General features: G+C 45.3%; 11 protein-coding genes and 2 long non-coding RNA genes across 28 annotated transcripts in view; 7 read left to right on the top strand and 6 right to left on the bottom strand.

Annotated features, from left to right (window-relative positions):
• Positions 1-10,349: 10,349 nt before the first annotated feature.
• LOC105005837 (zinc finger protein 16-like) lies at positions 10,350-15,555 on the bottom strand. The gene is made up of 3 exons (XM_010864038.3): positions 15,018-15,555; positions 11,572-13,686; positions 10,350-11,195 (listed from the first exon to the last, which is right to left on the bottom strand). Exons 1-2 carry the CDS (start codon positions 15,175-15,177, stop codon positions 12,497-12,499), a joined length of 1,350 nt encoding a protein of 449 aa, XP_010862340.2. The 5' UTR covers positions 15,178-15,555; the 3' UTR covers positions 10,350-11,195; positions 11,572-12,496.
• LOC105005838 lies at positions 11,107-11,899 on the top strand. Its single transcript, XR_004575481.1, has 2 exons — positions 11,107-11,231; positions 11,415-11,899. It is a non-coding gene; the product is annotated as an uncharacterized LOC105005838 (long non-coding RNA).
• A 707-nt stretch (positions 15,556-16,262) lies between the features above and the next one.
• LOC105005841 (ankyrin-2) lies at positions 16,263-86,123 on the bottom strand. The gene is made up of 54 exons (XM_034291176.1): positions 85,126-86,123; positions 80,528-80,629; positions 71,697-71,795; positions 71,212-71,310; positions 70,957-71,055; positions 70,245-70,331; positions 69,503-69,601; positions 69,147-69,170; positions 67,896-67,904; positions 66,675-66,773; positions 66,255-66,353; positions 65,833-65,931; positions 65,393-65,590; positions 65,072-65,170; positions 64,762-64,860; positions 64,155-64,253; positions 63,697-63,894; positions 63,493-63,591; positions 63,257-63,355; positions 62,910-63,107; positions 62,602-62,700; positions 62,271-62,369; positions 61,980-62,078; positions 61,635-61,733; positions 60,446-60,521; positions 59,969-60,022; positions 59,207-59,333; positions 59,032-59,101; positions 58,282-58,385; positions 57,184-57,219; positions 55,632-55,856; positions 55,417-55,515; positions 54,180-54,379; positions 53,740-53,951; positions 53,430-53,637; positions 53,172-53,268; positions 52,656-52,884; positions 52,387-52,512; positions 52,178-52,300; positions 51,419-51,451; positions 51,294-51,315; positions 39,854-49,402; positions 38,695-38,772; positions 37,873-38,004; positions 37,033-37,173; positions 36,671-36,881; positions 36,052-36,118; positions 23,958-27,416; positions 22,827-22,985; positions 21,666-21,749; positions 21,342-21,503; positions 20,989-21,153; positions 18,943-19,031; positions 16,263-18,542 (listed from the first exon to the last, which is right to left on the bottom strand). Exons 1-54 carry the CDS (start codon positions 85,249-85,251, stop codon positions 18,461-18,463), a joined length of 18,945 nt encoding a protein of 6,314 aa, XP_034147067.1. The 5' UTR covers positions 85,252-86,123; the 3' UTR covers positions 16,263-18,460.
• Positions 86,124-97,104: 10,981 nt separating this feature from the next.
• Positions 97,105-119,780, top strand: ppp2r2ca (protein phosphatase 2, regulatory subunit B, gamma a). 8 transcript variants are annotated; one of them, XM_034291178.1, is made up of 14 exons: positions 97,105-97,185; positions 99,613-99,711; positions 99,803-99,859; positions 100,045-100,169; positions 103,681-103,789; positions 104,343-104,530; positions 105,846-105,943; positions 107,079-107,262; positions 107,947-108,059; positions 112,667-112,844; positions 114,619-114,783; positions 115,097-115,266; positions 116,791-116,882; positions 117,518-119,780. In XM_034291178.1, the coding sequence occupies exons 6-14, from the start codon at positions 104,467-104,469 to the stop codon at positions 117,816-117,818; spliced, it is 1,365 nt and encodes a 454-aa protein (XP_034147069.1). In that variant the 5' UTR covers positions 97,105-97,185; positions 99,613-99,711; positions 99,803-99,859; positions 100,045-100,169; positions 103,681-103,789; positions 104,343-104,466; the 3' UTR covers positions 117,819-119,780. The 8 variants fall into 8 exon arrangements, 6 of the variants coding, with proteins under 6 accessions (XP_034147069.1, XP_034147070.1, XP_034147068.1 ...); XM_034291179.1 differs by lacking the exons at positions 97,105-97,185; positions 100,045-100,169; XM_034291177.1 differs by lacking the exons at positions 97,105-97,185; positions 99,613-99,711; positions 99,803-99,859; positions 100,045-100,169 and adding an exon at positions 103,352-103,455 and having other exon boundaries at positions 103,533-103,789.
• Positions 119,781-120,455: 675 nt separating this feature from the next.
• wfs1a (Wolfram syndrome 1a (wolframin)) lies at positions 120,456-130,335 on the bottom strand. Of its 3 annotated transcripts, none has more exons than XM_034290940.1 (17): positions 130,216-130,335; positions 128,705-128,784; positions 127,971-128,115; positions 127,478-127,651; positions 126,716-126,772; positions 126,412-126,536; positions 126,196-126,294; positions 125,512-125,757; positions 125,092-125,257; positions 124,843-124,955; positions 124,533-124,696; positions 124,103-124,340; positions 123,795-123,980; positions 123,593-123,709; positions 122,702-123,076; positions 122,422-122,508; positions 120,456-122,127 (listed from the first exon to the last, which is right to left on the bottom strand). In XM_034290940.1, the coding sequence occupies exons 1-17, from the start codon at positions 130,268-130,270 to the stop codon at positions 121,882-121,884; spliced, it is 2,673 nt and encodes an 890-aa protein (XP_034146831.1). In that variant the 5' UTR covers positions 130,271-130,335; the 3' UTR covers positions 120,456-121,881. The 3 variants fall into 3 exon arrangements, with proteins under 3 accessions (XP_034146831.1, XP_034146832.1, XP_034146833.1); XM_034290941.1 differs by having other exon boundaries at positions 130,225-130,335; XM_034290942.1 differs by lacking the exon at positions 120,456-122,127 and having other exon boundaries at positions 122,461-122,523.
• Positions 130,336-135,575: 5,240 nt separating this feature from the next.
• Positions 135,576-150,039, top strand: crmp1 (collapsin response mediator protein 1). Of its 2 annotated transcripts, none has more exons than XM_010888120.3 (14): positions 135,576-136,106; positions 137,837-137,922; positions 138,488-138,672; positions 139,649-139,813; positions 140,122-140,183; positions 140,413-140,493; positions 140,762-140,830; positions 141,586-141,706; positions 142,037-142,193; positions 144,053-144,194; positions 144,782-144,952; positions 145,326-145,508; positions 146,222-146,387; positions 148,414-150,039. In XM_010888120.3, exons 1-14 carry the CDS (start codon positions 135,729-135,731, stop codon positions 148,503-148,505), a joined length of 2,058 nt encoding a protein of 685 aa, XP_010886422.1. In that variant the 5' UTR covers positions 135,576-135,728; the 3' UTR covers positions 148,506-150,039. The 2 variants fall into 2 exon arrangements, with proteins under 2 accessions (XP_010886422.1, XP_010886423.1); XM_010888121.4 differs by lacking the exon at positions 135,576-136,106 and adding an exon at positions 136,331-136,602.
• Positions 150,040-151,293: 1,254 nt separating this feature from the next.
• Positions 151,294-155,909, bottom strand: LOC105020828. Its single transcript, XM_034291106.1, has 5 exons — positions 155,852-155,909; positions 154,594-154,770; positions 151,859-152,185; positions 151,667-151,755; positions 151,294-151,455 (listed from the first exon to the last, which is right to left on the bottom strand). Exons 1-5 carry the CDS (start codon positions 155,907-155,909, stop codon positions 151,294-151,296), a joined length of 813 nt encoding a protein of 270 aa, XP_034146997.1.
• A 6,886-nt stretch (positions 155,910-162,795) lies between these two features.
• pi4k2b (phosphatidylinositol 4-kinase type 2 beta) lies at positions 162,796-170,001 on the top strand. Its single transcript, XM_010888122.4, has 11 exons — positions 162,796-163,464; positions 164,777-164,928; positions 165,316-165,396; positions 165,628-165,747; positions 166,776-166,907; positions 167,432-167,585; positions 168,098-168,159; positions 168,958-169,057; positions 169,303-169,436; positions 169,522-169,581; positions 169,742-170,001. The coding sequence occupies exons 1-11, from the start codon at positions 163,122-163,124 to the stop codon at positions 169,913-169,915; spliced, it is 1,512 nt and encodes a 503-aa protein (XP_010886424.1). The 5' UTR covers positions 162,796-163,121; the 3' UTR covers positions 169,916-170,001.
• A 1,991-nt stretch (positions 170,002-171,992) lies between these two features.
• htra3a (HtrA serine peptidase 3a) lies at positions 171,993-181,998 on the top strand. 4 transcript variants are annotated; one of them, XM_020043619.3, is made up of 8 exons: positions 171,993-173,387; positions 174,354-174,459; positions 174,978-175,203; positions 176,059-176,170; positions 176,291-176,373; positions 176,922-176,954; positions 178,298-178,415; positions 181,578-181,998. In XM_020043619.3, the coding sequence occupies exons 1-8, from the start codon at positions 172,940-172,942 to the stop codon at positions 181,619-181,621; spliced, it is 1,170 nt and encodes a 389-aa protein (XP_019899178.2). In that variant the 5' UTR covers positions 171,993-172,939; the 3' UTR covers positions 181,622-181,998. The 4 variants fall into 4 exon arrangements, with proteins under 4 accessions (XP_019899178.2, XP_010886425.2, XP_034147133.1 ...); XM_010888123.4 differs by lacking the exon at positions 181,578-181,998 and adding an exon at positions 178,784-179,627; XM_010888124.4 differs by lacking the exon at positions 181,578-181,998 and adding an exon at positions 178,934-179,627 and having other exon boundaries at positions 171,994-173,387.
• Positions 179,999-180,435, bottom strand: LOC117594146. The gene is made up of 3 exons (XR_004575540.1): positions 180,355-180,435; positions 180,104-180,157; positions 179,999-180,049 (listed from the first exon to the last, which is right to left on the bottom strand). It is a non-coding gene; the product is annotated as an uncharacterized LOC117594146 (long non-coding RNA).
• Positions 181,999-185,908: 3,910 nt separating the features above from the next.
• Positions 185,909-189,141, top strand: gpr78a (G protein-coupled receptor 78a). The gene is made up of 3 exons (XM_010888125.3): positions 185,909-187,340; positions 187,681-187,794; positions 188,060-189,141. Exons 1-3 carry the CDS (start codon positions 186,652-186,654, stop codon positions 188,316-188,318), a joined length of 1,062 nt encoding a protein of 353 aa, XP_010886427.2. The 5' UTR covers positions 185,909-186,651; the 3' UTR covers positions 188,319-189,141.
• Positions 189,142-192,953: 3,812 nt separating this feature from the next.
• On the top strand, positions 192,954-205,132 carry cpz (carboxypeptidase Z). 3 transcript variants are annotated; one of them, XM_029118078.2, is made up of 16 exons: positions 192,954-193,037; positions 194,313-194,345; positions 195,776-195,827; positions 196,708-196,891; positions 197,310-197,457; positions 197,725-197,807; positions 198,172-198,304; positions 198,406-198,650; positions 200,236-200,397; positions 200,845-201,003; positions 201,163-201,230; positions 201,400-201,467; positions 201,830-201,969; positions 203,624-203,723; positions 203,902-204,047; positions 204,720-205,132. In XM_029118078.2, the coding sequence occupies exons 3-16, from the start codon at positions 195,790-195,792 to the stop codon at positions 204,972-204,974; spliced, it is 1,929 nt and encodes a 642-aa protein (XP_028973911.1). In that variant the 5' UTR covers positions 192,954-193,037; positions 194,313-194,345; positions 195,776-195,789; the 3' UTR covers positions 204,975-205,132. The 3 variants fall into 3 exon arrangements, with proteins under 3 accessions (XP_028973911.1, XP_019899186.2, XP_028973910.1); XM_020043627.3 differs by lacking the exon at positions 192,954-193,037 and adding an exon at positions 193,080-193,597 and having other exon boundaries at positions 198,406-198,602; XM_029118077.2 differs by lacking the exon at positions 192,954-193,037 and adding an exon at positions 193,082-193,597.
• Positions 205,133-238,140: 33,008 nt separating this feature from the next.
• Positions 238,141-243,793, bottom strand: part of hmx4 (H6 family homeobox 4) — an 8,190-nt gene continuing 2,537 nt past the window's right edge. The window contains exons 3-4 of the mRNA XM_010888128.3: positions 238,330-238,523; positions 238,141-238,164 (exon numbers count right to left, since the gene is read on the bottom strand). Of these exons, the coding sequence (XP_010886430.2) occupies positions 238,141-238,164; positions 238,330-238,523 (218 nt within the window). The remainder of the gene's footprint in view (positions 238,165-238,329; positions 238,524-243,793) is intronic.

The raw sequence follows: 243,793 nt of genomic DNA, 5'->3' as shown, positions 1-243,793 counted from the left end.
CCACAAAACACATGTGGATTGGTTGGGCAAACTCCCATGAACCCTCCAACACCCCGTAGAGGGTATAGAGCTGGTCCAGTGTTCCACGGCCCGGACGAAAACCACACTGTTCCTCCTGAATCCGAGGTTCTACTATCGGCCGTATTCTCCTCTCCAGAACCCTGGCATAGACTTTCCCGGGCAGGCTGAGAAGTGTGATCCCCCTGTAGTTGGAACACACCCTCCGGTCCCCCTTCTTAAAAAGAGGGACCACCACCCCGGTCTGCCATCCCAGAGGCACTGTCCCCGACCGCCACGCGATGTTGCACAGGCGTGTCAACCAAGACAGCCCCACAACATCCAGAGACTTGAGGTACTCAGGGCGGATCTCATCCACCCCCGGTGCCTTGCCACCGAGGAGTTTCTTGACCACCTCTGTGACTTCAGCCCGGGTGATGGACGAGTTCACCTCTGAGCCCTCATCCTCTGCTTCCTCAATGGAAGACATGTCAGCGGGATTGAGGAGATCCTCGAAGTACTCCTTCCACCGCCCGACGACATCCTCAGTTGAGGTCAACAGCTGCCCACCTCTACTGTAAACAGCGTTGGTAGGGCACTGTTTCCCTCTCCTGAGGCGCCGGATGGTTTGCCAGAATCTCTTCGAGGCCAGCCGAAAGTCCTTCTCCATGGCCTCACCGAACTCCTCCCAGGCCCGAGTTTTTGCCTCCACAACCACCCGGGCTGCAGCCCGCTTGGCCTGTCGGTACCCGTCAGCTGCCTCAGGAGTCCCACAAGCCAACCAGGCCTGATAGGACTCCTTCTTCAGCTTGACGGCATCCCTTACTACCGGTGTCCACCACCGGGTTCGGGGATTGCTGCCTCGACAGGCACCGGAGACCTTACGGCCACAGCTCCGAGCGACCGCTTCGACAATGGCGGTGGAGAACATGGTCCACTCGGACTCAATATCTCCAACCTCCCTCGGGATCCAGTCGAAGCTCTGCCGGAGGTGGGAGTTAAAGATCTCTCTGACAGGAGACTCGGCCAGACGTTCCCAGCAGACCCTTACAGTACGCTTGGGCCTGCCGAGTCTGTCCAGCTTCCTCCCCCGCCATCGGATCCAACTCACCACCAGGTGGTGATCAGTTGACAGCTCCGCCCCTCTCTTCACCCGAGTGTCCAAGACATACGGCCGCAGGTCAGATGAGACGACAACGAAGTCGATCATCGACCTGCGGCCTAGGGTGTCCTGGTGCCACGTGCACTGATGGACACCCTTATGTTTGAACATGGTGTTCGTTATGGACAAACTGTGACTCGCACAGAAGTCCAATAACTGAACACCACTCGGGTTCAGATCAGGGGGGCCGTTCCTCCCAATCACGCCCCTCCAGGTGTCACTGTCGTTGCCCACGTGGGCGTTGAAGTCCCCCAGTAGAACAATAGAGTCCCCAGTCGGAGCACTTTCCAGCACCCCTCCCAGAGACTCCAAGAAGGTCGGGTACTCTGCACTGCCGTTAGGCCCGTAGGCACAAACAACAGTGAGAGACCTATCCCCGACCCGTAGGCGCAGGGAAACGACCCTCTCGTTCACCGGGGTAAACTCCAACACATGGCGGCAGAGCTGGGGAGCTATGAGCAAACCCACACCAGCCCGCCGCCTCTCACCATGGGCAACTCCAGAGTGGTGAAGAGTCCATCCTCTCTCAAGGAGTGTGGTTCCAGAGCCCAAGCCGTGCGTAGAGGTGATCCCGACTACCTCTAATCGGAACCTCTCAACCTCACGCACTAACTCAGGCTCCTTCCCCGCCAGCGAGGTGACATTCCACGTCCCTAGAGCCAGTTTCCGTGTCCAGAGATCGGGTTGTCTAGGCCCCTGCCTTCGACTGCCGCCCGATCCTCTTTGCACCGGCCCCTTATGGTCCCTCCTGTGGGTGGTGAGCCCACGGGAGGGCGGCCCCACGTCACCCGTTCGGGCTGAGCCCGGCCGGGCCATGGGGGAGTGTGCACACCCTTAAACGAATACTTTGTTGAAGCCCCTTTTGATTTTATTACAGCACTGTCTTTTTGGGTAGTCTATTAGCATGGCACATCTTGAAGTGGCAATATTTGCCCACTCTTCTTTTGCAAAAGCGCTCCAAATCTGTCAGAATGCGAGGACATCTCTTGTGCACAGCCCTCTTCAGATCACCCCACAGATGTTCAATTAGATTCAGGTCTGGGCTCTGGGCCATTCCAAAACGTGGATCTTCTGGTGAAGCCACTTATCATAATTCCCTCCACCCTGACTAAGGCCCCGGTTCCAGCTGAAGAAAAACAGCCCCAAAGCATGATGCTGCCACCCCCATGCTTCACTGTGGGCATGGTGTTCTTTAGGTGATGTGTAGTGTTGTTTTTGCGCCAAACATTCCTTTTGGAATTATGGCCAAAAAGTTAAATATTGGTTTCATCAGACCATAACACATTTTCCCACGTGCTTTTGGGAGACTTGATGTTTGTTTTTGCAAACTTCAGCCGGGCTTGGATGTTTTTCTTTGAAAGAAAATGTTTCCGTCTTGCCACCCTACCCCATAGCCCATTCATATGACGAATATGGGAGATTGTTGTCACATGTAGCACACAGCCAGTACTTGCCAGAAATTCCTGCAGTTCCTTTAATGTTGCTGTAGGCCTCTTTGAAGCCTCCCTGACCAGTTTTCTTCTCGTCTTTTCATCGATTTTGCTAATGCTTTGGAAATTTTGTACCCTTCTCCTGACTGATACCTTTCAACAATGAGATCCCTCTGATGCTTTGGAAGTTTTCTGCGGACCATGTCTTTTGTTCTGAGATGCGACTAAGAAAATGTCAGGAAAATCCTAATAGAACATTTTAAATGTATTTGTGATAATCAGAGTCACTTTAAATGATGGCAGGTGTTTAATGACTTCTATTTAACATGAGTTTGAATGTGATTGGTTAGTTCTGAACCCAGCCACATACCCAGTTATAAGAGGGTGTGCACACTTATGCAACCAGGTTATTGTATTGCATTTTTCCCCCTCGAAGATTTCAGTTTGTTTTTCAATTGAATTGTTCACATTATAGGTCACAATAAATGTGGAAAAGGTTCTGACATGATTTATCTTTGTCTCATTCTTTTACATTACAAAAATCTGCCATTTTAACAGGGTGTGTAGATTTGTTTTATATCCACTGTATACTCATCGATTTCATAATGAAAGGTATCTATGCTACCAGTTTATATGAATGCTTTCTAGCTATTAGCAGTTAATTCTACACCACCTGCAAAGGGCAATTTCTAAATGTTAGTCATAAAGAACACCAATTATATCAAAATCAACCTTAAGCAACTGCGTTGTGGGCCTGTATGTAGTAGTAGTAGTAATAATAATAATAATATCAAACAATGAATGGAAAATTAAGTATGTATTCTACATGTAGTTATTTAACTCATTTTGCAGTGACTTATTTAGTTATTTTGCAGGCAGCCTAGCAGAACACGAGGCTAGAAACCCACAGGTGCTGGATCAAATGCTAGAGCCAAAATGATGAAAAAGCCTTCCTTAAGCCTCTGGGCAAAGTAATTTTACCAAATTGTTTCAGGGTCAAAACCCCTAATGACTAATTCTCTGACCCCCATCTCCAAGGATGTCTCTACCACATTTGCAATTCACACCTAATACACATTTTACGTGTGAAATATTACCACCTGCTATCATTATTTTAAAAGCCATTAAAAGAAGACCGTTTCACACAAAGCATTAAATAACTGGCAGGTAAAACAACTCTGTCCGGTCTCCTTTCTGCAGAATTAACTCCCGCTTCAAAAGGACGGCTCTTAGAGAAATCTACAAGCAACGGGCCGGTCACATGGTGACAACGTTACTGAAGTCATCAGATGAATGGATCAACCTGAGCAACCTAGTCTTGGACCGTTACGACTGTGAAGCCTTGCGCTTCGCCTTGCACTACAGCGATGGCGTCAAACTCAACCTGTTGTGGACCATAGTTCCAAAAACAGAAATGAGGAATATCCTGGGTCTTTTGCACAGAGTTTTGACACTCAGGTCTTTGTTTATTAATGTGTATCTTTTATAAACTATTGTATTATGTGGCTTCTTGGTTGGTGGTGAAGATTGTAAGAAATCTGTGGTCTTGTATGTTGATCTTTTAGGATTGACAGGGAACTACTGCTGGAGCTTCTCCATGCTTGCAGAGATTTTGGACTGCAGAAAACGGCAGTCGACCTCCTGAGACTTCTGGACCACAAACTGGACCTCTCCTGCTCCTCTGCGATGGATCTGTCGAGGCAGGAGGAAGGCACTGTCTTAAGCCTCACTACCGGGGACTGCATGGTCATTGCATCAGCCGTCCAGGTAGCCGATTGTAACACAGAGATCAACCTGCACGACTGCCAAGTTGGGAATGCAGGACTGGAAGAGCTTATTCCCGTTTTGCACCGGGTCCATTTGAGGTGAGCAGGCATCCATCCAACATGAGTTCTAGTTAGAGTTTAATACATTTAAGTTCCTTAAATAATTGGACATGGACACATTGTTTTATTTTGGCTGTTTACCAAAATATTCAAGTTAATATGGTCTTAAAGTGCAGTCTCTCAGTTTTAATATGAGGGTATTCACATCCAAATTAGAGGAAGGGTTTAGGTATAAGAGCTCTATGTAGCCCCCTCTTTTTCAAGGGACCAAAAGTAATTTGACAATTGACTCAAAAACTGTTTCATGGACGGGTGTGGGCTATTCCTTCGTTATTTCTTCATCAGTTAAGCAGATAAATGGCTTGGAGTTCATTCCAGGTGTGGCATTTTATTGGAATCTGTTGCTGTGAACCCACAACATGCGGTCAAAGGAGCTTTCAACGCAAGTAAAAAAGGGCCAACCTTAGGCTGCAAAAAACTAAATTCCACCAGGGAGATGGCAGGAACATTAGGAGTGGCCAAATCAACAGTTTGGTTGATCAGTTTGTCACTGATCTAATGAAGCTTAATATTACACAAGCCATTTTAGAAGCATTTGAATCGTAAAATAACCTGTACATTAAAAAAAATTACAAATGTCTTCTTTCTAAAGTTCTCATTTTAAGTTACATTGGTGTGTAGGTCAACCTAGTGTGAAATACTAAGAAGTCATTTAAAAAACATGTAATACAATACAATGTAACACATCTCTCTAGCTCAGTACCCAGAGTCAACTACCCGGCCGACAAAAATACTCTAGTTAACACCCAGTGCCAACCGCCATCTGTGGTCCTGATCTTGTTCACATTTTGAGTGTGTTACTCTTTTGACCGGTTTTGACATTTAAGACATGCATTGTTAATTAACATTTTTCAGTTTAAGTAGACAAGATCCGTACAAGTTCAGAACAAGATGATAAGTTAAGTAATCAGCTATCTGTTGTGTCAAAATAACCAAGAATGTGTTCTGTCCACTTCACTCACATTAGTTGTTTTCAACCTGGAACTTTCTAGAGTGTAATATTTTGAAATAGATCTTTGTCTCTGTAATGACACTGATATTTTTCCCAGTAGCATTGGAAAACAAATTCTGTTACAGTTCCTGCACTTGATTTCTGTGAGAGATGGAGACCGCTCTGGCAGGCTTGCTTTGTTCCTCTCCCGAGCGCTGGGGAAGGAGCTGGATCTCAGTCAGACCCCTTTGGACCTAGTGGCCTGTTCATCGCTGGCCTTGATTCTAGAGTATTCCGAAGGGCTTTCAGAACTGGACCTTCACAACTGCAACCTAACTGACAACCACCTGAACTGTCTGCTCATGCACCTCCACAAAGTACAAGTCCTCAAGTCAGTGGATTACATAACATCTGTGTACAAGGGATGTTATTTGTTTGCTCTTATTTATTTGAATTGAAAAATGTTGTTCTCTCTTTCAGCCTTAGCAACAACGAAGTTACCGACCAAGGTGCCATTTATGTAAAAGACAAATTATCCAGAAATGGCTTCACAGGCACTGTGTGGTGGGTGTTTTAGCAACATTGGTGCTTGTCCATGGTCTTAACGTTCATTGATCAAGGAAAGGTGTGGTTTCTCCACAGGCTTCACAGCAGGAAGGCCACGAAGCCTGACAACGTTTTGCCTGAAGACAAGCGCTACAAAGTTTGTCTAACTTACGGAGAGAGTAAAAGGTTTTCAAAGGTAGTTACTCATCTGTGGAACAACAGTAAAAACTGACATAGGAATTCTAAATTCCAAAAAAAAAATGTTTAAACATTGTTGTATTTATACATACTGTCCACACACAGTATATATTCACTAACTCTCTACTTTTATTTGCAGACCAAGGCCCATTTTAAGGAATTTGACCCTGTGATGAAATTAGTAGAAGGCAGGATTTCTTACAGGTAACTGATGAGGATTTAATCAATTATACATTTCCCATTATTATTTTAATGTTTTAGAATTCGTACAGGGCCTCTTGGAAATTATTTAGGCCCCTTTACTTTCTCCACATATTGTTGTCATGGACTTTTAACTGATTAATATATATTTTTGCCTTCATCTACAGATAATACCACATAATGACAAATCTTGTGTAGATGGGTATTCAGACCCTTTTTCATAATTCTCCAATAGATTTACCACAAATAATATACTTTATCTGATGTATGCGATTACATTCAAAACATTTTCTGTTGACATTTTCTCATTGTGCTGTTATTCATTGTATTCATATTGTACAGTATCATATTGTTTTTTCAGGTGCAATTTTCTGGAACAGAAAAGTAATGGCTCTAGTCAGGGTACATCTCTTAGAATAGGCATTTCCTGTACTCACCTATAGACTCTCATGGTGCTTTCCAGTTTAGAATAGACATTTCCTGTACTCACCTATAGTCCCTCCATGATGCTTTCCAGTTTAGAATAGGCATTTCCTGTACTCACATATAGTCCCCCATGATGCTTTCCAGTTTAGAATAGGCATTTCCTGTACTCATCTATAGACTCTCATGGTGCTTTCCAGTTTAGAATAGACATTTCCTGTACTCACCTATAGTCCCTCCATGATGCTTTCCAGTTTAGAATAGGCATTTCCTGTACTCACCTATAGTCTCTCATGGTGCTTTCCAGTTTAGAATAGGCATTTCCTGTACTCACCTATAGTCCCTCCATGATGCTTTCCAGTTTAGAATAGACATTTCCTGTACTCACCTACAGTCCCTTATGGTGCTTTCCAGTTTCCAGTTTGGGTCTCGAGGGAGGTTCAAATGCACGGCTACAGGACTGATATTTGGAATGAAAGAGCCGGGGACCATGGAGTACAGCGTGGAGGACTGGGACATGGGCATCCTGGCTAATACCAGCTATGAACCAGCTGGGCCCCTGTTTCAACTCAACAGTCCGGAGGGAGATATCTATCAACTACAGCTACCCCACTGTGAGACTGAAGGTGAATGGGCCTTCCCTGGCATTGTCCCATCATGCTTCCAGTCACTGTGCTAGTGCTAAAACGACCTGTAATGTCCTTTGTACTGAATGCAGATACAGTATCTCACAAAAGGGAGTACACCTCTCACATTTTTGCAAATATTCGATTATATCTTTTCATGTGACAACACTGAAGAAATGACACTTTGCTACAATGTGAAGTAGTGAGTGTACAGCTTGTATAACAGTGTAAATTTGCTGTCGCCTCAAAATAACACAACACACAGCCATTAATGTGTAAACTGCTGGTACCTAAAGTGAGTACACCCCTAAGCGAAAATGTCCAAATTGGTCCCAAAGGGTTAGGGTTAACCCTAACCCAATATTTTGCGTGGCCACCATTATTTTCCACCACTGCCTTAACCTTTAAGTTCACCAGAGCTTCATTGGTTGCCACTGGAGTCCTCTTCCACTCCTCCATGACGACATCACGGAGCTGGTGGATGTTAGAGACCTTGTGCTCCTCCACCTTCTGTTTGAGGATGCCCCACATATGCTCAATAGGGTTTAGATCTGGAGAAATGCTTGGCCAGTCGATCACCTTTACCCTCAGCTTCTTTAGCAAGGCAGTGGTCATCTTGGAGGTGTGTTTGAGGTCTTTATCATGTTGGAATACTGCCTTGCGTCCCAGTCTCCGAAGGGAGGTGATCATGCTCTGCTTCAGTATGTCACAGTAAATGTTGGTATTCATGGTTCCCTCAATGAACTGTACCTCCCCAGTGGCGGCAGCGCTCATGCAGCCCCAGACCATGACACTCCCACCACCATGCTTGTATTTGTTGTGTGCAAATATACACTGATATACAAGCTGTACACTCACTACTTCACATTGTTGCTAAGTGTCATTTCTTCAGTGTTGTCACATGAAAAGATATAATCAAATATTTACAAAAATGTGTACTCACTGAGGGGTGTACTCTCAGTGAGTACACATTGTTATATCTGTTTTTATCGAACTGTGGAGAAGTAGATTAAGGACGTTCTGATCACTTTAATAATGTGTTGTACCTCACTATCAAGCTACAATACTAATGCATTTCCTGTCAGACATCCTGCTAGATAAAATTATAGAATATAGAAAGTGTACATGCAAAGTAAACTGTCTTGTATAACATCTCTTAATATTGACATCGTAGTGTAAGCAACGAAACATGAGACTATTGAAGCTGTGTGTGTTTTACCTGTGTATTCATCATTTGTACTTATATTGACATCGTAGTGTTAGCTAAACATGAGACAAGTTGACGCTGTGTGTATTTTACCAGTGTACTCAGCAGAGGATCTTCATGTGGCCCATATGTGCATTAATAACATGGAATTCCTGAGACCCAAGAAGGTGACACAGTCACATGTGATTGTAGCCATCTGCGGGCTCTCGCGGTTTGGTAATGTGCGGAAAAGACCATTCTACCAAAACCGTGTCCAAGTAAAGGTGGGCTTGTTCCTTGAGCCCGATGTAACTCCGACACGGCAAAGGCTCTGGGTGTTCCTCTTACCCCGAAATGTGCCGTTCACAGAGGTACTACTCAACTACCCTTATGAGTTATTTGTTACCACATTTCTTCTCATTTCTTTAGTTGTCGTTCATGAGTAGAATTCACTTAATTTACATCACACTAATACACATCAATGTATTGTGTACCTGTACTTGTATGAGTTGTTTGACTGGCCACCTATGATTTGTCATCCGTACGTCATATAATATAATCTCAGGTAAAGGAGCAACACAAGGAGTTTGTGTTTATTAAGACCAGCCCCTACTGCATTTTAAGACCCAAAGCCAAATACAGTTTGACATCTGACCTCAAACTGGGTTTCAAAGTCCAGCCCAAGGTAAGTATCATAAGTATTCTGAATGAACACTGATTTTTACTTTCTCTGTCTCTCTTTTTGTCTCCCCCCCCCCCCCCTTTCGCTGTCTCTCTTCCTCTCTGAGACACTCTGTCTCTTAAGCAGTACTTTCAATACATGTACACTACCGTTCAAGTTTGGTGTCCCTTAGAAATGTCCTTGTTTTTGAAAATATATTTTTTTGTCCATTAAAATGAAATATCTACATAGGCGCACCAAGGCCCATTTTCAGCAACCATCAGTCCTGTGTTCCAATGGCATATTGTGTTTGATAATCCAAGTTAATCATTTTAACAAGCCAACTGACCATTAGAAAACAATTTTGCAATTGTTAACACGGCTGAAAACTGTTGTGCTGATTAAAGAAGCAATAAATATGGCCGCCTTTAGACTAGTGGAGTATCTGTAGCATCAGCAATTCTGGGTTTGATTACAGGATCAAATTGTCCAGAAACAAAAACCTTCCTTCTGAAACTCATCAGTTTATTCTTGTTCTGAGAAATGAAGGCTATTCCATACGAGAAATTGCCAAGAAACTGAAGATCTTGTACAAGGCCGTGCATTACTCCCTTCACAGAACAGCACAAACTGGCTGTGACCTGAATAGAAAGAGTGAGAGGCCCCAGTGCACAACTAAGCAAACACCAGTCACAATGTCAACAGTAAAGAGGCAACTCAGGGGTGCTGGCCTTCTAGGTGGAATTGTTAAAAACATAAAGCCATATCTCAGACTGGCCTATAAAAAGAATTAAGATGGGCAAAAGAACACAAACAAACAATGGACTGAGGAAGAAAAAGAGTTGTTGTGGGAGCAGCTTGACCGTGTGGTATGTAAGAAGTGCCCATCAAGCCAATCCAATTGTGGGTGGTGCTTCAGGAAGCATGGGGTGAAATCTCTTCAGATTACCTCAACAAACTGACAACTAGAATGCCAAAGGAATGCAAGGCTAAAATTGACCAAAAAAAATTAAGGACACAATCGTTATTTCTGACCTTGTCAATGACTATATTTCCTATATTTCAAACTCATTTTCATGGAAAAATCTAAGTGACCCCAAACTTTTGAATGTGTGTGTGTACACACACTTTATTTTTTTACAGAAATACATTTTGCACTTTGATAGTAGCAACGATCACCATGCCACATTTGAGGTCTTCTTGAACCATGACATCACAGAACTTCATTTGAAGATCCAGGAGAGAACAGGACTGAAGGCACTGATCCGCTGGTCTCGCTTGGTGATTCTCAAAACTAAATCAGGTAACCGCTGTCCACTGATCAGTGAGTCAGATTACACAAATCATCGTCAGCATGTACGGTACCAAAACCTAGACGTTGGCTAGTTTATAAAATGCATTCCTTCAGAAGTGGAATACAAAGAAACTATGGCCCAGATAGTTTACAGCTGATGATCGATAAACAGAGTTAACATTTTTATGGTTGTCTGGTTAGCAATAAAGTGAACTAAATGTTTTGCCTTGAGGTGCAATATTACAACATGGTATCTGACTTAACCCATAGCCATTATTTGCTATTGTGTCTAGGATGTTACACTGGCCACTGTTTATATCTCGTTTCCTCACCTTGCAGCTAAAGTTTCAGTCCAGAAACTCACTGAGAGTCAGTGGATTGAGAGTCTTTGCAGCATATTGGAGCAGCTGACAAACAAACAAATGAAGAAGCTGAAGTCACTGATGATGACCACAAAGGAGAGGTCGCACATTTCAAAAAGTACCCTGGAGGGGCTTGAAGATCACTGCGACGTTGCCCAACAGATGGTGTGGGCCTGGGGCATGAATGGCTCTATCATGGCCACCAGAGAGTTCATGGACAAATTGCAACGCCAAGATGAGTGTGTGATGTCCTTGCTTCAGCCCTTCCTGGACCAGTGTGACCCAATGTGACCTGCAAATTCCTTATTTTTTTTTTTATATTACAATGGTAATAGAAACATATTACATGTGTATGGATTATATTTAGATATGTAATGTAATTAACATTTTCTCAAAATGTCTGATTTCTCATTGTTACCAATCACTACCATTCTTTCCTGAAAAGTCTAGTCTTTAAAGGTTGAACCTGTGCTTGAAATCAATATTTTCCCTCAAACTTTTCTCCTTTTAGGTTTGCCCCTTTTTCCTCCCAGTCCTGCAGAGTTGTAGATCGCCACAGGCCTCTTCCGAAACTGGTCCAATCAGCCGGTCTGCTTCTTAACACCCCCTCCCTTAACCAGGAAGTCAATGTGAGCCAACACAGCGGGGGAAACGCCCATTGACATTACCTTATGAATGACCAGGTTAGAGGCACCCGTCCCACCAGAGATGTTGCTGGAACATGGTGGCACAAGGAAATACTCTATGCCGATTACCTCCCCCGGGCGATGCCAGTCCAGTATGCACCGCCCTGCCGGACCCCCCGCCCACAAACGTCAGTGGCGTGACCGGGGCTCGAACCCTGGACTACAGAAACTTGAAGGAGGCAAATTAAATTGTACTGTTACTTACTAAAACAAGGGACATAAACTCAGGAAAATGTGGATTGAATACATATGAACATTGTTTTGGAATAACATTTTATTGTTTTTAGTAAATTTACCTTGAGTAACATGATTGGTGTTTGACGTGTTTGTTATTCAAGTTAAAAGCTTGGTTTATGTTATAGATCTCTGCATAACATTAATAATCAACAAACTACATTCATTATTGTATCCTGCATACAAATATCACTTATAAACATGTCTTTAAAATGCTGCCACTTGAGATAGTTCTCTGCAAATGTAAACCGCTGTTGGTGAGACTACTGAGCTGGAGGCCTGCGTATTGAAACCATTGATAATGTTGTTGAAATTCGCTGCCAACAGTTCAAATGAACAAATCTTGAGTCAGTGAAAAGAGTTGTTCTTGAGTCAGTGAAAAGAGTTGTTCAAAAAGAATTAATTGCTGACTGCACGTCAGTAGTGCATAACCTCTGTAGCCAAATGTGGCCACTCAGCGTAGAGGTGACATGCCCACATCTTCCAGTTATTTCCTCCAAGCAACAGCTGTGTCAAACTTCAGTGTTTTAAACCATAAATCTATTTATAAACTTCATAGAAGTAATGCATTTATATCTGACAATGTAACTGAAACCAGGACCCAGTCGGGAAAACATCATGAACAAAATATTGTTGCTTTTCTTCACTATTGTCCACATTTTACTCCTGTCTTTCATATTTTGTCCTGGTTGCTATCCTTGTGGCAGTTATTCACATGTCTCAGAAGCTGATCTTTACGAATGAATGTTTTAGCACAGACTGAACAGCCATGTGGTTTCTCTCCTGTGTGAGTCAGTTTGTGGGCAGTGAGGTTCCTCTTGATGTTGAAGCTTTGTCCACAGACACCACAGCTGAATGGTTTCTCTCCTGTGTGAGTCCGTATATGTGTGGTTAGGATCTCCTTGCGATTGAAGCTTTTCCCACAGTCACCACAGCTGAATGGTTTCTCTCCTGTGTGAGTCCGTATGTGTGTGGTTAGGTTCTCCTTGCGATTGAAGCTTTTCCCACAGTCACTACAGCGAAACGGTTTCTCTCCTGTGTGAGTCAGTTTATGCTGCTTTAGGGTCTGTGAGTGATTGAAGCTTTTCCCACAGTCACTGCAGCTAAATGGTTTTTCTCCTGTGTGAATCCTCATGTGCCTGGACAGAACCCCTTTCCATTTGAAGGTCTTGTCACAGAAAGGGCAGGAGCAGAGTTTCTGTATGTGACAGAGTTGGACATGGGCCTTCAGTTTACAGGTGGATTTGAACTTCTGCTTGCAGAAGCTACATTCACTGACTCTAAACCTGGAGAGAGTCACATGCCTCTGCAGGTCAGAGGTCAGAGCGAACGACTCACCACAGTCACGGCAGCAGTGGGTTTTGAAAGGCGAGGTACTGGGTAGGGTATAGTGTTCCCCCATTGGGGGGTTGGGGTGCCAGGGGGTGCTGTAGAGTCCTTCTAGGCCTACGGTTACTGCTGAGCTCTGGCTGGTGGCGTCATTCTGACGATCTGGAGGAGGGTCACCGGAGATGTCCGACCCACTGAGGTGGACCGCAGCGTCAAAATGTTTGAGATCCACCGGTTTAGAGTCCCTCTCTCTGTCCTCCACATTCTGGCTTTGAGCAAAAGTCATGGACCCAAAAGGGTTCTCGTGATCAAAGTCACTTTTCACACAGGAAGGATTGACTTTAAACTGTAGAACATCTGCCTCCAGGCCTTGAAGCTGCTCTTCCTGCTGGCTGGTCCAGAGTTCCTGCTGTTCCTCTTTAATCTGTGGGTGTTCTGGGTTCTCCAGCTCCAGACTGTGGCTCCACTCCTGCTCATAGTTCTGCTGCTCCACTGGAACATCTTCCAAAACAGCAGGAGAGAGTACCAGGGGTTCTGATTGGATGGAAAAGAGCCGAGGTTAGCTACTATTACCTGCCAAATGAATGACACTCAATTAGGAGCAGTACAGGAAAAATCCTTTCAAAATAATGAAAAAAGGCTCCCTGGATATATTAGGCAGCTGAATGGATGTTGGGAGGACCCGTGCACACATGTCTGAATGAATGACATGGGTCACACATACAATGGGGACACTGATGGGCAAACATGGCACTTTCTGAGTCTTTGGGGAAAGAGGCAGGGACTCAAGCCCCCCCACGGGGTCTGTCTGTGGCAGTTGCCTGAAGAGGAGCTCAGATTAGCCACTGTTACCTCCAAAATGAATGACATCCTTGATGAAGAGGAGCAGAAAAGACTGATGATAAAAACAAGTCACACTTCTTACAAAATGACAGTAGTACATGAACTCCCTTGAAATTATTGGCTGGCTTCATGAAGATCAGCAAAACATTAACATAGATGATGTTAAGAGGTCAAGGGTCATGTGGAGAAGCTGCCATTGGCCCAATAAAGAAAGATCTAATCTAACAAAGCATATATTATCAAATCAGCCATGACTAATTCATTTAGTCCCAAATAAATCTCAAAATGGGTTTATTTAATACCGAATTTGATATTGACTCCAAAAGTAATGTTGTATAGTGGCTCTGTCCCAACGCCTTGGATTTGAAATAATAAAATGACTGGTTTTAGTCAACACAACCAAGCAGATTTGCAGAACTTTGTTTCCCACATGCCTTAGGATATATTTGACCAGTGATGACGAAAGGGAAAAAACGGGGGTTGTATTCTATTATATTAAAAGCAAAAAACTATGAATTTGAAGACCACTCTGAAGAACTGAGGTGTACTGAGAAACATATGCAGGTATTTCCTAAACTGATAGGAAAACGCGAGGGCAGGTTTTTCCAGTATTTACATTTTCAAAAGTTTATCGGCTGTGACTCGATGTTGTTGACAAATCACGCCATTATTGGGAACACGAGACAGAACGGAAAGTAGTGTATTAACACAATATTTTTAATTGTGTTAATCTATTTCTCTTTTTGTTGTACCACAGTTTTTCAGAGATAATATTTTGTAATTTTAATTACCGCATATCAGTTGGCCTGTGCCCACAATGACACACGAAATGTTCTGAAAGTTCAAACATCGTCGGAATTAATGCAGCTCTTGCGCTTTTCGTGACATTCAACTTTCATACCATTTTACTTTAAGAGTTAGACTAAACAGGTTCAGGAAATATAACGTTTATATCATTTTACTATAACAGTTAGCCTAAACAACTTCATTAAATATAGCTAGTTACAAGTAGATCTACATACCTTTTATGTGTATCTCCGGTGTGACCTGCAGAAGTCTCTGTAGCCGGTCATTTTCCTTCTGGTACTCTACTACCATTTTCTCCACTGCACCAAAAATCTCCACCGCAGCCGCTGTCAAACGATCATTTAGAAACACACGCAGCAACTGTAATGTCGACATTTCAAGTCGAATTCAATTTAAGAAGCTAAATTGTTTCAGTTAGTCAGGGTCTTTACGCAACGAAGATTGTACTAAATCATAACTAAGTAATTCAGCCGTTTGCTGTTATTCCGATCCTACTTCCGTGTTGTAGTCCAGTCAGATATACTTTAGGAAGTTGGAAACCTGGCAGATAGACCTATAGGTGCACTCCACTTCGTACGAAGCAAGATATAAATAAAAAAATTATAGTATCATTGTGAAATTACTTTACCCTGGCTTTCTCCAGGGGATATCTAGACGATTTACTTAGCTAACTACGCAATTGACGAAATTAACTCGATTAGTCGAACACGCGTAATCCACATTTATTCAGAAAAGGGATTCTTATCTCCTTCCTGAAATACCACTGTCTATTGTCGACAACAAATTACTTAAACACAACAGCGCCGTCAGGCGGATGGAGGTGTACTTCTTGGGTTATGAATTTGCTTGGGCTACATCGCATTTTTTTGTGTCATTCTTAAACGATTACTTCTTGCATCTGGTCTCCTCGCCTTATTATCTAAACACATTGCAGAAGATTAGAGAGGGACCTTTACATTCCATTTTATCTGCCCTGACACTTGTAAACAAGCATGAAATGGGTTGAATTCTGATGCTGTTTTCTAATTACCTGATGTCTCTATGGAGTTAGATGTGTCTCAATATATGTTTACGAGTATTGAGACACATCTAACTCCATATGTATCCTGCTGGTTTGGTCAGATCCTCATCATAAAAATCGACTATGCATGTTGTATAAAAATACCCCTACTTAAGATGATGCATACAGTTAACCATAGGCTGGTTTTACAGACACAGATTAAGCCTAGTTTAGGACTAAATAATCAAGTTCAACAGAACTCCATTGAGTTTGTTTATTTTAGCCCTAGTCCATTCTTAATCTGTGTCTGTGAAACCAGCCCTATGTGTTCAAAATTGGGAAGTTTATGATTGCAGACATTCGCTTTTAATAAATGTAAGAGTACGTGCTTTGGTTTAAAGCCTGGGATGAATGGAATGTGTTATTGTCAACATTACAGCAACAAGAAAAACCACAACGGTCAGTTTTACACTTGTACATTTTATTCTCTATCAGCCAAAGACACACTGCAGCCATTTGTAATTCGGTAAACTCAAACATGCCCTCATAGATATTTATATATGTATAACTTCATATATGTATAGAACTGTCATCACCACGGAAACAGGATGCCGATTTGCTAAATGACAAGCAGACTGACCCATCACAGTGAACGTTCACCAGATTCGCATTTGTATCATAACTTTTTGTTTTGCACTCAGAGGAAACAGTGATGTCAGTGAAGTAGATACATAATCGATGCTACAACAGAGCTGTGAGTAATGCAGTGCCCTTACACGTCCCCCCGTCCCCTCCCACAGACCTTTCCATTGGCTGGACATACAGTACCCAGCCCTATGGGGTTGCACTACTGGCTGCGAATACTGTGTCCCGCCCAGGTGGACCTTCCTGATTGGCTGAGCATACAATTTCCTGTGTCGTGTGTAGACAAGCAAAGAGCAGGAGTGCAATGTGGATGTAGTGAAATAAAGTTCAGTTCCTCTGCTCATGTTACATTTCCTCTTTCTCATACGCACACACACACACACACACACACACACACCTCAAACTTCTCAAACTTTCAAGGGCCGTTTAATAACCAATAATTACATAAATCAAATTAGGGACCCTCTGAGTAACACTGGTACCAGTTTAGCGGTGCGTTCCCAGTGGCATCCTATTCCCTATGTAGTTCATTACTCTCCAAGGCCCCAGGGGTCTTCATGGGGATTAGGGTACTCACAGGGACCCATTGCTCCTCTCTGAGGAGTGTCAACGCGAGACCCCACCATCTTGTTCACAGTGTGTCCACCATCAGAAAAAAACAAAGGAAACACACAAGTCCCCAAGAAATCAACAAACTAAACCATTTGCCCATGTACTGGACTCAAACCAAAACGCACAACAACAAAAGAACTCAGATAAAACACTAAGAAATAGTCAAAGCAACTGCCGCTTTTTGAAACCAGTCACTCCTTTCATAGCAGCAATTTGGGTCTGACTCGCACACACACACCCACACACACACACACACACAAACACACCTGCACTCAGAAACACTCAAACACACATAAAACCTTAACAATCCTGACAAATGGTTTACCACAGAATAAAGTTACGACAGAAATATCACAAATCGATTATAGAGACAGAAATACGGAGGATAGATTATGACACGGATGAAGGACAGTAAGATAGGCAGTAGAGAGAGACAGTAATAAACCCATGAATGGAACCCAAAGTGGGAGAGGCAGAAAAGGGTCAACGCAAAATATTATTAACTGCTATTTTCACCATCCACGAAGATGGTGTCCGTTAACCAGCTACCATGCCTACTCTAGCTCGCAAAGGTTTGCGATTACGAGGGGTTGGAGAAAAAATAGATTTTGATTCTAGCTACTTCTTAGGACAGGTTAAAATACGCACATTTAACAACAACAGCCGGAGAGGAAGTGGATATTAGGTTTGGGGTTGCTACAGGTGACATCTTGACTGACCTTCATTAAAGAAAGGCCAATAGAAGGTCAATATGACGAAGAGGACGTGATGTCGTTCTCATGTAGTGATATACGCAACACCTAACGACCTGTAGGGGTGGTCAGCAGTGCTGTGAAGGTTATATAGCCAGTTAGTCCAAGCACTAGGAGAAGCACAAATATAGGACTCCTGTCTGTGTTCTGTAGGAAGAGATGTATGTGAGTGGTTTAAATGTTTTGTCTTTGTTCCACCAAAGTGTCAAGGACCAAAAAAAAACTCTAATCAGAATTGATTGGTGATATTAAATAAAATCAATATGTCTAAACAAAACAAATAACTCTTTGGTCACAAAAAAGGCCAAAAAACACAATGAAAAATATGGAAATAACAGCATAACTAAACCAAGCAGTTTTGATTGTTGAAACAGGAAGACGGTGGTTGTATTTAAGTGCACTGATGCACTCTGGGATTGCACGTGCCTGATGCATAGGATTGGTAGATCTTTAGGCAAAGGGGCGGGGTCAGAGGCTGGACAGAAAGCTAATGAGGCGATGCAGGAGGCCTGAACTGTTTCTTCTGTTCTCCTCCATTCTCCTCATCCCCCTCTTCTCCCTCCTCTTCCTCAGTAGCGACGGGTCAGGTGATGAAGGAGGCACTGGAGGTCCTGTGGTCACGACCCCTCTGAAGGGTTTTTTAATTGCTCTAGGAAAACCTGCTTCCTGTTTCCACTGGCTCCTCCCACACTCCTGTCCGCCTCTGGGCACGCCCCTTACACATCCGGGCTCTGAAGGTGGAGAGAAGGGAGAGAAAATTACAACAGGAAATGGAGAAGAAGAAGAGGAGGAGGAGGAGAACGTGGTTAGAAACTCCAAACGACTAAACTAAAAGCTGCAGAATAGAGAGTAAATAACAGCAAACGGCTGTCAGGCTGAAACAGGGGGAAGGAAACTGTTAGAAAGAAACAGAGTCATTAACAGTTATCAGTTATCAACTCCACAACATGCATTTTGAACCCAGTCTCTGATGTAATGGAATTTCTGGCTGTGTTTAGCTCCCGCTACTTGACATTATCAGAACAACACAGTCCCCATGGTCCCATCACATTATAATGAAAGGTTGTTGTTAGCTAACATTCACAAGAAACACATGCTAACACACACACACACACACACACACACACAAACCTCCTGACCACAGATCCGTCCTCCTTGACCGTCTCTCTCTCCACTATGGGAAGATTAGCTCTGCTAAAGCCCCCTATGTACTGAAGAGCCTGGAAGATGAGGGATGAAACGGAGGGATGCAACAGAGGGATGAAACGGAGGGATGAAACGGAGGGATGGAGAGATGGAGGATGAGACAGAGAGAAACAGTGAGTCTGACTATGGAGAGATATTAATAATATATCACAACCTCTTAGAGCCACATGGGGACTTAAGGACAGATTTAGGGTTTAGATTGAGGCTCTGTATGGAAGGAGAGATGGAAGGAATAGTTTTAGAGAACAGACTTTCTGACAACAGAGAGAAACAAATACATTTACATTTTTGTCATTTAGTGGATGCTTTGTGTCCTCCATTTTCACTCAGCTGCCCAAAGACCCTTCCTGTCAACTGCCCAAAGACCCTTCCTGTCAGCTGCCCAAAGACCCCTCCTGTCAGCTTCCCTCAGACCCGTCCTGTCAGCTTTCCACAGACCCCTCCTGTCAGTTTCCCACAGACCCTTCCTATCAGTTTCCCACAGACCCTTCCTATCAGCTTCCCACAGACCCTTCCTGTCAGCTGCCCAAAGACACCTCCTGTCAGCTGCCCAAAGACCCGTTCTGTCAGCTGCCCAAAGACCCCTCCTGTCAGCTGCCCAAAGACCCCTCCTGTCAGCTGCCCAAAGACCCCTCCTGTCGGGTCAGGAGTCACTTGTTAAAAACATATAAAACAAATATTTTACACATTTCATTTGAAACGTTCTGATTACGTTATTTTATGTTCAAGTGTTGTTTCCCCAGGACCACAAAGCAGCTTGTCACCCAGAAGCTGCAATCAAATCAAATCAATCAAAATGTATTTATAAAGCCCTTTTTACAACAGCAGTTGTCACAAAGTGCTTTACAGAGACACCCGGCCTTAAACCCCAAGGAGCAAACAACAGTAGTGTTGAATTTCAGTGGCTAGGAAAAACTCCCTAAGAAGGTCGAATTTTAGGAAGAAACCTAGAGAGGACCCAGGCTCAGAGGGGTGACCAGTCCTCTTCTGGCAGTGCCGGGTGAGATATTAAGAGTCCAATTGGAATAATAAATACATTTCTCTGGGCTAAATCCAGAGTCTATTTGATTTTAGACTAGGTCAGAAGTATGACCAGGTGGACAAGGACAGGACAGCAACCAAACCAGGTAATCCGCAGGTGTGGACCAGGACCTCATCTCCTCCTAAAATTTAAAACTGGAGGAGACTGAGAAAAGTTAGTAGTACATCCCTCATATCCCCCAGCACAATAATATAGCAGCATAACACCTTGGAACTGAGACGGGGGGGTCCAGTGACACTGTGGCCCTACCCGGGGGAGGCCCCGGACAGGGCCCAACAGGCAGGAAATCAATCCAACCACATTGCCAGGTATCAACCAAAGGGACACCCACCAACCGCAACCCCCCTGAATGAGGGCCGAGTATTGCTAGCAGCGTACAGCCCAATTGCACAAGTGCGCAATAGAGAGTCAACAACAAGCCAGTGACTCTTCCCCCGAAAGGCATTGGAGGGAGGGCATCCCAGTGGTGACGAGAGCCCACCTGGCAAGACAGCAAGAGTGGACAGTATCAGGCCTACTGGTCACCTTCACGCCCCCGGGCCAGGCTACACCTAATTATAAACCGTGCTGTAGAGATGAGTTTTTAGTAGACACTTGAAAGTTTGCACTGAGTTTGCATTTCTAACCTTAATTGGCAGATCATTCCACAGTAGTGGAGCTCTATGAGAAAAGGCCCTGCCGCCAACTGTTTGTTTAGAAATTCTAGGTACAATGAAAAGGCCTGCATCTTGCGATCTAAGGTTACGTGTAGGTATATATGGCTGGATCATTTCAGCAGGTAAGTAGGAGCAAGTCCATGTATTGATTTATAGGTTAAGAGTAAAACCTTAAAATCAGCCCTAACCCTAACAGGCAGCCAGTGTAACGACGCTAGGACAGGGGTGCAAAGCAAAATAATTTCAGAGACTCAATATTGACTCAAAACTGACATTTGTGAAGTCATCCCGGGCCGTGGGAAGATCCGAGGTCAGGGCGGGGTCACCATGAAGCGTCTCGATCCGCTCTCCCTCCACCACCATGTTCTGCTCCGCGTGGCTGACCTCACGACCTTGGACAGACTCCTCCCCACACGCGGAGTCCGATGCAAACGTCAGCTGCCAGGAGGAGGACTCGTTTAAAGAAGACCAATTCAGCATTGGTCTTGTGCAATAGATTGATCTCTGACCTTTCATCAATTCAATATTATCATTAGGAAAAAGTACTACTCGATTAAACATGTGAACCACTGAAACACACATTTGCCCGCAGTTTTGAGCGTGAACATTCGCACGCGCCCACCAACCTCCTCATGACCCCCGTGGCTCCTCATGACCGTCCGTTTAACCACTCTGGAGTACCCGTCTCCCTCCTCCACCTCCTCCGGGGGGGTGTCCCCCTCGACCGTGACCTGGTCCCCCTGGACCCTCTCCGATGACATCACCTGGTGGATCACCCTACGAGTCACCTGGATGGAGAGGGCGACGGGCACAGGAGAGGTTAGTGTTTTATTAATCAAAGGTTTGATGATGAGTTGACGTGTGACCAGCTTTTAAGACTCTCTGGGTCCCCAGTTTGGGACTTGGGAAAGAATTGATGAATGAAAGAGAAAAAATATCTAGATCATTACCTTTCTGACCACCGTGTGTCCACGGTCATCTGTGTACTGCTCCGTCGTCGTAGTCTGGCGAGGGATGTCTGTCACCTCATCTGCCTGCAGAGGGAGCCAGAGACACGTGCTCAGCACTGGGAGCCTGTCATTATACTGCATCGCCACATGGGGGCACTGTTTTTCACTAGGTCCCAAATGGCATCCTGTCCCCTGCGGTGTAAACGAAGCCAGTGCAGGTACTGTATCACCCAGCCCGTGTTTTCGACTGATCACGTCCTGTGACCTGGATTTTAACTTTTATTTCAAGCCTCTTCTGTTAATGAGACCATGATGAAAAATGTAGGTGGTTGTCTGTGGCTGGTGCTGGATCAACAAACATACAGTAACAATCCCACCCGAAGTACACAAACATCAGGACTCGCAAAAACTCACACCAATCCCTACTCCCGTGTTACAACCACCTCAGCACAGCATTTCAACACTGCAAACCAGACAAAGAGATTGTTAGGAAAGATAAATGAGCACCAGGCCGTACTCTTGGAGTGCTGATTTTAGATCAGCCCCCACGATTCAATTTACAACAAAGTGAAAGGCAAAATGTATTCTAGATCAGCACTCCAAACTCTGACACACTTTACGTGCATTTGGATTCAGACCCAGAGAAAGCCAACCATCTTCTGTACCACTCATGCTTTAGAATGCCCTACGTCAGATCTTTCACAATTACCTCAAACTAGTGTTTTTGACCTGTGAAAACCACACATGACTGGCCAATCCTGATTTAAACCTTACCCCTCCCCCAGTCCCAAGCCATCAACATTTACAGATATGAAAAGTGGAGGCAATATGGTGTAAGCTTTACCAATATTTTGCTTCTAAATATCCAGACATTTCAAATAGCGGTTAAGGGAGTGGATGAGGTTAAGGGAGCGGATGAGGGATTAGGGTGATCTTTTGGACTGACAGACTCACACTACAAACCACACCTTCCGATAATAACATCCTGCACCAAGCACCCAAGCAGAACACAGGTTCCCCAGGAGGTCCGCCTCTGCGGAGATTAGACACCTGGACGACAACCCTTCCCCTGGACCACCATAGCATTCTGGAGCACCAAATCAGATGACCTCTGGAGGTCCAGTGTTCCCCAGGAGGTCCACCTCTCCACGGGGTAGGTACCTGGATGATAACCCTCCTCCGGACTATTCTAGTGGACAGAAACTCCTCCTCGTCTGAACTCATCCCACCCAGCTCCGCAGCTACTTCGAGACGGGAAGCACTGGTGCGTAGCGACACATGACGTGGCAAATGGATTGGTTTGAAATGGCACCTTATTCCCTGTGTAATGCACATATGAAAGCTGTGACAGAAGGTTGTTGGTTCAAATCCGACAAATTAAATGTAAAAGAAAATGAAACTAAATCCTGAAAAACACATGGTTACTGGCTTTAAATAAGACAGCTTAGAAATGGGTTTTGGTCAGAAGTTGTACAGTTAGAAGAAAGCACTGACAATGTTATTTTATGCCTTTGTCAGTTTTGTTATTGGAATTAAGGGCTTGAAGCAAGCTTTTATATCATATCATTCAAACCAATTTTGAGACTATGATTGGCTAGACAGCAACAGAGTACTCTATTCTTATTAATGAAGCGTGCATTCCACAATTGTTATGAAAATCATTTAAAAAAAACTAAATCAAATTAGATACAAAACAGTTTTGCAGCAGTGATAAACATAAATATGCTTAAATATGAAAAAGTATGCTTAAAATATTAATGAAATGGGTGTGTCAAAAGATGTCCCTGTAACCAAGACAGAAAAACTGTCTGGTTAGGGCAACATTGGAGGAACCAGGATTAGAGCAGAACTGGGTTGGGTTAGAACAGTGCTGGGTTAGGTTAGAACAGTGCTAGGTAGGGTTTGAACAGCGTTGGGTTAGGTTAGAACAGTGCTAGGTAGGGTTTGAACAGCGCTGGGTTAGGTTAAAACAGTGCTAGGTAGGGTTTCAACAGCAATGGGTTAGGTTAAAACAGTGCTAGGTAGGGTTTGAACAGCAATGGGTTAGGTTAGAACAGTGCTAGGTAGAGTTTGAACAGCGCTGGGTTAGGTTAGAACAGTGCTAGGTAGAGTTTGAACAGCGCTGGGTTAGGTTAGAACAGTGCTAGGTAGAGTTTGAACAGCGCTGGGTTAGGTTAGAACAGTGCTAGGTAGGGTTTGAACAGCGCTGGGTTAGGTTAGAACAGTGCTAGGTAGAGTTTGAACAGCGCTGGGTAGGGATGCCGCAATATTTTTTCTCCAAATCCGTCTTACCCGGGCCTGGGAGTCATCACATTCTGCATAAGCTCCACAGGAGGGAATCTCCCGAGAGGCAATGTGCAAAGCGGGGTCATCTCTGAGTGTCATGGGACATTGTGCCATTGCATCACCCTCTTCCTTCATGTACTCCTGAGGCAGGTGGACGTACGGAGCGTCTTCATAGTCCTCACTGCCTGAAGACAGCAGGACGTCTCGGTCCGGTCTGCGGTTTGCCAGGTAGTCCGTGAGCGCTGCCGGCTCCTGAGACGTATCTCCCGGAGTTTCAGGATGAGACACGTCTTCTCGTGCGGGGGAGACTCCGGAGCTTTCCCTCCGCTTCGGTTCATCCGGTTCTGTCTCTGAGAAGTCTGAGAAGCCCTGCTTACAGTCAAAATAAGTCTCTGAGTCAGAGTCTTCAAATAAGTGAGTGGTTCTCCCTCTTATGAATTCTACGTTTGTCAGAGGTTTGCATTTGAGGACAGAGGAGGAAACATCATCAGCAGACTCAGGAGGCAGGCTGAACTTCATGCAGAACTCTCTGTCATGGGTGGATGCTACAACCTCTGGAACTGCTGTCACCATCTCTGCCATGGGTTCTGTTGGACTGAGCTGAGCTGTCACCATCTCTGCCATGGGTTCTGTTGGACTGAGCTGAGCTGTCGCCATCTCTGCCATGGGTTCTGTTGGACTGAGCTGAGCTGTCGGCATCTCTGCCATGGGTTCTGTTGGACTGGGCTGAGCTGTCACCATCTCTGCCATGGGTTCTGTTGGACTGAGCTGAGCTGTCGCCATCTCTGCCATGAGTTGTGTTGGACTGAGCTGAGCTGTCGGCATCTCTGCCATGGGTTCTGTTGGACTAAACTGAGCTGTCACCATCTCTGCCATGGGTTCTGTTGGACTAAACTGGGCAGTAGACTTAGGAGGGATGCTGAACTCCATGCAGAACTCTTCATCATGGGTGTATGCTACAACCTCTAGACATGCTGACAACATCTCTGCCATCGATTCTGCTGGACTGGACTGAGGTGACACCATCTCTGATATGGGTTCTGTTGGACTGGACTGAGCTGACACCATCTCTGCCATCGATTCTGCTGGACTGGACTGAGCTAACACTATCTCTGCCATGGGTTCTGTTGGACTGAGCTGAGCTGTCACCATCTCTGCCATGGATTCTGTTGGACTGAGCTGAGCTGTCACCATCTCTACCATAGGTTCTGTTGGACTCAGCTGAGCTGTCACCATCTCTGCCATAGGTTCTGTTGGACTCAGCTGAGCTGTCACCATCTCTGCCATGGATTCTGTTGGACTGAGCTGAGCTGTCACCATCTCTACCATAGGTTCTGTTGGACTCAGCTGAGCTGTCACCATCTCTGCCATAGGTTCTGTTGGACTCAGCTGAGCTGTCACCATCTCTGCCATAGGTTCTTTTAGACTGGGCTGAGCTGTCACCATCTCGGATATGGGTTCTGTTGGACTGGACTGAGGTGACACCATCTCTGACATGGGTTCTGTTGGATTGGGCTGAGCTGTCACCATCTCAGTCCATGGTTCTGTGGGACTAAACTGTGCTGACACCATCTCAGACCTTGGTTCTGTTGGACTGGACTGGGCTGACCTCATCTCAGTCCTTGGTTCTGTGGGAATAAACTGTGCTGACACCATCTCAGTCCTGAGTTCTATTGGACTGGACTGGGCTGACCTCATCTCAGTCCATGGTTCTGTTGGACTAAACTGTGCTGACACCATCTCAGTCCTGAGTTCTGTTGGACTGGACTGGGCTGACCTCATCTCAGTCCATAGTTCTGTGGGAATAAACTGTGCTGACACCATCTCAGTCCTTGGTTCTATGGGACTAAACTGGGCTGACACCATCTCAGGCCTGAGTTCTGTTGGACTGGACTGGGCTGACCTCATCTCAGTCTTTGGTTCTGTGGGACTAAACTGTGCTGACTCCATCTCAGTCCTTGGTTCTGTGGGACTAAACTGTGCTGACACCATCTCAGTCTTTGGTTCTGTGGGAATAAACTGTGCTGACACCATCTCAGTCCTGAGTTCTGTTGGACTGGACTGGGCTGACCTCATCTCAGTCATTGGTTCTATGGGACTAAACTGTGCTGACACCATCTCAGTTCTGGGTTCTGTTGAACTTGGCTCTGAGACAGGGGACTCTCCTGGGCTGACTAGATTATCAGATGCTTTCTCACTAATCTGTGAAATTACCTCTTTTTTGGGGGGGGAAGTGTCCAGGTTCCCAGGACTCCGAAGTGGGATTAACTCCTCGAAGCAAAAATGTCTGGTGGCCATGACGGTTTCTGGCATCTGTTGAGTAACATCTGAAAGGGACCAGGGCAACTGTTCTTCATACACATGGGCAGTGCTTTCCCTGAATTGTGACACTAATTCTGGTGTTTTGTCCATACATGTTTTATCTAACTGGTCAGGTTTAGTGGTTGGTCCATGAGGTTCAGATTGGCTTTGCTCAATAGTTTCCTTTTCTGCTGAGATTTGACTGGTTGGTGTTTCTTTCAGGACTGCATTTTTGTCATCACATGACTCATGGCATTGACTTTTCTCAATGGTTTTCTGTGTTTCTGACACCTGTTTGAGGTATGAATGTTTGTGATCAACAGTATTTTGGTCATTCTCTGGGAGAGATCTCAATTGATGTTTTTCTATAGTTAAAGGTTCTCTAAAAACAAGTGATGATGATGTGTCATCATAATTTTCAAGTGATGGAAACTGTTGAGTTGGAACAATGCATTCTGATGACAGTTCTACCACATCTTGGCACGGTTCTGAAGATTCTGGCGTATCGACTGACACTCTGGCATCAACAATGGTTACCAAAGGTACAGAACAATTAATGTCTGATTCGTTTGCTCTGACTTTTCCTAGGCATTCAACAAAAGCGCTTTGGACAAAATTTACTGGATCAGATTCAACTTGGCTAGGTTCTGGGATGATTTTGATTAGATCAGGTGTCAGTCTAAATCCCTCAGCTTCCCCTTCATAGGATAGGGCAAGATTGCTTGGAACAGAGGCTGCTACACTTACTTCAGCCGACTCTTCTTTTATCTGATTGGAAGATGAACAATAAAGACTAGAGATTTCCTCCAGAACCTTAGTGGGATTTCTGTACAAGTCAGGCAAAAGGTCCGCAAACTGAACAAAAGGTTGAAGATCTCCGGGACTCTCTTTGATGGATTCTGAAAGCGTCGAGTCCAGTTCTTCTGCAGTTTCTGCTTGGAATTCTGGTTTTAGTTCAAATTTTGGCAGCATATCAGGCTGGCCAGGTCTGCCTGATTCCAAGGGTGCTTGAAGATCACTTGGTGAAGATCCTGGTTTATCAACTTGGATTCCTTCGGAGGTGTTGCTTAGAAGGTCTGGTATCACTGGACTGTGTTCAGAAGGAGTTGACTTCTGGATCAGGTTCAATGGTGTTTCGGTACTCTCTGGCATTTCCACTGTGGGCTTCATCATGGAGGTGGAAAATACATTGAAATCAAAGACAATTGGACTATTTCTTTCTGAAGTGACAGAGGTCTTAGGAACTAATGTTTTGGTAGAGGTATGTGATCGAGATGGGAACTTCACATCGATGGATGGTTGGTCATGCTCTGTTACATTTTTGATTTCAGGGGGTTCTGACAGACAGATGGAAACCTGGATGGGAATGTTGGAATGAAAAAAATAATACATGAGTTTTTAATAGAGGTAAATTCTGGAAACTTTCAAAGGATTTCTGAGAAACACAGGCCATTTTAGAAAGGTTACCAGAATTTTGTACCCCGGGATGAATAATTGATCTCTTTTCCTCATTGACTGATCAATGAGGAAACTTGATTACGCAAAAATAAGCAATACAATACATGCAATTAAACCTGGGTCTATACATCACGACAATGTATTTCAAATTTAGACCTTGCAAATTCCAACTATTCGAATTGAATATTAAAAGATAATCAGCAAAAACTACAGTCCTACACACATAACGGCATACACTCATTGGTTTTGAACTTCTAATGGCATGGGGAAAATTCAGTGCGTTTAGGACACAATAAGACATTCAATGAAATCCACTCAACCCAACAAAACTCAGAGGCAATCAACAATTAACCTACCAATCTCCAAGGCAAGGAGATTTACTATCCGCTCCATTAAGCTTTAGGTGAATTTCCTTTCCACTCAATTAAGCTTCGAGTCAATCACACAATAGGCTCTGTGGCAATCAACAGTCAACTCAACCAAAGCTCCAAGATAAAAAGCCATCAGCCCGATTAAACCCCAAAGCAATATCAGAGTGTGGGACTAGGATTCTCAGTACCAGTCATTCATTGTCTTTCTCATTCAATCCCTGCTTCACTGGTCCATGTGAGGGGGTTAGGAAAAATCAAAGCTGATTTTAGAAGTTAAGCTACTTGTACTCATAAAGCAAGCATCTAATATCCTAGAACATGCCTTAGCGAGTGACGCTACCGTTATGCCTCCACAACACATTAGTGAAAGCTTGGTTCCTACATGGAGCTTGCCAACTGTGAGCTACCAGCATTTTTGATTTCAAAAGCACCACTCACTGCATTCCTTGCCAATCGAGGGCTTGTCTTACCGACACCACTATCTTCTCTCCTCATGTCTTTCCATTCATTGCTTGCTTGACACTTGCTTTGTTGACCTTGAGTGGCATTTCACTTTCTTTCAATGACATTACTGTTTTGTTTTTCTTTGGACTTTCTTTGCAGAAGGGTTTTCATGGTGTGCCTCCTCCAGTCAGCAAGCAGCAACAGGAGATCCCAGATTTGTTCGTCCAATGGTTGACTGTTCTGATTCACCATCAAGTTCTCTGTTGCTATCCAAAGAGGGGGCCCTGCAAAAATATTGCTTCCACTACTTGGTGGGTTTGGTGAATGTATATGAGGGCAAATGTAAATGACCATGATGAATCAAATTTGTTCCTGCCTGATAAAATAAAAATAATAATGCTGCCTTTAAACATTCATGACCTTCAGCACTCATCACTGTGACTTTTACATTCTGATCCCTTCAACTCTCATCACTGTGACTTTTACATTCTGATCCCTTCAACTCTCATCACTGTGACTTTTACATTCTGATCCCTTCAACTCTCATCACTGTGACTTTTACATTCTGATCCCTTCAACTCTCATCACTGTGACTTTTACATTCTGATCCCTTCAACTCTCATCACTGTGACTTTTACATTCTGATCCCTTCAACTCTCATCACTGTGACTTTTACATTCTGATCCCTTCAACTCTCATCACTGTGACTTTTACATTCTGACCCCTTCAACTCTCATCACTGTGACTTTTACATTCTGATCCCTTCAACTCTCATCACTGTGACTTTTACATTCTGATCCCTTCAACTCTCATCACTGTGACTTTTACATTCTGACCCCTTCAACTCTCATCACTGTGACTTTTACATTCTAACCCCTTCAACAATCATCTCTGAAACCTTTAAACCTGTCTCTCACTTTATGCATACACATTTATAAAGTATCTGGTAACAACTTATTTCCACGTGCGTTTTCATTAAATGTCTGCACCCTAGTGGATATATAAAATTCTGGTCACTACCAAAGCCTATCCTTCCTTTGTTTGCCATTCATTTCTGTTCCCCGCTGCAAATGACTGCAACAAAAACAACACTCCATAGAGTTACATAATCAATGCACTACAACACACTCCATAGAGTCACATAATCAATGCACTACAACACACTCCATAGAGTCACATAATCAATGCACTACAACACACTCCATAGAGTCACATAATCAATGCACTACAACACACTCCATAGAGTCACATAATCAATGCACTACAACACACTCCATAGAGTTACATAATCAATGCACTACAACACACTCCATAGAGTTACATAATCAATGCACTACAACACACTCCATATAGTTACATAATCAATGCACTACAACACACTCCATAGAGTTACATAATCAATGCACTACAACACACTCCATAGAGTTACATAATCAATGCACTACAACACACTCCATAGAGTTACATAATCAATGCACTACAACACACTCCATAGAGTTACATAATCAATACACTACAACACACTCCATAGAGTTACATAATCAATGCACTACAACACACTCCATAGAGTTACATAATCAATGCACTACAACACACTCCATAGAGTTACATAATCACTGCACCTGCTTTTTCTGACAAACCTATGTGTATATTTGTCTCAATATTAACTTCATCCCAAAAATCTTTCTGATCTAGTCAATCGCTGCAACTTAAAGACACACGGGTGACAGGACAAGGTCCACGGTGTTAAGACTAAAAGCTCATCACTATCGTTTTCCATTGCCATCCTGCTTTGCTGATGCAAACGAGATGTGGTTGGGAAAGATCAAATTCCATCTAAGACATTAAACTTCCCACCGTGCACTCACAAGGCAAGCACCTAAATACTATCAAGTGCCTAATCAGGAGAGTCAAGCTTCATCTGTTAAGAGTCAAAATTAAATCAGAGAAAACTTGTGACTAAGGGCCCTACTGGCATTTAGTTTTTTATTGTTGGTTCATTCAGACAGCACGTGACCCGCCCGAGAAGAGGTCTGGTGTGGTCTGTATGACTGTTGTGAATCGTCTCTGAGTTCTCTGCTGATATCCAAAGAGGGGGCCAGGAAAAGAAATGCTTCCACCGCCCGGTGGGTTTGGGGAACCACCGGGAAAGCTGATCTGAAACAGGACCACGACGAATCAGGGGGCTGTTGTGAGAGGGCCTCATCAACTTTAATCTGGGGTTCAGATTCCGTGGAGTCAGGAGGACAAAGCCTGGTCTCACAGGACAGGTCCTTCAGATTCAGCTCCTCCCAGGCTGACGTCACAGAATCAGGTGTCAAACACCTTTCTGAGGCAGACTTGAAAACATCAGCCATAACTGGTCCACATTCAGGGACAGGTGGGTTAGAAGAGAGGTCCCTATACGTACATAGTGACGCAAATTCACCTTTTGATATGAATGATTTGGGTGAATCTGCTCTTTCCACAGCAAACAGTTCCTCAAGGTCTACACCAGAGTACTCAATGTCAGATTTTACTGACTGAGGTGTTGCAGATCTATCACCAGGAATAGCCAAATAATAATCACAACATTGATGTAGGATGTGGGGAATTGGAGAGCCGGAACATAGAGGCCTACACTCAAATGAGGCAAAACATTCAGGTGATGTTGGTCTAGACTCTGCAGAGAAAAGCTCAAGGAAGCTATAGTGATCTTCTGAAATAATTGACTCTGGTGATGTGGGTCTAAGTTTTATTAAAGGCTTTTCAACTGACTCACTGAATTCACTGTTTGCTAAAAAGGAATCTGGTGAATCTGGTCTTTCCTCAGGAATTAACTCATCTACATACAAACAAGAGTTCTTAATGTCTGAAGTTCCTGACTGAAGTGAAGATCTTGCATCAGGAAGTTCTAAACTTTCATCAAAACAGGGGTTAATGGGAGAGTCAGGGAAGATGTTGAACTTAGAGGAAACTGCTTCATAAACCAATCTGTAGTCTTGAGTTGTTGCGTTTCTTTCAGAGAACTCATACATGGGCTGATATTCCAAATCATCCCTTCCAGCAGATGAGCAAGTTCTCAGAGCAACTAATTCATTTACTGACGTCACAGGTTCTGCAGAAGATGACTGAAAATGTGTTAGCCAGTGCTGAATGAAAGAACGAGTGTACTCATCTTCAGATGTTGAAGAGTCAGTTGGTATAGGACTGTGTTTGGATAGTGTCTTATCCGTGAGTTCGGATTCACAGTCTGAAATACACGATTCAGGTGAATCTACTCTTTCCTCAACAAACAATTCCTGAAGACATAACTTAGATGATTGAATGTCTGAGGCGATTGATTCTGGAGAAGACCTAATCACAGCAGTAATGGTATTATCTGGTATTTTAGATACAAACTGAGGAATTATAGAGAGAGAAGAGAGACATTTTCGGTCATTCACAGATGTGACAGATTCTGGAGACAACGGCCTAATATCAGTAAATGAGTGTATTACATCACTGTGTGAACTGGATGACTCAGGAGAAAGTGGTCTATCTGCAGAAAGGGCTGAAAACTGGGTGAACTCCCAGGCAGCTAAAAAGAAGGGAGTTTTTCTTATGTTTCTATCTAATTGCTGTGATATTGGTATAACTGGTTCATTGAATGTCTCTCTGTCTGTCTGGTCAATGACTTTAGAGTGGTTAGGAGAGGAATCATCTTGTGTTGTAGCCTCAACTTCTGTTTTTGATACACTAGGCAAGCCACGGCTGTATATACTGAAATTAGATGGCCTGAAAAGTTCCCTCTGATGGTCCTGACGAGCTTGCTGTCTTTTTCCAGAATGTTGAAAAACACTAGTCTTACTTAAATAGGTATCGCCTTTGTATCCTCTATCATACACTTGGGACATATGTTTGATGGAGACTGCTTTGAAAACTAATCTATATTCTGGGGACACAGACCTCTTTCCAGAGAGTTTGTATTCAGCATTGGAGGAATATTTGTCCTTGTCAGATGATAATCCTGTTTGTACAGCTTTAGACAACATGAACTGAGGAATAATAGCCCGGTGTTCAGTTTGGATCTTTTCTTGAGATCCTACACTATCATCATCCTGGGAATGTTGAGGGAAACGTCCATGATTATCCGTTTCATCCCCACACTCTGAACACATGGAAGAAGACAAATCGGCTTTGTCCTCAGAAAATACTTCCTTGTGGAAATATTCAGAATAATTACGATCTGAAATTGGTGAGTCTGTCAAAGAACATCTACTTTCTGTGCTAGACACATAGTAATTGCAACAATGTGTTCTAAAGTCAGGAATAGGACACTCTGGAGAGAGAGCCTTGAACTCAGCAAATGCTGCTCCAGAGTCTGGAGAGGATGGTTGAGACTCTACAAATAGCAGCTCGGGGAAGGTAGAATCATCTTCAGAAATCATTGATTCTGGTGAAAGGAGTCTGTATTTGATTAGGCCTACTGACTCAGTTTTTTCACTATTTGACAGACAATTTGGAGAATCTGGTCTTACCTCTTTAAAACATTCCTCAAGATAGACACCAGACTCTTCAATATCTGAACTAGGTGAAATAGATGAAGATGATTTGCTAATTAATGAAACAGAGGACTTAATTATTGTGGTTCTAAATTGTGCAATGGGGGAGTCAGGAGATAAAGCATGACATTCATCCACTGAGGCAATAGATTCAGGAGAATGTGATCGTAATTCCAAGAGACAGTTCTCAAGGGAAGTGAGTATGTATTCGTTCTCTGATGACAGGGAATCAGGAGAAAGATGTCTAGGTTCAGTTCCGGCCTCAAAAGTGGGGTCATCTTTACATTTTGATATAACTGATTCAGGAGAATCTGCTCGGTCCTCAGCAGAAAATTCCAGAAGACAGAACTCTGAATAAACCGATTCCGGTGACGAAGACCTACTTCCAGTGAAATGATAACGACCACACCCAGGTCTGAAATCAGGAACAGGCGAGTCTGGGGAAAGAGGTGTAGTTTCATCTAATGATACCACAGATTCAGGAGAAGACGGCCTAGATTGTGAAAACAAGAAGTCAAGGAAGGAATCATCATCCTCCAAGGTAACTGATTGTGGTGAGAGTGGTTTATACTTAGATAGGTCACTTTCAACTGTCCATATTAAATCATTTTCCGAATGGGAATCCGGCCTGTTCACACTACAATATTCAAAGCCTGAAGTTACAGAACCATGTGATAGCGAGCTACTTCTCTTGTATGATAAATAATCATTGAAATATCCCTGTCTTAATTGTGAAACACTGTCTGACAAAACTGACTGAGGAGACAAAGCGTGGACTTCAGACGTAGATCCATCTGGCTCCTGCTCCACTGGCACCTTTACAGAGATTGGTAAGAAAGACCAACATGCATCATTCAAGTCAAGCTGTATAAACGCAGTTTTAGTTGCAACTGGCAATGTTGTTTTAGCATCAACAAAGTCTTCATTTACCATTGGTGTGGGACACACTAATGGGTCTAGTTTGGTTGCTCTGTGCTCATATATTGTCTCAGGGGAATCTGCTGTGTCCTCAGCAAACAATTCCTCATGACAAAGACCTGAGCTTTCAATTCCTGAAACGATTGATTCAGTCGATGAAGATCTGCTTCCTGTAAAAGCCAAATAATAATCCAAACAATGTGTTCTGAAGTCAGGAACAGGAGAGTCACAAGACTGGGACGTGCATTCATCAAACGAAACAAACGATTCTGGTGAAGATGGTCTACACTCAGCCAACCGACACTCAAGGAAAGACAAATCACCCTTTGAACTTGCTGACTGGGGCATATATTTCACTTCACCCATTTTTCCTGTGGCTGTAGCAGAAGGAAAGGATGACAACTGGATCAACTTCCATTCCATTTCTGTTTCACTATCTGGTCTTTCATTTCGACTCTGTTTTTCTAAGCCTCCTTCATGAACTACAGTGTTGCTACATTCCTCTTCTAAAAATATTGAAGCTGATGAATCTAGGCCCCCCCTGAAAAACATGTCCTCAAGACAGGAATCACAATACTCTATGTCTGAGGTAAAAGACCCAAATGAAAAGGTTCCATCTGCAGAATGTGACGTGGAGGACCCAAGCACAGAGGGGGTATACTGAAGGACTAACGAATCAGAAGAAAGATGCCTATTTGCATCCTCTGAAGTCCCAGACTCAAGCAAGGATGCTCTACTGTCATTGAACAACTGCTCTTCTAGCCAGAACTTGACATAGTTGATCTCTGATGTCACAGGAGACCAGGCCATGTGGCCTCCTGGGATGAAGTCACTCTCCGTCCCTGGTAAAGGTGTGTCAAACTCAGGTAGAAGGGAATCAGAGGACGGGGTCCTAATCTCAATGGAAGAATCATCCGATTCACACGAAGGGATGGGGAAGTCATCAGGATAAACGTCAGAGATCACGTCGGACCCAGAGCTTAGAACACAGTCTGAATGAGACAAGGAAGTCTGAATGTTCTCAGTGTGGTATGGACACCCTGCTACGCCTGATTCACAGGAATCATTTATACCCTCATACATTTCTGAAGTTGAATGTGTAGGCTTTCTAAATTCCATAATAAAGCTTGTGACCGCAACAGGTGATCTTGACTCATCCGACCCAGGAGAGTGAGGCCCTCTTTCCCGGAAAACCCTTGCGGACTCCGGAGACATTACCCTGTGCTCGGGTAGGGGGGAGTCAGGTGAAAAAGCCCTGTAGGCGTCAATGGACATTATGGATTCGGGAGAAGATCGTCTAGATAGGGGAATCAAGCCTTCTTCTATGGGCGAGAGCCACCGTAGAGAGTCAGGTGATAGAGCCTCCATCTCTGACTCAGGAGTCAGGGATCTATATTCAGAGGTGTGGGATACTGGCATGGACAGGGTAGAGGTAAAAGCTTTTGGCTCCGTGATGCCGGATGCGTTCGCCCACGCTATGTGATTGGTTCCCTGATAGGCGGTGACAAAGCTAGAAAGCCTGTCAGGTGAGTCATGTGGCTTGGGAGTGGATTCGCCAGCTGCTGGACTACGTAGCTGTTGGACTATGCCTTGCTGGAAGTCGGTTGGCATTAGCATGCTGTAGTGTGCCATGGCACAAGTCAATTCATGCTCGTCTATAAACGGAAGCTCTTCCTCGACCTTTGATTGGTCCTTTCTAAGAGTTGCTACTTCCTGGTGTTCGTACAGCCGGTGTTCTGACTCAGGAACCCTGCCCTGTGACACCTCCCTAAACCCAGCCCAAAGCTCTCTGAGGTCTGTCTTTGACTGCTGAGAATCTGACATACTGTCTCTGACCGCTGTGGGCAATGTTATCCTGAGCTGCTCTGGCAAAAGCCAGCCCTCAGGCTCACTTTGGCCTTGTCTTGGCAGAGGCGTTTGGTCACCGCCATCTGGCATTGGACCAATGGTGCCTCTTTGAGGCGGGACAGCACCAAGTCTGCTGCTATGGCCCTGAGGCGGGTTACTGGTTTGGTACTGAGGGTTGCACGCTTGGGATGGTAGCCTCCATTTTTCTGTGCCAATCGTATTCACAGGTGGACTTACTTGCTCGCTGGCGGCAGAGTCCCTTGTAACGGCATCCTGCGACGTCCACAGGTTGGGGCTCAGTTCCCTGAAACGTGAATGAAAAGGAAAAACAGTTGATAATATATTTGCAATCATTTTTATTATCGATCTCAAGGCGCGGTCAGGTTTTGACGATGTGAAAATCTGAGGTCTGCAATTGGATTGAAATGAATTTGCTCACAACTATTTCAGTGTTATTCAAAACCTGGAAGCGTATATCATGTTAAATGAGAATTATCATGTTTTTTTTACTTTTATCATGTTGATTTCTCCCCCTGAAGGAGGTCTAATGGCCAAGACAAACTGTAAAACATAATTTAATTTCCTTCAAACAGCAATTTCAAACTACAGCTCATTTGAGATGCTACAAGCTAAGAACCATTGGATGCATAAGGGTAAGTCATTTATTTTAATGACAATATTCACCAGAAATCAACTCCAAAAATGTTGTTGATTGATTTGTTTTTATCCTTGATTTCTATTAGCCTGTAGACAACTTATTACAACAGTATTCTCCAGTTTTAATCAAGCCAACTGTAAATTAAATTAAAAATATTCTCTCCTCAAAGCAGATTGGCTCATTCTCTGATTGACATACGCTGTGCTCTCCAGGTCCTCCAATAGGTCACCGTGCATGCTCTCTGAATGGGTGTGGCCGATAGGCTCCGCCCAGGAAGGAATGTCCAGGAGGGAGGCCACTGACAGGTCCTCTTCCGAGACGGCCGGGGGCGGTCTGTGGGAAGACTCCACCCTCCTCACCAGTCTAGGGCTGTCTGCATCTTCCTGCACTAAGGACAGAGCCACAGACACTGACAGAGAGAAACACATACAGAGAAAGACAGGAAAAAGGGTGAGAAAGAAAGAAAAAATAAGATGAAAGGGAAAATAAGACATGATCAAGAGCCAGCCAAGTGAAGCAGAATGTATCAGTTCAACGAGATGGGGTGTCCAGGCCAGTACCTTCGCTTTGGTCCAGAGTCTTTTCTATCTCAGCATAGGTCCTGGAGGTCTGCTCCTGGGCTGCCTTGTTCATCTGGGTCTCTATCAGGTGGACGATATCCATCCGGTTGATCTTGGTCAGCCTCTTTATCAGACTGTCCTCTGGTTTGGAGAAGGTACATAGAAAATACAAATTATTCTACAGATATCCGACTCTGGGACTGAAGGTCCAAATCCTGTTCCTAATAATGAATGGAATCAGACTTGGCCAGTGCAAAAAAAATGGCAGAAATTCATGGCCTGTATACAAGCGTTGTAATATAGAGTTTTTGTGCAGTGTGATTGTTAAAGTTTGATTACTGTTTAATGCTGCAATTAAATTAAATATGATGTTAAGCAAACATTTAGCTAGAGAAGAGCCAGCTCTGAAGGATGGCCAAACCCCCTTCTGGCAGCGCCGACAACTACTGTATGAATATAAAAAATAAATACACTTTTACAGAAATGCGGCCCTCCAATGAACACAGACGTTTCAAAACCAATACATAGAACATACTGATAGTCAAAATGTTTCGTTTCAATAACCTTCTTCACAATTACAGGACAGTTTGACCACAGCAATGCTTTAAAACAAGGATCATCAACTCTTACAACCCTACAAGATCCAGAGCCTGTTGGTTTTCTGTTCTACCTCATTAATGGGACTCACCTGGTGTCCCAGGACTAAATAAGACCCTGATTAGAAGGTTGCAATGAAAAAACAGTGTGGAACTGGCTTCAGGGTCCAGATTTGACTTTGAGGGCTCTAGAATGTTCCATTGAGCAACCCCCCGCCCCCAACCCGACCCCAGCAGGGCATACCAGTGGCGTGCTTGCCCTCCTGTTCAGCCCAGCGCTGCAGCAGGGCATGGCTCTGTTCCTGCAGGGAGTTGGGGTTGTCCGTTCTCACGCCCTGGATCTCATCCTCATTGAACTCCAGCTCCCTCGCCAGCTCTAAGATACATAAAGAGACAACCCTCGTTTCTTACCCCACTGGGATCTGATTAAATGGACTTGACCAGTTACTTAAAGATTCAGCCAGTGATGGTTGGCCATAGGTTGTAAAAGTGGCACGGTTGAGCCAAAAAAGTCCTCGAAATTGTAATTTATGTGCTGATTTCTGCCCCGTGTCATCAAAACCACTTGCTTTCCAACATGGAATTTCATAGCAGTGATTATAGATTACGCACATTCAAACAACATATCCATCCAGGCCAAAATCAGAAGTTTATAAAATGATTTTGTTGATGGCAAAACTCCAAGACTGCATCTTTAAGTATAAATCTACCGGGGAAAAATAAATAAGGATCAACGTAAATAGAACCTGAATGGACCATTGTGGTCCATTCAATTTATTGACAGCTACTCACAAACAATTTTACTTTAATCTTAAGTTGAGACAATTTGAAAAAGTGAATGGAAATGTGAATTGTTTTGTGGAATATAAACAACAAACTGTTTGGGGTAATGCACTTTTCATTACAACAAATCAAGTCTGACATTTTATTGTTGTAAAGCTACAAGTTAAAATTTCCTGCAAAATGCTGGCAGTAAAAAACAACAACGGCATGACTGATTAACACCTGTATACACACCTCTCACAGATACAATGGCAGGTAACCTAGACACCTCCTGATGACTCACCTGTCCAGCTGAACCCCAGCAGGTCCGCAATAATGGCCAACATCTCCTCTTTTCTGTCTGTGTCGTCATGCCAATCCACTACAACACCACCAAAGACAGATATCACAATCTCCTCAGTAGCAACACTGTAGGGTGTGCCCAAAATGGCTCCCTGGCTCCCTAATACTGTACATGTTTTAACCGGGGTCCATAGGTCCCTGTTCAAAAGTAGTACACTATTTCGGGAATAGGGTGCAATTTAGGATGCACACCATACATTTAAATACAACACTCCTAGTGGATCCCAGGCAATCACGGGGCAAACAGGTCAACAGTTGAATACTTTACATTACTGTCTCTGGCCTCTACATGTTCCTGCACTGATGCTTGAATGGATCATGAAGCGGAGGTGGTGTCACCCATTCTGCCGATGATGTCAGCTGCCCTACTTGGACACACTTTAATGTCGGTCTTGATTTTAGACCCATTTAAAGTGTCTGAATAGCGCTGAAGCAATGGGAAGCATGTGGCATTCCAAGCTGAGTGCGATGATTAGTAAAATTATTATTAATGTGGTAGTAGTTCAGACATCCTCAACCAAAAGCCTCTGTGACCCCAAGCCAAGAACTGATTAATTCCAGAAGTAACCCTCCCGATTGTTAACTAAATAATCAAGCCTTTGATCGTATAAATTAGGTAAGATAGTTAAAGAACTGCAGCGTACTCCGTCTTGCCTCGGGGTGACTGCCAACAGGCACCACAAACCACAGTCCATAATGAGCATTCAACAGATCTAGACCAGTCAATCTTGAGATTGTGTGAACACATACATAGACATATAGACATGTATATGGAAAGTAAACCAGACAACAGAAGACAACATAGTACAAGACGATGCAGTACAGCACGAGACGAGACGAGACGGCACAAAACAAAAACAAAAAAACGACAGAAAAGTGATGAATGAACCATTCTGAATAAGTCTCTCAGCAGATTTGTGTTGTGCTTCTACAAAACTAGTATTTTTCTAAAGGTTGTCAATGAATCTGCAACACTTGGTGTTATCTGTCAGACCAGTAATCTATCGCTAGGGTCATGTTGACCCCAGAGGCACATTATGGCTCAGTTCCCAAAAAGTAGAACAGGGAAAGAAAGACACTGGCGTTGGTAAGTTCGGTACCTTGCGGCCGCTCCGAGGTCCCATCATCGGAGATTCGCTGCATCTGAGTCACCACAGAGTCTTCCCAGATTGGCCTTGATTCAAACACCTCCTCTGTGGCGGAGGAACTTCGAAGCACTGGCAAAGCCCTCGTTTCTGGGTCCGAGCTGCAAGGCGTGAGGCCGTCGTACCTGAAGATGACAGAATCTGGGCTGTTGCAATTGTCGCCGCCACTGCTGCTTTCGGCATCCAGAGAGGATCGGGGGGAAGGTTCTCGTATGTCTGAGTGCTGGTCGTTGTCAGGCTGGGAACAGGAGGAGTATGACGAGGAGTGGGCCGTGATGGGAAGCCTGGAGGTGAGAGGTTGGGATTTGGTTGTAGGCTTGTAGCTGTCTGAGTGACTCCTGTTCCTATCCTGCTGTGATTGATAGCCAGTTCCAAAATCTGTCTCAGATCTTGTTCTCCTGTCCTGGTGAAGAGATTCCTCCACTGTTGATATGGGATCAGGGCTTAGCTCTGATTTCTGTGAACCAGCGTTGACAGCTATCTCTGATTTGAAACCTGTTTCCTCCTTAGTCAAAGCATCTGGTGATATGTCAGACTCGTTCAGGACGCTAGTAGATGAATCCACCGTGCCTTGATATGTGGACTGCATCGGAATGACAGAGCTCTTCTCCTTGTCCTCTTCCTCAGGGGATGAGTCAAACAACTGGCGGATCTGCTCTGAGTAAACAGTGGTGGGGAACACCTGGAGGTCAGGAGAACCTATTTGGACTTCCAAGGAGCTTCCCATTTCAGCTTGCAAAAGAGGGACAGTTTCAGCTTTTGGATCCATTTGGATGGAAGTACTAGGTTTCGCCACTGGTTTTCCCCCTTGATTGTCAACTGCTAATGGTATGGTCTGGAAGAATGAGTCAGTACCATCTTTGCTTTGCTCACCTTCCTGCTTGAGTTTCAGGTCAGTAACAGAAAAACTCTGCCCTTTTTCAGGAACATCTGTGCGAACACAATCTTTGGTGTCCTCAAACAAGACTTCATCAACTGGGTGATCTCCTATGTGAAAGAAGGCATAGCCCTCGCCATCCTCTTCAAAGCTCCTTCTTGTCATGTCGATAGCGCCCCCTCTGGTCATCTCAAAGAACTTACCTTCTTGGAACTGAAAAGGGTTGGGCGTGCCCTCCTCTGTCGGTGTGCGACCTGGTGTGGTGTCAGGAGTACGGCGGTCCTCGATGAGATCCATAATCCTCTGTTCCTCTGCCTCCACGCGTGCGTGAAATGCTTCATCGTCGTCATCATCGTTATCGTCACGCAGGGCACTCCAGGGGACCAGGTCTCCCTGAAGAGGCAAGATATCTGCTTCCTCCACCTCCTTCAAGCTTTCATCTTCAATGCACAACACCTCTGGTGTAACCGACTTACCTTCCCCTGCCTGGGATTCAGCCACTGCCTCCATTTGGGTCCCCATAGCTGACATTTCATCCACATTCTGCTCAGTGTGTTCACTGATATGGTCACGGATGTTCTCTGTGTGATATGTTTCCTGTTTTGTGATAAGTAAACAATGGCTGAAGGGCTCGGAAACCTGACTTTCTAATGGAGAATGGCAAGGGCTGCTGTGAGGGAAGTCAGCTTCACTCTGAACTGAACTATCCAACTTAGTTTCTATCCCAGGGGGTGAGGGCAAGATTTCACCAGCAGCTTCAAGTTCAACCGAATGAAGCAAATCAGTGTCCATTTTGGGCTTGGTTGATTTTGCTTCTGTATCAATCAGGCCGACAATCGACTGAAATTCTTCATAATCCTCAAACTGGGATGACACAGAGTCTTCACATGCTTTCCCTCCTCTCTTAGTGTTGGCGTCCATCTCCATCTCCTCAAAGGTTTTGATCTTGGTGGCCATTTTGAACATATCCTCCTCTGGGGTGAACTGTTTTTGGCTGGCTTCACTATCCTCTAGATCCATGTCCTCCACATCATCCATATCATCCTCTTCGTGTAAGCTCAGCTTTAAAGGCATAGAGGGACCTTCAGGGCCTGCTGTTTTTGGATCAAAACTCCCCCCCTGTTCCCCCTTTGGCAAGACGGGACTCTCACCTTCCATTTGATAAGCCTGTTTGGAATAATCTTCATCCTCCATGTTGCTAACATGCTCCTCACCGAGACAGGCTCTAAGCTGAGAATAATAATCTTCATACACGGCTGATTTCCTTGCCGCCTGAACTGCTGTGGCACTTTTCGGCTCCGTGGGGCTGCCGTCCAGTGAATCGGGACAGGGGGAGTCCCTGGTCGGACTAGGTTCTATAGAGTCAGGAGATTTCCTAGACGAATGGTCCTCCATGTTAGGACTGGCCTCCAAAGAGTCTCCATAAGAAAGTTGTCTCTCCGGCTGGTGCAGAGCTTCAGGATGGAAGGCCTCAAAGTCTGCAGGTCTGAGTGTTAATTCCACATTGTCTGAGCTGTGAACCACTCCCTGATTAGCCAAGTCACTTTGAACATCTAGAGAGATCCAATTAGCTTCAGGAGCATCTGTTGAAAGCAAATCCTGCATGTTTAGGTTTGGATATGACAGTTCTGTAGTTTTGCATGGTGATGGTTTTACCTCTGTGGCATACAAGTCCTCTAAGTCAGCCATTGTCCCAGAAGGAACTTGGTCATCTTGCTCAGAGCCCTGTGTGGCAAGTGTTGAATCAAATGATCTCTGCAGGTTATAGGTCAAGTTATCTGCGTCTCCAGAATGTCCTGCTGTAGTGACTGACCTTTCCAATGCTACCCCAGCTAAACAGTCCTGCAATAAGTCATTGTCACCAGAAATATCACCGTCACCCTCGTCTCCCACTTTCTCTCTGTGTTCAGTCACTTTGTCTACTGTGCACACATCTTCCTGGTCAATGGAGAAAGAGTGGGTTTTCAGTTTAACCTCCTGTGTTATCACCACCTGCTCAAATTCCTCCTGGTCAATGTCTTCATCAAACGAATAACTGGACATTACAGGTTTCTGTTCAAGGTACTGACCTCCACTGAGTTTTATTTCTAGTGGTCTCTGTTCTAAGTCCGGGTCTATGTTTTTACTGAGAAGTGCCTCCATTCCCGACATACTTTTAACTTCTACAGCTGGTCTGGATGTGGTCTTCCTTTCCATAATGATTTCTTGTAAGGGCGGTTTCTGCATCATCAGTTCGTGAGCAGGGGATAATATTTCTGATTGGGCTACACTAATGGTAGGATTAACATTGTCTTCCCCTTTCCATCCATCTTCTTCTGCTTTTTTATCCACTCTTAACATGTCTACCTCATTAGTGGAGTAAATGCTTGATTTATGTTCGTCATCACTGGTCATGGGAACCTGTTCAAAGCTTTGCTGTTGGAAGATGTTGTCCTGTGTTAAAACCCTGAGATCACCATGTCCATGTTCAACGTACTGGTCCAAATCTCCACTGAGGATTGCCTCTATGCTAGAAATATCTTGGACTTCGGCAGCTGTGGTTGATGAGGATTTTCTTTCAATCCTGACTTCATGTAACATTGGTTCGTGAACTGTCATCTCTTTGGCATCAAAAACGTCTGGTGGTCTCTGTTCAAGATACTGATTTAAGTCTCCGCTGAGGAGGGACACCATTTCTGTGATATCTCTACCCTTTACAACTGGTCTAGATGAAGTCTTATCTTCTATATTGACTTCTTGCAACAATGGTTCCTGAACTGTAACTATCTCTGCCCCAAGAACGGCATCATCATCCGTGTTTTCCACAGTCCAACCGTATACTTTTTCTGTTTCTGTATCTAATGTTGACATGTCTACCTCCATATTGAGGAAGGCATGTGATTCTAGCTCATCATCCCTGGTTAGAATTCCCTTCTCAAAGGTTTGCTGTATGTCGATGTCATCATGAAGTGACCCACTGAGAACTTCACGTCTCTCTTCTAGGTATTGGTCTAAATCTTCAAAGAGAAGTTCCTCCATGCCTGACCGGTCTCTGACTTCTGCAGATGGTCTGGAAGAGGGTTTTCCTTCAATTCTGATTTCTTGTATAATTGGTTCCTGAATGTTTATGTCTTTGGCATCACAGAGAGGTGCTGATCTTGCTTGTGGGTACTGATCTAAATCTCTACTGAGGAGTTCCTCCATTCCTGACAAATCTCTATCTTCTACAATTGGTCTGGAAGTGTGCTTTCTTTCATGCCTGACTTCACATAACATTGGTTCCTGAACTGTCATTAAATCTCCACCACTAATGACACCATCAACCACGTCTTCCACATTCCATCCACCTTCTTTTTGTGTCTCTTTATATGCTGTGGATATGTCAACTTCTTTAGTGACAGTAAGTGATTCTCGCTTGTCTTCCACAGTCAGGATGACCTGTTCAAAGCACTGCGGTCTGAAAATATTATCCTCTGATGAATATTCTGATCTGACCGAAATAACTTCAGGCATATCCACTGAAAATAAGTCTTTCAAGTTTAGGTTAGGATATGACATTTCTGCCGTTTTGCAGGGTGATGGCTTTATCTCTGCGGCATCCACGCCCTCTAAGTCAAACCTGTCCTCAACAGGTGACTGGTCATCCTCCTCAAAGCCCAGTGTGGGAACTGCTGTATACACTTTTTCCTGTAGATTAAAGGTCACTTTCTTTGAGTCACCTGGATGTGCCGCTGTAGTGACTGTGCATTCCAATTCTTTACCAGTAGAATGGCCCTGTGTGAAGTCTGTGTTACCGTAAATGTTACGGACATCCACATCTCCCGCTCCCCCTACGTCCACTCCATCTTCTTGTTTAGTCACTTTGACTGCGGTGGACACGTCTTCCTGGTCAATGGAGAAAGAGTGGGTTTCCTGTTTGCTCTCCTGTGTACTCACCACCTGTTCAAATACCTCCTGGATGATGTCCTCATCAATTGAACAACCGGACAGTATATGTTTCTGCTCAACGTAATGATCTCCACTAAGAATATATTTAAATTCTACTGGTTTCTCTTCTAGGTCCGGGTCTAAATCTTCACTGAGAAGTGCCTCTGTTCCTGACATATCTTTAACTTCTACAACTGGTTCAGATGAGGTCTTCTTTTCCATCCTGACTTCTTGTAACATCGGTTCATGAACTTTCACTGATTGTGTGCTTAGACCAGCATTATCATCCATATGTTCCACTTTCCATCCGTCTCCTTTTCCTGTCTCTGTATATGCTGTTGACAGGTCTACCTCTTTAGTGGAGACCATATCTGATTCTCGTTTTTCATCCCTGGTCAAGATGATCTGGTCCAGGCTTTTCTTTTGGACAATGTTGTCTTCTAGTAAGTCCTCTGAGGGAACCCAACTAACTTCAGGTGTATCCACTGAAAATGAGTCATTCATGTTTAAGTTGGGAAATGACAGTTCTGTACTTTTCCAGGGGGATTGTTTAATCTCTGAGGCATCCAGATTCTCTAAGTCGGATCTTGTCCCAACAGGGACCTGGTTATCCTCCCCAGAGCTGAGTATGGTGAGTGCTGAGTCAAATGCTCTCACTTTCTCTGAACTGAACGGCCCAGCTGAATGGCCCTGTGTAAAGTCATCGTCACCATAAATGTCACTGTCACCCTTGTCTTCTACTTTCAATCTATCTTCTTGTTCTGTCGTTTGGACTGCTGTGGACATGTCTTGCTGGTCAAAGGAGAAAGAGCGGGTTTCCTGTTTGCTGTCCTGTTTGAATCCCTCCTGGACAATGTGCTCTTCTAATGAATGACTGGATGTTATAGGTTTCCGTTCAAGGAACTGATCTCCAAAGATGATATCTCTAACTTCTGCTGGTCTCTGTTGTAGGTCCTGGTCTAAATCTTCACTGAGATATACTTCCATCCCTGACATATCTTTACTATCTAAATTTGGTCTGGGCATGGTCTTTCTTTTTATCCTGACTTCTTGCAACATTGCTTCCTCAACTTTGATCAGTTTACTGTCACATAGAGGCGGTGGTCTCACTGCGATGTCCTGATGCATATCTCTGCTAAGGAGTTTTTCCATGCCTGACATATCTCTGATTTCAGCAGCCGACCTGGATGAGGTCTTTCTTTCAACCTTGACTTCATGTAATAATGGCTCCTGAACTGTCAACAATTCTGCACCCCTAATGTCACCATCATCAATGTTTTCCGCTTTCCGTCCACTTTCTTTCTCGGTCTCTGTATATGCTGTGGACATGTCTACATCTGTAGCAGAGATAGTAAATGATTCTGGCTTATCTTTACCAGTCTGCATAATCGGTTTGATGCTTTGATGTTGGACAGTGTTGTCATCATGGGAACCCTTTGATATAACAGTAAGTTCAGGAGCCTCTGCTGAAAATGACTCCAGCAGGTTAAGGTTTGGGTACAGCATTTCTTTTGTTTTGCAGGGTGATGGAATTCCCTGTGACGTATCCAGGTTTCCTGTGTCAGTTCTGGGCTCAACAGGGGGCTGGTCATCGTCATCAGAGCCCTCTGTGGGTAGTGTTGAATCAAACGATACCTGTAGGTTAAAGGTCACTTTCTTTGAGTCTCCTGAATGTGCTGCTTTTGTGACTGACTGTTCCAATACTTCCCCAGCTGAATGGTCCTGCAATAAGTAATCTTCAACATTAATATCACAGCCCCTCTCATGTCCCACTTCTTTTAATTTCACTATATCTTCTTGTTCTGTTACTTCGACTACTGTGGAATCATCTTCCTGGTCAACAGAGGAAGAGTGGGTTTCCCATTTCAATCCCTCCTCTAACAAATGACTGGACATCACATGTTTCGGTTCAAGGTACTGATCCCCACTGAAGGTATCTTCAACCTCTAATGGTACCGGTTCTAGGTCCTGTTCCAAATCTCCACATAGAAGTGCCTCCATTCCTGACATGTCTTTAACATCTACAGTTAGAGATCTGGCAGAGGTCTTCCTTTCCTTTTTGACTTCTTGCAACATCAGTTCCTGATCTTTCATGCTTTCAGTGTCAAAAACAGGTTGTGTTCTCTCTTCAAGGTAATGATTCAAGTCTCCACTGAGGAAGGACTCCATTCCTGACATATCTCTATCCTCTCTAACTGTTGTAAATGAGTTCTTATCTTCCATCTTGACTTCTTGCAACATCGGTTTTTGAACTGTCACTAATTCTGCCCCAAGAACGGCATCATCTGTGTTTTCCAATGTCCACCCATCTACTCTTTCTGTTTCAGTATGTGCTGCTGACATGTCTACCTCCTCGGTGGGGAAAGTGTGTGATTCTTGCACATCATTCCTGGTCAGGATGACCTTCTCTATGTTTTGCTGCTGGAATGTTTCCTGTTTAGAACCGGGGTGAACAACAGGTATCTGTTCAAGGTACTGGTCCAAATCTCCACTGAGAAGTGCTTCCATGCCTGACATATTTCTGACTTTTACAGTTGGGCTTAAAATATTTTTCCTTTCAATCTTGACTTCTTGTATCATTGGTTCCAGAACGGTCATCTTTTTGGTGTCACAAACCAGGGATGGTCTCTCTTCTAGGTACTGGTCCAAATCTCCACTGAGGAGTTGCTCCATGCCTGACATATTTCTAACTTCAACAGTTGTCCAAGAAGTCTTCCTTTCTATCCTGACTTCTTGAAGAATAGGTTCCTGAACCTGAGACACAGTATCGGTATCTGAAAAGATTTCTTCATTGTCATGGATTTTATCTTTAAGGTCTTTCAACCCTTCTGTCTTGTCAGTTTCATTATCCACTGTGGACAAATCAAGGTGTTTAGTGGGGAATGTGAGTTCTTCTGGGCTCATTTGTGGAGTGTCTGCCAGTCCTTCAAGTTTCTCACTCTCCCCTGAGCTGGAATGGTGCTTCTTTGTTTCCATGCTGGTACCAGGAAAGTCTGACAAGCCTTTGTGCATCTGAGAAATTTCATCTCCCATCTGGTCCTCACCTTTAGTGACGAATGCACCCCCCTCATCATTATCCACACTGCGGCTTAATATAAATGTTATGTTGGCATTGGGGTGTGGTTCTGGGAATTCGTCTGTGGTTGCTTCAGCCTGGTACTTTTTGCCTGATATGGTCGAGGTCTGTCTGAACAGTTGGTACTCCGGACTGTCCTCCAGCTCCGCCCTAATGTCTGCGCTGAAGTCCTCTGAGGGTCTTCGGTCTGGGCTAATCTGCAGTTCTATGGAATACCTCCTGTCTGCCCCAATCTCTGGTTCCTCCAACTTCATCATCTCTGGGCTGTTCCCAGAATCCTCCGGTTGAGTCTTGTCTGAGAAGGTCACTCCATCCTCGGCTTGTGTTCTGTCAATGATGGCCACTGAGTTTTCAAATTGAACAGTGACTTGAGCTACGTCAGATTGCCCAGTGTAGTTCCCTACTAAGGTCATGTGTGATCCACTGTCTGCATCTCTGTTGCCGTGGGTCACGATACTTTGTGGATAGAGAAATATGGCATTTGGAGATTGTGTCAGCAGATGTCCCACAGGGCTCGGTTCAGACCTGGAGGTGTCTCTGGAGATCCCAACCTCTGAGCTAGATGAGGTGGTTGTCGACCAGGTCATGGCTTTGTGTTCAAAAAGCCCAGTTTTGTTCTTGGAAGGATCCTGGCCTGTCTGGAATGCCTTCATCAACTCCCGTACGGACATGGTCTCCTCCAGCCTCTCCGTTTGAGACCGGGGGGATTTCGGAGATCTGGGAAGTTTGGGGAGATCTGGCATCTGGGATTCACCCATCTTCTTGGTAACTGCACTGGAGGTTCTGGTCGGTGGGACGGGTGCTTGTGCGGGCTGTCGCTTACGATCGTCCTTCCCGTTTTCTTCTTCAACCTTTTTCTGCAGAGCTCTCACCCTGTCCTTTATGGACCCAATAGGTGTTTCTACTATCAGGGGTGAGGCTGGTGGCTCCATGCCTGAAGTCACAACAGCTACACACTCAGGGCCAGACCCGAGCCCAGACTCCTGCAGTATGACATCCTGATTCAGGGCAGACAGTGTTTTTAATTCAGTCTCAGGCTCCACTCTGGGTTCAGACCCAGAAGTCACTTGGCTCTCAGTTCCGGGACACTCTCCAGCCTCAGACTGGGTCCCCAACCCAGGCCCCGCTCCTAGCCCAGGATCCCCGAGAACAGCATCTCCATCTAGGGACTCCTGAGAGCTCATTCTCTCCAGCTCTCCCTCCGAGCTGCTGCATCCAGAACGTTCTCTGTCCCTCAGCTTCTTCCGGATAGGCTTTTTGATCTCTGGAGGATGACGTTTGCCTTCCTGCTTTAGAATGACTTGATCGGATCTCTCATGGATGAGGCTGTCCCGTAGCGGGCTTGTGATTCTAGTATCTGCATGTAAAATCTCTCCAGCGTTCTCAATATCCCCTTTCACCTGTCCTTTGATCTCAAACGGCTCTGTCATTTCATCCTCCATTCCTCTCCTTCCTTGTCCACTTCCTACTCCCTCCCAAGAGCAAGGATATTCTGTTTGTTCTGTTGTCAAGATGGCTGACATTTTCATGAGGTCCTGCCTCATGTCGGAGACCTCTGATAGGAGGTCAGGGCTTGCCAGCATGGCTGGGTCAAGCAGCTGATTGGTTGGCAAGGTGTATGTCTCTGTTGACTCAGTCTCGTCATCTTCCATTTTGCAAAAAGGAGACCAAACCAAAGTGGGTGTAAAAAAAAAGAGGGGAATGAAGTGAAGGGGAAGAGAAGACATTGGAAAAACGGTGGTCAGGGCAGAAAATATCACAGTGTATCTTCTGTTTCACCAGGGAAAAGGGAAAGCAGGGTGACAAAGAAGAAGGAGTCCGAAGAGGGGGGTATATCTAACTCAGATATCCAGAGTAATTGGGAAGGGGAGGAGTGGGGTACAGGGGCAGGCAGCACCAGCAGAAGCCAAGCCAAACAGAAGAGTAACAGGACAAGAGGAAGGAAAAATAGATGGGCGAGAAATAACTTGTCTGAGAGGTACTCTGTACTCATGACAACAAAATAACAGTTGAAACAAAACAAGGATGTAGAGACGGGAAACAAAGCGAGACCTGGATTTCCAAGTTAGGATCAAAGACGTTTCATTTCCAGTCAATTCAGGAAGTACATTAACTTTCAAATTCTTTATAATGATTGCTATTGGTTCCCAATTGGTGGGCAAGCAACCAATTGGCTATATAATGTGAAAGTGTGAAAACCTAAAATTAGGTTTACAATTACATCGTAAAAATTTGCTGATGTTCAATTAGGATTTTTTTTTATGGAAATTTGAATTTTATTTAATTTCCAAATTCACAAACATGTAAACGGAATTGACCCAAACCCTGTTGAACAAGAAACAAATGGAGGGAAGAAAACATACTGGTTCCACACAAACAAAACATCTCAAGATTGTTCTCGAAAGGGTTAATGTCCATTGACAACACCCATCAGAGAAGAAAGAATTGAACCTTGTAAACAAACTGTCAGAAATCCAAATATTAACAAACAAATGGCAAGTTAAACTAGGTATACACATTGTACATGTAGGGAATGTCAGTTAACATTGTAAAAATATTTAAATGTAAATACATTTATTTAACCTGTTGAATAATGTGTTTTGTGTCTAAATAGGCTTTTGTTAGAGGAGGATGTTTAGTGCTATTAGATAAAACACCAGTAATATAACATGCTAATATGCTGAACTGACAACATAAAAGAACAATGAGTGTTAAACAAAGATCAATTGTCATAAAAAAAAAAATATGTATGTATGTGTATATACATGCATAGATATATACATGCATAGATATATACATGCATAGATATATACATGCATAGATATATACATGCATACTTACTAATTGTTAATTAACATTTTATTTTCATGCAAATTTAAGATTATTGCCATGCAGAGTGCTTTGAAACGAATAGTTACTTAAAACGCACATTATTACATTTCGTCATTTAGCAATACATTCATAATTTCTTCAGACTGAACTAAGGCACACAGGAATATGCAAGGACGTTTCTTTGACATAACACTGTCATAGCACAGTGAGGATTTTGAAATTATTTGTTTTCAGCCATCTAAATACATTTAAAAAAATGCTATTAGTAAAATCCATGTCTTACGTATCTCTTTAGCATTTCTCAAGCAATCAATTTAACGTCATAAAACTAAAACAATAATGATCGAGAAAATGATGGCCACGGATGATGACGGATGAGGACGGATGATGATGGATGACTGGGTGAAGGAGGAAATGGGTATTGGTTAGGGAAGGATGCGTGTCAGCCATTGCATAGCAACCAGGGATCCACAGGTAACTGGACGAGGTGTTAATATAACACACACACCAAGGTTAGTCAAACAGCCACCATTGTGTGCTAAGCTATTAAGTTCCTTGCCTGCACACACTGCATTGAAAACTACACTTCCCACAAAACAGTGTGACTACAGATAGTTATAATGGTTAATACAGAGGCCGCATTGGTCACCTTGGATACAAATGCACAGCCAATAAGCAATAATCATTAAGAACAAATGTCTTACATTTCTTGTCACTCTTCTCACTCTGTAAGAATAGAGGATTTGAAACCACATTAATACTCACATCGGACGTGTTTCGCATGAAAATAAAACGACAACAACAAAGGTCCTAAAGAGCGTTTGTTTACCTCGTCATCGCCGTCAAGGTCTGAATCGGACTCCTGAGGAACAGACGGAGGAGGGATAAGGAACAGACGGGGGAGGGATAAGGAACAGACGGGGGAGGGATAAGGAACAGACGGGGGAGAGATAAGGAACAGACGGGGGAGAGATAAGGAACAGACGGGGGAGGGATAAGGAACAGACGGGGGAGGGATAAGGAACAGATGGGGGAAAGATAAGGAACAGACGGGGGAGAGATAAGGAACAGACGGGGGAGGGATAAGGAACAGATGGGGGAGAGATAAGGAACAGATGGGGGAGAGATAAGGAACAGATGGGGGAGAGATAAGGAACAGATGGGGGAGAGATAAGGGACAGATGAGGGAGAGATAAGGGACAGACGGGGGAGAGATAAAGAACAGATGAGGGAGAGATAAGGAAGGAAATGATGAAGTCTGTAGAGGTACTACTCTCTCCCTCCAGACACTACATAAAGCAGTGGTTCTCAACTCCGAGCCTGTGGACTTCTATTCTACCTGGTGATTAATTGCCATCACCTGGTGTCCCAGGTCTAAATCAGTCCTTGTTAAGCGCTACAACCACTAGTACTCTGGTCTCTGATTAGAGGACTAGAAGTAAAACCAGAAGTACTCTTTTCCCTGATTAGGGGGATAGTGACCAGAAGTTAAGAACATCTAACATACAGCACCATTTGGGATCTCATCGACTTCATATTATTGTGATTTCGAGTAGGAAAATGTCAAGGTGTTCAGGCATCATATTACCTTGCAGTAGGTGGGCAGCGTGATGTTCAGGTTGCAGATTGCATTGTGGGTAAGACTGCGGTAGGTCCGGGGCTCCTTTGTGAATGACAGTCTGCCACACGGCTCCTGGGCGCTGTCACGAATCTGTCGATCAACGAGTCCGTCAGTCAATCGATCTGCTAATCAACTTCCAGCGCGTCAGTCCAGTAACGCTGTGACGTGCGCATTACCTTGATAAAGAGTGCAAGACGGTTCTCTTTGAAAGCATAGAAGCTGAAGACGTGGTGTTGCCCACTCTTGGTCAGAGGGACCAGGTTCCCAAAACAGTCTGCGAAGATTGGCTTTCCTTCCAGAACCTGCAGAGCGGAACAGACAGTGGAGATCCAGTTACGAGACCCAACGTCGGGTACGTGGTTCACTGACGTATTTCTTTTTTTTATTGCCGTCTTAAAAACCCTCACCCTAGTCCTCCTCATTCACCTCCTCCCCCCACCCTCACCTCTACGTCTCTGCTCCTGGCCACCTCTGTGAAGTTCTCCTGCTGTTCCAGCGTCTTGTCCATCTTGTCGTCCGTCATGCAGAAGCAGCGGAGCCGCGCCTCGACGGGGTCCAGGGTCTTGGCAAAGATGACGAACTTGGCCATGTAGGGTACGCATATGAGCTCCCGGTACAGCTGGGTGGAGAAACTGACCGACTCCTGGATCTGACGGCAGTCTATCAACCAGAACCTACAGGGAGAACAGGAATCGTTCCACTAGAATACCAAGTAACCTAAGGCTGTTCACACAGGTGAACCAATCCATTTGTTTATAAACTAACTGGTGTATCGACTAACGGGTCTAAACATCTGATTCTAAAATATCTGATGTGGAAAACAGATTTGATTTCAGCTGCGGGTGTAACAGTAGCCTACAATGAAAAACACAACATAGGGCACTGGTCAAAAACTAGCACTGCCATGGGGAATAGGCTGTTATTTAAGATGCACCCAGGTTAACGGTAGAGCAGCTTTCACCTGGCTGACACGTTGGTGGTGAAGGAAACACATTGTTTGACGAAGGTGAGGGGCGTCGACCCAGTGATGTCCTCCCATTGGGCAGGAGTTGTTCCACCTAGAAAACCAGGAAGGAACACCTGTCAGTCTGCCCGGAAACGAGCTTCAGAATACAACCATGTGGTTTCACAAAAACAGGCTTTGCAGTGTGCCAAGCCAAAAAGACCCTACTGAAAATATTTTGATCAATCAACCAATCAAAGGTAACTTTCTATGTACCAGTGATACTGCAGAGCAGACGCAGTGTGGGCGTGTCCCCTCCAAAAACATTTGATGTTCCGTCATTGGTCGAGCTCTTGGGGACAGGGATAGTCATGGTGATTGGCTTATGGAACTTCCGCCGCCTGGGCTCCAGGGTAACAATAGGGCTGAACGTGGCCTTGTTGCCCAGAATCCTTTTCACCAGGTCCACACTGATTGGCTGGGCCTGGGAGGAAGTGGATACAATACAGGAACTTTATTTCTGTGACCAAAATGTGTCTTCCTGTTAGCCATACCATTCTACAAACACACACACACCCACGCCCACCTGCAGTCCAACTCTGATCTTCTTGGTCAGCGCTCCCTCAGGGAACACGGCTTGGACCTGAGGAACCAGGATACTGCTCAACACCCCGCCCTCCGGACCAATCAGGTGGCTGTCCTGCTTAATGCGCGACACCACCGCAAAGTATTGTGGGAAGTCCCGCGTGATAATGCGGCAGATCCTCTTCTTCTCCAGCTCCTCGGGGGAGTCCAGCTCTGCAGGAACCCACCACAGGGAGGACAGGGGAAACAGGTCAGAATCAAAAACTAGTCAGAGGTCATCTAGGGGTCAGAGGTCACACAGAGTGACTGGACGGATTCTATACAGAGGTCGTCTAGGGATCAGAGGTAACATTAGAAGGTTAAGAAATAACTTTGAAAAGCTCCTTTCTTTACTTCCCCCCCAACCCCCTCCGTACTCCCTCGGCTTCCTCCCCCTCTCACCCTCATCCCGCTCCCTCAGTTCCTCCTGCCGCCTCCCCCTCTCACCCTCATCCATGCCGTTGAGGATTTGGTTGAGCTCCTCCTCAGTGTGTTCACAGTGATGTTCTCTCCAGCTCTCCCCCATCTCACTCCTCAGGATGACCAGCTCCCGTTCGGATCCCCGCAGGGCCGCAAAGTGAGGGATCTCCACGATCACGGGCCTGGGGGGCAAAGGTCAGGGGTTAGACATCAGGGTGTCACAGGGGAAAGGTCACGATGAGAAGAGGACCTGTTCCGTCAACACAGAACACCACAGGTCAGGATGAAGGAGATAAGCTTCAAGGTGATTCAAGAAAACATGCGGGTAACGAAACATAAAGATAATTAACTTGAGGATAATGATCAATGATTTCAAAGGTTACAAGGAAAAGTAAAACCCACACTATAATAAAGAAAAAAAAGACTGATCAATTCAATGGAAGTGAAATATAACTAGAACAGATTTAAACAATAATACCTGACAACAACAAAAACAACAACTGTAACTCAGATGTGGAGAGGGAAGAGGTCAGGAGAGGTCAGGGAGAGGTCAGGGAGAGGTCAGGGAGTATGCAGGGGGGGTTTATGATGAAACCAGGGTCCAGGAAGAATTGTTGGCCAGTGGAAGCTTTCCTTTCACAGGTGTGTGGTGTGTGTACTTTGTGGATTGTTTGTAGCGTGTGTGTAACGTGTGTGTAGCATGTGTATTTGTGTAGCAAATGTGTAGTGTGTGTAAATGGTGTATATGTGTGTAGCCTGTGTGTAGCGTGAGTGTGTGTGGGTGTATGTGTGTGTGTACTGTGTGTATAGCATGTGTCTAGCGTGTGTGTAGCATGTGTAAAGCACGTGTGTAGCATGTGTGTGTGTAGCATGTGTATGTGTGTAGCATGTGTATAGCATGTGTCTAGCATGTGTGTAGCATGTGTAAGTGTGTAGCGTGTGTGTGTATAGCATGTGTATAGCATGTGTGTAGCATGTGTTTAGCGTGTGTGTAGCATGTGTGTATGTTTATAGCGTGTGTGTAGCATGTGTGTGAGTATAGCATGTGTATGTGTGTACCGTGTGTGTATGTGTGTAGCGTTTGTGTAACGTGTGTGTAGCATTTGTATAACGTGTGTGTAGCGTGTGTATGTGTATAGCGTGTGTGTAGCGTGTGTATGTGTGTAGCGTGTGTAGCATGTGTATAGCGTGTGTGTAGCGTGTGTGTAGCGTGTGTTACCCTAGGAACTTGGTGCCGGGAGGCCCCAGCTGCAGAATCCTGCTGACCAGACTCTCTCCCTCGTTGAGAGGGGGCGGGGCCGTGGGGAGGTGGAGCTTACTGATCCATTACGCAGCACGGAGGAAGAACAGAACGTCAACACCCACACACGGGCGAGGGACGTACGCGCAAACACACACACACATACGCGCGCGCTCTCCCTCCTTCCTCCTTACCCCAGGAACTGCGCCCCCGTCGGGCCAACCTCGATGATGCGTCCGGCTAGCCCCTCCCCCTCCACCATGGGGGGCATCGACGCCAGACGGTGCCTCTTCACCAGGCGACAGGTCACCCGCGTGGGGGCGGAACACTTCCGGGGCGGAACGATGATGCGCAGGCCATTGTGACGGCAACCACGCATGGCCCCGCCCCTGGCGTCCACCATGAAACTGACCAGGAAGCTGCGGGGGCAGGGGGGGGGGGTCATTAGTCAAAAGATCAGTTACTCCACAGGTTGCAACGAGTTCTTCACCTCAAACGCCCCGTTGTTCTGTCAAATAACACCCTGCTCTCTACCGACCGATCATCTCCTCTCTATGGAACTGTTTTTTCAAACATTTTGGGGACAGGAACTCTTGCCGTGAAGGACAATAACCTGGGACCTCCACATAATCAGAACTCCAGTGAGATGAAAACGGCCCACAAGGAGTGTTACTATGACCTTGGCAGTGCCTGATCGCGACACACCTTAGACCCTGTCATCCCCAGTATGACAGGCATTGGCTGAATCGGCCTAACCAACCGACCAATCATCTTCCACAACAGCTTCCGCCGTGTGACCTGTACACCCAATCACAGGTGTAGATGATGCTCTGGGACACCTGAGGAAACAGCACAGCTGCTGCACCAAATCCAGGCAGAACACATCACTTCCCGGCGATTTCTACTCAGCTGGCTAGCTCGTCTTCGTAATTACGAAGGGGCGGGCCCAGTTTGGAGGCGTATCAAGAGGTGTTGATGGGTGGAGAGAACGCAGGAAGGCTTCTAATTGTATTGCATTGTAAACAGTTTAACTCCGTTCATGTTCCAAAATGTCATTCCATTCTAATCTTATATTCCATTCCCATTCCAAAATCCTATCCCATTCCTGTCATGAGACGCAAGGCAGGAGTGACTTAGGAGAAAAATACAATCATCCGAAACAATTGAATTCATCCAAGAATCCGCTTGTTTTAACCTAGATGTACATAATGTAATATAACTACTTACAGTATCTCACAAAAGTGAGTGCACCCCACACATTTTTGTACATTTGGACATTTTCACTTAAGTGTATACTTTTGTTGCCAGCGGTTTAGACATTAATGGCTGTGTGTTGAGTTATTTTGAGGGGACAGCAAATTTACACTGTTATACAAGCTGTACACTCACTACTTTACATTGTAGAAAAGTGTCATTTCCTCAGTGTTGTCACATGAAAAGATATACTCAAATATTTACAGAAATGTGAGGGGTGTACTCCCTTTTGTGAGATACTGTATATTCAACATAACATTACCGAGACGTTTTACATGCATCCATCTAAAGATATTGATTTAGTCATTAAAACCATGTTAAGAAGGAAAAATCATGCATGTAGTTGTGCATTTAGACAGGTGGCGAACGATAACGAGACCAAAATAAAGAGAGACAGGGAGAGAGAGAGAGAGAGAGAGAGAGGGGGAGAGAGAGAGAGAAATACAGAAAATGGAGAGAGACAAAGAGCAAGAAAGAGATGAAGAGAGTCACCTGCTGTTGTCATGGTCTAGGCACGGGGAAGATCGGCTAGAAGCAGACAGAACACAAAACATCAAAGAGAGAGAGACAGTGAGAAACACAGAGAGACACAGAGAGACAGAGAGAAACAAAGAGAGACAGTGAGAGACACAGAGAAACACAGAGAGACAGTGAGAAACACAGAGAGACAGAAAGACACAGAGAGACAGAGAGAAACACAGAGAAACAGTGAGAAACAAAGAGAGACAGAGAAACACAGAGAGACAGAGAGAAACACAGAGAGACACAGAGAGACAGTGAGAAACACAGAGAGACAGAGAAACACAGAGAGACAGAGAAACACAGAGAGACACAAAGAGACAAAGAAACACAGAGAGACACAGAGAGACAGTGAGAAACACAGAGAGACAGTGAGAAACACAGAGAGACAGTGAGAAACACAGAGAGACAGAGAAACACAAAGACACAGAGAGACAGAGAAACACAGAGACAGAGACACCAAAAAAGGGCGAAAACAGAGACAGAAACAGTGAGAAACACAAAGACACAGCGAAACAGTGAAAGACAAAAAGAGAAACACAGAGAGACACAAAAACAATTGGAGACAGAAACACACAGAAACACACAGAAACACAGAGAGACACAGAGAGACAGTGAGAAACACACAGAGACACAGAGAGACAGAGAGAAACACAGAGAGACAGTGAGAAACACACAGATACACAGAGACACAGAGAGACACAGAGAGAAACACAGAGAGACACAGAGAGACACAGAGAGACACAGAGAGACACAGAGAGACAGTGAGAAACACACAGATACACAGAGACCGAAAGACAAAGAGAAAAACAAAGAGGGACACGGAAAGCAGCCAAACGGAAAAAAGAGAGATAGAAATTAAGATTAAGAGAGAAAAAAATTAAATAAATATAGTAATAAATATAATAATACTAACAACAATAATATAAAGTGAAAAGGTGAATGGAAATTAAAGTGGATTTTTTTTTTAAATCGCCATGTAACTAAGTCAATGCCTCCCAACCAATAACCAGCACTAAGCAGACTGTGTAACTATGCTGACCAGAATGTCTGTTAATGTGTATTACTAACCCAGAGTGTAGCAGACTAGAGGACAAGACCACATTATCCAGGTGTTCTGCTCCCCAGCTAAGTCTGAAGGAATCCTTCTCGTTCTCTCTGGACAGAGACGACACCTGTAGAACAACACTCATGTTAACAACAACAACAACATATAAACAATGGGTCCAGCTTTGCAAAGGTGTGTCCAGGAATGTAACAGTGTGTAAAGGTGTTTAACAGTGTGTAAAGGTGTTTAACAGTGTGTAAAGGTGTTTAACAGTGTGTAAAGGTGTTTAACATTGTGTAAAGGTGTTTAACAGTGTGTAAAGGTGTTTAACAGTGTGTAAAGGTGTTTAACAGTGTGTAAAGGTGTTTAACAGTGTGTAAAGGTGTTTAAAAGTTCAAAGGTGTATAACAGCATGTAGAGTTGTTTAAAGGTTTAAAGGTGTATAACAGCATGTACAGTTGTTTAAAGGTGTAAAGGTGTTTAACATTGTGTAAAGGTGTTTAAAAGTTCAAAGGTGTATAACAGCATGTAAAGTTGTTTAAAGGTTTAAAGGTGTATAACAGCACGTAAAGTTGTTTAAAGGTTTAAAGGGGTAGAACAGCATGTAAAGGTGTTTAAAGGAGTATTGCAGTGAAAATAAGTGTAAATGAGTAAAGGTACATGTGCAAAGGCGTTCAAAATGGGTAATGGTTTAAAACAGTGTAAAGACATGTAAATGAGTAAAGCTGCATAGCAGCGTAAAAGTACATCACAGCGTGTGAAGGTGTAACTACCTGATGGCTGGAGATCATGTCCTCTATCAGGACTCCCTCTCTGTGGTGAAGAGGGCTTTGAAGGGGCCTGCTACAGAGGACAACACACAGCCCACATGAACATTATATTCATGTGCATGTTTGTGTGTGTGTGTGTGTGTGTGTACCCATCAGAGCGTGTGTGTGTCTTTGTCACCTGTCAAGGTTATGACTCAAGTAGTTGAATCCATCCAGGTACTGTCCAGGTAGAGAGTCGTCACCCAGCTCCCTCAGGTCCTCCGCCCTGAGGTACTCACCTCCATCCCCCGTCATCGTGTCCTCCCCTGGACAGAGAGAGAGAGAGAGAGTAGGGAGTAGGGGTGAGAAAGAGAGAGGAGGGTGAGGAGAAAAGGGGGATGGGGGGTAGAGATAAATAGAAAGAATAACAAGTAATAAAACGGTGACATTCCACCGCCATCAATCCCCAAGATGCTAAAAAAAAACGTATGTCCCTTAGAAGATTCAGTTACAACCTCCCAACCCCTAGGGGGCATCAGAGCACAGATGGTTACGCTGAGGAGAATGTATATACACATATTTCTGCACTGTTTTAGAGAAGAGGCCAACTGAAAGGATTAACTCTTGCTAAAATCTGTCCAAAATGCATTTGTATGGGCTAAGCAGGGCCCAAGCATTTTCGCCTGCTGGGTCAAATGGCACTTATTGGTAGGAGTCTTGTCAGTTTATACTGTGCCATAATGCAATATCTGACTACATTTCCGCGGGAGTAATCTGGTGCAACACACATTAAGGGAACTTAGTGAGGAAATGAATTTGTTTTGTTATGTCAACAACATCCAAACTGAATCTAACAATTAGGCAGAAACACAGAGGCTCATGCTATTAGGAAAACAAAGTGTTAATTTTGTTTTTTTTGAGCACCACTGCACACTTGACAAGAAGCCGTAGGTCAGAGCACCTTCTATGTCCTCCAATACCCCAGAACACGCCTCGTCTTCCATTTGCCTCAGAGCTACAGAACATACTGCTGTCAGAACCACATTTCCCACAACACACTGCTGTCAGAACCACATTTCCCACAACACACTGCTGTCAGAACTACATTACCCACATCACACTGCTGTCAGAACTATATTACCCACAACACATTGCTGTCTTAACTACATTACCCGTAACACGTTAAACTTGAGCTACAGAACTACTGTCCCAAGAACACACTGCTGTAAAAGAACTTGAGCACGGAAAACTGCCATGAAATCTGTTCACAATCCCTCTGGACAGTGATAACTTAGTCTACACTGTCAAGTTATACTCAGCTAAACTGTCAGGACTCAATTATGTATGGAGAGATTACATGAATGGACATTGTATACCCCTCCAAAGCTCATTGTCTTTAAGTGATTCCCCTCAGTTTAATAAATGTGAAGGATCTCACCCTCCTCGTCGGACACATCCAGAACCTCTGTCATGGTCTCCGGAACATTCATCTTGTGTTTCTCCGACGTCACAGTCTGTCAGGCGTTTAACCAATCACAGCCAGGAACAAACCAATTAAAACACGGGATTAGCCAAGCAGAAGCAGACCGTTGTGATATAATTTCTGTGTTGTTCTTGTGTAACGTAACAAACTGAAAAACGTCACCATGGAAACAGAGGATGATGTTGATCCAGTTAAACTGATTTGAAGGATATTTCAGTCTTTTTTAACTTTATGTAAGATGGTTCCTCATCCTATAATCATTTAATAAGCCATTCATGCAAAATCAACTCCATATTTAGTTTGATGTTCGACGCTATTGATTTAGCCATAACAAATATAAAAATGCCCATGATTTTACCATAACAAATATATAAAACGCTCATGATTTTACCATAACAAATATATAAACGCTCATGATTTTACCATAACAAATATATAAACGCCAATAATTTTACCATAACATATATATAAACGCTCATGATTTCACCATTACAAATATATAAACGCTCATGATTTCACCATAACAAATATATAAATGCTCATGATTTTACCATAACAAATATATAAACGCCCATGATATTACCATAAGAAATATATAAACAGTCATGATTTTACCATAACAAATATATAAACGCTATTGATTTTACCATAACAAATATATAAACGCTCATGAGTTCATCATAACAAATTTACAAACGCTCATGATTTTACCATAAAATATATAAAACGCTCATGATATTACCATAACAAATATATAAACGCCCATGGTTTTACCATAAAATATATAAAACGCTCATGATTTTACCATAAAATATATAAAACGCTCATGATTTTACCATAACAAATATATAAACGCTCATGATTTTACCATAACAAATATATAAAACGCTCATGATTTTACCATAACAAATATATAAACGCTCATCTGAATTTTATAATACAGTTTGTACCGCCTGTTCAACCAAAAACAGAACTATGGATAAAGTAAAAACAAGTGAAATTCCCCTTTTTCTGCTTTCGTCGCCATCTAACATGAGACCCTATTCCCTAAACAAGGCTCCTAGTGTACTATGTAGAGAACGGGGGGCCATTTGGGATGACACTTCACAGCTTCAGTCCAGGTGCGGTGAGAGTTCACACATACCGTAGTCGTGGTGATGACCTCTTCTGTGACAACCTTCAGAGTGTCAACAACCGATATGTAACCCAGACGACGGGCGATGGACATAGCCGTGTTCCCATTCTGATGGGGAGAGAGGGGAGAGAAGGGAGAGGAGAGGGTGAGGACCGGGGGAAACATAAGAGAAACAGAGAGAAAGAAGGAGCGATACGGGGAGAGAGGAGAGGGAGAAAGGAGGAAAACAGAGCAAGGAACAGATATACTATTACATATCTGTAGCATCACGATGTGTGTGTGTGTTGATGTGTGTGTGTGTGTGTTGATGTGTGTGTGTGTGTGTTGATGTGTGTGTGTGTGTTGAGGTCTCACCACGGTGGTGGCGTTCGGCTGGGCCCCGTGCTGTAGCAGGACGTTGATGATGTGTGTGTTTCCCTGTTGAGCGGCCTGGTGGAGGGGAGTGTACCCGTTCTGCAGACACACACACACATACACGGTCACATCCTACATCCCCCGGCAGGGTAATTGATAAGGGGGATTTAAATTGCACCCTATTCCCATTTCAAGTGCACTACTTTTCACCTGGGCTGCTATAGGGCTCCAGTGGAAAGCAGGGCGCTACCAAATAGGGAAGAGGGTGTGATTTGGGATATATCATGACACCTTGGTTTTGCCGTTGACGCTGGCCCCGTGCTCCAACAGGAAGTTGACCATCTTCATGTTTCCATAGTGACAGGCCACGATGAGTGGGGTGTAGCCGAGCTGAGGAGGAGGAGGAGGAAGACAGAAGATCGGAACGTGACGTACGCAGGTCAGGGTCAGAGGGTCAGGTCAGGGTCAGAGGGTCAGGTCAGGGTCAGAGGGTCAGGTCAGGGTCCGAGGGTCAGCTGAATTGCTTGTGAAATCCAGCAAACTTTCAGTCAGTAGAGTGCCTGTGTGTGTGTTTGTGTGTGTGTGTGTATGTGTGTGTGCACGCGTGTGCGCGTGTGTGTACCTTAGTCGCCTGGTCCAGTTGAGCGTCGTGTTTGGTCAGAACTTCTGCTGCCCCGACCCGGTCCTCCTGTGCGGTGAGGTGCAGTGGAGACAGACCACTCTGAAGGGGAGGGGGAGTGTGGGAGAGAGAGGGAGAGGGAAAGGTAGAGTTCCTGTTCTGCATTTTCAGGAAATGAAATCCACTTCCAAACGTCAGGCAAAATGTCTGGCATCATAACAAACCAAGATGCATTTGGTCTTAAATAGAACAACTGGGGCGACCCGACGGTCCCAAACATCTGCCAGGTGACCCAGGCGTGTCTCTGGTACCTTGGTGGGGCTGTTGACGTGCGCCCCCTTGCCCAGCAGCAGAGAGGTCATCTCGCTGTGCCCCTCCTGCGCGGCGAGGTGTAGCGGGGTGACCCCCTGTTTGGTCAGGACATTGGTCTCCGCCCCGTACTGCAGCAGAGACAACGCAATGGATGTCTGGTTCTTCTTGGCCGCGATGTGAAGCGGGGTGTAGCCGTTCTGGAAGCAGAGAGGATTGTGGGTAGGAGAAGACTTGTTAGATGAAGGGGTATCAGGTCATGAGTTGCTGAACAGCACCCTGGTGGTTATGAACAGGGGGATATTTGGGACACCCTGAGGCTCTGTTTTGTGTGTGTGTGTGGTCTCACCTTGGCGGTAGAGTGTGGCGATGCTCCTTTATCCAGTAGGAGCAGCGCCACCTGCTGGTTGTCATAGTGAGCTGCCACGTGCAGCGGAGTGAGCCCGTTCTGAAAGACGAGAGGAAAACACAGACACATTTACTTTCTAATATTCTGTGTTTGTATCTGCTTTCCCCCTCTGCCTCTCTTGGTATTGTTCCGTAGTAACGCCAGCTGTTGTTTCTATGACAACACCGTGATAATACCTTGCCGGCGTCGTCAGGCAGAGCCCGGAGCTGCAGGAGCAGTTTGGCCACCTCCAGGCTTCCGTACTTGGCGGCTACATGAAGCGGAGTGAACCCTTTCTGTGAGAGGGGGGAGGGGACACAAAGCCGTGTGAGTGTGTGTGAGCCTGTGAATAGTCGCATGGTGTATATCTGCATGTGTGTGTGTGTGTGTGTGTGTGGTACCTTGGTGGCCAGGGAGTGGGAGCCCCCAGCCTCCAGCAGCACGGCGGTGGTCTCCACACGTCCCTCGCGGGCGGCGATGTGGAGGGGGGTGTATCCGTTGGTGGTAGCGGCGTCGGGGTGGGCCATGTGTTGCAGGAGCAGCTGCACGATGTCCGTTTTCCCCAGGCGGGACGCAATGTGGAGGGGTGTCTGGTCCTCCTGGGCATGGGTGGAGGAGAGAGGAGGAGCGTGTGTGTGTGTGTGTGTGTGTGTGTGTGTGTGTGTGTGTGGGTAGGTAGGGAGTGAGGGTGAGACCATAAAAGAAGGAATTCAAATCCCCATGAATCATTTTAATAATTTGAAGTGTAACGGATTATAGCGTGGAACTGAGGATGAGGGTGAGGATGAGGGTCAGGGTGAGGATGAGGGTGAGGATGAAAAGGAGGATGAGGGTGTGGATGAGGCTCAGGATGACTCACTCGGGCCATGGCGTCCACCAGCGCTCCGTTCCTCAGGAGACAGCGGACCACTTCCATCTGGCCGGCACGGGCAGCCATGTGTAACGCCGTCTCACCACGCTGGCAACACACAAACACACACACATTTCAGCACACACACACTATAACACATCAATACACACAGCAATACAACACAATATATAACAGACACACAGACTCTAACACACAGGATAGTGTACTCACAATGTCAGACTCTAACACACAGGATAGTGTACTCACAATGTCAGACTCTAACACACAGGATAGTGTACTCACAATGTCAGACTCTAACACACAGGATAGTGTACTCACAATGTCAGACTCTAACACACAGGATAGTGTACTCACAATGTCAGACTCTAACACACAGGATAGTGTACTCACAATGTCAGACTCTAACACACAGGATAGTGTACCAGGGTAGTGTACCAGGGTAGTGTACCAGGGTAGTGTACCAGGATAGTGTACCAGGATAGTGTACCAGGGTAGTGTACCAGGGTAGTGTACCAGGGTAGAGTACCAGGGTAGTGTACCAGGGTAGTGTACCAGGGTAGTGTACCAGGGTAGTGTACCAGGGTAGTGTACTCACGATGTTGCAGACATCAGGCGAGGCTCCGTTCTGCAGCAACAGCAGGACGATGTTGAGATGACCCATGAAGGCTGACACATGGATGGGTGTCAGCCCCGACTGGAGGGAGGGAGATGGAGGAGAGAGCGGGTGGGGGGGGGGGGGGGGGTGGAGGAGAGAGCGGGGGGGTGGAGGAGAGAGGGATGGAGAAAGAGGGAGGTAGATGAGGGAGAGATATGGAGAGGGGCAAAGAGGAAGAAAGCAGGAGAGAAGGTGAGAGACTGAGAGTCTCCAACCACACCAAGTTCTCTGTTCAGGACGGAGACCTCACCTCGGTGATGGCCTGGATGGAGGCGCCGTACTTCACCAGCAGCTCCATCACCTTCACCCGGTTCTTCTTACAGGCGATGTGCAGCGGAGTGAAGCCGTTCTGACCACACACACACACACACACACACACACACACACAGCGATGTTAAGGGAACATTTTCGCTAGCACGAGAAGCGGTGTAGTGTCACCTGATAAGAACATCAGAGGGGACCAAGGTGATGTTTCCAGAACATTTCTTATTTATTCTTCCAACATATTCTACCATGGTGACATGAACCCACTGATCAGACCAGGTGTGTGTGTGTGTGTGTGTGTGTGTACCAGCGCTCTAACGTTGGGGTTGGCCCTCTTGTCCAGCAGCAGCTTGGTAACCCGATAGTGTCCGCAGTGGGCGGCGACGTGAAGCGCCGTCAGGTAATCCAGTGTGACATCATCAACCGGCGCCTTGTGCTGAAGTAGGTGCTTGACACAGTCCACGTGGTCGCCCTGGGCCGACATGTGGAGCGGGGAGAGGCCGTTCTGGGGGGGGGCAAACAGAACAAACAGAGAGTATGTGTGAGTATGTGCGTGTGTGTGTAAGTAAGTATGTGTTGGTGTATGTGAGCATGTATGTTTGTTCTTGTGTGTAAGTGTGTGTGTGTAAGTATGTGTGTGTGAGTATGTGCGTGTGTGTGTGTAAGTGAGTATGTGTTTGTGTGTGTGTGTGTGTGTGTGAGTATGTGTTTGTGTGTGTGTGTGTGTGTGTGTGTGTGTGTGTGTACCTTGGTTCTGGCCAGTATCGGTGCTCCTCTCTCCAGCAGCAGCTCAACTGCCAGGTTGTGTCCACTCCGCGCTGCACAGTGTAGAGGTGTGAGGCCGTCCTGAGACACACACACACGTAAACACACACACACACACATAAACACACACACACACGTAAACACACACACACGTAAACACACACACACGTAAACACACACAACTCCAAGCACCGAACGAGGAAGAGATGTTCTACATAGTCCCCAACAGCAGGTGGCACCATAGCGACACTGAGATCCGGTGGGACAGGCAGAACCCCGGCTCCAGGAGGACAGATATGCATGAGAACAGGAGGAACACGTTGGGCTGAGGTTCTCCAAGGGTCGGGGAACGTCACCCGCCTCCACTCACCCAGACCCTGTCATGCAAATGGTGTTGTACTCACCCTGGTTTTGGCATCTATCTGAGCTCCCCGGTCCAGCAGCAGCGCCACCATGTTAGTGTTCCCCCTCTTAGACGCTACGTGGAGAGGTGTGATCCCGTTCTACACACACACACACACACACACATGCAGGGTCAAATAGCAGTTACTATTTCCTAGACAGAATAACAACCTGGAGTACAGACTGAGTATGACAACACCCATCTCATCTCAGCATGTACCTGTGCCACAGATTAAAACAAAGAAGAGAAACTCTGACTGGCTGAAAGAGACAGACACCAGCTGCGACTGGATTACAGAGGGAGGCCGAGTCAGCCGGGACTGGCTGGTTGAGACTGACCTCAGCTGTCATTGGCAAAACAAGACAGAGATTGGGCTAAGACTGGCTAAGAGAGACCGGGGGGTGGGGGGGTGGGGGCGTACCCTGGCTGTGAAGTCCACGGCGGCCCCCCGGTTGAGCAGGAGGGTGGAGACGTTCACGTTGCCATAGTGGGCAGCGATGTGTAGTGGGGTGAAGCCACTCTGTTGGGGGCAAGGGGCGGGGCAGGGGGCGGGGACAAGGGGGATGGAGGCGGGGCAAAAAACATGAAGTGGGAGAGAATGACAGAACGAGACAGAAAGAGAGAATGAGACGGACAGGATGAGGACGACATGTGGACGGAGACACAGGATGTGGACAGAGACACAGGATGTGGACAGAGACACAGGATGTGGACAGAGACACAGGATGTGGACAGAGACACAGGATGTGGACAGAGACACAGGATGGGGGAACGAGGAGAGGAGTGGATGTGGAAGAGAGAGAGAGAAAAAGAGACAGGTGAGATTTAGTTCAACCGCAAAAGAGGAAAACTGACTCTGTTCATGCAGCATTCCCATGATGCACCAGTACTGAATAAAAGGAGAGGAATAAAGATCAACAGAAGAGAGAAAGGAAAATATAGATAAGTCTGTTGAGGACGTTACACATGCAAATGATCGTACAGAACATGCACGCCTTCCCACAAAACACCCTATTCCTTATGTAGTACACTACTTTTACCAGAGTCCTATGGAGAGATGACACCCTATTCCCTATATAGTACACTACTTTAACCAGAGTCCTATGGAGAGATGACACCCTATTCCCTATATAGTACACTACTTTAACCAGAGCCCTATGGAGAGATGACACCCTATTCCCTATATAGTACACTACTTTAACCAGAGTCCTATGGAGAGATGACACCCTATTCCCTGTATAGTACACTACTTTAACCAGAGCCCTATGGAGAGATGATACCCTATTCCCTTTATAGAATTACAAGGAACAGAATGCAAATTTGGGAAGCAAGCCTCATAAATGCCAAATACGTGGGAAAGGGACCAAATAATCAATCAGTCAGGGTGGGAACAGAACAAGGGAACTCCAGAAAGAGAACCCAGTAGAACTCCAGAAAGAGAACCCAGCAGAACTCCAGAAAGAGAACCCAGCAGAACTCCAGAAAGAGAACCCTACTGAAATCTAATAATGAAACCCCACATGATGATTTTGTACAAATATAAGAAATTAAAACAGTCCGTAACCCTGAGGGAACTAGTACACTACATAGGGAATAGGAGTCCATTTGGGCCCTCAGGCGACCTGCCTTTGGATGTTCTTACCTTTCCATTCTGGAAGACATGGTGTGATTAGAAAACACAGTTAACACACCATAACCGTATGGAATAACACAACTAACTGCAGGTATAACATTTCATTGACATCATGTCTCGGTCGGTCTTCAAGTGGCACCCGGACACCTTGTTGTAGTGCACTCCGACGGACACAGGCCCATAGGGTTCTGGTCAAAAGAAGTGCACTTCAATAGGGAGCAGTGAGTGCCATTTGTGCCGCCTCTTGTGACTTCACAGGCACTGCAGAGAGAGACGCTGTATAAGGCATGCTGTGGTGGGTTCACCAGGGGAATTCAGATCGTAAGAATTACTTTTGTGTTTTTCCAACATTCAATATGTTGGTTATAGGATATAACACACAAAGCACCATTAAAAGAATTGCAACAGCTCTCGGCTTAATGGGAAATAAATAAATGTTCTTGAGATCAAAGAAGCAAGATAGCGTGTTTTATTGTTGCCATGCAGCAATGTAGCATGTTAACCACTATTGTCCAGAGAGACAGACAGGCAAAAAGTGTGGACCCCAACAAGAGTTTAGCTGCTGCTCTGACAAAGCTGAAGGGGATTAAAATAAAGTTCTAAACAGACAGAAAAATTCAGTTCTAAACAGACAGAAAAAGAAAATTCTAAACAGACAGAAAAATGTAGTTCTAAACAGACAGAAAAATTCAGTTCGAAACAGACAGACAGAAAAAAAGTACTAAACAGACAGAAAAATTTAGTTCTAAACAGACAGAAAAATTAAGTTCTAAACAGACAGAAAAATTAAATTCTAAACAGACAGAAAAATTAAGTTCTAAACAGACAGAAAAATAAAGTTCGAAACAGACAGACAGAAAAAGTTCTAAACAGACAGAGTTTTAAACAGACAGACGTGAAGTACAGAGAGGAGGTAGAGGGAGTTGAAGTACAGAGAGGAGGTAGAGGGAGTTGAAGTACAGAGAGGAGGTAGAGGGAGTTGAAGTACAGAGAGGAGGTAGAGGGAGTTGAAGTACAGAAAGGAGGTAGAGGGAGTTGAAGTACAGAGAGGAGGTAGAGGGAGTTGAAGTACAGAGAGGAGGTAGAGGGAGTTGAAGTACAGAGAGGAGGTAGAGGGAGTTGAAGTACAGAAAGGAGGTAGAGGGAGTTGAAGTACAGAGAGGAGGTAGAGGGAGTTGAAGTACAGAGAGGAGGTAGAGGGAGTTGAAGACGTTGAAGGAATGGGAGGGAGGAGGGGACGGGGAAAATGAAGGTGTGTACCTCTGTAGTCCGGTTAACCATCATCTGGTTACGCCGCAGAGAGAGAAGGGAGAGGGGGAGGAGTCATTTGGGAAGGGATGAGGAGGCGCAGGAGAAGAGGTGGAGGAGAGGGGGAGGAGGAGAGCGAGAAGGGAGGGAAAGGGGTCAGGTTGTTAAACAGGAAACAGGGTTGGCAATGCAATTTTAGGACAAGATGCACAGACACACTCAAACACACTCAACACACTCAAACTCACACACAAGTAAACACAACACACACAGCAATAATAATCTCAACACCGATTACATGACAAGTAAAGGACCCGTAGAACTTAGAGCTTTTAAAGAGTCCCCCCCCCCTTCACCCCCCCCCTCACCTTGCTTTGTATATCAGCGTTGTGGTCGTTCTGTAGCAGCAGGGCAGCTGATTTGGTGTCATCCTTCCGGGCAGCGATGTGCAGAGCAGGGAGACGCACCTGGATTCATTGTGTTTAGCAGGCAGACAGTACGTCCATTTAAAACAACATGTAGGACTTCACCGTCGTCAACTCAAAACACTGCGTTGGATAACTCAACTCAAAACACTGCATTGGATAACTCAACTCAAAACACTGCATTGGATAACTCAACTCAAAACACTGCGTTGGATAACTCAACTCAAAACACTGTGTTGGATAACTCAACTCAAAACACTGCGTTGGATAACTCAACTCAAAACACTGCGTTGGATAACTCAACTCAAAACACTGCGTTGGATAACTCAACTCAAAACACTGCGTTGGATAACTCAACTCAAAACACTGCGTTGGATAACTCAACTCAAAACACTGCGTTGGATAACTCAACTCAAAACACTGCGTTGGATAACTCAACTCAAAACACTGTGTTGGATAACTCAACTCAAACTCATTCCCACTACAGTCCCTTAAAACAGACATTCTCAGAGGCTTGAGTATAATATAAATATAATCCAGTATATTGACCCTGTATAATATAAATATAATCCAGTATATTGACCCTGTATAATACCAATATAATCCAGTATATTGCCCCTATATAATATAAATATAATCCAGTATATTGACCCTGTATAATACCAATATAACCCAGTATATTGACCTTGCCCTTGGTGTCGTGCTCCAGCAGAAGGGAGACGACCTGGTTGTGACCTTGCTGTAGAGCGATGGCCAGAGGGGTGAAGCCGTCCTATAAGAGAAGAGAGGGAAAGTGGACGGACGAAGTGGAGGAGGTGAAGGAGAAGGAGAAAGGGGAAGGAGAAGTGGAGAGGGGAAAGAGAGAGGAAGGAGATGAGCAGCAAAAAGGTAGAGAAAGAGAGGGAGGGAGGGAAATGCAGTTAAAAAATAAGTAGATAAAGCAATATAGTTGTACTTATTAAAACCAACATTCAAAAAGTTACTCAACTCAACTTTCACACAAATACTGAAATCATGTAGTACACACACCTAAACCAACTGTGAACAAGTTACAAACTCAACTTTCACACAAATACTGAAATCATGTATTACACACACCTAAACTAACTGTGAACAAGTTACAAACTCAACTTTCACACAAATACTGAAATCATGTAGTACACACACCTAAACCAACTGTGAAAAAGTTCAAGGGTGTGCAGACTTTCAGTGGGCACTTTAAAGACAGACAGGCTGGCTGTTTTGTAAAAGCACTGTGACAACTGCTGAAATAAAAAGGGCTTTTTATAAATAAATGTGATTGATTGATTGAGACAGAGAGACAAACAGACAGAGACACAGACACAGAGACCGAGACACAGAGACAGAGACACAGAGACAGAGACACAGAGACAGACCTCCGTAGCAGTGCTCTGGTTCCCTCCAGTCTCCAGCAGGAATCTGACCACCTCCAGGTGGTTCTCCTGGGCGGCCATGTAGAGCGGAGTGAAGCCATTCTGGAGAACGCAGACACAGTTACCGACGGAAGCACGTAATCCAGTCACATATCCACATTTACAACCTAGGGTTTCGACATCTGGCAGAGGTTCTTGTCGTTCAGGACAAACACTACAATCAGCGTGAGGTTTGGTAGGCGGGTAGGAGCGTCGGACCTGTGATTGGGCGTTGACGTCTGCCCCCCTCTTCAGCAGCAGTCTGGCTACTTCCTTCTGTCCGGCCAGGGCGGCGATGTGAAGGGCTGTGTTCCCCTTCTGCAGGAAGAGGGGAGTCACCACGGCAACGTTCAGTGTTTGTGCGCGCGTGTGTGTGTGTGTGTGTGGGTGATGGACAGTTTTCCTCTCGTTATTTGACACCTCTTTTAGTCACCTGTTTTGAAGGTGGGCTTTGGGTAAAAAAAAAGCAATTGAAACGAGGGGATGGGGGGGGATAACTGGTGTCAATTAACGAGGTCAATGGTGGTTATTTATGGTGTTTGGTTTCGATGCCAACCCAAGAAGACTCATTCAGCATCTGAATAAACGTTGTTCTTGATTAAAATCCTAAAAAAAGGTGTTTCAATGAAATTAGACTGAATACATCTCTTTGGTTTTAGTGTGACAACCTGAAGTAGCCCAAGAGGGAACGAGACACACAAAACCTTAGTAGCAGCATCGACGACAGAGCCTCTCTCCAGCAGTTCCTCCACCAGGTCCTCATGGCCCTCCTTAGCAGCCAGATGCAGCGCATTCAGACCATTCTAGAACAGAGAAATACAGGCCTGGAATCAGTTTAGACACAGAGGAACTAAGACATTCAGACCATTCTACAACGGAGAAATACAGGCCTGGAATCAGTCTTGACACAGAAGAACTAAGACATTCAGACCATTCTACAACAGAGAAATACAGGCCTGGAATCAGTCTAGACACAGAAGAACTAAGACATTCAGACCATTCTACAACAGAGAAATACAGGCCTGGAATCAGTCTAGACACAGAAGAACTAAGACATTCAGACCATTCTACAACAGAGAAACACAGGCCTGGAATCAGTCTAGACACAGAAGAACTAAGACATACAGACCATTCTACAACAGAGAAATACAGGACTGGAATCAGTCTAGACACAGAAGAACTAAGACATTCAGACCATTCTACAACAGAGATACACAGGCCTGGAATCAGTCTAGACACAGAAGAACTAAGACATTCAGACCATTCTACAACAGAGAAATACAGGACTGGAATCAGTCTAGACACAGAAGAACTAAGACATTCAGACCATTCTACAACAGAGAAACACAGGCCTGGAATCAGTCTAGACACAGAAGAACTAAGACATTCAGACCATTCTACAACAGAGAAACACAGGCCTGGAATCATTATCCAAGACAGTTTAATTTTTTTTTTACTGACTATCTAGTTAGCACTGTATCTGGCCAGCCCACAGACTTTATTGTTGTCAAAAGAAGCTCAAAACAGTTCATACACGTGGGCTAAAAGCTAAAAGCATTAACGAAAAGCTTCAAAAGCAGTTCCCAGAAGCCTTAAATGCAGTACCCAGAAGTTTTAAAAGTGGTAACCAGAAGCTTTAGAATATAGTCCAACAATTACTTCAAGCAAATCTATGACAAACTGTAGATATTTGTTGTTTCCCGCTTTAAAGGGAGTGAGGTTAGCAATAAGCACCAAGCCAGGTAACATTAGCATAGTCTAAGACAACAACAACTGAAAGCTTGTACTCAGTGTTGTGTTATTATTTGATCGTCCCACTTCTCCATTTTAACATGAATGCACAAACTGCTATTTGAGTGTGTGCAAAACTCCAGTTGCTAAAAGACTAGTTGATTGAAATCAATTAAATGGATCCATTTTTGTCTAAAATCTATATTAGTGACACATTTTTGTTAGTGTTAATTTTGGTAGAAACCAAGTTACTGTTCACACTTCGGCTGAAATGCATATTTCAGTTCCTTCTGGTTGCCTGTGCTGAGGCCTGCTGAGTCATTGTGTGGTAAAGTATCAGGGACAATTCCCAGGACCTGGACACAGCCCTCCATTTTAAACAGGAGACAGAATACAGCTGATGTAAAGGATCCCACACACACACACACACACACATCACCTCATCTGATGTAAAGGATCACACACACACACACACACACACATCACCTCATCTTCCTCCATCCTGTCACATGCAGCCAGTGGAGCACAATACATCTCAGGCCTTCTCCTCTTATGGCAGGACGTATCTGGGTCTCTGTCTCATCTCTTTCAATTGTGTTTCTAACTTCATCCTCTATCGTCACTATTCCTCCTCTTCTTCAGTTCTTCTCTTCAGGCTTTAACCCCCCACCTCCCCCACCTCCTCCACCTCCCATTACACCCCTTCCCGGGCTATGGAGGTTAACGGGTCCTGTCTGCCTCCCCTAACACCTCCTGCAGGCTCTGACAGTCAGGCTGAGAGAGAGGCTAATGTCCCTTCAGGCTGGTCCACACGACTGCCAAGGACTACCGTCCCATAAGCCCCCCCACCACCAAACCCAAAGCCCCCCCATCTTGGCCATGTCCACTCACACGTACACACTCACATGCAATAAAACACACACACACACACAAACTGACTCATCCAAATGCCAAAGGCACATGGGGTATTGGCTTTCTACATTGTCAAAGAGACTATCTAGGACATAAGCCACAAACACGCGCTACCACACACACACACATACACGCAAACCCACACACACACACACACACACACACAAAGGTGTCAGCAAAAGGCAAAGAGAAACCAACGTAACACACACCGGCACGCCGACACACACACCGGCACGCCGACACACACAGGCACGCCGACACACACACATGCACGCCGACACACACATGCACGCCGACACACACACAGGCACGCCGACACACACCGGCACGCCGACACACACATGCATGCCGACACACACATGCACGCCGACACACACACAGGCACGCCGAAACACACACCGGCACGCCGACACACACACAGGCACGCAGACACACACAGGCACGCCGACACACACACCGGCACGCCGACACACACATGCATGCCGACACACACATGCACGCCGACACACACACAGGCACGCCGAAACACACACAGGCACGCCGAAACACACCGGCACGCCGAAACACACACAGGCACGCCGACACACACCGGCACGCCCGACACACACCGGCACGCCTCACACACACAGGCACGCCGACACACACCGGCACGCCTCACACACACAGGCACGCCGACACACACCGGCACGCCGACACACACCGGCACGCCGACACACACACCAGCACGCTGACACACACACCGGCACGCCGACACACACACCGGCACGCCGACACACACACCGGCACGCCGACACACACACAGGCACGCCTCACACACACAGGCACGCCGACACACACACCGGCACGCCGACACACACACCGGCACGCCGACACACACACAGGCACGCCTCACACACACAGGCACGCCGACACACACACCGGCACGCCTCACACACCGTGGCCTCTCTGACACGGCATGAATTACATCATTCAACCAATTACTGAGTTTCAATCACATTTCAGATATTACATATTACCATTACATGTCCACACACGGGACTCAATCCTCTTTCCCGGCGTAACCGTGAGTGCCGGGACAAACCGATCCGCGTTCATCTCCCCACCTGGCTCATTCATTTAGCTAATGCATCGGCCTGGAACTCAGATGGCCACGGAGTACTGATCCTTTAAACGACCATGTGTCCCGGCAGGCCAGCTGGGGTCCGTCAGGGGGAACGGACAGTGCCACTAACTAACCACACCGAGATCACAGAGACACCGACGTCTCCCAGCCATGAGGACCCTTTTATTATTTCCACAGAGAAGCGTTTTAGTTCCCGGGACAACATTCTGGTTAGAGGGAGAACCCTGTTTTATTCCAGGCATTAATATCTGCAGAAAGCGTTCTACAAACACTGAAAGAGGGGACATCCACGAAGAATGGACTGAAACCAACTGACCAGATCTGACATATAAAACCCAGGGACCAGGAACCTGGGAAAGACGGTCAAACCAGCCCGATTCCCTATATAGTACACTACTTTAACCAGAGTCCTATGGAGAGATGACACCCTATTCCCTATATAGTACACTACTTTAACCAGAGTCCTATGGAGAGATGACACCCTATTCCCTATATAGTACACTACTTTAACCAGAGCCCTATGGAGAGATGACACCCTATTCCCTATATAGTACACTACTTTAACCAGAGGAAGTAGGAATGAAGGAAGGGCACAAGGGGGGAAGGGCACCATATGAAAGCAGATTAAAGAGTAATATCACTCTATGGGGATTACCAGGGGAGAGATTTACACAGCCAGAAGAGGTGCGCCTTTTATTAAAGAGTTCACACACACACACACACACACACACGCACACAGGGAGGATTATGAGAGAGTCTTGCCGTATTTTAGGGATGGAAGGCTGATCCAAAACTGAGGCTAGGAGCTCAACATAAACACAATGCTGCCCTTTGAAAACTATTCACTATGACTACTATGTCGGTGTGCCTCTGACCCCGCCCCCGGTGACCCTCTGACCCCGCCCCCCGGTGTCCCTCTGACCCCGCCCCCTAGTGTCACCTGACGCAGTGGCGCAAACATAACCACCTGACTGCCCATCGACAGGTATGAAGGGCAGGGCTCTCCCCTTTCACGGGGGGGCATGGTGCGGGGAGGGGTGTGTGTGCATGTGTGTGTGAGGTCATGGGTCTGTCACTCCATCTTGACCTCCTGACACTGCTATAACAGTTACTGGACGTTCGCCAGACGACGGTGACGACCGCGGCAACTTGCCCTGACAACCTTGAAGGGGTCAATCACTGAGGCGTACTGTAGTGTTACACCAGCAGCTGTGTGAAGGGATACCAGCAGCTGTGTGAAGGGATACCAGCAGCTGTGTGAAGGGATACCAGCAGCTGTGTGAAGGGTTACCAGCAGCTGTGTGAAGGGATACCAGCAGCTGTGTGAAGGGATTCCAGCAGCTGTGTGAAGGGATTCCAGCAGCTGTGTGAAGGGTTACCAGCAGCTGTGTGAGGGGATACCAGCAGCTGTGTGAAGAGATACCAGCAGTGCTGTGAAGGGATACCAACAGCTGTGTGAAGGGACACTAACAGTGCTGTGAAGGGATACTAGCAGCTGTGTGTAGGGATATTAGCAGTGCTGTGAAGGGATACCAGCAGTGCTGTGAAGGGATACTAGCAGTGCTGTGAAAGGGATACCAGCAGTGCTGTGAAAGGGATACCAGCAGTGCTGTGAAGGAATACTAGCGGTGCTGTGAAGGCATACCAGCAGCTGTGTGAAGGGATACCAGTAGCTGTGTGAAGGGACACTAGCAGTGCTGTGAAGGGATACTAGCAGTGCTGCAAAGGGATACCAGAAGTGCTGTAAAGGGATACTAGCAGTGCTGCGAAGGGATACCAGCAGTTCTGTGAAGGGATACCAGCAGTGCTATGAAGGGATACCAGCAGTGCTGTGAAGGGATACTCAGCTTCAGCCAATAAGGTGTCATTTACCTTACCATCAGCCAATAGGTTGCCAGACTATAAATACTATAAGTGTTAAGCTGTCAGGGAGTCACAAAAGGCAAGACAACAAGAACATCCAGTTCAGAGTGGAAGTACTGGGGTGTTGTCAGTGCAGGCCTATAGGGCCACCCCTGGTGACTATTGGTTGTCAGGACAGGCCTATAGGGACACGCCTGGTGACTATTGGTTGCACGCCTCAAAGTCCTATATAGAGAGGAAGACATTTGGTTCATTCAATCATCATATTCATGTGATTTGATTCAGGTCAGTCATCGTAATCATGGGATTGGCTTCAGTCAGTCAGCGTAAAAATGTGATTTGGTTCAGTGAGTCAGCATCATCATGTGATTCAGTTCAGTGAGTCAGCGTGATCATGTGATTGGCTTTAGTGAGTCAGCATGATCATGTGATTGGCTTTAGTGAGTCAGCATGATCATGTGATTTGGTTCAGTGAGTCAGCATGATCATGTGATTTGGTTCAGTGAGTCAGCATGATCATGTGATTCGGTTCAGTGAGTCAGCGTGATCATGTGATTGGCTTCAGTGAGTCAGCATGATCATGTGATTTGGTTGAGAATTTGAAACTTGTCTGCCGAGGTTGGGACTTGGTAGGAGAGCATGGACTACCGAATCATTTCATTTGTAAATTAGTTTAAAAAATGTTTGTCAATGTGATGTCACTGACCACCTGGCCTGTGATTGGCTCCCCCCCCCGCGGCAATGTTTCTAGGTGGGAGTGAAGGATGCCCTCGGAGCCAAGGGCAGCGTTGGCCGTGCGATTTCTGCCCACTGAGAGGACGGGACTAAATACAAACCAGATGGTGACCAGGTCGTTTCTCCATCGACCAGCGAAATGAACGCCACTTTGGTTTTATAACGTCCAGCTGGTGCCGTCCTGCCAGCGGATCACTGTGACCCAGGAGGGCCTCGTGGTCAGCTGACTAAACTCACTGTGTCCCTTCAACCCTCAGGGTGGGCGCTGGCATGTCTGCATTGGGGTATCTGGGTGGGGGTCTGGGGGGGGGGGCAGCTGTTTGGAGCCAGTCCGATCCACACACACAGCAGCTGAGGGAACACCGGATTTGTTTTTGTCATAAACAACCCCCCCCCCCCGTAGGAGCCATGGCAACAAGGAGCCCTGTGAACTCATGTTTCTCAGAGAATTTGTCTAAACATATTAAGAAACATAGACACTGAGAATAAAATATTAAAAGTCCTTGTTAGTGAGCAACAGAAAGATTGGTTATAAACCAATAATGACTGAGCAAGTCTGAGTTACGGATTCCATCGACCGTACTAGTGATACTAATGAAGTTGATGATTCTGAACAGCGCTGCGCTTCTTCGTTCATTCAGTTGTATACGGCCTTCGCCACAGTAATACATTAAAGCAGATATTTCCAACATAGGCATTTTACATGAATGGTTGGTTTAATGATCGTCTTTGTGCTTGTTCACCATATGTACAGGTTGACAGACTTCTGACGATCATTCTGTAAATACTGGAGTCCCACAGGCTTTCATTCTGTAAATACTGGAGTCCCACAGGCTTTCATTCTGTAGATACTGGAGTCCCACAGGCTTTCATTCTGTAAATACTGGAGTCCCACAGGCTTTCATTCTGTACATTCTGGAGTCCCACAGGCTTTCATTCTGTAGATACTGGAGTCCCACAGGCTTTCATTCTGTAGATACTGGAGTCACACAGGCTTTCATTCTGTAGATACTGGAGTCCCACAGGCTTTCATTCTGTAGATACTGGAGTCCCACAGGGTTTAATTCTTGGGTCATTAGTGTTCACTATGTGTAGGTATGACTGCTGTGAAGACATTGCTGATTCTCTGGTACATCTACAGTAGAGTACAAAATTAGGTTTTTCTTAAATTGCAGGGAGCATTTCATGATGATTAACATAACCAATTGCAGCCAAGATGCGTCTTAAACGCAGAGAAAACAAAACAAATGGCATTGTTCAGATCAAGAAAGCACCAACTCCACCTGACATCAGGAAACCTGCCAGGAGAGGGGTGTGATCGAAGTAGGGGCTTCACCCTGATGAACCTCTTCTAAACCCCACATTGAACTGATTCAAAAAAAGCTAACTCAAACAGGGCCTATTTTAGGAACACATCTTAATGTAGTTTTGTGTTGTTTTGTCATGTGTTTTCCTAGGTTGTTTTCTAGGCTGGGGTTCACTTGAAATGGAAATTGAAATATAACTGATCTGGTTAAATAAAGGATAAAGGTATACATTTTTAAATAACCCTGTTCCTGAACATTTTCCTTAGGTTTTAAATGTATGTGTATGCGTGTGTGTTTGTCTGTGTGTGAGAGAGAGGAAAAAATAAGACAAAATAGTATCAGAAAGTTCTATACAGCCCTTCTTTTTCCTGTATGTCATAAATTCTATCACCCCTGTGTGTTCTACAATGACCCCAAGGACCCTGGTCTAATTAGGGCCTTATAAAGGGAATAGGGTTCCACAGGACCCTGGTCTAAGTAGGGCACTATAAAGTGAATAGGGTTCCACAGGACCCTGGCCTAATTAGGGCCTTATAAAGGGAATAGGGTTCCACAGGACCCTGGTCTAATTAGGGCCTTATAAAGGGAATAGGGTTCCACAGGGCCCTGTTCTAATTAGGGTCCTATAAATGGAATAGGGTTCCACAGGACCCTGATCTAATTAGGGCCTTATAAAGGTAATTGGGTTCCACAGGACCCTGGTCTTATTAGGGCCCTATAAAGGGAATAGGGTTCCACAGGGCCCTGGGCTAATTTGGGCCCTATAAAGGGAACAGGGTTCCATTTGGGCCTCCTTGTATTATATAAAACAGATGAACGTGTGTCTCTGGACCTGATAATAACTGATCACACAGGCTTGTGTGTGTTACAACACAGGCTTTAAAACCCAAATTATATGAGAGTTAAAATTTCAAGTCTATTATGTAAGACAAGGACTGGGGCTGGATAAAACACACACACTTAACTACACACGCAACCTCCCTCTACTACATAACACGGCTATTCAGGGTGAATCCCAAGAAAAGGACTCTCATGGGAACTACTTTGAGGAAGGAAAGGTGACTGGCGGTCTGGTTTAAGTATATGAGCAGCCCATTCATTTTATATTATCTGTAGCAGAGAACAAAAGTCACAATTTCTAAATGACAGCACTGTGGATACAATCGTATTCAGTTTAAAGCTAGCGAGTTCTAAAAGTTTGGACGTCGGACCACCCTGACGATGATGACCAAAACCCTGACCTACACCACCAGCACCACCCTGACGATGATGACCAAAACCCTGACCTACACCACCAGCACCACCCTGACGATGATGACCAAAACCCTGACCTACACCACCAGCGCCACCCTGACAATGATGACTAAAACCCTGACCTACACCACCAGCGCCACCCTGACAATGATGACTAAAACCCTGACCTACACCACCAGCGCCACCCTGACGATGATGACTAAAACCCTGACCTACACCACCAGCGCCACCCTGACGATGATGACAAAACCCTGACCTACACCACCAGCACCACCCTGACGATGATGACCAAAACCCTGACCTACACCACCAGCACCACCCTGACGATGATGACAAAACCCTGACCTACACCACCAGCACCACCCTGACGATGATGACCAAAACCCTGACCTACACCACCAGCACCACCCTGACGATGATGACTAAAACCCTGACCTACACCACCAGCACCACCCTGACGATGATGACCAAAACCCTGACCTACACCACAAGCACCACCCTGACGATGATGACTAAAACCCTGACCTACACCACCAGCACCACCCTGACGATGATGACCAAAACACATCATCCACCTGGTTCAGCTGCGCGTCAAACACAACAGTCTCACCTGGTTACAGGTACTGATGTCCACTCCGTCTTTCAGGAACCCTAACACCTTGTCCAGGTTTCCGGCCCGGGCCGCACGCAGGAAACTGGTGTTACTGTCCGACTGGAGAGCAGAGGGGAGAAAACAGCACATTAGATCATTGAAACACTGATAACAGACAGAAATAGAGACAGATAGATCAGTAGATAGCGAGATGATAGAGAGCGAGGAGGTGTGGCACAGTACACGGAGGACTTCAATAACAGAACCACATTTGAGAACGTAAACTAAAACCATGACATGAAAACAGACGCCAAACTGGAACAAATTCCAACAACCAACAAGACACATGAGGGAAGAAGGAAGTTTGGCGTCCCAATGAGGGACAGCGACCGAGAACGCAGGTGAGGTCAATAACAACAAACAGGTATCAGCACTCCCAGGAGGGAGGGGACCAGACTCATGAACACATCTGGAATTCTGTGGACTTCTGATTCAACCGGTCGGTGGTTTGTTGGGGTCCCCTTAAGTGTTTTGGTTAAAAATATCAAAATGACAAAACTTTCACAGACATCGGCTGGAACAGACTTTCATTTAGGAAATGCGTTCCAGAGTCCTCCAACCAAATCTATAATGCTTCAAAGTAATCACGGAATAATGTTTTGCTGCAGTTTTTAATCTAATATTTGTGATTAACTAACATTGGACGAATGACCCCGGTCTTCGACCAACCGTCCACGGATATAAGCCTGAGACTCATTATAAATAGTTGGCTGATAAAGATGATGTGTGTCTAAATTTAAACAGCAGTCACACCGACGACAGCAAGCAAACAGCTGAACCTTTCTATAACTCTCACACACACACACACACACACCGTGTAACACTAGCTCCAGAACAACTGGTCCAAGAGGTTCTGAATCCCATAGTGGTATCGTTCGTACCATGACCTGCTCCTCATGGAGTCAAAGCAATTTAATGGTACCACAGTCATCAGGGGAATCTATAGCAGCGTTTCTCAAACCCCGGTCTGCGACCTGATGGGGGTTCATGCCTGTGAGTCTTTCATAACCCCCCCAATAAAGCCCCATCAATTGCATCTGAAACTTCTTCCATTGAATCAGAGCTACGCGAGTATCCACATTTTAGTCACTTTCCATAGGGCTCAGGTTAAAGTAGTGTACTATATAGGGAATAGGGAGATATTTGAGCCACAATGGAGAGCTGAGGACAGGTTGTGTAAAGGTAGCGGCGTCAACACTCCACAGGCCTTCCTCACCGCTGCGTGTTAAAGTCGTAACACCTCCCCCGGGACACCCTGGAACAACCATTACTCCTCCACCTCCCACAGGACACCCTGGAACAACCATTACTCCTCCACCTCCCCTGGGCCCCGTGGAACAACCATTACTCCTCCACCTCCCCTGGGCCCCGTGGAACAACCATTACTCTTCCACCTCCCCTGGGACACCCTGGAACAACCATTACTCCTCCACCTCCCCCAGGACACCCTGGAACAACCATTACTCCTCCACCTCCCCCAGGACACCCTGGAACAACCATTACTCCTCCACCTCCCCCAGGACACCCTGGAACAACCATTACTCCTCCACCTCCCCCAGGACACGCTGGAACAACCATTACTCCTCCACCTCCCCTGGGACTCGCTGGAACAACCATTACTCCTCCACCTCCCCTGGGACACGCTGGAACAACCATTTCTCCTCCACCTCCCCTGGGCCCCACGGAACAACCATTACTCCTCCACCTCCCCTGGGACACGATGGAACAACCATTACTCCTTCACCTCCCCTGGACCCCATGGACCAACCATTACTCCTCCACCTCCCCCAGGACACGCTGGAACAACCATTACTCCTCCACCTCCCCTGGCACACGCTGGAACAACCATTACTCCTCCACCTCCCCTGGGACACGCTGAAACAACCATTACTCCTCCACCTCCCCTGGCACACGCTGGAACAACCATTACTCCTCCACCTCCCCCCTCTTCTCCATTCACACCGACATCTCTCCATTCCTCTCCATCCCTCGTTCCCTCTCCTCCATCTCCTCTTTACCTCTCCGTTACGCCCATCCCTTTCTCCGTCCCTCCTTCCATTCCTCCCTCTCTCCATCCTCACTCTCCCCCTCCTCACTCCCTCACCCCTCTCCCCGTCTCTCTCTTACCAGTGACTCTGGTTGACAGTCGGGATGAGAACCCTGGTCGTAGCCACGTTGCCCGTTGTCATGATGAGGTTCCAGGTCCAATTCGTTCCCAGCGTTCTTTAGGCCACTACTACACAAGGCTGCGTTGCCCATGGCTACACACCAGTACCCCACTACAGTTCCTGGCCAAACAAACCGCTAGCGTACCCTACCTACAGGCCCAACACCCAGGTTGATAACCTCCTTTATCTCTGTCCTCCTTCAAATCCCAGGTCACGGGTTCCTCCTTCACCCTGCCGAACCCCACAGACTCTCTCCTTCTCTCGGTCAAAATGTATTTTTCCTTTTGGATCAGTAGAACCAACCCCTTGCCTGCCCCACCCAAAACCATCTGAATCCATCGCTCTGTCTCTCTCATTCTGTCTCCCTCTCTCTCCCTCTGTGTCTCGGCCTCTCTCCCTCTGTGTCTCCCTCTCTCTCCCTCTGTGTCTCGGCCTCTCTCCCCTGGGAGAGAAGGACAACTGCAGTCATAAAATACAAGCTCTAATCAGATAAGCATGGCTACATTTCCTTCTCCCTCATGTCCCTCTATTCCTCTCTGTCTCTGTTCATTATTAATTAGAAGGTGCTTTATTAGGACAGTTAACATTAAACATTACTTTTCAAAGGAGAAAAACAGATAAAATTTTTAACCTCCCCTGCTTGTTTTTGCATGGCTATTTTTACACCTTCCAGGGCAGACCCCTAGGCCCAGTCTCTCCCTCCACAGAAGGGTGCCAGCCAGCTGGGTACATGTTGGCCAGAGACCCCTGAGCTGTCCAGGAATGCCACAGGTCAGAGGGCAGGGACTCGAGGAAGAATGTACGTCACAAGTAGCACTCTATTCTTTGTCCAGCAGTTTTGTTTTCCAAGTTCTCTTCAATGTGTTTCACTGATCAACTTTAAAGTGCACTTTTGTTGACTTTCTGAATCTAAACGGAATCAGCCCCAACATTGGTGTTTCTAATATAATCTAATATCAGAGTGTCTAGCTCTATACTAGATCTGCTGGTGTCTGGCACTACACTAGATCTATCAGTGCCTAGCTCAATAGAAGATCTATCTGTGCCTAGCTCTATACTATTTAATATACCAGTGCATAACTCTATAGTAGACAGTATATCAGTGCATACCTCTATAGTAGACAGTATATCAGTGCATAACTCTATAGTAGACAGTATATCAGTGCATACCTCTATAGTAGACAGTATATCAGTGCATACCTCTATAGTAGACAGTATACCAGTGCATACCTCTATAGTAGACAGTATATCAGTGCATACTTCTATAGTAGACAGTATACCAGTAAATAGCTCTATAGTAGACAATATATCAGTGCATACCTCTATAGTAGACAATATATCAGTGCATACCTCTATAGTAGGCAGTATATCAGTGCATACCTCTATAGTAGACAGTATATCAGTGCATACCTCTATAGTAGACAGTATACCAGTGCATACTTCTATAGTAGACAGTATGTCAGTGCATACCTCTATAGTAGACAGTATACCAGTGACCCAAGCCAAAAAAGCAGTATACTCATAGTGTATTATTTCAGAACCACCATGTTGTACTTCAGGACACTAAATAGTATTACAATAGTATATAAGTACTGTTTCTATGGTAATAAATGGTATTATAATAGCATTTAAGTACAGTTTTAATAGTAATAAACAGTATTATAATAGTATTTAAGTACTATTTTATAGTAATAAATAGTATTATAATAGTATGCAAGTACTGTTTCAATAGTAATAAAGACAATTATAATAATATTTAAGTACTATTACTATAGTAATAAATAGTATTATAATAGTATTTAAGTACTGTTTCAATAGTAATAAATAGTATTGTAATAGTATTTAAATACTATTTCTATAGTAATAAGGATTCTTCACTGTTTTAAAATGGACCCACTTGTTACCTTCTTTAGTTAACTTGATTACATTATTTGAATTCATGATTGGAAACACTATAGATATACTCCTAATGTATTTCAATATATTATGACCATATACTCAGAGTATACTTCAAGTTAACTTAATGCTATTTCCAATCATTGCACGCTTTACTACTAAATTGAAATCAATATGTTTTAATTAATGCACACAATAAAAACATACTAAATTTCACACACAAATACCCACACACACCCCCAAGCACACACAAACACACACACCATCAACATCCTCAATAAGGTCCACAGCTATCCAGATCCTGGTATGTTCAACCATCACAGCACAGAGGGTTGAGACTGAAAACAGACACACACACTCTCACACAGTATCACAACACTCACAGAGGAATCACAAGCTCAATAATACACACACACACTCTCACACACGGCATCACAACACTCACAGCGATATCACGGACGCACAGTAGGCTCCAGTGTGTGTGTGTGTTACCTGGCGTTTGCGCTCTGCCCTCTCTCTGTGTCGCCTGCGTCTCTCCCTGGCTTTCTGGATGGCCCTTATTTCAGGGGGCTGTTCCAGCTCACGAGCCTTCTTCAGATGGGCAGCCGCGTGGGCCATGATTCACACACACACACACTCACACACTCACTGACACACACACAGGCACGTGGACGTACAGCACACACAGACACTCTTACTCACTTTTTCTTTCCCTGTCTCTACCACACGCACGCACACACACTGACACACACACACACACACACACTCACCCCTCTATAAGATGAATGACACAGTAGAGACAGAGTTCTCCCTGACGTCTAGGGTGTAAATGATGCAACGATGCTGAGATAACTTCAATCAACCAATCAGCCTATAAGCCAATCAACCAATCAACCAATGAATGAAGTGCCCGTTAAGACCTTACAAAATACTAAATATTATTATTATTAAAATAAATAATAATATTTATGTTTCTGAGCTGGTTTTTCCTTTCATGTCCCATCTGGCCTGTCTTGCATGCTGTTCAACAAGAAGAAAGAAAAATCGACCAATCAGGTATCCAGAAGATCAAATAGAGTAAAGGTGATCAACTGGATTCACAATGAAGTGATCAGGGGTCTTGGTCGAGGAAAGGAACAGAGACAACTCTGTCCCAAATGTAGATGAAATCTAAAAAAAAAAAATCCCCAATGTTCTTTTCATCCACCTGCTGGTCCTCTGGATCACTAGAAAACAGACAGAAAATCCCCTTTTAGTTTGGTGGAATAAAGCCCTTCACTGGATTCCCCTGCTTCTCTGGAACAATATCACTGCATAGGTCCTTCCTCTCTTCCTCCCCTCTCCCCCTTTTCCTTCGGTCTCCTCTTCCTCCCTCTTCCCTCCGTCCTTTCCTCCCTTCTCTTCTTTCCCCAGGGACGTGATGGAGAGAACAAAGGATGCCATAGAGCTGTATCTCTCTTTTTTATCCATCCCACTCTCATACACACACACTCTCTCACACACACACATCAGAAAGAAAGGGAGCGGGGGATGACTAAAAAACAGAATGGATTTGTAACTAGGAACACACACCCTGGATGAGCCTGGTCCAGATGTACACTGTGGGTGCCAACTGTGTGTGTGTGTGTGTGTGTGTGTGTGTGTGTGTGTGGGCTTTAGAAAGGCATGGTGCCAGCAACCAACCTACTGCCAGAGCTACACCGACGACCCCCACCCCCCCCGACACTGACCTCGACCCGAGACACATTATACACGAGGGAGGGCTGGGGGAGAGGAGGGAGAGGAGGAGGGAGAGAAGAGAGGAGCAGAGGTCAGAGAGGAGCAGAGGTCAGAGAGGAGCAGGGACATCCATCAGTTTACAAGGTCCAGCAGAAATGTGGCTTCACACAACTCAACTGAACTCAACCTCCTTGTAGGGTCAGTGGGGGAAGGGGGGGGGGTTAGAGGAGAGAGGGACACTCACTGTCTGGAAACAGGGTTGAGTCGGGAGAGACACCCCTCCGTAGCGGTAGTACGGTTCAAATCCCTGCCACTGCACAGACCAAACACAAACACAACCACAACCTCACAGGACTGCTCCGACCGCACGCACGCGTGTTGTTTTAATGCCCTTTGAGACAGATTTAAAATGGGTTTCATTTGCAGAACTTTAAAGAAAACATCTGGGACTCTATTTCAGTTAAGGGATGTTTTTCAGGAAAAGCCAATGACACACGAATCCTCATCCATTGCTGTATGTCCATCGCCCCCTAGTGGCAGGTGGAAGGAAGCACTGCCCGAGACAGTGACATCAGAAAACCCCCTCTGATGCCCAACATGAGGGGACTTCGGGGGTGGTGGGGGGGGGGGGGTACACACTGTAGATACACACAGTGAGGCTAGCAGTTCCTGTCAGTCCTGTGCTCTCATCCTGACCTCATCATCTGTAGTTTAAATCATCCCATTAGAACTACAACCCTTTCTTTCAATAAACATTTTCAGCGGTCGCACAGACGTGTTTCTACGGATAGGGTTACAGATGACCACATCAGGAGAAGGGGAGATGGATGGAAAGCCCGGGAGAGGGAGAGTGGGGGGGGGAGAGGGAGGGGAGAGAGGGAGAGAGAGGCGGGGGGGAGAGGGAGGGAGGGGAGGGAGGGGGGGGATTGACTGAAATACAAGATAGGAGATAATGATTGAAATAGAATCCAAACATGTCTCTGCTGAACACACACACTCAACAACCTACTCCAGATACTATTGATAATGTCTCTCTCCGCCTAATGGCTACAAACTTGCCGTGCTGCTGTGCTCCATCAGGCAATCTATACACGCTTCCTAAATAGCACCCTATTTACTACATAGAGCACTACTTCCCTAAACCTCAGGTTAATCATAGGGGGCGTTACTGTGGGGATAGGGGGCCGTTTGTGCGACCGGGCCGGTCGGGCTCCATTGATCTGCGTGAAAGACGATCTCTGAACATCGTCGGCCGTGACGCGTTCACCCGGGCTCTGGATCCGTTGATGGAGGGCGTGTTCGGCAGTCCGTTGACGGCGGGACGCCCTGTTTAGTCGCTGTTTGCTTCGCCTCGGCCTCCTGCTGACCCTCACCTGTAGGGTACTGTACTTGCCAAATAGTGTACCCAAATCTCCGGTACGACTTGTGCATTTGCCAAATAGTCCACCCTGACTGTTTATTTACGTAAGACACAGAGTAATCCAGTTGTCATTATTAAATAATCATTTAGGAGGTCACTACTACAGAATGACACGGTCACTCCCCAAAGACCAGCCTTAACGAGCTTAACGAGCTTTGTGGACCAGGTGAAACCAGTGTACAGGAAGTGGAATGGTGACAGACATCATCATCACACAGGAAGACCAGCACGAATAAGTCCATTCCTGGTTAAATAGGTATTCCTGGTTAAATAGGTTTTGGCTTGATCAGCTTATTCTATATTCCATATTTGCTCTGTTTAATAGCCTGGGGCTGAGTTTACCCGCCTGAACATAATCTTTAGACCCACCAGAACCGAACCTTAAGAACCACCAGGACCGAACCTTAAGAACCACCAGGACCGAACCTTAAGGCCCACCAGAACCAAGCATTATGACCCAGCAGAACCAAACCTCATGACTCACCAGAACCAAACCTTAAGACCCACCAGGACCAAACCTTAAGACTCACCCGGACATGTTTCTGGCAGCCCTGTGAGACGATCGGGACGTTGGCCAACCTACTGCCCTACATTACGGCCACGCAGTTGTAGCGCGAACCGTCTTCGCCCCACACTGACCCGCCCAACGCTCATCAATGACACACGGCTACCATCATTCCACCAGAGCAAGGAGCTCAGCGTCTTGGAACGAGTGGCGTCATCCACTGAATCGCGGCCAGACTGCTAGCCATTTCACTCCGGTTATGGTTTGAACATCCCTCCTCTGTCAGAAGGCTGGGTACAGGCCTGCAGCTAATAATGAACCTTATCTGGGAGCACATTGTTTTTGATGTTGTTGTTGTTTGGCGTGGAGGTAATTTAGGTCTGAAGATAATGGATCCACTAGGACAGGATAAGACCGCTCTCAATGAGTCATAATGACGGGAAGAAACATGCATCTTTTATGACTACAGTTTGTCAACACTCCTCTTTTCTTTTCCTCTCTCCATCCTCTACCCTCCCTCTCTTTCTCTCTCTGAAAGCTATCAGTCTTTTTTCTCTAATGTGTTTTATTTACGTATAATGCATTATAGCACTTTAGTATCTAAGAGATAGGGAGAGTAAAAAGCAGGGCAGGTGAGAGGGAGTTTAATCCAATAAAATGCCTAAGAATTGTAGATGGAGCGAGGAACAGGAGGGCAGGGAAAGGAACCTTAAGGAAAACAGATACAAAGGGGATCAATAAATAAAGAGTTGGTGGTGAGAGAGATAGAGTGAGAGAGGTAGAGAGAGAGAGGGAGGGAGAGAGGTAGAAAGAGGGAGGGAGAGAGGGAGAGAGAGAGATGGAGAGAGGGAGAGAGGGAGAGAGAGGGAGAGTTGGAGAGAGAGGCAGAGAAAGAGGTGGAGAGAGGGTTGGAGAGAGATGGAGACTGGAGAAGTGGAGGGTGACAGAGGGACATAGAGGGGTGGAGAAACAAAAGAATGAACTGAGAGATGAACTGCACAGTGTTCCATTCAAGCATTAAGGCACGAAGGGCAGCAGAGTACCTGGATACAGCCCTTTGGCACCTCAGAAAGGTGTTCTCCGTCCCACCCGTTGACTTACATCTCAACAACCTGTCAAAGGTGTCAGGACAAAGTACTGAGCCCACCGCCTTTTGTCCCAACCTGTCAAAGGTCTCAGGACAAAGTACTGAGCCCACCACCTTCTGTCCCAACCTGTCAAAGGTCTCAGGACAAAGTACTGAGCCCACCGCCTTCTGTCCCAACCTGTCAAAGGTCTCAGGACAAAGTACTGAGCCCACCACCTTCTGTCCCAACCTGTCAAAGGTCTCAGGACAAAGTACTGAGCCCACCGCCTTCTGTCCCAACCTGTCATAGGTGATGGAACAAAGTACTGAGCCCACCACCTTCTAACTTTAAAAAAATGTCAGAAGATTGACGACTTTCACAAAAACCAGCTGGAATTCATCCAACACTGTATCTTTACCATGTCATCCAGACACGCAATCCTGCAGGCACGCCAGATACCTCGTCCCGGAGACGCCAGGCTGGAAACCGTATTAACCAAACATGATTGAGTTTACATTGGTTTTATTGAAGCAGCTGCACTGCCCGTTTCGTTTCCAGTCTCGGACCCAATATCACAATGGAGAAAAACCTGGGTGAAACCTGCTGATGTCTGACCACATCCCCTCTCACTTTGGAGGCCAGAGGTCTAGGAGTTGATGGCAAGCCATACAGTCAGTGGAGTGCAGGCTGGTTTGACTCGAGAGTATGTGGACATGGGTCCTGGGTTAATTAAACAGCTGCATCCAGGCTATAGTAGTCGGTGGGTGGTGATATCGATGGTTTGGTAACGCAACACCAGGGAAAGTTAGGCGGTTAGGGGAACCACCTCCAGACAGTGAAACAAAATAGAAATGTCAAGACCTCTCTGGCTAGACCATGGCCTGCAGCTTACCACGAGGCCTTCCAGTTCAGACGGGCAAAAAATTAAAGACATCCAGAAGCCGGACATGACAGGACAGGACAGGACAGGACATGACAGGACAGGACAGGACAGGACAGGACAGGACAGGACAGGACAGCGGCTAAAGCCTGACACTTGATGGATGCCGGCTGACCGTTGGTAAATGTCACCATGTTTTACTGCCTCTCCACAGGCTGAAGAAAGGTCACTCAAGCACACACACACACACACTCACACACACAGTTGGAGACAGCCAACTCTATTACAGAGACGGACAGCACAGGCAGGCAGTTAGAAACCAGACCACACCCTGAAATAAGAGTGGGGGATAGAGAGGAGAGAATATGGGATGAGAGGGAGGGAGAGAAGGAGAGACGGAGAGAAGGAGAGAAGGAGAGAAGAAGAGAAGGAGAGACGGGGGGGCAGAGTTTGGCCTTGAAAGTCAGATGAGCTCTCCCCGGAAACAAGAGACCACGCCCTAGAATTTATACAACACACACGCACACACACACACACACAAACACAAGCGCGCACACACACACACACACACACAGGTAAAGCACCAAGTGCACCAGCTACATAAATGTAAACATTCGTCCTTCAGTTGGAGACACGGCCCTTTAGTTTCCCCTGCAAGCCTTCCTGCATTAACTGATTGTGCTCAACACCGCGTCCCAAATACCGCCCTGTGCCCTGCGTAGTGCACCACTTTCACCCATGCATCACAGACAGAGATGGGGGCACTGGTCATAAGTAGTGTGGCATTTGCGACACACCCACTTGCTGTTTTTCTTCTGTGGTGCATTAAGCTGCAGCAGGCGTCCTGTGAGCGATCCGGGAAGGCCAAATGCATTGTGGGCCGGACGATGCAGAGTAAGCATTAATTATGGGGAGGGAGGGAGGGCGAAAGCAAAAATGGAAAATGAGAGAAGGAGAAATGGAAGAGGATAAGAGTGTGGTGAACAGGAGAGATTAAGTTGAATGCATGAAAGCGAGAGACTAGTCTAGATGTAAAAATATAAAATGCTCCAATGTTGATTTTGAAGTCTGGAGTCCCACTGCATCTAATGTTTAATAGGACAACACACTTAATCATCAAGACCCACTCACCACAGGTCTAGACAACTGGTGGCCCGTGGGCCTGATCTGGCCTGAATAACCATTTGGATGGGGCTTGTGATCAACTCTAAACAGTGATAAAACAATCCACAAAACAATCCCTGGAAAAATCTACGTACAAGTTACCAATCAGAGCTCCCGAAAGGGATAGATTCTGTAGCCTGTATGCCTACATTTCACCAGTACCCTTGGGTATTATACACTTCTTTTCAGTGGAGTGGCCTATTGGCTTTATCACAGTAGCAGCCTGATGTTTGAGGTCTGCAGAAAGACACGCCCACTGAGAACCAGGATATACTTTAACATGATGTTCAGTAGCGAGGGGCGGGGCCCTGATGTAATAGCGGGAAATATTGGTAGCGAAAATGATTCAGGAAGATATGAATAACAGGGGAAGTACATAAGAGATAAATATTTAGGGTGTTTAGTAAATTTTTGCTTTTCTGGTAACCGAACACACATCGTGCTGTTGTGACTGCATGTTGCGGTACTTCGCCTAACAGCAACAGTTTATCAATGTTGGATTTCTTTTGGGCCTCTACTGTGGTCCTACTCCCCCCCCCCTTCATTCTCTGACTGGCTGTCTCTTTATCTCTTTCCCCCTTCGTCTCCCAACCCAAATTTCCTCTTGGCTTCAATGGAGGAGGTGGAAACGATATCCACACAGCCTTTGAATAACCAGTCACCCAAACATATTACTTTTCCCTGTTAAGTCATCTCCCCCCCACCTCACCACCTGCCCCCCCACCCCCCACCCCACCTGAGCTGCACTTCTTAAGCACCTGTTAAATGTAAGACCAAATTAGAGAGACACAGTATTGCCCACAAATCACACAGACCACAAAGAAATTACACACAAATAAAAAAATCGACCATATTGTTAAACTCATATACATCAGTTTGGCAAAGTATAACAAACGCACAATCAACGCAGCTAGACATGTAACCCAATATCATCAGAAAGGTACAACCAGAGGAACATAAAGCACATATTAAACATCTAATGGACATTCTGGGGGACTGGGGTTCAGTAAGCCTGTGATAATGTCAATTCTGTCAGAAAGTTGACATCCTGCCACTGACTTAAACACTAGAGCTATAAGAATGACATCCTCTAGAGATGTCCAGATGATATCATGTCAGAAAACCCATCCTCTAGAGATGTCCAGATGATATCATGTCAGAAAACCCATCCTCTAGAGATGTCCAGATGATATCATGTCAGAAAACCCATCCTCTAGAGATGTCCAGATGATATCATGACACAAACTCATCTTTAAGAGATGTCCAGGTGACATCATGACACAAACCCATCCATAAGAGATGTCCAGATGACATCATGACACAAACCCATCCATAAGAGATGTCCAGGTGACATCATGACACAAACCCATCCATAAGAGATGTCCAGGTGACATCATGACACAAACCCATCCATAAGAGATGTCCAGGTGACATCATGACACAAACCCATCCATAAGAGATGTCCAGGTGACATCATGACACAAACCCATCCATAAGAGATGTCCAGATGACATCATGACACCAACCCATCCATAAGAGATGTCCAGATGACATCATGACACCAACCCATCCATAAGAGATGTCCAGATGACATCATGACACAAACCCATCCATAAGAGATGTCCAGGTGACATCATGACACAAACCCATCCATAAGAGATGTCCAGGTGACATCATGACACAAACCCATCCATAAGAGATGTCCAGGTGACATCATGACACAAACCCATCCATAAGAGATGTCCAGGTGACATCATGACACAAACCCATCCATAAGAGATGTCCAGGTGACATCATGTCACAAACTTATACAGTAGAGCTATCAGATTCAGAATCAGGTATGTGTGCACATACAAGGAATCTGACTCACAGAATGACATCACCAACACCAACCTCTTGACAGATACAGATATTGGGAACTTTACAGAAAAGAGAGAAGGATCAATTCATGGGTTCAATACATCAGAACATCAAACATCCTTCAGTAAAAACCCACACTCTATTAGCTCTGTCTATGTGTGTGTGTGTGTGTGTGTGTGTGTGTGTGTGTGTTTGCGATAAGGTGTTTTAGCTGATCTGAGAAGTCCACTGATCGATATCTCTGTCTCACGAACAACCTCCAGCACGCTTCCTTTCTGAGCAGCAATAATGAGGCCTTGAAAGAATAATTAAAATATATCCTAAAGAAAATAACTGGATGCTGCCTTTCTCTGGACCGAGAAGACATACAGCTCACGCCATCGTCCTCTCCTCCTGTCTAATTGTCAAGGGGAGTTTTGACACATTCGAAATGTCAGAGTTTATCCTACAGAACCAACAACAAAATATGTTGTTTAAACTATTGGTTCTACCCAAACTTTCTCTTACCAAGTAAAACCTGAAACAATGACAGAATCTGAAATCCCCATGGATTGGATCATCTCTAACCAATTAAAGCCAATGACATTTTCTAAATTAGGACAGGTCATCGTCTTCTGGGACCAATCAGACGTCTCTGATCCGGACGTTTCTGAACCAACTGCAATGCCACTGGTGAAGGAACCGACCTTGAACCAACTGCTGTGCACAATGAACGGGATGTAGTCTAATGTATAAATTATTACGGACGCGTCTTACCCGTAACGTAAGTTTGTGACGAAGCTGGGTTCCAAAAGTTACCTGAACTGAGGTGTCCTCCCCACGCGTCTGATGCTCTGGAGCCGTAGCACTCGCATGCGTGGATCTGTTTTTACATTTGTTAGCGCAAAAAAATCCAATGCTGCGGTATTTGCGCCTATTATTTCGACACCCTGTAACACAACAACTTCTTGGCATTTTATTTGTTATCTGACCACTTCTAAAAATGCTCACTAGAAGACCGCAAGCAAGAATAGTTGTCTGTGGGACGGACTAGTTTCCCCCAAACGATGGGCGTGACTTTGCGTGTTTTAAGACGATGTTGCGCATGTTGACTATTCCTACATATGAAGTTGGTTAGGGTCAATCCAAATGTTTTTCTTTCACACACAGAGAACGTCAGAGAGGAAGAATGAGAGGGAGAGAAGGGGAACCTCAAAAGGGAGAGAGAATATGAAGGGAGGAAGAGATAGATATATAAATGGGGAATAATGTAGTTCTGCCTTGAAAGTCATATGATCTCTCCCTGGAGAGAGATGGAGGCAGGCAGACAGAGATGCTGGCAGACAGGCAGACCACGCCCTAGTATTGAAGTGAAGTGGGCACTAACACAGACACACGGTTCAGTGCAATGGACCACCATATCAGCATGCCTGGAAAGTGACTGGGCCAAATCGTTTTTGTACCAATGTTGAAAGTCAATTTATTAGCTTAAAACATGTATGAACCAAAGCCTGAGGTGGAGAGAAGATTCCCGGCATCTTTCAACTGCGTGTTTCCTTGTTTTGATCTCAAGATCCACTGACTTGTTCCATTAACTAGTCATGGAACCGTCTAGTTCCTGGTTCGGTCCAGGCCGAGCCACTGGTTTACCAAATGAATGGCAGGTCAGGGTAGTTGTTCTGGTCTGAACTATGGACTGCCCCTTTAGTAGGTTTGGTCCAGGCGTGTGTAGTCAGGGGGTCCTAGAATGTGTGTGTGTGTGTGTGTGTGTGTGTGTAGCCATGGCAGATAGCAGCTGTGAGGTAATGTAATGTTCCATTAGTACTCTCTTCCGGTTATAGGCCATCACAATAGTCCCAGGGGTACACACACACACTTACACACACACACACACACTTACACACACCCACACACTCACACACACCTACACCCACACACACACATCTATTGTGGGAGACACACAGAGAGCAAGGAGGAGAGTTATAGAGGAAATCTAGTTTTTTTGTTGAACTGTCCAGTTTATTTTTACCTTTTGTTAAAAACACAGAACCTCTATTATTATCTCAACCAGTTTGAACGAACAGAGACAGAGTGTCAACTCTATCCCAAACCTTTATCATAATCAGTCTAAATGAACAGACATAGCTAGCTACCTCTATCCCAAACCTTTATCATAATCAGTCTTGACTAGGGAAAGGGGTTTGGGCCATTAGGAGACTTTTCAAAACCAAAGTAAACAAAAGAAAACATCATCTAATTTCTGAATATTACATTTAAATGTTCTTTTCTCAAGTATGTGTGTATGAATGTGTATATGTGTGTCTCCCCAGTCCATTACTGGAATCGAATTAGACTGAGAGACAGAGTGCACAGAGACAGGAAACACACACACACACACACACACACTCTCCCACATTCACAATACACTGTCTCAGACGCCTGCATTCTGAAGGAGGGGGATGAAATGGACAGCTGTCTGGACAGATAGAGGAAGGGACAAGATTGAAGGTATATTGAAGTTGGAGGGAGAGATGGAGGGAGAGTTGGAGAAAGGTTGGGGCACGGGTGGGTAGAGTACAGGACTGTTACCCATTTGTGGAGGGCACACATCTAGGACACACACAAACACACTTAATATTATGTAGCTGTTGCCAGTCCATCGGACTGTCTATCTGTCTTACTGGTCCGTCTAAGTGTCAAGCTTATTCATTACACCAGGACGCCTTTTTTTGAATCTAATGTCAATAAACAGGAAGCAGTTTGATCCCACGGTAGGTCTGTGGGTTTCTTACCACCAAACTGACCAAGCCTATTTTAGAAAGCAACGCTCATCGAACAGTGACGCGCCACGGCAGCGGTCACAGGTCAGACATAACTGAAGATCTCTTCAGGACTCCGGTTTTCTGAGCGGGGACGGCGGGTGCAGACAGGCGTCAGACTAGGCTACTGCTAATTGTCTTATTTATTACAACTTTGGTGTAAACTTACCCAGAAAAGATGTTTAACAACTGTAGCAATTAACCCAAACATACCCTAACCGATTGCTGAGTAGAGAAGGCTGTCCTGATAGGCCTATAAGAGCAGGTGTTACGGGTCAGCACTAAAAACAGGGTCACTAAAAACAACGTTGAACCACTGATAGGCTGCAAATGGCCTCCTATCAATACTGGTCAGTCGGAAACCAGAAAACTACCCGCATGTTTGTTGTTGATGAGCACCAAAACACACCGCTCGTCCTACAACCATTCGGTAACATTATTAGAATCCAGTGAAATTGAAATAATCTATAGCCTATCGTTCGGCTATGTAATCAATTATTGTTTTGCTGTATTTAACTGTCCACTAAAACCGAGCACTGTAAAATATATTCTGTAACCAGGACAACGCCTTTCACCCGGCAATCATCCCTCCGGTAGCATGCAGCACGAGACGGCCGACACAGACTGGATGAGAAAGTGTGCGGCGCGGTAGGCTATAGGGTACAGGACGAGAAGCGTGAGTTGGCGAGAAGGCAGCAGAATTCATTCCGTATGCAGCAGTCAATGCGGCGGATGTCGCCTAGCCCAATGCCGTGTTTTGATAGAAGAGACCCACCTGTCGTATGCGGTTCTGTTGCGGCGGGGACCCTCCTTCGGGTGTCGTGTTACTAGACGAAGCCATTTTCCGTGGGTGCGTCTCGCTGGGTCGGCTCTGGCGCGGGGGGCTTTCTCCGTTCAGCCTCTTCACGGGGATCCTAATTGCCTTCCTTCTCCGCCCGACCACAGGGGCGGGGAGCCGAAGACTTCCTACCCGTTCAATGTGGGACTTTGGTCGACCTCAGAATTCATAGGGGGTTTGCGCGTTCTTCATGGCTGACGCTGCGGCAGTGTGTGTTTGTATCCAATTAGAAGAACATTGTCTAAGATAAGGAGACTTGTGCAGTTATTGAGGCTTGGAAGGAGTGTTCGCCCTTTCTGAAGTACGCATGAGTGTTTGCTTTCCTGTTCTACTACATAATGTGAAAGTGCGTGTTTGAGAGTGAGATAGAGAGAGAGAGAGAGAGCGTCAAATCTCCGCAGGATAGTACGCTCTAGCGTTATGCTGTTTCTCGTCGCAAACCCTCCCTTCTCTGCTCTGCAGTAGTAGCTCTCAGCCGCCAGGCCTGATGCACTCAACAGGGCAGCGTGATGCTGTAGCACATTAGACTATAATAGGAGAGGGCTGCCTATAATGATGAAGATGATGATGATATTGGACTAGGATATGACCAGAGAGGGCTACTTATAGTGATGAAGATGATGGTAATATGAGACTAGGACAGGACCTGAGAGGGCTGCCTATAATGATGAAGGTGATGGTGATATTAGACTAATTCTTGAGTAGATAAATTCTCCCTGAAATATCACAACACCCAATAGAATGTATAGCACTTAATCACCCCTTCTTTCTTCTCCTTCCACCCCTCCTATCTCTGTCCACTCCTTCTTCCCTCCTCTTTCTCGCCTCCCTCTGTCTCCATCCTGAGGTCCTTGTAACCAGTGAGAGTGAACTGGTCTTAGATCAGGACCAATTGTCCTCTCTCGAGTCTGGAACAGATAGTAACATTACATTACAACACTTTACGCTACAACAAACTGACAGTAACATACTATAACACGTTAAAACTACCAGGACGGACCAGAGCCATCCTGATACCCAGTCATCTGTCTGTATTTCTCTCTCTCCCTAACTAAGACATTCGTGTCTCTGATTGTCTCTAATTATTCATTAGCATTTACATTTCATATGTATTTTGAATTAAGTCTGCTTTTTAGAAATACATCACTAATTGTCTGGTAGGATTCTTATTTAAATATCAGAAAATAATTTATATTGCAGTGTTATCTTAGTGATCATCTCTACTGGCACATATGTCCTTTTTAAGCTTGATATCAAGATGTTGTCTCAGTGACTGTAGGTCTACTAGTCATGTTGTCTCAGTGACTGTAGGTCTACTAGTCATGTTGTCTCAGTGACTGTAGGTCCACTAGTCATGTTGTCTCAGTGACTGTAGGTCTACTAGTCATGTTGTCTCAGTGACTGTAGGTCCACTAGTCATGTTGTCTCAGTGACTGTAGGTCTACTAGTCATGTTGTCTCAGTGTCTGTAGGTCCACTAGTCATGTTGTCTCAGTGACTGTAGGTCTACTAGTCATGTTGTCTCAGTGACTGTAGGTCTACTAGTCATGTTGTCTCAGTGACAGTAGGTCCACTAGTCATGTTGTCTCAGTGACTGTAGGTCTACTAGTCATGTTGTCTCAGTGTCTGTAGGTCTACTAGTCATGTTGTCTCAGTGACTGTAGGTCCACTAGTCATGTTGTCTCAGTGTCTGTAGGTCTACTAGTCATGTTGTCTCAGTGACTGTAGGTCCACTAGTCATGTTGTCTCAGTGACTGTAGGTCTACTAGTCATGTTGTCTCAGTGTCTGTAGGTGCTCTAGTCATGTTGTCTCAGTGACTGTAGGTCTACTAGTCATGTTGTCTCAGTGACTGTAGGTCCACTAGTCATGTTGTCTCAGTGACTGTAGGTCTACTAGTCATGTTGTCTCAGTGACTGTAGGTCTACTAGTCATGTTGTCTCAGTGACTGTAGGTCTACTAGTCATGTTGTCTCAGTGACAGTAGGTCCACTAGTCATGTTGTCTCAGTGACTGTAGGTCTACTAGTCATGTTGTCTCAGTGTCTGTAGGTCTACTAGTCATGTTGTCTCAGTGACTGTAGGTCCACTAGTCATGTTGTCTCAGTGTCTGTAGGTCTACTAGTCATGTTGTCTCAGTGACTGTAGGTCCACTAGTCATGTTGTCTCAGTGACTGTAGGTCTACTAGTCATGTTGTCTCAGTGTCTGTAGGTCTACTAGTCATGTTGTCTCAGTGACTGTAGGTCCACTAGTCATGTTGTCTCAGTGACTGTAGGTCTACTAGTCATGTTGTCTCAGTGACTGTAGGTCTACTAGTCATGTTGTCTCAGTGACTGTAGGTCCACTAGTCATGTTGTCTCAGTGACTGTAGGTCTACTAGTCATGTTGTCTCAGTGTCTGTAGGTCCACTAGTCATGTTGTCTCAGTGTCTGTAGGTCTACTAGTCATGTTGTCTCAGTGACTGTAGGTCCAGTAGTCATGTTGTCTCAGTGACTGTAGGTCCACTAGTCATGTTGTCTCAGTGACTGTAGGTCCACTAGTCATGTTGTCTCAGTGACTGTAGGTCTACTAGTCATGTTGTCTCAGTGACTGTAGGTCCACTAGTCATGTTGTCTCAGTGACTGTAGGTCCACTAGTCATGTTGTCTCAGTGACTGTAGGTCTACTAGTCATGTTGTCTCAGTGACTGTAGAGCTGTCAATCACTCAGCTGTCTTCCTCTTCCCTGCTGCAGACGACTCCCACCAAGGGAACTACAGATGTGTTTATCACAATTATGTTTTCTTTCATATCTTCTCATCTGAGGGTCAGCTCCTCTTCCTCACCATCACAGGTAACTGACCCATAACTTTATCATTGACAGGTTCCACACAGATCTATCTGATGATGATCAGTCCCCTCATGAAATGTGTTTCTGTTTCCAGCCTCTCCTCTGCCAGCCTTCATCATCAAACACGTCATCATCACCCTCTACCTACAAGGTGAAGACATTTACTCAGGCACCAGTGAGGTTAAATAAACTTTGTCTCTGAATAAATGTTTACTTTAATTGTTATGGGGGAAGGTGAATAGGTCTGCGTTTGTGACTTTGTATTAACACCCTTATAATATTTGTGTGTCGATTATCTTTGGACAAAGCAGTTAATGTCTGACTGTATCTCTCTAGACCACCAGGAGGCAGAAGAGAGTGAACAAGGAGAGCAGCATGTCTCTCTGTGTCAATGTCTTGGAGATGGTCTCTCTGGACTCCAGAGCTGAATCCGGGCGGGGAGAGGAAACAGAAGACCAGGGGTAGGATGATGTTGACCCTAGATGCAGAAGTCCAGGGGAGGGAGTGGTATTACAAGTTTGACAAGGATTGAAAAATCCATCAAAGCTAAGGAGATTATCAAACCAGAAACACGGCCAATAACATTTTACAGCTGGAATACAGTGACACACCCTAAACATGAAGAATGTACCAGAAACAAAAAGAATGAGTATAGCTGAAGACAACTTCATCCATTAATTAAAATTCAAAGAGAAACCAGACGAACTGGCCACTCCAAAATGGTGATGAGACCCAATGTAGGTCCACATCTCACACTATAACAAACTGATAATATCATAACATATTAAACCACATCCTACAATCAAATTCTTTGTTGCCATGCCAGCAGTTTCCTGTCTTAAAAAATATCAGTTTTCTGTAGGTCACCAAGTTCAACCACTGAGCCCAGATAAGTTACTAAGAAGTTTATCTCAGATCATAGAAGTCAGGATGTAATTATCCAGAGGATATGTAGACTGGCAGTATTGTCCACACTTCATGACAGTAGACCTGCTCTGTGGAGAACCATTTCGAGACAGATATGAAACCTGTCTGTTTAATGATGATGATGTTTTTCTGGATTACAGGTAGGATGCTGTTATAATGACATTCACCAGCATGTTTCTGTGAAATCACGTTGTTTGATCTCACCTGCTCTGAAACCTTGAAGGGGTTGGTTTCTTCTCTCTCAAAGGGAGGACCTTTGCTTTTGTGGAGTGACAGGACACTGTGTTTTGTAGAGTGACTGGACACTGTGTTTTGTAGAGTGACAGGACACTGTGTTTTGTAGAGTAACAGGACACTGTGTTTTGTAGAGTGACTGGACACTGTGTTTTGTAGAGTGACAGGACACTGTGTTTTGTAGAGTCACTGGACACTGTGTTTTGTAGAGTGACAGGACACTGTGTTTTGTAGAGTGACAGGACACTATGTTTTGTAGAGTGACAGGACACTGTGTTTTATAGAGTGACAGGACACTGTGTTTTGTAGAGTGACAGGACACTATGTTTTGTAGAGTGACAGGACACTGTGTTTTATAGAGTGACAGGGCACTGTGTTTTGTAGAGTCACTGGACACTGTGTTTTGTAGAGTCACTGACACTGTGTTTTGTAGAGTGACAGTTGTTAATGCGTTCAGAGAGTCCCTTGGACTCTCTGAACGTTGGGAAGGAGAGGGATGGAAATCATTTGATCATGATTAACAATTTAAATGATGGATTTATTGACTGTTGGCTGATTGATTGACTGGCTGGCTGGTTGACTGATGGACTTCTCCCTTTAAGAAGTGTTCAAGAGAGTATCCTTCCTGATCTGCTACAGTCTGTCTCTGTTCATGTGCAATCCAAGATAGCGTCACATTTGAAGTCCTATTCCTTGTTTGTCCTTGTGAATAAGTCATTGTTAATTTGTGTTAATAAAGGCCAAACCAGACCTATGTCTGTAGCATGGAAACAGCTTATGACAACAGCTTATGTAAAATTGAGTATTGAAACACATTTCTTTGATTTGACGGACTTTAGAGTTTGCAAATTTCAGTAAATGTGTATGTGTGTTTTTTGTGTCAACCCACCGATTAGTCTGTCTTCTCCATCGCTTCCTGAAATTCATGTTTATATCCACTTTCTCCTCGCTGTCGTCCTCCTCAGATCTCCTCAGATGTTATAATCTGTCCTTAATACTGTTTTCCTCTCTGATGTTTACAGCTCTGGGCCTGTGAACTTCATTCCCTCTCAGTATCTCTTTGTTTCTTTCCTTCTTTTGCCTTTCCATCTCCTTTTTCTCTCGTCCTGTACCACAAGGTACAGACATTAAAAATAATCTTCATCTCAAAGCAAATGTACACTTCAATTCCTATGGCTGGGGGAAGGTGAATAGGTCTGAATTTGTCACTACACTTTATGTATTAACATACAGTTGTGTGTCTATTGTGTTGGGAGAGTCAGAATGGAAAGAGACCCGTTCATGTCTGACTGTTGGCGCTGTATCTCTCTAAACCACCAAGAGGCAGAAGAGAGTGAACAATGTCAATGTCTTGGAGATGGTCTCTCTGGACTCCAGAGCTGAAGCCGGGCGGGGAGAGGAGACAGAAGACCAGGGGAGGGAGTCGGATGATGTTGACCCTACATGCAGAAAACCAGGGGAGGGAGTAGGATGATGTTGACCCTACATGCCGAAGACCAGGGGAGGGAGTCGGATGATGTTGACCCTACATGCAGAAGACCAAGGGAGGGAGTAGGATGATGTTGACCCTACATGCAGAAGACCAGGGGAGGGAGTAGGATGATGTTGACCCTACATGCAAAAGACCAGGGGAGGGAGTAGGATGATGTTGACCCTACATGCAAAAGACCAGGGGAGGGAGTCGGATGATGTTGACCCTACATGCAGAAGACCAGGGGAGGGAGTAGGATGATGTTGACCCTACATGCAGAAGACCAGGGGAGGGAGTCGGATGATGTTGACCCTACATGCAGAAGACCAGGGGAGGGAGTAGGATGATGTTGACCCTACATGCAGAAGACCAGGGGAGGGAGTAGGATGATGCCGACCCTACATGCAGAAGACCAAGGGAGGGAGTCGGATGATGTTGACCCTACATGCAGAAGACCAGGGGAGGGAGTAGGATGATGTTGACCCTACATGCAGAAGACCAGGGGAGGGAGTAGGATGATGCCGACCCTACATGCAGAAGACCAAGGGAGGGAGTCGGATGATGTTGACCCTACATGCAGAAGACCAGGGGAGGGAGTTGGATGATGTTGACCCTACATGCAGAAGACCAGGGGAGGGAGTAGGATGATGTTGACCCTACATGCAGAAGACCAGGGGAGGGAGTTGGATGATGTTGACCCTACATGCAGAAGACCAGGGGAGGGAGTAGGATGATGTTGACCCTACATGCAGAAGACCAGGGGAGGGAGTGGGATGATGTTGACCCTACATGCAGAAGACCAGGGGAGGGAGTGGGATGATGTTGACCCTACATGCAGAAGACCATGTATAGACATAATCATGTGTTTCCTTATGATCTTAGGGTTACTCTGTATTACTCCTTTTTGTCAACATCATCTGGGTATAACTACTCTTCCTCTCTACTCCTGTTTGTCTACTCCTCTCTACTCCTCTCTACAACCCTCCTCTTCTCTCCTCTCTTTACTCCTCTCCTGGTCTTCATAGCTCCCTCTGCTGGTCATTTCTTTCCACTGTACTGGGTTGAGTCAAGACTGAGAGCAGTGCTGTGATTGGCTGAGCTGGGAGGAGGCTGCAGTAAGGATCACAGCATCCAGTCTCTCTATCTCTTATCCCCCCCCCCCACTCGCTCTCAATGTCTTTATTTCTCACAGCATCATTAAACAGGAAGAAGAAAGAGGCTGGCATCCTCTCTTTCTCCATCCCACTCACTCTCTCCTCCCCTCTCTCTCTCTCTCTCTCCATCCCACTCACTCTCTCCTCCCCTCTCTCATTTCTTCCTCGTTCTCTCCACGGACACAGAGACACGCGTGCGGCTGCCGTTCTACTCCGTGACACTGCAGAGAGCGACGGACAGACAAGACACGCAGCCATCTAGTCAGGTGGACAGACAGACTGGCACAGAAGGAAGGTGAGTCGAGGCCTTCTCCTCTCCTCCTCCTCTCCTCCCTTTCCTCCTCCTTTCCCTGTAACAGAGCTCCTGTACTCCTGTCCTCTCCTTCAAGGACTACGACACCTCCCCACCCAGGGACATCCAGCTGGTAGGTCCACTCTAGTTCCTGTTCCTGTTTGATACCACGGTAATGCTGCTGCAGATATCCTAACACACACAGGCACAGACGAGTGTAGCTCTCTCTCCCTCTCCCTCCCTCCCTCCCTCGCTCCCCCCCTCTCTCTCTATCTGTCTGTCTGTCTGTCTCACTCTGGTGGTCTGTTTCCGGACTTCTCGTCCTGAGCTCTGGGCCAGGTGTGTGTGTTTGTAGCATGGAGTGCAGTGCATCGTGGGTGTTTTTAACAGAGGTCACGCTGTGTAATCCTCGTCCATTCTGGTTCCCTGTCATCCCTGCCGTCCCCCTCTTCATCTCCTTCTCCCTCTCTTCACCTCCAAATCCACCTCTTTCTCCCTCTCTCCTTCTACTCCTCTTTCCTCACCTACCTGGCCCTCCATTCCCGCCACACCTCAGCCCTAAATATCCCATGATGCCTTGCCCCAGACTCCTGCGCTAGGCCCCAGCAGTATGGGCGGAGCCTGGGAGGGGAGAGAGAGCTCTGATTGGACCAGGTCGGGTCACCCCTTCCCTGCTTCCGATGGGGGAGGACGCTGAGAACTCCAAACTCAACCACAGCTTCCTGAGAGACTATGTCACTGAAGGTATATAGATCTGAAACGCCTTACGTGACCTCTGGTGGACGGACACCCTCAAAGGCCCTAGAGAAGGGAAACATCCAGACATCTTCAGACTAGTTCCGTGTCACGTTAATTAGACGTCTAGCAGCTTGATGGCACCTTAAGTAAGTTCACAACGCCACTGTGTCACTAAATATAGGCTGTGAATCTAAACTCAAAAAAGGTGGTTTTACAGTGTTTTTTTTTTATTAATGTGCATTGTGGCAGATGTTGCAGGTGTTTTAAGCTGCTCCTGAACAACAAATCAGGTTAGATAAATAACTAATAATATCTAGTAGTTCTCACAGCAGATCATCTGACAATCATAGTCTGATGGGCATAATCTAATAGTAATTGTCTGACAGTCACAGTATGATGGTCCTAGTCCAGTATAAATAGTCCAATTGTAATAGTCTGATAGTCATAGGCTGATAGATATAGTCCAGCTATAGTAATAGCTTGATTGTCATAGTCCAATATATAGTAGTTTTTTCAGTAGTCCTCCATGATATTTTCCTGAACTGACAAAAACCTTTCTGATGCCACCCACAACTTTTCCATCCACTACACATTAAAAATGTTCAACAAATTATTTATGAAATAGAGATCATGTACCAATCAGATCATGTAACAGTAATGTACTATATAGGGAAAGATGACACCCTATTCCCTATATAGTACACTACTTTAACCAGAGCCCTATGGAGAGATGACACCCTATTCCCTATATAGTACACTACTTTAACCAGAGCCCTATGGAGAGATGACACCCTATTCCCTATATAGTACACTACTTTAACCAGAGCCCTATGGAGAGATGACACCCTATTCCCTATATAGTACACTACTTTAACCAGAGCCCTATGGAGAGATGACACCCTATTCCCTATATAGTACACTACTTTAACCAGAGCCCTATGGAGAGATGACACCCTATTCCCAATATAGTACACTACTTTAACCAGAGCCCTATGGAGAGATGACACCCTATTCCCTATATAGTACACTACTTTAACCAGAGCCCTATGGAGAGATGACACCCTATTCCCTATATAGTACACTACTTATCAAGTCAGCAATCAGCCTCACCACCACCAGTTATTTTTATCTTATAGAAACTGATACTGTATTGATCTCTGTCTCTCTGTCGTCTCTCCCTTCCACCCACAAACTTATTTTTCTACCTTCCTTTCTTCCATCCCTCTCCTCTCTCCCTGTTCCTCCCCATTCCTCCATCCCTCTCCTCTCTCCCTGTTCCTCCCCACTCCTCCATGCCACTCCACTCTCCCTCTCCTCCTAGCTGATGTCATCTCCACGGTGGAGTTTAACCATACCGGAGACCTGTTGGCTACTGGGGACAAGGGAGGCCGTGTGGTCATCTTCCAAAGAGAGACTGAGGTTGGTCATAAGGTGTTCATAGAGAGGTCATAATGGACCCTGAGTGGTCATAAGGGGGTCATAACCTGGTCACTGTGTTCATAGATGCACCAGCTTCTTCAACCAGGCTGGTCTGTCTCAGCGGTTATCAATTTCTAAATAATTGTCCTAATTGTGGCAAGCATTTTTTAGCAGGTTGTTTGTTCCCATTGCCTGATTGATTAAGTTAAACAACAATGCGTGTCTTTTCTTTACATTTTACAAGTATGCCTCACTAAGCCCAGTGAAACTGAACACTTTGGAAGTACATTAAGACTGAGCTGTACTTTACAAAGTACCAACTACAAATATGTACTGTGTACTTTACATATATATATTTTATTATTTAGAAGAATCCTTAGCAATGGCAATCATGTTGATACTTAAAAAAAACAAGAAGTGTTTATGTTACTTATCACGGATGCAGATACACAGTAGAGTCAGTACTGTCTGGAAGGAGGTGTTATATCATGGGGGACTATAGAGTCAATACTGTCTGGAAGGAGGTGCTATATCATGGGGGACTGTAGATTCAATGCTGTCTGGAAGGAGGTGTTATATCATGTGGGACTGTAGATTCAATGCTGTCTGGAAGGAGGTGTTATATCATGGGGGACAGTAGAGTCAATGCTGTCTGGAAGGAGGTGCTATATCATGGGGCACAGTAGAGTCAGTACTGTCTGGAAGGAGGTGCTATATCATGTGGGACTGTAGATTCAATGCTGTCTGGAAGGAGTTGTTATATCATGGGGCACAGTAGAGTCAGTACTGTCTGAAAGGAGGTTCTATATCATGTGGGACTGTAGAGTCAATGCTGTCTGGAAGGAGGTGCTATATCATGTGGGACTGTAGAGTCAATGCTGTCTGGAAGGAGGTGCTATATCATGTGGGACTGTAGAGTCTATACTGTCTGGAAGGAGATGTTATATCATGTGGGACTGTAGATTCAATGCTGTCTGGAAGGAGTTGTTATATCATGGGGGACTGTAGAGTCAGTACTGGCTTGAAGGAGTTGTTATATCATGGGGGACTATAATGCTCTTTTCCTCCGTTCTCTCCTCTCCCTCTTCTCCTCTCCTTTCCTCTCACCTCCTCTCCTTCACCTTCTCTCTGTCAGTCTAAAGGGGAGGTGGAGGAGGTAGGTGAGACGGGGGAGTCAGGGGAGTATAATGTCTATAGCACCTTCCAGAGCCACGAGCCAGACTTTGACTACCTGAAGAGTCTGGAGATCGAGGAGAAGATCAACAAGATAAGATGGCTGCCACGACAGAATGCCGCCCACTTCCTGCTCTCCACCAACGGTAAGTAGACTACACTACCCATAACCCTTTTCTCCAACAACAATGACTAGACTACACTGTCCATAATCCCTCTCTCCACCAACTGTAAGTAGACTACACTACCCATAACCCTTTTCTCCAACAACAATGACTAGACTACACTCCCCATAATCCCTCTCTCCAATAACAGTGAGTAGACTACACTACCCATACTCCCTCTCTCTTCTAATAGTGAGTAGACTACATTACCCATAATCCCCCTCTCCACTATCAGTGAGTAGACTACACTACCCATAATCACTCACAGCAAAATGCTGAGTGTCCATTTTTTTTCTGGTGTTGAAATAGGACGAGTGGAATATTACCAGCTGTTTTCCTCAGATGACAGCATTGCTATGTTGCGACACAGACCACTATGTCTCTCTCAAACAGCACCTGTGTCTGTGTGTTTTCACCTCTACAAGTAGCAAAACAAGGTATAGAAATATCGTAGCAGCCAGTCATGTTTTGCCTGAATGACTCATGGAGCATGAGGTGCTGGTGGTCAGGATGATCATAGGACATTTACACAAATATAACAGCAATGTTGTTTGTGGATTTAAATAACGGATTTCAAATGTGTGTGTCTGTGTGTGTCTGTGTGTGTGTTTGTGTGTCTGTGTGTGTGTTTGTGTGTCTGTGTGTGTGTCTGTGTGTCTGAGACAGACAAGACGATTAAGCTGTGGAAGGTGAGTGAGAGAGACAAGCGTCCGGAAGGTTATAACCTGAAAGATGAGGAGGGCAGGATGAAGGACATGTCTACAGTTACATCACTACAGGTACACACACACACACACACACACACAGACACATTCACACACACATACACATACACGCAGACAAAAAGACACACGTACACACAGACACATACACACACATACACACACACACACACACACACACACACACACAGACACATACACACACATATACACACACATACACACAGACATGTAACCACAAACACACACATATACACACAGACACATACACACACACACACACACATACACGCAGACAAAAAGACACATACATACACACACACACACACGTTTGTACAGCTACCCTCAGGGGGACCAGAAAATTGAAATTGCATGCTCCCTTGCCCTAATCTTAAACCTAAACCTAACCCTTACCCTAACCCTAACCTTAACCTAACCCTAATCTAACCCTAACCCTAACCTCAATAAAGTAACATTTAAGCCTAAACTTTACCTAGATGTAATGCCTAACCTTAACCCTAAACTTAACCAACAACGCCTGGACCTTAAAGAAACCCCAATTCTACTCTAGTAGAGTTTAACCCTAAACCTAAACCCTGACTTTTGCCTCATGGGGACCGGCAAAAGTTCCCAATGAGTTTAGTAAGACCTAAAACACACAAACAGACACATACACGAAGACACACACACACGCACACAAAAAAACACACACAGACACACTCTCCTCCTCCACACTGTCAGGTCCTAACTCCCCCTCTCTCCTCCTCCACACTGTCAGGTCCTAACTCCCCCTCTCTCCTCCTCCACCTGTCAGGTCCTAACTCCCCCTCTCTCCTCCTCCACCTGTCAGGTCCTAACTCCCCCTCTCTCCTCCTCCACCTGTCAGGTCCTAACTCCCCCTCTCCTCCTCCACCTGCCAGGTCCTAACTCCCCCTCTCTCCTCTTCCACACTGCCAGGTCCTAACTCCCCCTCTCTCCTCCTCCACCTGTCAGGTCCTAACTCCCCCTCTCTCCTCCTCCACCTGTCAGGTCCTAACTCCCCCTCTCTCCTCCTCCACCTGTCAGGTCCTAACTCTCCCTCTCCCCCTCCCCCTGTCAGGTCCTAACTCCCCCTCTCTCCTCCTCCACACTGTCAGGTCCTAACTCCCCCTCTCTCCTCCTCCACACTGCCAGGTCCTAACTCCCCCTCTCCTCCTCCACACTGTCAGGTCCTAACTCCCCCTCTCTCCTCCTCCACCTGTCAGGTCCTAACTCCCCCTCTCTCCTCCTCCACCTGTCAGGTCCTAACTCCCCCTCTCTCCTCCTCCACCTGCCAGGTCCTAACTCCCCCTCTCTCCTCCTCCACACTGTCAAGTCCTAACTCCCCCTCTCTCCTCCTCCACCTGTCAGGTCCTAACTCTCCCTCTCCTCCTCCCCCTGTCAGGTCCTAACTCCCCCTCTCTCCTCCTCCACACTGTCAGGTCCTAACTCTCCCTCTCCTCCTCCCCCTGTCAGGTCCTAACTCCCCCTCTCTCCTCCTCCACACTGTCAGGTCCTAACTCTCCCTCTCCTCCTACCCCTGTCAGGTCCTAACTCCCCCTCTCTCCTCTTCCACACTGTCAGGTCCTAACTCCCCCTCTCCTCTTCCACACTGTCAGGTCCTAACTCCCCCTCTCTCCTCCTCCACACTGTCAGGTCCTAACTCCCCCTCTCCTCTTCCACACTGTCAGGTCCTAACTCCCCCTCTCTCCTCCTCCACCTGTCAGGTCCTAACTCCCCCTCTCTCCTCCTCCACCTGTCAGGTCCTAACTCCCCCTCTCTCCTCCTCCACACTGTCAGGTCCTAACTCCCCCTCTCTCCTCCTCCACCTGTCAGGTCCTAACTCCCCCTCTCTCCTCCTCCACACTGTCAGGTCCAAACTCCCCCTCTCTCCTCCACCACCTGTCAGGTCCTAACTCCCCCTCTCTCCTCCTCCACACTGTCAGGTCCTAACTCCCCCTCTCTCCTCCTCCACCTGTCAGGTCCTAACTCCCCCTCTCTCCTCCTCCACCTGTCAGGTCCTAACTCCCCCTCTCTCCTCCTCCACCTGTCAGGTCCTAACTCCCCCTCTCTCCTCCTCCACACTGTCAGGTCCTAACTCCCCCACTCCTCTTCCACACTGTCAGGTCCTAACTCCCCCTCTCTCCTCCTCCACCTGTCAGGTCCTAACTCCCCCTCTCTCCTCCTCCACCTGTCAGGTCCTAACTCCCCCTCTCTCCTCCTCCACACTGTCAGGTCCTAACTCCCCCTCTCTCCTCCTCCACCTGTCAGGTCCTAACTCCCCCTCTCCTCCTCCACACTGTCAGGTCCTAACTCCCCCTCTCTCCTCCTCCACCTGTCAGGTCCTAACTCCCCCTCTCTCCTCCTCCACCTGTCAGGTCCTAACTCCCCCTCTCTCCTCCTCCACACTGTCAGGTCCTAACTCCCCCTCTCTCCTCCTCCACCTGTCAGGTCCTAACTCCCCCTCTCTCCTCCTCCACCTGTCAGGTCCTAACTCCCCCTCTCTCCTCCTCCACCTGCCAGGTCCTAACTCCCCCTCTCTCCTCCTCCACACTGTCAGGTCCTAACTCCCCCTCTCTCCTCCTCCACCTGTCAGGTCCTAACTCTCCCTCTCCCCCTCCCCCTGTCAGGTCCTAACTCCCCCTCTCTCCTCCTCCACACTGTCAGGTCCTAACTCCCCCTCTCTCCTCCTCCACACTGCCAGGTCCTAACTCCCCCTCTCCTCCTCCACACTGTCAGGTCCTAACTCCCCCTCTCTCCTCCTCCACCTGTCAGGTCCTAACTCCCCCTCTCTCCTCCTCCACCTGTCAGGTCCTAACTCCCCCTCTCTCCTCCTCCACCTGCCAGGTCCTAACTCCCCCTCTCTCCTCCTCCACACTGTCAAGTCCTAACTCCCCCTCTCTCCTCCTCCACCTGTCAGGTCCTAACTCTCCCTCTCCTCCTCCCCCTGTCAGGTCCTAACTCCCCCTCTCTCCTCCTCCACACTGTCAGGTCCTAACTCTCCCTCTCCTCCTCCCCCTGTCAGGTCCTAACTCCCCCTCTCTCCTCCTCCACACTGTCAGGTCCTAACTCTCCCTCTCCTCCTACCCCTGTCAGGTCCTAACTCCCCCTCTCTCCTCTTCCACACTGTCAGGTCCTAACTCCCCCTCTCCTCTTCCACACTGTCAGGTCCTAACTCCCCCTCTCTCCTCCTCCACACTGTCAGGTCCTAACTCCCCCTCTCCTCTTCCACACTGTCAGGTCCTAACTCCCCCTCTCTCCTCCTCCACCTGTCAGGTCCTAACTCCCCCTCTCTCCTCCTCCACCTGTCAGGTCCTAACTCCCCCTCTCTCCTCCTCCACACTGTCAGGTCCTAACTCCCCCTCTCTCCTCCTCCACCTGTCAGGTCCTAACTCCCCCTCTCTCCTCCTCCACACTGTCAGGTCCAAACTCCCCCTCTCTCCTCCACCACCTGTCAGGTCCTAACTCCCCCTCTCTCCTCCTCCACACTGTCAGGTCCTAACTCCCCCTCTCTCCTCCTCCACCTGTCAGGTCCTAACTCCCCCTCTCTCCTCCTCCACCTGTCAGGTCCTAACTCCCCCTCTCTCCTCCTCCACCTGTCAGGTCCTAACTCCCCCTCTCTCCTCCTCCACACTGTCAGGTCCTAACTCCCCCTCTCCTCTTCCACACTGTCAGGTCCTAACTCCCCCTCTCTCCTCCTCCACCTGTCAGGTCCTAACTCCCCCTCTCTCCTCCTCCACCTGTCAGGTCCTAACTCCCCCTCTCTCCTCCTCCACACTGTCAGGTCCTAACTCCCCCTCTCTCCTCCTCCACCTGTCAGGTCCTAACTCCCCCTCTCCTCCTCCACACTGTCAGGTCCTAACTCCCCCTCTCTCCTCCTCCACCTGTCAGGTCCTAACTCCCCCTCTCTCCTCCTCCACCTGTCAGGTCCTAACTCCCCCTCTCTCCTCCTCCACACTGTCAGGTCCTAACTCCCCCTCTCTCCTCCTCCACCTGTCAGGTCCTAACTCCCCCTCTCTCCTCCTCCACCTGTCAGGTCCTAACTCCCCCTCTCTCCTCCTCCACCTGCCAGGTCCTAACTCCCCCTCTCTCCTCCTCCACACTGTCAGGTCCTAACTCCCCCTCTCTCCTCCTCCACCTGTCAGGTCCTAACTCTCCCTCTCCCCCTCCCCCTGTCAGGTCCTAACTCCCCCTCTCTCCTCCTCCACACTGTCAGGTCCTAACTCCCCCTCTCTCCTCCTCCACACTGCCAGGTCCTAACTCCCCCTCTCCTCCTCCACACTGTCAGGTCCTAACTCCCCCTCTCTCCTCCTCCACCTGTCAGGTCCTAACTCCCCCTCTCTCCTCCTCCACCTGTCAGGTCCTAACTCCCCCTCTCTCCTCCTCCACCTGCCAGGTCCTAACTCCCCCTCTCTCCTCCTCCACACTGTCAAGTCCTAACTCCCCCTCTCTCCTCCTCCACCTGTCAGGTCCTAACTCTCCCTCTCCTCCTCCCCCTGTCAGGTCCTAACTCCCCCTCTCTCCTCCTCCACACTGTCAGGTCCTAACTCTCCCTCTCCTCCTCCCCCTGTCAGGTCCTAACTCCCCCTCTCTCCTCCTCCCCCTGTCAGGTCCTAACTCCCCCTCTCTCCTCCTCCACCTGTCAGGTCCCGGTGTTGAAGCCCACTGACCTGATGGTGGAGGTGCGCCCTAGGCGTGTGTTCTCCAATGGTCACACCTACCATGTAAACTCCATATCGGTCAACAGTGATGGGGAGACCTACCTGTCAGCCGACGACCTGCGGATCAACATGTGGCACCTGGGGATCACAGACCGGAGCTTCAGTATCCTTCACAGGAGACAGGGGGTTGGGTGGACGGAGGGAAGGATGATGGATTATAATAGATGATGGGTTATGGGTAGGGTGGAGGGAAGGATGGCCAGTAGGATGGCCAGTAGGATGTAGGATGGCCAGTAGGATATAGGATGACCAATAGAATGTAAGATGGCCAATAGGATGGCCAGTGGGATGTAAGATGGTCAGTAGGATGGCCAGTAGGATGGCCTGTAGGATGTAAGATGGCCAGTAGGATGGCCAATAGGATGTAGGTTGGCCAGTAGGATGTAAGATGACCAGTAGGATGTAAGATGGCCAATAGGATGGCCAGTGGGATGTAAGATGGCCAGTAGGATGGCAAGTAGGATGTATGATGGCCAGTACGATGGCCAGTAGGATGTAAGATGGCAAGTAGGATGGCCAGTAGGATGGCATGTAGGATGTAAGATGGCCAGTAGGATGGCCAGTAGGATGTAAGATGGCCAGTAGGATGGCCAGTAGGATGTAGGTTGGCCAGTAGGATGTAAGATGGTCAGTAGGATGGCCGGTAGGATGGCCAGTAGGATGTAGGTTGGCCAGTAGGATGTAAGATGGTCAGTAGGATGGCCGGTAGGATGGCCTGTAGGATGTAAGATGGCCAGTAGGATGGCCAATAGGATGTAGTTTGGCCAGTAGGATGTAAGATGGCCAGTAGGATGGCAAGTAGGATGTATGATGGCCAGTAGGATGGCCAGTAGGATGTAGGATGGACAGTAGGATGGCCAGTAGGATGTAGGATGGTCAGTAGGATGGTCAGTTGGATGTAAGATGGCCAGTAGGATGGCCAGTAGGATGCAGGATGGCCAGTAGGATGGCCAGTAGAATGTAGGATGGCCAGTAGGATGCAGGATGGCCAGTAGGATGTAGGATGGCCAGTAGGATGTAGGATGCAGTAGCAGGCGTTGACATGCTGGGACCAGATCTCTTCTACCAGAAAGATGACCTAGAAAACATCGACAGAGAAGTTTAAATAATTCACCATGTGTGCCCTCACTGCACTTTTTATTTCGACTGATCTGCACCGGGGCTAGACACACACACACACACACACACACACACAGGCACGCACACACACACACACACACACAGGCACGCACACACAGGCACACACACACACACACACAGGTACACACACACACACACACAGGCACACACACACACGTACACAGGTACACACACACACAAACACACACACACACACACAGGCACGCACACACACACACACACAGGCACACACACACACACACAGGCACACACACACACACACACACACACACAGGCACACACACACACGTACACAGGTACACACACACACAAACACACACACACACACAAACACACACACACACACAGGCACACACACACTCACACACAGGCACACACACACACACACAGGCTGTGTCTGTGTGTGTGTGTGTGTGTGTGTGTGTCTGCTACTGGTTCTTGGAGTGACAATGTTATTACATTTGATTCAATGAACAGTTCAGATCAGTGTCTTTGATTCAATGAACAGTTCAGATCAGTGTCTTTGATTCAATGAACAGTTCAGATCAGTGTCTTTGATTCAATGAACAGTTCAGATCAGTCTCTTTGTATCAGAAAGATCCAACCTCACGATTTATCCTTGGAATCAACAAAGGAGTAGTGTGTTCTGCGTCAGGTAAAGCTAGGTGTTCTACCATGCGTACTGGGACCAGTGGGTCAGTTTGTTCCGCCAGAGGTTCTTCCTGACCTCTCCTCAGACATCGTGGACATCAAGCCGGCCAACATGGAGGAGCTGACGGAGGTGATCACAGCTGCAGAGTTCCACCCGCACCACTGCCACCTGCTGGTCTACAGCAGCAGCAAGGGGACACTGCGCCTCTGTGACATGAGGGCCTCCGCTCTCTGTGACCATCACGCCAAACGTGAGGACACACACAGACACACACACACACAGACACACACACACACACACACACACAGAGACACCCACACACAGACACACACACACACACAGAGACTCACATGTTTTGCCTCTCTCCTCTCTCCTCTCTCCTCATTCCTCTCATCTCCACCTCTTCTCCCTCCTCCCCTGTCCCTCCTCCCCTCTCACTCCTACCCTCTCTCTCCTCCACTCTCACTCATACCCTCTCTCTCCTCCACTCTCTCTCCTCTCCTGTCTCTCCTCCCCTCTCCCTCCTCCCCTGTCCCTCCTCCCCTCTCTCTCCTCTCCATCAGTTTTTGAGGAACCAGAGGACCCAGGAAGTCGTTCCTTCTTTTCTGAGATTGTGTCGTCGGTGTCAGATGTGAAGTTCAGCCACAGCGGCCGGTACCTGCTGACCCGGGACTATCTGACAGCCAAGGTGTGGGACCTGCACATGGAGAAAGGCCCAGTAGAAACATACCAGGTCAGCACACACACACGCACAGACACGCACAATGTCTGTGCTGCTATTTCGTCTGTGTCTTATGTGTATCAACGTAATTTATTACCTGTACATTTTATATATTTTGTATACTTTGTTATTTTGACCTGTACAGCACTTTGGTCAATGACAGTTGTTTTAAATGTGCTTTATAAATGATGTTGACATTGGCACACACAAACACACACACACACACATTTATACGCACACACATACACACACACAGACCCACACATAAACACACATATATATATACACACACACACACAAACACACACATACAAACACAGCCCAGGTTTAATACATTTTCTGTATTTTATTCAAAGAACAATGCTCTGAACCTCCAACCCTAAACTTAACCCTGTCATACCCCTAACCCTAACCAATAACCTGACCCTGTCATACCCCTAACCCTAACCAATAACCTAACCCTGTCATACCCCTAACCCTAACCAATAACCTAACCCTGTCATACCCCTAACCAATAACCTGACCCTGTCATACCCCTAACCAATAACCTGACCCTGTCATACCCCTAACCAATAACCTGACCCTGTCATACCCCTAACCCTAACCAATAACCTAACCCTGTCATACCTCCAAACCTAACCAATTACCTGACCCTGTCATACCCCTAACCCTGTCATACCCCTAACCCTAACCAATAACCTGACCCTGTCATACCCCTAACCAATAACCTAACCCTGTCATACCCCTAACCCTAACCAATAACCTGACCCTGTCATACCCCTAACCCTAACCAATAACCTAACCCTGTCATACCCCTAACCCTAACCAATAACCTAACCCTGTCATTCCCCTAACCCTAACCAATAACCTAACCCTGTCATACCCCTAACCAATAACCTGACCCTGTCATACCCCTAACCAATAACCTGACCTAGCCTGTGCAACCCTCCACTGATTCAAAACCTAAACAAATAAGATTATAAAACCATTGAAAATGCTTGTCCTGAAAGTGTGTTGTTAGCGTACACACACCCCACACTGTCCCCTAACCCCAACCCCTAACCTCTAATCCTAACTACTGTTATAGGACACACACCCTACACTGTCCCCTAACCCCAACCTCTAACCTCTAATCCTAACTACTGTTATAGAACACACACCCTACAGTTGACTGTCCCCGTATCCCCTAATCCATGCTTCCCTAACCCTCACACCAACCCCTAAAACCTCAAGACAATATCAGTTGTAACTTATACCCTAATCTTAACCCCTAATGCTGACCCCTAACCCTAACCTCTAATGCTAGTCCTAACCCCTAATCCTAACCTCTAATCCTAACCCTAACCCTTAATCCAAACTGTTGTTTTCCCAATCTCCATTCCCCTCTCTCTCCCTCCCTCTCTCTCTCCCTCCCTCTCTCCCTCCCTCCCTCTCTCCCTCCCTCTCTCCCTTCCTCTCTCCCTTCCTCTCTCCCTCCCCTCTCTCCCTCCCCTCTCTCCTTTCTCCCCTTGCCTCTTCTCTCCCACTCTTTGTTAGGTGCATGAGTACCTGAGGAGCAAACTCTGCTCTCTGTACGAGAATGATTGCATCTTCGACAAGTTTGAATGTGTCTGGAACAGCAGTGACAGGTGAGGTCAGTTTGAATGTGTCTGGAACAGCAGTGACAGGTGAGGTCAGGTGAGGTCAGTTTGAATGTGTCTGGAACAGCAGTGACAGGTGAGGTCAGGTGAGGTCAGTTTGAATGTGTCTGGAACAGCAGTGACAGGTGAGGTCAGTTTGAATGTGTCTGGAACAGCAGTGACAGGTGAGGTCAGGTGAGGTCAGTTTGAATGTGTCTGGAACAGCAGTGACAGGTGAGGTCAGGTGAGGTCAGTTTGAATGTGTCTGGAACAGCAGTGACAGGTGAGGTCAGTTTGAATGTGTCTGGAACAGCAGTGACAGGTGAGGTCAGTTTGAATGTGTCTGGAACAGCAGTGACAGGTGAGGTCAGGTGAGGTCAGGTGAGGTCAGATGAGGTCAGATGAGGTCAGGTGAGGTCAGCTGAGGTCAGATGAGGTCAGGTGAGGTCAGGTGAGGTCAGGTGAGGTCTGTGTCTGAGGCTTCGTCACACAGCTCAGTCAATCCCAGGGAAGTTTTTGGACTAAATCAATCACTTCTCTCCCCCCCCTTCTCCCTCTCTCAACTCCTCTTACTACCCCTCCCCCTCTCAATCCCACCCTTTTCCTCCCCATCCCTCCACCTCCCTCCACCCATCTCTCCTCAGCGTAATCATGACGGGGGCGTACAACAGCTTCTTCAGGATGTTTGACCGGGAGACCGGGCGGGGCGTGACCCTGGAGGCGTGGCGGGAGACCAGTAAGCCGCGGGCGGTTCTGCGCACGCGGAGGGTCTACACCGGGGGCAAGCGTCGCCGTGGCGACGTGGGCGTGGACAGCTTGGACTTCACCAAGAAGATCCTCCACATGGCCTGGCACCCTGAGGAGAACATCATCGCCATCGCCGCCACCAACAACCTCTACATCTTCCAGGATCGGGTCAACACCGAAACCCAGGGACAGGACTGACACAGAACTGTTGAACACACACACCACACACTCACAGGCATGCATGCACACACACAAACATGCACACATTTACACATTGAACTTAACACACTGGATATTAGACACAGATCCTGAAGTGTTGAGCATCGAGCCTAGTTGACTCTGTATCTGTGAAGGAGGTCAGGTTAACTGTATCTGTGAAGGAGGTCAGGTTAACTGTATCTGTGAAGGAGGTCAGGTTAACTGTATCTGTGAAGGAGGTCAGGTTAACTCTGTATCTGTGAAGGAGTTCAGGTTAACAGTATCTGTGAAGGAGGTCAGGTTAACACTGTGAAGGAGAAACGGTTTACCCTGTATCTGTGAAAGAGGTCAGGTTAACTCTGTATCTGTGAGGGGGGTCAGGTTAACCATGTATCTGTGAAGGAGGTCAGGTTAACTCTATCTGTTAAGGAGGAACGGTTAACTCTGCATCTGTGAGGGGGGTCAGGTTAACCATGTATCTGTGAGGGTCAGGTTAACCATGTATCTGTGAGGGGGGTCAGGTTAACCATGTATCTGTGAGGGTCAGGTTAACCATGTATCTGTGAGGGGCGTCAGGTTAACCATGTATCTGTGAGGGGGGTCAGGTTAACCATGTATCTGTGAGGGGGGGTCAGGTTAACCATGTATCTGTGAGGGTCAGGTTAACCATGTATCTGTGAGGGGGGTCAGGTTAAACATGTATCTGTGAGGGGGGTCAGGTTAACCATGTATCTGTGAGGGGGGTCAGGTTAACCATGTATCTGTGAGGGGGGTCAGGTTAACCATGTATCTGTGAGGGGGGTCAGGTTAACCATGTATCTGTGAGGTGGAGTGTTACCGTGGTGCCCTGTGTGTGTGGATTCAGTCACTGTTTTGTCGTTTTTTTAGTTACCATAACAACTGATGTAGATCGGTGAATGGTCAGCAACAAATAGCATATCACTAGACATCCAGTCAACAGTTTTCCTATGTGGTGACAACATGAAAACACACATGCATAAATGGGACACACTTTTATACACACCTGGTGACACCTGGACACACCTGGCCACACCTGGCCATAGCAGTACACACCTGGATGGACATACCTGGTGACACCTGGAGAAGCTGATTCTAGATCCGTGCTCCCTCACCTGACACCTGTACACACCTGGTTACCTGAACACCTGGTTAATCTGGACACCTAGTTATCTGGACACCTGGTTACCTGAACACCTGGTCATCTGGACATCTAGTAGTCTGACACACAAGCGGATTACTGGTGTGACATCTTGAAATCATGGTGAAATCACCAGACTACTGGTGTCTCCCTCCATTCCTCCATCTAGGTTGTGTCCGACCGGCTCTCCGCATAGCGCACAACCTCTCCTCGGGGGCCAGGGGGCTCTAGTCCGTCTGAGCGCCCCACCAAGGGAACGCCGGGCTGTCACGTGACACATCAGGCTCATCGCCTGTACTCACGTCCATGACTATGATCTGTGAAATATTACCACTAACTCACTCTGTCTGTCATTATTTTTAACCCTGAGAACCCATTTACACTGGTCAATCCCCTTTATACAGGGAGCTGTGCAAATAGTCTTTTTATATGTTTTAAGGTGTGTCAAAATCAGTTGTGAGCCCAGGCCTGGAACAAAAGCCTGCACAAGCCAATTGCCCCTCAAAGGGGCAATCGGGAATTCTGCCAAATAATGTGGCTTGAGCTCTCTGATCTCCTCCAATTATAGGCAGTAGTGTAGCGACGTTACCGCGGCAACTCCGCGGCCAACCAATCAGTGGTAGGGTTGTTGTGAATAGCATCACGGCAGCTGTAGCATGTTACCCAGTCAGAATATCGCTGTATATCTAGCGTACCTGTAAACATCCAGAGTTATACCTTAACATACAGAACGGACCCTCAGTCGAGACAATCGATGAAGGAACCTGTGTAAAATAAATAATAAAATAACCTGAATCCGATGAGACATTTGTGGACCCTTTGATGAGCTGTTGTTTTGTGTTGTTTTATCTTTTGTGCCTTGTGTCATTGTCAAACTAACCATTTAACTAACAGGCTACACATGCTTTGATACTACAGAAAGAGTCTACACCTTAATGTTTAAAACAGTCACTGGGATGCAGGATCTGCGTTACGCGGCTGTAGTACAAACGTGTTATAGGCAAGACCTACAATCCAGCCTAATAGTTAAATTAACAAGCCTTAGTGCTAGATAAATGTAAACCAACTGAACTCAGTGCTAACTCATCATACATTTAATCTAACTAGACATAGTGCTAACAATAACTATTACTAACTACCCTTAATTCTAACTAGCCTAATAGTTTAACTAACCTTATTTCCAACTAGCCTTATATTTAATCTAACTACACTTAGTACTAACAAGAACTATTACTAACTGACCTTAATACCAACTAGCCTAATAGTTAAACTACCTAGACTTAGTGCTAACAATAACTATTACTAACTACACTTAGTGTTAACTAGCCTAAAACTAGACTTAGTGCTAACAATAACTATTACTAACTACACTTAGTGTTAACTAGCCTAAAACTAGACTTAGTGCTAGCTAGCCTTGGTGCAATGCAATGCTAATGCGCTGTTCATCACTCGAGAACAACAAACAAAAAAAACACTGCTGTTTTGGGACAGTTTAATGAAAGCCACTGTACAATGACAGTTGTAATACAACAATAGAAACAAATCAATTGGGTGAATAAAGTTAGGCTACATTCAAAATCTCACCCTATTCCCTTTAAAGTGCACTACTTTTGACCAGGGCCCAAAGGTAAACGACTGACATTTGGGAGGCAACCTGGGCAACCTCCAGTGTTTGAGGTCAGTCAGATTAGGCAGTTAAAACGTTTCAGTCAGTACAACACTCTTTTACAGCAACCAATCAATCAAGCCGTTACACTACATTGGCTGTTGTCACAAAGTTAGCAGAGGCTAATGCAGATGCATGTCCTCACTAAGTATGTCCTCACTAAGTATGTCCTCACTAAGTATGTCCTCACTAAGTATGTCCTCACCAAAGGCGCACAGCCTATTTGGCGCAACGGAGGTCAAGCAGTTTGAGCTGTCAGCACCTAGTTCCTGAGAGTTCCCGTTGAGCATTGTATGTTGTTATGTTCTTGTTCCTGAGTGTGAACGGTGCCTGAACTGATTTGACAAACCTAGGCTGTGACACTGCTAGCGCTCTACGTGCCGTGCTTGAATGCGAATCCCAAAATCGTCCCCTGGCAAGCAACTAGGTCCCACTGCAAACGTTAAGATGAGGTGAAGCAAAAGAACGTACAGACCCCACTAAGAGTGACTGCTAAATGTCAAACGTATCCAGTCCAGTGTCCCTTATCAAAGGCAAGAACATTTCAAATATTGCTTCACATTCATTCGGTGTGCTGGGTCTAGATGATCCTGAGGTTTGACTACTTGAATGAAAACCAGTTAGTTAGTTCAACTACTCTGAAGACCGAATACAAAGAAACATCATCACAGGAACAGTTAGGTTTATCAAATACGCATTGGTCGTCTGTGTGTTCATTTAACATTGTACAATTCTGGTTACTTTACTTTTGTGATAGGTTGTCAAGAAATTCGGATTTGAGGATTGCTGTGTTTCCATCTTAAAACCTCGATTACAGGAATCTTACCTTATCGAATGTCTGTACGTTTTTTAGGGAAAACCATAATTGTTCTACCATGTTTCTTGCTGACTGACGTCCATCTCCGAAGACCCGGGGCAATTCCAATCAGTTGTATTTAACAGAGCCGGGGATATTCCGAGTTTTATATAACATATTCCACATATTAGTTGATGGACTTGCAAGTTCATTTCATCTAACCAGATGTTTCAGTAGGATCACTCAGGATATGATACGCCCATACCATCACAAAAGCCGCAAGCCCTTCATTCCCTGATGTTGTCGTGACAGCGAAACAACACTGCTTCCTGAAGGTAACAGACAACACCCTGACCACTCGCAACCATTCCCTTCGGGCGGTCAAACCGGAGTCCCCCCCTTCCTGTCCGATCGCGCTGACCTCCCGGCGCGCACCGTCCCATCACACGTCGATCTGCGCGGAGAGGATGGGCGAGAAAAAGAAGTCGAAAGCGAACTTGACGGAGCTGAGCGTGGTCCGCCTCCAATCCCTCTCGATCTTCACCTGCCTGGAGGCGGTCAGCTGGGAGGAGTCACAGTCCAGGCAGTGGATGGCCTTCAGCTCGAAGGACGGCACCTGACCCCCGAGGCGACCCCTCAACGTGGTGCTGAACTCCACCAGGCTGCCGGCCTCCAGGTGCAGCAACACCTGGACGAAAACCAACCGACCACTAACCATTACTGACCATCACACATTTGACCTGGTGACATAACCTATAATAATATAAGCCACATACTACAATGTGAATATGTTACTATAGGGATTACACAACACAAATAATAGGGTTCAACAAGTATCACGCCACACTGACACCAGGGTTCTGTTAGAATTACACAAGAGGAACACCTCGTCACAAGCGTTTTTATTGGTTCTGCATAATGAACGGTAACATCGGGACTAGGGTTCTGTAAGTATTTCACCATATGGGGGTGTAATACATACTTGTCTGAATTCATGGCTGGCCACCAGCTTGATGTCCCTCGCCGGGTCAACAGGGACCCCCTCCTCCTCTGGCATCCTCACACCCACCTCAAATCAGAGAAACTTAAAACAGTCAAATCCTCACACCCACCTCAAAAGCCACCTGAAAACAAAGTCAAATAAACTTCATTTCACATTTCCAAGGAAGATGTGTGGGGTGTGCTCGGGAAACATTTCTCTGGGAAGTACTGGAATGGTTCTTTGTGTTGTGAGTGGTGGAACCGGTGTATGCCCCTCCCACCTCTAACACATAGCTGTCGAACCGCTTCACGTGACACTTGTGTTTGGCCAGCGACTTGATGACGCAGAGCTCCTCCTCTTCCTGTTGCAGAAGAAGGGCCGCCGTTCCAGCGTTGTCGGCGAGGGTGGGGTTTCTGTTAGTGTTGGGGGTATCTGTGGTGGAGGTGCTGTTGGAGATACTACCAGGAGGGTTGGAGGCATCTGTAGAGGAGGTGCTGTTGGAGGTACTCCCAGGAGGGTCACATTTGGGGTAGGCTTCTCCATAGAGGCAGCGCAACCAGTCCCCCATGAAGATGGGGAGGAGGTTGATGACGGACTGGGCACCGTTCTCCGTTTCCACCACGCGTACCTGCAGGAACCTCCCCCTCCACGTCACCTGGGAATGATTATTATTATCATGAAAAAGAGATGAGAACGCGACCTGATTCAGGGTCTAATGCACTACTTATCAACTGAGAACAGGGTGCTGTTACCGACATCCCATTATGACTATATAAATATAATGTGATGAATACCAAGGGTCTGAATGTTATGTGATGAATACCTGGTGTCTGAATGTTATGTGATGAATACCTGGTGTCTGAATGTTATGTGATGAATACCTGGTGTCTGAATGTTATGTGATGAATACCTGGTGTCAGAATGTTATGTGATGTATACCTGGTGTCTGAATGTTATGTGATGAATACCTGGTGTCTGAATGTTATGTGATGAATACCTGGTGTCAGAATGTTATGTGATGAATACCTGGTGTCTGAATTTTATGTGATGAATACCTGGTATCAGAATGTTATGTGATGAATACCTGGTGTCAGAATGTTATGTGATGAATACCTGGTGTCTGAATGTTATGTGATGAATACCTGGTGTCTGAATGTTATGTGATGAATACCTGGTGTCCGTCCAGGTGGGTGCAGAAGATCTGTGTCTGTGCCATGCCTTTCTCCTTCCAGGCAGGTGGACCACACAAATCACCATACTGTCTCCAGGTCAATGCGGAGTTATACTCCTAGATTACATGACATTTAATAAGCAATTAAATAAGCATCAACATAACAATAAATAAAATATTAATTATGACCCCCCCCCCTCACCTGTAGTCCCTCTGAGTGATACACATATGTACAGAAGAACACCATCACCATGGTAACGCAGCAGAGGATGAGTTTGACAGCGCCTCGCTGAGACATCGAGCGGACAACATCCATGAGCGACAGGCCGAAGCGCGTCCACAGTCGCAGAGTTACTGGCACAGCACACACCGCCAGAGTCACGATCATCTGAGCAGGGAAAAAATTCATAATATATCAAATTCACTGTCCAAGTGTTAAGTTTTGTACTGACAAATAATATCGATCAATCAATCGCTCAACTATCAATCGGTCAGTGTCTCCAAACTGGCCTTGGTCAGTTCCAGCTCCAGGAACCATCTGAACATCTGGATGAGGAGCATGCCGGCCAGCCCCACAGCCAACACCGGCAGGGCAAACAGGAAGAGGAAGTAGGCCACGCAGGTCCGAATGAGCCCCACGGGGGAGGAGTTTTGGAGGAGAACTACGGAGAACTCACACCACATGAAGCACACCAGGTACGGAACCAGGAAACAGTAGGTACCACGGAAACCACGCTGTCTTGCCATGCTGGGGAGAGGAGAAGGGAAGAGGGGAGTTTACCTTATTGTAGGCACGCCGCCTCCTCCTCCAGGCAAGAAACCTGACGCATTTCAGCTTTTTAACTTAAACCGGTCAAATGTTCCCGGTTTTTCCATCCTTAATGAGATTTCAGTCCTACCAGCAAATGTGTACACACACACACACACACACACAGCTGACCTGAAGAAGCGGTAGAACAGGTAGACATAGAGCAGGCAGGGCAAACTGAGTTTCAGCACCACAGCGCCCCCCAGTGGCAGAGTGGTGAATGTGTGACTCAGCATCCTCAGGAACACGGCACTATCCGGCAGGAGGCTGGTGAGGAAGCACGCCGACGACGCCACCTACAGGCAGAACCACACACTGCATCACGGTTTCCTGGTGGCGAAAAGCTTTGCACCGGCAAATGAAGGAGCTTTTGGATAAATCCCAAGGTGAGACAAAATCTGTCGTTCAGTTCTTGAGCAAGGACTTGCCAGCCATGTCTGACCTCAGTGATGAGGGCCCATTTAGCGTAGGTAGCAGCCGAGGGATTCAGGCTCTTGTAGCTGACCGCCGTAAACAAGATGGCCACCGTGGAGAGTTCTGAGCAAGGGATCCACCCTACGCACACAATTCAAACCCTTTAACTGAATCCACCACTCATCGTTAATAGGGCAACACTAAAGAGACGGATACATACAAATAACCATGACAAACCCACGCACAAACCAACACGCACAAACCAACACACACAAACCTTTATCAGCGACAGGAAAGGAGAAGATGACGAAGAACACAGACAACAGGAAGTAAAGGTAGGGTTCGAGATTATTCCAGCCAAAGTTAGACTCTGCCTGCTCCATGTCCAGGCCCGGTTCAAACCTAGTCAGCAGGGCTGTCAGGGTACTGAAGTTCTCCCATGCCTGACGACGGGGAGTTGAATGGAACAAAGAAAACAGAGGAGAAAAGAGGGAGTGAGGAGGTGAAGAGGATGCAGGGAGGAGGTGAAGAAGAGGTGAGTGGGACGTAAGGAGGAGTTGAAGAGGAGGTGAAGAGGAGATGGAGAAGAGGTGACGAAGAGAGGATGAAAAGGTACGGAGGAGGAGGTGAGGAGGACAGGAGGCGAGGAGAAGGAGGAGAGGTGAAGAGGAGAGGAGGAGGTGACGAGGAGTGGGACCTTGCCGCTCTGGACGATGCGTAGTGTACAGATCACCATTGAGATGAAGGAGAGGTAGAAGACGAGGAGGGGGATGACGAAGGCAAACAGGTCGATGGTCAGGTTACTGATGATGAAGAAGAAGATGAGCGTGTTGACGTGCTGCGTTGGTATAATGGCGCTCAGCCACTGGACACCAGCACGGGACACCCAATCTACCAACTGGTCCTTCACCTCTAAGACCGTGCTAAGAGGATACTGTAAAATCTACAGAATGGGAGGACAGAGGAGAAAGTGAGAGAGGGAGGGAGATGAGTTGCTGTGTCTGGAAACAAGGAAGGAGAGGAACTGTATTTATACACACCATGAAGGAGATGGACTGTATGTATAGATACCATGAAGGAGAGGGACTGTATGTATAGATACCATGAAGGAGAGGGACTGTATGTACAGATACCATGAAGGAGAGGGACTGTATGTATAGATACCATGAAGGAGAGGGACTGTATGTACAGATACCATGAAGGAGAGGGACTGTATGTACAGATACCATGAAGGAGAGGGACTGTATGTATAGATACCATGAAGGAGAGGGACTGTATGTACAGATACCATGAAGGAGAGGGACTGTATGTATAGATACCATGAAGGAGAGGGACTGTATGTATAGATACCATGAAGGAGAGGGACTGTATGTACAGATACCATGAAGTGGCGTTTGGTGTCCATCATCATACGACCGCGGCCCATTCCCCAACTACCATGGCTCTTCTTTGGCTTCTTAGGAACCAGGCTTCTGGGCTGCTGTACACACACACACACACACACACACAAAATCTAGTAGTCCACTGCATGTGGAGTGTGTGCACTTATATATTTGTGTGTATATTTGTGTCCTCGTGCATCTGTGTGCAGTTCTACCTTCTCTCCACAGGGAGGCGCCGGGCCCTGGGCTCTGTCCAGCTTGGGCCCAGCTGTTGGGGCGATGCCTTGGGCATACTGCTTAGTGATCTCCACAAAGTCATTCAGGTCCACAAACTGACCCGCTAAACAGACAGCGGTGAGTCAGAGAGAGAGTGGGGCCAGAGAGTAAAGGGTGTGGGGGAGGGGGAGGAGGCAAGACAGGGAGAGCGGGAGAGAGGGGGGAGAGAGGGGAATGGTGAGGGGGGATTAGTCATTCAATCTTACCTAATATTTCTTCTTTATCTTTGAGAATCACACTTACACTTCCCGGTAACCATGCTCTCAAGGACTTTCTGGGCTTGGTCTGCGGTGGCGCCCCCTGTTGGCAGAGATTGAACAGCAGACTCATTTCCATGTTACTTGGTTGTCATCTAGACCAGTGGTGCCCAGACCTCTCCTGGGGCCCCCCAGCCATTCCATCTATTCGAGGTATCCCAGAGCTAGCTCACCTGATTCAACTTATTAACTAATTACCAAGCCCTTACCTGTTGAATCAGGTGAGCTAGCTCTGGGAGGATACATCTAATAGATGGAATGGCTGGGGGGGCCCCAGGAGAGGTCTGGGCACCACTGATCTAGACCAGTGTTTCTCAACCCTGCTCCGGGAATCAGCCCGTCCTGCATGTTTTATATCTCTCCCTGCCCTAACACACCTGATGTAGCTCATCTTGAACGTGATAATGAGCTGATCATTTGAATCAGGTGTAACAGAGCAGGGAGAGATCTAAAACATGCAGGGTGGGGTGTCTCCCGGAGCAGGGTTGAGAAACACTGATCTAGTGTAATACCTGGAGCATATTCTGAGCAAATGTATAGAAAATCAACGCCAAATATTTCCCAAGGTAAACGTGGCGCGTTAACCTCTCCAGGAGAGTGTGTGCGTGTGTAACCGTGCGTGTGCGTGTGTGCGTGTGTAACCGTGCGTGTGCGTGTGTGCGTGTGTAACCGTGCGTGTGTAACCGTGCGTGTGCGTGTGTGCGTGTGTGCGTGTGTAACCGTGCGTGTGTGCGTGTGTGTGTCGTACCCCGGGCAGGATTGACCTGTCCAACGTTCTCCAGCATCTCGGTCACAGCCATCCTCTTCTTCCCATCGGGGTTCAGCTGACAGAACATCATCATGGCGGCCTTCCTCACTGCCTGCTCAAACCTGCTCTCTGACGACAGCCTGCACACCTCCTGCTCGTTGTCATCACTGATGCCTGGGAAGTCCTCGCACACACACACACACACACACACACACACACACAGAGACACACAGACACACACACAGGCACACACACACACAGCGTAGTAACGTAAGGCGGAGACCAAAGTAGTGCTCTTCAAAGTAAATACTAGGGCGGAATTTAAAGTAGCTTACATCACAGTGAATGAAAAGTTGGTATTTAAAGTCATGCACTTCAAAGTGAATAAAAGGGCAGAATTTAAAGTACTGTACTTGAAAGTGAATAATAGGGCAGTATTTGAAGTTGCGCTCCTTCCAGTGAACAGGAAGTGAAATCCGGCGCCTCCCCTTACCTTTCCTTTGGATCCAGCACTGCTGTAAAAGACGGGTTGCACTCCTGTGCCCCTGTCTTGAGGCCTGCATCAGCCAATCAACAGCCAAGCAGTTATTAAGCTCCGCCTCCTTCTCCTCAGCCAACCGCAGGTAGTATCTGCCCAGCTAAAACGCAACAGCATGTTTTTGTGACGGCCTGGAACATTCTTTTGATCAGAAACACCAAGTGAGGAATGGTGCAGAGTCCCCTGGTCTGTTGTCAAGTGTATTTTGTCAAGGCAACAAGAACAACAGCAAAAAGGTGAGCAGGTCAGCGATGTTAGGATTCTGGAAGTCATGTTGTGAAAGACGGTCGTTTGACGTGAGCAGGTCAGCGATGTTAGGATTCTGGAAGTCATGTTGTGAAAGACGGTCGTTTGACGTGAGCAGGTCAGCGATGTTAGGATTCTGGAAGTCATGTTGTGAAAGACGGTCGTTTGACGTGAGCAGGTCAGCGATGTTAGGATTCTGGAAGTCATGTTGTGAAAGACGGTCGTTTGACGTGAGCAGGTCAGCGATGTTAGGATTCTGGAAGTCATGTCAGGACTCAGATCATCTTTCATTGGTGTGTCTGTCTGTATGTATGTGTGTGTCTGTGTGTGTGTATGTATGTGTGTGTCTATGTGTGTGTATGTATGTGTGTGTCTGTGTGTATTTGTGTGTATGTGTGTGTGTGTGTATGTATATGTGTGTCTGTCTGTTCGTGTGCTCTCACACTTGTCTGTGCTCTGGCATCTCCTGACTTGGCCCTCTTCTCCACTTCCTCAATGGACATGTCATCTTCAGGACCTTCATCTGGACAGAGGAACGGGCAAAGAGGAGGGAGAAGATTCAGAAATTGTATAATTGAATGTTGATGGGGTAGGCAGAATCTCCTACACAAAATAATAATAATAGTGACTTTATCTGTTTAGCACTTTTCTAGTAAAATGTGCTTTACACAGAATAAAAATTGAAATACATAATAATACAAATCTATATACAAACATATATATAATTTAAAAAAATAAAGGAAGTAAAAAGAATTTTAAAAAAAATGAAATCACAATGATAAAAAAACCATAAAAGCAATATCATAAAAATGTGTTTTTATGTAAGATTTAAACGAATGCACTGATGTAGCATCTCTGACATTCTGTGGTAGGCTGTTCCAAAGTCTAGGGGCCTGTATATACTAACAACGCAGCTCCACTTTCCTGACCCATCGTTCGTTCAAGGCCAACCTCCTGATGCAATCACACCTGTCAACCCAACACCTGTCAACCCACCACCTGTCAACCCCCCAAACCTTTCAACCCAACACCTTTCAACCCAACACCTGTCAATCCAACACCTGTTAACCCAACACCTGTCAACCCCACACCTGTCAACCCAACACCTGTCAACCCAACACCTGTAAACCCCTCACCTGTCAACCCAACACCTGTCAACCCCACACCTGTCAACCCCACACCTGTCAACTCCACACCTGTCAACCCCTCACCTGTCAACCCAACACCTGTAAACCCCTCACCTGTCAACCCAACACCTGTAAACCCAACACCTGTAAACCCAACACCTGTCAACCCAACACCTGTAAACCCCTCACCTGTCAACCCAACACCTGTCAACCCAACACCTGTCAACCCACCACATGTCAACCCCCCAAACCTTTCAACCCAACACCTTTCAACCCAACACCTGTCAATCCAACACCTGTCAACCCAACACCTGTCAACCCCACACCTGTCAACCCCACACCTGTCAACCCAACACCTGTAAACCCCTCACCTGTCAACCCCACACCTGTCAACCCCACACCTGTCAACCCCTCACCTGTCAACCCAACACCTGTCAACCCCTCACCTGTCAACCCAACACCTGTCAACCCAACACCTGTAAACCCAACACCTGTCAACCCAACACCTGTCAACCCCTCACCTGTCAACCCAACACCTGTCAACCCCACACCTGTCAACCCCACACCTGTCAACCCCTCACCTGTCAACCCAACACCTGTCAACCCCTCACCTGTCAACCCAACACCTGTCAACCCAACACCTGTCAAGCACCTTCCTGACATCTTCGTCAGCCTCAATGAAATACATTTTATAATTTGGAAGAGCAAGGTCTGCCCCTGTCTTGGACAGCATAAAGGCCAACCACCACACTATGTTGCCTTATTCTCAACTGTAAACAATTCTCCCCTCTCCCTTGCTCTCCTGGATTTTCTAAATCCCCCTTCACCTCCTTCACCTTCTTCTCCAGCTTCCAGGACCTCTTTCTTCAGTCTCTCCTGCATCACCACCCGTTTAGCCAGTTCTGCAAAGCCCCGTCGCCTGGGGGGAGTAGTGGAGGGGGCGGGGGTACTGGAGGGGGCGGGGGTAGTGGAGGGGGCGGGGGTACTGGAGGGAGCGGGGGTAGTGGAGGGGGTGTGGGTAGTTGAGGGGGCGGGAGTAGTGGAGGAGATGGGAGTAGTGGAGGGGGCGGGGGTACTGGAGTGGGCGGGATTAGTGGAGGAGATGGGAGTAGTGGAGGAGATGGGAGTAGTGGAGGGGGCAGGGGTAGTGGAAGTTGAGGGTTTGGTGGAGGGAGTGGCTGGTGTGGTGGAGACAGAAGCGGAGGATGATTTTGGAGTGATGGAGGGAGGAGAGGACGAAAGGATGGAGTTAGATGGAGAGGAAGGAGAGAGAGCAGGAGGTGAAATGGCAGATGAAGGGGTGCGTTGGTGGTTTTGGGGACTGGGGGAGGTACAGTCCAGGGTAGAGGAAGACCGTGACTGCATGCTGGGTGAGGAAGAGAGGAGGGGGGAGGGAGGGGGAGTGAGATGGGGGAGCTCCCCATCCATTTTACCTGAAATTACATACTAAGAATTAGAGATGAAAATATGAGGTAACAGTTATTACAGATAAAGGAAACAAACAGTAGCAAAACTGACTCATTTAGCTCAATATTTGTCTGCTGTCAAACATTACATTACAGTAAATATGTTGATGGTAGGTAGATGTTTCACACCATCTCACTTCAACTGATTATGTGATCCAGGCCTTTCTTTTCACCTTTTTAGCACAGCACAAGCTAGTAACCTATAATAAAACAACATAATTGGTCTCCATCTGTCCATGTAAAGAGAAATTGACCCTTTAAAACTACCTAAAAACGATCTACATTTTATCAGCACCTATTATTTTTGTGGGGTAAATCATCCAGAAGCTTGATGCAGTAAACGGGGTGGAACTTTCAACTGCATTGGCTCATCCCTTCTAATGACCTGGGGGTCAGAGGGTGTCGGCAGGGGTCATGTCAAACAGCGTCATCAGCAGGGGTCAGCAAATGGAAGAGGGACGTATTTTCAATCTCTGTGGACATAAATGGCGGTGTCCCCAAAATACAGACACTGGTGCTTCATCTTCCCTCGTCTGTCTGTCTGCTCGTCTTTGAGTCTTTCTCACTGTCTGTCTTCTTGTCTTTCAGCCTGTCTCACTGTCTGACTGGTCTTAAATCTGGAATATTGCCATGGAATCTCCACATGACAGGCTTTCTTATAGCGTTCCCAACATGCAAGCAGCCTTCTCCAGTAACCAAACTCTACTAAAGACAACACTGATTCATGTTCTTCATGCCTTCACACCACCCATATCGTAAATACAACACCATGTAATATAGCCCCCTTGATTCAAGGCTTTATTATGTTGGATTTATGTTTGTTGATGTCGTTGATGGACTGAGTTGTGCCAAGTTAATTAGTGTGAACTGGCCTTTGTGGAAAACTGCTTGGGCTAATTTCGTAATTTGACCTGTTTTTTAAGACTGTCGTGTGTTGACAAGCATTACAGCGGTATGTTTGGATTATGGTTGATTCAGCTTGTTGGCCAATAGACATTCAGTGCTGGAGTACTTGAATGCATGTTAATGCAACTATATGGTAATTAAATCGGCATTTACAAGCAACCTTATCGACCTGTAACTGATGATCAACAGCCAATGACAGCCTTACAACTGCTACGTACAACCTTAAAACAACCAATGACAACCCTTGAACTGATAATTACAACCTGGTAATTACAACCTTAAAACTTGGTTATTATAGTTGTTATAAATTGTTTGGATGTTGCATCGTACCTCATTACTTCGGTGGTGTCACATATCAGCACGAGAGAGAATTCGGAGCTCAAGCTCCATGCCAGCAACTAAAGTGTATCTTGCTATCAGTAGATTTCTTTCCAAATTGTACTTTGGTAAACATCCGCAAACGGCCTGGGTTAAAACTTTCACTCAAGGGCACTTCCAGTAGCCTAGCACAAGCCCACCTGTTTTGTCCGCTATTACCAGCCTGCTGACTCGAGAATTCTGGTGAGCTTGTTCTCAGACTAGGTCTATCACAAAAGAGTGAATTGAGTGGGGGTCCCGCGGATAGCCTTGAGGCTCACTGTCTTAGATATCTGATTTCTAACAAATCCTCGTCAAGTCGCAATCCGAACATAACAACTCCGCCCCAATTATAGGCTATATGTAACATAACCGGCCGGCCACACACACCCTTTCCCGCACACACAGCCACCCGGGCTTAAAATATGACAACCCCCTCCCAAGGGGAACGGGACACCGTGACACATACACAGACAGCCGACCAGAAACTGTACCCCCTTAGTAATTAGTTAGCTTCTTTGAGGTTTTAAAAATAAACCGTTACGACATCAATTATCAGATTATCAAAACGGCTGGTCTGCAGTAATGGGAAGTATAAGGTGGACAATAAAGTTAAAACACTTCTCAATAAAAACATATAGGCAACTAATGACAAAGTACCATAGCCTAAACAAATCCAATCTTTTAATTCGAAGTTTACACGTCTTCTAATTTTGAAAGAAATTGCGTAGCATATTGTCCTATAATTGTTATTTATTACTAGCAAATTGCAACCCCAAGAAAAAAGCCTGTCAACAAGGAAAATGCCAGCGCACGACGGGTCTAGTTTGTCATCTCAAGCAAAGCTTGTCGAAATAACCAGCTTTACTACAAAGTGACTTACTCATTTTCCAAACTTGCAGATTTTCTTAAGTGACGATCCTCTCAAGTCAAAAGTTGGGAAATAAGACGCAGCGGGTCCACGTCACAGCCTGCGTCGCGACTGGCTACACCGGACACGCGCTTCCATAAACAAACAGTAAAGGGCAACGCAAAACCCGCCCTTTTTTGAATACTTCCTATTCTCATAGGTCGACACAAGTGTCTGTCAACTATACCGCTCATCCCTTCTGCCTAGGATGCCAGCAGGTGGAATTTTCTAGCGGAACTCTAAATGCCAAACCGCCTGATCATTTACATGTTAAGAGATCGTGTATTTCGCAAGGTCTGTATAATAGGCTTAAGTTAAATGCACATTAAAAAGATATAATCTATGTTGGGATTTTGCGAGAATTAACGGAACATGGACTGAACCACATAGTTTCCCGTTGCAGTGCTCTGGTATATAGCTTCCACAGGTGTTCGTGTGTTATCCAGGTCTAACTACATAGGCAGCGTGAGTGTCCCACACAGTAAAACAGACAAAAGTGTTTATTGACACTTCCCTATTAAATGCTCTCTCTGACTCGTGGGTCAGGTTTATGAAAAGCCATTTATAATTGGGCATGGTGTTGGACATAGGGTTCGTTTTTGGTAAGGCACTATCGGTTTGGCATTAGGCCTGTAGGTTAAAATGTAGCCCTAAAAGCTAGGTTAAGGTGAGTGTTTTGTTTAAAGTACACTACTTTAACCAGAGTCTTATGGAGAGATGACACCCTATTCCCAATATAGTACACTCCTTTAACCTGAGTCTTATGGAGAGATGACACCCTATTCCCTATATAGTACACTACTTTAACCAGAGCCCTATGGAGAGATGACACCCTATTCCCTATATAGTACACTACTTTAACCAGAGCCCTATGGAGAGATGACACCCTATTCCCTATATAGTACACTACTTTAACCGGAGAGGAAAAGTATTGTTCTACAAAGGGATGTTTAAAAGGGCTACGACACCTTCAAAACAACCCAACAACCCGTCCTGGTTGGATTTGAACATACACAAGTTTTTTTCTATCTTAGCCTGACCCAGAACTCCGTCTCCCAAGTATTAATAGGGAATAGGGTGTCATCTCTCCATAGGGCTCTGGTTAAAGTAATGTACTATATAGGGAATAGGTGTCATCTCTCCATAGGGCTCTGGTTAAAGTAGTGTACTATATAGGGAATAGGGTGTCATCTCTCCATAGGGCTCTGGTTAAAGTAGTGTACTATATAGGGAATAGGTGTCATCTCTCCATAGGGCTCTGGTTAAAGTAGTGTACTATATAGGGAATAGGGTGTTATCTCTCCATAGGGCTCTGGTTAAAGTAGTGTACTATATAGGGTTTAGGGTGTCATCTCTCCATATGACTCTGGTTAAGGTAGTGTACTATATTGGGAATAGGGTGTCATCTCTCCATAGGGCTCTGGTTAAAGTAGTGTACTATATAGGGAATAGGGTGTCATCTCTCCATATGACTCTGGTTAAGGTAGTGTACTATATTGGGAATAGGGTGTCATCTCTCCATAGGGCTCTGGTTAAGGTAGTGTACTATATAGGGAATAGGGTGTCATCTCTCCATAGGGCTCTGGTTAAAGTAGTGTACTATATAGGGAATAGGGTGTCATCTCTCCATAGGACTCTGGTTAAAGTAGTGTATTATATATGGAATAGGGTGTCATCTCTCCATAGGGCTCTGGTTAAAGTAGTGTACTATATAGGGAATAGAGTGTCATCTCTCCATAGGACTCTGGTTAAAGTAGTGTATTATATAGGGAATAGGGTGTCATCTCTCCATAGGACTCTGGTTAAAGTAGTGTATTATATAGGGAATAGAGTGTCATCTCTATTCCCTATATAGTCCAATTTTGGATCCACATGACAATATCAATCATGTTTTTTAAGGCAATTCGCTGTTTGCTTGCACAACAAACTTATGTTTTTGTTCTGATGGAGTGTGACACATTAATTAACCTCCTTGATTAATTATATTCTTCAGGAATGAGGTGTATACTGCATAATTTATATAATAATAATAAAACGGAAGTTACTGCCACTCAGTTGTTCAGGTGCCAGGCGCCTTGTGCAAGAGACTGATAACCGATAAGCGACAGAAAAAGCAACATAGCCTACACACAACCTAACGCACAACATACATACACAATAAGGTAACAGACACACACTAGAGAGACCCACAACATGAGCAAACACACACGCACACAAGAGACATATACACATGCACGCGCAGAGACAGATAGACAACCAAGTAACACAATACAGAGGGTTCAGCAATCTGTTCCGTCCACCCCAGATGTGGGTCACCCGTTAATCCTCTGATGTTTTAATGCGTTTGCTCTATCAACACGACACATCAATCTGTTGGGGGGGGGGGGGGGGGGGGGGGGGGGTTAGAGGGAAAAGAGGTAGATGGGGGGTTTAAATCGTAATCATTCATCTCCAACTGGCTCATTGACACACTTCCCCCCCCCCCATTTCCCCTCTTTTCTATCTACCGCCATGCTTCTAGTCTATCTACCACCCTGAAACTAGAGCACAGCATCACTTAAGTAGAAGTTACATCATCATCATCATCATCCTCTCCTAGGATAGAGTCGCATCGCTATCCACATCACCAGTGCGTGACGGTCCGCGTCGGCATAAAAACACCGATCTCCGTTATTGATCAGTTTGGCTATATATTGACAATATGTCAGATTGCAGGAGGCAGTGGAACCGGGAGGATGAACTGCCGGTGTACTTGGCGGGACCTATTACAACCGGACCGAACCAACGGAAATCCTACGGGATGTTTACCTCTGCAGAGGGCGCGTGCGACAGTACGACCAAAGACTATGATAACTGTGCGGCGGGGAGAAGAGGAACCAGGACTCCCAGGAGCTTCAGCAGGGACAGGCTCCTCGACTACGCTGAGAATCCCGTCCCTGAGGCAGCTAGTGAGGCCAGTGAAGTCCAGGGTTGTGGTTCTCTGGTCAACTCACCCGGGGAGAGTGAAGATGGGAGGCAGGGTGTGGCAACGGCATGCCCGTCTGGAGGGCAGTGCCAGTCTAGTCAGGAGCAAGGAAAGGTATGTATAGTGTTTTCTTAAAACCTTTTTTATTTACTCTCAGGTCAAAAATCTGCTAGGCTAAAGGATTACAATCTGCTGCAATCTGCACTGCAGTGCTGTATGATCCAAAAGCAGGCTGCGCAGATTTCGTACCGATGCGTAGCACCTGATACCCTGACAGCCAGGTGGTGCTGATATCGAACAACGTCGTTTTCACAGCCCTGTCACACCCACACCAGCTCCTGTCACATCCACGCATTCACACACACAATCACCATCACACACACACACACAGACCAACACACACACACAAACAACACATTCACAGTCACTGAACATCGCTAGCCGCGGCTCTCAGACTGCATGGCTCGGTGAAACAAAAGAAGCGCAGCTAGCGCAGGCTGCCGGAGGAACGCCATCATTCAATCCGCCTGTGTGACCTCCGCAAAGAGTGAGAGAGCGGGAGAGCATGGCGGGTACTGGCTGCGGGGGGAACGGGATCCCGGATTTCTCGGTAAGACTACAATGGGCAGGGCTCGCAGTCCGGCTGAGCGGTTAAGTCTACAGAGTCGCTGTCTTTTCAGCACCAAGGACAAATCGTCTAACCTGCGGTCGGTGCTGGTTTCTAAGCTTTCAGCTAAAACCCACAAAATATGTGCAGACAATTATGGAGAGAACAAAGTTCATATTTTTTGGAGTCAGGCTAATACAAATATGGCCTAGCATGTTGTATATCTACTGCATGGCATGCATGAATCCCAGCTCCACATGCCATTGCAGGGGATTAGATTACTAGTGTTAACAGCAAATCTTGTAAGCCCGTGTAGGCCTACTTATATTCCCTGACCCGATACATATACAGCACAGCCTACCAGTCTACCCGTAAACTGACGTTTAGGGCTGGACTACACGCCACGGCCAGTTGGAGAGGTGAAATTGGCTACCGCTTCGTGTCGAGTCGATAGCGTAGACGCTCGGTTGAATTAGCACAGAGTGCTAATGGCTATAGCGAGGGATTAACCCAGCCGTGATGTGTGTGATTTGGAAGTCTGACGGGGTTCGAGTGCTACACTTCAAGGAGAGAGACAAAAGGTTTGCAACATTGGAGAGTGGAAGACCAACCGGAAGACTGATTGAATAACGGCAGTCTTCATTCGGGAAGATTTGTAGGACAGTCTTTTGTTTTTTCCGACAGGTGATAGCATTGAAGGAGTAAAACTATATATAATGCATTGTGCAGACTGTTACATACAAATACATAACAGTCTGAATTATGCAAAACGTGGAATTGCCAGGCTACAGACATTCCTATCTCCATGGTAACGTTTCAGCCAGTAGAAGCCGAGCTATAGCGCCATTGGAGAGGGACGAATCTGTTCCTATGGAGACGTGTTTCGTGTTTTTCCCCGGGCGCAGCGCTGTCAGCATCTGTGTGTCCGTTATGACGGGAGACGGCGCGACGTCAGGTTGGCCTTTCCAAACCAGCCAACGGCGGTAACCCGTCTTTCTGCTGTGTTAGCAGCCTATTCTGACATCATGGCTGAAACTCCCTCTGTTTCTTTCCCTCCCTCTCCGCTCCCACACCCTCTTCTTTCTCACTTTCTCCCTACTCACTCTACTCCCCTCTCTCTAACACGCCATGTCTCCCTCCCCCATACACCTCTCACCACCCCTCCATACCCCTCTTTCCCCCTTCTGTCTCTCCATCTCCCACTCCTCCCCTCTCTCGATACCTCCATCCTGTGTAGAATGGCTTGCTGATAAGAGGAGGTCGTGTGGTGAATGACGATCGGTCAGAGTTTGCTGATGTCTACGTGGAACACGGACTGATCAAGTAAGCAACACATCAGGAGGAGAATGTCAAATGCATACCCTTGTCTCCTCACGACCTCTGGCCTCGTCTCCTTCTCCTAATCCTATTGGATGAGATGATAAGGAGGGACCATTGGAAACAGGGATACATCTTGGGGACCATCCCAAATTAATTCCCTATTCACTTTAAGTCCAGATGGAACGTGGCAAACTACCAGGAAGAAAACTAGCTTTGCTCCGTACACAGGCTGGACATTGATGAACCCTGGAAAAGTATATAAGCCATACAATTGCATCTGGCGAATTCTGGTCTGGATCCAGAATGTGGGTCTCAACTTAAAAAAAATGAACAAATAATGAATAGAAAGTGAATAATTCGGGGACTCTCAGGTGGCAGTGCTCTGGGCTATGTTCAGTTGCAAAATGTTCTTCAACATGAAAGTTGTAATTCCAGGTAAATAACCAGTCCTTGATTGAAATCTCCTGCTCACTTCCTTCCTCACTCCCTTTTCAATCAACTCCGTCCATCTCCTCTCTACCGACCTCCACCTTCATCCCCGTTCCTCCCTGGTCCCTCCCCTCTGCAGGGATGTAGGTGTGAACCTAACTGTCCCAGATGACGTGAGGGTCCTGGAGGCTAACGGAGCCATGGTGATCCCGGGGGGGATAGACGTCAACACCTGTCTGCTGAAGCCGCACCTAGGCTGCCCCCCTGTGGATGACTTCTTCCTGGGCACGAAGGCCGCGCTGGCTGGGGGGACCACCATGATCAGTGAGTGGGGATGATGTGATTGGGAACAAGCACACTATTTCAAATGAATCACATGACAGGTATTTGTACTTGATGGAGACAATTGAAAGGAAGTTCAATCTAGCTTGTTTAAGGTTAATGCATCCACTGTAAGGGTGTAAGGGCTCAAATGGTAAATGTAAAGGTTGTGGATATCTAGACACTGAGGATTAAAATGTAAAGGTTGTGGATATCTAGACACTGATGATTAAAATGTAAAGGTTATGGATGTCTAGACACTGAGGATTCAAATGTAAAGGTTGTGGAGGTCTAGACACTGAGGATTCAAATGTAAAGGTTGTGGAGGTCTAGACATTGAGGATTAAAATGTAAAGGTTGTGGATGTCTAGACACTGAGGATTAAAATGTAATGGTTGTGGATGTCTAGACACTGAGGATTAAAATGTAAAGGTTGTGGATGTCTAGACACTGAGGATTCAAATGTAAAGGTTGTGGATGTCTAGACACTGAGGATTAAAATGTAATGGTTGTGGATGTCTAGACACTGAGGATTAAAATGTAAAGGTTATGGATGTCTAGACACTGAGGATTCAAATGTAAAGGTTGTGGAGGTCTAGACACTGAGGATTCAAATGTAAAGGTTGTGGAGGTCTAGACATTGAGGATTAAAATGTAAAGGTTGTGGATGTCTAGACACTGAGGATTAAAATGTAATGGTTGTGGATGTCTAGACACTGAGGATTAAAATGTAAAGGTTGGGGATGTCTAGACACTGAGGATTAAAATGTAATGGTTGTGGATGTCTAGACACTGAGGATTAAAATGTAAAGGTTGTGGATGTCTAGACACTGAGGATTCACCGCTCATCAAGCATTTGTTGATTTTAACCAGTCGTGATGCTTCTAGGTCAAAACATAGGTGTGTCTCACAGACAAAATATTGTCTGATCCTTCTGGGACCTTTAGCCAACCTTGACCCCTAACCTCTGACCCTCCAGTTGACCATGTAGTGCCCCAGCCCGGAGACAGTCTGCTGGAGGCCTTTGAGCGCTGGCAGGCGTCAGCGGACAGGAAGTGTTGCTGTGACTACTCGCTGCACGTCGATCTGCCAAACTGGAACGCGGGGGTCCAGGACGAGCTGGAGGTTCTGGTGCAGGAGAAAGGTGGGTGTGTCTGCAGTACCTTCTGGACCTAAACCACTAGATGTTGTCCGTCACGGTGCCCCTTTCAACTGAGTCTCTGCTGACAGTTGTATCATGTACAGTATGTTGTCTACAGGAGGTCATTCTCTAAATATGATTGGTTGGTGAGGTTAGTTGTTTGATTGGTTGGTTGGTTCTGTTTGCGGATTGGTTGTTTGGTGGGCAGGTTGGTTCTGGTACAGGAAAAAGCTTGTCATATCGGTCAACCGATTGGATAATAAGTTGACTGTGAAATGTAATGATTGGTCGGTGTTATGTCTCTCTCCCAGGGATCAACTCGTTCCAGGTGTATATGGCTTATAAGGACATGTTTCAGATGACTGACTCTCAGGTTGGTTGGACATAACTCATCTATACATTATTTTACAAAGACGTTTATTTGTTCTCTGTGCTAATATAATAATGTATTTATTTTCATTTGACCCCTTTCGTCTCCCTCCTGTCTCTCCTCTCTCCCTCCTCTCTCTCTCTCTCCTCTCTCTCCTCTCTCTCCTCTCTCTCCTCTCTCTGCTCTCTCTGCTCTCTCTCTGTTTCTTGGCCTCGGCCCCCATCTCTCTCAGTTGTATGAGGCGTTCTCGTTCCTGAAAGACCTGGGGGCTGTGGTGATGGTGCACGCGGAGAATGGGGACCTCATAGCCCAGGTACAAAGTTGTAACATCTTCACGACATGATTGTGACACAGTTGTGACCAATAGTGTAACACATTAATTTAAACTGATTATAACACTGGTGTAACACTGTCATAACACAGTCGTAACACAGTCGTTACACAGTCATAACACAGTGAATCAGCATGTTTCGTCAGCAGTAGTTTGGACAGTCTCCTGCAGTGGGCTGAAGCAAAGGCTCTCTAACAGCAGTGATGAGGACAGTGATGATGATGTGATGAAGATGTTTCTCCGGGTTTAGGAGCAGAGTAAAATCCTCAGCATGGGAATAACTGGACCTGAGGGCCACCCTCTGAGTCGCCCTGAAGAGGTGATCAATATATCTGCTTGTCTGTCTGTCTGCCTGCCTGTCTGTCTGTACGTGTCCTACTGAGATTCTTGGATCAACCATTTATGCAAAGGTAGTGAATCATGGCTAATTGTATTATATGCAAGAATACAGTCAGAATATTGTCAGAATATGGTCAGAATATGGTTAGAAAATGATATGAATACAGTCAGAATACAATCAGAATATGGTCAGAATACGGTCTGAATACAGTCAGAAAATGGTCAGAAAATGATACAAATACAGTCAGAATACAATCAAAATACAGTCAGAATATGGCCGGGTGTTTTGTAAAAGCACTTTGTGACAACTGCTGATGTAAAAAGGGCTTTATAAATAAATTAGATTTGATTGATGGGTCCGAACAAGGCTTCGGAGTGGAGACGGGGGTTAGGCATGGTGTGTTCAGACCAAAGACAGGGTTGAGGTTGGGGGTGGGGGGGGTTATTCAAGGGCGGGAGTCGCCCAATTTAGACTGTGGTAAAGGTTAGGTGTGGGGAGAGGTAGGGGCCTCGGTTTACGCTTACGGTTTTTGGGTTAGGGGTTCAGGGGTTAGGGGTTCAGGGGTTAGGGGTTAAGGGGTTAGAGGTTCAGGGGTTAGGGGTTTAGGGGTTAGGGGTTCAGGGGTTAGGGGTTCAGGGGTTAGGGGTTCAGGGGTTAGGGGTAAACATAACATTGATGTGTGCCCAACCAATTTTGCGTGTGTTTGTTTACGTCTGTTGTGTGTTGTGGCGCAGCTGGAGGCGGAGGCAGTGTTCCGTGCCATCACTCTTGGCAACAGAGTCAACTGTCCAGTCTACATCACCAAGGTGATGAGCAAGACCGCCGCTGACACCATTACTCAGGCCAGGAGGAAAGGTCTGTCAGTCAAGTCTGTCAGTCTGTGTGTCTGAGTGCGTGTCTCTTTCAGTCTGTCAGTCTGTGTTCGTGTCTGTCTGTCTGTGTGTCTGTCTGTAAGTGTGTCCGTGTGACAGTCTGTGTGTAGGTCTGTCAGGCAGTCTGTCTGTGTGTCTGTCTGTAAGTGTGTCTGTGTGACAGTCTGTGTGTAGGTCTGTCTGTGTGTCACTCAAGCCGGGGTGATCTGATCAACATGTGTAACCTAGGCATTGTTAGGTTTGGTAACATAAGTCTTCATAAATTAAGTCCATCTAATTTGTTCACCTCTGTTTCATTGACTCCTCCCACTAGGTTCTGTTGTGTTTGGTGAGCCAATCACAGCCAGCCTAGCCACAGATGGATCACACTACTGGAGCAAGAACTGGGCCAAGGCTGCTGCCTACGTGACCTCTCCACCCCTCAGCCCTGACCCCACGACCCCAGATCACCTACACAGTCTGCTGGCCTGGTAGGACAACACACACACACACACACTCTCACACAAGCCCACTCACACATCTTTACTTAGCTGGTTAAATGGGAACACCAAAGCTGACCGTCTTTAAAATATCATACATTTGCCAATCCCAACCTTAACCCTAAACTTAACCCTAACCTCAATGACCAATCATTCATGACTTGGTGGTTCTCATGGAAACCATCATCTATTTATGCAGACTTTGCAGACTTCCATTAATATCTTCGACCACACACACACACGCACACGCACACACACACACACACACACACACACACACACACACACACACACAAAAGCACCCACTCTGCACCTTTCTCTGTTCCCATTCCAAAAATAGAACAGGAACTGGAAAACAGTTGCCTTGGATACAGACCCCTCCCTCCCTGCTACCCTTCTACCCATGGTTCTAGTCTAGCTGTCACTACGATCCTGTGGTATAATGTAATATATACTGTGATCCTGTGGTATAGTGTAATATATACTGTGATCCTGTGGTATAGTGTAATATATACTGTGATCCTGTGGTAGAGTGTAATATACACTGTGATCCTGTGGTATAGTGTAATATATACTGTGATCCTGTGGTATAGTGTAATATATACTGTGATCCTGTGGTATAGTGTAATATATACTGTGATCCTGTGGTATAGTGTAATATATACTGTGATCCTGTGGTATAGTGTAATATACACTGTGATCCTGTGGTATAGTGTAATATACACTGTGATCCTGTGGTATAGTGTAATATATACTGTGATCCTGTGGTATAGTGTAATATACACTGTGATCCTGTGGTATAGTGTAATATATACTGTGATCCTGTGGTAGAGTGTAATATACACTGTGATCCTGTGGTATAGTGTAATATATACTGTGATCCTGTGGTATAGTGTAATATACACTGTGATCCTGTGGTATAGTGTAATATACACTGTGATCCTGTGGTATAGTGTAATATACACTGTGATCCTGTGGTATAGTATAATATATACTGTGATCCTGTGGTATTGTGTAATATATACTGTGATCCTGTGGTATAGTGTAATATACACTGTGATCCTGTGGTATAGTGTAATATATACTGTGATCCTGTGGTATAATGTAATTTATACTGTGATCCTGTGGTATAGTGTAATATACACTGTGATCCTGTTGTATAATGTAATATATACTGTGATCCTGTGGTATAGTGTAATATACACTGTGATCCTGTGGTATAGTGTAATATATACTGTGATCCTGTGGTATAGTGTAATATACACTGTGATCCTGTGGTATAATGTAATATATACTGTGATCCTGTGGTATAGTGTAATATACACTGTGATCCTGTGGTATAGTGTAATATATACTGTGATCCTGTGGTATAATGTAATATACACTGTGATCCTGTGGTATAGTGTAATATACACTGTGATCCTGTGGTATAGTGTAATATATACTGTGATCCTGTGGTATAATGTAATATACACTGTATTCCTGTGGTATAGTGTAATATATACTGTGATCCTGTGGTATAGTGTAATATACACTGTGATCCTGTGGTATAGTGTAATATATACTGTGATCCTGTGGTATAATGTAATATATGCTGTGATCCTGTGGTATAGTGTAATATACACTGTGATCCTGTGGTATAGTGTAATATATACTTTGATCATGTGGTATAGTGTAATATACACTGTGATCCTGTGGTATAATGTAGTATATACTCTGGGTAATATTTAATTTTGTTCGTATTTTATTGCACGTTCAATCACGTATGTGAATGTTATTTAAGCAAGCATTATATACTGTCAAACATTATTCTATCGTAAATCTCCCGTTCTGTTGATTGTCTCTGATAGTGGGGACTTGCAGGTGGTGGGCAGCGCTCACTGCGCTTACAGCACGTCCCAGAAGGCCATTGGAAAAGACAACTTCACCCTGATCCCAGAAGGAACCAACGGCGTCGAGGAGAGAATGGGCTTCGTCTGGGACAAGGCTGTGGTGAGAAAGAGAGAAGTAGTTTCCCAGGGTGCATTGCTAGCTAACTACAGGACTTTAATTGTCCTAGCCATTTTGTAGTAAAACCGCTCAGCTGGGATTTGCAAAATGCTTTGTGAAGTTGTGCAGGGATCGGGTGGTTTTTGTTAATATTATGAGCCAGCTGGTTTGCCTTGCAGATTTCAGTTACACATCAGCAGTTACATCTGATGTGTAATTGTGGATTTTTTAACGTGTGTCAACGCTAGCGACTTTACCCACTAACCACCGAATTCTGAGGGCTGACATAACTATACGTGAGGGTAGCTCAAGTCATGACTGTAGAGACACAAAGACGCTGGAAATTACTGTAACACCAAAACACGTTGCAATTGAAAAATTGAAAGAGGGATTACATTCCAGCAGCTTTAATAATTAACATGCAACCAAATGGACAGATGAATACATCCCCCATTATCTGGTTGTTATGACCTCTAATTCCCAGGTCAAAAACCTCAACAGAATGTGACGGCGTCAGTTGGCCTCAATAAGATTCCTATCAATCCCTCGTCCTCATCCTCATCCTCCTCTCCTCTGCTTTCCTCTCTAAGGCAATGGGCAAAATGGATGAGAACCAGTTTGTGGCGGTGACCAGCACCAACTCAGCTAAGATCTTCAACCTGTATCCCCGGAAAGGACGCATCGCTGTGGGTTCGGACGCAGACATCGTCATCTGGGACCCAGACAGAACAAAAACCATCACTTCAAAAATACAACAGTCGGTGAGAGGGCAGGGAGAAAAGGAAGAGGAGGAACAAAGGGAAGAGCAGGAACAGAGGGAGGAGCAGGAACAGAGGGAGGAGCAGGAACAGAGGGAGGGCAGGAACAGAGGGAGGAGCAGGAACAGAGGGATGAGCAGGAACAGAGGGAGGGCAGGATCAGAGGGAGGGCAGGAACAGAGGGAGGGCAAGGCAGAAGGGATAGAGAGTTACTGGGAGAAAAACTTTATTAAAGTTTTGCGAAGATGAAAGGAATATTTTATGTTTCAATATTTTATGCAAAAACATTAACAGCGTTTGAGGCTTGGTATTAATTATGAAAGGGATTATCAATTAAATCTCTTTCTCCCCTCTACACCCCCCGCCCGCTCCCAAGGCTGTGGAATATAACATCTTTGAGGGGATGGAGTGTCGGGGGGGTCCGGTTGCCGTGGTGAGTCAGGGAAGGGTAGTCTACGAGGAGGGGGAGGGGCTACAGGTCCAGCAGGGTTCAGGACGATTCATTCCTCGCCAAGCCTTCCCTGACCACGTCTACCAGCGCATCCGGACAAGGAACAAGGTAACTGCAGAACCCACAATGCAACGCAACCAGGAAGTGGTGCTTTAAGGATGTCAACTGAGGGGGTTGCCCCAGAGCAAGTGGTCTCATTGGCTAATATTTTCTGCTCAGGGTGGGTAGGGGCAGATTCAGTACTTCAGCTACTCTTTGTAAAATCAGTCGTATGTTTTTTTGGGGGGTGTCCACTTAACTCTAGTCGAAGACCATCATGACTGAAACAGGAAGAAACATTTCCTGTTTTTACAAGGAATACAAATGGAAGTTAGGATTATGGACATTTCTGTGTAACCAATGATTTATTCACACATTATTTGTCGTTGGTGATCCATGAGGGGGTATAGATCCATGGGGGGTATAGATCTATGGGGGGTATAGATCCATGGGGTGATAGATAGATCCATGAGGGGCTATAGATCCATGGCGGTATAGATCTATGGGAGGGTATAGATCTATGGGGGGTATAGATCCATGGGGTGATAGATAGATCCATGGCAGTATAGATCTATGGGGGGTATAGATCTATGGGGGGTATAGATCCATGGGGGGTATAGATCCATGGGGTGATAGATCCATGAGGGGCTATAGATCCATGGGGGGGTATAGCTTCGATACAATGGGAAATAGACCTAGAGTAGTGGCACTGCAGATCCCATGATGCAACATAAGCAGAAAGCGGTGGATTGCAGGATCAAGAGCGTGTTTGTGTTTCCCAGGTCAAAGGGCGTCAAGGTGTGACTCGTGGGATGTATGATGGTCCAGTGTACGACGTCCCGGCCATGCCCAAATACATTACCCCATCCCCCTCGGCAAAGACCTCACCCACCTCCCATCAGCCCCCACCAATCAGGAACCTCCACCAATCCAACTTCAGCCTGTCAGGTAACAGGACAATGGCCCGAGGGGACAGTGGGGATATGACCCCCCTATCCTGGGAAAAACTATGATTTGATCCCCCCAATATATAAATGTAAACATAACTATGTCATTTCAATAATAGTAGTAAAACACAATGAAAACACTAGCTGAATATGGACACTTAATAGCGGGTTTAAGTTTCAAAATATTGTGACACACCCGCCCCTTTGCCTCACAATGGTTTGATCCACTGCCCCCCAGCACTCAGCAGTGGCACACCGTGCAGGGGGGGCAGTGGATCTTTCCACCTTTAATGTGACCTATAACATGAACAATTCAATTGAAAAACAAACTGAAATCTTTGAGGGGGAAAAATAAAAAACTCACAATAACCTGGTTGCATAAGTGTGCACACCCTTAAACTAATACTTTGATGAAGCACCTTTTGATTTTATTACAGCACTCAGTCTTTTTGGGTAGGAATCTATTAGCATGGCACATCTTGACGTGGCAATATTTGCCCATTCTTCTTTGCAAAAGCGCTCCAAATCTCCTGTGCACAGCCCTCTTCAGATCACCCCACAGATGTTCAACTGGATTCAGGTCTGGGCTCTGGCTGGGTCATTCCAAAACGTTTATCTTCTTCTGGTGAAGCCATGCTTTTGTGGATTTGGATGTGTGCTTTGGGTCGTTGTCGTGCTGAAAGGTGAACTTCTTCTTCATCTTCAGCTTTCTAACAGACGCCTGAAGGTTTTGTGCCAAAATTGCCTGGTCTTTGGAACTATTCATAATTCCCTCCACCCTGACTAAGGCCCCGGTTCCAGCTGAAGCAGCCCCAAAGCATGATGCTGCCACCACCATGCTTTGCTGTGGGTATGGTGTTCTTTGGGTGATGTGCAGTGTTGTTTTTTTACCAAACATACCTTTTGAAATGATGGCCAAAAAGTTCAACCTTGGTTTCATCAGACCATAACACATTTTCCCATGTGCTTTTGGGGGACTTGATGTTTGTTTTTGCAATGTTTCTGTTGTGCCATATTTTGTCCGCTTGATGTCTTCACTGTGTTCCATGGAATATCTAATGCTTTGGAAATTCTTTTGTACCCTTCTCCTGACTGATATCTTTCAACAATGAGATATCTCAGATTTTTTGGAAGCTCTTGGCAGACCATGGCTTTTGGTCTGAGATGCAACTAGAAAATGTCAGGAAAATCCTACTAAAACTGAACTTCATTTGTGATTAATCAGAGTCACTTTAAATGATGGCAGGTGTGTAATGATTAGTTACGCACGTTGGTAATGTCCTCATACAATAGCTGAATTTGCAGAGCTACAGTAGCGAGCAAACCAATGGCGCAAACCCAAACAGTATTACAGTACAGCACTACTTTTGGGGCCCCCCTGAGGAATTGCTCTTGAGAAAATGTAATTGTCCCCTCCAAACCGTATAACAGATTTTCGCCCCTGCGGCCACAGTGTTCCTCAGGTGTGTGTATGTGTGTGTGTGTGTGTGCGCGTGTGCGTGTTTGTGTGTGTGTGTGGGAAATGACCCTAACATCACAACTTCATGGGAGTGACTACGCAGCCAAGTTAGCTAGCAAAGCTGAAGGGAATTGTTAGCATGTCCGGCCACACCAGAAATGAATCGTCACATGCTAACTTTGTATTCTGTAGTGGTTCTTGGGTGCCTCCTGAACTAATCAGACAGGTTTCGACACAATCAGACACGATCAGACACGACTGGGCACAATCGGGCACAATCGAAAAGATTTTGACACAATTAGACAGAAATCACTGTGCAGAAATCCGCTCAGAATACAACAACCAGGGGTAGGCGTAGACACAACCTGAATCTCTCCATCTCTCTTTCTCTCTCTCTCTGACTCTGTCTGTCTCTCTCTGTGACTCTGTCTCTCTCTCTGTGACTCTGTCTCTCTCTCTGTGACTCTGTCTGTCTCTCTCTGTGACTCTGTCTCTCTCTCTGTGACTCTGTCTGTCTCTCTCTCTGTGACTCTGTCTGTCTCTCTCTGTGACTCTGTCTCTCTCTCAGGGGCTCAGTTGGATGACAATGTCCCCCGGCGTTCTGGCCATCGCATCGTAGCCCCCCCTGGTGGTCGGTCCAACATCACCAGCCTGGGATGATCTTCTGGGAACACCACCTTGTCTGTGTGTGTATGTGTGTGTATGTCTCTGTGTGTGTGTGTATGTGTGTGTCTGTGTGTATGTGTGTGTGTGTGTCTGCGTGTATTTGTTCACGTTTTACTTACCTGGATGGTATCAAACACCTGTAAAGGGATAGTAAAACAAGGAGGAATTGACCTTTTTGAATTGACCATAGGGACACGGTCATTCTTAACTTCTCTTTGAGGTTCTCTTTGAGGTTCTCTTTGAGGTTCTCTTTGAGGTTCCTCTGTAGAAAAGGGTGGTTATTTTCCATTCTAAAAGACAGTTTATCTCTCACTCCATGCCAGCTTTTCACTAAAACCCGAGAGGGGTTAGACATTTTGTTTAAACGGGAAATTCCAGTAAATAATGGTGTTGTACAAGTATAGTCCAGCCGTGTTTGACCCTGATTGTGATGTCATGTTTGACCCCGTTGATAGACAGATACGAAACCAGTGTGATGTCATGATGCTTCACTGTTTTTTACCTGTGAGCATGTCTTCTTCTTTGTCTTCTATTTTTCTTCTTCTATCCTGTCTCCTTGGACTTGATGCTCCTCATACCCCCTCTAGTGGTCAGTTGTGGAAACGCTGGATTCTTTCTCACCAAGTTTTGGCAACTTTGTGATGTGTTTTTAGTCAGGATGGCTCCACGTGAGTTCGTAACTCAATGCATGTTTGCACATGTTTTTAGATGTTTCATCCAGTTCCTGGTACCTCCTGAGTTTCTAATGAAAAACATCTTTCTTTCACATTTGGCATATTTTTTACTGCACATCAGTATATTATTTAAATGGTAAATGATTTTGGACATGTCCAAATGAATCCCTGTAGACAATCAGCCACTGAGAGCTTAATGTCAAACCACAGTATTCAGACTGTTAACACACTGGCAATAATATTATCACTGTCAACACGTGACACAATTGATTTGCAAACGTATCAATAAAACATTAACAACTATTATAATTGTGTGATCAGAGAAAGGCAACTGATGACTTGATCAATTAAAGTGGTGTTCTAAAGAACAATAAAAAAAAAATGGTATGTGTGTCTGTTCAACAAAACACTGCAGTGTGAATATCTAGGTCAGAAGAGGAATGCTAGGTGTTACTGGATCTACAGATGACATTATATCTCTGTTGAACTGAATTCACCCAAGAGGAAGATCTTTTTTTGTGATGAGATGTTCATCTCTGCTGTAGAAGGGCTTCAGATCCTACTCTGTTGGTTATAGTATTCCTTTGACTGCTGACCATGTCTCTCGATGTTATTGTTACTGTTTTACTTGGTTATGGTGTTTTTAGTGTTTTAAACACTGATCCAAAATCTGAGTAGCCTGGTTCTACATCGATTCAGGCTATAATCTGAGACCTCCGGGTCAGAGACGTTTATTTCTGTATCGGTTGAATCCTGGACGATCTCTGTCCTGTTGTCTGGTGTCTCTGATGGAATCACTCCTCATCAATAATCACTTGACTGTTGTGAAATAAACAACTGAAATCACACAAGAATGTCAGCCTATGAGTTTATTAAAAGATTCAGTGATAACAGCAACATAGTCTGAGCACACATCACAAAATGTCACTATTTAACAATACTGATACAACATAAAACTAACATTCACTTCATAAATTGAGAGATTGACTTATATTTACTTTCTCTCCAATTCAAATATCCTAAGACTAACAACATTATCTTAATATACCTCTATATTATTATATAATAAAAAACACAGTATGATATCAACCTAATCAAGAAATACAGAAAAGCCAGGAAGACACAAAGATGAAAAAATTCCCATTTTCGAAACTGCAAAAAAACTGATAAAATGAAATTCAAATACTTGACAAACAACAACAAAAATATGAAATACATGAATGAAAGAAAAGCCAATAAAAACAAACAGAAAGGATCTGTTATTACACCCCCACACCCCCCCCCAAAAAAAATAAAACATGCCCCCCTCCTTATTACATGATAACAATAAAATACTCTAGTATGTAAAATAGATGATGAATAATAAAGAAAAACACAAAAATTATTAAATGGTGCATTGTAAAACAGGCCTATTGTTTAATGTAGACTAAGCTAAACTTTACAGTAATCTAAATTCCAAGTTTCCCTTTGGTGATAAAAACAAATCCCCAAAATAAATTAAAGTGGTTGCTGTCACTCATTTGGGTTAATTATATGGTAATAGATAATATAATAATTTATCATGTTAATTTCTGTTATTAAAGATTTACCCAACATTCAATCCACTAGTACAAATCAGCACATAGGGTTGGCATCATCCGACTCCCTCCCCTGGTCTTCTGCATGTAGGGGTCAACATCATCCCACTCCCTCCCCTGGTCTTCTGCATGTAGGGTCAACATCATCCTACTCCCTCCCCTGGTCTTCTGCATGTAGGGGTCAACATCATCCTACTCCCTCCCCTGGTCTTCTGCATGTAGGGTCAACATCATCCGACTCCCTCCCCTGGTCTTCTGCATGTAGGGTCAACATCATCCGACTCCCTCCCCTGGTCTTCTGCATGTAGGGTCAACATCATCCTACTCCCTCCCCTGGTCTTCTGCATGTAGGGTCAACATCATCCTACTCCCTCCCCTGGTCTTCTGCATGTAGGGTCAACATCATCCTACTCCCTCCCCTGGTCTTCTGCATGTAGGGTCAACATCATCCTACTCCCTCCCCTGGTCTTCTGCATGTAGGGTCAACATCATCCTACTCCCTCCCCTGGTCTTCTGCATGTAGGGTCAACATCATCCGACTCCCTCCCCTGGTCTTCGGCATGTAGGGTCAACATCATCCGACTCCCTCCCCTGGTCTTCTGTCTCCTCTCCCCGCTCGGATTCAGCTCTGGAGTCCAGAGAGACCATCTCCAAGACATTGACATTGTTCACTCTCTTCTGCCTCCTGGTGGTCTAGAGAGATACAGCGCCAACAGTCAGACATGAAGGGTCTCTTTCCATTCTGACTCTCCCAAGACAATAGACACACAACTGTATGTTAATACATAAAGTGTAGTGACAAATTCAGACCTATTCACCTTCCCCCAGCCATAGGAATTTAAGTGTTTTCTTTGAGATGAAGATTATTTTTAATGATATGTTGTGTCTGAGTATATGTCTGTACCTTGTGGTACAGGAAGAGGATGATGAGGGCTGTCAATAGAATGAGCAGCCCTAAGATGTGTCTGATGATGAAGGCTGACAGAAGACAGGCTGTAAACAGAAACACATTTCATGAGGGGACTGATCATCATCAGATAGATCTGTGTGGAACCTGTCAATGATAAAGTTATAAGTCCGGTTTATGTTCAGTTACCTGTGATGGTGAGGAAGAGGAGCTGACCCTCAGACGAGAAGTTATGAGAGAAAACATAATTGCTATAAACACATCTGTAGTTTCCTTGGTGGGAGTCGTCTGCAGCAGGGAAGAGGAAGACAGCTGAGTGATTGACAGCTGGCTGGGTCTGGGTCTGGGTTCTGTTGGAGCCGATGAACTTGAGGAGGAAGGAGCCTCCTGGGTACTGTGGCTGAGTGGAGCAGGTGATGGTGAAGCTGTAACCCCTGAACATCTCAGACTCCTGGTGACCCCTGGAGACCCCTCCCATTGAGTCAGTCAGGTAGATATTAGGCTGGACCAGAAGATCTGGAACAATAAAAGACAACAATAAAAAGCTCTTCAACTAGTTTCCTATAGATGTCAATTACATCATCATGTAATAGTGATAACAGCCCCTCATCACAGGACAACATGACTAGTAGACCTACAATCACTGAGACAACATGACTAGTAGACCTACAGTCACTGAGACAACATGACTAGTAGACCTACAGACACTGAGACAACATGACTAGTAGACCTACAGTCACTGAGACAACATGACTAGTGGACCTACAGTCACTGAGACAACATGACTAGTGGACCTACAGTCACTGAGACAACATGACTAGTAGACCTACAGTCACTGAGACAACATGACTAGTGGACCTACAGTCACTGAGACAACATGACTAGTAGACCTACAGTCACTGAGACAACATGACTAGTGGACCTACAGACACTGAGACAACATGACTAGTAGACCTACAGTCACTGAGACAACATGACTAGTAGACCTACAGTCACTGAGACAACATGACTAGTAGACCTACAGTCACTGAGACAACATGACTAGTAGACCTACAGTCACTGAGACAACATGACTAGTAGACCTACAGTCACTGAGACAACATGACTAGTAGACCTACAGTCACTGAGACAACATGACTAGTAGACCTACAGTCACTGAGACAACATGACTAGTAGACCTACAGTAACTGAGACAACATGACTAGTAGACCTACAGTCACTGAGACAACATGACTAGTAGACCTACAGTCACTGAGACAACATGACTAGTAGACCTACAGTCACTGAGACAACATGACTAGTGGACCTACAGTCACTGAGACAACATGACTAGTAGACCTACAGTCACTGAGACAACATGACTAGTGGACCTACAGTCACTGAGACAACATGACTAGTAGACCTACAGACACTGAGACAACATGACTAGTGGACCTACAGTCACTGAGACAACATGACTAGTGGACCTACAGTCACTGAGACAACATGACTAGTAGACCTACAGTCACTGAGACAACATGACTAGTAGACCTACAGTCACTGAGACAACATGACTAGTAGACCTACAGTCACTGAGACAACATGACTAGTAGACCTACAGTCACTGAGACAACATGACTAGTGGACCTACAGTCACTGAGACAACATGACTAGTAGACCTACAGTCACTGAGACAACATGACTAGTAGACCTACAGTCACTGAGACAACATGACTAGTGGACCTACAGTCACTGAGACAACATGACTAGTGGACCTACAGTCACTGAGACAACATGACTAGTAGACCTACAGACACTGAGACAACATGACTAGTAGACCTACAGTCACTGAGACAACATGACTAGTAGACCTACAGTCACTGAAACAACATGACTAGTAGACCTACAGACACTGAGACAACATGACTAGTAGACCTACAGTCACTGAGACAACATGACTAGTGGACCTACAGTCACTGAGACAACATGACTAGTGGACCTACAGTCACTGAGACAACATGACTAGTAGACCTACAGTCACTGAGACAACATGACTAGTAGACCTACAGTCACTGAGACAACATGACTAGTGGACCTACAGTCACTGAGACAACATGACTAGTAGACCTACAGACACTGAGACAACATGACTAGTAGACCTACAGTCACTGAGAAAATGTCAGATTTAAGAAAGACATCTGTACCGACAGGATAGAAAAAGATAGTAGGGACTTGAATCATATCCTTGTAACAGTAAGGAGACATAATTACTATGACAACACTATAATATTATTTTCCAATATCTATGTGTTGCTTGAATCCTACTGGACCTTTAGTGTATTTTGAACAACAGACTTACAAGGTAGATAGACACTGTGAGATTTGGAGAGGAAAAGGTCTGAATGAAGGAAATCGGTTAAATATAATTACAATATCATGTTATTACCTGAGCAGATCACTTTCAATGAATACTCTGGAGTTTCAGTAATCTGTGTCTTACAGTCCCTTAGGCCAGGCTCATCTCCAGCGCAACCAACTTCAATAATTCTGGGTCTGTTTCCAGATAGGACTGAAACAGGGGTGCCACAACCCAACTGTCTACACACAACTGCAGCTACTCCCTGCTTTTTCCTGTCCCGAGTTCCCACAATCCTCCACAGTCCCAGCAAATATAACTCCACTTCACCAGCACAGTGACTGGCTCCTCCCACCAGCCTCACATAATCAAGATCTTAGAAAGTAAAAAGGGAGACAGTTATTGAATATTTCTTTACAAAAAACACGGTTAGATGTTGATTGAGAGACAAACATCTTACCTGAGCAGGTGAGTCCAACAGTGTGACCAGGTAGACAGGGGTTGTTTTTTCTGTCTGAGGTGTCACAGTCCAGAAGACAGGTCTCATTGCCTTTACACTGGAAATCTTTATCCCAGGTCTTAACCTCACCTTCTCCATAGAGCCCCCCCTGTAGAACTACAGGAGCCCCACAGCCAATCTCATTACAGACCACCACGGCATCCTGCTGGTCAAAGTCAGATTCACACACTGAGACCCAGGACTGACTGGACTTCACCTCCAACCTTCCAGAACAGAGACCATCTCCACCCACCAGACGCACAAATTCTGTAGAAGAACAATTGGTTGAACATACCAAGGCCGTAATTATAATATACATTGGGGGACACATCCATTTCAAAATATTTTTTGAAAGAGTAGGATGGGGAGTATGAACAGTATGGTAGAAGTATTTAATATTATAGACAATTACTACAGTAGCAATGATGAGTCATCATTCACGACATTAGATGGCATGCCACTAGATACATTTCCACAAACGATGTATATATTCCTATAGATGTCACAAAGACAACATATATATATAGCCTACTAATAGTAGATACATATGGTACTAATGTATTTTATGCTGCTCCTTAGTGCTCCTGAACTCTCGTTTTCCATCACTCCTCTCATTTTCTGCTGGCAGGTGATCAGAGACGAGTGGATGGTGCCTGCCCTCCATATACGCCTTGTTAACGTTTGATTCGTTTTTGTAAAGGATTCTTTGCTTGTTAATTTTAAACACTGTATTGTTACTGCAATAAGCAGCATTCTCAACCATCAACCTCCTAATGATGGCCCTCTACTGTATCACATGTAACCAAGCAATGGCTACTCAAAGAAAAACTGTGAGTATGACTGTGCATGCGTATGTATGCATGTGTCTGTATTATAACTGCACTCTAAACCACCAGTGTCTCATTCTTGACTGTAACCAAAACATTGCTCAAGTGCTGCGAATAGCCTAGGTAAAATCAATGTGTTTCAGTAATTGCATGCGGACGAAAATGATTTTGGTGAAAATGGGATGATTTGCGAGTGTTAGTCAAGCAACCATTACTAACGTTAGCTATCATAGCTAAATAACCTGGAAAGTTAATTAGCCACACATTCACCCAGCAACAATGCTCACGGATGTATTCAGCTAACGTCCATTTTTATTTATTTTTTAGTTCGTTTTTTGGACAACCTCAGAAAAGTTGAGAGCAGTGAGAAAATGAGTGCCAGTCAGATGACAGAACTATACAGTAGTACAAGAGATGAGTCTATGTTTCTTGATATAATAATCAGTGCCATTCAGATCAGAAATGGTTAGTAATCCATGCCTAACCTTCATGGCAAGAAACATATTTATTTAATGTCTCACTCTGAGAGGGCGATACAGAGCACGAGGATGCCAAGAGGTCAGGGAGAGCAGGCGACATGGAGGTGAGCGAGAAATGGAGGGCGTGAAATATTGATGACTCATCTGATATCGCCACGTTGGTATTGATACTATGACAACATCATCATTAATGTCGGCACAACTGAGGTTAGGTTTAGGTACAAGTGTCCCTGAGGTTAGGTTTAGGCACAAGTGCTACTTAGGTTAGGTTTAGGCACAGGTGTCCCGGAGGTTAGGTTTAGGTCAAAGACTGAGGGGGAAGGGGAATGTTCTGTCTTTGGACTGGGGTAACCAACTAACTACAGGTCAGTTACAATGATGGTCCTGGAGCAACATTAATTATGGTGTCTTAGGAACAACATCAACATGGCGCTATCAGATTGCACAAATATTGATGGTTAAGAGTCCTTTTTCGGGTGGACCCATAGACCCCCTGGAAGATTTCATTCCCCCCAATGTTGACTCCGTGGCTACAGCCTTGGAACAAACAGTCTGTTTTGTTGATGTATTTTGAAAAGCAGACTTACAAGCTAAAAAGACATTGTGAGATGTGAAGAGGAAGTTGTCTGCCCTAGGGAAATCAGTTAAATAGAAATACAATATCGTGTTATTACCTGAGCAGATCACTGTCAATAAAAAGATAACATTTGGAGTGCTCTCAGTCCTACACTCGCTCAGTTCAGACTCAGACCCAACACAGTAAATGCGAGACCCCATAGCGAAGTTTCCACGTAGTTCTAAAACAGGGGAACCACAATTCAACTGTCTACACACGACTGCAGCTACAGTCTCACTCTCCCTGATACCAGGATCAGTTCCCACATTGATCCTCTTATCCTTTTGGAACCAGATAACTTCACCATCACAGTAACTGGCTCCTCCCACCAACCACACATCAATAGGATCTAAGAAAAAAAAAAAAGGAAAAAACTGAGTAAACTTTATATTTATAAACCGGACATACAGTATCTCACAAAAGTGAGTACACCCCTCACTTTTCATGTGACAACACTGAAGAAATGACACTTTGCTACAATGTAAAGTAGTGAGTGTACAGCTTGTATAACAGTGTAAATTTGCTGTCTCTTCAAAATAACTCAACACACAACCATTAATGTCTAAACCGCTGGCAACAAAAGTGAGTACACCCCTAACTGAAAATGTCCAAATTAGGCCCAATTAGCCATTTATCCTCCCCGGTGTCATGTGACTAATTTGTGTTACAAGGTCTCAGGTGTGAATGGGGAGCAGGTGTGTTAAATTTGGTGTCATCGCTCTCACACTCCCTCATACTGGTCACTGGAAGTTCAACATGGCACCTCATGGCAAAGAACTCTCTGAGGATCTGAAAAAAAGTATTTTTACTCTACATAAAGATGGCCTAGGCTATAAGAAAATTGCCAAGACCCTGAAACTGAGCTGCAGCATGGTGGCCAAGACCATACAGCAGTTTAACAGGACAGGTTCCACTCAGAACAGGCCTCGCCATGGTCGACCAAAGAAGTTGAGTGCACATGCTCAGCATCATATCCAGAGGTTGTCCTTGGGAAATAGACGTATGAGTGCTGCCAGCATTGCTGCAGAGGTTGAAGGGGTGGGGGGGTCAGCCTGTCAGTGCTCAGACCATACACTGCACACTGCATCAAAATGGTCTGCATGGCTGTCGTCCCAGAAGGAAGCCTCTTCTAAAGATGATGCACAAGAAATCCTGCAAAACAGTTAGCTAAAGACAAGCAGACTAAGGACATGGATTACTGGAACCATGTCCTGTGATCTGATGAGACCAAAATAAACCTATTTGGTTCAGATGGTGTCAAGCATGTGTGGCGGCAACCAGGTGAGGAGTACAAAGACAAGCGTGTCTTGCCTACAATCAAGCATGGTGGGGGGAGTGTCATGGTCTGGGGCTGCATGAGTGCTGCTGGCACTGAGGAGATGCAGTTCATCGAGGGAACCATGAATGCCAACATGTACTGTGACTTACTGAAGCAGAGCATGATCCCCTCCCTTCGTAGACTGAGCCGCAGGGCAGTATTCCAACATGATAAACAAAAACACACCTCCAAGAAAACCACTGCCTTGCTAAAGAAGCTGAGGGTGAAGGTGATGGACTGGCCAAGCATGTCTCCAGACCTAAACCCTATTGAGCATCTGTGGGGCATCCTCAAACGGAAGGTGGAGGAGCGCAAGGTCTCTAACATCCACCAGCTCCGTGATGTCGTCATGGAGGAGTGGAAAAGGACTCCAGTGGCAACCTGTGAAGCTTTGGTGAACTCCATGCCCAAGAGGGTTAAGGCAGTGCTGGAAAGTAATGGGGGCCACACAAAATATTGACACTTTGGGCCCAATTTGGACATTTTCACTTGTTTATGTTTCAGGAGTATTAAAAGTATATTTTCCAATGGTTTAATATATATGTTGCATGTCAGTGTTGGCTGGGTGGACCTTTAGTGAAAAAGGTTACTGACATCACTGGTTAGAGGTCATGTGATAAAGATCTGGTCTGTTGTGACTTCTGTCAGTCAGCACTCTTCTCTCTCTCCTCCCCTTCCTCTTTTTCTCTCCCTCCCCCCTCTCCCCTTCCTTTTTGTCTCCCCCTCTCTCTCCTTCCTTTTTGTCTCCACTCCTCCCCTCTGTCTCTCCACTTCTCTCCACCACTCGCATTTGCTTCCTTCCTCCTTTTTGTCTCTTTCTGCATCTCGTATGTCTCTCTCGTGAATGTCTGTTTTTCATTCTTGTTCCACTGTCTGTCTCTCACCTGTCTGTCTGAATTTCTCCTTTATCCATGTGTCAAATTATTTGTTGTGTTGTGAGAGACAGACAAACAAATAGGAGATTTATAGGTATACATAAGGATATACAGGTATACACAGGAAAGAGATGGTGAAGACAGAAATGTAGACAGACAAGCAGAAGAGAAAAAGAAAGGAAAAAGAGACAAGGAGTTTACCAATCTAACTGGGTATTGAGCTGTAAACACCAGAAAGGATGACAGATTATGGATCTTCTGTTATTCTACCTTAGTTAGTGTGGAATGAATGGGCCCATTAAAATCTCCATGAGGGATAATAAAGTTGACTAATATTGAACAGCTATTATCACTGTAGATGTATATTTACTAACCTGATTGGTTGGCACTTCGAGCCTGGAGATCTGGAGAGAGAGATAGAAGACAGGACAGGAAGACGACAGAGAAAACGAGACAGGAGAGAGAAAGAGAGAAAGGTTTGGAGAAAAATAAACATGAGAAAGAGACAGAAACATGACATTTAGGGAGTGATCAAAAGACAGCATAATCAGTGGTATTACACAGCAAAACGTTTAAATGTTTATGTTTTATTTTCCATACAACATGTCAGAGTGTGGTCTAGCTGGGGTAATGCCCCCTTACTTTGGTTAAATCAACAAAAAGATTCAACAAACAGATAAAATGAAAGAAAATATTGAAAATAAATTGCATACTAATCAAAATGGATATGAAATGCATTTAGAATATATTATTGGTAAAACAACAATACAGATGGATATCATGACACCATCAAGAACAACCAAGGTCAAAGTTCATTAATTAAAGTAAGGTAGCTTATCGTCCGATCCACACAGACAGTCACTGAAATCAATGGAAGTAGTGGACTAAAACAATGTTAGACATTTTACTGTTCAAAATGTGTTGATAACTGGTTTGTAATTGCAATAGAACAGCCATTCAGTCTTAAATAAAGAATCGGGATCAAAATGTCTGTTGCTTCTATCTAGTCTATGCCCAAACCTAGTCTCAAACCAGGGACCCTCTGAAAACATTAACAATAGTCAATCTAAAACATAGTGTCCTGTCACACTATAAAACACAGTGTCCAGTGACTCTACAAAACACAGTGTCCAGTGACTCTACAAAACACAGTGTCCAGTGACTCTACAAAACACAGTGTCCTGTCACACTATAAAACACAGTGTCCTGTCACTCTACAAAACACAGTGTCCTGTCACACTATAAAACACAGTGTCCTGTCACTCTACAAAACACAGTGTCCAGTGACTCTACAAAACATAGTGTCCTGTCACTCTACAAACCGCTAAACAATGATGTGACATTAGCTACAAAAACCCTTTATGAACTGAAGTGAATGTCATTATAACAGCATCCTACCTGTGATCCAGAAATACATCATCATCGTTAAACAGGCAGGTTTCATATGAGTCTCTAAGTGGGTCTCCACAGAACAGGTCTACTGTCATGAAGATTGGACTGAAGAGTGGGAAATCCTGCTAAGCTACATCACCTCTATCTCATGATTTAACTTCCATGAAGTGAGTTCAAAAGTTAACAACTTATCTGGTATCAGTGTTTGGCCTCAGCTACCAGCAAACAGATGTGTTTTAATAACCCCAAAACAGGAAACTGATTCATATAGTGGATGTTTAATATCTTGATTTTATATCACTACTTGACTTCAGTTCACTGTTTCAATATTTCCTGTCTTAAAAATATTGCAGAGCTCTGGCCTTTTAAATGAGAACCAACAGCTTCCACTGAGCCTGAGAGAAGATGAAGAGGAGAGATGGGCAGGAGAGGACATAGATAAGGAAGAGGAGAGACAGGGAGGAGAGGACATAGATAAGGAAGAGGAGCGACAGGGAGGAGAGGACATAGATAAGGAAGAGGAGCGACAGGGAGGAGAGGACATAGATAAGGAAGAGGAGCGACAGGGAGGAGAGGACATAGATAAGGAAGAGGAGCGACAGGGAGGAGAGGACATAGATAAGGAAGAGGAGCGACAGGGAGGAGAGGACATAGATAAGGAAGAGGAGCGACAGGGAGGAGAGGACATAGATAAGGAAGAGGAGCGACAGGGAGGAGAGGACATAGATAAGGAAGAGGAGCGACAGGGAGGAGAGGACATAGATAAGGAAGAGGAGCGACAGGGAGGAGAGGACATAGATAAGGAAGAGGAGAGACAGGGAGGAGAGGACATAGATAAAGAAGAGGAGCGACAGGGAGGAGAGGACATAGATAAGGAAGAGGAGAGACAGGGAGGAGAGGACATAGATAAGGAAGAGGAGAGACAGGGAGTGGATCAAAAGTAGGGGGAGACGAGAAAGGACAGGAAAGGGGGAGAGGTTGGTGAGCAAAGGTATTTTTTATATTCTTAGTAGTGATTTAGCAATCCATGTAACTAGTAAGCACTTGTTACTCTGGTGAAATAAAGCCAGCCACTACTGAGCATTTGAAAAAGTGGGTCTGGTGTATAGCAGCATTTGATGATTCACGTGACATATAATTCAATGATTCACGTGACATATCGTATGATGATTCACGTGATATATCATTCAATGATTCACATGACATATCGTATGATGATTCACGTGATATATCATTCAATGATTCACATGACATATCGTATGATGATTAACATGGCATATCGTATGATGATTCATGTGAAATATCGTATGATGATTCACATGACATATCATATGATGATTCAGGTGACATATCGTATGATGATTCACATGACATATCGTATGATGATTCACATGACATATCGTATGATGATTCAGGTGACATATCGTATGATGATTCACATGACATATCGTATGATGATTCACATGACATATCGTATGATGATTCACGTGACATATCATATGAAGATTCACATGACATATCGTATGATGATTCACGTGACATACTGTTTGAGCGTACCCACTATTTAAAAAAATGATGTACATGGTAAAAAAATGTAAGTGACACAACGTCATATTTAAGGGATGAGGTCAATATGCCTGTCAGACCCAAACTGTGTCTATAATTTCATTAGCTCGTCCATCCATTAACCAATAGAGTGTCAGGGCCCGGAATGTTACTAGTATATACCGATCAGCCATAACATTATGACCACTGACACTGATAACCACATTGTCATGGCACCTGTCAGTGGTGGGATGTATAAGCAGCAAGTGATCATTCTGTCCTCAAAGTTGATGTGTTAGGAGCAGATAAATGGGCAAGCATAAGGATCTGAGCGACTCTGACAAGGGCCAAATTGTGATGGCTAGACAACTGGGTCAGAGCATCTCCAAAACAGCAGCCCTTGTGGGGTGTTCCCGGTCTGCAGTGGTCAGTACCTATCAAAAGTGGTCCAAGGAAGGAAAAGCAGAGAACCGGTGACAGGGTCATGGGTGGTCAAGGCTCATTGGTGCACGTGGGGAGGCTGGCCCGAGTGGTCCGATCAAACAGACGAGCTTCTGTAGCTAAAGTTAATGCTGGTACTGATAGAAAGGTGTCGAAACACACAGTGCATCACAGTTTGTTGTGTATGGGGCTGCTAACCGCAGTCCAGTCAGGGTGACCATGCTGACCTCTGTCCACTGCTGAAAGCGCCTACAATGGGCACGTGAACATCAGAACTGGACCACGGAGCAATGGAAGAAGGTGGCCTGGTCTGATGAATCACGTTTACTTTTACATCATGTGGATGACCGGGTGTGTGTGTGTCGTTTACCTGGAGAACACATGGTACCAGGATGCACTATGGGAAGAAGGCAAGCCGGCGGAGGCAGTGTGATGTGTTGGGCAATGTTCTGCTGGGAAACCTTGGGTCCTGCCATTCATGTGGATGTTATTTTGACATATACCACCTACCTGAGCATTGTTGCAGACCATGTGCACCCTTTCAATCAATCTAATCGGGCATCTGTGGGATGTGCTGGACAAACAGGTCTGATCAATGGAGGCACCACCTCGCAACCTACAGGATCTGCTGCTAACATCTTGGTACCTGATACCACAGCACACGTTCAGAGGTCTAGAGGAGTCCATGTCTCTATGGGTCAGGGCTGTTTTGGCGGGAAAAGAGGTTCTACACAATATATAGGCAGGTGGTCACAATGTTATGGCTGATAGGTGTATATCCAACTATCTGCGGTAGCTTGGTGGAGCTTCTCCAACCATGATACGCCAAGCATCGCTTGCTTAAACGTTTGTAAAAACAGAAAAATCATCTATTTGCAACACTGTCTCTTTAAATTCTGTTAAGTGGATTCGTGTCGAAGCGCATGCTCTGTTAGAGAGAAAAAGAGGAAGCGATTGTGAGATGATGTGGACATACATAGTATGAAATGGGCTTTTGCTAGCAAACAATTGGTGGCACAGTCTTAAACGACCAGGGAGAAATAACCAATGAATCTGACAATGGAGCGGTAAAGATGTGTCGCTTGAACCGAACCTCTTTGTAATAAGCAAAACAAGTGTGCCAGGATGATGTCAGAATGCGACCCAAACGAGACCGATCCGGTGCTGGCTGACATAGGTCCGGTCGCCGCCGCGGTCAAATTTAATTTGCCTGAGCCACCGACGGCAGTATTGTTTGATCGGAATACAGTCACTTTGGCGTCCGGGACAAACCCAGGTGTCGCGGTTCGGATCTCCGGCTCATGCGAAAGCATCCTAACCGAATTGGAGGCGGACGGTTCTGGAGAAGAGACTCTGTTGTTGCCTTGTTTATCCGGGAGTACGTCGTCAACCCGGGGCGCGAGGCAGAAGAGGACGAGGCGGAACCGACAGAGCTCATCTTCTGATAAAGAGAACCTTTCGTCCCCAGGTAGTTACTGAGAACACATGCATTTGCAGTTGAGCGAGCAATGGCGTTTGCTGCAGTACCACCAATCGAATTTCGATGTTTGTGTTAGGTAGGTAGCTCTCAAAATATATTCCCTTACTTTTGGACCAGGGCCTATTTTTACTCTCACTTTCTATTTCTCTCTAACTTTCTCACTCTCCGCAAGAAATTGATTGAGAAAATGGACGAAGTGAAGTTTAATGTTTCAGTGGCAGTGGGTCTGTCTTTTCTCAGACATGTAGAGATGTTTTTATCGAGTTCCAACACTTCCGGGAACGCTTGTGTGGTTCATAGACATTAATGTTCCTTAAATCCAAACGCAAAACGTAGATTTGACCTGTTGTGTGAGCTGGGTACCGTTGTGTTTAATACAACCGTGTGAACTGACATCTTTTTATTAGCTTTAAACTATTTCGCTGTTCGGTGCGACTCTACAGAAATCACACCGGATGCTTTGTGTTAAATGCATCAAAACCATGCAATATTTTTGTTTTAGTTAACGGCTGTGCCTACCGTGTACGCTGGGTGATTGTCATTAAAATCATAATAATCACCTATGTTCCCTATAGCCATACATCCGTGCTTCAGAATCAGAGAGTTTTATTGCCAAGTAAGTTTCAGAACAAACTAGGAATTTATTCTGGTCCGTTAATGCAACAATTTGTAATAAATAAATAAAAAACAAATAAGAATAGTGGACTGAGCATTAAAACAGTAGACTGAGAATTAATAAATTACTAAACATTTTTACTAAAATGTATGTAAGGTACAAGATTTGTCCAGCAGAGGGTTGTGTGTTAATGTGGGAAGGGGTTATAGATTTGTCTAGTTGGGGGCACATTTAATATTAAGCATTTATTAAATTACTTTCAGTTGGCATTGGGAAGAACATGTTGCATTTGTAAAACCTTTAATTATTCTTCTATTAACGCTCCACTAAAATCTCTACTCTATATGTTATTAATTAGTCAAAAGCACTGTAGGGAGTATTGCGCTGGTCAGAAGTAGTGCTGTTTTTAGGGACTAGGCTGCTGTTTGTGACTGAACCAGCATTAGTAGTCTGGTTATGTTCTTCATGGTGCATCAGGCTTTCATGTTTTTCGTGTTTAGATACAGTTGAACCGGGTCCCAAATGGAATCCTATTCCCTAAATAGTACATTACTTTAGACTTGAGCCCACCATGACAAAATCAGGCCCAAAACATGTTGACTTAAATGTAGACCTGCTAAAACGGAGCACGGCTTTAGCCAGTCACATTTACTCTACTGTGTCGGTCTCTCGCTCCTCCTCCAGGTAACAGTAGTGGCGAGATGAATCATTTCCCAGATGACCCAGTGTTTGGTGACATCATTCAGAGGGCAGAGCAAGCTATTGAGAGTGGAGTCTTCCCCGAGAGGATCTCTCAGGGTTCCAGTGGGAGCTACTTCGTCAAAGATCCCAAAGGGGTAAGGGAAGGTCTGGGCTGGGCAGACAGGAGTCTAGAGGTCAGAGGTCATGCCGAGATCTTGCTACTGGTTCAAATCCCTGTCCAAGCAAAGTTAGAACTTTCTGCAAAGTTCCTGTGGATAGGAGTGCCTGCTAAATGACCAAAATACTATTTAAATGTTGAAAGCAGCAAGATTGGGTGAAGTGGTGCAGGTAAGAGTGAGGAGGAGAGGGGAAAGAATGGTTAGGAGGGGGAATTAATAATCCCCTGTCAAAACTAGGTAGGATTTGTTTAAACACCGGAAAACTTTGATGACTTTGGACATTTTACATTGTTAACAATCTTTATCTGCTGATATGAAGTACATTTGCTTGTTTGATTTGATAATGTGCCTTTTTCTGTCCAGAAAATCATTGGTGTTTTCAAACCAAAGTCAGAGGAGCCTTATGGTCACCTCAACCCTAAATGGACCAAGTACTTTCACAAGGTAGGCATCTGCTTTCTGGCTTACTTTCTTCCTCCTCCCTTTCTCTCTTAGATAGTCCTCTTTCATTCACTGATCTCTTTCTCTAATATTACACTTCTTTTTCTATCACACCTCCCTTTTCTCCTTGTCTGTTTCTCCATTTTTGCCTTCATTATAACAGTTTTCATTTAACTCTTGCCCCTCCCTCCGCCCCTGTCCCGCAACTCCCTCCGCCCCTCCCTCCACTTCCAGCTCTGCTGTCCGTGTTGTTTTGGGCGTGGCTGCCTGATCCCCAATCAAGGTTATCTCTCTGAGGCCGCCGCCTCCCTGGTGGACACCAAGCTGGGGCTGGGGGTGGTGCCCAAAACTAAGGTGTGTGTGTGTGTGTCACAATGTTACCATGCCAATGTCAATGGTTACTAAATGACAGTTTTTTTTTAATCCAGTGGAGTCTTGCAGCTTGTTGATGACCCAGTGTGGCTACATTCCAGACAGCCGGGTCCCTGTTTGTCCACATGTTCACTCCGACGCACGAGAACAATGTAGTTTGTAGAAAGAGCTAAGCGCAGTGGAGCCTGAGTGGTTGAATGTCGAGCGTTCCCCTCCCCTCACCGTCATCCCTGCAGCACCTCATCCGGACACGAGGTTTATGGTTTTAAAATGAGTTTGGTGTGTGATTTATCGATGGCTTGGAGTAGTCTTTCACGGTGAGTCGTTGAAAGAATCTAGAGGCGTAACAGAGTTCCATCTCACAGTGTTTGTTTGTGAATAATCTCCTTAAAAACACAGAAGGCCTTATAGTGAGAGAGAAAAGAGCCAAAATGTAAGCTGGACTATAGGAACAGGAAGTTCCAACAAACCTTATCTCTTCTCTCTCCTGCTTTACTTTACTAATGTTTTTCTAGGCTCCCACCGTGCGTTCCAACCAAGCTGATGGTAGACTGTAATATAACCTCTTACTGTAAATAACCTCTTACTGTAATATAACCTCTTACTGTAATATAACCTTTTACTGTTAATAACCGTAGCTGTAAATGTTATTTTCTCCCATTAAACTTACTGTTTATTATATAGTCAGCCAAGGTTTTTTAACATCCTTGAATTGTGTGAAGAGTAAAACCACCTTCCAGTCACGTGTTCAGTCAGTTGAATGTCAGTCATCTTCATTTTGAGGAGAAAGGCAACAAATGGATTGAACAGAGGTTCACAACCATTTTAAAGCCCTTAAAAACCAACACTGGCTTCTCTTCATACTCACAAAAGACTTGGCCTTCATTTACACCGAGTCTTTTGTGTGGACCGATGTATGTCATTGGTCCATTGTGTTGTGTTGTCCTGACAATGTTCACGTGACCATGATAATGACCTCGGTTGTGTGTTTTTTATTTAATTTTTTTCAGGTGGTGTATTTAGTTAGTGAGACTTTTCACTACAACGCCATCGACAGAGCCAAGTCCAGAGGCAAAAAGTACGCCCTGGAGAAGGTCCCCAAAGTAGGGCGTCACTTCCACAGAGTGGGCCTCCCACCGAAGGTACTCAGACAGTTAACAGAACACGTAACATGTCATGGTAACAGACAGCACTAAATGTGAATCTAGCTAGCCTGGTAAGTTGTTATTACATCTAGTGTTTAGCCTGGTTGGTGCTTGTTGTTGTTAAATCTAGTGTTTAGTGTGGTAGGTGCTTGTTGTTGTTGTATATTGTGTTTAGCCTTGTTATCACTGGAACGTGCTGACCCTGACCTCCTTGGGTACCACATTAACCTGTCTGTCGGTGTGACCATCTGTCACTGGGTAACACCTAAAGGACCCACCTGCCTGGCCAGGCCCAAAAGGCCTAGAAGAATATAACCTGTTTTTTTTTTTTAAGTATTTTGTCCTCTGCTATCTGTGATTGCTTGTTTTGTCTGTTCTCTGTCGGGGGTTTTCTGATTGTTTTTAATCATTAAACATGTGTAAACATGGCAGGCCCCAGCTGTAGAAAATACCTTTGTCACAGTCTGTGTTCCTTGTTGGAATTAAGGTTTAATAATAATTGTCTCTGTCTGTCTCCTCAGGTGGGTTCTTTCCAGCTGTTTGTGGAGGGTTACCATGAAGCAGACTATTGGTTGAGGCGCTTTGAGGCAGAGCCTCTTCCGGAGAACATCAGGAAACAGCTGCAGTCTCAGTTTGAGAGGCTGGTTATTCTGGACTATGTCATAAGGAACACAGGTGTGTGTGTGTGTTGTGGTGTTTGTTCAGTGGTGTAGTATTTACACATTTGAAAGAGAACACTTGACCTGGAACACATGTCAGCAGCTGCACATTCTAACCTTTACATTCTCCTGAATACATTCTCCTGAATACATTCTCCTGAATACATTCTAACCTTTACATTCTCCTGAATACATTCTCCTGAATACATTCTCCTGAATACATTCTCCTGAATACATTCTCCTGAATACATTCTCCTGAATACATTCTAACCTTTACATTCTCCTGAATACATTCTAACCTTTACATTCTCCTGAATACATTCTAACCTTTACATTCTCCTGAATACATTCTAACCTTTACATTCTCCTGAATACATTCTAACCTTTACATTCTCCTGAATACATTCTAACCTTTACATTCTCCTGCATACATTTTACACCGGTCTCCTGCATGCATTCTATTCTAACCTTTACACCGGTCTCCTGGATACAGTCTAACGTTTATGCTGGTCTCACTCTCTCCATCAGACAGAGGGAATGACAACTGGTTGATGAAGTATGAGAAGCCTGGAGGAGAAGAGGGGGAAAAGGTGAGTTATACTTGTGTACTCTAGTCCATTATTCTTAGTTTTTTTTACAAAGAAAAACATCTTATCTGCGTCTTTCCACTTCGCTGACCCGCTCAGTGACATGTCTGTCTCTCTAAGTTGCTACCGTAGCAGTGTTGGTCTCTCTAATTAGCCACCGTAGCAGTGTTGGTCTCTCTAATTAGCCACCGTGGCAGTGTTGGTCTCTCTAATTAGCCACCGTGGCAGTGTTGGTCTCTCTAATTAGCTACCGTGGCAGTGTTGGTCTCTCTAATTAGCCACCGTAGCAGGGTTGGTCTCTCTAATTATCTACCGTAGCAGGGTTGGTCTCTCTGGAACTCAAACATCAGCTAAGGCCACAACTTTGAGCAACAATTTAAGGGAAGCTTATAGAAAGTTGAACCATTTGTAGCCTACAGACGTAGCTGCCTAGTCATGTTAGCCAACGGACGTAGCTGCCTAGTCATGTTAGCACTAGTGATTAAAATCTACTATACATGTCTGTTGATTCAAAATTACTTTTCATTTTTTGACATTTTTGACATTCCTATTTTACATACACAAGTGCACAGTTCTAGAGAGTAGAAGATAATCAAAGCTCAGCAGCTTTAGAAATAAGTCACTCAACCAGTCATTCAATTATCTATTGATTTATGTATCTGTTTGTTCAATCATCCGTGGCTGTGTCAGTCTCTGTCTTTTGGGTGAAAGGTCAAATGGGGGGAGGGGGCGGGGTTGTTCCTCATGCAGTGACCTGATTGCCGTGTCTAGTTAAATGAACAACCTGTGTTTCTCCGTCAGGACCCAGAGAAACCCGAGAGAAGTGATCCAGCCATTCAGATAGCAGCTATAGACAACGGGTTGGCCTTCCCCTTCAAACACCCAGATGAATGGAGAGCCTGTAGGGGACTTTTACATATACTGTTATAATTAAGGGTGTTACTATTTTCCTCATTATTGTTGTTGTTGTTTTTTGTTGTTTTCATAATTATTATTGTTGTTCTTATTATTTTCCTCATTATTGTTGTTTTTGTTGCTATTGTTTTCATAATTGTTGTTGTCATTATTGTAATTTGTTGTTGTTGTTGTTGTTAATACATTTTAATATTGCCATTGTAGTTATTTTTAATGTTGTTCTTCTTCCAGACCCGTTCCATTGGGCGTGGCTTCCCCAGGCCAAGGTGCCTTTCTCCCAGGAGACAAGAGAGCAGGTGCTGTCTCGTCTGTCGGACATGAACTTTGTCCAGGACCTCTGTGAGGACCTCTACGAGATGTTTAAGGTGTCTGGTGTCATCATGGTGTATATTCTACTACTTTCAGGCCACAGACCGACTCTGACAACTGACCGAACTGTTTCTTTTTCAGACAGACAGAGGATTTGACAAGACTATGTTTGAGAAGCAAATGTCAGTCATGAGAGGACAGGTCAGTTGTCTACTTCCTTCTGACCTTTGACATGATGGTTGCATTCCAAACGCAATGATGGGGAGGCACAATCTGTTGTTATTATTGTTATTATTGTTATTATTGTTATTATTATTATTATTATTATTATGTTAATCAACAGTGTCTTTGTCTTCTGTAGATATTGAACCTGAGCCAGGCGCTGAAGGATAATAAGACGCCCATCCAGTTGGTCCAGATGCCCCGGGTCGTAGTGGAGCGGAGCCGCACAGGAGGTCACGGCAGGGTCGTCACCTTGGGGACAGCTTTCACCCAAACCTTCCACTGCAAAAGACCCTTCTTCTCTTCCTGGTAGACGGGTGAAAAGAGGATGGACAGACCTCAAACACTTCTAACCTGTCAATGCAAACCGCTCTCCGTGTTGTCCTGCTGGAGGGAGGGAGGGAGGGAGGGAGGGGGGGTCTCGGTAAGAGGGAGGGGGGGGTCTCGGTAAGAGGGAGGGGGGGGTCTCGGTAAGAGGGAGGGGGGGGGTCTCGGTAAGGGGGGGGGGGGTCTCGGTAAGAGGGAGGAGGAGTCTCGGTAATGGACAGGAAGCTGGGCACTGGCCTTGATTCTTTTGTTTTTATGGAGCAGAGACCGTGGGTTTGGTGACATCACATCACACAAGTTGAAAAATACATCCCAAACACCCCCCCATTCCCTACATAGTGCACAACCAGAGCCAGTTTAGTGTGGGGGTTAGGGCACTACCTAGGGAATAGGGTGGGACTGGGGATGTGTTCATTTGCTACTGCCAAAATCTTTTTTTCAATAAAAGGATAAAAAAGCTTTTAATAAATAAATACATTAAAACTTGAATAAACTGGAAATATGGAAGGTTGGGGGGTAAAAGTTGCTTGAATGTAAGTGCAAGTTTACATTTTTTATTTATATATATTAATAAAAAAAAATGACCCTGAAACATTTCAAATGGAGGCAATACTGCTGACTTGTTATAGCGAATGGCACCACAGTCCCCTTCAGGGGAGTCCCAAACCCTGAGGGGTTTCATTCTGACAACAACAAAAAAGCATTTTAGTTTCTAAGTGTCTAACAGACTGTCTGTTCAGCCCATAGAGACGGTTAGTGGACCCTTATCTACATAGAGATGCCTTCACATGCTGTTGCAGACGATTTAAGGACGTAGGTGACGCAGATGAGACCTACAGTGGGGAGAACAAGTATTTGATCCACTGCCGATTTTGCAGGTTTTCCTACTTACAAACCATGCAGAGGTCTGTAATTTTGATCATAGGTACTCTTCAACTGTGAGAGATGGAATCTAAAACAAAAATCCAGAAAATCACTGTGTGTGATTTCGTCACTCACAGTTGAAGAGCACCTATGATCTAAATGACAGACTTCTACATGCTTTGTAAGTGGGAAACACTGGCGACTTTGCAGGTTATCAAATGCTTGTTCTCCCCACTGCATTTCCATGGTTAAGCACAGTGGAGGCTCTGGTCAGTGTACTGCTCTAAATGTGGAATAGTGTGCCAATTGAGATGTGCAAACTGCTAATTTTCTTGACAGTGAATGTATTTGTTGGTCAACGTGTACGAATGCTGGTGACAATATGCTCTTGGCCGTTACGGTATTGGCGGGGGGAGGGGGCGCTCCGTCATACGGTGTCCTCAGGTAACGTGACAGGAAAACGTCCTGCATAAGAAACAACCTCACGAAACGCAACAACAACCACCAATTGAATCTTTAAAGACTGGTTTCTTGAGACGAGTCTCGCTACTGGCAGAATGTAGTTCTGTTTAAGCTGTTTTAAAAAAAAAGAAAACTACCAACTAACCTCAGAATGAAGCAGTGTTCTTCATTTCACGGCACATGGGCCACAGGGGGCCTGGTGGAGGTCTGTGTGGCCCCTGGTGGAGGTCTGTGTGGCCCCTGTTGGAGGTCTGTGTGTCGGCCCTCACACTGATGTCTAATCAACCAAAGTGGCCCCTGGTGGAACATCTGGGAAGAACACTGGTCTAAAGAGGGACACAAATGTGGACTTTAGCACACCTGCTAAACTTTGTGACACAAATGGCAGACTATTCCCTGCATAGGAAGTGCACTACTTTTTGTCCTTTCTCTAGTCAAAGGTAGTGCAGTTAGTGGGGAATAGGGTGCCATTTGTTGGGAATAGGGTGCCATTTGTCGGGAATAGGGTGCCATTTGTCGGGAATAGGGTGCCAACGCATGCACTGTTTTTGTTTTCCCTTTATGCGCCTCGGAAATGTTCATTCTGGTCAAAAAACGATTGTAAAGGCTGAGTTGTATATTTAAAAGCATTGTAAACCAATAAAAATATTTGGGATTGGGTTAATTATGAGGTTCTTTGTGTTTTTGACATATTATTGTTATTCATATTATTATTGTTATTATAATTGCCTTTTTATGTGTAGTTTATCTACCCACCCACCATTTTACTTGGTTTAGAAGTGCTGTTTGTGTTAAACAATGTCTGTCATATGACGTTGTCATGTGATATGAGGGAAATCCACTGAAGTGGTTTCTCAGCTGCAATGCTTCTTACAAGGCCAGTTCTTGTAGGACTCCTAGTGGTGGATGTGTATTATGGTGCCAGATGACTTTGCCAGACACTGAGCAATCTCACCTGGATCCTCTTCTGTCTTTCAAGGCAGTTACTTTTCATGTCTGTCAATTGTAAGCAGGTTTTTGGGTCTTTCACCAAGTTTTCTGCATTCAACTTCTTGATATGTAAAAATGTATTTGACATAGCTATGTTGGTACTTTTTGCTTTACAGGATACATTGTTCCTGTTGCTGTTCATTGTATGAATGTTTATATTAATTCAGATGTTTTTATATCGTGTTTACAAGCGAATGAACGCTTACTGCGCTGGCCAATGGCTCACTATAAAGGGTTGAGGAGCATCATATCCTTGCCGTCTGCATTTTCATCACTAGTTGGCGCCAGGGGGTCAATTTCAAGTTGATTAATTCACTGGAAACCTGCTGATGCTTTTAGAGATTGTGCTTCATCAGCATCGATTAGGCTCTGTCACAGCGGGACATTTTATTACAACCGTCTGCCAGCCCTACAATCCCATCCGGTCCTGTTCGACGCAGTCATTATTGTAACTTTTTAATGGTGCCTGTTTTATACGAAACATGCGCTAATGGGTCTTTTTCTCTCTCTCTTTTTTTGACATTTCCAAATTTTTCATATACTTTGCAGTTTAGTGTAGTCATATTACTGATGTCGGGCAGAATGTAATATTTTACAGAGAAACTTTGGGCGCCATTTACAGAGCGTCTCCTGCTTTCAAGCTTTTCCATTTTGTTTTCTGTATTTCATTGTCTTAGTTTTTACCCGAGTTGCCATGATGCAGATGTGTCTGTTGTCTCTAACGGTTCTGTTTGCCGACGACCTCGCCGGTTCAGTCTTCAGCGCCGCTGCAGAGCCCCCCTTTAATACGTGTCCTTCGACATGCGACCCGAGGACGTGCGAGATCCTGAGCTGCCCCGGCGGATACGTCCCGGACCGTTGCGACTGTTGCCTGCTGTGCTCCCGGGGTGAGGGCGAACCCTGCGGCCGGGGAAACTACCCTCCGTGCGGGGACGGCTTGGAGTGTCGCTCCCCTAAGGGTCCCGCGGGGAAGCGGAGCTACAAGCGAGTGTGTCAGTGCGAGACGGGTTTTAAGGTGTGTGCCAGCGACGGGAAAACGTACCGGAGTGTGTGTCTTATGGAGGCTGCCGGCCGGAAAGCGCTCCAGATGGGTCAAGTTGCTGTCACCCTGGTTCACAAGGGCCCCTGTGAACCAGGCCGACGTAAGTAGTTCAGTGACTCGGGTCCCAGTTTATTTTTCATGTTTACAGTGGTCGTGAAAGAGACCTGGGCTTCCAGGCTGGCATGGAGTTCTCTTCTAATCCATTATTCCGTTACACCATATTATTTTTTCCAGTAATCGGAAGTGTTTGTTGTCTTTGAGAGCTGTATGAATTAGGCATCCAGAGGTGACTGCTTTGTCACTGAGGAATCACTCTACTATGAATATCGGTTTTGGTGTCCAGTGCCGAATATACACATTTTTTTTCTTTGCCTTGAATCGGAAAAAACAAGCCCTTCGTGCCTTAAATTGCTTGGGAAAAGCAGTGTTTTATTTCCTATGAATAAGAGCATCCAGAATATACCATCTATGCTCGTTTTACTTTAAAACGTAAAAAGTAATACTGTAATTTCAAAACATATTTTTGCATGAATTGTTATTGTGATGGCCATCATAAAACAAGTTCATGTTAGCTTAGTAAAAAAGGTTTAAATCATCTACACTCCCTCAGAGGTTTTAGACTGCTAAGGAGATCTAGTTGAAAGTAGCTTCAATAGATATTATTTTTAAGAACATTTTTATATAGTTTTCTATATTCTAGTGGAATTTAGAACTGTAGTTATAATAAGTAAAGCTACTAATTATGAATAAAATAATCAGCAGTTCTACTGGTCTTTCAGCTGGAAGAGAAATGCCATGACAGTGAATCACCTTTGACGCTTCCTTCACATGCAGACATCAATCCCTCCCTTCTTTTCCTCTGACATTCCAACGCTTACTGGGAACAATATTCCCTTAATAGAACGTTCATAAATCTTACTCTGAACAATATTCCCTTAATAGAACGTTCTAAATCTTACTCGGGAACAATGATTCCGTTGTAAATATCCTATTGGAATCTTGTAACAGTTGTTGGGTTTGTGGTGTTTTGTGTTTTAATATGTTGGGGTATTTTCTGCCAGTACAGATTTGGCCTCATCACACCGCAACAGCCCAAGATACAAGTTCAACTTCATAGCTGATGTGGTGGAGATGATTGCTCCGGCCGTCGTACACATCCAGCTCTTCCTCAGGTCTCTGCCTGTGTGTGTGTGTGTGTGAGTGTGTGTGTTTTTAACAGAACGCATTTTTAGCTCTGAAATCCTTGAATATTGAAATGATACTTCTGTTTGGGATATTGGAAGAGCAATGTTACTGCAAATATCTAACGCAGATTTCTTTCTCTCACTGAGCATCAAAATAGCCACAACAGGAACGTCAGTTTGGGCTGCAGTGACACTGTTTCCATGGCTACAGATTCTGTTTTTAATTGAATTCACTCTCTCATCCCTCCCCTCTCATCCCTCCCATCTCTCCCCTCTCATCCCTCTGCTCTCCTCTCATCCCTCTCATCCATCTCATCCCTCTCCTCTCATCCATCTCATCTCATCTCTCTCCTCTAATACCTCTCATCTCTCTCCTCTCCTCTTTTTCTCCTCCCTTCTCATGTCTCTTCTGGAACCCTGTACGTCCTGTCCTCCACCTCTACTCCCTACACCCTCTCCCCCTTTTACTCTATACCCCCCCCCCACACACATCTCTCCTATCTCAGACATCCCCTCTTTGGTCAGCATGTTCCTCTGTCCAGTGGGTCGGGCTTCATCATCAGCCAGACGGGCCTCATCGTAACCAACGCTCATGTAGTTACCTCCGCTGTCACGGTAACCGGCCGACTGGAGCTCCGCGTGCAGCTCCACAGCGGCGGAGGTACGTTTGACGCCACGCTCCGGGACGTGGACCGCAAGGCCGATATCGCCACCATCAAAGTCAACTCACAGGTGAGGTGGACTGACACCTGCCTGTCAGTTGTACTCAAAAACCTACTGACCTGTCGTGAAAGGAAACATAGAGGCGGGTGAACAGAAATGTGACCGGGATGCAGAGGGGGAGTGCTACCGGGATGCAGAGGGGGAGTGCTACCGGGATGCAGAGGGGGAGTGCTACCGGGATGCAGAGGGGGAGTGCTACCGGGATGCAGAGGGGGAGTGCTACCGGGATGGAGAGGGGGAGTGTGATAGCGGGAGGGAGAGGGGGAGTGTGATAGCGGGAGGGAGAGGGGGAGTGTGATAGCGGGAGGGAGAGGGGGAGTGTGATAGCGGGAGGGAGAGGGGGAGTGTGATAGCGGGAGGGAGAGGGGGAGTGTGATAGCGGGAGGGAGAGGGGGAGTGTGATAGCGGGAAGAGAGAGGGGGAGTGTGATAGCGGGAGGGAGAGGGGGAGGTATGACGTGTGTTTTCACAACTCTCTCTGAAATACCAACCCTCTCAGGAGTTTTCCTTTACTCACTCACTTAACACTTTGTATCTAACGTCCTCTACTCTCTTTCCTCTCTCTGCTATGCACAACTTCCTCTCTTTGAGTGCCTGTCATCATTTCTGGAGGTTGTTGAACTGTCATCTCCTGGAGGATAACGGCTGTTTATCGTCGGACGAACCATAAGACCGTAGGGTTGGAATGGTGGTCCCATTTAGGCATTATGAGCCATGTTCAGGGTCAGGGGTTAGAGGCTTGAAAGTTAGATTAACGGAATTACAGTTGGGCTAAGGTGAGGACAAGCTGTAGGGTTAGGTTTACGGTTAGTGGATAGGCAACATGGCACTTGGGTTTTCTGGAAAAACGTCTGTGTGTTTGTAGAAGATGCTCCCGGTGTTGTCACTGGGTTGGTCAGCTGACCTGAGGCCCGGGGAGTTTGTGGTTGCCATCGGCAGCCCCTTCGCACTCCAAAACACTGTTACCACGGGGATAGGTGAGTTGTGGTGCCGGAGGTGTTTTTTTAAATCTGTCAGTTTGGTTTGAAAACAGGAATTCCTCATTCACTCCACTGATATAGGTGTGTGTGTGTGTGTGTCTGTGTGTGTGTGTGTAGTAAGCACAGCCCAAAGGGGTGGAAAGGAGCTGGGCATTAAGGACTCTGACATGGACTACATCCAGACTGACGCCATTATTAACGTAAGGATACTCACACACACACACACACACACACACACACACACACACACACACACACACACACAGAGATTGAAATGTTCTCTCACCACTCCATCTCCATCTTTCACCCCTCCATCCCCCACTCTCACCCCTCTATCCCCCACTCTCACCCCTCCATCCCCCACTCTCACCCCTCCATCTCTCACCCCTCCATCCCCCACTCTCACCCCTCCATCCCCCACTCTCACCCCTCCATCCCCCACTCTCACCCCTCCATCCCCCACTCTCACCCCTCCATCTCTCACCCCTCCATCCCCCACTCTCACCCCTCCATCTCTCACCCCTCCATCCCCCACTCTCACCCCTCCATCCCCCACTCTCACCCCTCCATCTCTGTCTTCTGTTCTGTCTCCCTCCATCACCCACTCTCACCCCTCCATCTCTCACCCCTCCATCTCTCACCCCTCCATCACCCACTCTCACCCCTCCATCCCCCACTCTCACCCCTCCATCCCCCATTCTCACCCCTCCATCTCTCTGTCTCTCTCTTTTTGTTTTATTTCTGACAGTATGGGAACTCAGGAGGCCCTCTGGTGAACTTGGTGAGTAATTATAATCTGAATCAACAGTGTCTTTATGTTACTGTCATCTGAATCAACAGTGTCTTTATGTTACTGTCATCTGAATCAACAGTGTCTTTATGTTACTGTCATCTGAATCAACAGTGTCTTTATGTTACTGTCATCTGAATCAACAGTGTCTTTATGTTACTGTCATCTGAATCAACAGTGTCTTTATGTTACTGTCATCTGAATCAACAGTGTCTTTATGTTACTGTCATCTGAATCAACAGTGTCTTTATGTTACTGTCATCTGAATCAACAGTGTCTTTATGTTACTGTCATCTGAATCAACAGTGTCTTTATGTTACTGTCATCTGAATCAACAGTGTCTTTATGTTACTGTCATCTGAATCAACAGTGTCTTTATGTTACTGTCATCTGAATCAACAGTGTCTTTATGTTACTGTCATCTGAATCAACAGTGTCTTTATGTTACTGTCATCTGAATCAACAGTGTCTTTATGTTACTGTCATCTGAATCAACAGTGTCTTTATGTTACTGTCATCTGAATCAACAGTGTCTTTATGTTACTGTCATCTGAATCAACAGTGTCTTTATGTTACTGTCATCTGAATCAACAGTGTCTTTATGTTACTGTCATCTGAATCAACAGTGTCTTTATGTTACTGTCATCTGAATCAACAGTGTCTTTATGTTACTGTCATCTGAATGAGGTACTAGATCAGTAAATTGATTTTGTGTTCTTTGTGCAACAAAATCACAGCTCATGTTAGTAAATATGTACGACTTGAGGTACATATTGGGGTTAATGTTATGGTTATGTATTAAGGTTAGTGTTAGGTAAAGGTTAGGGTTATGTATTAAAGTTAGTTAGGTGAGGGTTATGTATTACGGTTAGAATTAGATGGGGGTTATGGTTATGTATTAAAGTTAGTTAGGTGAGGGTTATGTATTAAAGTTAGTTAGGTGAGGGTTATGTATTAAAGTTAGAATTTGGTGGGGGTTAATGTCAGTTTTAAGGTTTTGAAAATCTTAAATCAAACATACAGAGTTGCTGTTGTGCTAGAGTATATTTAATTGCTGTAGCACATTTTCCAAAAAATAAAAAGACAAGGATCCAAACTCACAACCTTTGCAGTTTAAATCAGCAGCCTTAAATTTTCAAGTGAAACAGTTTCCTGACCAGAAAACATACAAGTCAATTGTGTGTGTGTGTGTGTCTGTGTGTGTGTGTCTGTGTGTGTGTGTCTGTGTGTGTGTCTGTGTGTGTGTCTGTGTGTGTGTCTGTGTGTCTGTGTGTCTGTGTGTCTGTGTGTCTGTGTGTGTGCGCGTGTGCGCGTGTGCGTGTGTGCGCGTGTAGGATGGCGAGGTGATAGGCATCAATACCTTGAAGGTAACAGCAGGAATCTCCTTCGCTATTCCTTCAGACCGGATCAGACGCTTCCTCACTGAGTCACAACAGAACCAGCACAATACAGGTCTGCCTGCCTGTCTCTCTGACTGTCTGCCTGTCTCTCTGACTGTCTGACTGTGTGTCTTACTCTGACTGTCTCACTGTCAACGTGTCTGTCTCTGACTGTCTGTCTGTCTGTCTACACGTCTGTCTCTGACCACCTGTCTGTCTGTCTACGCGTCTGTCTCTGACCACCTGTCTGTCTGTCTGTGTGTTTCTGTCTGTCTGTGTGTTTCTGTCTGTCTGTGTGTTTCTGTCTGTCTGTGTGTTTGATTTTTTGTTAGTTAGATTAACTAAGTAATAGATGGTTTATAAACACATTAACCTCCCAGAAATCAAAGTTTTTTTTGGAGATAATCTTTTTCTTTTTTTCATAATAATCTTAATATTCAGGGACCCCCACGAGGCTGAGGGGTCCTCATCATATCTCAGAGGCCCGTCGGAGGAAGGGGGGTCACAGACACACGGACATGCAGTTGCAGATTTAGGAGGCTCTGGTAAACTGCCTCCACACTAAAACCTGTTCTGGTGTTCTCTTGTCAGTCTGAGACTCCCTCCTCTGCTGTTGGTCAGGGGACGTCCAATGACAAGTGTTGTACAAAATAAAGTCATCAGCGATTGAATCATCGCCACCCAATCAGAACGTACACATTTTCGAAACATCGCTAAACCCACTCGTGTTCTGGTTCCGTCCCGACCCTTGGTTTTCTCTGGACCATCAGATGGTTTCGATTGACTTCATGGTCCCTGGGGAGGTGTTCCTTATGGAGAACAAGTGCATATCCGTGGGCGTGGCCTAACCTTAGGTCTGAGAAAGGACACCAAAATGGAAGATTTTTTTTCAGGAATCATGTGGTGAAAGTACTCTGAAAAGGGGCGTGGTCGAGGAGGGTGATGTCATCAGACTGAACAACCTGTAACTCAGGACCAAGGAAGCAAGGCCCATTGCTAGGTAACAAGCCCCTCCTCCTGGTGATTCGCCCTGCCATCGATGGCCTGCTGTTTCACTCCCAACGTATCATCTTGCAGTGAGAAAACTGTGTTTAAAAATAAAAAAATGTATGTGTGTACATGTATGTTTTAGTAAACTTGTCCAACAAACAAGATTTAATTGTTTCTAATTCAATGTTTTAACGTGTTAGTGTTACAACGTGATGTTTGAGGGATTGTAAGATTTTAATATATGCTGTTGTTTTAATGGGATGTTTTAGTGTTATGATTCTTTAGTTAATGTAGGTTCTTGTCTTTGTGACCTGGCTCGACCTCAGTGGCCCAACAAATCAAGTGCCTATCCATAGAGATGCAGATATGTTATGTTCCAAGAGGGAAGTTGAAACAAAGATAGACAAAGGCTTTTATTTTGAAGCATTGCCTGGGTGCTGGGCTGTTTTGGCATTTTTGCTGAAAGTATTATTTTGAATAAACTAATTCATGTGTCGATTGTAACAAGACAAAACTTTTAGAGTTGTTGCTTACATGTTACTTATTACGTATTATGTATGTTACAGTATTGTTACAACCTCCAAAACTACTAGAACATGCGAACACTTGAAACAGTGAAAGTGGGATTCTGCTGTCAATTTATGATGATTTATTGAATCAATCCATTTCACTGATTGTCCAGGGCCTGGATACACCTGTTTGAAGGAACTACTACACCTCCTCTCTCGTTATAGTAATTATTACCCCCTGTACTTCCAGTAACTACTACACCTCCTCTCTCGTTATAGTAATTATTACCCCCTGTACTTCCAGTAACTACTACACCTCCTCTCTTGTTATAGTAATTATTACCCCTCTCTACTTCCAGTAACTAATACACCTCCTCTTCTTCAATATCTACTATACCTCCTCTCTACTTCTAGTAACTACTACATGTCCTCTCCACTTCTTGTAACTACTACATGTCCTCTCCACTTCTTGTAACTAATATACTTCCTCTCTGCGTTTTGTAACTACTACACCTCCTCTCTTGTTATAGTAATTATTACCCCTCTCTACTTCCAGTAACTAATACACCTCCTCTTCTTCAATATCTACTATACCTCCTCTCTACTTCTAGTAACTACTACATGTCCTCTCCACTTCTTGTAACTACTACATGTCCTCTCCACTTCTTGTAACTAATATACTTCCTCTCTGCGTTTTGTAACTACTACACCTCCTCTCTTGTTATAGTAATTATTACCCCTCTCTACTTCCAGTAACTAATACACCTCCTCTTCTTCAATATCTACTATACCTCCTCTCTACTTCTAGTAACTACTACATGTCCTCTCCACTTCTTGTAACTACTACATGTCCTCTCCACTTCTTGTAACTAATATACTTCCTCTCTGCGTTTTGTAACTACTACACCTCCTCTCTTGTTATAGTAATTATTACCCCTCTCTACTTCCAGTAACTAATACACCTCCTCTTCTTCAATATCTACTATACCTCCTCTCTACTTCTAGTAACTACTACATGTCCTCTCCACTTCTTGTAACTACTACATGTCCTCTCCACTTCTTGTAACTAATATACTTCCTCTCTGCGTTTTGTAACTACTACACCTCCTCTCTTGTTATAGTAATTATTACCCCTCTCTACTTCCAGTAACTAATACACCTCCTCTTCTTCAATATCTACTATACCTCCTCTCTACTTCTAGTAACTACTACATGTCCTCTCCACTTCTTGTAACTACTACATGTCCTCTCCACTTCTTGTAACTACTACATGTCCTCTCCACTTCTTGTAACTACTACATGTCCTCTCCACTTCTTGTAACTACTACATGTCCTCTCCACTTCTTGTAACTACTACATGTCCTCTCCACTTCTTGTAACTACTACATGTCCTCTCCACTTCTTGTAACTACTACATGTCCTCTCCACTTCTTGTAACTACTACACCTCCTCTCTTGTCTCCATCAAAATAAACATTAATATTCTGAGCCCATTGCTCTGCTACCTGAACAAAAGGGTAACTGGCATAATGAGTAGGAGGGCCAATGCAACTTATTTCCCAGGAGCCTTTATTAAGTAATTATACCACTGGTTTTACCACTGGAGTTTAGGCAGCTGTTGAACATTTGAGGATGTCTGCTTCTGGGTTTGCTTTTCTATTCCCCTCTTTCACACTTCCTCTCGATTTCTCTCCCTCCCTTTTCCTCCCTTTCTCACACTCCCTCCCTTTTCTGAAGCTGAACGAGTGAAACCCTTAGAGGCATGTGCTCTGTCTCCGTGACTGACCGCTCTGTCCATGCTGAAGGGTTGTGGGTCTGTGTGTGTGTGGAGGGACGGAGCGACAGACGGTTGGTCAACATGGTGCAGACAGCGTCTGTTCCTCCGCCAGAGACCGTGCCTCCACCCTGATTGGGGGATGGAGACATTAATCTGGGTTTGTTTTCTATTTCCCCGGTAATGTTTAAAGGTGTCATTGGGGCTGAGAAACACCACCTCAGAGCACCTTTTTCTCTCTCTCTCTCTTTTTCTGTTGCTTTCCCTGTCTCTCCTCTGTCTGTCTCTCATTCTCTGATTTTCATATAATCAAAATGTCCCTAACATTCTTTGGATTGTGTCATTTTTATTAGATCTGGAATATACTGTTGTGACGGTGTTATTAACTGCGTTATTATTTTATCTAAATCTTTATCTTAAATTGTAACTGAATATGTACATTTTGCTTGAATTAAAAATAAAGCTGTTAAAATAGATTTACTTAAGTTTGTATTTGGCTCTTGAAAGTATCGCCTGAATGCTGTGTATTGTTCTGAAGTTACACAGTTGATTAACAGTAAATCTGCTGAAGTACGGAGAAGACGTGTGTAGTGCCATCTGCTGGCCAAACAGAGAATTGTCGCTGTGGAATTAACCACTGCTTGCCATACCAACACCCTCCACCAGAGGGAAGTGTTTAACATCAATGTGGACCACCCGACGTGGCAGCTGGGTCATAACACTTTTATCCATTATTCGGATGTGAATATTTATACCTATATATTGCAGCAACTGTATTAGCAATGGGACTTTACTTGATATATGTATCTAATATATTTTATGTAATTTATTGGGTTTAATACATTTGAAAAATATATACAGCTATGGATAGTATAGATCTTTGAGGGGTTCGGAGAAAGTAAAATGATCTTGGCGTTCTTTTCTCACTCTCTATTTCGTTCTGTTTACATCCAATCTTCATCTTCTACTCTCTCCTCGTCACTCATCCGCTCCTACCCTCTCTTCTCAATTACCTCTCCCCTTCCTCCTCTACTCACTCTCCCTCCTACTCCTTTTCTCTTCCTCCTCTTCTCCCTCCTCCTCTCGACCGCTAGTCCATCAGCTGTGATGGCCCCAGGAGGCGCTGCCCTCCCACCCTGGTGTTGCTATCTGTTTGGACACTGAGGGGGAGTTAAACCACTGAGTTCCAGGACTGGTAGTTAGAGCATTGTTGGGCCCTGTGTGTTTGTTACTGTAGCCATGGGATCCCGATGGGTATCAATTAAATTACCCAGTACTGTACCGTGTTAAGTGCTACCATGTGTGTGTGTGTGTGTGTGTGTGTGTGTGTGTATGTCCGTCCATAAGGTTCCCCTCCATATCTCGTACGGTTCACTGAGATACATTCCTTGGCAACGTTTCGTTTTTGATTTCATGACAGCGTCAGACAGTGGATCCTTCTGATAATGTGGTGTCCCTCCGGGCTATTCTCATTGGACGCTGCGTTTTGAAATGAAGTGTTACTGAGTGAGTCCAGGTTTTTAATGGTCGTACGTGTAGACAAGGCAAACTGCTAAACCAGTCCGGTCCTGCTAGAGAGAAACCAATAACATGACAAGTAATGAAAATACAGCCCAAAATGTTTTTATAATAATATAAATCATGATAACTTAGTTAACACCAGCATAATGATGAAATAGAGCTCCAATAAATATGAAACGTGTATATGCATAAGTCACCTTTCAACCGTAGAAATTGCAGATGATACCATTTTATTTTCTGAGACAGTACAGAGGTCATGAAAAACCTGGTGTCCCAAATAACACCCTGGTCCCTAGTTTGTCTTCCCTGCTGTTCCTACTCAAGTGCAACACTAGGTAGGTGTGTGGCGTTTGGGATGCAGCTGTAGAGGCAGTCTTTTATTCTGGTTTTCATGTAACATTCCTCTGTCATGCTGACCGCCTCTCTGGGACTAAAAATGCTTCCAAGACAAAGACACACACACCTTTTTGGAACCAGTGCAGTATGTGTTCCCATTACACGTCCAGACTCTAAAATGAACCCGAACTTCAACCCCAAGCCTAAAATAACATTTTTCACAGTCGGCACTTTCCCTGATTTACACTCCAAGGAATACATAATTGCACATGCATAAACACACACACACACACGTACTCACACAAACACACATAAACACATAAACACGCACACACATGCTACGTGCAAACAGTTTATGGTGAGCACTGACATTCTTAAGATAGCAATCCAGTGACTGGCTTTATCTCTGATTCTCCCTGCTCTGTGAAACTTGACTTGACTTCTGAATAATTAACCACTCCTTGAGTTGATGTGTGTGTTTTTGTGCGTGTGTGTATCTGTGTATGTGTGTGTGGATACGGAGGTGTTGTCTGTGTGAATTGGACAACTGGGAGTCATCGCTCTCTGAGTCCTCCAGATTGATTTATTGTGGAGTGGAAAGCAGATAGTCAGACAGTCTGGCTCCTCCAGATATCAGAGTCTGGAAAGTCTCTTCTTAAAGTTGAGACCTCCTGTTCTCGGTGGGGGGAGGGTCACCTCCCGTTCTCGGTGGGGGGGGGTCACCTCCCGTTCTCGGTGGGGGGGGTCACCTCCTGTTCTCGGTGGGGGGGGGGGGTCACCTCCCGTTCTCGGTGGGTGGGGGGGGTCACCTCCCGTTCTCGGTGGGGGGGGGTCACCTCCTGTTCTCGGTGGGGGGGGGTCACCTCCCGTTCTCGGTGGGTGGGGGGGGTCACCTCCCGTTCTCGGTGGGTGGGGGGGGTCACCTCCCGTTCTCGGTGGGTGGGGGGGGGTCACCTCCTGTTCTCGGTGGGTGGGGGGGGTCACCTCCTGTTCTCGGTGGGGGGGGGTCACCTCCCGTTCTCGGTGGGTGGGGGGGGGTCACCTCCTGTTCTCGGTGGGGGGGGGGGGTCACCTCCCGTTCTCGGTGGGGGGGGGGTCACTAAAGTGAGCTGTGAGATCACTGCATCTCTGTCCATCTCCATCCATCCCTGCAACTCCCCCTCTATCATTCCATCCATCACCGTCCATCAATCCATTCATCCCTCTATTTCTCAACCCCATCACCCTCTGCTGGCTGAAAGCCTGGTCAGGTTTTAATTGATTTATCGCTGTTGTATCTGTCACATAATAACAATCAATGTCTCTCAGTCACATTCCCCAAATGAAAATGCAGTCCCTGTTCTGAATCCCAAATGTCCCCCTGTATAGTTCCCTGGATGGGTCCGGGTTCTGGAGGGTTCTGGAGGGCTCCTGTCCAATGAGGCGTTGGAACATCGGATGTGATGAGATAACGTGAACACCAGCAGGTTGTTCCTCAGCTGTGATCGAGCACAGTCTCAAACATGTGATCGTTCGACAGATGAGGGGGGTTGAGGGGGGAGGTGGAGGGGGGAGGGAGGAGGAGGGACAGGGGGGAGGAGCATGGAGGGGGGCCGAGGAGGAAGTGTTCATGTGGTGTATTTGTGAATTTACGTGTGTGTGTATGTGCATTTACGTGTGAGTGTATGTGCATTTACGTGTGTGTGTATGTGCATTTACGTGTGTGTGTATGTGCATTTACGTGTGTGTGTATGTGAATATACGTGTGTGTATGTGAATTTACATGTGTGTGTATGTGCATTTACGTGTGTGTGTATGTGCATTTACGTGTGTGTGTATGTGCATTTACGTGTGTGTGTATGTGCATTTACGTGTGTGTTTGAGTGTGCCTGTATGTTTTTTGTGGCCATGTGACTGTCTTAGCGTGTTAGTGTAGCTGGGATGCTCCTAAGGCTGAGCTATTTATAGCCCACCGCCCACACACACACACACACACACACTGCTGTCTCTGGAACATTTTTATATTTCAGTCCGCAATGACACACTGCGTTCTCTGTGTGATGTAGTGTGTTAGATCAGAGGCCTGGTCTGAAGTAGTGGCCTACCGAGGCTGTAGGATTCCAACTGGGACTCGGATTCAGTAACAACCTGCAGCATGAATCTAAATGAACACGTGTTTCCAGGGACCCAAGAGGACGAAACACAGGCAGAGAACTGATGGATGAGCACTTAAAGACGCCACCTGAAGAGTGTTTTTACAGCAGATGAGTGTGTGTGTGTGCACGTGTGTACACTCACAAATACCCACCCTGACAGACACACACACACACACACTCAGGGGATGGTGATGATGGATTCAGCTGTAGTGATGATATGGATGATATTATTGCTGAATAAATACACAAACCTCAGCCCAAACCTTAACCACAAAGGTGTTAAATAAATATCTAGTCATAAGTAGTAGTAAACCATGTTGCATGTCCAAACGTGTTGTTTAGTTTCGGTAAAAACACCTTTTAATAAACCCCATAACACTCAGACACGTATTCGTGTAAAAACAGACCATTCTGAGTTGAAACGCCTGAGAGTGCAGTGGGTTCATTAAAGTTGAGAGATGGGAAAAACGACATGGATGCTTCTGTCCAGAATCCACATGAGACTCAGTCCTGTGCTGTAGGTCTGGGATGTAACGAGATGCGTCGGAAACGTGCCGAGACGTCCCACGTGGTAAATGCCGACACCAGAGTGCACGTGCTATGGCACGCGCGGGGAGGGGTTTCGTGTCTGCGCACGATCAATGGGAGAAAACATCACCATCGCCGACGAGCCCAGGGACCGGCCAGAGAGAGAGAAACGGGTTCTAATCGCATCCGACGGAGTTGAACGTTGAGATTGTTCCTTCCTGGCGAGACGTGTGTGTTAACAGTCTGACTGGAGAGCGCACGGAAATTCAGCGCACTGGACAGACATTCTGAAGTCATCCCTGATTCAACCAGACAGAGCTTGTTACCGTTAGCAGGAGTGGCACAGACAGCCGGGAGACAGTTGGGAGACAGTTGGGAGACAGCCGGGAGACAGTTGGGAGACAGTTGGGAGACAGTTGGGAGACAGTTGAGAGACAGTTGGGAGTCAGCCGGGAGACAGTTGGGAGACTCCCAACACCAGGGCATTCCCAGAACAGTGGCCGGTGAGCCGTTGGCGATGAACTGGACAGACGTCCTGCTGGAAGCGGTCATCGTCTCCGTGGTCGTGGTCTCGTTGGTGTCCAACCTTCTAGTGCTGCTATGCTTCGTCCAGAGCTCGGAGATCCGCGCTCAGGTGCCCGGAGTCTTCCTCCTGAACCTCTCCATCTCCAACATCCTCACCTCCACGGTCAACATGCCCTCCACTCTGTTCGGGATCGCCCTGAGGGGTCAACCGTTCGGGGACGCCTTCTGCAGGGCCGTGAGTTTCCTGGAGACGTTTCTGACGGCCAACGCGATGCTAAGCATGGCCGCGCTCGGCGTGGACCGCTGGCTAGCCGTGGTCTTTCCATTGAGCTACTCCAGCAGGCTGCAGTACCGGGACGCGTTGGTGGTGTTAGGGTGCTGCTGGCTGCACTCCGTCGCCTTCTCCCTCGCCGCGCTGCTCATGTCGTGGGGAGCCTACAGTGACACGTACGCGTCGTGCAGCGTGTGCCTCGCCGGCGGCGCTAGGAGCGCCGGCGGCGCGGGGGAGTTTGCCGTGTTCGCCGCCTTCACCGTTCTCTTCCACTGCTCGACGTTCGCGCTCTGCCTCGTCGTCATGTGCTTCGCCTACCTGAAGGTGCTGAGGGTGGCGCGCCTCCACTGTCGGAGGATTGACGTGGTCACGGTGCAGACACTGCTGCTGGTTGTGGACATCCACCCAAGGTACTGCAGACCCGTCTGCTGGTTATCCAGCCCCTGCATCAAGGCACTGCAGATTATGGAGTGTTTCCTGTCTTATTGCGAATTCGCAGAATGAGACGTTTCAGTTTATGGAGGCCGGCGTCTGACAGTGAGAGTGTGTGTGTTTGTATCTAACGGGGTGTGTGCGTGTGTTTGGATGTGTGCTTGTATCTAAGGGTGTGTGTGTGTGTTTATGTGGGTGTCTGTGTGTGCTCGTATCTAACGGGGTGTGTGGGTGTGTGTGTGTGTGCTCATATCTAACGGGGTGTGTGTGTGTGTTTGTGTGTGCTCGTATCTAATGGTGTGTGTGTGTGTGTTGTAGTGTGAAGGAGAGGTGTCTGGCAGAACAGAGGAAGAGGAGACAGAGAGCCACTAAGAAGATCTGCATCTTCATCGGCACCTTCATCCTCTGCTTTGGTCCACATGTCATTACCAGGTACACATACACACACAAGCAAACAAACACACCCACACACACACACACACACAAACACACACACAGACACATTTTACATTTTATTATCCTTCTGGGGACATCATTCTCATTCAAAACCTTATTTTACCTCACCTCTATATGGGGGGCTTATATGAACCCAAACCCTAATTATTTCCCCCAAGACCAATAGTACATTTCACACTAAACCCGTCAGCCATTCTAAGCGTTGATTAACGTCATATTCTTCCGTTCTGTGTTCCAATAGATTGTTGGAACTCCTCCCCCAGGTGAGTGTGGGGCGTGACTGGGGTGTGGCCACCAGGTGTCTGTCTTATGCCAAGGCGGCGTGCGACCCCTTTGTCTACTCCCTGTTGAGGCAGCAGTTCCGGAAGGTTCTGGGCGGCTTCGGGAACCGGGTTCTGAGGCAGGATCGCTACCTGATCTCAACGTCTGCCGGAAGACAAAGCTCCAGCAGCTACGACACCTCTGCAACTGATGACTTCCCCATCCGCATGGTCACCTGACTGTGATTCGGCGGCACTGAGGATGACAACGCCATTCTGGCTTGGAGAGGCTACAAGGAGGCAGTTTGGTCTTGAACCACTGAGACTGCTTGGGACAGTCGGAACGGAGTGGGCGGGGCTTGAGCGGGGAGGCTAATTTGAATTAGAATACTGCAGACAGTGGAGAAGTGAAGCTAACGAGGCTAATTAGGGGTCTACTATGTAGAACACTGCTGGTTCTCTATTGGACCTGGCTGGTCGTGGGGGCTAGTCATGGGTACTGGTCATGGGGGCTGGCCTGGGGCTAAATCAGCCCGGAATACAGATGAACAGCAGCAGTCCTCAGTGTCCCCTGGATATCAGAAACCCTAGTCATAGGTCATACCAGGGCAACAGGTTATGGGGTCACCAGGCTATAGAGATTCTGGGGTAATGATATGGTAATGTCTTATTAGCCAAGCACAGGCAGTGAAGACAGAGCATCATTCTGAGACTTCGTTCCAAAGGAAACTCTTTTCCACACACACACACACACACACAACCCTGAACAAAAGAAGTGCACCACCAAATAGTGAATAGAGTGCTGTTCTGGACATTACCCAAGGAGACTAGAGATGGTTGGGGATGGTTGGAGAAAGATGGAGATGGTTGGAGATGGTTGGAGATGGTTGGAGAAGGTTGGAGATGGTTGGAGATGGTAGGAAAAGGTTGGAGATGGTTGGAGAAGGTTGGAGATGGTTGGAGATGGTAGGAAAAGGTTGGAGATGGTTGGAGTAGCCAGAGGCCTGGCTTGGCAATAAGCTGGTTTACTTATTAAATAATAAATGTATTGGCACATGATTATCAACGCAAATTTAAATAAATCAATAAAAAATATGTTTGTGTCCAATGGAAATTATTATTATTATTAACTTAAATTGTGATAATGAACTTATGCTTTTGCTGGAATCATTATTAAGACAATTGCAAGGTTATTTAGGCAAATGATCTTGAACCAAAATGTTTGGGACGGAATGCATTTTGAATGAATCTCTATTGAAAGAAAAAAGGTCCTCTCATGACGATTGCTAGATAGCTAAATGATGCTTTCAAAGACTGTGAGGGGTGGTAAGTCCCATGAGTCATCCAAGCACTGGATGTCAACCATTTGTCTGAGTGTGTCAAAACACCCACGGTTTCTGAATGGATGTATTATGGATGTTCAGTTCATGCACATGAAGACAGCAGTGTGTACTTAAAAACACCTCGCTCACAATCGACATCAGCCTACGAGTACATCTCTCTGATAGATTTACAGACGTTTGCACTTCGCGATGACGACGCCGATGCCCGGGCGAACGCAGCGACACCCTCTCAACTGGAACACAATCGCTCTCTCGGGGTGCAGCTGGCGCACAGTTCGAAAGATAAATGTCATGAAGCGAGACGGACCAGGTCAGCACAGGCATAACGCACGTCGAACCATACAAGCCCAATCTAGCGAAGAATTGTGGGAGGCTATAACTGAAGTTGCATGAGGACGGATATGATCTAGAACGCTAGCCTGGCATGGAAGTCTGGATTCACCACCCATTGTTGGTGACAAATCTGGAAAACAAACACCAGAGGTGTTCTAGAAATGGGCCTGATAGCCAATCAGAGTACTCCTTCCTTACGTGGACAGTTCAGCTGATGCTAAAGCTTAGACTGATCTGGGGGGTTTTATTCTCATTTTAAGGTCTGGTCACTGTTCGAAGGTGAGAAGCTAGTTGTAATTGATCGTGGAGACTTATAGTTTATGCATGCAGCCTCTTCGGTGCTTCGCTACAAATGCCAAGTCACTCGCTCGCTGTTTTTCACAGTAGCAAAACACTGGGTTGCACCTCGCTTTATATGCGCAGACAGTTAAATCGGTAATTTGCAAAGTGCTTATGGGAAAACTCAGTCTGCAAGGCCGTTGTCTACACTCCTCCACCGCCAGCAGTTACCAGACACGGTCAATTAGGTGGTTGGTACTTGAGGCCCTCGGGGCTGAGTTAGGTAACACAGCCTTCACCTGTTTTGCATAGGAGGCATGGACCAGCCTGCAGTCTGTGGTTCGCTTTAACGTATAAGAGCCCCTTAATGAGTTCCAAAGTCTGATTCACGAGGACAAATGTTTACTTTAGGTTTCATCAAGTTGTTGTGTCGACTGTGTTATATGTTGTAGTGTGTTATTGATAGCGCGGTACCTTCTCTGCCAGGTCTCCCTTGACGAAGAGTGTAAATGTCTTGTTCTTATTTGGCCTCTTAAACTTTCTCGTGAGCTTGGCCCTGATTTATTGGATGGCAAAGTGCTACTGTCCGATCAGCTCACCTCTGTCCACCTTATGTACACTCACCTAAAGGATTATTAGGAACACCTGTTAAATTTCTCATTAATGCATTTATCTAATCAACCGATCACATGGCAGTTGCTTCAATGCATTTAGGGGTGTGGTCCTGGTCAAGACAATCTCCTGAACTCCAAACTGAATGTCAGAATGGGAAAGAAAGGTGATTTAAGCAATTTTGAGCGTGGCATGGTTGTTGGTGCCAGACGGGCCGGTCTGAGTATTTCACAATCTGCTCAGTTCCTGGGATTTTCACGCACAACCATTTCTAGGGTTTACAAAGAATGGTGTGAAAAGGGAAAAACATCCAGTATGCGGCAGTCCTGTGGGCGAAAATGCCTTGTTGATGCTAGAGGTCAGAGGAGAATGGGCCGACTGATTCAAGCTGATAGAAGAGCAACTTTGACTGAAATAACAACTCGTTACAACCGAGGTATGCAGCAAAGCATTTGTGAAGCCACAACACGCACAACCTTGAGGCGGATGGGCTACAACAGCAGAAGACCCCACTGGGTACCACTCATCTCCACTACAAATAGGAAAAAGAGGCTACAATTTGCACGAGCTCACCAATATTAGACAGTTGAAGACTGGAAGAATGTTGCCTGGTCTGATGAGTCTCGATTTCTGTTGAGACATTCAGATGGTAGAGTCAGAATTTGGCGTAAACAGAATGAGAACATGGATCCATCATGCCTTGTTACCACTGTGCAGGCTGGTGGTGGTGGTGTAATGGTGTGGGGGATGTTTTCTTGGCACACTTTAGGCCCCTTAGTGCCAATTGGGCATCGTTTAAATGCCACGGCCTACCTGAGCATTGTTTCTGACCATGTCCATCCCTTTATGAGCACCATGTACCCATCCTCTGATGGCTACTTCCAGCAGGATGTCACAAAGCACAGATCATTTCAAATTGGTTTCTTGAACATGACAATGAGTTCACTGTACTGAAATGGCCCCCACAGTCACCAGATCTCAACCCAATAGAGCATCTTTGGGATGTGGTGGAACGGGAGCTTTGTGCCCTGGATTTGCATCCCACAAATCTCCATCAACTGCAAGATGCTATCCTATCAATGTGGGCCAACATTTCTAAAGAATGCTTTCAGCACCTTGTTGAATCAATGCCACTTAGAATTAAGGCAGTTCTGAAGGCGAAAGGGGGTCAAACACAGTATTAGTATGGTGTTCCTAATAATCCTTTAGGTGAGTGTATATAATGAGGACTTGTAGTTGCTGTGATTCCTTATTTTACTGTAACATCCTGCAGGGGGAGACATCGAAATCTCACAACCATCCCTTATGCATGCCTGCTTTACCTGCAGGATCAGGGAATGTCCTGTATATTCATGACCCCTGTTTCTGACCATTACAGAACCATTATATGTGACTCACTGCTGGTTCACCCTAAAATACACATTAATCCTTGTTTATTTATTCTTCGTTATTATTTACAGTTGTTCACATAGGAATGTGTGTATTATGCATGTTAAGATATTTTACTGTATATTCACTGTAATTATAGGAACAGTAAGCATTTCCTTCTTTTGGTTATTTGTCCAAAAGCTTGGATTTGAAATCGAATGATTCATATGACGTAAAGTATTCATCCTCAGCTTTTATTTTTCTTCTATTTGTGTAGGTATTGGTTTTACCATTTAGAAGTGACAAAACGTTTTATACACAGCTCCCCTATTGGCATGCTAATCCCCAATTTCAAATGCCTCACAACTTGCATGCTGCTGGAACAAACCACCGCATATAAACCCGGGTCTGAACTACGCGGACAGCCTATTGTGTAGAGAGTTGTGCTGGTAAAGCGAAAGGGTGCTGGTTCGAATCCTTGAAGCGACAAGGTGTATAATCTCCAGTTACGTTGCTCTGGGGAAGAGTGTTTGTAAAACCTCCTCTCTATGACTAAAGTGCATTAGAAAATATGTATTACGAAGTATCATTGCACACATTTTGAAAGCGCGTTTCAAGGTTGGGTGAACGAAATTTCATTTTTGCTTGATGTCAACAAGCAACTATGTGTCAGCTTCACATAATATACATATTTGTTATCAACTCTTGTCACATTTAGGACATTTGAAAACGTAATTTTATTAGACGTTGGTGGAAAACGTTGGTGACCTTTAGGCTTTAAGTTAAATAAATATCGTTCAGGACTTAGTGGACCCGCAGACACCATTGCCATAACCATTCGGGGAGTTTAATTACGAAAGCAGAACGCAAATTCCACTACTCGGGCTTTTGCATCACTTTCAACCGGAAACCTTTATTTTGAAGGCAAAATTGACTTTCACGAATACTGTCTTCACGCGGTTAGCGACCACCGCGTTTCTCGAAGTTCATTTTCTTTACAAGCAAACTACACGCGCAAAATGGGGTAACCGCGCTTAACTGCACGCACGATTTCCGGAAATCTAGCTGTTGCACCCAGGGTGAACCGACTACAGACTTGGGGCACACACACGGACAGGACGCCGTTTCATGTCCTCCCACCGATTTCTCTGTCTCGCACACAAATATGGTAGCAAGGCTGCCCTTTGTAATATGATCTTCGGGAATAATATTTTCCTAGACTTTTCTGACCGCGGGGATGCGCGCAGAGATTGAGTGAGCGAGAGAGGGAGAAATAGTGAAGAGAAAAAGATTTGCTTAGTGGGGAAAGTGTGTATGGGTGTGTGTGTGTGTGAGAGAGAGAGAGATAGAAAGAAAGAAAGCGAGAAAGAGAGTTAAACTATTTGTCCGTGGGAGGTAGTAGGCTATAGCTAGTGAGACTGCGGAGTGTGTATGAGCCTTGCTCCACTATGCGGTCAGGCTGCCACATCACTATGGATACAACGGAATATAAAATGGTTTTAGCTGTTCTAATCCTGCTAAACGGTCTATCGATAGGCTGCTGCGCGCCGCAAAGTTTCTGCGAGCCCGAAGAGGAGGCTTTGGGTAAAGTAGGCTACTGTATATATTCAAATGGACACTTGCTGACTGTTTGAAGTAACTCCTGAGGCAACTACGAAGTGTGGCAGGCTGCAGTCTTTCATTACGATTAGTTTATTTGGTCCGACTGTGGAGTTGGTTCACCTAGTTTAGGAATTGAGGTAGAGGCAACTGATACACAATGTTCCATAACAATAATCCCCTGCTATATGATATTTTACTCTTTGCAATTTACAGTATCTACATCTTATTGCGTAAATAATAGCCTAATTGTTTAGTTTCTCTACCCACGATCATGATACATCCCTCCACAGTCTTGTCAGGTTATTAGTATTTGGAGTCCATCTAAATTAGTCCGATTTTGTAAATGTTTGAGAGTAAACTTTATCCCGTTAATGGTGATGCTTTTCTCAGCAACTGAGGTTTCTCCGGAGTGGGCGTTTTACCTTTGATTCTGCTGCCCTCTAGTGTCGGCGTACCGACGTGGCGCCAATTTGCTTTGATGTGTTTGGTGTTTGTGATGTGTTGTTTACATGTGATGTGTTTGGTATTTGTGATGTGTTAGTTACATGTGATGTGTTTGGTCTTTGTGATGTGTTTGGCATTTAGGATGTATTGGTTGGTTTGTAAAAGCACTTTGTGACAACTGCTGATGTAAAAAGGGCTTTATAAATACATTTGATTGATTGGTTACGTGATGTGTTCTGTATTTATTTTGCAGGAAAATGCCACAACAGTCCAGCCGCAGAAAAACGTAAGTAGTTCAAATTACTTTTCAATTGTCTAAGAGATTATTTGAAATGTTTCTATGAATGTAAACAACTTTTCTTTAAACAGTAGTTTAAAGAAAAGTTAAATAATTGCTCTTTTGGGAATATAGTGGGATTAAGAATGCAGTCCCATACCTGTTAGTGGAAAGGTTTGGCCTGTTCTCTGTATGTCTGTTTCTGTCAGTCTCTCTGTTTATTTGTCTGTCTCTCTGCCTGTCTGACTAAAGTAGATTAATTACTAGGGTCTTACCCAAGCTCCAGGCTCAAAGGTGTGTAGGTCTGTGTATATCTGAGTGTGTGAGATAAGACAGGGAAAATAACTGTTTTGGAAAAACAACTGTAGCAATCCACACAAGCCCGTTCCCGGCCAAACGCCTGTACGACCCTACTCCGTCTGTAGCACCCTACCTCTGATCAGGACCTGCAGACTCCCTCTCACACTCTGGTCAGTTCTAGGTCCCTATGAAGGGGACAGTGTGTCATTTAGGATGGATATACGGAATCAACGTGATTCTGAAACCAATCAGACGAGGCAGACCAGGCCTTTAAACCTATCATTTACATTACCCAACATTAACATTTGGATGATTTACATTACCCAACATTAACATTTGAATGATACACGTTAACAAATGTTTCCTTTTTAATGATTTACATTATCAAACATTTGCATTACTAAACATCTACATTTTAATCATTTACATTACCAAACATTTACGTTTGGATGATTTACGTTAACAAATGTTTCCTTTTTAATGATTTATATTATCAAACATTTACATTACTAAACCTCTACATTTTAATCATTTACATTACCAAACATTTACATTTGGATGATTTACATTACTGAACATCTATATTGTAATAATTTACATTAATAAACGTTGCTTTTTAAAGATTTACATTATCAAATTTATAATTTACATTACTGAACATTAATATTTTAATAATTTAGCTGATGCTTTTCTCCAGAGCAACATTCTACATCAATCCATGACAATATGTGGTGTTGTAAAGTATATGTAGTTTTACATTTTGATGATCTTTTTCCGAAGCAACTTACATTTTATTTCATTAATTGTGTACCGCTTATTTTATTCTGTTTATTGTATTCCACTTGTTGTATTCTGTTTATTGTATTCCATTTATTGTATTCCATTTATTGTATTCCGCTTATTTTATGTTGTTTATTGTATTCCATTTATTGTATTCCGTTTATTGTAATTCAAGGTGTGATTTCATGTGTGTAATTTATATGTCTTTCTGTTTAAGTTCTGTTTTTATGTAGTTCTATGTCATTTTATGATGCTAAGTTATAAAGTATGAACTGCTCTTTTAACACCCATCCTAAATCCTTCCTATTCTCTCCCCTTCCTTCCTCCTCTTCATCCTCCTCTTCCTCTCTCCACATCAGCGGTCTGCATAGATATGAACCTGGCTTACTGCAATGATCTGGACTACTCCAGGTCAGTGTCCTGTTAAAAACAATTACTAAAGTGAATGTGCTGACATTGTTTTTTTTTTATAGGGAATAGAGTGTTATCTCTCCATAGGGCTCTGGTTAAAGTAGTGTACTATATAGGGAATAGGGTGTCATCTCTCCATAGGACTCTGGTTAAAGTAGTGTACTATATAGGGAATAGGGTGTCATCTCTCCATAGGACTCTGGTTAAAGTAGTGTACTATATAGGGAATAGGGTGTCATCTCTCCATAGGGCTCTGGTTAAAGTAGTGTACTATATAGGGAATAGGGTGTCATCTCTCCATAGGACTTTGGTTAAAGTAGTGTACTATATAGGGAATAGGGTGTCATCTCGCCATAGGGCTCTGGTTAAAGTAGTGTACTATATAGGGAATAGGGTGTCATCTCTCCATAGGGCTCTGGTTAAAGTAGTGTACTATATAGGGAATAGGGTGTCATCTCTCCATAGGGCTCTGGTTAAAGTAGTGTACTATATAGGGAATAGGGTGTCATCTCTCCATAGGACTCTGGTTAAAGTAGTGTACTATATAGGGAATAGGGTGTCATCTCGCCATAGGGCTCTGGTTAAAGTAGTGTACTATATAGGGAATAGGGTGTCATGTCTCCATAGGGCTCTGGTTAAAGTAGTGTACTATATAGGGAATAGGGTGTCATCACTCCATAGGGCTCTGGTTAAAGTAGTGTACTATATAGGGAATAGGGTGTCATCTCTCCATAGGGCTCTGGTTAAAGTAGTGGTTAAGTTGGAGCATTGGAATGGGGGTACATTTTAAGAAACCCCCAAAATAAAGTTTTTTCAATATTGAACCAATCAATTTAGTGATCAGTCTGCCAACACACATCCGTTGATGGTCTCTCCTCAGGACCATCTTCCCCAACATCCTAGGTCACCAGTCCCGTCAGGAGGTGGAGTCTGGGCCAGAGTACCTCCTCCTGTCAGTCATCCATGGTCTCCTCAACGGGGAGTGCTCCCCTGACATCCGTCTGCTGGGCTGCTCTGTACTTGCGCCCCTCTGCAAGAACCAGCCCAGTCCATCGCCTGTCAAGGTGTGGGGTTCAGGTCTATGGGTATCATTTACATGCATTCCCAAAAAAGGGTTAGTGCTGGGGGTTGTGTTTATGGGTTGGGCCTAGTGGTTGGGCCTAGTGGGTGGGCCTAGTGGTTGGGGCTAGGGGTTGGGGCTAGGGGTTGGGGTTAGGTGTTGGGGAAGATTGATTTCTGGGTTTCCAGGTCCCCACGAGGATAGAAAACCAAAGGTGTTTGTGTGTCTGAGTGTTTCAGAGAGATGATCGGGGGGGGAACTTCAACTGTGTTTCCGTGGTCTCTCTCTCCTCACATTCTTTCTCTCAACGTCCTCGTCCAATGAGTTCTCAGAAGGAGGCGAGGGGAGAGAACGTGAGGATTCAAGGAGCACGACGTTTCAATGATTCGATCACCGTTATTCTTCCTCTTCTTCTTCGGTAGCCGTGCCGCAGCACGTGCGAGGCGGTGAAGAAGGGGTGTGGCCACGCGTTTGAAGGCATCGACATGGCCTGGCCCTACTTCCTGGACTGCGACCGCTTCTTCGCCGGCGACGAGGAGGGATGTTACGATCCTCTAGCGCGACTCAGAGGTCAGCATTATTAACAGACACTCCTCCGGGAGTAACGACCAGCTTGCATACCCTCTGACAGGTTAATAATCACCAGGCTGTGCTTTGTGTTTTCGCTACTGAACTACACAGAATCTCAGTCTAAACCAGCTGACGGCAGCTTGTGGGCTGATAGAGGAGGAAGGAGGAGAAATGTTATGGAGGTGCTTCAGAAACACACCTTTGACTCACTCTCCCTGGCTCTTCTTCCTCTCTCTCTCTCCCTCCTCATCCTCCTCCTCTTCTCAGCCAAACAGGAAGTGTCCCTCTCCATCCTGTCTCCAGACGAGCCGTCCACCATCATACAGTTCACGTACCACTCCAACGCTCAGGTCTATTTCGGTTTATTTCGCTATCTTTCTTTTTCATTTGTTGATTTACAGCATGGTGTTTCAACGAAGGAGACCTTTGTTGAAAGAGACCTGTTGCCAGTTGACCTAATTAGTTGTGTGATATTCCAGCAGGTTTAGTTTTTTAGCATTACACGTTTCCATTACACGTTTCCTTTTTTTAAATGTGTGTTACTGGCATCAAATTCAAGGTGAGCATGTGTTTTCCAAGAAACCATTTTCAGTTTCGACACTTGTTTAAATGATTTGAATATCATAGCATTTTGTTTTTCTACATTTTACACAGCGTCCCAACTTTTTCGGAAATGTGGTTGTGCTAGCCGGTATTTTCTTTATGATTGATCAGATGTACAGTGTGCTCAAGAGGACTGCGGCCAAGTGCTCCCACATCTCTCGCACATACAGCATTGGACGTAGCGTAGAGGGCAAAGACCTCCTAGCCATAGAGTTCACCGACACCCCTGGGGTACATGAACTGTGTAAGTGGGTAGGGAGTCCGGGGTTTGGGCGGTTGTGGACTAGGAACTGTTTGAATAGATGGTAAGATGGACAGTCTGTGATTTCCCTTTCTGTTTGTCAGTGGAACCGGAGGTGAAGCTGGTCGGGAACATGCACGGGAACGAGGTTCTGGGTCGCCAGCTTCTCCTTTACCTGGCTCAGTACCTGTGCTCCGAGTATCTCCTCGGCAACCGGCGGATCCAGACATTGGTCAACACCACGCGCATCCACATCCTGGCCTCCATGAACCCAGACGGCTACGACTTGGCGGCTGCCGAGGTAGAGGATAGCAACGACCCGGAACAACAAGAGCACTACAACCAGGAAGTAAATCCAAAATGGATGAGACGTCGGAATCGAACGGTCGATGCAGAGTCGTAAAAACCTGCCTGATTTCTGCAATTTCCATCTTAAAATTTGAATTTTAATCTAACCTTAATCGTAACCTTAAGCCTGACTTTAACCACACTGCTAACATGCCTAATTCTAATTTCTAAAGAAGAGAAAAAAAATGTGTATTTCTGTACATTCATAGCAATTTTTCACTTTGCCGCTTAGCTGTCTAGTGTTGACCCAAATGGTCCAATCGATGCTCTTTCAATCTTCGACATTATCATTTCTGCACAGTGGTGCACTTTACACTAAAACAGCTTTTCGCCAAGTTTTTCCTCTGCCTATCTCTATGGAAACTCCACTGCCATGAGTTCTTAAAGGGGTAATCCACCCAAAATTATACTGACGTCAGTATATAATGTGACATTCTCTGCATATCAACGTTAAAAAGAAACAGCAAAAAACTTGAGAAATTTGTTGGAAACGTCTGTTGATACTCAAGCCAACTACAAACTCGCAGTGCCATGCATTCTGTGGACCAGCTGGTTGGCTAGGTTAATTCACACATTAATGACTAGGTAGCTAGAATATCTCCACAAAATTGGGGTTATTTCCACAAAATTATACAAATATCTATATTAACCTGAAAGTGAATAATGTTATTTTACCATCATCTACTTTCTCCAAAAGTGAGAGTTGTCTCTGGGGGTGGATTACTGCTTTTATAAAGACAAGAATCAACCAAGTGTAATCTTTGATGTGCTCCGGGGGCACTGACCTTTTCCAACTGTCTGTCGTCTAGATAAACCTCCCTATTGGTCTATCTCTAGCTCCTCCCACTACCAGTGAGAGAATGAGTGAGTTGGCCACTGACAGTGACCTCATCCAATCTGTAAGACCACCCAGGGAAACCGTTGCCATTGAAACGTAACAGCGGCAAATTTATATTTAGAATCACCTAATCATATTATGAATGCGTTTCAGGTTGAAAAACTGTCCTAAACCTTGCTAGATACTATAACCAAAAATAGTAAACAGATACTAGATATTGAACAGTCTCCTTGTGTTTGTGAGTTGGCCACTGACAGTGTACTCAACCAATTCGCAAAGACCCCTAAGTGAAACTGCTGCCATTGAAACGTAACAATGGTACATTTAAATGTATTATTACCTGATCATTTTATGACCGTGTTTTGGGTTGAAAAACCCAGTCTTAAACCTCGCTGCTGTTACAAACAAAAAGAGTAAACGGATAACGGCTACTGAATAGATCACCTGGCAGTGGGAAAGCTCTGTTCCATCCATCTCTTCAAACACTCTAGGATCTCTGGTCCTGGTCATCTATCAGTCTGCTATTTTATCAGCAGGTCATCTCCGGTCAACACTTCTGCCAGTCTTTAACACATGACGTTACAAGATCCCCGAATTCTTCTGTGGCACTCATTTTCTCCAATACTCCTGGAAATATCCATTCCTTCGAATCAGATTTCTTACATCTCTTCCATTACCCATGATGCTTGACTGACTGATTTAGTGACGTGACGGTTGTGTGTGTTGTGCGTGTTGTGTTTGTGTTCAGGGTCATGAGCTCAATGGTTGGACGGTGGGTCGAACCAATGGTCAGAACCTTGACTTGAACCGAAACTTTCCCGACCTGACGTCTATTCTTTACCGGAACCGTCGGATTAGACAGTTCCGCACCGACCACATCCCCATCCCAGACTCCTACTGGTTTGGTAAGGTAAGGTTGGGTTTGTTATTGTTAGGTTTGGTTAATGTAAGGTTTGGTAAGGTAAGGTTGGGTTTGTTATTGTTAGGTTTGGTTAATGTTAGGATTGGTTAATGTAAGGTTTGGTTAGGTTAGGTTTGGTTTGGTTAGGTTAAGGTATGGTTTGGTTAAGGTATGGTTTGGTTAAGGTATGGTTTGGTTAAGGTTAGGTTTGGTTAAGGTTAGGTTTGGTAAGGTTAGATTAGGTTTGGTAAGGTTAGATTAGGTTTGGTAAGGTTAGGTTTGGTAAGATTGGTATCAGAAGTTAAGACGTCTTTGCATCTGCACATGACAGGCACAATAATCCTCAAATCCCCAAGCTAACCAAAACACAAGATATGAAGATCAACCTTTCTCCTTCCCATCTCCTCCCCCTGTCCACCCCTCCTCTCCTCCCCCTCTTCTCCTCCTCTCCTCTAGGTAGCTCCAGAGACGTATGCAGTGATGAAGTGGATCAGGTCTGTGCCATTTGTCCAGTCGGCCAGCCTCCACGGCGGGGAGCTGGTGATCTCCTACCCCTTTGACTTCTCCAGACATATCCACGAGGAGCGCATGTTCTCGCCAACACCCGATGAACAGGTAGAGGACTCCGCCCCACATGGTTTTATTTCAGTCAGACTTGTGTCCCAGGTCTGAATCACTTCCTGATTAGAGGAAGGGGATGAAAAAAAGTGTTTAAGCACTCCAGGACCAGAAGTGATTAGAGATAATGTGTTTATGTGTGTGTGTGTGATCCAGGTGTTTAAACAGCTGGCCCGCACGTACGCAGACGCTCACGCCAGCATGGCAGACAACAACACAGAGAGGTAACTATATCAAACATTATACCCTGTATATTATTACATTATCACCTATATATTATTACATTATCAACGGTATATTATAAACCTGGATATTATTCTGTTATAAGCCGTACTTTAAAAAGTCATAAAAAAATACTTTACAACCCCCTATTAATACCATGTATTGTATAAGGTGTGGCGCGTCCTTCATCAGGAGTGGAGGCATCATCAATGGAGCCCAGTGGTACAGCTTTCCAGGAGGTACTGAATGCTTGCCCTCTCGTCCACCTCGTACACTTCCTGTCATCCTGTCCTCCGGCTCCTTCTCCCACCTCCTGTCCTCCAGCTCCTTCTCCTCCTATCATCCTGTCCTCCGGCTCCTTCTCTTCCACCTCCAGGCCTCTAGTTCCTTCTCCTCCATCTCCTGTCGTCCTGTCCCCTGGCTCCTTCTCCTCCACCTCCTGTCCTCCTGCTCCTACACTTCCCTACCTGTGTCTCTGCTCAGTGAGCGCGGCATGTATGTAGACTGCGTACCTGATTCTGATTGCTTGTGGGTGTGTCCATTCTGATTGGTCCTCCTGCCTGTGGGTGTGTGCATTCTGATTGGTCCTCCTGTCTTCCAGGCATGTCAGACTTCAACTACCTCCACACCAACTGCCTGGAGATCACGGTGGAGTTGGGCTGCGACAAGTTCCCAGCGGAGGTGGAGTTGTATCCGGAGTGGCTCCGAAACAAGGAGGCCCTGCTGAGTTTCATGGAGTCGGTACGTGTGTCCCGCGGGCTGCAGTTCTGCAGTGTCATGTCAGTGTCATGTCAGTGTCATGTCAGTGTCATGTCAGTGTCATGTCAGCGTCATGTCAGCGTCATGTCAGTCAGCGTCATGTCAGCGTCATGTCAGCGTCATGTCAGCGTCATGTCAGCGTCATGTCTGTGTCATGTAAGCATCATGTCAGTCATGTCAGTCAGTGTCATGTCAGTCAGCGTCATGTCAGCGTCATGTCAGCGTCATGTCAGTCAGTGCCATGTCAGTCAGCGTCATGTCAGTCATGTCAGTCAGTGTCATGTCAGTCAGTGTCATGTCAGTCAGTGTCATGTCAGTCAGTGCCATGTCAGTCAGCGTCATGTCAGTCATGTCAGTCAGTGTCATGTCAGTCAGCGTCATGTCAGTCATGTCTGTCAGCGTCATGTCAGTCATGTCTGTCAGCGTCATGTCAGTCATGTCTGTCAGCGTCATGTCAGTCAGTGCCATGTCAGTCAGTGTCATGTCAGTCATGTCAGTCAGTGTCATGTCAGTCATGTCAGTCAGTGTCATGTCAGCATCATGTCAGTCAGCGTCATGTCAGTCAGCGTCATGTCAGTCAGCGTCATGTCAGTCATTTCAGTCAGCGTCATGTCAGTCATGTCAGTCAGCGTCATGTCAGTCATGTCAGTCAGTGTCATGTCAGTCAGTGTCATGTCAGTCAGTGTCATGTCAGTCAGCGTCATGTCAGCGTCATGTCAGTCATGTCTGTCAGCGTCATGTCAGTCATGTCAGTCAGTGTCATGTCAGCATCATGTCAGTCAGCGTCATGTCAGTCAGCGTCATGTCAGTCATTTCAGTCAGCGTCATGTCAGTCAGCGTCATGTCAGTGTCATGTCAGTCAGTGTCATGTCAGTCATGTCAGTCAGTGTCATGTCAGTCAGCGTCATGTCAGTCAGCGTCATGTCAGTCAATGTCATGTCAGTCAATGTCATGTCAGCGTCATGTTAGTCAGCTCACCGACAACCCAGCAGACAGGCTGCCATTTTGTGTAGTAGTTAGACGCTAGTAGACTTGTGTTTCCCTGTTCCCTGCCTGATGTCAGTAAGGATAGGCCTGTATCATTCTGATGTCAGTAAGGATAGGCCTGTATCATTCTGATGTCAGTAAGGATAGGCCTGTATCATTCTGATGTCAGTAAGGATAGGTCTGTATCATTCTGATGTCAGTAAGGATAGGTCTGTATCATTCTGATGTCAGTAAGGATAGGTCTGTATCATTCTGATGTCAGTAAGGATAGGCCTGTATCATTCTGATGTCAGTAAGGATAGGCCTGTATCATTCTGATGTCAGTAAGGATAGGCCTGTATCATTCTGATGTCAGTAAGGATAGGCCTGTATCATTCTGATGTCAGTAAGTATAGGCCTGTATCATTCTGATGTCAGTAAGGATAGGTCTGTATCATTCTGATGTCAGTAAGTATAGGCCTGTATCATTCTGATGTCAGTAAGGATAGGTCTATATCATTCTGTGGCATTTCCCAGTGTTCTCCTTGATTTATTCCCAAATGTTATTTTCTCATATTACTCTCTGATATTCCATGAAGTTATTCCCTGATATTCCATGAAGTTATTCCCTGATATTCCATGAGGTTGTTCCCTGATATTCCTTGTCCAGGTCCACAGGGGGATAAAGGGTGTGGTGAAGGATGAGGAGGGCTACGGGATTAAAGGAGCGTCCATATCGGTCCGAGGAATACGCAAAGACGTCACAACAGGTAGCCACATAAACCACTGGCAGTCTATATATGTGCTTGGAAATCTAATTTTAGTTACTGAACAACATGATGACATAATGACAAACATTTTATTTTCATGTTTAACGGATGTTTAGTTATCCTATAGAATGAGGCAGTAGTACATCTCCCTCCCTTTCTCCGTTCTCTCTTTCTCCAGCGGAGGATGGCGATTACTGGAGGTTGTTAAACTCAGGAACATACATTGTAACAGCGTCGGCTAAAGGTTATTCCAAGGTTAGCAAGAGAATAAGGCTGCCTGCCCATATGGACAAGGCAGGACGGGTGGACTTCCTGCTTAAAAAGGTACTTCTTTGACTTCATTGTAGTGGACGTTCTTATTATTGACATCATCATCTATGTCCCAGTTGCCATACATTTCCATTTTAGTCATTTAGCAGAGACTTTTATCTAAAGTGACTAACAGTAAGGATGGGCTGAAGTGCTTTGCCCAGAGACACAATGACAACTGGCCCAGTCAGGATTTGAACCTTCCAATTACAAGTCTGACTCCCTAACCACTGAGACACTGACGCCTCTGTTGCCATTGCCATCATCATTATCACTGACATCACCGTAGTCATTGACATCTCTGTTGCCATTGCCATCATCATTATCACTGACATCACCGTAGTCATTGACATCTCTGTTGCCATTGCCATCATCATTATCACTGACATCACCGTAGTCATTGACATCTCTGTTGCCATTGACATCATCATTATCACTGACATCACCGTAGTCATTGACATCTCTGTTGCCATTGACATCATCATTATCACTGACATCACCGTTGCCATTGACGTCACCATAGTCATTGCCATCATCATTATCACTGACATCACCGTAGTCATTGACATCACCATTGCCATTGACGTCACCATAGTCATTGACATCATCATTATCGCTGACATCACCGTTGCCATTGACATCACCATCATCACTGACATCATCTTCCCTACCTGTTTTTCTCTCCAGGTCCAAGTCAGGCCAGTTGAACCCGACTACCATCTGTTTCCCAGCTCTTCTCTGGACACCTATGACCGGTTCGACCCTTACAACCAGTTCCAGCACTACGGTAACGGCGAGCCGGGAGAACCCAGGGAACCCGGGGAACCGGGGATGGAAGGAGAACCCGGCATGGACCCAGAGAGACGGGAGAAACCCTGGTGGTGGAACTACTTCAGTCAGGCTGGCTTCTCAGCGCCCACATGGCTACTACGCAATGTCTAGGGGGCACGCCCAAATAGAACCCTACTCCCTTATTTAGTGCACTACAAATCCCCAATGGTACCTTTTTAATCCCCTGTGGGCCCTGGTTAAAGTAGTGTACTATATAGGGAATAGGGTGTCATCTCCCCATAGGGCTCTGGTTAAAGTAGTGTACTATATAGGGAATAGGGTGTCATCTCCCCATAGGGCTCTGGTTAAAGTAGTGTACTATATAGGGAATAGGGTGTCATCTCCCCATAGGGCTCTGGTTAAAGTAGTGTACTATATAGGGAATAGGGTGTCATCTCTCCATAGGGCTCTGGTTAAAGTAGTGTACTATATAGGGAATAGGTTAATATCAGGGCCGTGTGCCTGGTACTAGAGACTGGAGTTGGTTTCTTCTTTCATTTTTTTGGTCTTTTACTGTAAAATCGGTCACATTCTGCTCTGCCCAGATTCCCCCGGGCTTCCCCAGATCTGTTTCTTGCAGGAGTTCATAAACATGCCCCAACTAGGGACACAAGTTATCTTCGACTGTGTGTTTTGGTGCTGGCCAATCTGCTACTAGGTGGTCTTCCTCTAGAATTGTCCGTTAAAGCCAGAGTCAGCCACGTTGAATCTGGTTCATCTGCATGTACTGTACACGTGTCACAATCTGGTCAGTTTCTAGTCCCCTGTGATGCTCACAAAGGTCCTGGTTGTGAACACTGGTGCTCTTTGGTGACGGCCACAAAGTCTTTCCGCTAAAACAAGTGGTCTTACAGTGTAATCGACAGCATTTTGTCACATTGTATTAAAGTATGGCATGATCATGTACACCCTCTGTAAGAACACACCCTGTTAAGAAGCTCTGAGAAGCGACCACACAGATGGTTGTCGACACTGGGACAAAATTCCAAGGGTGCAGCCGGCTGGCGATGACTTCAAGATTCTACATGTTGACAACCTCTGCTCTCTGGGGATAGTAGGACGCACCACGCCACCTCAGGCAAAATATGTCAGAGACCCGTGTCATGACCTGTGGAGAGAAAAATGTGTGATATACATTTGAGGTGCCTTTCACGTTGTTTTTGCCTTAAAATTACATTTTGCCTTAGCAAATTTTTATAACGCGTTACAACTCATCTATTCTTTTTGTCTCAGGGCAGAGACATTCTGCTCAACTTTACAGCTAATATTCTTGAATTCTAGACATTTTGTGACAGGTAAAAGAAATATATATATTTCATGTAATTCTACTTATTTTGCCAAATTTGACCAGCTTTTATTTTCTCCTTAATCTCAATTGTAAATTGAAGCCTCATTAACACTGCTCACCACTAGAGAGCGCCAGAGCATCTGAAATAAACAATACGCACAATGTCGCTATGCTGGTAGAGGTTGTGGCATCTTTTTACCGCTAGAGGGCGCCACAGTACATATAATTAACTCCAGGTCTTCCTTTGAATAAACACAGTGGTGAGCATGAACCTCTTCAGGGACAACGGAGAATGTAATAGAAGACCGTTACGATTTTAGGTGAGAAACCACACTGCAGGGCTCCCACTACAAAGGCAGACAGTACTTGTGCTCACTGGTGCGTCCTAATTATCTCTGTCCATGCTCGTTAACTAATCTGGGCCACTCCGCATAAATCTCAGCGAATTGAATTGGTACACATACATTGTCCTGTCTTATACAAAGATAGGCCATAGTCCATTATACGGAAAACATGGGCCCTTGGACAGAATGATAAAAACTTTTCAGAGCCAGCGGAATAATTAAATATCTCGCCGGCTGAGGAGGTTGATGTCATGGTGAATGTATAAATTGTATTCTAAAGCGATAAGGTAGAATGGGGAGTGGCACCTGGCCGATATACCATGACTAAGAACTGTTCTCCTTAGAACACCACTTGGTCGTGATATATTAGTAATATATACATGACAAACCCATGCAATATATCTTATTCAACTTGTCACCAACCCTTAGATGCGTCGTATCTCAGAACCGCTCTTGGTCTTGGTATATTGGCCACTCAGCCCCCCCCCTCATGCCTTATTGCGTATATGTATTATATATTATATAAGATTGAAATAACTTGTATATTTCATGATGAAAAATCCAGCCTGGTGGGCAGAGTAGCATAGCGGTTAGAGCTGACCAGTGACCCAACAGTTGCTAGATCGAATCCCAAAGTCTTTTGTTCTGCATCACAACGAAGCAGTCCACCCTAATTGCTCCAAGCCCGTTGAGATAAAATAACAGTTAAAATGATCATCTCCTGTACCTTTCTCTATTCATCACTGGATTTATTTTTTTAAACTGCTGCTGCTCTCGATGGTGTGACTGAACAATAAGGCATATCTGGGGTTTATCACGGCTAAGAGCTGTCCTTGGGCACAACACATCATGAAGAAGAACCTACAGGACAAGCAAATAATTATTGAACCAGGGTTATTAAATAAATACTCTCTATCTAGATCAGAGATTCCGCTCCTTTTACAATATGTCTCTATTCATCTTTCTCTGTCTCTCTCTCTGTTCCGGGGGTTTCTGGCTCTGGATCCGTCCATCCCCGTCGCCCCACACCCCTCCCCCTCTCCCTCTCCCTCTCCTCCCACTCTTCATCTCGACCGCCTTGTAGTCACTTTTACTCTGTGTGCATCTTTTCCCTCTAACACAAGGCTTTATAACACTCTGCATAATGCAGAGACACTTTCATATGCTTACTGCTCTCTGCCTTGGTCTGTCTGTCGTTCTGTCTGACTCCCTCTCTTTCTATCATCTCTCGTTCTTTCTCCATCTCCTTTCCTCTACCCTCCCTATGTATTTCTCTCCCCTTCTCTCTCCCTCCTTACTCCATTCTTCCTTCCTCTGACTCTCCCCCTCGCTCTCCTTTCTCCCTCAGTCTCTCTCTGTGTTGTAGCTTTGCTAGGCCCCTGGAGGGGATTCCTGCTCAATGTGGCAGAGTTAATTTGTTTGCTTTGCAATTATTTTTTGTCAGTGGAGACAAATTGATTCATACGGCAGTGTCAAAGAGACAGAGACAGGAAGAGAAACGTACAGAGAAAGAGACAAGGCAAGAGGGGCCTTCGACACCATTGAATGGCCTTGACATCGCAATTAGAATTTGGCGTAAAAGTCTTAATAGATGCATTAAGGGATTCAGTGAAATGCCACCCAAACAATAGCAAGGTCATGACTACGCCAATGGTGAAAGATGTCGTGGGGAAAAGCAGGTGAATCTCCCTAATGACCCCCAACCGACATCTAGGATATTATTTGTGTATATTTTTCTTTGAGTATGGTCCTTGTATGGATGTCAACCCCAAAATGTTCATTTCATCGTCAACGATCCACTCCATTACAGCTAAAACCATAATTTACTACAGAGCCACCGATTCTTTATGCTAGCTAGCAGCAGCTTATATTAATTACAGGTAGCCGTTAGCAGTCAATTCTCCACCTGAGAAGCGCAAACAACTCAATATGTCAAAATAAAACTTAAATAATTCCATTGTGAATCTGTTAAAATAAATAAATAATAACGCATCTGGCAAATTTTCTCTTTGTTAGATCAGGGTTTTGACTCGGAGCCAACGACAGCTTCACTCTTTAACGTCCAAGGACAGCTAGTCTAATTGCGTTGTTGCGGCGCTCTTTATGATTTGGTCCGATAACAAAATGCCCAAAAGTTGTTGTGTCACGGGGTTTAGCTCTAATACGCGCAAATGACAAGATTGTGGCTTTTTGCGGAACCAAAATCAAAACTTGTGCCACACAGGTGAGTGGTACAGCTCCAGACCAGGACGTGAGGACGCCTCAATTCAGGTAACCTCTGGGACACAGCTTCGTCACTAACGTACATGTGTGGTAAACACTTCATTACGGGCAAGGAACGTAAATACTGTTTAAATTAGACAGGGTAAAGATGTGTGTTGAAATGTTTTTTTTTTTTTGTTTAACAAAATAGTTTCCCTTGTTGTTATTTCAGTCATCAATGACGTTATCGGTTCGTAGCCACTTTGATCGTGACATAAACAAGTGCCAGCACAATATTCTAACTCCGTGTGAAAAGGCTAAATTAAAGTACTGCAAACGTAAGTGTTATGACACCTCTAATGGGGTTTGTCCACAAATTCTCTGGCAGGGTGGACGGTTACCAGAGAAGCCCCATAGTACCAAATTTCTTTAAATACATACATCATTCCAAAGCATGAAGAGTAGGCAAGTAGTTTAACATCTTCTGATTAATATGAGGTATAGATCAAAAATAATAAATAGTAGTGGGAATTTTATCGCATTTTGTTAAGGAACGCGAAGAGGTTACCATGAGTTACGAAATGTGCTAGTCCCCCAAACAGTGGGTGGGGTTTGTAAATGGGGGCGTGGTCAACACGTCGGTCGCCTCTATACGTCAGACCGGTAATGCGTCATCCAGAGTAGGCTCTCATTTCCACGCCGGGTTGAGGGGGAAAACACACCCACATCCCGCGTAGATTACAACAACGTCAACATGACAACCCGGCGGCCTTAAATTAATAACGCCTCTTATACCGAAGAGTTGTTGTGTATTTGTTTGTTTGTCTCTCTTGCCATTCCGGTTTGCCCCTATTACTTTTGTTGTCATGCTGTACTGCTATGTCACCTACTCAACGTATTAGCTGCAGTCTGACCGGTGTTAAACACCGGCCGGGCAAACGTAGCTAGCTAGGTCAGTTGTCAGAGCACATTGCTATTTCTATCTTGCATACTATTTGTAGAGCAGGAATGAAAAGTAAACTTTTGCTTACCTGGAGACTCAGTAAGTTAGGAATAGATGTTCGGGTAGGACACCTCTGGCCATAGTGTGGGGTTATTGCACCAGTTTGATGTTGGGAGACTGAATGGACGTGAGGAGAAAGAGAGGGGAGGTAGAGGTTAAACTATGGTCAAGTTATTTAATCATGTTTATTGATCAAAGAGATTAGAAAAACCTTTGACAAAGTACAGGCTGAATGAACACAGGTACACAGGTTGTTGAGAAATGGACCCAATTAATATGTTCTATGCATCTTTGTTCTGTGGCAGGCATTGTGGACATATATTGACTTGAAATAATATATTTTAGGTCATTTATAAACGTATTTAATTCTGTTGGTTCTCTATTGATGTTTTGTACTGCTATTTTACATGAAAGTCCATGGCGAGTGTCGTTTGTTGTCCCCCAAAAAGGTGCGAGAACGTGTTGCACGCCAAAGTTCCCGAATGTGCCGGTCTGACGTATACCGGACCACTGTTACTGGTTCCAAATGAATAAAATCTGGACTATGTGCAGACTGAGTGAGTACGGCCTAGCTACTGAGAGACCTTAGTATAGGGGGGCCCATTTTCAAACCCCCAAACTGGGACCCTTCCTTTTATTGCACATTAATGCACGCGCTCGTGTATGCGCACCACAGGCGATTTCATTATCATCGTGCGTGCATCGTTTGTCCTGGTATTCACTGTCCTGTGTGTTTTTTACGCACCCTTGAGCTTTAATGAGAATTGTTGCTTTGCTAAGCAGTTCTATGCAGTTTTATGTTTGTCTCCGACTCGTGTATGTGTAAACATTACGACATTATTATTTTAATTCAGGTGAGAACTGGAACAATTTGGTAATGAGTGTCAAAAACCTCGACATTTTAGTGTTTTACAGATATTTGTCGGGACCCGGGACACCCAGCTTGAAACTGGGCCAATCCTGGGCAAACTGGGACGTTTCACCATGCCTTAATAGGCAGGCCTGGCTCTACAATGAAGACAGGCTATGTCACAGACATGTAGGCTTATGTCAACAGTTAATAGGCAGACCTGGCTCTACAATGAAGACAGGCTATGTCACAGACATGTAGGCTTATGTCAACAGTTAATAGGCAGGCCTGGGTCTACAATGAAGACAGGCTATGTCACAGACATGTAGGCTTATGTCAACAGTTAATAGGCAGGCCTGGGTCTACAATGAAGACAGGCTATGTCACAGATATGTAGGCTTATGTCAACAGTTAATAGGCAGGCCTGGGTCTACAATGAAGACAGGCTATGTCACAGACATGTAGGCTTATGTCAACAGTTAATAGGCAGACCTGGCTCTACAATGAAGACAGGCTATGTCACAGACATGTAGGCTTATGTCAACAGTTAATAGGCAGGCCTGGGTCTACAATGAAGACAGGCTATGTCACAGACATGTAGGCTTATGTCAACAGTTAATAGGCAGGCCTGGGTCTACAATGAAGACAGGCTATGTCACAGATATGTAGGCTTATGTCAACAGTTAATAGGCAGGCCTGGGTCTACAATGAAGACAGGCTATGTCACAGACATGTAGGCTTATGTCAACAGTTAATAGGCAGGCCTGGCTCTACAATGAAGACAGGCTATGTCACAGACATGTAGGCTTATGTCAACAGTTAATAGGCAGGCCTGGCTCTACAATGAAGACAGGCTATGTCACAGACATGTAGGCTTATGTCAACAGTTAATAGGCAGGCCTGGGTCTACAATGAAGACAGGCTATGTCACAGACATGTAGGCTTATGTCAACAGTTAATAGGCAGGCCTGGCTCTACAATGAAGACAGGCTATGTCACAGACATGTAGGCTTATGTCAACAGTTAATAGGCAGGCCTGGCTCTACAATGACGACAGGCTATGTCACAGACATGTAGGCTTATGTCAACAGTTAATAGGCAGGCCTGGCTCTACAATGAAGACAGGCTATGTCACAGACATGTAGGCTTATGTCAACAGTTAATAGGCAGGCCTGGGTCTACAATGAAGACAGGCTATGTCACAGACATGTAGGCTTATGTCAACAGTTAATAGGCAGACCTGGCTCTACAATGAAGACAGGCTATGTCACAGACATGTAGGCTTATGTCAACAGTTAATAGGCAGACCTGGCTCTACAATGAAGACAGGCTATGTCACAGACATGTAGGCTTATGTCAACAGTTAATAGGCAGGCCTGGCTCTACAATGAAGACAGGCTATGTCACAGACATGTAGGCTTATGTCAACAGTTAATAGGCAGGCCTGGGTCTACAATGAAGACAGGCTATGTCACAGACATGTGGGCTTATGTCAACAGTTAATAGGCAGGCCTGGGTCTACAATGAAGACAGGCTATGTCACAGACATGTAGGCTTATGCCAACAGTAACCCTGGGTATTCATCAGCCTGGCAGTATGCTAAAGCTGCCTATACTGTATGCAGACAAGTGAATTCTCACTTTTCCCCCCACTATTGTCTTTTGTCCAATCACATTCGATGTTTTCGCATCAGATATTGTCCCGTGCTGAAAGCGTTATGAAAATGTATGCACTCACTAAGATTCCCTGGGATGTGAGTGTCTGTTAAATATAGATGACGCGTTAACTGTGGTCATGGTCCCAGGAAGAATTCATGTCAAATTAGATCAAATACGAACCAAAGGATTTAAAATGCAGATAGTGTCTGGAATCAGACTTGCAGATAGGATACTTTCCAGTGATGTTAGGAGAACAGGCCTGGAAGCGAGACAGATAAATGAGAATAATACACAATTAACTCCGCCCCATGGATACATGTGTTTCCAGGCTTTGAATTTGCAGTCAGATTGTTGAGAACATTACCAGGACAGCCACTCGACTGGGTTCTGGTTTCGATTCCCACGGGGTGGGGGGTGAGTAAGAGCGTTTGTTCATTGACTTCAACGTAGTGACTGGTCCTGAAGTGGTTCTGGAGTTAATAGTGACTAGTCCTGAACTGGTTCTGGAATTAATAGTGACTGTTCCTGAGCAGAAAAAGCGAAAGTTTGCACCTTCAGAGCAAAAGAGGAAGCCCCTTTTATTCCTCTCTAACCCCTTGCCATTCTCTCCCTCCATCCAAGGATCCCTCTGTCTCCCTCCTCGTTAGTTTTGGAAAGTTCAGAGGTCACCGGTTCCTTTGGCTGAGGTGTGTGTGGTGGTCGGCCTCTGCCTGCCTGTGTATCACTGGTCGCATGGAAAAAAAAAACCAAACAAAATGACCCCCCCCCCCCCCCCCCACTGATCCCAGCGTCGTCACAATGGCCGTCAGGGGGACTTAGCAGGGTTCGCTGTGATGAAGCCTCCCGTTACGCTGTCCCAATCAGCACCCTGTCCCCTTCAGAGTGCACGTTAGAAGCACTGCACATCATTGGGTCCCTGGGCCCACTAAGAAGACTGTGGGTGTAGGGCGCCGCATTAGGGGACAGGCTTCCGTTTGGTCCGTTTCTCCGGTAACGTGGCTCTGCCGACGGTGGGGTGACAGATGGGGTCACGGAGACAATAGCAGGTCGTTCTGTTCATCTGAAACAAATTCGGTTAGGGTTCGCTTAACGAGCAGGGAGCAGATGGCGTCCCGACTCACACCCCATTCCCCGTTTAGTGGCTTACTGAGCCCTGTAGATGGCTTGGCGTAGTACACTCTGTAGGGCATAGGGTCCCACTGGGGAGGCGTAGTACACTCTGTAGGGCATAGGGTCCCACTGGGGAGGCGTAGTACACTCTGTAGGGCATAGGGTCCCACTGGGGAGGCGTTGTACACTCTGTAGGGCATAGGGTCCCACTGGGGAGGCGTAGTACACTCTGTAGGGCATAGGGTCCCACTGGGGAGGCGTAGTGCACTCTGTAGGGCATAGGGTCCCACTGGGGAGGCGTAGTACACTCTGTAGGGCATAGGGTCCCACTGGGGAGGCGTAGTACACTCTGTAGGGCATAGGGTCCCACTGGGGAGGCGTAGTACACTCTGTAGGGCATAGGGTCCCACTGGGGAGGCGTAGTACACTCTGTAGGGCATAGGGTCCCACTGGGGAGGCGTAGTGCACTCTGTAGGGCATAGGGTCCCACTGGGGAGGCGTAGTACACTCTGTAGGGCATAGGGTCCCACTGGGGAGGCGTAGTACACTCTGTAGGGCATAGGGTCCCACTGGGGAGGCGTAGTACACTCTGTAGGGCATAGGGTCCCACTGGGGAGGCGTAGTACACTCTGTAGGGCATAGGGTCCCACTGGGGAGACAAAGTGCACTCTGTAGGGCATAGGGTCCCACTGGGGAGGCGTAGTGCACTCTGTAGGGCATAGGGTCCCACTGGGGAGACGTAGTGCACTCTGTAGGGCATAGGGTCCCACTGGGGAGGCGTAGTGCACTCTGTAGGGCATAGGGTCCCACTGGGGAGGCGTAGTGCACTCTGTAGGGCATAGGGTCCCACTGGGGAGGCGTAGTACACTCTGTAGGGCATAGGGTCCCACTGGGGAGGCGTAATACACTCTGTAGGGCATAGGGTCCCACTGGGGAGGCGTAGTACACTCTGTAGGGCATAGGGTCCCACTGGGGAGGCGTAGTGCACTCTGTAGGGCATAGGGTCCCACTGGGGAGACGAAGTGCACTCTGTAGGGCATAGGGTCCCACTGGGGAGGCGTAGTGCACTCTGTAGGGCATAGGGTCCCACTGGGGAGACGTAGTGCACTCTGTAGGGCATAGGGTCCCACTGGGGAGGCTTAAAGTTTAAATTTTCAGTCGCTGAGTGTTTTTTAAACTTCTCTAACTCTCTCAATCTCTTTCTCTCCATCTCTAACTCTGTCTTTCTGTCTTTCTAATGCTCTCTCTCTTTCTCTCTTCTGTCTCCTTACTATTTTTCTTTCAGTCCTACACTCTTTCCTTGTCTGCCTGTCTGTAACTGTCTCTCTCTACCTGTCTCGTCTGCCTCCTTAGTTAAGTTAAAAGGAGGTTTCTTTTATTTGTGGGGGAACTGGAGTTGTTGGGATTGTGGGCATTATGTTTAAGCTTGTTAAACTAGGCTGCAGTGAGTAGTTAAAATTCAACACAACACACATTTTTCTTACTCAGCTTCAAATGTTTTGATAAAAGGCATTGGGTATGTGTAAATGAATACACAACGATGAATGTAATGTCTTTATATACATTATCTTCAATTACACCCTTTTCATTCATTTCATAATATAGTCTTTAATTTCATTAAAATGACCAGGGATGTGAATCTGGAAGTATGACATGAGTAATGTGAATTTAACGTAACATAAACGTTAGACCCAGTGTGTGTTTGTTGTGTATGTGTTGTGTTTGTTGTGTGTGTATTGTGTGTGTTGTGTGTATTTCGTGTGTGTTGTGTTTGTTGTGTGTGTATTGTGTGTGTTGTGTGTATTTCGTGTGTGTTGTGTTTGTTGTGTGTGTGTTGTGTTTGTTGTGTGTGTTGTGTTTGTTGTGTGTGTTGTGTGTGTTGTGTTTGTTGTGTATGTTGTGTTTGTTGTGTGTGTGTTGTGTTTGTTGTGTGTGTGTTGTGTTTGTTGTGTGTGTGTTGTGTTTGTTGTGTGTGTGTTGTGTTTGTTGTGTGTGTGTGTGTGTGTGTGTATAACCCTGAGGATCATTCTGTTCTTGCTGTTACCGTCCATGCTGCTGCTTCCACTGTCTGTCTTTTGCTCTCCTTATGTAAGATGGACTGGAGAACGAGACCGTCCGCTAACACACACACTGCCACACACACACACACAGCCACACACACACACTGCCACACACACACACAGCCACCGTAGCATACATTCCATCCCGTTAAGTGGTCTCTGGGGGAAAGAGAGAGCAGGAGAGAGGACGATGGATAAAAGTGTTAAAAAAAGGCACTGGAATAGAACATGTTGTTGAGGCTATACCTCTGGAATAGAACATGTTAGAGAGGCTATAACTCTGGAATAGAACATGTTAGAGAGGCTATAACTCTGGAATAGAACATGTTGGAGAGGCTATAACTCTGGAATAGAACATGTTAGAGAGGCTATAACTCTGGAATAGAACATGTTGTTGAGGCTATAACTCTGGAATAGAACATGTTGGAGAGGCTATAACTCTGGAATAGAACATGTTGGAGAGGCTATAACTCTGGAATGGAACCTGTGGTTGAGGCTAAAACTCTGGAATAGAACGTTATTTAAATGTTTTGACTGTGATTGATTTATTTTGGTTTATCTCCATTATGTTCCAATACATTTTTTGCATTGATGCTTTTCAGTCCTTGACTTGTCAGACCAAGCCAATAGACTACAAATGTAAATGCAAAGCCTAACATAAAGACTAGACGACACTCTTTTGCATGCACTGGTGCCTGACCAATAACAGATCGCTGTGAACCCAATTGTCCAAAATATTCTTGGTACACTAACTATATACAACATGTACCATATTTTCTGAATACTCTAAACCAATATAAAATCCTAACATGTTAAGTGTTGGTCACGTCTTCCATGCTCTGACGTTAAAGATCCCAGACATTTTCCGTAAACACGCAAAAAAGCTGGTTTCTCAAATCTTGTGGCCAAATTTGGCCCTGGTCAGCCACAGTACGGAGAACATGGGACCAAATAGAAAGCAGATGTTGATACCCCACAATGAGAACCTTTCACAGCGCACGCACGCACACACACACACGCACGCACGCACGCACACAGGTATGTCCCCTGTCCACCTTGGGCGCCTCGGGTGTATCGTGTTCTTGGCTCAGCCGGTCCATTCATCCCCAAGTCGGTGTCCTTTTAATTCTGGGTTCCTCTGGAATGCGTTTGCCTTAATTGACCCGGGTCGCGACATTTCACCCCTTAATGACAGACCCTGCCTGCGTCCCAAATAGCAGCCTCCTCCTCATGCGCTGCGTGACTGCTACGCTGGTCCACTGAGGCCCTGTTTGAAAGTACACTGAATGTAGGGAATAGGTACTTATTTTGGCCACGCCCCTCCTGATTCCAGCGGGCTGGCTGGTTGGACAATCCAAGGGATTGTTGTGCCGTTGCCGTCCTGAAAAGGGAAACGCTCCTGTCACTCAGAGAAGAGCTGTTCGTTTGTCAGCATGGGCGAAATGAACAGCCCCCCACCCCAGCCTAGCTCGTGCATAACAATATAATACTGGGAAAACCGAAAGGTCAAAGGTGGGCTTTCAAAGGGGCTGTCAGCGTTTAATGCCGGAAGGAATTTGGGATTTATTAGGTATCCTTCCATCTTTCATTATTTTTTTCGTTCCTTCCATCCATCCTACCATCCACCTATTATTCATTCCTTCTTTCTTAGAGTTTTACCTGAGGACGGTTCGTGGCGGGAGTTTCCATGGACCTGTCAGACATATGAAGTCTGAAAGGGAGTGTTGAGAAAGGGATGTAATCGGGGATCCATTTGACATATCTCTTATTCTGACATATCTCTAATTCTGACATATCTCTTATGATCTGACATATCTCTCCATAGGGCTCAGGTTAAAGTAGTGTACTATATAGGGAATAGGGTGTCATCTCTCCATAGGAGTCTGGTTAAAGTAGTGTACTATATAGGGAATAGGGTGTCATCTCTCCATAGGGCTCTGGTTAAAGTAGTGTACTATATAGGGAATAGGGTGTCATCTCTCCATAGGGCTCTGGTTATAGTAGTGTACTATATAGGGAATAGGGTGTCATCTCTCCATAGGGCTCTGGTTAAAGTAGTGTACTATATAGGGAATAGGGTGTCATCTCTCCATAGGACCCTGGTTAAAGTAGTGTACTATATAGGGAATAGGGTGTCATCTCTCCATAAGACTCTGGTTAAAGTAGTGTACTATATAGGGAATAGGGTGTCATCCCTCCATAGGGTTCTGGTTAAAGTAGTGTACTATATAGGGAATAGGGTGTCATCTCTCCATAGGACTCTGGTTAAAGTAGTGTACTATATAGGGAATAGGGTGTCATCTCTCCATAGGGCTCTGGTTAAAGTAGTGTACTATATAGGGAATAGGGTGTCATCTCTCCATAGGACTCTGGTTAAAGTAGTGTACTATATAGGGAATAGGGTGTCATCTCTCCATTGGACTCTGGTTATAGTAGTGTACTATAAAGGGAGCAGGGTTTGATTTGAGGCGGTATCTCTATATTCAGTGGAGTGTTAACACCCTGGTCCTGACAGCTAAAGTATCTGTGTGTATCGCAGCGCACCGATGTCCCAGTCCAAACGCCTCCAGGCTGTCCTCTTTTATCCTCCTCTCCTGCTTTTTAAGTGGTTGTCTCTCCCTCATTCCTCTCTTCTTCCCTTCCTCTCTCTCCTGTCTGCTTCTAGAGGAAATAACAAGGCTTTGAGAACAAGCTCAGATATTTCCTCATTGATTCCCTGTGTGTGTGTGTGTGTGTGTGTGTGTGCTTGTGCGTGTGCGTGTGTATCCTTTGTGGTGACCGATCTTATGAGCTCAGTTCCAGTGTTAGATGGGTTGTATTGAAGTGTTCTTTTTCAGGCCTAAGTGGAGTGTGTGTTTGTGTTCTGTGATAGTGTGTGTTGTGTAAATGTATTCTGTTCTGTGTGTGTGTTTGTGTTCTGTGATAGTGTGTGTTGTGTAAATGTATTCTGTTCTGTGTGTGTGTTTGTGTTCTGTGATAGTGTGTGTTGTGTAAATGTATTCTGTACTGTGTGTGTGTTTGTGTTCTGTGATAGTGTGTGTTGTGTAAATGTATTCTGTTCTGTGTGTGTGTTTGTGTTCTGTGATAGTGTGTGTTGTGTAAATGTATTCTGTTCTGTGTGTGTGTTTGTGTTCTGTGATAGTGTGTGTGTGTTTGTGTTCTGTTCTGTGTGTGTGTTTGTGTTCTGTGATAGTGTGTGTTGTGTAAATGTATTCTGTTCTGTGTGTGTGTTTGTGTTCTGTTCTGTGTGTGTGTGTTTGTGTTCTGTTCTGTGTGTGTGTTTGTGTTCTGTGATAGTGTGTGTGTGTTTGTGTTCTGTTCTGTGTGTGTGTTTGTGTTCTGTGATAGTGTGTGTTGTGTAAATGTATTCTGTTCTGTGTGTGTGTTTGTGTTCTGTTCTGTGTGTGTGTGTTTGTGTTCTGTTCTGTGTGTGTGTTTGTGTTCTGTGATAGTGTGTGTTGTGTAAATGTATTCTGTTCTGTGTGTGTGTTTGTGTTCTGTGATAGTGTGTGTGTGTTTGTGTTCTGTTCTGTGTGTGTGTTTGTGTTCTGTTCTGTGTGTGTGTTTGTGTTCTGTGATAGTGTGTGTTGTGTAAATGTATTCTGTTCTGTGTGTGTGTTTGTGTTCTGTGATAGTGTGTGTGTGTTTGTGTTCTGTTCTGTGTGTGTGTTTGTGTTCTGTGATAGTGTGTGTTGTGTAAATGCATTCTGCTCTGTGTGTGTGTTTATTGTGACGGACACGGTCAAGATAGATGGGGAACACTGTACTGTATTGTGTCTCTCTGTCTGTCTCTTTCTCTCTGCATGTATCTTTCTCTGTCTTTCATTTTCCTCTTTCTGTCTGTCTTTATTTCTTATACCCAAGTCATAAGGATGGAATCTGTGTGTGTGTGTGTGTGTGTGTGCGTGGGCTTAGGGGATATGCTGGCTGTCACAGAGCATCAAGCTGTCAGATCGCTCTCAACGCGATGTGGCACCAGGGTGAAGCAGCAAGTGGCCCCTTCAGTCCTACTGATACATCGCTCTGAGCCCTGATGACTATCTGATACGACTGAAGAAAAGGAAGGAAGGGGGAGGGAGGGAGGGAAAGAAAGAGAGGGAGGAAGAAAGGAAGGGGGAGAGCGGAAGAGGCAGAGAGACAGGGAGAGAGAGTTATGTTTGTGGGCATGAAATATATATTTTGTCTTCAATGTACTGAAGTTATCATGAGCACTGTACTGGCGACTTTTAGTAGAAAATCTCTCTCTCTCTCTCTCTCTCTCTCTCTCTCTATATATATATATATATATATATATATATATAAACAGGAAGCCCGTGCAACTAATTCTCTAGTGTTAAATCAGTACTGAGATGACTCAGCGTCATCATGTATACTGGAACCACCATTAAACAGAATGAGTTGTTAGAGAAAATTGTTATTTGAATATTTCCTAGAGGGCATCATGGCTGGTAGAGTCGAGTGAGATATCTCTCTGCATCATGTTTGAAACATCCTGTCACTACCAGAGGAGAAAATCATGGCGCACCCAGAGGAGAAACATCACTGTCCTCCCAGAGGAGAAACATCACGGCGCTCCCAGAGGAGAAACATCACGACGGAAACATCACGACGGAAACATCACGGCGCTCCCAGAGGAGAAACATCACAGCGCTCCCAGAGGAGAAACATCACAACGCTCCCAGAGGAGAAACATCTTGGCGCTCCCAGAGGAGAAACATCACGGCGCTCCCAGAGGAGAAACATCACGGCGCTCCCAGAGGAGAAACATAACGGCGCTCCCAGAGGAGAAACATCACGGCGCTCCCAGAGGAGAAACATCACAACGCTCCCAGAGGAGAAACATCACAACGCTCCCAGAGGAGAAACATCACGGCGCTCCCAGAGGAGAAACATCTCGACGCTCCCAGAGGAGAAACATCACGGCGCTCCCAGAGGAGAAACATCTCGACGCTCCCAGAGGAGAAACATCACGGCCCTCCCAGAGGAGAAACATCTCGACGCTCCCAGAGGAGAAACATCACGGCGCTCCCAGAGGAGAATCATCACGGCGCTCCCAGAGGAGAGGTCTGAGGCACTGTTCCAAAGTATCCGGCTCCTCCCTGTGATTACAAAGCCCTCCGTTCCCCATATCGACCACGGGGGCGGGGCCAAAATAACTTTTCCGGATGGCCCCTCCCTCCCTTACACTTCAGAGCCGACGGGCTGAACTCCTAACTGTTCAACTCCAAATCCCCTTCATATGACCCATAAGCTCGTGTTAAGCTAATGCAATCCGCTTTTAACTCAGGGACACAAAGTAGGGTACTGCGTAGGGAACAGAGTGCATTTTGGGAAGCGAAATGAATTCCGCACTGAGTAACGCAGCAAAGGTCACGCCCCCCAGCATTAGCTTAGCATCGCCTCGTCTGGCTGTTGGGGCAGAGCGATGTTTAGCCCGGCGTTAGCCTAGCATTTAGCGGGACAGAGGGGGGTTGGTCGTGCTCGAGACCTGTCACTGTGCATCACAGCACGCTTCCCAGCGCCCCTTTGGTGCTGTAATCCTGGGCTCGCATCCCAAATGACTGCCTGTTGCTTAGTGAGGTCTGGCCGGTCACAACAGGTTTCATTTAGGACGCACGCGGGGCTTGGGCAAGGGCTGACCTCATGGGCCCCACTGGCGCTCCTTTTTCTTCCTTTCTGTCTCTCATTCTGTCTTTCTGTTTCTCTCTTTTTTTCAATCCCCCTTTCCATTTGAACTTGACAGTACAGTGCCGCAGATAAAGCTGTGTGTTTGTCTGTGTGTTTGTCTGTGTGTTTGTCTGTGTGTGTGTCTGTGTGTGTGTCTGTGTGTGTCTCTGTGTGTGTGTGTCTGTGTGTGAGTGAGATCATCAGTGTCTCTATTTGTCTGTTGGACTTCTCTATCCCCCCCTCTGTTCAGCCACCGCTATAGGTGAGGTTGGGCTTAAACATCCTCATTACGTCCCTGGACAGACAGCCTCATTACGTCCCTGGGCAGACATCCTCATTACGTCCCTGGACAGACAGCCTCATTACGTCCCTGGGCAGACATCCTCATTACGTCCCTGGACAGACAGCCTCATTACGTCCCTGGGCAGACATCCTCATTACGTCCCAGGACAGACATCCTCATTACGTCCCTGGACAGACAGCCTCATTACGTCCCTGGGCAGACATCCTCATTACGTCCCAGGACAGACAGCCTCATTACGTCCCTGGACAGACAGCCTCATTACGTCCCTGGACAGACATCCTCATTACGTCCCTGGGCAGACAGCCTCATTACTTCCCTGGACAGACAGCCTCACACAGAGACAGATGAAGGTGAGAGGGTAAGACAACTGAACCTGGCCAACCCCGGCATTCCCACTGAATAATACCAAGTGCCTGCTTTCCAAATAGCACCTTTTTCCCTACACCCTTGTTCCCTACACCTTGCTCCCTACACCCTTGTGCACTACAACAGCTTAGTAGTGGTCCAAAGGAGGGGACACTGAAGGGAGCAAGGTGTCACTAGGGATTTGTCTGGGGCTTTAGGAGAGGCTGTTCCAGCTGTCAGGGAGGCGGACCATCAGGGAGGAGCACCCTCACAGAGGAGGACCCTCACAGAGGAGGACCATCAGGGAGGAGGACCATCAAGGAAGAGGACTGTCAGAGCAGAGGACCGTCAGGGAGGAGGACCGTCAAGGAGGAGGACCGCCAGGGAGGAAGACCATCAAGGAGGAGGACCATCAGGGAGGAGGACCATCAGAGAGGAGGACCATCAGAGAGGAGGACCCTCTTGGGATGAGTGAGGCTCAGAGTGTACCAACCTAACCATGTCCAACACCAAACCTGCAAATCCGGGAAGGTGTCGGTCGATTTTGCGCTGCCACGTGCATGGCATTTTGGGTAGGCTGTGACCGTGTTATCAATTCCTGGCTATGATTAGATGCCAGATAGTAATTATTGTAAATTTACTAAATCTCTTCGAAACAGAAGCCAATGTCCCGTCAACTTACTTGTGAGAGCTTTGTACTTTCTTTTCTTTAATGTTTCCTGACTGGCCTGGGACACCAGGGGGGAAGACTATGTGTGTTCACTCTGTGTTTCCCCACCTCCAAACTGTAATGGAAGAGTGGCACAGATGGACATATTGCTGGACTCAGCTGCTTGAGGACTGTATGGCCCAAACCACAGAATGGACACACACACACACACTCCAGACCTTCCGGCTGACCTCATGGATGTAGTTTAGCTAATCAAATTTTACCTTAATCCCAACAATAACACCGCATAATCCAGGAAGTGATGTAACCAACCGTGAACCAGGAGGTGTGTTATCTGACGGAGAACAGAACCAGAATTAGTCTTGAGTAGTGAGGGATTATGACTCCAGAAGGAGGACGGGGGTCTCTTGTCATGAGTTGAAGGATCTAATGTTTACCATCTTTATTTCATTTTTCTATCTCTGTCTCTCTCAATTCCAATTTAAAGGCCTGTTAAGGTTTAAAAAGTGTTAAGACATTTTAAAAACACAACAGTGTGGAAATATGTAAATGACAAATCACAACGGTGACAATGCTGTTCATGCTCCAATAGGTCGCCCTCTTTCTCATGGCAGTGGGTCACAAATATCTTTCCTTCTGCCCTTCTACATCCACTGCACAGAAGAGAGAGATCCTTCCCTCCTCCTTTGGTTTGTCAGACGCCCCCCCCCCCCCCCCCCCCACTGGCATTAAATATGTAAAATTAACATTTCAGCTCCAGCTCGTTTGTGTCGCCCTGTCCTGTTCCAGTCTCCCCTCCCCCTCGGAACTCTGACCTGCGTGTCAGAATGCTCATGCATGCATACCGTGTGGCATTTAGAGCCGTTGCCGTGGTTACGTGCTGACGGGGTGGCCCAGGCCTGTGACAGCGGCGTGGAGGTGTCGTGGGTGCGCAGCTTCAGACCAGTGCCCTTTGACCCTTGGGGGACAGTAGTGTACTGGGAATGGGATTCGGGGAAGGTGTGCTGAACTGTGATCAAACTTTCTTTTTTATTTACCAAGTTTATTCTGGGAGCAAGCGATGCTGTGCTTCTTTGTGTGTGTATTGTGTGTGTGTGTGTGTGTGTGTGGAGGGATGGAGGAGCACCTGCTGATATAGGACACACCTACTAACATTGGTTAGACCTACTGATATAAAACACTTCTACTGATATAGGATAGACCTACTAACATTAGACATACCTACTGATATAAAACCCATCTACTGATATAGGATTGACCTACTGATATAAAACACATCTACTGATATAGGACACAACTACTAACATTGGACATGCCTACTGATATAAAACACGTCTACTGATATAGGACACACCTACTAACATTGGACAGGCCTACTGATATAAAACACATCTACTGATATAGGACACACCTACTAACATTGGACAGACCTACTGATATAAAACACATCTGCTGATATAAGACACCTACTAACATTGGTTAGACCTACTGATATAAAACATCTACGGATATAAGATAGACCTACTAACACTGGACAGACCTACTGACATAAAACACATCTGCTGATATAAGACACACCTACTAACATTGGACAGACCTACTGATATAAAACACATCTGGTGATATATGTTACACCTTTCTGACGTAGGACAGACCTACTGATATAGGATAGACCTACTAACATTAGACATACCTACTGATATAAAACCCATCTACTGATATAGGATTGACCTACTGATATAAAACACATCTACTGTTATAGAACCCACCTACTAACATTAGACATACATACTGATATAAAACCATCTACTGATATAGGATTGACCTACTGATATAAAACACATCTACTGATATAGGACACACCTACTAACATTGGACAGGCCTACTGATATAAAACACATCTACTGATATAGGACACACCTACTAACATTGGACAGGCCTACTGATATAAAACACATCTATTGATATAGGACACACCTACTAACATTGGACAGGCCTACTGATATAAAACACATCTACTGATATAGGACACACCTACTAACATTGGACAGGCCTACTGCAATAAAACACATCTACCGATATAGGACACACCTACTAACATTAGACATACCTACTGATATAAAACACATCTACTGATATAGGACACACCTACTAACATTGGACAGGCCTACTAATATAAAACACATCTACTGATATAGGACACACCTACTAACATTAGACATACCTACTGATATAAAACATATCTACTGATATAGGACACACCTACTAACATTAGACAGACATACTGATATAAAACACATCTACTGATATAGGATTGACCTACTGATATAAAACACATCTACTGATATAGAACACACCTACTAACATTAGACATACCTACTGATATAAAACACATCTACTGATATAGGACACACCTACTAACATTAGACAGGCCTACTGATATAAAACACATCTACTGATATAGGACACACCTACTAACATTGGACAGGCCTACTGATATAAAACACATCTACTGATATAGGACACACCTACTAACATTAGACATACCTACTGATATAAAACACATCTACTGATATAGGACACACCTACTAACATTAGACATACCTACTGATATAAAACACATCTACTGATATAGGACACACCTACTAACATTAGACAGACATACTGATATAAAACACATCTACTGATATAGGATTGACCTACTGATATAAAACACATCTACTGATATAGAACACACCTACTAACATTAGACATACCTACTGATATAAAACACATCTACTGATATAGGACACACCTACTTACATTAGACATACCTACTGAAATAAAACACATCTACTGATATAGGACACACCTAACTAACATTAGACAGACATACTGATATAAAACACATCTACTGATATAGAACACCTACTTACATTAGACATACTGATATAAAACACATCTACTGATATAGGACACACCTACTAACATTAGACAGACATACTGATATATAACACATCTACTGATATAGGATTGACCTGCTGATATAAAACACTTCTACTGATATAGGATTGACCTGCTGATATAAAACACATCTACTGATATAGGATTGACCTACTGATATGAAACACACCGGATGTATTGAACACAAACACCCATTTAAAACCCAGCATGCAGAATTATGTATGAACATCCCCAGAGTACAGAGAACATCTTTAAGCAACACATGCAGAGTAACAAGAACTCCCTATCCTGATTAACGTACAACAAGGAGCCTTTAAATTGAAATTGTAAAAACAAGTAATACCACAACAGAGGCTTTATATTCACAGAGATAGGGAAAACAGGTTGTATTTACCAAAACAGGCTTTATATTCACCAAAACAGGTTCCTCATCCACTATAAGGCTCACAAGTAGAGGTCATAGAGCTTTGCCTTTTCACAAGGCGACTGTGTGATACACCTTAGTTTGTTTGGTCTGTCACGCTTGTTTGTCTTTGTGATTAGACCACACACACACAGACACCCTTATGCATGCACACACAAACTCAGTATTGAATGAATGTTATTGTTTCACATGTGACTAATGGACCAGAGGACAGCGAGGACACAGAAACGTGACAAAACATGGACCTGTCCTGTTCATTTTGGTCACACGGGCATTCACGTCCGCCACCACCAGTTTCTGTCTGAGTGAGAGGGACAGAAGGAGTTTGGAGGAGAGACAAATGGAGGAGGAAGAGAGGAGAAAGGGATAGAGAAACGGGAATAGAATTTAACTAGCATTATTATTTGAAATTGTAAGTTTTAATATGTATATTTAATAAGTCTATAAGTTCATAAAATGTAAGCATCTTAAATTACAACCTCAGTGTCTCTGCATAGGACTGTAGTCCTGAACTGTCATGCAAATGAGTTCCATTCAACCAGAGAACTTTAGGACTGAGAAGTGAACCTTACGTTACGATATCCTCATCATATGAAGGTTGGATATGTGTTGTGCTTGAAATATTCTGACTGTTGAGATTGGATGTTCAGAACATTGATGATTATATGGTGCACAGGGATGAGAGTCACGACAAACACAGGGATGAGAGTCATGACAAAAAAAGGGATGAGAGTCACGACAAACACAGGGATGAGAGTCATGATAAACACAGGGATGAGAGTCATGACAAACACAGGGATGAGAGTCATGACAAACACAGGGATGAGAGTCACGACAAACACAGGGATGAGAGTCATGACAAACACAGGGATGAGAGTCACGACAAACACAAGGATGAGAGTCATGACAAACACAGGGATGAGAGTCACGAGAAACACAGGGATGAAAGTCATGATAAACACAGGGATGAGAGTCACGACAAACACAGGGATGAGAGTCATGACATAAACAGGGATGAGAGTCATGACAAACGTGAGACCCAGGATGAGGAGGTTCTTTACCTTCGTTTGTCTCTAGATTAAGGATTTTTGTTATGGAAGGTTTGAGTGTGTGTGTGCATGTGTGTGTGTGTGTGTGTGTGTGAGTGTGTGTGCATGTGTGTGTGTGTGCATGTGTTTGTGTGTCTGCGTGTGTGTGTGTGTGTGTGTCTGTGTGTGTGTGTGTACCCCCATATGTTTCTATTTTCTCCTCCCCCACCCCTCCCTCTTCTCCTCTCTCTTCTCCTAAACTCTGGGAAACAGCCCTGGTCATTACCAGCCTATTCATTACCTTGATCGTCACACATAGGAACTGCCCTCTGACTGGCTAACCCTGGGGCACACACACACACACACACACACACACTTTCTCTTTCTTTCCCTTTCTGTTTTCCTCACTCAATCCATCCCTCCCTCTCTCCATCCCCCGTTTTACTCTCTTTCTCTCTCTTTCTCTCATTCTTTCAATTCCTCTCTCCGGTCATTCTTTCTGCCTTTCTCTCCCTCTTCATCTAATTTCTCTCCCCCTCCCTCCCTCCCTGCCTGCCTCCCTCCCTCCCTGCCTCCCTCCACCTCTTGGTTGCAGTCTAATCAATCATAAACCAGCGTTAAATTTATCAGCTTGGATCCATTTTGTGTTGTTAACATCTCTGTTAAGATCAAAGGGGGGCAGTTTCAATGGGAAATCCTGCTACTGACACGGGCTAATTTATCTCACACACACACACACACAAAGAGTTCTTACCAGGCTAATTAATCTACCATGGGATATGTTTACCCCCTGAGGTGGCTGAATGGTTATTCTCCATCTCCTCTGATATCCGAGTCTCAGCCAGAGGTCCGTGGGTAGGTGTGTGTTTAGGGTCCATTGATCAGGTTAATTGGTTTTGATTGGTTCTGGTCGGACCATGTGAAAGTAGGACAGCCTTGAACAGCCTTTACCAAGTTTGGAATTGCCTTTCTATTACGATTGTTTTTAATTGTTTTGGTTCCAAAATCAGAAGTAGATTTTAGTAAATACTTATGAAACAATACTTTTTCTTTTTATTGTTCCTCTGAAAGGCTGCAGCATCCATGGTAAATATCCAAAGAGGTTTGTGTGTGTGTGTCTGTATGTGTCTGTATGTGTCTGTATGTGTCTGTATGTATCTGTATGTGTCTGTATGTGTCTGTATGTGTCTGTGTGTATCTGTATGTATCTGTATGTGTCTGTATGTGTCTGTATGTGTCTGTATGTGTCTGTGTGTGTGTGTCTGTATGTGTCTGTAAGTGTCTGTATGTATCTGTATGTGTCTGTATGTGTCGGTGTGTATCTGTATGTGTCTGTGTGTGTCTGTATGTGTCTGTATGTGTCTGTGTGTGTGTGTCTGTATGTGTCTGTATGTGTCTGTAAGTGTCTGTATGTATCTGTATGTGTCTGTATGTGTCGGTGTGTATCTGTATGTATCTGTATGTGTCTGTGTGTGTCTGTAAGTGTCTGTGTGTGTCTGTTTTTGTGTGTCTATTACTGAACACTGTTTAATAAATATTAAGCAACAACTGATTAAAAATGACAAGTCAAAGTAGCGCTTTCCTTCATTAGACTCGCAGCCCAAGGGACAAAATCTCACTCTGTATTACTCTTCTTTCTCTCTCTCTCTCTCTCTCTCTTTGTCCCTCTCTTTCTTTGTATTTTTTTCTCTCTCTCTCCCTCTGTATTTATGTAATTAGCAGTAATTGTCACTTCAGGCTCCCAGGGCCATCACCTTCGTGGTGGTCACAGCACCCTTCAGGCCCACCTAAAGGATGTGAATTCTTCTTTGAAGACAGTAATTCATGTTGGACCACTTAAGCAAGGGGCAGCCGACAGACTGTTAAGACTCATATTCATTACACACACACACACACACACACACAGAAATGCACACCTCATATTATTTTCTGAGGTTCAAAACTGGTACCCCTGGTTGCCATGACCCCCCGACCTGGTTACAATGACCCCTGAACTGGGATGTTATGCTGTTGGTTTTGGGCGATAAATGTTTAAAGAGATTGAAAGATTATAGGCTACAGAGTGTCTTTATTTTCCTCTGTAGTCACGGAGATCTGGAGGTTTTGTGCAAATGAGGAAATAATCGCGTGTGTGTCTGTCTGTCTGTGTGTGTCTGTGTGTGTCTGTGTGTGTCTGTGTGTCTCCTCTCCAATCTGTGACTGATTTCCCTGTCTGTGCCCTTAGGAGCCTGACGCTATGGGATACCACACACACACACACACACACAAACACAAAGACACACACACACACACAAAGACACACAGACACTACAGACAGTTGGAGCAGAGAAGAGAAGGCCCGTCACCATTTCCTAAACTGACATGTCCGCTCTCACCTTGACAGTAAAGGAAAATGCTTTATGAAACACACACTCACCGCCATGTGGGAACCTGAAACTGACACGCACACACCCCTTGGCAAACGCACGCTTCGTGACAGAGGCATGGAAGTGATACGTGTCTGCATCATTCCTGTTGCCGAGCGCTACGGCCTAGCCTCTCATGGGATTGTCCGTGTGCATGTGTGTGTGTTGGTGTGTGTGTTGGTGTGTGTGTGTGTGTGTTGGTGTGTGTGTGTTGGATTTCTAAGCAACCGCGACAGCTTAAGATGGAGCATTCCGTGGTCTGCGTCTCTCCTTGGCCGTGGTCACTGAGGAATATGACTGTAATAATTTAAGACAGCGTTTCACCATCTACAGCAGGACTGAAGGATGTGGGGGAACTTAAGTTAGTTTGACCCCGGGCCATTACTACAGCAAGTCCTTCTTCACATGGATTTCAAAATCACTGTGAAGACAAACACACCCACACACACATTCTGTTTGAGTAGTGTTCCTGGGAATTTCTTTCCTTTTCCCTGTGTCGTTTCCTGATATCCACTCCATCTCTCACTTCTCCTCCCCCTCCCTCTTTTCCTTCCCCATCCCTGTTTCTCGCCCTCGACCTGTAACGCTGGTGGCTTTGTAGATCAATACTTGGCCAAGACTTGGTTTTAAAGTGTTGATCTTTAACTGAAAAAAGAACACTGATACATGGCTGTAATTTGATACTTTGACTGTGTGTTTCAGTCTTATCTGTATAATAATACAAACATTTCCCCAAACTGTGGTGAAATCGGAAAAACATCTCTAATGGCGACATGTTTCTGTCCTGATTTTGAAAGGGCAATCAAACTTTGATGTCCCCATTTAGACAGCTTGTGTGTGTGTGTGTGTGTGTGTGTAATTTAGGAGTCATGTGTTTTTTTTTATAAATCTCTGAGGTTTTGTGAAACACCACCTATCCTGAATTATGTGTTTAACATCTATATGTTAGGAAGACATCAAACTGTTTCAATAACATTCCATAAGTTGTTGTTTTACAAACGAATACATCGCCAACATTCCCGCTATGGAGAAACATTCAGATTGTTTGTATTTGTTGAACTTTGTCCCGACAACCGTTAATAAAGCAACTCACAATGTAAAATAGTTCAATTAACAGACGCTTCCTTTGTTGGATTTGCTCTCTCTCTCTCTCTGTCTCTCTCTCTCTCTCTTTCTCTCTCTTTCTCTCTTTCTTTCTCTCTCTTTCTCTTTCTTTCTTTCCGACCCACAGTTAGAGAGTTCTCTCTCTTTTACTGCCATCATTATTCCCTTATGACATGGATTAAAGTAATTTAAATGTGTGTGTGTGTGGGGGGGGGGGCAGGGGGTTGTGTGTGTGTGTTCAATTTGCAGATTTGTGTCAGATATATCTGCTGTGATATAGTTGTTGTCCATCAGCACCTTTGAATGAGACATTCCAAGATAATGATGGCTTGTAATGGTCCTGATGAGGTGTGTGTGTGTGTGTGTGAACTTCAGATGTATGTCCAGGAGGGTGTATGACTAAACTGGCTACTAGGGGCAACAATGATGAGTATCATTACTATGAATCGACTGGTTAGTCAGTGATGCCTGACTTTAACAGTAATATGCATACCTAACACTGATCATAATCCCTAACATTGACCGTAATCCCTAACATTTTCCGTAATCCCTAACATTGACCATAATCCCTAACATTTACCGTAATCCCTAACATTGATCGTAATCCCTAACATTTACCGTAATCCCTAAAATTTACTGTAATCCCTAACATTGACCATAACACCTAACCATGACCGTAATCCCTAACATTTACTGTAATCCCTAACATTGACCGTAATCCCTAACATTGATCGTAATCCCTAACATTTACTGTAATCCATAACATTGACCATAATCCCTAACATTTACTGTAATCCCTAACATTGACCATAATCCCTAACATTGACCGTAATCCCTAACTGTAGCCATATTGTTACCCAACATTGACCTTGGCTGTCCAGGGGTCATGCTAATCTGTCCAGGGGTCATGCTGTTCTTCTTAAGGTAGTTCATTTCTTGATGCCACATAGCAATGCGTACCCCTTCCAAACCTGTCCATACCATGAGGGGAAAGACATGCTTCAGTATAAGATCTTAGAAATCCACAATCTCACATTACAGACACATATAATAACATGTATACATAACCAGAATGGTAGAAGTTCAAAAAGGACTAATATCTTTACAAATATATGTATTTTCTGTCAAAGCGAAGGTAAACCCACAGATGATTAATAGTTTCCTAGTCATTTGACTGAATCAAAATCGGAATTACATTTAGCGATGACTTATGAAGCCAGAGCGTAGCTCAGGTTACTAATAGCACCTCGTATCGCTTTGACTTGTCCTTTGTAATTGTGGTGCTTGCTCACACACACACACACACACACACACACACACACAGACACACCAACCAATGGTGTGCCGACGAGGTGGAAGAGCACCCACAGTCATTCTGTCATCTATGTTGTTAACACAATGTAATCAAAGTCACATCAAAGTGTCTGTCTTTATCCTGGCGTCTGTGTGCGGTTGTGTGTGTGTGTGTGTGAGAGCGTTCCATCTCTAGACGTTGAGAGATGACCAAAGAGATCTTTATCTGACTCTTCTGTGAAATCACGCAGTTCAAAGTGTGTGTGTGTGTGTGTGTGTGTGTGCGTGTGTGCGCACGCGTCTCCTTGTCTCACCCTAAAAACACTCTGTTGGGTTGAGATCTGGGGTCACAGGTCGTCCCAGCAAACTGACTTTTTCGAAACGTTCTCACAACCATTCCGAGACGATACACGCTTTGTGACATCATCCTGCTGGCTCCGCGCATGCGATGGAGGGCGAACAGTAGCCACGAAACGATGCGCCCGATACATATGAATTACCGATATGCTAGCGGGTTAATCACTGAACACAGGTTATCTTTCATCATAAACAGGAAAGGCCGGGGAAAAGCGAAGAGAAGCAAGGAAAGACAGGGAGAAACTAAGAGAGGCGAGGAGGTGAGGAGGTGAGGAGGTGAAGAAGGAGAGAAGAGTTAATGTTGCCCCAATCGGAAATATTATGGGTAAGGGATTGTTGTGGTTGTGAACCAGCTACTCCTTTTTTCTCCTCCTTCTCCTCTTGACATGGACAGTTCATCAGCCATAGAAGTGGGGGTTGAGGGGAGTAGAGGGGCCGAGTGGAGGTCAAGGGGTTAGATGCCTCCTAGGTGAATAATCAGGAGGAGGGAGGAGAAAGATTATGCCATCGTTATAAAACAGGGCAACATTTTAACCTTTTGGAAATCGAGAAGGACTTCTTGGTGGGATTTTTTTTTTAAATGTACAGGCCAGACTTTTTTTTCTACACTTTACATTTAATTTTCTTTTTTTATTACAAACTATTTAACTTTTCTCAGATTTCTAGATCTCACTTAAATGCTGTTAGTCACAATCTACTCTGGTAACTAAAAAACTATTTTCTTTAAACACGGATTGGGGAACATTCCACATCAATTCCTTTCATCTGAAGCAGTACAATACTATTTAAAAATGTATTTCCCTTTATAAACGTAATATTTTCATGTGACTGGAACTTGAATTGGATTGACCTCAACCCTGATCTAAAACCTTTTATAGTATTTTATAATTTCCGTTGATAAACTCCTGTACTTTCAGCAACCGTACATAGGTTTCCTCAGCTTCATGCCAAAGGGCATACATGAACACAATCCACCAATAAGTGCATATTGGAGTAGACACGTTTTTTTTTATTTGTGTGTGTTTCCTAAATGCCATACTGTTGCCTATCTAGCACACTCCTTTTGAGCAGAAACTGTGGGCGCAAATAGGGAAGACGGGGTCAGTTTGGGATACAGACTGTCGTATTTTTGTATTTTCCTCCTACTCGTCAATATTGATTAGTCGGAATGGTTGAGACGGCGCTTCAAAAAGCTCTTTACCAAAGCTGCGGCAATGAAACACCTAGCGAGCCCCCCAGGTCACGCACGCACAGACGCACGCACGGACGCACGCACGCACGGACGCACACACGCACGCACGGACAGACGACACACTTCCAGATGAACCTCCATATCTTCTGTTACTCTCTTCCAGACTACGGCTATGACTACAGCACACACACACACTTAGACATGTACACACTCACACACACACACACACACACACACACCTAGACATGCACACACACACACACACACACACACACACACCTAGACATGCACACACACGTACACGCGCACACACAATAAAACCTAACACATCTAATATTTATTCATCCCTTTCAGCTGAGTTCAACCACTCAATTTACTTTAACAGCATGCTGAAGGGCACCTAAAATAGCACCCTATTCTTTGTATAGTGCTTATAGGGCTCGAGGCAACAGAACAGCACTATCTGGGAACCAGGGTGGCATTTGGGAATGAAGTGAGTCCTAAGTGCTTGGCATATTTATTGATGTCTCTTAGCGTAAGAATGTATTTGCGGCTTATAGAAGTGTTGTTGCCTAATAAAGGATCTCCATGGTCTGCCCCTTCATCTGTTGGCCCGGGTGTTTTTATGTTCCACTGGAAGAATTGCTGGTTCTGATTTATAGTATTTGTTACGTTTGTATACAGAGATACATTACATGAGATGATGCCTAAATAAACAGAGTGGTTTAACATCCTCTCCTCCTCTCCTCCTCTCCTCCTCTCCTCCTCTCTTCCTCTCCTCTCCTCCTCTCTTCCTCTCCTCTCCTCCTCCTCTCCTCCTCCTCTCCTCCTCTCCTCCTCTCCTCCTCTCCTCCTCTCCTCCTCTCCTCTCCTCCTCTCCTCCTCTCCTCCTCCTCTCCCCTTCTCCCCATCTCATTTCCCCTACCTGTTCTCTCTCTTTTTCTCTTTCTATCTACCACACCTCTCTCTCTCTCTCTGTCTAAATCTCTCTCTCACTCTACTGTTTGATCCAGCTAGCAGTGATGGGAGTCATCCTTCTGATTTTCCTTTACAGTTTTTCTCGATAGCTTACAAGCATCAGTCAATACTGAGACAGCAATAACAAAACTCAGTGTGCATTACCAACATGTTAATCTCAACAGTGTGCATTACCAACATGTTAATCTCAACAGTGTGCATTACCAACATGTTAATCTCAACAGTGTGCATTACCAACATGTTAATCTCAACAGTGTGCATTACCAACATGTTAATCTCAACAGTGTGCATTACCAACATGTTCATCTCAACAGTGTGCATTACCAACATGTTAATCTCAACAGTGTGCATTACCAACATGTTAATCTCAACAGTGTGCATTACCAACATGTTCATCTCAACAGTGTGCATTACCAACATGTTCATCTCAACAGTGTGCATTACCAACATGTTAATCTCAACAGTGTGCATTACCAACATGTTAATCTCAACAGTGTGCATTACCAACATGTTCATCTCTAAAGTGTGCATTACCAACATGTTAATCTCAACAGTGTGCATTACCAACATGTTAATCTCAACAGTGTGCATTACCAACATGTTAATCTCAACAGTGTGCATTACCAACATGTTAATCTCAACAGTGTGCATTACCAACATGTTAATCTCTAAAGTGTGCATTACCAACATGTTAATCTCAACAGTGTGCATTACCAACATGTTAATCTCAACAGTGTGCATTACCAACATGTTAATCTCAACAGTGTGCATTACCAACATGTTAATCTCAACGTTATATTTCAATCTGGTTAGTTCAGAAATGCACACCAGTTGCCATCATTCTGTTTTGAATGTGTTTCTAAACGTTTTGAGGACAGTGTGTGAGCATTTGAGAAAAACATGTGCTGTGAATATATTGTTTTGTTGCTGGTTTAGTTTGAATGAGAAAAGAGTTCATGGATTTTGGGGAATGTGTTCACTGAATGCATTTTTTGTGAAGGCAATGAGAAATTATTCACAGTTTGGTTCACATACACTTCAGTTTTGCTGACTGTGGGAAGAGTTTTGTTACTGTAACTTCTGTATTGTTCGATGCTTGTAAGCATTCGGGAAAAACTGTAATAAGCAATAATTAAGGACACACTCTTTCCCTGTCACACACACACACACACACACACTGAAAAGCTCTCTGTCGCTGTCCCTCTGCATCTCGGTGAAAAAGATCAGATTCCTTGTTACCAAGCTGATTGGTTAAGAATCTTTAACAGGGAATTCAAACGGTCGTTCGGGAACCAGCTGGCAAAATTAGTCTGACAGTAAATTAATCACAGGTTTTATGTACCACAGGTTCAGACTCCTGGCTATTACATGTTTTACCACAGACAGATTCAGACCATTCAGACATTTTAGACACAGAAGAATTAAGACATTCAGACCATTCTACAACAGAGAAATACAGGTCTGGAATCAGTCTAGACACAGAAGAATTAAGATATTCAGACCATTCTACAACAGACAAAATACAGGTCTGGAACCATTTTAGGCACAGAAGAACTAAGACATTCAGACTATTCTTTTTCAGGGAGAATGATCTTAGGTCAGTAATTGTGGAGTTATTTTAGATACTCTGGTTTTCTGAACAAGGGCTGTGAGTCTCCTTTCAGGGGAAGTTGGTCCTTCCATTGGGGGATAGACCCCATGTTCCACAGCTGGGCTGGGGGTCTGTATAAGCGCTGTCTGACCACTGCTGATGTGAAGAGGGCTTTATAAAATAAGTTTGATTGATTGTCTGAAGAGTTTGGTGGTAGTACTCTCTAATCGGTACCTCCTGTTTAGAAATGATTGGCTTAAAGAGGCAAATCTAACTCACAAAATAAAATAATTTGAATGAACAGAGAAGCGGCCCGTCACTAACACCAGCCAGCCTGACTTCACCTCAAACGCAAACTGCTTTAGAGCACGAAGGGTTAGAATGCAGGGGAGACCTTTCAAAACAAACAATTTCTCCTCACGACCTGTTGACTGAATGTCTCTTCCAACATTTAGTACTGAATGTGTGTGTGTGTGTGTGTGGTGTGTGTGTGTGTGTGTGTGTCTGCTCTTAAGTATACAAAGTGCCAGAAGTGCGGGCCTGAAAAGAGCTCTAGTAGGACATGTTGTTCGATAGCCACAGGAGCCGAGGGCAGTACGAGACGCTCTCAGAGTGTTACTGATAGATGTTCTCTTCAGTATGTGCTGACAGCCAGCCGGAAAGGACCTTTCCCATGCAAGGCAATGTTCTGTGTGTGTGTGTGCGTGTGAGAGATGTGCACATCTACTTCTTAATATCTCAACAATTCTCTCTCTCTATACACATCTAACCATGTTTCTCTTTCTCTACTTTTCCCTCTCCCCTCTTTCAGATCCAAGCGACTCTTTATGACAACACAAAGGTATATATCCAGCTGCCTCGTTCAGAAATCTCAAAGTGTCTCATCATGACATCACAAAAGAATGGCCCCAGATCTCAAATTTGGACTTAAAGGACATAAAGGACTGCTCCCAAGCGCCTCGTAATGACATCATCACAAATGAGGCCCAAGTGTCTCTTCATGACATCACAAGGGACTAGATCTAATTAGCTGTTTCTGACATCACAAGGGACTAGATCTAATTGGCTGTTTATGACGTCACAAAGGACAAGACCCACATTTCTCACAATGACTCTAAGGTGACTCTTTTCTGTCGTCACAAAGGACTTTGTACAAGGTATTGTACAAGTTATTTTTTCCAAGAGTTTTCTTTACCTCACAAGGTTCTCAGGTTTTTCTGGGTTTTCACAGCTATAAGCTCAGTGAGAAGTGAGACCCCCCCCCCACCCCCCCACCTCCCCCACCCCCAACCACCACTTCAGAGAAGCACCATTTCGCCTTTTCTCTTCACCTCTTCTGTACCATGAATATTTCAGAATCTCCAGATCTATATTCATTATACAACAGCTAGCCTGGCAGAGCTATAGTTGGCTGTTCTATGCCGTATGACACAACAGAGTTACACTTTTATTCATTTGAGTTGCCCGGCTGATTTATTTATTAGTATTTCCTGCCTGAGGCGGAGAGCTGTGTCTGTGTTCGTGGCCCAAATGGAACCCTTGAGCCACACCGGCCCAGTTTGAAAGTAGTGCATTGTGGGAAATAGGGTGCCATTTGGGACGAGGATGATTGTGAGCTATTAGGAAGCACTTAGAAGCTTCCTCACTCTGGTACCTCCAGGGCAGAAGACGTGTGTGTGCGTGTATGTTTGTGTGTGTGTGTGTGTGTGTGTGTGTGTGTATATGTTTGGGAGTCTGTGTATGTATGTGTATATGTGTTTTAGTATGCATTTAGCTGTGTGTGTGTGTTTGGAAGTGTGTGTGTTTGTGTGTTTTAGTGTGCGTTTATCTGTGTGTGTGTGTTTGGAAGTGTGTGTGTTTTTTATTTTATGTTTAGCTGTGTGTGTTTTCGGGAGTGTGTGTGTTTTAGTGTGCGATTAGCTGTGTGTGTGCATTTGGAAGTGTGTGTTTAGCTGTGTGTGTGTGTGTGTGTGTGTGTACATGTGGGGACCAGACATCCCCACAGAAGATTCTAAACCCTGGCAAATCAGCCTGTGCATGTTTAAAAATATATATTTCTGGCTCAAGGGTTCAGTTTAGGGGTTAGGGTTGGGTTTAAGGGTTAGGGTTGGGTTTAGGGGTTAGGGTTGGGTTTAGGGGTTAGGGTTAGGTTTAGGGGTTAGGGTTGGGTTTAGGGGTTAGGGTTGGGTTTAGGGGTTAGGGTTAGGTTTAGGGGTTAGGGTTAGGTTTAGGGGTTAGGGTTCAGTTTAGGGGTTAGGGTTGGGTTTAGGGGTTAGGGTTGGGTTTAGGGGTTGCAGTGGGCAGTACAGTGTAGGTAACATGGAGTAGGGTGTGTGTATGTATGTGAGGAGGTATACAATAATATGTAATGATAGTGGCCATGTCATATGTCTTTCATTTGTATTTGTTATGAAACACACACACACACACACACACACACACCACTGACAGGTGTCTGGGGTCAGAGGTCAGACCGAATGCTCACCTAGAGAGGATGAACGGGACAAAGAGCGGAGCGGATTTAAAAATCATTGGAGGAAGAGAAAGGGAGAAGTGGAGAGAGGGGGAGAGGAGGAGAGGAGGACAGGGGGAGAGGGGGAGAGGAGGACAGGAGAAGAGGAGGACAGGGGGAGAGGGGGAGTTCTCTAACAACAGAGCTGTTGTTAATGGACCTCTTCATCGACTTGACGCCATGAAACCACCTGAATACTATGTCCAGAATGCATGTGTGTCTCCAGGCGCATGCTCGCGTGTCCAGGCGGGTGCACATGTGTCTCCAGGAGCATGCTCGCGTGTCCAGGCGGGTGCACGTGTGTCTGTAATCCATGTTGGGGCCAGACGTCCCTACAAAGTTAGAGGAGATTGACAATTTGGTCCCTACAAGGTTTCTTAGCCCGTTCCCACAAAGTTGAAGGGTTATCCTAAGGGTTATCCTAAGGGTTATCCTAAGGGTTATCCCAGGGGTTATCCCAAGGGTTATCCCAAGGGTTATCCCAAGGGTTATCCTAAGGGTTATCCTAAGGGTTATGTTAAAGCTTATGTTAAAGCTTATGTTAAGGCTTATGCTAAGGGTTATTCTAATAGTTATGCTAAGGGTTATTCTAATAGTTATGCTAAGGGTTATTCTAATAGTTATGCTAAGGGTTATTCTAATAGTTATGCTAAGGGTAAAACCACAGTTGGGGTTAGTTTTAGAATTAGACTTATGGTTATGTTTAAGCATAATGGTTAGTGAGGTTGAGGTAAATGCTTAGGTTAGAGTTTGAGAGCATGTGATTATTTTCTGGTCTCGACTCAGGATATAAATACAAATGTGTGTGTGTGCGTGTGTGTGCGTGTGTGTGCGTGTGTGTGCGTGTGTGTGTGTGCGTGTTTGCGCGTGCGTGTGTGTGTGTGTATGTGCACGACTATGCAATCCTGAGTGATGGGATGCAGTGTTTCTCTGAGAATCATGTGTCAGTAAATGGAAGGGTGAGGTCATATATTTGACAGCCAATAAATTCATCAGACACAAGAGCCGTCACACACACCAGGAATGGCACTAAAATATGGCCCTCGACTGTGTTACCACTCACACCTCATCCTTCCTTTATCTCCCTCTGTCTGTCTGCGTCTTTCTCTGTCTGTCTCTCTCTGTCTCTCTGTGTCTCTCTGTCTGTCTCTCTGCGTCTCTCTGTCTGTCAGTCTCTGTCTGTCTGCGTCTCTCTGTCTGTCTCTGTCTGTCTGCGTCTCTGTCTGTCTGCATCTCTCTGTCTGTCTCTGTCTGTCTCTGTCTCTGTCTGTCCGCGTCTCTCTGTCTGTCTCCATCTGTCTGTCTCTCTCTGTCTGCATCTTTCTGTCTGACTCCCTCTGTCTGTCTGTGTCTCTCTGTCTGTCTCTCTCTGTCTTTCTGCGTCTCCCTGTCTTTCTCTCTCGGTTTCATCCCAGCCACTCCTTTCCGTTTCCTTCAGCTCTTTAGGGAAAGGTGCAGCAGTTTAGACAATCAATAGATTGCACATCAGACGATCTGTAGTGGGTATGGCAGCAGGCCGTTCACACACACACACACACACACACACACAAACGGAGAGAGAGAGAGAGACACCCTTCTCATCTTTCCCATGCTAACTAATAGGCATGTAGTTGATGTTGTAATGTGTCATCTAATCCCACAGGACTCCCACACATCATGTCTCCCTCCCAGAACCTAACCGAGCGTTTGATGCAAACACTATCCATTAAGTACTGTACATAGTTAATAACACTATCCATTAAGTACTGTACATAGTTAATAACACTATCCATTAAGTACTGTACATAGTTAATAACACTATCCATTAAGTACTGTACATAGTTAATAACACTATCCATTAAGTACTGTACATAGTTAATAACACTATCCATTAAGTACTGTACATAGTTAATAACACTATCCATTAAGTACTGTACATAGTTAATAACACTATCCATTAAGTACTGTACATAGTTAATAACACTATCCATTAAGTACTGTACATAGTTAATAACACTATCCATTAAGTACTGTACATAGTTAATAACACTATCCATTAAGTACTGTACATAGTTAATAACACTATCCATTAAGTACTGTACATAGTTAATAACACTATCCATTAAGTACTGTACATAGTTAATAACGCTTTGTAGCACACAATAAACATACTCTACTACCCTGTTTATGATTACTGTAAATACTCTGAAATGCATAATGTCTACTATACTTACTGATTTAAAAATCATGGACGAGATAGTTAGCATATAAGGCTTTATGCTGTAATGCGCTAAATAAAGCATAATGTGCTGTGTATCAAGCTTTATAAAGCACTGTTCCTTTGTTTTTGTTTGCTTCAAAACAGTGATTCACTTAATTATAACACACAATAAATCCCTACAACAGGTATTTGCTTTACATAGTGAACCTTTCCAGGAAAGAATGAATATTATAGAGTGAATTAGCCCTCTGCAGGTTTTAATTATGTGAATGTTCATATGATACATGAAATAGAAATAGATATCATAGATATTCATTTATACCCGCTGTGACGCGTGAGCAGAAAGTTGACTGTGATTGGCTGGTGATAGCTAGCTAGTTAACTTCACTCGCTATAGGCAAGTTTTCTCTGCCATACATTTAAAAATATATATGTATTTTTATGTATACATTGATTTACTCTAACTGATATTGCAGTTATCCCCATTGATGAAAACATTTCTCCTCCATCAGTTTTGTCCGATTTCAACTATATGATTTGCTGTCAAAGGAACTATAAATAACCTTTCATTGGATCTCCAGACTAAAGCCTGTGACCTACAGTTACATTTCAGCTGTATGATTTGCGGACAACAATGGTCAGTTTCGAATGATGTTGCTGAAATAGGAAAGGGAGGGATTATTTTAGCAAGTATGAAGACAGATCAGTTGGCTCATGACAAACCAGCCAACAATAGACCCTTCCAGCTCGATAATGAGAGGCTGCACTCATTACTGGTGTGCCCTGGTTTGGTTCAATGCCCCCTCATCTCTAAACAAAGTCACTTGGCTCCATCATATCTTCACATGGTCTCTCCTATGATTGCTATTCAGATTATACTTAATTACTTTTCTGTGCTCCCCCTTCTGACTCTCAGGGTGCAACACGCATCTCTGATTGGATGTTGGGCCACCACCTCAAGCTCAACTTTGACAAGACAGCGCTGCTGTTTCCCAGGTGAAAGGCCCCTTTACTCCGAGACATTTCCATTAGAGCTGACAACTCCATCGCGTCCTCCAACCAAACATAAAAAAGGTCTTGGAGTGACTGAGAGAAGGCGTAAGGATTGATACAAATGTCTACGTGTTTTTGTATATTATAATTTTGTCTCAATTAATTATTCGTTATTGTCTTGAGTTGGAGCCAAACTCCTGCACTTATTGTGGACACATGGTGGCGAAATTGATCGATCCAGTCCGGTCGGTAGTTTTTAATTCCCCTCTAGCCGATACATTGACAAGCACCATCAGTTCAGCTCTGTAGCCCCTCTGTCTGATGACACTAAGGGGTCACACGGTCAAACCATTGAGAGGAGCCACAGGCTGAGGGCTAGTCATGCAGAAATTAGCTAAACACACACACAGAGACATTAATAAAAACACACACGCCCCCCCCCCCCCCCCCCCCCCCCCCGACAAGTCAGAGCTGGTCTATAGAGAGTCCTGACCCTGTGAGAGACCGTAACGCGAAGGACGTCCGAACACAAACATGAACCCACTAGTCCAAATTATACCAGACCTCTGTCTCTACAACCTCCTTTTCCCTCTCACACTCTCTGTTCTCCCCTTCCTCTCTAATCTCCTCTCTCCTCCTCTCACCTCCTCTCTCCTCCTCTCTCTCCTGTCCCTCTGCTCCCTCTCCTTTACTCCGGACCCCCTTTTTTTTTTCCTCTGTGAGTGTGGTGTCGTGGCTCATGGAATGCGACCATCTCCGCACGCACACACTCAAGCCCCAGTACACACACACACACGCGCACGCACGCACGCACACTCAAGCCCCAGTACACACTCTGCGGTGATGCGCTGTGACAGGGCAGCGGGAAGGAGGAGGTGGGCATGCGAGCGAAGGGCAGTACAGAGGGAAGAGAGGAGGAAGGGGAGAGTGAGGGAGTAAAGTGAAGGGGGAGAGAGAAAAAACAGGAGAGGGGGAGAGGACAGATTGCAGGGGGGGGGGGCTAAAGGGACAGAGTGGAATGGGGGAGAGTAAGGAGAGCAAGACAGAGGAGTGACTTGTCAGAGTGAAACTGCATAATATACCATTTATAACCACACATGGGTAGTTATTACAATTTAACGGTTGAAGAAAAGCTCCTGTAATAACATCCTCTCATGCCATGCATATGAGGGTTGTACAGGTCCTACGCACTAGCTGACAGTATGTGGCTTCCAGACTGCAGGACTGTCTAGGAGGCTGAGAGGGCGGAAGGCTGAAGGCGAGTCTGTTTTTCAGCCCTTCTGGCTGTGGGATGGAGGAGGTGCACTCTGAATGTCTGCGTCAGAACCAGAGTCAGCGAAATCCGTTAGGATGTAATGTCACTAGCAGGTCCAAACAGAGTATTTCAACTGGGCTGTGTGTATGTGTGTGTGTGTGTGTTGCTTTTGTGGGTTGGGGTAGAGGTCATGACCTGTGTGGTTAGTTGAGGCTAAGTGCAATGTGACAGAAGGTCACTCAGTGTCAGTTAGCTGTGTTAGCCCCAAGCCCCCCCCCCCCCCAACCCCCCCCCCCCCCACACACACACACACACACAATCTCAGTCTGGACTGCAGGCGCAAAATTCCTGCAACTCTTTCCCAAACTTCCCAAAATCTCCAGAAATCTCCTTACGAAGATTTCCTGAATTGAAACCTGGATTCAGGAGGTTTTTCTCAGGAGGTTTTCTGGACTGTGGCAACCTTTGCCTCAATCCCAGTACACTGCTTAGAAAATCAGAAGAGTACCAGAGGAATAAAATATGGACTGACATAGTGTCTGGACTTGTTGCTTGGTCCAACACTCAGAGTCTTGTATTCATGAGTCCATCAGTACTGGACCAGATGAGCCTTAACTCAAGTGTCCGAAGTAGACAAATAGGAGATTACACAATCCAGGTTTAATCCATGCTGGACAACAGGGAAGCTGCCCTACACCTGCCTTCTAATCTAATGTGACCACTTAACATGTGTTAAAGGAACAATCTGGGATTCAAACAACATCAACAACAACAGAGCTCCCACCCAGCCACTTGGGAATGGATGTGTCAAACCCAGATTGTCTCTTCAATCTCTTGTTAATTTAGTCCCACATTAAATCACATTAAACTGCTCACATTTCACAAGATGAATTTTAAGGGACTATATGTCTTTACATTATCCTCATTACCTGTCTTTTTTTTATGTAGACCATGTGTCTTATGTATTGCGACTTCCCTCAGTATGCAGAATTTATTAAAAGGAAATACAAATACTTAGACCAAAAAATAATGCTAATTGCCAATACTGCAGTTGTTTGTGACAACTGCTGATTCAAAAATGGCTTTATTAAATAGATTTGATGGAAAATTTGATTTAGACACCATCGTTGTCCATTTATAGGATGTTTGCCGCG

Source organism: Esox lucius, chromosome 25 (assembly GCF_011004845.1).
Source record: "Esox lucius isolate fEsoLuc1 chromosome 25, fEsoLuc1.pri, whole genome shotgun sequence".
Taxonomy (NCBI): domain Eukaryota; kingdom Metazoa; phylum Chordata; class Actinopteri; order Esociformes; family Esocidae; genus Esox; species Esox lucius.
The sequence above is the reverse complement of the archived record's forward strand: the minus strand, read 5'-3'. Positions and strand labels throughout refer to the sequence as shown.

Bases quoted from the DNA above. Each gene is read 5' to 3' on its own strand.
- LOC105005837 (XM_010864038.3), bottom strand. From the start codon at position 15,177: ATGTCGACATTACAGTTGCTGCGTGTGTTTCTAAATGATCGTTTGACA. The intron at 13,687-15,017 runs GTATGTAGATCT...CCATCCAATCAG, and splicing joins ACCGGAGATACACATAAAAG to AACCCCTGGTACTCTCTCCT.
- LOC105005841 (XM_034291176.1), bottom strand. From the start codon at position 85,251: ATGGCCCACGCGGCTGCCCATCTGAAGAAGGCTCGTGAGCTGGAACAG. The intron at 65,171-65,392 runs GTACACACACAC...GTGTGTGGTCAG, and splicing joins ACCCCAACGTTAGAGCGCTG to AACGGCTTCACTCCGCTGCA. The intron at 51,452-52,177 runs GTAATATGATGC...TCTGTTCCTCAG, and splicing joins CGCTGCCCACCTACTGCAAG to GAGTCCGATTCAGACCTTGA.
- ppp2r2ca (XM_034291178.1), top strand. From the start codon at position 104,467: ATGGGGGAGGACGCTGAGAACTCCAAACTCAACCACAGCTTCCTGAGA. The intron at 105,944-107,078 runs GTTGGTCATAAG...TCTCTCTGTCAG, and splicing joins TCTTCCAAAGAGAGACTGAG to TCTAAAGGGGAGGTGGAGGA. The intron at 114,784-115,096 runs GTGAGGACACAC...CCTCTCCATCAG, and splicing joins CTGTGACCATCACGCCAAAC to TTTTTGAGGAACCAGAGGAC.
- wfs1a (XM_034290940.1), bottom strand. From the start codon at position 130,270: ATGCAGGAGAGACTGAAGAAAGAGGTCCTGGAAGCTGGAGAAGAAGGT. The intron at 123,710-123,794 runs GTGAGGGGGGGG...CATGTAATCTAG, and splicing joins ATCACTCAGAGGGACTACAG to GAGTATAACTCCGCATTGAC. The intron at 122,509-122,701 runs GTGGGAGGGGCA...CTCTGATTTGAG, and splicing joins TCGACAGCTATGTGTTAGAG to GTGGGTGTGAGGATGCCAGA.
- crmp1 (XM_010888120.3), top strand. From the start codon at position 135,729: ATGTCAGATTGCAGGAGGCAGTGGAACCGGGAGGATGAACTGCCGGTG. The intron at 144,953-145,325 runs GTGAGAGGGCAG...CCCGCTCCCAAG, and splicing joins CTTCAAAAATACAACAGTCG to GCTGTGGAATATAACATCTT. The intron at 146,388-148,413 runs GTAACAGGACAA...TCTCTCTCTCAG, and splicing joins ATCCAACTTCAGCCTGTCAG to GGGCTCAGTTGGATGACAAT.
- LOC105020828 (XM_034291106.1), bottom strand. From the start codon at position 155,909: ATGTCGCCTGCTCTCCCTGACCTCTTGGCATCCTCGTGCTCTGTATCG. The intron at 154,771-155,851 runs GTGAGACATTAA...GTTCTTCTACAG, and splicing joins CTCTGTATCGCCCTCTCAGA to AATTTGTGCGTCTGGTGGGT. The intron at 151,756-151,858 runs GTAACTGAACAT...TTCTGTTTACAG, and splicing joins CCTCTTCCTCACCATCACAG to CCTGTCTTCTGTCAGCCTTC.
- pi4k2b (XM_010888122.4), top strand. From the start codon at position 163,122: ATGATGTCAGAATGCGACCCAAACGAGACCGATCCGGTGCTGGCTGAC. The intron at 166,908-167,431 runs GTACTCAGACAG...CTGTCTCCTCAG, and splicing joins GAGTGGGCCTCCCACCGAAG to GTGGGTTCTTTCCAGCTGTT. The intron at 169,437-169,521 runs GTGTCTGGTGTC...TTTCTTTTTCAG, and splicing joins ACCTCTACGAGATGTTTAAG to ACAGACAGAGGATTTGACAA.
- htra3a (XM_010888123.4), top strand. From the start codon at position 172,940: ATGATGCAGATGTGTCTGTTGTCTCTAACGGTTCTGTTTGCCGACGAC. The intron at 176,171-176,290 runs GTGAGTTGTGGT...GTGTGTGTGTAG, and splicing joins CACTGTTACCACGGGGATAG to TAAGCACAGCCCAAAGGGGT. The intron at 178,416-178,783 runs GTCTGCCTGCCT...CTTAATATTCAG, and splicing joins ACAGAACCAGCACAATACAG to GGACCCCCACGAGGCTGAGG.
- gpr78a (XM_010888125.3), top strand. From the start codon at position 186,652: ATGAACTGGACAGACGTCCTGCTGGAAGCGGTCATCGTCTCCGTGGTC. The intron at 187,341-187,680 runs GTACTGCAGACC...TGTGTGTTGTAG, and splicing joins GTTGTGGACATCCACCCAAG to TGTGAAGGAGAGGTGTCTGG. The intron at 187,795-188,059 runs GTACACATACAC...GTGTTCCAATAG, and splicing joins GGTCCACATGTCATTACCAG to ATTGTTGGAACTCCTCCCCC.
- cpz (XM_029118077.2), top strand. From the start codon at position 193,462: ATGCGGTCAGGCTGCCACATCACTATGGATACAACGGAATATAAAATG. The intron at 197,808-198,171 runs GTCTATTTCGGT...ATGATTGATCAG, and splicing joins CGTACCACTCCAACGCTCAG to ATGTACAGTGTGCTCAAGAG. The intron at 198,651-200,235 runs GTAAATCCAAAA...GTTTGTGTTCAG, and splicing joins AAGAGCACTACAACCAGGAA to GGTCATGAGCTCAATGGTTG.